At 41.5% G+C, this 282,954-nt stretch overlaps 21 protein-coding genes and 1 long non-coding RNA gene across 27 annotated transcripts; 9 read left to right on the top strand and 13 right to left on the bottom strand.

Moving 5' to 3' along the window:
• Positions 1-12,895: 12,895 nt before the first annotated feature.
• LOC119744690 (histamine H3 receptor-like) lies at positions 12,896-14,661 on the bottom strand. Its single transcript, XM_038220757.1, has one exon. The coding sequence runs from the start codon at positions 14,321-14,323 to the stop codon at positions 13,163-13,165; it is 1,161 nt and encodes a 386-aa protein (XP_038076685.1). The 5' UTR covers positions 14,324-14,661; the 3' UTR covers positions 12,896-13,162.
• A 25,841-nt stretch (positions 14,662-40,502) lies between these two features.
• On the bottom strand, positions 40,503-42,102 carry LOC119744734. The gene is made up of 2 exons (XR_005273589.1): positions 41,792-42,102; positions 40,503-41,515 (listed from the first exon to the last, which is right to left on the bottom strand). It is a non-coding gene; the product is annotated as an uncharacterized LOC119744734 (long non-coding RNA).
• A 10,820-nt stretch (positions 42,103-52,922) lies between these two features.
• On the bottom strand, positions 52,923-60,278 carry LOC119746300 (muscarinic acetylcholine receptor M3-like). Its single transcript, XM_038223165.1, has 3 exons — positions 58,583-60,278; positions 56,971-57,134; positions 52,923-53,160 (listed from the first exon to the last, which is right to left on the bottom strand). Exons 1-3 carry the CDS (start codon positions 59,643-59,645, stop codon positions 53,011-53,013), a joined length of 1,377 nt encoding a protein of 458 aa, XP_038079093.1. The 5' UTR covers positions 59,646-60,278; the 3' UTR covers positions 52,923-53,010.
• A 16,804-nt stretch (positions 60,279-77,082) lies between these two features.
• LOC119718858 (muscarinic acetylcholine receptor M2-like) lies at positions 77,083-79,469 on the bottom strand. Its single transcript, XM_038188277.1, has 2 exons — positions 78,393-79,469; positions 77,083-77,214 (listed from the first exon to the last, which is right to left on the bottom strand). The coding sequence occupies exons 1-2, from the start codon at positions 79,467-79,469 to the stop codon at positions 77,089-77,091; spliced, it is 1,203 nt and encodes a 400-aa protein (XP_038044205.1). The 3' UTR covers positions 77,083-77,088.
• Positions 79,470-82,913: 3,444 nt separating this feature from the next.
• On the bottom strand, positions 82,914-84,736 carry LOC119718857 (muscarinic acetylcholine receptor M2-like). Its single transcript, XM_038188276.1, has 2 exons — positions 83,663-84,736; positions 82,914-83,033 (listed from the first exon to the last, which is right to left on the bottom strand). Exons 1-2 carry the CDS (start codon positions 84,734-84,736, stop codon positions 82,914-82,916), a joined length of 1,194 nt encoding a protein of 397 aa, XP_038044204.1.
• A 3,818-nt stretch (positions 84,737-88,554) lies between these two features.
• Positions 88,555-90,342, bottom strand: LOC119744484 (muscarinic acetylcholine receptor M5-like). The gene is made up of 2 exons (XM_038220420.1): positions 89,131-90,342; positions 88,555-88,719 (listed from the first exon to the last, which is right to left on the bottom strand). Exons 1-2 carry the CDS (start codon positions 90,202-90,204, stop codon positions 88,603-88,605), a joined length of 1,191 nt encoding a protein of 396 aa, XP_038076348.1. The 5' UTR covers positions 90,205-90,342; the 3' UTR covers positions 88,555-88,602.
• A 5,470-nt stretch (positions 90,343-95,812) lies between these two features.
• LOC119745791 (gamma-aminobutyric acid receptor-associated protein) lies at positions 95,813-102,436 on the bottom strand. Its single transcript, XM_038222394.1, has 4 exons — positions 102,084-102,436; positions 100,907-100,985; positions 99,003-99,121; positions 95,813-97,694 (listed from the first exon to the last, which is right to left on the bottom strand). Exons 1-4 carry the CDS (start codon positions 102,177-102,179, stop codon positions 97,629-97,631), a joined length of 360 nt encoding a protein of 119 aa, XP_038078322.1. The 5' UTR covers positions 102,180-102,436; the 3' UTR covers positions 95,813-97,628.
• A 4,918-nt stretch (positions 102,437-107,354) lies between these two features.
• LOC119746359 (glycosyltransferase 8 domain-containing protein 1-like) lies at positions 107,355-117,989 on the bottom strand. Its single transcript, XM_038223254.1, has 8 exons — positions 117,828-117,989; positions 115,558-115,650; positions 113,451-113,721; positions 112,948-113,065; positions 111,534-111,722; positions 110,449-110,615; positions 109,780-109,892; positions 107,355-107,728 (listed from the first exon to the last, which is right to left on the bottom strand). The coding sequence occupies exons 1-8, from the start codon at positions 117,871-117,873 to the stop codon at positions 107,550-107,552; spliced, it is 1,176 nt and encodes a 391-aa protein (XP_038079182.1). The 5' UTR covers positions 117,874-117,989; the 3' UTR covers positions 107,355-107,549.
• Positions 117,990-118,191: 202 nt separating this feature from the next.
• Positions 118,192-131,326, top strand: LOC119745691 (26S proteasome regulatory subunit 7). Its single transcript, XM_038222229.1, has 12 exons — positions 118,192-118,368; positions 121,129-121,166; positions 121,838-121,919; positions 122,735-122,826; positions 123,914-124,053; positions 124,489-124,561; positions 125,117-125,212; positions 126,432-126,596; positions 127,445-127,532; positions 127,752-127,954; positions 129,462-129,558; positions 130,142-131,326. The coding sequence occupies exons 1-12, from the start codon at positions 118,296-118,298 to the stop codon at positions 130,297-130,299; spliced, it is 1,305 nt and encodes a 434-aa protein (XP_038078157.1). The 5' UTR covers positions 118,192-118,295; the 3' UTR covers positions 130,300-131,326.
• Positions 131,327-132,151: 825 nt separating this feature from the next.
• Positions 132,152-141,224, bottom strand: LOC119745693 (phosphonoacetaldehyde hydrolase-like). 2 transcript variants are annotated; one of them, XM_038222230.1, is made up of 6 exons: positions 141,126-141,224; positions 139,827-140,032; positions 138,768-138,924; positions 137,752-137,984; positions 133,787-133,858; positions 132,152-132,702 (listed from the first exon to the last, which is right to left on the bottom strand). In XM_038222230.1, the coding sequence occupies exons 1-6, from the start codon at positions 141,133-141,135 to the stop codon at positions 132,514-132,516; spliced, it is 867 nt and encodes a 288-aa protein (XP_038078158.1). In that variant the 5' UTR covers positions 141,136-141,224; the 3' UTR covers positions 132,152-132,513. The 2 variants fall into 2 exon arrangements, with proteins under 2 accessions (XP_038078158.1, XP_038078159.1); XM_038222231.1 differs by having other exon boundaries at positions 139,827-140,029.
• A 241-nt stretch (positions 141,225-141,465) lies between these two features.
• Positions 141,466-155,996, top strand: LOC119745901 (CCR4-NOT transcription complex subunit 2-like). Of its 2 annotated transcripts, none has more exons than XM_038222580.1 (14): positions 141,466-141,548; positions 142,352-142,401; positions 144,185-144,324; positions 145,165-145,219; positions 146,882-147,047; positions 147,634-147,813; positions 149,166-149,284; positions 149,729-149,878; positions 150,933-151,037; positions 151,828-151,944; positions 152,095-152,251; positions 153,327-153,438; positions 154,406-154,506; positions 155,346-155,996. In XM_038222580.1, the coding sequence occupies exons 2-14, from the start codon at positions 142,359-142,361 to the stop codon at positions 155,584-155,586; spliced, it is 1,686 nt and encodes a 561-aa protein (XP_038078508.1). In that variant the 5' UTR covers positions 141,466-141,548; positions 142,352-142,358; the 3' UTR covers positions 155,587-155,996. The 2 variants fall into 2 exon arrangements, with proteins under 2 accessions (XP_038078508.1, XP_038078509.1); XM_038222581.1 differs by lacking the exon at positions 141,466-141,548 and adding an exon at positions 141,698-141,716.
• A 5,478-nt stretch (positions 155,997-161,474) lies between these two features.
• LOC119745501 lies at positions 161,475-165,243 on the top strand. The gene is made up of 4 exons (XM_038221876.1): positions 161,475-162,500; positions 163,101-163,232; positions 163,360-163,456; positions 163,695-165,243. The coding sequence occupies exons 1-4, from the start codon at positions 161,492-161,494 to the stop codon at positions 164,638-164,640; spliced, it is 2,184 nt and encodes a 727-aa protein (XP_038077804.1). The 5' UTR covers positions 161,475-161,491; the 3' UTR covers positions 164,641-165,243.
• A 10-nt stretch (positions 165,244-165,253) lies between these two features.
• On the bottom strand, positions 165,254-172,924 carry LOC119745502. The gene is made up of 4 exons (XM_038221877.1): positions 171,769-172,924; positions 170,605-170,754; positions 169,399-169,492; positions 165,254-168,958 (listed from the first exon to the last, which is right to left on the bottom strand). The coding sequence occupies exons 1-4, from the start codon at positions 172,862-172,864 to the stop codon at positions 168,214-168,216; spliced, it is 2,085 nt and encodes a 694-aa protein (XP_038077805.1). The 5' UTR covers positions 172,865-172,924; the 3' UTR covers positions 165,254-168,213.
• Positions 172,925-175,913: 2,989 nt separating this feature from the next.
• On the top strand, positions 175,914-187,590 carry LOC119745333. Of its 2 annotated transcripts, none has more exons than XM_038221623.1 (11): positions 175,914-176,059; positions 177,216-177,885; positions 178,494-178,629; positions 180,335-180,530; positions 181,528-181,600; positions 182,557-182,622; positions 183,056-183,103; positions 183,324-183,487; positions 184,347-184,464; positions 185,136-185,250; positions 185,856-187,590. In XM_038221623.1, the coding sequence occupies exons 2-11, from the start codon at positions 177,244-177,246 to the stop codon at positions 185,927-185,929; spliced, it is 1,632 nt and encodes a 543-aa protein (XP_038077551.1). In that variant the 5' UTR covers positions 175,914-176,059; positions 177,216-177,243; the 3' UTR covers positions 185,930-187,590. The 2 variants fall into 2 exon arrangements, with proteins under 2 accessions (XP_038077551.1, XP_038077550.1); XM_038221622.1 differs by having other exon boundaries at positions 183,050-183,103.
• On the bottom strand, positions 186,401-191,216 carry LOC119745335 (N-alpha-acetyltransferase 38, NatC auxiliary subunit-like). The gene is made up of 3 exons (XM_038221625.1): positions 191,081-191,216; positions 189,169-189,340; positions 186,401-188,444 (listed from the first exon to the last, which is right to left on the bottom strand). Exons 1-3 carry the CDS (start codon positions 191,081-191,083, stop codon positions 188,344-188,346), a joined length of 276 nt encoding a protein of 91 aa, XP_038077553.1. The 5' UTR covers positions 191,084-191,216; the 3' UTR covers positions 186,401-188,343.
• Positions 191,217-191,474: 258 nt separating this feature from the next.
• LOC119745334 (cytochrome b5 domain-containing protein 1-like) lies at positions 191,475-197,379 on the top strand. The gene is made up of 5 exons (XM_038221624.1): positions 191,475-191,563; positions 192,384-192,546; positions 194,180-194,256; positions 194,950-195,168; positions 196,089-197,379. The coding sequence occupies exons 2-5, from the start codon at positions 192,429-192,431 to the stop codon at positions 196,317-196,319; spliced, it is 645 nt and encodes a 214-aa protein (XP_038077552.1). The 5' UTR covers positions 191,475-191,563; positions 192,384-192,428; the 3' UTR covers positions 196,320-197,379.
• A 2,153-nt stretch (positions 197,380-199,532) lies between these two features.
• Positions 199,533-211,835, bottom strand: LOC119745567 (pre-mRNA 3' end processing protein WDR33-like). Its single transcript, XM_038222016.1, has 14 exons — positions 211,667-211,835; positions 210,739-210,992; positions 209,533-209,601; positions 209,111-209,215; positions 208,463-208,558; positions 207,733-207,887; positions 207,112-207,209; positions 206,155-206,433; positions 205,623-205,701; positions 204,790-204,900; positions 204,199-204,296; positions 203,399-203,491; positions 202,308-202,541; positions 199,533-201,755 (listed from the first exon to the last, which is right to left on the bottom strand). Exons 2-14 carry the CDS (start codon positions 210,973-210,975, stop codon positions 200,098-200,100), a joined length of 3,312 nt encoding a protein of 1,103 aa, XP_038077944.1. The 5' UTR covers positions 210,976-210,992; positions 211,667-211,835; the 3' UTR covers positions 199,533-200,097.
• A 353-nt stretch (positions 211,836-212,188) lies between these two features.
• LOC119745809 (RNA polymerase II subunit A C-terminal domain phosphatase SSU72-like) lies at positions 212,189-227,253 on the top strand. Its single transcript, XM_038222422.1, has 5 exons — positions 212,189-212,459; positions 214,831-214,974; positions 224,360-224,499; positions 225,107-225,225; positions 226,063-227,253. Exons 1-5 carry the CDS (start codon positions 212,383-212,385, stop codon positions 226,162-226,164), a joined length of 582 nt encoding a protein of 193 aa, XP_038078350.1. The 5' UTR covers positions 212,189-212,382; the 3' UTR covers positions 226,165-227,253.
• A 2,051-nt stretch (positions 227,254-229,304) lies between these two features.
• LOC119744923 lies at positions 229,305-232,545 on the top strand. The gene is made up of 3 exons (XM_038221126.1): positions 229,305-229,586; positions 230,093-230,419; positions 230,711-232,545. The coding sequence occupies exons 1-3, from the start codon at positions 229,306-229,308 to the stop codon at positions 230,904-230,906; spliced, it is 804 nt and encodes a 267-aa protein (XP_038077054.1). The 5' UTR covers position 229,305; the 3' UTR covers positions 230,907-232,545.
• A 132-nt stretch (positions 232,546-232,677) lies between these two features.
• On the top strand, positions 232,678-251,911 carry LOC119744922 (synaptotagmin-6-like). 2 transcript variants are annotated; one of them, XM_038221125.1, is made up of 7 exons: positions 232,678-233,128; positions 236,730-236,892; positions 238,457-238,635; positions 245,453-245,732; positions 248,867-249,108; positions 249,739-249,838; positions 250,370-251,911. In XM_038221125.1, the coding sequence occupies exons 2-7, from the start codon at positions 236,763-236,765 to the stop codon at positions 250,780-250,782; spliced, it is 1,344 nt and encodes a 447-aa protein (XP_038077053.1). In that variant the 5' UTR covers positions 232,678-233,128; positions 236,730-236,762; the 3' UTR covers positions 250,783-251,911. The 2 variants fall into 2 exon arrangements, with proteins under 2 accessions (XP_038077053.1, XP_038077052.1); XM_038221124.1 differs by having other exon boundaries at positions 236,712-236,892.
• LOC119744924 (TLC domain-containing protein 2-like) lies at positions 241,078-244,557 on the bottom strand. The gene is made up of 4 exons (XM_038221127.1): positions 244,254-244,557; positions 243,546-243,628; positions 242,540-242,622; positions 241,078-241,493 (listed from the first exon to the last, which is right to left on the bottom strand). The coding sequence occupies exons 1-4, from the start codon at positions 244,439-244,441 to the stop codon at positions 241,107-241,109; spliced, it is 741 nt and encodes a 246-aa protein (XP_038077055.1). The 5' UTR covers positions 244,442-244,557; the 3' UTR covers positions 241,078-241,106.
• Positions 251,912-253,243: 1,332 nt separating the features above from the next.
• On the top strand, positions 253,244-282,627 carry LOC119744921. Of its 2 annotated transcripts, none has more exons than XM_038221122.1 (24): positions 253,244-253,347; positions 254,125-254,385; positions 255,189-255,311; positions 255,806-256,116; positions 256,928-257,277; positions 257,943-258,083; positions 259,459-259,574; positions 260,865-261,151; positions 261,585-261,727; positions 263,213-263,427; positions 264,112-264,193; positions 266,185-266,290; positions 267,219-267,311; positions 268,484-268,638; positions 269,379-269,411; positions 270,319-270,490; positions 271,732-271,830; positions 272,859-272,963; positions 273,741-273,830; positions 277,795-277,864; positions 278,011-278,246; positions 278,507-278,910; positions 280,236-280,375; positions 282,221-282,627. In XM_038221122.1, exons 2-24 carry the CDS (start codon positions 254,157-254,159, stop codon positions 282,382-282,384), a joined length of 3,864 nt encoding a protein of 1,287 aa, XP_038077050.1. In that variant the 5' UTR covers positions 253,244-253,347; positions 254,125-254,156; the 3' UTR covers positions 282,385-282,627. The 2 variants fall into 2 exon arrangements, with proteins under 2 accessions (XP_038077050.1, XP_038077051.1); XM_038221123.1 differs by having other exon boundaries at positions 254,122-254,385.
• Positions 282,628-282,954: the final 327 nt, after the last annotated feature.

Here is a 282,954-nt window from a genome sequence, read left to right as displayed (position 1 = left end):
CAAGTTTGAAGCAATTTCATTTTTTGGGGCCAAACTTGAAAAAAACACAAGGGGTAACTTGTGTTTTTTACTTTTTTAACGAAATTTGGCCAAAAATTGACTTTCCTCCAAACAATGCAAAAAAAATTTTCAAGGCAAGAGGAGCATCAATCAACCTTCAAACACCCAAAATTTTGAAGATTTTGGGGAAAATAATCGCTTTTTAGTGAAAAAAAATCATCGTTTTTTGACTGATTTTAGCCCCATTTTCGTGAAATGTGTTCTAGGGTCCTTGGCATCTTCCCAGCAAGTTTGAAGCAATTTGATTTTTTGGCCAACATTGAAAAATAACACAAGGGGTCAGCCTTACTTTTTTTTTTAAATTTGGCCAAAAATCCACTTTCCTCCAAACAATGCAGAATTCTTTTCAAGGCAAGAGGAGCATCAATCAACCGTCAAACACCCAATATTTTGAAAAAAAATTGGGAAAATAATCTATTTTTAAAGAATAAATTCGTCGTTTTTTGACTAATTTTACCCCGAATTTTCGTCGATATTTCATTTTGAGAAGCCCATCTGTCCAGAAATCGAATTGAAATGTGTTCTATGGTCATTAAGACATCTTAAATGTTTGAAGCAGTTTGATTTTTGTCCAAAATTGAAGAGAAAAAAAAGGGGTAAGCCTTACTTTTTTAACAAAATTTGTCCAAAAATAAACTTTCCTCAAAACAATGCAGAAATTCTTGTCATGGCAAGAGGAGCATCAATCAACCTTCAAACACCCAATATTTTGGGGAAAATCATCGATTTTTAGAGAAAAGAAATCATCATTTTTGACTGACTTTACCCCAAAGTTTCGTCGACATTTCATTTTGAGAAGCCCATCTATCCAGAAATCGAATAGAATTGTTTTAAGGTCCTTAAGACATCTTTCCAGCAAGTTTGAAGCAATTTCATTTTTTGGGGCCAAACTTGAAAAAAACACAAGGGGTAACTTGTGTTTTTTACTTTTTTAACGAAATTTGGCCAAAAATTGACTTTCCTCCAAACAATGCAAAAAAAATTTTCAAGGCAAGAGGAGCATCAATCAACCTTCAAACACCCAAAATTTTGAAGATTTTGGGGAAATTAATCGCTTTTTAGTGAAAAAAAATCATCGTTTTTTGACTGATTTTAGCCCCAATTTTCGTGAAATGTGTTCTAGGGTCCTTGGCATCTTCCCAGCAAGTTTGAAGCAATTTGATTTTTTGGCCAACATTGAAAAATAACACAAGGGGTCAGCCTTACTTTTTTTTTTAAATTTGGCCAAAAATCCACTTTCCTCCAAACAATGCAGAAATTCTTTTCAAGGCAAGAGGAGCATCAATCAACCGTCAAACACCCAATATTTTGAAAAAAAATTGGGAAAATAATCTATTTTTAAAGAATAAATTCGTCGTTTTTTGACTAATTTTACCCCGAATTTTCGTCGATATTTCATTTTGAGAAGCCCATCTGTCCAGAAATCGAATTGAAATGTGTTCTATGGTCATTAAGGCATCTTAAATGTTTGAAGCAGTTTGATTTTTGTCCAAAATTGAAGAGAAAAAAAAGGGGTAAGCCTTACTTTTTTAACAAAATTTGGCCAAAACTTGACTTTCCTCCAAACAATGCAGAAATTCTTTTCAAGGCAAGAGGAGCATCAATCAACCTTCAAACACCCAATATTTTGAAGATTTGGGGGAAAATAATCCATTTTTAGAGAACAAAATCATCGTTTTTTGACTGATTTTAGCCCAAATTTTCGTCGACACTTCATTTTGAGAAGCCCATCTGTCCAGAAATCGAATTGAAATGTGTTCTAAAGTCCTTTAGGCATCTTCCCAGCAAGTTTAAAGCAATTTGATTTTTTGGCAAAAATTTAAAATAAAACACAAGGGGTAAGGCCAAAAAAAAAAGTCTCCGGTTTCTGGTATGGAGCTTGCCCAAAAAGTGGTGTGGCGACGCGGCTTTTTTTTTTTTTTTTACCTGATTTTTTTGCCTCAAATGTTGGCTGATGACTGCAAATGGTGCCCGACTAAACTTACGGTGCAAATATATGGGAGTCCAGAGAGGCGACATAAAGCTTATTCTCGATCATAACCCCATCCAAAAACACGTTAAAATTGTGCAGCAGCAGGATTCCAGTCAAACCAGTGAGTTTGGCGATTTTGAGACATCATCTTTCATTGAAAAAAGCCTTACTTTTTTTACGAAATTTGGCCAAAAATTGACTTTCCTCCTAACAATGCAGAAATTCTTTTCAAGGCAAGAGGAGCATCAATCACCCTTCTAACACCCAATATCATAAAGATTTTGGAAAAAAATCTTCGATTTGTAGAAAAATAAATCATCATTTTTAACTGATTTTACGCCAAATTTTCGTCGACATTTCATTTTGAGAAGCCCATCTGTCCAGAAATCAATAGAATTGTGTTCTAAGGTCCTCAAGGCATCTTTCCGCAGCAAGTTTGAAGCAATTTCATTTTTTTGGCCAAAATTGAAAAAAACACAAGGGGTAAGGCCAAAAAAAAAAAAGTCTCCGGTTTCTGGTATGCGCGCGCGTCGCCGTAGCCATGCGCGTCGGCAAAATGAAAAAGTTTTTTTTTCAATACAAGATGATGTCTCAAAACCGCCAAACTCACTGGTTTGACTGGAATCCTGCTGCTGCACAATTTTAACGTGTTTTTAGATGGGGTTATGATCGAGAATAAGCTTTATGTGGCCTCTCTGGACTCCCATATATTTGCACTAAGTTTAGTCGGGCACCATTTGCAGTCATCAGCCGACATTTGAAGCCAAAAAAAAAAAAAAAAAGCCGCGTCGCAGCACCACTTTTGGGGCAAGCTCCATACCAGAAACCGGAGACTTTTTTGGGGGGCCTAACCCTTACTTTTTAACAAAATTTGTCCAAAAATACACTTTCCTCAAACAATGCAGAAATTCTTGTCAAGGCAAGAGGAGCATCACTCAACCTTCAAACACCCGATATTTTGAAGATTTTGGGAAAAATCTTCGATTTTTAGCGAAAAGAAATCATCATTTTTGACTGATTTTAGCCCAAATTTTCGTCGACATTTCTTTTTGAGAAGCCCATCTGTCAAAAAATCGAATAGAATTGTGTTCTTGGGTCCTTAAGACATCTTTCCAGAAAGTTTGAAGCAATTTCTTTTTTTTGCCAAAATTGAAAAAAAACACAAGGAGAAAGCCTTACTTTTTTAACAAAATTTGTCCAAAAATTGACTTTCCCAAACAATGCAGAAATTCTTGTCAAGGCAAGAGGAGCATCAATCAACCTTCAAACACCCAATATTTTGAAGATTTGGGGGAAAACAATCGATTTTTAGAGAATAAAATCATCATGTTTTGACTGATTGTATATTATTTTGATCATTTTTATTTTCATTTTGAGAAGCCCATCTGTCCAGAAATCGAATTGAAATGTGTTTTAGGGTCCTCAAGGCATTTTTTTCGGCAGGTTTGAAGCAATTTGATTTTTTCTCCAAAATTAAAAAAAAGGGGGAAGCTTTACTTTTTTACCAAATTTGGCCCCAAAAAATGACTTTGCTCCAAACATTTCAAAAAAAATTTAAGGGCAAAATGAGCATCAATCGACCTTCAAACACCCAATATAATGAAGATTTGAGCAAAAATCATCGATTTTTAGGGATTTTTAGACTTGACCAATCAGCGGGCGCTTTTTATGTCGGGTCTTCGGTCATTTACCTTTGTTGCGTCTAGACATTGATATTAAAAACCCCGCTAGACACGTGTCAGCAACAAAGGCTTTGGTCACGCGTTATCATGTTACGCGGCACGAACGCGCGTGCCTGTGGTTGTATCACGCATTACAAACAGTGCGTTCGATTACTTCCCCCGCGCTTACTCGTGCAAGCGCGACAGCGTTCGATTTACCTCTCACGTGGCTTCTCGCGCTTACTCAAGCCTGGCCCAAGTGACCGACTCGCCGAGCCGGTTACTTGGGTAAGTATCCCAAAAGGCCATGCAACGTCCGGCGGGCGCCTCAGGCGGTGTCCTCCACGGAGCATAGAGCTACAAACCCTGAGATGTGTAGCTCTATGCACGGAGCTACGGCTACGAATTATTGTCATGGCGTCCCCGCGTGTTTTCACTGGGCTTGGATGAGCCTTAAGACAGTTAATTGACTCGTATGCAGCCTGAAAAGAAATGTTGCAACCTGACCCCACTTCCGCAATTGTGTACAAAGTCTATGGAGAGTCAAGAAAATTGTTTCCTAACAAAATTGGAAATACTTCTCAGTCCCAGATTCATGTTTTATCATCACTGAATTACCTTTATTGAGATAATGTATGAAGAAAAAAGTAGCGTTAGGTTGCAACATTCCCCCCCCCCCGGAAAAGCAAAAAAAGGAAGAAAACAAAAAAAAAGAGAAAAAAAGAAAAGAGGCGAGAATTCGTATTGGTGTAAATTTAATGGGTGGGGGACATGTCTCTACACCCCTCTAAAACTGATAAATCGAGAACATGGTGGGAAAAAAAGGATGATTTTTTTTTTGGAAAATATGTTTTGCCCCGGCCCCCCCCCCTCTAGAAAAAATCCTGACGACGCCCATGTTTCCAGCTCTTGCACGAAACTTTATCCGAAACCGTTCGTTTATTGAGCTCCACTGCGCATGTCTGTCATTACGCGAGGAGCCAGGCGCGAGTAAGCTGAGGGAAGAAATCGAACGCACTCATCATACTGCTTTCGAACTGAACAATCAAACCATTAGTCCTGATTTGGGAAGGAGATGACTATTTGTCTCCATGCGAGAAAAAAAAGTCAAAACAGTTTGGTTGGAAAACGTGTGCGGGCAACCTCGTCCCCAGGGTGTCGAGCAGTACGCGCCCACCACTACCTGCTCTCTCACCCTGGTATTGGATCATTTGCATGAGCAAAATGTTTGCACACGTTTGCAAATGAGGAATAGTCTGGTGCCTGCCTGTGCGTTACATAAGCGTTTGCTTTTTTTTATGCAGTGTCTGAGGTAAAAACACAATCAATTCGCCGCGTCGTGAGTTACGATAACACGATTGCTCTCGAAGTTCAAATGTAATAATCTTATCCCGCCAATATACAATATCACATTTCATACTAATATGGGCAAATTAGAAAGGACAAGAGTATTTTTGAGAAGGCGTGGACATTATAATTACAATGATCGTGAAAACACGTAATGCACGTTGGAAATAACAACACCAACTACACGATATAATCCATTACTAACCAATTGCGGTATCGAATCAGGATACAGGAAGAAAGTTTCCTATTCAGGGCTTACTATTGGAAACAAGGTTGGAAATAAAGTAAGCACTGGGGACGAGGTTGCGTGTGCGGGTACGTTGACCTTGTAACATAGAGAAACAAAGGAATTTCACAGTAAAATAACTACTCAGTCTTCCTTTGCAAGATTAAGTGTTGCTTTTGTTCCATCAGGGTGACACTTATTCGGATTCTATTTTTCGAGTTATGTATTGTTTCGGTCACTTAGTTTTAAATATTTGACAGTTTCTAACGAAATTTAAATTCCAAAGTTATACATCAAGACTATTCACTGAACGGAATTTGAATTCAACATATCCTGTATTTCTTGAGTTATTGCCCGAAACCACAAGTGGTTTTTTGGTCATTAGGCACTCAATTGTTTCGGTCACATTATGTTTGTTGTTTGATGATTTCTCATGAACTTAAATTTCCGAATGTGGCACATCATGAAAAGTTACAGGACGAAATTTCAGTTTAATTCATGTTGTACTGTTTGAGTTATTGACCCAATCAGTAATTGTTCGTTGATTAAATATAGAAAAGAAGGCATCCGTGTTGACGTTTGTCAATTCTGGTGACCGCTGTAGCACAGGCGCGCCCTCTATTGAAAGAAAATTATCGCAGACCGTATACGCATGTCCCCGCCGCGCGAGAAAAAAAGTAATTAGCAAAATCAAGTGTGAGGGTAAAAAGACCTTGTAAAATTGTACAGTAAATACATTCGCCCTCTCTTGTTCGTGCACGGAGCCCACCTATCCTACCTGACTGCCTGTCATTCGTGAATAAGACTCGCCATTTATCTCAATAACTGACTGTCAATTTCACGAGTCTTGCCCATTCATTGTGTGTCATGCAGCTTCTACACCGCATGTACAATAGTCTGGTCCCTCTTGTTTCTTGTCGTTCATTTACATTGCGCTCCGGAACCGACATTTAATACTGGGTTTGCCTTTTGGGGGGGGGGGGGGTAGCCCTTTGTTAGTACGGAGTAGGCCTGTCAACATGACTACAGATAATTGCATGTATTGTTGTCCCGGAGGTAGTGAACGTCATGCTGTCTCCGTCTTATTATTAATGAGACAAACAACGTCTCCATTTGTTGCCTATCGCACGGATGTCATTATGTCATTGATGGGCAAACGAAAATATTGACAGTGGCTTCGTGACAGACATCAATGTTGACAGCAGATATACCCACTGATCTCTATGATACTGTCAGTATATAGATCAGTGGATATAAACATGGAGCTATAACGCAACCTCGCTGCAGTCTGGTACCTTGGTCAGGCCGTCCTGACATCTAGCAAAAGAATTAGGTTATCTTCGCATTTAAAAAAAAAAATTAGAACAATACACAGCAAAGTACTCGTCTGAATACACACTCAAAGACACAATGTCTAAAACAACATTAAATGTATATTCTTGGCAATAAACCTCCCGTCGTAACTTCTAAATGGGAGCCTTGAATTTATGAACTCAAATATGAAAGATTATTCATAAGTTTTAGGGGTGGGAGGAAACCCCACATACAAAAATTGTCTTAGGAAAGGCACCTGCCTATCCGTGCGGAAATCAAAAAGTTTTTTTTCTTTTTGGGGTGGTGGAGGGGGAAGGGCTAAGGGCAGTACCCTCTTCATATGGGGGAGCTATTCATACCGTACAATCATTTGGCACTATCTGTCAATAGGTGACGCTTTTTAGGGCGGCACAATAATGCCGACGTTCGCGCGAAATTCCAAAAAAAGCACACGCTTAAATGCCTCTGGTATAATAAAAGGCACGTGTGTTTACAAAAAAAAGGGGGCACTCTTTACAAAATGTTCAAGTGATAAATTCTGGTGAAAATAACGGCACTTTGTGTATGTACAAAATGGTGTTCTTCACAAAATATTGGGGGCATATACCCCCTTAACACCCCCGCTGGCTACGCCAGTGTTGCTAATTTTAGATTTGTTTAATTTTATATTAATATGTTTGTAATTATCAAATGCAAAACTATCCCGTCTGCATGACATTATAGCGCCCATTGTATATTACAAATCGTTGTCCACAAAATATCTATAGGCTGTCGTTCATGCAAGATGTTTTCAAATCTTAAATTTGAACATTGTTTGCCAAAAGTGAATCAACTTCTGGTCGAGATTATTGACTGGTATATCTCTTGCTTCCTCAGATTGGAAAATCAATCTATTTCGAAACTAGACATCGGACATCGGACAAGTTGAGCAACAATATTCTTTTGTTGAGTTGTACAAGTTTCTCAAAACAGTTGCATATACAAAAGAAAATCGGCAACTGAATATGTATGAGGTATAGTAAAACAAATATAACATGGTTTATTTCGGGTGGACAGTCGATATTAGCTCCCCTCGGTATTGGAAGTTGACAAACTAGTTCCCGAGGCGAAGGAAGTTGACAAACTAGTTCCCTCGGCTTCGCCTCGGGAACTAGTTTGTCAACTTTCAATACCTCGGGGAGCGAATATCGACTGTCCACCCTCAAACCATGTTATGTTTGTATATTATACAACACCTGAATAAAACCCCGTCATCTGATTGGTGAATTGTAAATCACGTGACATATTATTATTCGGTATAATGCACGGTGCGACCATGCGTTATACCCATGCGTTATACCGTTTTACTTTGCGCTTGTTCCATGACGCGGTATTTGCGTGCAAAATGCATGCTGGTGTGCGCGTTCAGCGTAGCGCGTATTGTTCCAAAGAGCCAGCGCTACAGCGTTGGGTTCAAACATTTTCGTGAAGGGGTAGTTCAACATCTTTAAAATCGAAATAAATTGTAGTTTATAATTTACCAATCAAATGACGAGAATTTATTCAGGTGTTGTATAAAACAAATAACGAATGTTTTACGTTCGTGCGATGGAAAGAATAATTTCATTCGGTGACAGATTGAATGTTCTATTCCACTCGGCTTCGCCTCGTGGAATAGAACATTCAATCTGTCACCTCATGAAATTATTCTTACCATCGCACTCACAAACATTCGTTATTTGTATACTATCATCCCGCGTCTTCGTACGCGCGTGTGACGCGCAAAAACCAGGGAGGTACTATCACACACCTGAGTCGCAGCAGTTAGATTTGTTCCAGTACTGTGTTATCTCTTTACCAACGACGCATTTGCTTTACGTGCGTACCGTGGACAACACCAGTGAGGATAGTTGCATGTGCCAGTCTATTACGGCGTAAATCAAAATGGCGACCGGTGGTGCTCGATTTGCAATTTTAACCGAGGAGGAAGTGGGTGAAATTTTACACAATAAAAATAAATGCAGTGTTTTGCGTGAATGTTAAAGTTATTAAATGACACAAATGTAACTTTCTATTCTGTCTGTCTCCTTAAATTAAAATAATGTTTTACTTTATCCAAATACTGCACGATCAAAAACATGGTGGAATAGACGAATAAAATACCGCAGCTGCCTGATGAATATTTTATGAGTTTTTGCGGGGAAATAGTAAAAACACCTCGGGGTCATTATTTTTCACTATTTCCCGACAAACCATGTTGTATTTGTATACTAGAAAGCACTCAGAGAGCGCATACCTCCGCCAAGGCTGAACAAGTCCCTCTATATTGCCAGTACACCCAAAGTACGTCCATAAACTTTTGAGTTATCGTGCTCACAGACAAACCAACCAACAAACAATTAAACACCCCAACAACCCCAACAAACAAACAGACAAACCCCACAAACACCCCAACAAACCCACGCCGCCAAAAACAAAACCTCTTTGGCCAGTAGTTTAAACTCGTCTAGTGCCCAGTTTCACTCTGGAATTTAGAGAATAAAATTTCCAGTTCCAAGAGCGCAAAAGATTTGTGAGTATTACCTTTTTGTGGTCCTCAAGTAAAAAAAAGTTCCATTGCAGTCATCCTCAAACTTATAATTGTAATGCATCTTGTAATTGTCGAAAAAGGAGCATGCTACCCGCTTTTGTACACAAAGTCAAGTGATGATGAACTTGAAAACTTGAGATGCGGTTTTACAATTTACAGAAGAACCGGTTTTAATGCCTCGAAAACTAGATCAATGACTCACGAGAGAGTTCTGTTCTCTATTTAACTGGGAGGGTTTAATTTTAAAATTAAAGAAAGCGTAGAATCAGTCACAAATTGCTCATGCATCACGAAGAGGCCTTATAGTTGTATAATAACGTAATATTTATTATAATTTGAAGTCTCGCCGTCTTCTGTATGAACACTGCACTTTGTGTTTCCGCCGCTAATGCTAGTTTCCACGGTGACAGAGAGAGAGCCACCTTTATTATTTAAATAAAACGAAATGCCAACAGAAGAAGGCCCCCTTTCCAATACAATTACCATTGTGCGATTCACGCTGGTAAGCGCATGGCAGTATTTCAAGTGAATGGAACTCTCTTTATAAAAAGAAAAACAAAGTAGGTGAGCATTGATTTATTTGGATGGAGGTGAAGGCACTGTTGACAGAACCGGTTTTTCTTTTGTGCGGAAGTGCGGGCTTCTCTCCACTACAAACGCTGCTGTGAATTGCAGGATGTCTTTACTCTCTTCAATAAATAGGTGACGACAACTTCGCTATAGCTTCGCTTTGAATGAATGAGTGTGAAATGCTCGTCCCCCGTTTCCGACTGAAAATAGGAACATGATATTTTCTCTATACAGCGTGGATCAAAATACACGAAACCGAGATATTATTGCTCATAGGAACAGAAGTAGAGTGCATGTGAATCAAAAGGAGATATATTCTTTAAAATGACACAATCGGCATGTCATTACATGCAGGGTTGACTGAGCAGTGACCTATTTTATGAAAGGGTCTTTTTTTAGAATTGTGCCACTTTTCAATTGTGGTTTTTGTTGTGTCAAATGTCACAGAGTGAAAGGCTATGGTTGCCAATCAAGGCAGGTGGGAAAAAAAGAGATTTCACCATGAAAGGTGGCGCAATTCTCTAAATAAACCCTTACATAAAATTTGTCACTGCTCAGTCAACCGTGAATGTAAGGACATGATCAGGGTGTCAGTTTAAAGAGGAGATTCAACCCTAACAGAAGATATCTCCCTTTGATTCACAAGTCAGGTGCCCTACTTCTGTTCAAATTAGCAATAATATCTCAGTGGTTTTTTTTTTTTTTTTTTTTGTTTCTTTGATCCACCCTGTTCAGTTACGCAGAACTCACTATCTATCTCCCGCGAATCATTATACGAAGCCTAGTATAGAAGCACACTCCACTGTCACACTTCGTGGAATACACATTGCAATACATTTTGAGTTTGAGGTTTGATGGAAACTCGAATTATGAATATCAGCTTCAGAATAGATTTTGGCATCTTGCTTGGATGGAACCCTGAGAGGTAGTATTTTTCGGTATTATATTTCGCAATAATATTCTGATATTTGGGAAAACAAATGGTTGAGGGCGTACACGGGTCTTCAAACCTAAATCAGCCTTTAAGGTTGAATACCATGAAAAAAAACTGCCATAGAACCCCAGTAATAGAAAATACCCACTTCTTGCAATCAGGACAAATACCTCTTCAAGGTGTTGAGTCACACATCAAATTATAGCTTATTTCATCATCTTTCATTTTCTGCTCATTTTTTTTTTGGGGGGGGGGGTAATTTGATGACTTTGGGGAGAAATTCCCATCCAAATATGATCACCCCTAAAAGAAGTCCTGAAGCCCATCGCCATTTTGAAAAATAGTTCCTACGCTCCATTGCAAATAGAGCAATTTTAGGGCCCAATTTCATCCATTCTTAACCTAAAAATACAAACTCACAGTCCTGTTCACGACTTCCATCCTTTTTTTAACAAACCGTTGAGCTCGTGGCCCACAACAGTGAATTTGAGGGCATTCAAATTGTGATTTGGCCAACGTGGGCAATATTGGAGACTACTTCTGGCCTGCCATCTTGAAATAACTTCTTGTCATTTGAAGACCAATTGTTTAATAGTATACAAAGTGTTGTTAATAGCGTTATTCTAAAATTGATCTTATTAAATTGTTTGTAGCAATACGCAAAAGTGTGATGTATTGTCATTCAGTCATCCACTGTTATATAACACTATTATAATGCACTTTTAGTGAAAACCTACGCGAACATAGTTACGCGACCTGTAGATTTTAATAGTTCGCCTTTCCATCTATCTATATCTATGCCCCGCTACGATCCGAAAATCATCAATTAACACAAGTAACTGAAAGGCGGGAAAGGGAACATTTCAATTTCCTGTTTCTTTTTATCCGTTTTGTTTTCTGTCTTGAAGACGGGCACTCAAAAAGCATGGACAAGTATGAAGTATCCACCTGTTGAAAATTAAGCTCAGCATATTCATGTACGAAATCCGTATGATTTAAATACATGTTTAACGCAAAGTTCCATGTTCAATGGTCATAATCATTGTACTCCAAATTAAAGAGGCCGTTTGCATTCATATTTGAGGTGTGTGCTTTTGTTCAACAGGAATACGCACGAGTAGGCCTCTTGTGCGTTCACTGTACGTTTATTGTGCGTTTATTGTGCGTTCATTGTGCGTTCATTGGACGTTCATTGTGTGTTCGTTGAGCGTTCATTCGGCGTTCATTGGGCGTTCATTAGGCGTTCATTGTGCGTTCAAAGATGGCTGCTGAATGAAGTCGATTTGGGGCTTGGTTGTTTTCTCTTTTGAAATGTCATTTGACGAACCTTTAAAAAAAAAAGACACAATAAATGCTTTCAAAAGTTGTCACTGATCTTACTGGCCTCTCAGTTGATTGTATCCGTTCATTGTTTGAGGAACGTTCAACTGAGCCTCAAGAAGACGACGTCAACAGATTGTATTCGATCCGCTGAGAAGTCACAATTCTGCACAAACTCTTCTCGTCAGTCAATCTTCAGCATTTCCCATTAGATATGAAATTGCGTTTCAACGGTTCGAATTCGCGTACGCCCCTGTCGAATCGAAACAAACTACATTATAATCTCAATTTCCCAGCTTCAAGAGAAAATCGATTCGCTCCTTTGCCGCTCGCGTTGCCTTTCATTCCTTTCGGGTTTGACGTTCGCAGTAACAGTTGAGGAAATTGTCATAATTCGTCCCCACATTCCTGTATCATATTGCATCCACGCAGTGCCATTTTCAGAGAGGGGGCGGAAAATAGTAAGAACAAAAATTAAAGGCATATGTAGGATCATGTGCGGTTGATGCATTTTGTTCGTTTCCAATTATAACACCACTCAAAAATCAAAAGGAGAATGTTAAAAACCTTGCATGATGAAGTTTCTGCTCACGGTGGATATTACACTTTTTGAGGAAACTGGGAATAACATGCATCTTCGTTTTTCTATTGATGGTTATGTATGTAACCATCGTGAGGAAATGATGACACACGACTCTTTTTTTGAAAAAGGCAGCATTCTAGGAGAAACGATTTCACAGTATGTTTGATTACTTACTTACAATCAAGTAGGATGTCTCATAATAATCATTTTGGCAGTTTCGTTTTGGACTTGTTTTTGCAAGTGATCCTGTAGACCTTTACATTTGCCAGCTTTACATACTTGGCATCCGCTAGATTCTAGCGCCCACCCCCCCCACCCCCCCCCCCCAGTAAAGTCCTAACATGTGGCGCTGCATTCATGTATTTTGTTCCAATCTGAACTTGTATTCTCCGGTTTCCACCAAGTAGTGCTTTAGACAATAACAAAAATTTGACATTAATATTAAATTCAAAACAGGGTGACTCTTACGACGGAATGTTTTCTTGTGATTTAACCTATTCCGCAAGGGACAATATTTATGTGAGCTGCACAGTAAGAGCAATGTCAATTTGTTTACTTTTGGGTGTTCCAAACCATCAGACTTAGTATCATACTCGAGGGAGTTAGTTATAACACCAGTGTTCGAGCTGGTGGGGTTTTCCGCCAGAAGCATAAAATGCTCTTGTAGCCCGCCCGGATTCTTGGGTTGGTGACGGCGTAAAGGAACGGGTTGAGAGCACTGTTGGCCCAAGTCATGTAGTCGACCATGTTCCACCAGATCCAGTCATGGTCGTTGCCACTGAATGCCAACATGCACTTGAAAACGAAGAGAGGCGTGGCGCAGAGCAGAAACATACTCACCAGGAGGGTCAAGGTGACGGCGGCCTTGTAGTGGCGCCGGTAGGAAAGCATCTTCTGCGGGGCTTTGCGGGTGCTTCCCTCGGGTAGTCGCACGCTGTTCCCCGGTGACACCGCAGCGCCACCGCCGCCGGGGTCTGAGGTGGGGTTCAGGTCTGGGAGCGGGCCGGGACCTTGCCGGGCTCTGGGGCTAGCCCACTGCTCGTCCACGGAGTTACTCGTCGACTCGGGGAGAGTCAGCGTCCGGCTGCGCACCAATCCGCGCGATCTCCGGTAGATGTTGACGAACACGGACAGGTTGAAGAACACTAAGGTCGTTACCGGGATGATGAACGTCAAGACCAAAATGGCGACGTTGTAGTCCGTCAGATAGCTGACCTCCAAGTAACAGGTGATGTGGTAGGGCTTGATGATAGGATCCTCGGTTAGGGGTTCGTAAAGCAGGACCGGCAGGCCGAAGAGAATCAGGGAAACGGTCCAGGTGGTGCTGATTAAGATCCATCCCGTCCGCTTGGTCTGGTACTTGCCGTAGGCAAGCTCCTTGGTGACGAGCAGGTAGCGATCAAAACTGATCAGCATGATGGCAAAAGCAGACTGGCAGACCGCCGAGTAGTCCAATATAACGTACATCTTGCAGACGAACTCTCCGAAGGGCCAGTTGCCGTAGTAGCGCCAGATGTTCTTGATAGTCAGAGAATTGAGACCAACCAACAGGTCGGCCACTGCTAGATTCAGGATGTAGCGATTGGCCACCTTGTTACGCAGGACGCGGTCCCGCACGAAGATGATGATAACCAAGATGTTACCCACCACGGCCAGGAACCAGAGCGTCCAGAGGGTCAGAGAGATGAAGATCTCGAAGTAAATGGGCTGAGAGAAGGCGTCCGTCAGGTCGTACAGTGACGAGACGTCGTATTGAAACGTACTCATTTTTGCGAAGTCTTTGATGATATCACAGCAGACGCTCAAACCTTATCGGGCCGTCATCGGTGTATCATTATGTCCTACTCAAGCCCCCGTGCCTTCTACTGCATCCAACCCGTCGCCTCCTGCAAAACGGGTCTTCAATCATCCACGCGGTACCGCGGTGCAATCAAACCACACGCCATGCACTGCTTAATTGTCCGAGCACGTACGCTCACTTCCTCCGCAACTGACTGTAGAGAGCAGACCACATCAACTGCTGTCTCCAACAAAACACTGACAACTTAATAGTCTACGAGGTTCATGTGGACACCGTGCTTGCCAGATCTTCAGTCCCTTGACAAAATGAGTACATCGCGCATGATACTATCTGTCAGCTATTACATCTCCTGCCATCGAAATATATACATGAAAACACCGACCGCGTGATAAAGTGACTTGCCGACGGTTCCCGCCAATGCCGTGCCCCCTCATTTTCTTCATTCTATCCTCTCTGAGGATCTCTTCTGAGCTAAGCGAGTGATTGGAAATCCACTGCCTCGTCCAATGAAATCGCGGCATCCTGCTGGGGATGCCCACTACGGCCGTAATATGATATTTGTTCCCCTGGTAACGCGAGCCAATACCGCGGCATTCGGATGCCTATCGACATTTCAATGTAAAAAAAAACACGCTCGTGCATGTTGCTTCCACTGTGACAAATTAAATTCTCCCGCTTTACTGAGAATGTCTAACTTAAGGACAACTGTACTCGTGTTGTTAAATGATGAAATCGGAAGACCAAAAATAAATTTCCTTGATTTCAAATTTAACTTTTACATCTTTTTTTCATGCTTCCTTCCACTGTGACTAATCAAATTCAATGAGAATCAAATTCAATGCTTCAATGAGAATTCCTTTCTTTGGCATATCTGCACTCACGTTGTTACATTATGAAATCGGAAGACCAAAATATTTACTTCATTAATTTCTCATTTACATCCTTTGCATGCTTGCTCCCACTGTTACTTATTGAATTTTCATGCCTCACTACAAATTCCTTAATTTACCATTACTTTACTGAGGTTGTAAAATGGCGAAATCGAAAGACCAAAACTTTATTTCTTTAATATCAATTTAAACTGTTATTTTTTTTTGCTGTAGCATGTGGTGCACCGCTATGAGTAAAATCACAAGGTACAAGACGAACATGTAAACCGGTCTGATCTAGAGAGAAATAATACTTGGTTTATTCCAATGTTTAAAATCTGTACATGTGCACTGTCGGCTTACAATGGGCGTACATCCATTGTTTCTTTGCTTTTTGGTTTAACGGGTTTCAAGGTAAAAGGCATGCTACGGTGGAAAAAGTTTATGAAATTTCAAAAATACTCTAACTATTTCTCATGAATACAGTTAAAAAAGTGAGTAGATCACAATGATGTTTATCGCGCAAAAGGGTTATTGTTTCACCCGTCCCAAAACGGTACCCTCTCTAAATTCCAAAGAGTGAGTCTGGGAACCAAACAATTTAGAGAGTGAAAACAACTCTCATTTTAGATTGAAATACTCTGAAAATAAGAATCAATTCAGTTAAAAACTCGAGTGAAAACCGAATCTACTCGATTGATTGATTTTCCTTCTAAAACGTCTGCCCCTTTTTTTTCAGTATGAGTGGATTTCGCTCGAGAAGATTGAATTTTCACTCTGAGGAATAGACCATTGCTGCCATCTTGATTTTGTTCCCATTCAAATCAACGTAACCAAAGCGAAGCTGGAAAGAAAAAATAGTCTGGTTCCTTTTTGCGCAAAAACCATTATCATTCAGTACTGTTATTGAATACAGGGAACATGACTGAAATGTTGGCAGCATGATAATATATAGGTCTTTATGAGAGTGTAGTCAACTTTGTATTAACATTCCGATGTGCTCAACTTCCAAATGTAAGAAACATTAGAACCCGAATTGACCAGATCAATATATAGACTAATTTTATAATTTTACACATATATAATATACCCCCGAGGACCGACACACAAAGGGAGAACAGCAGATCCTTTAGGTCCTCGAGAGTAGTGTCTTTTGTTGGAAACGGTCCTTTGTAATAAGTTTGCCTGCTTAGTCTATGGTAGAGTGTTATATTACAGGGACAAAGGGAAACACAAAGCATTGTCCTCGGGAGTATAGTAAAACACGACAAAACATGGGAATGGTCACAGCTTTACATGCGAAGCTTTAATAGTTCATGTCATTCAAAAGCATCCACAATACAAGTATTTCCTGCACACTACCACGTTTCCGACTTTCAACGAAGAAGAAAATTACACCCAAAATGGATTCTTTTCAACGTCATTCGTGTCTGATTGCTCATAACTTGTTGTTATTGATTGCCGTTCAATCAGGTTGCTTCCACTCCGCTTACGTCACGCAGTCTGGTTCACGGTGATAATCGCGTGATTTATGAGCGCCAACTGCGGCTGATTCGCGACGGTGCTCATCGAATAATAATAATTGGGTTTGGCAGACTCTCAAAATGAAATTAGCTCTTCACGCTACAGCATTTATTTAGTCCCGTTGCGGTTTAATATTTTTTTGTTAAAGATAGGGAATTAGTCTTGGTTGCTATGGCAGGGGAGTCTTGCCTTGAAGCAGTGTTTCGATTTGTCTTGAAAACTCAGGAATGACCGGCAATTTTAGAAAAGAGGGTGAATATGAGAAATTCTCTTAAGAGTAATTTACCGTTTATGCGTCAAGAGAAATTGGCTAAAAGGCACGCATCCTTTTAACGTGTTGATGTATCTAAGAAATTCTAGTGCGATTTTCTTTTTTCTTACTAATAACTAAAATCACAGAATCAGAAAAAGAATTAAGAAAATATGTTTCATTTTTTTTCTTTTCCAGTGCGTGCTGTTGATTATGAGGGTTAGAATCAGACCATTGGGACGCAGACCCTGGGGACATCGATTTCCAAGTCGCACACGCTTACGCTTGCTTTTATATAAATTATTGTATTAATGTAGTGGTCGGCCCTGCTGTATTAGTCAGGCCGGGGAGGGGAGATCCGTCCATCAGTTAAGGAGGATGGGAGGCTCACTGAACACCACAATGATTGGACTTGACCCTTCTCCTTGATTTGCTCTCAATTAGTTGAGGATTTATTACGGTGTCATCCAGTATGACGGGAAGATTACAATCACAAAAAAGCAAACAAAAACGAAACACCCTACAAAGAAACAGAAAAATGCTATATATGTTTAGTTCCATGCAGCGTATACATTTCAAACGTTGGAAGTCTATAACTTATAGGCCTACAGCAGCAAGCAAGACTTTCAGTGCAAATAAATAATAAACATGTGTCTTACCCTGTGGTTTTAAAGTTGCCCCAAAAATATCAGAAATGTCAGATAGTTACGTTATTCCACAAGGAGCCATCGAAGCAAACAGTCCTTGCTTCCGAGCTGCAGGAGTCAAGCGTGGGAACTGTCTCCGGCCGAAAACGTGCAAGACTTTCGCTTGCAATGTAAACATTTGTATACATTTGTATACAAATGTATACAAAGTAAGCCACTTCCGGCCGACGGGAGCTTCGTCTAGAAAACGCATTTTAATTCTGCACGTGTGGATCAAAATGCATTATGCAAAAATAGTTCAAAGATTACCTGGCTGGGAAATCCCCAGATCCCCACATTTAGACACATACAAGCGCTTGCTCTTTGTAAAAGCAGTCATAGTGACTTTATCATAGAAAAATAATAAACCAGAAATGTTTTTGTTATGTGGACAAACACATCTGTTTGGGCAGTTTGAAATGAGTCTGAGTAACATGTGAGGACGTCATCATGACGTCACTGAAAATGTACACAACTTCAGTTCGGTTCAGTTCTTTAATAAAATGTTCCACAATTAACAAAGTGGTTGCTCTTTGTAAACCTTCGGGCAATTGAGAAATTATATAATCACTTTTTCATAGAAATATGATTTGTAAGAGCAGCGCTATATCCAGACTATGCCCCAAGCAATTTGTGAGGGAGGGGGGGGGGTAAAACGTCATTATGTTGCAGTGTTTGTATCGTGTAACACGTACCCAAACACTCGACCATCACGTTTCTATTCAATCATACTCCATTTGACTTTTCAGCGTAGTATGGATTTAAAGAGGACAATTTATCAAACCACCTTTATTCTATATTATCGATGGTGTGTCTGTACTTTTGGAGTGTGGCATGGCCCTTTTATTTTAGACCACATTTGTATCTCTTTTTTAACTGATAGTTGATTGGCAAATTTGAAAAGATTTTTGAACTGCCGATTAAATGCAGGGCGGTCGCTAGAGTTGGGGAGTGTGTTGGGGAGTGACAAATTTCTGTCGGCAAATCCACAATTGTCGTCGGCAACTGTGTAAAATTGAATGCCTGTTCATATTAATTCACTGTTGTCAGCAAATTTCTTAATCTGAGGACCTTTTTTGGGGAGGCTTGTCAAATATTTCGTTGCTTGTTTGTCAGCAAATGTTACTTTTCACACCTCCCATAAATTTCTTTTGTCGGCAAATTGTAAATTTGAGGACCTCGTTTTTTGTCGCTTGTCGGATGTTTTGTACGCACATTTATCGGCAAATTTGGTTACCCCCCGGAACATGTTCTAGCGACGCCCCTGACTGAATGCCAATTTTCAAACGTATACCAAGATTTTTAACTTAACTTAACTGTAACAGCAAACGACACAGGAGAATATGGCCAACATGCAGATAAAAAGAACGTTTTTAATCAGAAGGAGCACCCCGCTATTAATTGCTCCAGTATAAAAAGACAGGGTAATAATTAATCAAATTGGAAATAGGATATAAAGGCTTCAAGGAAAAACAGTACATAGTCCTTGTCTTGTTTTTGTTTTCCAAGGGCTCGTTCAAAATTGCCAGAGGATAGATCGTCTGCATGTTCCCCTCGTTGAACAGAATCATGACAAGAATCATGTTTGTTGTCCGCTCGACGTGCACGCGTTTCCACGGAACCTCGAAAAAAACATAACCCGAAAATTCATCAAGGTAGAGTACAGCTCGTTAGGGCCCATCCGTCATTTCAGTCTCCCAAAAGACATACTTGACTAATTCTGGCCTTGGTTGACGAACGAGGCGATGAGTTGTCTAGTACTGGATATGAAGGCAGACAATATGTTGGATGATTGCTTAGAGCACAATGTGAAGACAGACAATGCCGTTTAATTAGGATCGCGCCGTGATGGCTGTTGAATTGGCAATTCCCGTTGTATTCCCGACCACTTTATTTTTTCACCCTTAACTACACACAGGACAAGTCTTTAATGGTCTTGTTCTGCAGTTCGATTATTTTTATATTGATTGGAACATTGCAAGTGCTTCCCCCTTGCAATTCCCGAGATTTAACCCAAATAAGATAGGGCTTTTTTGGTGGTATTACAATAGGTAGTCAAGTTTGAACAAGATACCGAACGAAAAATAAACCACTCACATTTAATGTTTGCAAAAGTCACTCCACAAAATTTGAATTATTTGCGGCACGATAAAAATTCAGGTGCATTTTTTTTTGTGAGTTAGAGGCAAAGCAAACAAAAACTAGAAAGCTTTCAGAGAGATTAAACCTCCGCCAATGCTAACAAAAATTCCCCGCCATATAGTCAGTGCACCCAAAAGGAACACTCGTATAAATGGTGAAAAATCCTTTGAATAGAATCCTTGGTCCAGATCCGGATCACTTCCAAAATCTAATCAATTTGTACTTGAACCAAGGACCACCCCTAAAAAAATGTCATGCAGATCCGTCCATACGTTTGTGAGCTATCATGTTAACAGACAAACCCACCAACAAACAAACCAAATCCGATGAAAACAAAACCTCCTTGGTGGAGGTAAAAAAGCATTTTAATCAAAAGGTTCAAAACGCCCAAATTAAAAAAGGGGATGGGGGTTGGGTCGTAAAAAAATTAAACATATAAGTTCAGTTTATGTTCTGTTAAGAGAAAATAAATCTAAAAACAAAATACAGTCAGCGTTTATGAAATACGTCGATGAAGGAGCAAAATCCAGTATTGAATTTACATCACCCCGACGCATATTCCATTTGTGAATAATATCAAAATTGATGAACACAGCAGAGCAATTTAAACCTGGGGTATTTTGTTTTCTTTCTTTCTTTTTTAAGTGTAAATGGTTGATGTTTCATGGCCGACTAATGAAATTGAACATACGCTCATTATTATTTGGTTCCAGGCAGAGATGTCTACACTGCAAAAACTGTAGTGTTAATCTAACATCATTCGGTATCTATATATGACACACCAGTAATATTTAACACCAGATGGTCCTATATAGATACCAATGGTGTAAATTTAACACTCCAGTTTTTGCAGTGTACATAATTGTAATGAATGTGTGGTGAGAGATCGGAAAGAATATAGAGGGGAACTTAGAGAGCTCCTAAAAAAAAGTCAGGATACAAGACGAAGATCTACATACAACATGTTTAAAAACAAATGGGCAATTGAGGTCTTCAGAGAAGATCACTTTTCAGTCAAACATTATTTTGTGGAGAGAAAGCATGTGGGGTGCAGTGTTCGACTCGTCTGCCGTAACCAACGGTTACAGTGTTCGACTCGTCTGCCGTGGTACGGTACATGCATGGGTTCGAATCCTTACCATGGGAACATGGTGCTTGTGCTCTTGAGCAAGGCACTTTACCATTATTGCTTCGTCCTCCGGATGGGACGTAAAGCCGTAGGTCCCGTGTGTTGTGTAATGCACGTTTAAGAACCCAGTAAACTTATCGCTAAGAGAAGGGGTTCACCTCGGTGTATCTGGCAGTGGCTGCAATATGCGCCGCAGCACCTTATAAACCCTTATAAGGTGGGTCTCATATTTCTCATTAGCTTTATTTACCTGTCTTTAATAATAGACATAATTTTCCAGCGCCTTGAGTACGCAATTGTTGGTAGATACGTGCGCTATATAACTTAGACTCCATTATTTTCCAGCAATCTTTTTTTTAATCAAATGCTGGAAAGGTAACATCAACACTAATGTAGGCCTAAGGAAGATACAACGTAGTTGGGAAAATGTGGCCAGCTGTCTCTCTGCATATTAGTTTTAACCTTCAATGTGTTCAATTATCCGGATACATACGGATCTCAAGGTAAACATTTATTCAGGTTGGCCTTGAGTGTAACCATATCTTCGGCAATTCAGTTCCCTGCACGGCGCCGGCACCAAGGCTCTGACAAATTGTGATCCATATCCGAAGCCAAGCAACGATTGAAAATACAGAGCTTGCGAGGCGGTTTCATTAATTCGGCCGGCTCTCAATCCGCACTACCCTAAGCCGGACAGGAATCGTCTTTCTCGCCCTTAATTTGATTTTTATTAGCACACATATACACAATTAGTTGCTGTTGTTGTTAAGCATCTGATTGTGGAATGTACATATACTTAAAATTGAAAGGAAGGTCAGAAGGATCCGACAGGCTTCTAAAGTCCAATCTTATGCGTAGATTCATAAAGGAGGTCACTAATTACATTTATATTAGCACACATATACAAAATTAGTTGTTGCTGTTGTTTCTGTACACATCTGATTGTGGCATGCACTTTTCTGCTAAATTATTGACAGGAAGTTCAGAAGGCCCCGACTTTATCAACAGGCGTCTCAAGTCCCATTTCATGCGATTTCATGACAAGGGAGGTCGCCAGACTAATTATTTGGGTTGCACTGTTCTGTGGTTTCTCTGATATAGTGAGGCTGAGAACACGATTTCGGGTGTAAAAAAAAAGTTGCAATGGACACAAATTCGTCTCAATAGATATCACACTCTTTGTGAAACAATGAAAATGCGTTTCTCTCGACGCAAAGCATGGGTTTCCGTTGATGGTTTGGTCCTAATCATGGTGATTCACTCTTGTCTGGAAAATGACTGCATACCAGGCGCAACGATTTGACAGGATGCGTAATCCTATTTACTTACAAGCAAGTAGGATATTATTGACAGTTTCTGTATTTGAATATTTGCAAATGTTGCCCATTACCTTGAATTACGTTTGTCCTGTGTGTGTTTTTTCCCCTCTTCTCGGAACAACTTGTTTGTCCAAGCCATTAAAACCACAGCAAACACGAAATCTCTGCCGAACCAATCGACCGACACCGAGCTTTGCTGAGTGGCGATTTTTACCGGGCATACCTTGCATCATGTCATCGAATGAAACGCCGTGTACTGCGCGAGCCGCCCGCGCCTGCCGTGGGGGAAAAACGCCCAGTCGACGGCTGAGGGACCGGGGTTCTATAACTGCCTTTTTATCGTCGAGCACGACCACATATGCCGCTGAGTCAACATTTAAACGGGACTGATATGCTCTCTACTCCCCTTGTGTCTATATCGGTTGAGAGTGATGGATCGGTTTCCATTCACTGAATAGGCGAAAGCTCGGTGCGTATTATACTAACTTCAATATAAAACCAACGTGAACTGACCAGTTGGTACGGTTGCTATTTGATCATTCGCATGTTCAAAAAACGTGCACAAGTCATGTATGTAAATTAAGAATAGCCTGGTGCCTGCAGCTGTGCTTTAAATTAGTGTTTGTTTTTGTATGCGGTGTCTGTGGTAAAAAATACAGGAACAATTCGTCGCGGCGTAGGATCCGAAAACACGATTTTCTTTTAAGAGTTAAAATGTTACAATCTTATCCAGCAAATGCGAAGTATCACATTACATATTACATGTATTACAAGCAAAATGGAAAATTGGACCTTTTTTGAGATGGAGTGGACGTTTAATTCACACCAACATCGTCCCCAGTGCTTACTTTATTCCCAACCTCTTTTCCAATAGTAAGCCCTTGATAGGAAACTTTCTTCCCGTATCCTGATTTGATACCGCAATTGGCTAGTAATGGATTGATATCGTGTTGTTGGTGTTGTGATTTCCAACGTGCATTACGTCATTGTAATTATAACGTTCACGCCTAGCCTTCTCAAAAATACTCATTTCCTTTCCAATTTGTTCACATTAATACAGATTGTGATCCTTCATATTGGCAGGATAGGATTGTAACTTTTTAACTTCGAAAACAATCGTGTTTTCGTAACTCACAGCCCGACGAATTGATACTGTTTTTATCCCAGACACCGCATACAAAACGAAAGCTGATGTAACGCATATGCGGGCACCAGACTATTCCTCATTCGCATACGTGTTCTTGCACATGCAAATGATCCAATACCAGGGTGAGAGAGCAGGTAGTGGTTGGCGCGTACTGCTCGACACCCTGGGGACGAGATTGAATTCACACTGAATGTTAAAAGGCGTAATACACGTTGGAAATAACAACACCAAGTACAATATATAAATCCATTACTTGCTGAATCGAATCGGATACAGGGAACAAGTTTCCCACCCAGGGGTTACTACTGAAAACGAGGTTGAAAACAAAGGAACCCCTGGGGACGAGGTTGGGCCTACACTTCCAATTCTAGCAACCTGTGTCCAAAACCTTGGCGCGTATGCGCCCCCATTTTTCGGACGCAGCTCGGCAAAAGGCATGTTGAGCTCAGAGGTAATGTGCTTAGATAAGTTACCAAACATTTGAACTCTCAATCTCCACGCAGCCGATTGCGCATCCGATCCGTGTAATTTGTTTTCTTCCACATTTAGCCCAAATTGTCTGCTATTACGCAGCGCCATGCCCCTGGATTGCAAGCTGGCATGTTTGATTTGCAGTTGAGGCGACGCGGTTGGGTGTGCAATTACAGGATGCAGTGGCTGATATTAAGTGGTAGAAGATATCACTGATTAAGGATGACTGACGAAAGGGTGATCGTTCATGTTTGTAATAACATGCACAGTACGCGGGATCATAGGGGTTTCCGAAACATCTGTGAGCTCCCCCCCCCCCCCCCCCCCCCATCAAAAAGCGGAAGTGTTGGTGATCAGTGTTGTCATTAACAAGGGCGGATCCAGAACACAATTTTTGGGGGGGCCCAAAAAAATTTTGGTCCTCCAAAAAAGTGGGTCCAAAAATTACGGCGTGGGGTTCGGGGCCCGCTTAAGGGCCCCGAAAAAATTTTGGATTCTAGATGCTCTGTGGTGCGATCTGAGGCAATTTCTGACCACTTTAACCAATGTTTTTTTGAGGAAAAGATGGTAGTGTACTCATTGCCTGCCTTTTTTGCGATGTCACATTAAAAAAAAAAAATTGGTTTCGTTTTGGGGGGGCCATGGCCCCCTTTGGCCCCCCCCCTGGATCCGCCCTTGGTCATTAAGCACTTTTTTCTCAAATTTGTATAACATTGGGCGGATATAAATTTTGCGGAAAGGACGAATGTCAGAGAAATCAAAGTGATGGAAACGAAAAGTCAATAACATTGGAAGGTTGGAATATTGTTGAAGTTCACCCAAATAGTTGGAAGTCCTTAAATAAGACTTGCAAGATTATGAGTTTATTTTGAGTTCCTCGAAGGTTAGAATTAACTGAACAATTAACAACTTGATACCATTTTCCCCTGGAGTACCTCCCGATGCAAAATTTCTTCTGCGACCAAGTTAAGTGATGTATACTTGAATTTTTAAACGTGAACCAAACGCGTGATTGAAATGATATTTCTTTATATGGTTCAGTTTTCGAGGAGGGACTGCCTTGGTACAGTGACGTTATGGATTTTTCCTGTTGTGCTTTGGCTATTATTTAAGTTACACCTTTGCTTTTCGTCCAAAAGTCAAAACAAGTCAAAACTATAAATTTCGAACGATTTTGTTCAACAAATTTACTGCGGGTTTTTCGAAACACCCCTCTAGTTATATTGGTATGTTCATAAACAACTCCTTATATGGAGATTGGCGCGCGTGTCGCGCGTATTGCGCGAAGTGGCACAGAACGCAGCTGTACCGGTGTACGTTTAGTGTGAATTTAGGACTATGGAATACTGACGCACTGGTAGTATTACGCATGCCTACGTGTGCATTGTGAACGTTCAACCAATAAAACGGTAACTAAAAGGCACCGGATTTCATATAGGAGTCAAAATTTCATGTGACACTGGAAAAGTGTTTAAGACCAGCGAGCCGGTCTTTATCACCCGTTTAAAACCGGCCATGTGACGGGCTCCCGGCCACTAGGAATGGGTAAACTGTCTTAGGTATTTATGAATGGGAAGTAAAGTACGAGAACTATTCTATTAATAACTGACGCATAACTGTCAATGACTTTACTTGATGCAAAAAGAAATACTAGCGTGTCCCCTGAAAAGGTCACTTGTTCGTGATGTTTTTGTACGAGCTGAACGAGCTGAATTTGCATAATAGAGCACAAAAGTTGAAGTGAACCCGTTTTAAATGTAATTACATAGCAGCCAAGTACATATCCACTTTCGGCAAGATATACAAACAACATTTGCAGATCAAAACAAGTTGAGGGGAATAAAACAAAAATCAGTAAAACCATGTATCTTTGCTTTGCATTCTGTTTTGTTTGTATCGTCGGAACGTCAGAGATCGAATCGGGGAATAACACTAAATTCTGGCATGCACTTTGTCCAAATTGAATTACCGACAAGGAGTTACCGAATAAAAAAATACATCTTCTCATTCTGAGGCACTCTCATGGGTTTCTGTAGTTCGTTTTTTTTTCCATAAATCGAACCCCGTAGAATTCGATTAGCTCGGGTACGGTCGGCGAGACGCGGGGAGGAGTCTAATCAAATTACTCGGATCCAAACCATCGTGGCATTAGGTGATGAGATGCCGAACAATTACACAACACTGCGACTTTCAGACTCAATTTTCGTGACAACGGAGGCAGTTAATGCTGTTTTAGGACTCGATGCTTTCTCGTTGCATTCAGCCAGATTTCAATACGGACAATCCATTATATGTCTTGGCCTTTTCATACCGGCGGTGTGCACTCTTAAAAAGTCCCGGGTCTGATTCGATCCAAATCCGGGTCGGATTTTAACAGACACTTTTCAATATGAAACTTCCATTGGCGTGGCCAGGATTCCATGGGCGTCGCCAGGATTTTTTCGGGGGGGGGGGGCAAAGCACATTATTTCCCCAAATCCCTGTACTTTCTACCAAATTGGTTACATAGGGAAAGCAAATAGGTGAATTAATTCACATAGTCAGTTCTCTTTGTGACTCCCTTCATTTGAAAACTTTATTTCCAAGTTAATTTCCCACAACCGAGGGAAACCACTAGTGCGGCAGATAGGTGATTGTATTGTGCATTTGATGATACAAACATGGAATATGCCACACAGGCAGAGTATGTCATGAGAAAGATATTTGGCTACAGGGCTACCGCAGATTTGTCCTTTGAAAAAAAATATATAGATAGAATAACAAGCAATGGCAGCCATTCTGAAAATTTTGAAATTGCTTGTTCCTGTATTTAATTCAAAGGACAAATCTGCGATGGTCCCCATGGGCGTCGCGAGGGGGGGGGGCACCCCTGGAAAAGCCAAAACAAAAACAAAACAAAACAAAAAAAGGAAGGGAAAAAAAAGAGAAAAAAGAAAAGAAAAAGAGGCGCGAAGTCATAGTGATGTAAATTTAATGGGTTTGGGGGGCAAAATGTCCCTGCCCCCTCTAAAACTGATAAATCAAGAATGTGTTGAGAAATACAGGCATTTTTTGGCAAAAAAATCCTGGCGACGCCCATGATGGTCCCATAGGCAAATATCTTTCTCATCATGACGAACTGTTACTGTGTGCCAAATGCCATGCTTGTATCATATCATGAAAGACACAATTCCCCCAAATATTTTCTCTCTCTGCCCCACTAACCAATCATTTGAGCCGTAATGTTTTGCCGGTTTAGAGCTCCAACGTTTCCCATTCCTTTCTGTGGTCTTAACTTGGCCTCGTATCTTGCTTTAAATTTACGATTTGCCATTCCGCTCACGTACTACAATGAAGGTTTATTTGTCTTAAGTTCATTAATATGCGTGCTTTAGATAGCTCTCGTTCGTTTTAGTTACTTTCACGCTTCGTGATTGCATACTAGCATGTTTGATCATGTTTGATCGTGGCTCATGGGAATGGGTGATGTGTTTAAGAGACACATCGTCCTGAAATTGCCGAAATGTTTAGGTCCTCATGTTGTTAACTTATCGTATTTCAAAGGTCTTGTTGATAGAAACTATAAACCTGATGTCTCACTTTTCCCAAGAAAAGATTGGGAAAAACGGTTGTTTACATCGGACGCGGAAGACATTTTGTAGCATACGCATACGTGTTTCCAGCCGTTATTAAGTGTCTTTCTTGGACGAGGTTCTTCTCCCAATTTTGTACCCATGGTGTCGGACGATGTCCGGTACACGTCGTGCACGTAGATGTACTACTACCAGCACCAATACATGAGCGTCGCCTGGAGTCACGACTAGCACCCTAACAGCTCGATTTTTGAGAGGCTAAATTTTGATCTCCGAAACTCGCTCACGCAAGAATAATACAAAACGAGCAATTTGTTTAAGTATGGTTGTCTGGACGTTGACAGGTTATTTCTAAACGCTCTTTCTTATTAATATCATCATAGGAATACGCGTTTTGTAGCCAATCGGGCGCCTTCCAGGACGCAGTGTCCCTTTCAAACATTTTGATTTTCAAGGCGTTATTAATCAAAAGCTGTAGAGCTTGTTTAACACTGATATAAAGAAGGTGGATTTATATTTGGCTCTTCGAACTTGAATCCCTTAAAATTGATTCCCGATTGTGTCTAGATTCTTTATGCACTCTAGGAGACCGAAAAGAGTGCGGGATAACCATTGCTAAACTGTGATTTCATTGGTCAGGAAAAACTGCTTGTCAAGTTTGTAAAATTGTCATGCCCGTGATATGCTTCATAAAGGTGCAGGGCGTTCAATTTAATCCGTTTTTGCAATTTCACAAATAATATGTTTGACAAATTGGCAGGTGTACCAACCAATTGTTGAGTGATATGATGCAAGATGTGTTTTTTGCACCCTTGACGCACAGTGACACCCTCGAAGTTCCCTCTGGTGCCATGCGTCTCTCGGGCGTAAAAACGCCATCACCCACTTCACAGCAGTCAATATCTTTTAACTATACCACATCGTAGGGTGCTTGGTCACATATTCTCCCATGAACAAATTGACGGACTCTATTTGATTGATTCGACTTGGAAAGAATCTACTGCGCGTCACCCTGCGACGACACTCGTCTGCAACTCGAGATACCATCAATCTTCCGTCCGTAATTCTATTTTTTTTTTAAATTGTCCAATCTTTGATATCGCTTATTTTCGGGAATGAAGCACCAAAGCAATTTTTTCTGACAAGCTAGAGCTACCGGCCGTTTAATATAATTTAATTTGAATCGATTTAAGCCATCAAGACTAATCAGGAACTGCATCCTTCAAGTGAAATGAAATTACAAGAAAAGGGGAAGGCCTTTTGTCGGTCCGGCGACGCTGGACTTAGCTAGCGCGAGTTTGGAAAATCACCGGCGATGTTCTGATGTCGCGGGGTTTGAGACTCTGTGACATTCGAGGACAATTGTGTCAATATGAAGGGAAAAAATTGTATCAAAAGGCAAGATTTAAACCATTCTATGAAAAATAAATAAAACGGAACTAGGTTGAGCAAGGTTGTCAGAAATCTAATTGTGATGAAGTTGCGGGAAACTTAAGACGTATGTTTTTCAGTGTTGTTGATTTTTTTCAATAAATATCTGAAACCCCGCGGGCATAAGTGGTTTTTAGCTTTGCTTAAAGGAGGCCTAATATAATTTTTCGCGCCAGAAACGAGTGGAGTGCAGTCGCTGATTGCGGTAAGAGAGATGCACATAATTCAACTAAGTGCATCCATCGACGAACCATTATTGGGCAAGCATTCTGTACGGGCGAGGCAAGAGTGTCAGTCAAAATAATGATGAGACATCATTCTAGATGCCGGTCGTTGCAGGCGAGACCTTCAAGGACTTTCCAATTAAATCTCGATATCGCGACGGCAGGAGACCTCTCGTTTTCGGATTATTTTCCTTTGCGGTCCCGTCGCTCCCCTAAAAAAATTACCTTCGCTGGACAATTGATTCAGCTTTCGAGTCCTTCAACACGGCCGCTTTTGTGCATCACAGTTCCAAGACCCCTGAAATTGGGCAACCGACACGAATTGATTCCAATTGAAGAAATAGAGCGTATACCAATATCGCGTCTTGGCGTACACTATTTACGTGAACGTTTTGTGCACCAAACACTGACTCGCAGTCTAGTTACGGACTCGTTCGATTATTTTGACCCATTTGTAGAAATCATTGATCTGAAGATCGGAGGAGCTGATAAATTTGTCCTCTTTATTTTTTGTCAAATTGTAACTCTTCAATTTAATTGTTGAAACTCTGATTATTCTTATAAATACGCCGCCAAACTGAGCCAAAAAGGGCAGAATATAACAAAGCACATTGTGGAAGAAGTGCGGGAAAATTGGCGGTGACAGTTGGGTAAATACAAATTTGTTTTCCCCAAATAATGATCACTTTCCTCAAGCTTTATGCAACAAAACTGATGCTTAACCTTCCTGATCGGATGTTCCATTTGTCGTCGTTATTTATATCAAATTGTAGCATTTCACTGTGTTTAAACTCTGATTTTTCTTTTTCATGAGGAAATAAAGAAAAAGACGCCGCGAGAAAAAAAAATAAAAATAGGCAGATTATTTCAAAGCACGTGGTGGAAAAAGTGCAAAAATGTCCGGGATAAAAGTTGAGTAGGCCCGGATTTTTTTTCCACATTTCATTTTCATCAATCGTTATTCAACAGATGCTTCAACTTCCACACGTATTTTATGCAAAGAGGTCGCAGTAAGTGAGCAAAAAGTACCCTGCCTTTTACCAAACAGAAGTCGTGTATTCTCACAAACTTTGCAGTTTTAGATCGACTTTCACATTGCATTATTCTGGATGTTTTCTCTATGCACATGTATTTGATGATAAAACAAACATCTGGCTTGAGATGAACAAAGGCTGTGTAAATTACAAATCTATACACATTTAAAAGCAAAACACGTCCAAGAAATCCTACAGAAAGGGAGTTTTGATTAAGTACAGCGCTTTGAAGAAATACATGTATATCCGTATTACCTAAAGCAATACGTCGAGTCTATTCTCCATGCATCTCGATGAATTGCATTTCATTTTGTCGTCTCCTAAACAAACAATTCAACAAGCCAATGAACAAAAGCCTTTAGAAACCCTAGAATGTATACCCAAGTAAGAGGATTAACAAAGACCGTGTAAAATACGCATTCATAAACGTGTAAAATCAAAACACAACCAAGAACTCCTACAGAAGGGGAGTTTTGATAAAAAACAGCGCTTTGAAAAAAATACATTAATCAAAATATTTCATTTCCTAAAGCAATACGTCGAGTCTATTCTCCATGTTTTCTCAAAGAAGTGCATTTCATTATTTGTCGTCTCATAAACAAACAAATCAACCAACCACTGAACAAAACCTCTAGAAACCCTAGAATTATACCCCACATGCTTACACGAAGTGCGATTTCTCCACACGGTAACCATGGAGATGAGAATCACGCGTCTACAGAATTGATGAGAGTTTGTTGACGTCTTGATGCACGCCTTTCATTCATGTACGAAGTGACAGGGCCGCCACATTTTGAAGCGCAGGAAATAATAAATTTACAGGTTTCATTATGATCTGATTGCTTCCGCCTGAAGTTTTGGTGGCAATCGAACTGTCACGTCACTGACACATACAGAGTACAGACAAGTCAACCTCGTCCCCAGTGCTTATTTTATTTCCAACCTCGTTTCCAATAGTAAGCCCTGGGTAGGAAACTTTCTTCCTGTATCCTGGATTTATATCGTGTAATTGGTGTTGTTATTTACAACGTGCATTACTTGTTTTAACTATCATTGTAATTATAATGTCTACGCCTTCTCAAAACTACTCCTTTCCTTTCCAATTTGCTCATATTAATACTAAATGTGATGCTGAATATTGTCGGGTTAAGATTGTAACATATTAACTTCGAAAACAAACATGTTTTCTTAACTCACAGCGCAAGAATTGATTTTGTTTTTACCCCAGACACCGCATTCAAACACAAACGCCAAAGTAACGCACAGGCAGTCACCAGACTATTCCTCATTTGCATTTGTGATCAAAAGTCAAGCACATGCAAATGAACCAATACCAGGATGAGAGAGTAGGTAGTGGTGGGCGCGTACTGATCGACGCTCTATAGACGAGGTTGCAGAGAAGTTTGATGATAAAAAGAAAAAGTACGCGGTAGAGCACTCTTCGTGAATAAAATCGCCCTTTACAGGTCATGACATGAATTTTACTTGGGAACACAACACATTTTGTGCAACTTTCTACTCCTCTTAAATGTATGAAAACTTGGTAAAATGGTAAAACTGATTGAAAATGGCACTTCTTTAAACATTTAATAATGTTCCGTGCTTTTCCAGACAAATGAGGGCGCTGTTGCTGTGATGTCACTTCAGGAAGACACTGTTCAGTTGAGGGGTTTTCTTTCAAATTGTAAACCAACATTTGCTCATCAAAAACTTACCGACATGTTTGGAGCTTAACCTCTTTCCCCGAGGCCCTCCCGTTCTCTTTCCATCCAGCCGGTTCGTACCAGTCTAATATATAATAACGTGTTCATAATGTGTTCAGGGAAATATCGCTCTTCCATTTAAAAAAAAGTCCTGAACGAATTATCTAATAAAGGCCTTCGTGACAAAGCAATGACTTACACAAATCGCTGCATGTGTGGCAGTCAAACATTAACAGAACGTGGTGCGGCTCTAATTACGCGTTGCCAAGACAACCGCCCGAACCTCCTAGCATCCGTCTGATGTGGATTATTGCACTATGAGTGAAATGCGACTAAGTGCATTTATTTGATAGCCGGAGCAAATACGGCACTGCGTTTGTTTATGTAATACATCAACTGGTAATATATGGCTGAGGCGGGCTGTCGCCTGGTGGGCCGGTCATGTTTTAAGGACAGAGGCGCCGACGTGGATTGCCGTCTGGAGAATCACAGTAATGCACTGAAAAATCACAGTATTCAATTAAAGGTTTATTGTCATTGCTATATAAAGTTTCACCCCGAAATGTAGATTTTGTTTCTAAATTGCTATTTTTCTAGGAATGAACGTTTTTGACTTTTGAATGAGACATCGAAGGAAAACATACACACCAGTTCAGTTGGGGAATAATTACTTTACGAGTTTCGAATTATTTACCGGCCGACAATAGTTCAGGTGTTTCTGCTTTTCTCTACTTCTACTTCTTCTTCTTCTACACGTACTTCTTCTTGGGCATTGTTGGCGCAAAAGCAACCCAAAATAAAAGCATCTTTTCAAAGAGTTGAGCATGTTCAAAATAGAAAAACGTAGTTGTTCCGTTTAAATAAAAGGTACAAATTTAAACCAAAAAAAAGGGTTGAAATGTGTTGAATGTGAATTGAACAAATTGCAGTTCAAGTTTAAGCAAGTGGAAGTTCAAGGTCAGTGATGACTTAACAGTTTTTGAAGAGAAAAGATAGACCGTTTGTATTATACCCGGGTTCTGATGCAAACACACGTTAAAAAAAGTGCCTTGGGGATCCTTTTAAAACCACCTTCAATTGTTATTTTCTTACAAACAATACCATTCAGACGGGATAAAAATCAAAAAAAATTTGGTACCAGTCCTATATATTCACTTTCAAGGATCATCTCATCCAATCGGTAGGTCCGTTATAGGGTTATTAGAGATATTTTTTCTATTAATAAATATTTGTAGTTGGTGTCTGTGAGTGAAATTTGTAGAATTGATGCGGGATGATTAGAGCCACGCAGTTCAACCGTTAGATACTTGGAATCTAACATAACCACCTCATTACACCATTGATATTTAAAAAAAAAAAAAAAATAATCTAAATAACAAATTTTGATTGAAATGTTAATACATTAAAACAATAACTGATGTTTACATAAATGGCAAGAAAACAACCCTTGACAAAATAACAATCTCATAAATATTTCGAGGTTTTGGCATAATAAAGATTGTCTTGTGAAACACGCGGACTTTTTTTGTCCAGCTTATACAATAGGCCGTCACGAATCTGAAAAAAAACCTTTCCAATGAATGGAATTGGCAATGGAATGAGGTTAATCCTACGTGCCAGGATGTGCATTTGAGTAATTTTTCGAATTCAAGGTTTCATGACCTTCTTTCTTGTGTTCCCGGCCCCTTAGGGGATACAACAACCGGAATAAGATTCCGATATTGACACACACAAAAAGCTGCGCGGCTGACCTTTCAAATGAAACTGCAACCCGAGAAAGCTATAGGCCTATCTCTAAACACGTAATAGGGCTACTATCAGAAACAAATCGAAGCAAGAAAGGAATACCAACACAAAAAATCGTCACTGGGACGTCTGACAATTCCTGTCAGATCCTCGGAATCCTTGAGGCTTCCTGTAGAGAGATTTGTCATTCAAAATCCCCGCGGAATAGACTACGAATTAATTACATCCCGAGATGCCATCTGCCGACAAATCCGAGGCTATACTGTGAGCGCTGAATGCACTCAGTGCGCTGTGCTGAGGTTCTCCCAAGACCAAGGATGATAAATCCGTAGTTGATATCTCCAACGATTACTAGTCAATCACAACGCTACTTGTTTATACTAAACCCCGAGCTCATCGAGACTGAATGTCGATGCAACAAAATAATTGCCTTCTGCAATCTCCAGACTTGTAAACAAGTGGTGGGGTTTTTTTCAGAGAGTGAAACTTAGTCTGAGTATCACCCGTTATTCACGGAGCCAAGTATCTCCTGTATAACGTCTGATATGTCAAAAGATGCAGATTTATGCGATCTCGCGCCTCAGCCAATCGGAGTAGACTTTTCTAAATCATTTCATTCCCAAATCAGGACTAAAACTGTGATTGGTCAATTCGAATGCAGTGTTTTGTAATACAACAACATCCGGGCGCTTGTTGTGTAATATAATACAGAGCACGTGACCACAGCCTTTGTTGCTGTGTCTACATGAGTTTTTTATCCATGTCTATGAGGCAACAACGGTGAATGACCGAATACCCGATATCATGAGAAAGCGCCCGCTATTGGTCAAAATCTACAGGACAAGATGCGATTTTCTTGCATAATTAATCAGCAAATCTGCACAAATGTAATAGAATATATGGCTTCGCCGTGGTCTATTACATAAACTAAGTGAAACTCGGTACCAGACTATTTTGAATGAAAACGACTCAAATTTCAGATTGAAGTATTCTATAAAAAAAAAATTACATATATCAAAAATATTTAAACAATCAATCCAGTGGAAAGTCGAGTGAAAACTCAATCTACTCACTCTAAAACGTCTGGTCCTTAGCTTCAGTCTTTTAGGGATAAGATTTCGAAATATGCTCCCACCAGAAAACAAATAATAAGCAAGGTAGAAGACTCAGGTTCACTACTGTGTCTGGTCTTGTCATACCTAGAGGTAATTCTGAGCGGTACAAGAAATCTACTATTCCACCACTGGCCAGAATTTTTCATATAATCTGTTTAATATATATCTAGACTCTGCAATCTACCTTTTTTATATTAATTTTAAATAATGGTCCAAAAACGTGAAGAGAACATTATGCTACCAGCAACTTAGTTAACAAAATATTTGGCTCGCTTCATTTCATTAAAATGACATAGTATACAAATATTGAGTGGCTCAGCGTGGAATGGGAGGAATATTATCGCAAGGTAAAATCTGGACTTTTCCATTTCACGAGGCGAAGCCGAGTGAACGGGAAAAGTCCAGATTTTACCGAGAGATAATATTCCTCCCATTTCACAATTTAAAGTCACTCAATATTTGTTTTATGTAACTGACATATAGATCCTTGTCATTTGATATATTTGAACTTTCATTTCAACACAACATTGATGGGAAATGTATTTCTCTTTTCCAAACCACCCCTTCACGAAAATGTTTGAACCCCACTCTGTAGCGCTAGCTCTTTGGAACAATACGCGCTACCATTCTACGAACCGATGAATACCAGTTAAACAATAAACATGGAAGTTTTCGCACCTCCATGAATAAACGAAAAGTTGCAAAGAAAAACAGACAAAAATCAATATATCAGAAAAAAGAGTGGACTTGTTTCTCACATTAAAAACCCAAACTTTTACAGTAAAAGTAATGTTTCTTTCTGAAGTCAAATGATTAAAATCGCATTTGTATTTGACTGCTTGCATGTCATCTGTAATTTTCACTCAGCTCAATAGCTTTGGCATTCCATGGACAGCTATAAAAAATGGGCTCTTTTGGTGAGACAGAGTGGAAAGGAAGAGCGAAAAACAGGCTTTTTAAGGCATACTTCATTGGTGTATCAAATGTTTCCGTTTTTTCAGAGAAGAAATTACTAACCCAGGCCACTTTCTTTTTGACTCACCCTGTACAGGCTTTGACATGATGCGTTTACGCCCAAAGGACTTACATTACAGACTTAGATTCTTATTTTTTTTATTTCCTAGCCAGGTATATCCAAAGTTACTTTGGTTTGCGGCAAGCGAAACAAACTGGCTTGTAAACGAGAACTTGAGAGTATCGACCGTACATCTTAAATGCATCTTTAAATATTTTATCATGTAGGCTGTAACTGATGGTGAACTGGATGCCTATCGATTTTCCTTTAGTTTAAGGACATTCGTATTTACATTAATTGCTGTTCTTTGGAACTTTTGTCGCTATGAATATATTGTTTGCCATTCCTCTATCTATTGTTCCGCTCTGTTTATTTGTCTGCTCTTGGTTACCATAACAACGTCCTTTAAAAAAAACAATGAGAAGAATAAGCATCTTTGCGACGTTATGGTTACAAACCGATCGATTCCGAGTAATTGCGTGCAAGCTTCGACAAAACGTCATCTTAATTTTTAATATCTGGGGAGAAATAAGCCCGCGTATGGCATTGTGCGTCCCTTCTGCTGGCTTTTAAGATCTTGAGATAGGCCTATCACTGACAAAGGGTGTCTAATGAATAGACTGAAGACAGAGTTTGAGATCGAAACTGACGGGCGAATAGATTCGACGCAAGATCAAATCAGTTTCTGAGGACTGCAATATAAATGAATGAAGCGCACCGCTGTTATACGCCTATTGATCCTCCGCCAGTTTTTAAGGGCATCTCTGTATTTGCGTGTATATATTATGGCTGTTCTTGCCGACGTTTGTCACTAGGTTTACAACGCGTCCCACTAAACATTGCGCATGAAGAAGTCGCTCAAAAGGTGGTCATACTAGTTAACCAAAGTTTATTAAAGCCTATGGTCATGATTATAATTGGTAAAAATATCAAGAAAATCCATTGATGCAAACCAGAGGTATCGTTGATTTTGAAAGGCTATATTATTTTCCTCCGGCACATTAGAATCCCGTAGATAAGCTTAAGGCCAATACATTTTAGCTAGGAAAGAAGATTACATGGTCATTGTTCCTTGCAATCTTTGTCAAAGACAAAACACCTGATATTGGGCATTCAAGTGTATTAAATTTGATTATATGATATTATGTACCCAAAACGTTATCTGTGAACACCCTTATCCAAATACAACATAAAGGCCATGATATATTTCAAGCACTGCGTATTAAACCTATTCCAATAACCCTATAATTGGTATATACAAGCAAATAATAGGTGTGGACATTACACTGTGCATGTCGAAAAATACATTGCCCAACCACAAAGATGTCTCAGATTTGCATCGTTGGATTTTTTTTTCACCAATTATAAACAAGGCCATTGGCTTGAAAATGCTATCAAATTTGATTAGCTAGTCTGACCAACTTTTGAGACAATCAGCAGTTTTTTTTATGCACAATGTTTATTGGGACACGCTGTAGATTCTATATAGTCCGTTCATCCATCGTTTTATTCTCTTTTGCACTTGTCTTCTGTTTGCCGTATTTACGTCCATTACAACAGGGCGATTTAAAGGGAATGTACAAAATTTGCTTTTGCTGTAATTTTCAGAAACAAATGGATTTGGAGGAATAGTACGTTAAAGCAAATTTGTTACACTGACTTGTTTCACGTTTTGGGTTCGTAGATGCTAGAAAACCAACAAAACCAATCATGTTCTTGTAGTCGTTCCCTGACCCCACTTAAGATTAAACAAAGCAATTTATAGATGGGGAATTATAAGGTCAGAGAATCAGTCTACCTGGCTTGTACCCCTTCACAGGTGTGTAATAAATTGCAAGTAAATGGGGGAATAACTAAATATGAACAATTTGCTATTGGAGCACTTTTGAAAAATGCCAGTTTTCTCCAACGATGGTCGGCCGACAAGCGTTGTAAAAATACAAGTTTTCTTGGAAATATCGGCACACCAGGAGCCACGATTTTACAGGACGATTTAGATTGTCATTCGCTTACAGTCCATTCAGATGTTTCGTTATAATTTGATTATTTCGTTTTCTGATGTTTGCAAATGTTGTATATCTTCCCTTTAAACATACAATTCTTTACCAAAGTGAAGCTTGCACACCGATCGATTCCGAGTAAACGTGTGCAGTCTTTCGACAAATTCCGGCATTAATATTTCAATTTCTCGGGACGAGTGTGCTCCTCAATGGCCTTGCGCGTCTCTTCAATGCCTTTCAAGATCTTCAAATATATTAAGACAAACGCTGCCTCGTAAATAAATCACTTTCAGTCTTTGAGAATGCTCGTCAGTGGACAATGGACGCACTATCACATCGATTTCTGATGAGTGCAATAAAAGTGGATGAGTGCAATTTAAAGTTTAAAGTCGCTTTTTTTTCCTGCGGTACAACTTCTCTCTACCGCAAAACCACTCACTTCGTTTCATGTCGCACTTACTTTAACTTCCCCGTGAGTGGGAAAGTTATTTGGCCAAATAAGGAGAGAGAAAAAGCCAGGCACATTCTCAAGTGGCGTTTAGTATCGCAGCAGATCCAGCATACGCCGTTGCGATCCGGAGGGATTAGATCCGGAGGGATTAGTTCCGGCTATTGCAGTAAGGCGCTTTACCTCAATTACTCCTCTCAAAAAGGGTACCGGCATTATTCAATGCTGGGAAATTAACAGACTCGCTGTGGAGTAAGTGTGGCGAGCCCCCCCCCCCCCTCCCCCACAGCAGCATATGAGTCTGGCCCGGCCCAATCGCTAATGAAAGAGAGATGGGCACCCCGTTCCTGTTAACACAGGTTCGTCTCTTGTTTTCTTACTTGATGATTCCTATGCTTGGTGATTGAGGAATTTCTGGTGGTAAATTGAGGCATTTCTGGTGGATAACAGATACTGCGTAGATTTGTTTGCTTTTGAGGTGATATTTTGAATATGAGTTGCCCAGCTGAGAGTGTCTTTCGATAGGACTGAAAAGCCATACATCAAGTTATTTGTCGAAAAATTAAATCAAGAAATTATGTTTACATCACCGGACGCACGACACAAGAGTATATTCTCGAGACTTTCGGGGAAAATGTCTCATGCTCAAACAAAAATCGGCCGCAGCGTAATAACATGCAGCTCCTTATTTACTCTGCGCCTGTGCAAATTCAGCATGCAGCGGCAAAAAAAACCGAGAGCCCAATCAATCTCTCCTAGTAACAAATAATATGTCAGAACGTATTTATATAGGCCTAAACGGATTATGGTAAATATTAATGTGTAAGCTTCTTTAGTCCTCACAAATACGCAATTTTTACCCAAACTAACATTGTGTCGGTATTTTTCAGGAGAACAGGAACCGCAGTTAAAGATAGCAGTGAAAATAGGGTTTTTATATTGACGCAAGTAGATATCTACATTGTATTTATCAGATTCTTGATCATGACAAAATTCTGAGCAACAAGAAAAAAATCGAAGCAGTAAATGCAGCACATGTGTCTTTTCCCCTGGCATCTATAAACGTTCTCGATGACAACAAGATGCAAGTCTACCCCACCGTGCAAAGCCTCAAATCTTATATAAGATGCAAGTCCTTCGTGTGTAATTCGAATGTCTTCGAGCAGAACGGAAATGCAATAAACCGGAAACCGAGCGTGGATCCATTCAAATGTCTTCCCGTCTCCTCATATAGCGATCTCGCCATCCTTACAGCCTTCATGCGAATTGTCTTCAGAGCAAACAGTTGGCATCTGTTGCTAGGGAGAGGAGAACACTTGAGAACACTTGTGCACCGCTGTTTGTTCCGACGCATCCGCTGCGTGAAATTCGCGGCACGTTTCTCAAGGCTGTAGATATCGGTGGTGCAGGGCAGCGGAGCCGAATCCCCATGAATTAAAAGCCTCGCGCTCGGTCATTCCTGCGTAGGCGAACAGTTAATTCTTGTACATGTTCAAAGTGGGGTCGTGACAAACTGCGGTGCGTAAAAAGCAGCGCCATCCGGCGGATCCTGTAACAAATTTTGTTTCGGGTCTGCTGGGGTGGGCGGGATGGGGGAGGGTTGCAAGTGGCTGGCCGGTCGCGTGTATTTTTTTTCTGCAGGCTATGGAAGTCATTGACCGTAATACGCGAATGAATGAATATGTCACATGATTTGAAGTAACTTCTTTTATAGTTTCTTTTCTTAGGCAGATGACGTGGCTTCACTGTGGCGCATCTATTTTTACTGCAGGCTAGTGAAGTCATTGACCGTAATACAAGATGTATAAGTATGTCGCATGATTTGAAGTATTTTTTCTAGTTTTTATAACTCGGCAGATAGCGTGGCTTCACTTGTGGGGTGCTACGCTAATAGGTGGTCCAAGTGCAGCAGGTTGCGGGTTCAAAACCCCGAAATTGTACATTTCTTTTTTTTTTCAAAAATAAAATTTTCTTTCCCAAACTGTTTTAATCAAGTCCTACTGATCGATAAAATAAATTTCACCTTTTTCTTCTCAGTCATGACTCTGGATGATTTTTAAGTCCGAGAACCATTCCGTTACCAACTGACGCATGCGCATTATTGGGTCGTGACTATTCTTGGTTGCAGGAAAAAAAATTGCTTGCCGGTCTTTATGAATGTAAAAAAAACGGGAGAAGGTCTCCTTTTCCTTTCTTTTAATTTTTAACGAAAACCTTAGAGGGTCAGGAAGGAAATGAATAAAGAGCATCGATTTAAATATCGTCTGCATGGCTCCACTTGTGATTGAATGATAATTCAAGAATACAAGAAACTTGGTGGTTTCTTTCTGTGCTTTAATGACACCTTGGAAACCAGTCCACAAGTCGTATATCTAGCCCCGTCCAGCGGTATTTCAACCGAATTCTCCACAAAAACAGACCGGTGTTGTGTGACATTTGGACTCTGTGAAATGACTCCGGGCTCATTTGGTTAATTGCGCATTCCTTAGTGGTCAGAATGACAAAAGTAACAAGTCAAGTGTAAAGCTCAAAGTCCATTATGAAGTGGAAAGGACATATTTTAAAAGAGTCCATACTTCATGTGACACCGGGACAAACAGAAAGCGTTCGTCATCAAGCCATTAACCTAAAGCTCCCTGCCTCCAGGACACGTTCGTGTTCACACTTATAGGGAATTCTCAGCAATGGCGGGAAGTCATTGCAGCCACAATTTCCGGGGATCATCAAACATCAACCAAAAACGAGCGGCACATGAAAAGTCAATTACTGCCTTTTAAAAAGGGGGTTAAAAACGGACGATTGATGTAGAATACAAAGTACGGTGAAATGGCACCAGCGAAAATAGGTCAGTCGAGGGAACTAGTACGTGTGCGTCACGCTAATGGAGTTTGGTAATGAGCGTGGTTCGGGGAACAACACGCCGAAGAAATTGAGTGAGAACAGGCGGATTGGCTAAACAAATCACCGCATCATGATATGCGCACCATGAGGAAAATGACCCATTTTTTTTTCTCGCAGAGATTGTTGTAGACTTTGCAAAACGCGTGAAATGAACGTGCTCCATGCCACTTTCTAAACATGCTTGCTATAAAATAGCTCTAATGGGACATAAAATGGGTTAACAACGACTGAAAATTACGGTTAACGTGTGCCCCTTGGTCAATTAAGTTTCATACAGGGGTGAACTACAACTTTAAGACTTTATCGGTGTACTTTCGCCAGTCAATGAAATAGTCTGGTGCCAACGCTCTCTCGTGTCTGGGCCGGGGTAGCTAGCGGAGTTCACCCAGGTAGTAACAGGTGACCGTAGGGTTAGGATTACCACTTGGCCATCTATAAGTTTTAAAGAAATAACCAAAACCTTCCAAGTATAGTTTCCTTAATTCAAAATATATGGGAAAGCAAGGTATGTCACTGAATAATATACACTCAACCACATCTTACTTTGACTTTAAGTCCTTCAAATTGAACAAGTCACACTTTGACATGCAATCTTAAAGTCGATTTCAACATACTAACAAGTACCATTTTCACAGACATGTAACGAAATACTTCACGATGTAATTCAACCAAAATGCAGTGAATTTAGATATACAAAAAACAACTTACGAGCTTCTTCTCGATAAAGCGCTTGTGTACTGGTTGAGTTCTCCTTCGCGAGCCTGTGACTTGACAACATGAAGCAAACTTCTGTTTGGGCAGTTTCTTAGTCCTGAATGACTAAGGCAGGATCTTATATATAGCTGTCAGTTTTAGACACCTGGTTTTGTGTCTAACAGTAGGCAAAATTGCCCTACGTTTGTCAATGGCCAACAAAGTTTTAGTCGGAGGAGCTCCAAAATCTTCAACCTTTTCTCAATGGTATAGCATGCGGTGTTCTATTTCAAACTAACACACGAACTCTACACATATCACTTTCACTTTCCACACTTAACTGTAAAAAGCCGATTTTAACTTTGAATAACAAGAGGTTGAGTTTTCTAGCATACATGCTATAACCTAACTAACAAAAGAAGGGACACAGACATGCACAGATTCATCGTCAATTCTGGTTTATTGTTCAGTACATCTGGGGTGACAGTTAACCAAGGGGGAGTGAGAAAAACTTTCTACCGGACTCCCAACTCTTACCTAACTCTTACCTAACTGTACAATAGCTCCCAAAACTCAAAAAAGGGACCAGACTGAGTAATTTTTTAACAAAAGACCTTACATATTACATAAGAGAAGACAGTGCAAAAGACTCATGGCCTGATCAACTATTATGTAAGGGATACAAGGTTTTACTTTGAGGGAAAGGACCACTACATTAAAATACAAGGGGTTTAAAAATAAAACAAATTGTTTTTGACAACTGAGGTAGTTACAAGGACTACAACAAGAGACTGGTTCCGTTAAGATTTCACACCACAGACTACATGTTCTACGAGGCGGGTTCCAGAGGGATTTTTTTGGTGCTACCAGAAAAAAAACTACCGCACGGCAGTGAGCTGGATACTCACCGGGATGACGTCGCCTGGGCGCGTATCATTTTTACTTCCCAGACGCGCGGTGGAATCGGCCAACGACGCGCTCCAATTTGATCATGAATATTTATGAGGTGTAGGAATAACTATTAACCTCATAAATATTCATGATCAAATTGGAGCGCGTCATTGGCCGATTCCGACGCGCGTCCGGGAAGTATAAATGATACGCGCCCAGGTGACGTCATCCCGTTGAGTTTCCAGCTCGCTGCCGTGCGGTAGTTTTTCTGGTTTCACCAAAAATTCCCTCTGGAACCCGCCTCCTAGACATGTAGTCTATGGCATGTAATCTTTACGGAACCAGTCTCTTGTTGTAATCTGGTACTACTGCAGTAAAGACACATTAAAGAGTGTTGGCACTAGGCTAGTTCATGTACTTGTAACGAAGAACTTGAATTGTGCTGAGTAAACGAAGGCCGCGTTATGGACAAGGCAGTGAGGCTACTAAAAAGACAATGAGGCTGCTAAATACTTATGAGGTGTAGTAAAATAAATACACCATGGTCTGAGTGGGGAACAAAATACCCCTTGTGAATGGTCATTCTATACAATGCGTCTGTGGAAGTTCGTTTTAAAGTCGGGTAATATTTGCCAGGCTAAATTCGGATTCGCTGTATACGTAGAGCACCCTGGGAATTTACCTGGACAAAATCGAGATCCCCCACCAGATATATCCATCCTGGATTGAGAATTAATGCCGGGTAAAATTTCGATTGATTGCACTCAGTCAATCCCTCTGGTCCATTATACATGGATTTCTGCTCGGCCTAACGACATTAGTGAAATATCGAGGATTAAAATGTGGGACTTTGCCCGGAGTTACACTCTCCTACGATTCATGGAACCGTCGTTAATGTTGCTGAAGACGTCGTCAGTCAAATTCTGACGACTTCGAGTGACATTTCCCTCTCTAAACTCGACGAGATGAAATTGAAAGCCCGTCAAGTGATTCTTTTTGTGCCCACCATAATCTTGCGTTTGCGGGTGTTGTGTGACCGTCCACGGTATAAGAAGCGCACCAGCGGCTGATATTTGATGAAATATCGGAAGTTTATCGGGCCGCAAAGGGACTGCTTTCCTGTCGCGGAAAGAAATTGGAATTGGCAAGAATGTGGGATTTTGTTTCTTTGGGGGGGGGGGGGGAGAGAGAAGCTGACTTACAATCCCTACCACTGAAACAATGCTTTCGAGTCAAGACGAAAGTTGAAAATAGAGGCCTACGCCAATCGGGTCAATCATTAAAAACATTAATTTTGAAGACAATGCTGGATCTTTCTTCAGAAAGATGCACCTGCAAGGGTCAAAACATCAGGCCCTCCAACTTCTTCATTCGTGTCATATTAGTCCTCTTGTTTGAAGAGTAACTGTTTTTTTTTTCATACGTTTTCCCGGCTATTTTAAAGCGTTTAATCATTCGAATTCACCGTTTCTAAAATTCAAATTCGTCCATCAACATCGATTTAGCGCACCTTCAAGTCAATGTCGTCAGGCCTGATCTTGATTTTGCTATAATTGGAAGCTTAAACAAATGTTCGACCAGTAAATAGACGTCCCGGTTGCGATAGCTTCCACAAACGAAGCGAGTTCGAAAATATTTGCGGAGTTCGGTAAACGCCACTTGGTAAACGCCACTTGAACGACGCCTGTAAAGTGACTGACGCACCAGGTATAACTCAATCAACAGACAAACAAACGGGGTTCCGCAATAAATGCACATTTAATCCGGGCAACCATCGCACCGTCAAACCAAACGTGCGTATTTGTATTTAATGTAGACTCTCTTGCACCAAATGGGAAATAAGGCGCGTGTCGAGACTCCCGCGTACAGCTAATTATGTTGACTTTTTCACGCTTGAACATTCAAAAGCACACATATAAAAAAAAATAAGCGGAACATGGCATGACATGAAACGAGCACGCGTCGACATCCTCTGGATTTCACCGGACACTAACCAAATTCTAAACACGGACCAAATTAAAACAATACATTATTGGCTGTCACTTGGCAGCACGAACTCTTATTACTATCGGATCATCTTTACACGTCATTAATCATGTCCCTATCAACTGCGCTATGTTCATTTGGCTATGCGAGAGGAGCGCCGATACATTTTGGTCCGCTGCGTTCCTTAATCTGTCTGAAGTTTTTTTTTGAACTGTTTGTTATTTTTATTCGATCTCGCAATTGATCAAAGGGTGCATCCACAGAAATGTAAGTGTAGCTTGGAGGCCTGAACAAAAAAACCTAGAGAGATCGACGGTAATGATGTTTAGTTTAATTTCTTCTTTCTTTCTTTTCTTTCGATGCAACAAAGTTGCTCAACACCTCAAGTAGGGTGCATAACAACTAAATCTGTTCAAGTTACAACTTCAACAGATTCAACGACTTCTTTTAGGTCTCGTAGGCTAAAAGGATCACATTTTCATGGGTGTTTTGATGCTTTTGGGGTTCTGCTGCTCGTGCGAATTTCCATATTCATGAGCAAAACTGCGATGATTCTTTGGGGAGAATCTTCCATGTTTACAGCTAGCTGCCTGCATCTAGTTCAAGTTACAACTTCAACAGATGCAACGACTTCTTTAAGGTCTCGTATGCTAAAAGGATTACATTTTTCATGGCTGTTTTGATCCTTTTTTTGGTTCTGCTGCTCATGCGAATTTCCATATTCATGAGCAAAACTGCGATGATTCTTTGGGGAGAATCTTCCATGTTTACAGTTAGCTGCCTGCATCAAAAGTCAGTGTGCTAGGGTAATGTTTTTAGCTTTGGCGATATGTTGTATCAGTACATGGAAGTAAGTCCGTGAACTAAAATGTATGCACAAAAGCTTCCCATTTACCAAATATGCGGGTTCTCGTAATAAGTTATTGTTACACGTACTTCCATTTTTTTAAATGCTCACAATTCTAGATCTCCAACTTGGGGTTTGAAATTTTAATTAAATACATCTAGTATTTCTTGAAATGTTGCCCATCAGCGAGTTTGTTCTGTATTTCAACATTGAAAATTCGTCCAGTGATTTGTTATGATGACTGTGTAACATTATGAGATTTAATTTTATGGGAACCGTCAGACAAAAAAAAAAATGTATTTTTAACGTGGACAATACACACCGAATGAAAACAAAGAAAAACGAAAGTCAACGTTCATGAAAAAATAACACACTCGTTGTTTTGGCAATACCCGAGCCCACCAGGCCCACTTTATGAATTTGTAAGTTCGACCTGTGATCGGTCTTGATGTGTTACATAAAGGAGATTCAATTTCGTGCGAAACCGTCGAACAACAACTGAAAGTGCCTTTCCTGAAAGGGCGCGCTCAATAAAACTTGTGGTCTCGCACCGAGACAAACGTGCGCACCTACTTTAAGTTTCGTTCAATAGAGGGCGCGCCACATAAATACGCATCAACACGGATGCTGCACTATAAATGAACAAAAAGAATAAGCCCGTTTTCGATCAACTACTCACGAAATACAACATGTATTTAATTGAAATTTCGTGCACTTATTTTCCACGATGTGTAACATGAGTAGATTGAATATCTAGAGAAACCGTTGAACAATAACAATAATATGATCGCAACAATGTAGTGCTTTAAACGCGAAACATCCACGTTGACTTCCATTCGGATTGTATTTGTCGCGCTTAAAACACTGCATTGTTACGGTCATAACAGCTTCATTGTTTAACAGTTTCTTATGCAATTGTATCTCGTAATGTTGAACATAATAACAAATGAGTGGACGAAGATTCAACTTAATATATCATGTATTCCTTGAGTTGTTGTCCACGAAAACAAGTTTGGTGGTGGGGATCGAGACCCCTATTTATGTGGTGCGCCCTCTATTGAAAGAAAATTAAAGAAGGCATTGGTGCAAGGCTACTAGAGCTGCAGACCAGTAAATTTGCTAAAAATGGCCTACGCGAGCCAAATCACAATTTGTGTACCTTCGAATACTTTGCTATGGGGTCTATGGGAGTCGATGTGCTGGTCTGCACCCCTTGGGTTTTAGATCTGTAAATCGACTCCCATAGACCTAAGTGATAATTACACATACTTCCAATCTGTAACCCTTTTGAAATGGTGGTCCCGCCTTCAAGGCGCGGCTGTTTGGGTTTTTATTTCTTTTTTTGGGGGGGGGGAGTTTTTTGTACACAACGGTCTTTGGATACACCTCGCACTTTCGTGTGCTTTCCTATATATGGGAGTATAGTTTTATCGTCGTGCTTGAGTGGAAACAAGCACTATTCATTTTGTGCAAAATTTCGGACCTTTCTTCCCTGAAAACTTTTCTGCTATGAAATTCGAATCCGACTTGCTTAACCACACTTGTGAATTTGTGTATTATAATGGCGGCCGGAGAGGGGAAATCTCAAGTGGACTTAAAAGCAGGCTTTATTTGAAGTCTACAAGGTAATCATTTATTGAGTTCATCGCAACTTCGAGGATTTAATATCAGCCAAACGTTTTTTGAGTTTTGCAATTCAGTTGCAAAACTTCTTTTTAAGTTTTGCAAAGAGCAGTACATCTCAAACTAAGACCTAATCCGAAACGGGCGTTTTGTCAGTGGCTACGGCCACAGCTAAGGGCGTCACGTGAGGATCGTGCACCCGCGGTTTAGCGTTCGATTAGCCCGGCTGTCGTGGCTGAATCTTCTGCCTTTACCCGTGTCGACCCGGGTGAGCTAAACGAACGCACCCTAAATACGAGGTGTCCGTACCCTGCAAATTCCCGAACTTTTATTTATGTCACTCTTTCACTGTTCCTGTCAATTTTCGAGGTTCCTGTGTCAAATTTCATGGCATAATATTAGACGTCATTTCATTTTAATGCAAAGTTGCCTTTAAAATAACATTGTTTACATCGCGAATAGACCGAAGTCGGCGGTGAGCAGTGTTTAAAATTGATGACGATGTAAAATTTACATCGTCATCAATTTTCTACATCGTATTTAATACGGAGTGTCCTTACACTGCAATTTCCTCAAATTATATTTATGTCAATCTTTCATGGTTCCTGTCAATATTTGAGATTCTTGAGTCAAATATCATGGCAAATTAGTGAACGGGATTTCAGTTTAAAGCAAAGAGTTTCTCTTGAGATTCCGTCTTTACAATAACTTTGTATACGTCGCGAATGGACAAAAGTCGGCGCGCGTTGAGTAGTGTTTATATAGCACGCCCTCTTTTGGAAGAAATTGATGACAATTACTCCTGTATTAACATTCCCATAGACAGCAGTGCTAAATGCCCTTACTTCAACTTTCTTTTAAATATACTCAGAACTCTCACAGGTATTTAAGCTGCACACAAAACTGATGATCAGCATGTCATCTTTCATTTTTTTGTTGGGCGACCATTTACTTTTCGAGAAATTCTCACCCGAAGAAGACGCCCCCTTTTTTACCCAAAGCGGAAAAGTAGCCATCTTGAAAAAACGATCCCTGCACAATGCGTCAAATAGCGCCACTTTCGAGCCCAATTGCGTTCAAAATGCTCAGAATTGGAAGCCCCAAGTCCGAGCCAGAGGTTCATTGCCATATCTCTTCAATTCCCTAATTCTATGGCTCTCAGAACTCTCTAATATATAATATTTTGAGGGTATGACTTGTATTCATGAGCTCGGCGGATGGGTTTAGACCTATTTACTGGTGTGCACTGATAAATCGAACAAAAGGAACAACATAAACCAAAGGAACAAAGTTAACCAAAGAGAAGAATAAAGGAAGACAAAATGTACTGTTTTATCATCTGACTTAGTTTTCGATTGGAACTCTGATTGGGAGACTTTTGAGATGCGTGGTGGCAGCAAACACATCAGTCCTTTTCATTATTGTTTAATGTCGTCAAAACATTGAACAGCTGAATAATCATGATCCATTGACGATGTGTGCTGCAGATAAAAAAAAAACACCGCGACCGGTGTGTCTGCTGCCACCATGCGTTTCAAAAGTTAATTATTTGACATTCCTATCACAGGGCAGGTTTCTTTTTTGTAAATCCGCAACATAGGAAATGATTCTCGTTTTCCTGTGGTATCAATATGCATTTAATATCAACGAGGTTTTGGTCTACCTTTTTAACTGCGGGTAGCAGCTCAACAAATCATCATGTCTCTCCATTAGCCTGTTCGCTAGTTAGTTAGTTAGTTAGTTAGTTATAGTTAGATCGTTAGTTAGTGACACATTTTGACATTGTCTATTGATATATACCTTGACCAATTTCAACCAAACTTTGTCAAAAGTATCAGTAGCCCAGCCCCAACATGTCACATGGCCAAACTGGGGTCAAATGTCATCATGGGGTAAAGGCAACGTCAAATTTCCAATAAAAATAACGTCAAATTTCAAATAAGCTAAAAGGACAAAAGTAGAGTCAAACATTAATAAAATGTCCATAGTGACCTATTCGTCTGACCTACAGTTATGGGGTCATAGGTCAAACTAGGTCAAATTTTAAAGAAACTCAAATGACAAAAGTAGCGAGGTCAACATGTTGGCCTTGGTCAAACTTTTAAAAATGTCTATGGTGACCTCTTCATCTGACCTACAGCTATGGGGTCAAAGGTCAAAATAAGGTGAACACGAATTCGTTGGCCCGCCAACCTCGTCCCCAGGGTGTCGAACAGTACGCGCCCATCACTACCTGCTCTCTCACCCTGGTATTGGATCATTTGCATGTGCAAGATTTTTTCACACGTATGCAAATGAGGAATAGTGTGGTGCCTTGGATATGCTTTACATTAGCGTTTGTTTTTGTATGCGGTGTCTGGGGTAAAAACAGAGTCAATTAGTCGCAGCACGAGCACGGCGTGAGTTACGAAAACACGATTTTTTTTTAAATTAAACTGTTACGATCTTATCGAGACAACATGCAGTATCACATTTCATATTTATGAACAAACTGGAAAGGAAATTAGTATTTTCGAGAAGGCGTGGACGAATGATCGCGAAATCACGTACTGCACGTTGTGAATAATAACACCAAGTACACGATAAAAATCCATTACTGGCCAATTGCGGTATCGAATCAGGATACAGGAAGAAAGTTTCCTATCCAGGGTTAACTATTGGAAACGAGGTTGGAAATAAAGTAAGCACTGGGGACGAGGTTGGTTGGCCCGCAGCTTCCGAGATCCGATCAAGCTTGTTTTGACACGGGGGTGGGGGCCTTTTGCACAAAATCGCGCTCTAGGCCAGTCATACAGAACGCAACGAACACAAAATTGGTATAATTTAAACTTTATTATTTCTCTCTGTGCAATGTTTACAATGAAAGGCATGGATAAATTTCAGTCAGGCACATTTTGACAATAACAATGAAAATTGGCCTGGGCCCCTAGTTTTGCCCGGGAAATAATATCGCGAAGGGACAGTTGTTAATCTTCCCACACGGAAAACAATGTTTTGTTATGTGCCGTAAGCTAATCTACAGACACACATGGCTAAACTACAATTTAATCAGGCGTGTAAGCCAAAATAGAATTTGTGTTATGTCAGATAAAAATTGAGGCATCGACTTATCACCGACGAGATGTGAAGAATAGGAACAGCCTTCGGAAAGACAGGGTTGATGCCTAATGCATTTTGTTTCGTGCTAGCCATACGCATGTTGGCTTATCACAACAACATGCGCCATTCCGTCCATCGATTCTCGTCGACGAATACTGATGCATGTTATCTTAATGCATGTCGGAAATAACCGACTGCGAAAACGGGAGTCCTTCAAAATAAAATGCTCGTTCAAACCTTTTCTTTCACCATCTGAATTCAACTGGCTTGGAGTGCTTTCACGTGCGCTATTAAAATCATCAAGATTTTTTATAGAGATTTTGAGTTAATAACAAACCATGATTTTTGTCTCTTTCTTATAGGCCTACTTGGCAACATGTTTCCTTTAGGGGGAATTTTGTAACACAGATATTCCGGTGTATGCTTAGCTCAGCTCAATGTAATCTTTCATGCCATTGTTATCATAGACAGAAGTAACTCAATTTTATATTTCAATTTTGGTGGCTGTTTCGATGGCAGTATTTGTGTTCATTTACCCCAAAAAATCATCCGCTCCTTTTGACAAAAACCCTTGATGTTAATAATTAAATCGTAACATAACGTAATTACGTCTAGTTTGCTTTGACAGTTCAAGTCAGAAGTTCAAATAATTCTTATCTACAAACGTCAAGCACGATGGAACAAATACAACAGAAAAATGTCGTCTCCCCTCACGCTTTTTCACACTTTAAGTTGTACCCGACGGTATCAAAGTTCATTGGTACCGGCGAGTTTGATATCAAATTATATCCATCCTCCAAAGTCAACAGAAAAACTGTATACCAGACGTCCTCATGGGGAATGTATTATTGACTTTGCCTTGCAAGCGAAGCGGCACATTGCATCATTTGCAATGCACGATGGAACATCAATGTAGGCCTGTCAGTTCTTGGATTTGTCATACTACGCCTCACCGTGTATTATTCGCCTCTCTTGACGTGTTTTAGACGCATGTCAGTTCACGGTACAACCACATGAGATTCAAGGGAATGTCGTGAGAAGTAAATGGCAGGCAACTTGTTCCAAACAGTCCCCTGACAAAGTTTAATTTCATGGCATCATATTCTGAGGAATTCCAATTAACTGTTAAAAATGTATTTCTTTTTTTTCTGCTCGGGCTTCCCTTAGCTCGTGGTGCTTTCGGCGGCTTTCCAATTAGCTGTAAAACTTGCCCTGACACCTGGTGCATGCGCCACGATTTGTTTGCATGTGCGCTTCCATACTAGACCGTGTGCCTGTGACGTCATACGGGCCACCGACGGGCAACACAAACATTACATTTTTATGTCACCAAGTTTACACCAATCATTTGTACCAAGAGATATACCACAAGCGGACTTTGGTGGTCGGCGAAGGGCGGCCGACATACCACCTTGCCCCTCTTTTCCCCCTTGCTCTAAAAAGCTCCCTCAACGGGCGCTGTTAATCATATCTGTTGGTGAAATTGTCCTGAAGGCAAAAACCTGCGTCCGATTCAGCCCCATATGCAAAGATGGTGTCTCTCATAATTAATCGCTGAATCTGCGCGCATTTCATGGACGCTTGCTCTTTCTGCTGAAGGCTATTCCCTAGACTACCTACAGCTATGCCCAATCAAGAAAACAAACATTCTTGGAGGGTGGGCAGTGATTGTTTGGTTTTGGTTTTTAGGTCAAGTTGCGCGCCCTACATTTACCGTCATAGAAGTGTCGCGCAGGTGTCGCCGACTAGCTGTCTTATTGATTTGCTCCAATTTTTGCGAAACGAACTGGCCTGATTCAATGGGCTCGTTCGACGTAAATGAAATCAACGTTTTATACTTTTCTCTGAATTCGCAAAGGGCAAAAAATGACCATTGATTCTCGCTACAGGCAAGCCAACTGCAAAGCGGCATTTCCATGATATGAATGGTATAAGAATTTATCGTTTAACTATTTAGAGAGTAGTTCGTGTTACCAATTATATACATTGGAGATGATTTGACAATTGACGTGAGGAAAAAATAAAATATAATCAAGTGTTTGTGATCATCAGAAAGAATACCGAATTGAGTGGCGAAAATATATTCATGATTGTACAGGGTCACCCAAAAAAATGCAAATCTAAAACATTTGCCATTTAAAAAAAAAGCGATGGGTGGATTTTTATGTTTTGGGTATCAGATTTAAGCTGAGAGCTTTTTCTTTCAAATACTGAAAAAAAATCATGAAAATGGCACTTTGAGTTGCTGAGAAAATGCAAATTATGTAAAAGAAGTGATTTTTTGTCCTGTACACAAATACTTCAAACAGTGAAACATTTTACTGTAAGCCCACTGTGCAATTATCCTTCACTTATGCAGTTTCTTTAATGTTTTGACATATTTATGATGCTGAAAAGGCTTAAATAGGACTAAAAGGATGAGTTACCTGTTCAGGTGGAAAATAAAATGGTATTTCCATCAAATTCATTGGTATTTTTGTCATATTTATGAGTCATATTGTTGTAAGAATTAGGACATTCACAAATAGGTACAGTGAAAATCCTTACTGTAGTAATCTTTTGTGTACAGTTTGAAAAATGACTACTTTTACATAATGGGCTTTTCTCAGCAACCCAAGTGTTATTTTCATGATATTTTCAGTAATTGAAAGAAAAAGCTCTCAGCTTTAATCCATTTTTTTTAAAGGCAACTTAATGTTTAATGGTTGCATTTTGTGGGTCACCCTGTAGTTTGCTCAGGTCGACCATTGTACTCGGGACGACAGGTTGATCTGACCGATCAATTAATCTATCTTCGGATCAGCAGGTGCCGCCGGTTTGTCCCTCTGTAGCACGCCAAGTTCAGGACATTCAGGAACGCCATCCGATACAAGGGATTGGCGGCCGCGTAGCAGAAAGGGTTGACAGCGCTGCTCGTGTGGACCAGGAACACCAGCATCTGCACAAGGAGAAAAGGGGAAAGACTGTATGAAATCAGTTTTCTAATCCAATTCAATTCATCTCAAGATTTCTTTCCGTATTGCAAAGTGTACATTCAGGTCATTATACAGAAGGCCAATTTATGAAAGATCATTTTGTTTTGATAAAATACAAGAATAATAATTAAGTAAGACACAAATGAAACATGGGTATATTCAAAAGACAACGTCTCATATGGATATGCCTTTTTTAAGACAAAAACAAAACTGGACAAACAGAACTCACAACGTATCGTACAGGATAGACAGAAAACGGAACAGGACAGATAAAACAAAACAAAGACGAACCGACGGACTGGGATGTATTGAAAACTAGAAGTTGAAAAACTTGACATCTCAGAAGAGAAAGAGGATGAACAAATAAAATGACAAAGATAAGGAACTAACTTATAGATGATTGGAGACAAGGTGGGTTTGTTTTAGAAGTTCTTAAAACAAAGCCCTGGTCCAAATTTTATGGAGCGGTAAGCAGAAAATATTCCTTAGCAAATTTATTCGCTCAGCAAACAAAATCGTCTGGGAACTAGCCCTAGGCAATGTACACTGCATGGCATATTGGCTGGTAACCTTTTTCTGTTTAAGCAAATATTGTCTGTGCTGCTTAACAGCTCCGTGAAATTGGTTTCTGTCCTCAAATTTATAAGGAAAATAAATATAAATTCAAAATTCATTTTTTTACATTGGTGTGTAAAATAATGTACATTCCTTTTTTTGTTATTCATGGCTGACAACACACACGGTCGTGTTTTACTATACCCCTGAGGACAACGCTTTATGTTTCCCTTTGTCCCTGTAATATAACACTCTCCCATAAACTAAGCACATAACCGTACGATCGAGGACCGGTTGCAACAAATTGAGGGCACACAAAAATTGAGGGCACACACGTCCAACATCATCAATGAATCGAGGACAAAATGCCGAATTGAGAACTCCTCGGTTGGAAAACGTGTAGAAAACCAATGAGAGCTGTTGCAAAAAAGTTATTAAAGTATAAAGGAAAAGGGAAGAGGAACAAAAGACTCGATTTACACCATAAACAAACGTCTACGTGTACAAACTCACATATATGTACTTATTTTTGCTGCATTGTATTTAAATAGTCTTTCTTTTTTTAAAGGGAAACTCAGTTTACCCATGAATTGTTGAAACACGGGATGAAAACATTACAGAATTATCCACGGTGTTTTTCCCCTTCGTGTACTACGACTCAAGCCTGTGGGTATTAAGCAATAGCGGTTAAATACACAAAGCGTCTTCTGTTGCTCACATGCCGTTTCAGCTGTTAAATGTGTGTATACGTTTGGTGTATCTTACCAACTGAAAGATTTGCTACGCTTGTCAGTTGTTGCTTGTATGCACCCATCAAGAAAGGCAATGTACGTGCTTGAACTTTATGTGAGGGTGGTTTTTTATATACCCTTTCAACGATGAACAATGCTGAGAGTGCACTAAACTTCTCAGGCTCAACATTTAAGAAATAATGTGCACCACTGTTTCCTGTTTTACAGCTCTTGGGAGCTAGCTATCGTCCATACACAAAATCTGGGCACGCTGGCCCCTAATGGCTTTGTTGCTTTGTGTAATAGCTTGCACAATGGTTTCTCCATTGAAGGGGGCCCCGTGAGTGTACAGCGATCACGTGCCCGGATTCGTCTGTTGTAGAGACAAACCCTACTGGGATGGCAACACCTCAGGCAAACCCAACACAATTCAGTTAAGGGGAATACACGAGAGAGTGTGGATTCGTAGTTTAAGAATTCACGAGGCGCGAAGCGCCGAGTGAATTCGTAAATTAAGAATCCACACTTGCGAGTGTATTCTTCGACTTAAACCATTGCGTCAACAGAAGTATTGGAAAGAATGTTGCAACCTGACGCCACTTTTTTTCTTTATATATCATCTCAATGAAGGTCATTCGTTGCAAAAATGATGATAAGACATGAATCTGGGACTGAGAAATGTTTCCAATTTTGTTGGGAAATACTTGAAATGACTCTCCATAGACTTTGTACACAAGCGCGGAAGTGGCGTCAGGTTGCAACATTTTTTGCCACACCCGTGTGTGTACAGGCTCCTTACGTCAAAATAGATAGTTCAGACGACGATTTCTTTCTGCCTAAAAGTAGTTTTTGCAGTGACGGCGGAGAATCTGACTATGAAGATGCATTGGTAATTTTCGAAAAGCTAATTTTCACGCAGACAGTCCTATTCATGCTCATTAGCATTATGGAGACATTGTCCGACGTTCAAAGTGTGGATTCGTTTTTCCGAATCCACACTTTACTAAAGATTCGTCGTTCCGAATCCACACTTTGTGACCAGTGTAAGAGACTCGATTTACACCATAAACAAACGTCTACGTGTACAAACTCACATATATGTACTTATTTTTGCTGCATTGTATTTAAATAGTCTTTCTTTTTTTAAAGGGAAACTCAGTTTACCCATGAATTGTTGAAACACGGGATGAAAACATTACAGAATTATCCACGGTGTTTTTCCCCTTCGTGTACTACGACTCAAGCCTGTGGGTATTAAGCAATAGCGGTTAAATACACAAAGCGTCTTCTGTTGCTCACATGCCGTTTCAGCTGTTAAATGTGTGTATACGTTTGGTGTATCTTACCAACTGAAAGATTTGCTACGCTTGTCAGTTGTTGCTTGTATGCACCCATCAAGAAAGGCAATGTACGTGCTTGAACTTTATGTGAGGGTGGTTTTTTATATACCCTTTCAACGATGAACAATGCTGAGAGTGCACTAAACTTCTCAGGCTCAACATTTAAGAAATAATGTGCACCACTGTTTCCTGTTTTACAGCTCTTGGGAGCTAGCTATCGTCCATACACAAAATCTGGGCACGCTGGCCCCTAATGGCTTTGTTGCTTTGTGTAATAGCTTGCACAATGGTTTCTCCATTGAAGGGGGCCCCGTGAGTGTACAGCGATCACGTGCCCGGATTCGTCTGTTGTAGAGACAAACCCTACTGGGATGGCAACACCTCAGGCAAACCCAACACAATTCAGTTAAGGGGAATACACGAGAGAGTGTGGATTCGTAGTTTAAGAATTCACGAGGCGCGAAGCGCCGAGTGAATTCGTAAATTAAGAATCCACACTTGCGAGTGTATTCTTCGACTTAAACCATTGCGTCAACAGAAGTATTGGAAAGAATGTTGCAACCTGACGCCACTTTTTTTCTTTATATATCATCTCAATGAAGGTCATTCGTTGCAAAAATGATGATAAGACATGAATCTGGGACTGAGAAATGTTTCCAATTTTGTTGGGAAATACTTGAAATGACTCTCCATAGACTTTGTACACAAGCGCGGAAGTGGCGTCAGGTTGCAACATTTTTTGCCACACCCGTGTGTGTACAGGCTCCTTACGTCAAAATAGATAGTTCAGACGACGATTTCTTTCTGCCTAAAAGTAGTTTTTGCAGTGACGGCGGAGAATCTGACTATGAAGATGCATTGGTAATTTTCGAAAAGCTAATTTTCACGCAGACAGTCCTATTCATGCTCATTAGCATTATGGAGACATTGTCCGACGTTCAAAGTGTGGATTCGTTTTTCCGAATCCACACTTTACTAAAGATTCGTCGTTCCGAATCCACACTTTGTGACCAGTGTAAGAGATTCGTAGATCCGAATCCACACTTTTAACAACAGTGTGACGTCATAGCAATGGTTTAAGGACTGTGAATGTTCCGCGCAGTCAGCAGAGTCCCATAATTGACTGATTTTCTCATTTCTTATTCACCTGTTGCACAAAGAGTGGTATGCAGTATCGGCAGATGACAATGACGACGGCTGTGATAGCCCAGGGCAAACCGGAGATCATCATGGATATTACAATGAGCGACAGGGTCCTGAGGGCGAGGTTGCTCTCCTCGTGTCGTGTGTATGCAGTCGACCGTCTCAAGTCTGACAAATATATCCAAACAATGTTAGCGTCTCATACCAATAACAACCGCACATTTACAAAGGCATTTCGTTTGTTAATTGGCATTTATTTGCCAACTGAGGAAACTGAAGGCATCTGTACTTGTAATAACGGTATGAGACCAAGGCCCCCAGTCGTTTGTGTGAGCAAAGTGTGAAATAAATTATATTTAAGTTAAATATTATACAAGGCCTGAATAAATTCCCGTCGTCTTATTGGTGGGTCGTCAATCACGTGTTATTGAATTATTCCTCCCAACGCACGGCGCAGCCGCACCTTAAGGTGCAGACCTTTAAATAGGCCCAGAATTGCCTACGCGGGCCAAATCACGATTTGTGTGCCCTCCATTTTTTTTTATTTATTTTTTTTTTGGCTATTAGAGCATTTTGTGAACCAAGAACTTGAAGGTTTGTGAAAAAACAAGGTGGATGGAAGCCGTGTACAGGAGTGCGAGCTCGTATTTCTGTGAAATGCGGATGAAATTGGGTCCTAAAATTGCTCTATTTGCAATGAAGCGCAGACATCATTTTTCAAAATGGCGATGGGCCACAGGATTACTTTCAGGGATGATCATCTTTGAATGGAATTTTCTCCCGAAAGTCATGGAATAACGACCCAAATATTGAGCAAAAAATGCAAGATGATGAAAAAATCTTTAATTTTATGTGTGTCTCAAACACCTTGGAGAGTTGAGTATTTTAATATTTTTGGAAGTACCACTGCACTCCTCAAAGGAGAAGAGGACTCCATTGCACGGTCTCACTCTTGGTGGCGCTTTGATGCTGTGCATTCATAGTATAGTCAGGTTACAAGTTATCAATCAGAAGACGAGGATTTATTTAGGTGTTTTACATGTAGAAAACAAATAATGAATGTTTCACACTAGTGCAATGGAAAGAATAATTTCATTCGGTTACAGATGGAATGTTCCATTCAACCCGGCTTCGTGGAATGGAACATTCCATCTGTCATCTCATGAAATTGTTCTTACCATTACATTCACAAACGTTCTTTATTTGTATACTTTTATTGAGGAAAATGCATGTTCAGGTGAAGATATTAAGCCAAGAATTTAAGTGAAATTTTTTTTAATGATTTGGTGAGTTTTTTGGCCACTCGTGATCGCATTCCCTTCAGTATTGTAGTCGAGTCCATCATAAGTCCAGACACAAATAAATCAAACGTCCAGTCACAAGAAACAGGGGATGAACGGAATGCCTTTGTAAAGAGTCATTTGATAAAGGCAAATTGGTGACTAGAATTTGGACAAGATTTAATGATTTTCAAGTTCAAATACTTGTGAAGACTTGAAGGGAATCGTAATGGATTCGCCAACAACAGTACTGGATCCGTCTTTTTGTTTTTGTAAGTATTTATTCAAGATTTGTAAAATGGGCTTTAGAATATTAAAGCATAGAGCGATACTCACTTGGGCTTAGCCAGTATCGTGGGTCACTCCGTTGTCTGCTAGATGATTGGGCAGTGCTACGAGCCATCGGGTTTGCAGAGAAGTTGTACTCACTGGTATCGGAGGTTGGTTTACGCCAAGCGTCGGGGAGACGATAGTCGGCTTCGTCGGACGAATGCGAGTCTGAGGCAATGGCGATGCCACACAGGGCTCCGCACTGCATCTGCATAAACAACCCGTGTCCCTGTTTGGTCCTGGTCGGAATAGCGTCCCGGCGTGTAGGCGGCACCATGCGGGCATTCAGGGCCGACTCGGGAGAGGTGTCTTCCCGGTCGACTTCTTGTCGACACGCCGCCTCGTGGAGGGCCCGCAGCCGCTCCCTCCGGCGGGCGATCTTCCCGCGTACGCTCCGGTATACCTTGAAGTACACCACCATCACCGCGAAGATGGGGATCCAGTTCAGGACCAGGATTGCCCCCGTGGTGTAGAACAGGTTGCTGAGGTACAGCGGGTAGCAGCGGTAGTCCAGCACGAAAAACGGCCCGTCGTAGACAAACTCCCAGTACAAGAGAAAAGGCAACCATATCGACAGAGGCACGATGTACGTCAGGGAGATAACCACCAGTGCGCAGCGTCTTGTGCGGTGCTCGATGTGGAAGATCGGGTAGGTGACGGACATGAAACGGTCGATGGCGATTGCAAGGACGGATAGGAATGTCGTGTTGAGGATAAAGTGGCTGATGACCAGATGGCACGAGCACAGGACGTGACCCAGCGGCCAGTAGCCCAGGAACCAATACAGGCCGTACATGGGCATGGTGGTCAGTCCCACGATCAGGTCAGCCACGGCCAGGCTGACAATGTAATAGTTGTTGTAGGACCGGAGTCGGCTGGAGCGAAGGAAGGCATAGATGACGGAGGTGTTGCCCAGGATGGTGACCAGCGTGAAGGCTGCGACGATCGTACCGACGATGACCTGGACCGGCGTTGGCCAGCCTTCCCCGGCGAGGCTCGGTGAGGCGGCGGTCGTATCGTTGAGATACAGTATGGCTGCATCTGACAAATTACTGAACACTGTTGACATTTTTGAAACACATTAACATCCACACTAAATCAAGCAGTCTTGACATTCAAAGAGTGAAACTAGCTACTGCTCGTAGTCTCCCCTCGTGCTCAGCACTATAACATGTGGGCACGACTTGTAAGCCATAAGCTCATGGAGTCATACACAATTTCGACGAAGCTCCGTCAGATTCGGCAATAGAAACACTTGCACATGTAAGCAGTTCACCAAAAATGATGGAAGTCAATCACGGGTAAACCTTCAGTCAGCAATAATAGGCCTATTATTGTCCGTGATAAACTCATCCGTCGTGGAACAATTCGTGACGAGTCGTCAATACTTGAAATCAATTCCGCAAACCGCACCGTCCAGGCTTCCAGCCGGAATCAAGTTCAGTTTCCTCTTGCCGTCCCGATTCCCAGTGTGTTTTAAGCCGTGGCGGGAGCCTCCGTTTCTATCTTTCAAGTGGGCGAAATTTGATACTGTCGTCAGGTGAATTCTGCCCGAGCCGGACGTGTTCTGCTTTTGCCCGGGGTCAACACTCAGCGAAATGAAACTGATATTGATCCATAATTTCAGAACTTCCTGGACTCCGTCCGAGCAGGAAAGATCGAAAAATTGCTCTCCGAGGCCCACAGCACAAACTGCCACTGATCCTTCTTCTAACGCGTAGCTTACTTTTATGCAGACGCGGCAGCTCGCAGGCACGTAAAAACGGCCGGCCAACCTGACCAATGATGACGTCGTAGATAATGCCACTTAATAACGTGCCGGCAAGAGTGAGGGGTTTGCAAAAAAATACCTTCACGACGTGTTCCCGCCCATGCATGCGCTCTACCTCAGAGTGGCGTTTTCTGTTTCCTTCCGTGGACCGTGATGGCACTGATGGAGCACCCTGTGATTTATGGATTAAAGGCAGCGCACGTTGGCCATAAAATTCTTGACGGGTCAGGTCTAGGGACTGTTAAATTTCAACGAGTGTAGGGCTACTGACGTCACCATTGCCCGCTAATTGACCGATGCCTCGTCGGTTTCATATTGGAACAGGGCTGGCTAAACTCGATCGGTGATTCATATGTGATATTTTCATCTTTATGTGCTGGAAGCTCTGCCCGAGGCTATTGCATGGCTCTATTGCATGGCTCTTTTGATGACATACCTGTAAATAACGCGTTCCGACAGTCGATTTGAAAAGAAAGTGTTCCATGAGAAATCTTACGGTTTGAAATATTGATGCTATTTAGGAAAGAATCGGCGAAACGGCTTAGCGTGGGCAGCTCTTGTGAAGCAGATCTAATAAATATGCCATGTTCAATTTCGATGCCATAATTACTGAAGTAGATGCTATATCATTGCATCCTGCTAATGCCATTTGTGCTTCTCTTTCGATGCTGTCAGGCAAATCAACTTCAACTTCCATTAGATTATGGGCCTCTCGCCTAACGCAAATAACCTCTGACTTTGCTTTAAAAAAAAGTCACAAAAGTGAGAGGTATCTCTGAAGTTTGGGTTCGGAATACGCAAAGTGATCCAAGCAGGCTTTTAGGGATGTTTCTAGCTGGGCGAAGTCACGCTTGATCAAATGGACTTGTCAGGCGATCTGCGCGGATATCGTGCCCGTGTTTGCGCTGAGGCGATTCTCTACCGTCTGCCAGCCATAATAATACAGAACTGTTTTTCCGTCGGCTATACCCTATCGGGTCTTGCAATGCACGTAGAAACCGCTGTGTATCACGCAGTCCGGGCGGGCGGGACTGCCTGATGGTAGCCTATCTCAGCCGGTCGATCAACCGATATTTACCGTCCGTGCCGACCAACTTGGCGCGGCTCACATCTCGGTCACTCGAGATGAACGACCATCATGATAAGTCTTGCGATGTTTGCACAGGGCCCGGGCGAGGCAGCGGAATAAGAAAAGTATCTGTTCACCTCGGGCGCGCTTATTTTTTTTCATTCTTTCTCCGAAATTCTGGGGTATTTTTAGACAAGCGTGACAAGGACACCTTATGATAAGATCGGACCCTCCTCTCTTCATTTGCAGAAGTTAAAAATTTACAGCCAAAATAATTAAAATCTCAACACAGGATCAATATTTGATATGAGATAAATCACTCTGCAATAATTTCACAGATTTTTGTCTACTTAGTGACCAAAATATCATCAAATAGCTCAACAAATATGCAAACGATCGAACTCCCGTGGAACGGGCAGGAAAAGAAAATGACACGGCATATGAAACTATCGATAAAATAGCTTCAGTCTTATACATCCAAATCAAAAACTACATATACCACTTGTGATTTCAGTATAAGGTCCTCCACTTGTCGCAAAATAATTAAAGACCTACTCGTTATAAAGGGCTAGTATGAACAAGGAAACCCAAATGGCACGACCAATTAATTAATGAAATTCTGCCTGTAGCACTTTCAAAGTCTAGGATATAAAAGCCCAGCCATTAATCTTTCTTATAGCACAAGAATCATTTAAATCACTTATGTATTTTTCAAGTCACGGAAGTTTGAACATAAACACCGTTTTAAAGTTCTGTCTACGGAACACAAAATCGTAAGTGTTCTTTTATCAAAACAAAAACAATTCTCATAGAGATGCGTGGGAAAGTGCACATGTAAACAAAGTGTCAACGTCATCAGTACCGAGGCTTATTGTTTTCGTTTTGCTGAAAGAACACTTGTGTACCTTTATGGTGATCCATGAACAAAACTTTGAAATGATGTTTGAGTTTAAAAATTCCGTAACTTTCAAAAAGCATAAGTGATTTGAATGCGATTCTTGTACTAAAAGAAGATTAATTAATTGGGCTTTCATATCCTAGATTTAAAAAGTGATACAGGCAAAAGTTCATTCGAAAATAGGTCCTGCCATTTGGGTTTCGGGTTTTTGTTTTTACTCTGTAGACCCAAAGTCGTTTGATCGCAACTCGAAGTTTAATTTAAGCCAAGTTATTTTTTCCACTATGATTAAGCAACGTCAGCAAAAAAATGTGCGGTTTACGGTGATAATGGTATGCATGACACGTGTATGAATCCAATCTCCTTGGAACAAAATTAGGACAACGCTTCCACGCGCACGCTATCTCCAGCGAAGCACTACATCTTTTATTCCGTTCGGGAAAGAGGCCAGCTGTTATTGTTTATTCGGAATCTCCTTGGCTGTTTTCAAAAGGGTTCAAATGGGGCTGAACGGAGCGGATATGTTTGTGACGATTGCATTTGTTTGTTTGATCTGGTCTCAAAGTTCAATCGCTTCGCATTAAAGGCAATCGCAAGCGAGAACGTATTAAATGGATCTTATCGGTCAAAACCACTTGCCTTTATTTCAACGGAATAAAAGTAAAATCTATTTTTTTTTTCTGATAAACACAAAGAGTTACTTGTTTTTACCAAAAAGATAAATTTGTTACTTTATTAAAAAATTTACTTTTGATAAAACACATCGGGAAGGTGAATCGTTGGGCCTAAAGGGACATTACGGCCTGGAATGCGTCCAATTGGGCTACAAAAGGCATTTTAAACGAAATGATTTAAAAGTAGAATATAATGTCCACGCAACCATTCTTTAAAAACTGGACATTTTGGTGTTATTCTTGCAAGAACCATGCAAGAACGAATTTCGGGGGTCCAAATTTTGTCCCTGAAAAAATCGAGCTAGATCGGTGCTAGTTGTGATCCAGCCGCACGGTTATTTTGTATTCTGCGGACGCGTAAGAAACAACATTTGTGTATTGTGTGTATTAACCACACACACAACGTACTTGCATTGATTAGACACGACTTGAGATAAGTATATGCCACAAGAATATGCCACAAAATTTCCGTCGCGTCCAATGAAAACAACCGGGGTTTTTTTTGGGGGGGGGGGTCTTTTCTCAGGAACGGTAAGACATTAGGTTTGTTTCCTTTCAACCAGACCTTTGAAATAGCAAATTAAACAATCCTAACATGAACTTTTCGGGAATATCAAGCCGCAATGGTTTCAATTTCACCAAGATTGCCTTCTTGTTTATCACTTCCTTTTGATAATATGGCCTGCGCACGTACGTGGCTTTTCCTATGCTTACTTAAAGAAAAACTAACAATAACTTGTCATCTCAAGCCGCACAACTCGACTGGTGAAGAACAAACACGTAGCAAGATCAACTAATACAGCACGGTTTACGCTCGTATTATGGTCGAGCAATATCGGGGAAGGAAGATCGGGACACTTGAGGAGCGCACCCAGGAAATATCGATCGAACTGTGTCCGATCGCAGTTAGGCTTGGGTCGTTCTTAACCATCGCCCACTCGCATCGGATCTCCCCAAACAAAAAGAAGAAAAACGATGACAAATTGCCCCGTGTAGCATCTGATTCCATACTACAGTCATGTGGGTATTTGTTCAGGTGACGCGCGCGCGTCTCCGCGTTGCTCAGAAATGGCCCTTCCTCATGCAGGAGTGTGTGCAACTTCTCGTAATTTTCTACTCCGCGTTCCAACCCGCGGTAGGTCAAACAAAAATATATACCTTTCACTTATTTTTTTTTTCTCCCTGTCGTATCAAGTTGTCTTTCCACGGTTTGCAATCTGATACGAACTTACGCCGGAGTTGTCCAAGCTCTTTACTGCCGGTTTACTCGGTATTTTGTGTGTCTGATCTTGTAATCAGATCCAATGCCTAGGGCAAGGGAGTTCTCTCCTTTGATAATGGAGGAGCCAAATTTCGCAGCGAGATATCACAGCTGATGGGAAAATTGGCACAGCGCCGTAAGCTACTCAAATTTAGAATTCGAGTTAATGAATGGATTGGTATTTATTTGTAACCCCTTGTACGGCATGAATACGATGTTTGACAACAAGGCAACTAAGTGTGAGCTTTATACCCCCAAAAAAATATTATTTGCATTATAAGATTCTAAATTCTCTAAAAATGTATTATGAGCCTTAGCGCTTACCTAAATGACGTCACGCCACTATAGGCGAACCTCTGGTGCCGGGAAATTAGGTAAAGAATCCTTTTAAACAAATATTTAAATTTCAACCAAAAAGACTTGACATTATTTACATTTAGATCAGAAGCATTGATATTTGCACAGTAATTGAATACATTTAATTACCCATTTAAGTAGACCAGGAGTTCCGAACTATTTTTATATCATGGCACCCACATCTACCTTTCCAAATTAAGTCATTCGTGAAAAATGAAAACAGAAAAAGTCAGGACTGAGAGTTGTTCAACCTGTTGACTTTAGAACTAAACATACACAAGTTCATAATTCAAAATCAAATCAAATTTATTAGTGTTCAAAGTACAACCCTTTGGCTATTTGCATTCTTGAGTTTATAATGCATTTGTAGCAACTATTACTATCAAGAGGCACAGATTGAAGATTTTTACCTTTTATCGTTGAAGTTGGAACCTGAAGCCAAAAAAAGAATGTCATTTACTACATCATTATAGATTTACGAGAAATGATAGTTCAACAAACTTTATCAGTGCATGTTTCACCTGTAGTTGTTGGTTATTACTTTCTGGAGAGAGAAAAAAAGGACATTGCCCTCAAGCAGTATCATTCTGGCAAAGGACTTAGCGATAGTGCAGTATCACCGGTATACGATGCGACCCCCAGTGATATTTTGTGCGGCCTATCAAAAGAGACCTCTGGCGTTTAAATGGGCCATATCTAATTTCACTGGCCCGTGCAACTCTCCGTTAACGAAGCGTATTGAGAAACCGGAGAGGTCTCGGAAAGATGATAAATCGCTATTGTGAAGAGAGGATTCACGACTTTTATTGGACGTTATTTTCAAATATGTACTCAAAACTACTGCGAGTGTAGTTTTATTTTATGATCATCAATCATTCATTAAATGACCGGTTGTTAGTTTTGCGTCGGGGTTTCATTTCGGGTGTATGGTTATTGAGGGGGCGTCTTAAATCACGCGGAAACCAAGTACCTCCTTTCGTCGGCCGCATCACACTCATGTAAAGGTCAATTCCAATTACAGAACACTCATAAAATAGATACCATGAAATGCTACGTAATATGTCGCATAGGTTGCTATTTGCAAATCGAGTGCAGCAACTTCCCGACGGCTGTTTTTAAAAGGTAATTGACTTGCAACACGCTGAAGTCACAAAGGGCATGCCATCTAGCGTTTTTATGCAGGAGCAAGGGCGGATCCAGGGGGGGGGGGCAAAGGGGGCCATGGCCCCCCCCCCCCCCAAAAAAAAACGAAACCATTTTGTTTTTTTTATGTGACATCGCAATAAAGGCAGGCAATGGGTACACCACCATCTTTTCCTCAAAAAAACATTGGTTCAAGTGGTCAGAAATTGCCTCAGATCGCACCACAGAGCATCTAGAATCCAAAAAAATTTCGAGGCCCTTAAGCGGGCCCCGAACCCCGCGCCGTAATTTTTTGACCCACTTTTTTGGGGGACCAAAATCTTTTTTGGCCCCCCCCAAAAAATTGTGTTCTGGATCCGCCCTTGTGCAGGAGTAGTTGGCAACTACATTACTACATCTTTAACAGGTCGGGCCGGGAAACATTATAGGACGATAGGAGCATGATATTTATAGGAGCATTATATTTCTTTCTGGTAATGAAACCAGGGATTCCTCAAAAGTGTCATATAGGCACTGTAGCTCGAAAGCCTGAAAAAAACATGTCGAGAGAGGAGACAATGAGAAGAAATTACAGTGTTAGAGGTGGGAGGAAAACTCAAAGACAATAATCCGGCGAAAATCCAAGGAATCAGGTAGGGACTGAAAACCCAATCCACATGTGGTTCGAGCAGGAATCGAACCCGGGCCATCGTTAAATTAGTACACATCTTTAAAAGGTCGAAAAATCGGAAGCTTATAAAATTCCACTAAAAATTTAAGCTGCTCTCTGTGTGCTATATTTTCGAGTCACCTCGAAAAACATATCTCTTTTAAATTGCTAGTTTTAGCAATACAAATCTCCATTAAATGTTTGAATGAGAGACATTGAACGAAAATTATCGCCCCATGTTGAGTTATTGAATATTAACTTAAAACAATTTCAAAATTATTTGCTGTTCTACAATAATATTTTTATTATTATTATTATGAAATAATAATAATAATAATATTTTTTATATTTTTTAAAAAATTTTATATTTTTTAAAAGCCGAATATGTTGAAGAACACGGATAGAGCAACGCGCTATTGCATAGACTCATGTATACATATAGAGTAGTAGATTTATTTTCGTTGCATATAAATTACAAGTACATGCATTAAAGGTTTTTGTCCAAGGGTAAAAGGCACCACTCAAAAAAAATCGTTTGTGACTACATCCCTTTCGGAAAAATTAAGCAGACTTAAGACCGAATGCAATAGGATTAGGTGTCATAACTCGTTTTAAAAGCAGCTTCGACCACGCTGTAAGCGCAATTGAGGTCACTTTTTGTTTTGGAATTGAGATGGAAAAGAACAAGAAAAACAGTCACGCACGTACAATGCACACAATGCATGACATTGCATGCATTTAGTAGGTCCACATAAAGAAATGGGTTGAATTTTTTTTTCCTGAACAACCTTTTATCCCTTCAATTCCACTTTATTCACGGAGCATGGCCGGTTTTCAAAAGAATTTTTGTCTTCTTCTTTTTAAATTATTTCTAGCCGGCTGAGAAGACAAATCTTTATAAATTTAGTCAACAAAAACAGAGACAAAATAGGTCAAAAACAGGTTTTCCTTTATAGTGCTGTTATTTATCAACCAGCGAGCGAATTGTAATTTGACAGCGATTGATGCGGCCATCGTCCATGGTTCAAGAGGAATGTTAAAGCTCGTTTTATGTTTTGTTTATTTTTGCGCGCTTGGACGGTCGGGGATTCTGATTAATACTGCCCTTTTATGTACTAGTGAGAAGCATCTTTTCATTTAGTAACTGTAGGCTCAGGATGTGTCTCCATGCTACGTAAAAAGCTGCGTTTGTGGTACAGCTATTGGGTGCAGACCTGCAAATCGACTCCCATACACTGTTAAAAATGCCCGTAAATATACAGACTCCGTTAATTGAAATATTCCGTATTTTCAGCGTAATAATACGGATCTTTCCGTAATTAATTATGCTAATTAGCGTAATGACAATCAACCACATCGGCCCAAACACCTACACATAATATAGTACATCTAAGTACATATTGATATTCCACTCACAATCGTGTACACATGTCCAAACTCGTGTTTATGTTCTGTTTATTTTACGGAATGAAAAAAAAAATTCCAGAAATTTTGCTGCCGGAAAGAAAATAGCGTTCCGTTTTCCTGCAGCAAAAATTCCGGAAATGTTTTTTTCATTCTGTAAAATAAACAGACCCTTAACATGAGTTTGGACATGTGTACACGGTTCTGGGTGAAATAACAATATGTACTTAGATGTACAATATAATGAGTAGGTGTTTGGGCCGATGTAATTGATTGTAATCACGCTAATTAGCATAACTAATATTTGCATTTACGGAAAGTCCGTATAATTACGCCGTAAATACGGAATATTTCACTTAACGGATTCCTTAAAATGACGGGCATTTTTAACAGTGTAGACCTCAGTGATAATTACGCGTACTTCCGAAAATTATTTTAAAATACTCACAACTCTCCAAGGTGTTTGAGATACCAATCACATTAAAGCTTATATCATCATCTTTCATTATTTTATCATCATTCAATTATTCGATTATTTTTGGGAGACACTTCCATCTGCAGATGATCACCCCGAAAAGTAGTCCCGTGGCCCATGCTCCATTTTGAAAAATGACGCCTGCGCTCCATTGCAAAATAGAGCAATTTTAGGGCCCAATTTCATGCGAGTTTCACAGAAATGCGAGCTCACACTCCTGTGCACGGCTTCCACCCATATTTTGTTTACAAACCTTCAAGTTCATGGCCCACAAAATGCTCTAATAGCAAAGATATTTGGGGCATATAAATTGTGATTTGGCCGGCGTAGGGAATTCTGGGCCTATTTACAGACTACACCCTTTACTGGGTGTTGTTCATGATCATGGCAGATAAGCTCTGCAATACTGCTAAGGAATCCTTCTTAGGCTAAAGAATTATCTATTTTTAGCCAGAGATCAGATGATGTCGATCTTTGCAATGATTCCCCTCTTTTCACCGTTTCCATTTTGGTATAAAGTCTGCGTCGCATATAGGGCTGCTAAACTGTCCTATGGGTTGCAACATGGATTCTTAAGACTACAAACGGCAGCTATAAAAGTTGAGTATTTGATCGTTGCTAAGTCCTCGATACATTACAGTAGATTATAAGGCCTACTGTTTACTACGAGTCAAAAAAATGGCCTTCTTTTGACCCCAAATAACTTTGTTGTTTACCTATGGAATTAAGCCAAAACTTCAGATCATGTAAACAAGGCATGGCACATTTCATGGAGCGAGTTTCATTAGGTTTGTGAAAGAGGGTGAGATATAATCGTGTGAGATTTAAAAGTGTGGAAAGTGTTAAGCCGTGTCCGCACTGGACTTTTTTTTTGGAAGGTTTTACCGAGACGATGGTAAAATGAAAAATTGTCAAATGTGACCACTGTCCGCACTTGGACTTTCGACACGGGAAATTTTACCCCGACCGCGTGGGAGAAGTAACCGAGCTGTCACAGTGTCAGTATAATGACTCACCGTACGCAGAAAACAAATTGCCGATCACATTTTCAGACACCGATACGCTCAGTAATATTACACACGCCATTTGCATGCATAACATAATCGTTTACACGATATTATTTCATCTTGACACGCTAAATCTTGACGAAAGGGCCTATAATTCTGACGCATTTGTGATGCACGTCGTCGAAGCCATGCCGCTGTACGATATTCCGTGCGGCAGCAGTGCCATCAGTATTCGTTGGTTCCCATCGCATGCTTACAGAATCGAAGCTATGATGTGGGCCAGGAACCAGTGACTACGGCCTACGTACGGTACCGGACCTTGATGTTCCGTGCATGACTACAGTAGCGTATCAGGACGAATTTGGATCGTAGAAAATAACATACATCGGTGGAGAAAGAGAATTTCCGCAAATTAATTCTCAGACTGTGTTTTCTCTTCTCTGTGTATGTATTTGTCCGTTGAAATATATATTTTAACGAGATTTTACCGCTCGGACTTGATAATACACCGCAGCGTGTTTCTACAAAATGTTCGGCCACTGCACGTGCAGGTTCGTGCGGTCTCTGTATGCATAACAGGGCGCTCGGGCCGGATGTACGCTTTCCTGAGCCGCTTTTACCGACTCGCACTGTCCGCACTGGACTAATCGTCTCGGGAAAAGCGACTCGGTCAGTTTTCCTGGGCGCGTGGGAAGTTTTCCTGGGCAGCAGTTGGCCAGTAAAAGTAACCGCTGGACTCAGGAAAAGTAACTGAGAGGAAAACGTCCTAGGCTGTCCGCACTGGACTTAAAATGGGAAAAGTACCCATAGTCTCGGTTAGTTTGACCAAAAAAAGTCCAGTGCGGACAGGGCTTTACATGTTTAAAGAAGTGCACCTTTTGATAAGATTAATCTAACAGGGCTTTCAAATTATACATTTAAAAGAAGTAGAAAGCTGCACAAGATATGCTCCTCAATAAAACTCATGTTATGACCGCTTTAATTTCAAGCAAACTAACACGCACAACCCAGCTTCACTCGAAAGCGGGGTCCATAGCTGCTCCAATTCTTCCATGTTTCAGGCACGTTTCTCATAATTGATCAGTCATTCAGATCTGACTTTGGGCTAGTCTCTGCTCCCGGTTGCCAACTCCGGATATGCACTTCTCATGTCTATGGGTAAAAAGCATCGACTGAATCCCCTATAAGCTTCTATATTTGCATCCGTTTCATCAGTCACCAAACATTCAGTACAGCTTATCACTACAATTTCCAATTACTACCCGGTTCAGTGCATCTGCCCAGGCAATATTTTGTTCAAAGTTTAATTAAACACATTATTGAACACGTTTCTTCACATGTCTGTGACGTTTGGGTACACGACGAAGACCTAATACTACCATCTTGTGTTGTAACATTAAAATAAAATGACTTATGGGGCTCAAGTTGAGAGACAGGCTAAACATTGAAATTATCTCCTTCTTTTTATCGTCATTTGTCTAAAAGAACTTCCATAATATAGACTTTTACCAGATGCCAAAAACGGACTGGCATACTATGTACAAAAATCTAAATATAACAAATTCTATACATGTAAAGAAAAAAATAATTAAGTGGATATAAAAAAGCATAAAATGTTAGGAGCACAATTTTTACAGTTTATCTTGAAACAATTATTCCAAAAAAACCTTAAAATTGAAAAAAATGTTCTTGCAATGCAATGCATACGGAATCTGATTGAGAGAAGTGGTGCGTTCCGCTTAACTCGACATGGTGTTGCCAGCGATTTCACATTGGCCATGCACAAAAAGATCCCGAAAGTTCAAACGTTGGCAACGTTTGCTTGTGTGGTTTGCGCCCCTGTTCTCTGTAGAAGTCGGAAAATATGACCGAATTTACGCCTCCATCACCCCCTCCCCTTCCTCCCATCCCCCAGCCCCCCCCCCCCTCCCCCAGCCTCCCCCCCCCCCCCTTCCTCGCTGAACTCCCTCTGAGCGCACTCGGGTAAAATTGAATGGCCGGTGGTGTTTTTCTTGTACTCAGTACACATCATGAGCCCCAATTACCTACACAAAAAAAGTATGTCCTTATTTACTGAACATTACTGTGTTTGCTGTCTTGAAATGGCCCAGTCTCTGCAGAAGTAGCGACTGTTTCCTTTTCTCCTTATTCAGCAGTCTCTCTGCAGCAATAGCCTTGATTGCTTTCTCTATCTGCCCTCGGGAATGGATAATGAAAACATCAAATCATTGTCTCCTCCCCCCCCCCCTCCCCCATTTTGCAGTACACACAGAGTCGGACTGCACCATCTTCAAATTGCTCGTTCTCTGGGGACATGACAAACAAGCCTAATGGTTCTTTTCCCTTTTTGACTGAAAACCTTTTTCAGGGCCCGACAGACCGGCTCTTTTAAATTTAAACTGCTTTTTTTTTCAGCCTCGATCCCACGGGCATTCGACTGTGCATGGCATCTCTATAGTGCCTGTTCTCTGAAACTGCGCTCTTTCAATTTTTGATATAGGTGTGCACTTTGATTGCTGGTGTCTTCCGTAGGACACCGTTTACACTGAAAAGGGCAATGTATTCCGCCGTTCATGTCATACTACGGTTGAATAAAAATAATCGATTCTATTCATTTCCCTTTTCTGAAAACCTCAAAATCGATGCTTGAATCCCTTTCGAGTTTTCTCCCTTTCTTTGTATTGTTAAGAAATCCTTTGTAAAGAAATGAATATGATTTCCGAGTCTTGTTCAATAGCTACATGTATAGTGAGATCAAAATGAGCAGCAGTGGAAAAGCTATTGTTTGCCGAAGCAAATAGGAACATGCCTGCGATAAGATAAATATCTCAGAGTCTAATGTTGAACCGCCATGAACCAAGCCGATTACTTTTTTCTGCTTCTTTTTCATCTGATTTACCCTTCTGGCTGGTGCAACCAATCTGCATTATGGAAACTTCTTAGTCTCCCTGGACATTCACCATTGATCGAGGACGACGAAAGGTAGACGTACTTCAAAGGGGTGACGTCACGAAGTGAACATCGCGAAGAGTTTGTTTTTTCTCTGAGGGGAGTACAGAACCAGCAATGCATGCCACGGAGTGATGACAATTTTGTCCGTTGCTTCGCTGGCTTCCCTTGCAAACTAATGATGAACTAATTGTTTGTTTTTTTAACGAAATTTGCAGCGTTGTTCCCTAAAGGCCTAGCAACAGTCTTGCTTTAAAGGTATATTTGTTCGACCCTTGTATCATCAAACTACCGATTGATATTTTTTCCGGACTCTTTTCATTTCGAACTACAAATAGATTTGTGTTCAAAATGCGAGCTGCCCCTTGACAGAAAGAGAAACGCGCGATGGCATGCATGCGATATCAAAAATTAACTGTGCGTCAGTTGCCTTCATAGATCTTGACAACTTCATCTTCTTGTCATGTTCCATTCTTTACAGGAATACATTTCAATCAAAGCCCGCTTTTTACCCAGAAAAAAAAAAACCTTTTGGGAACTGTCTGGTTCAGTAACATGATATACTGATTTGATCTGGGCTGCCCATGCGTTGTCACGCTCCCAACGCAACAGCCAAAGGCATGTATACATGTATGAGCAAATAAACTCACAGGTACTTAGGTATACTGTGGTCGTGTGGTGCGATAAAAAAAGGCGACGTCGATTGTTTGTGAAACATTTACTTAAATCTAATGTAATTAAATGGATGGATGTGGGGGTTAGTATTTTATAGCACATATTATTAAGCGCTTCGTTGGCGCTTTCATGTACAATACAACATTTAAAACGCGCAACAAATTCCAACATTCCGAAATTCAGTGACAACATTTAAGCATACCTACTTTGCAGTTTTTCCAAAGTGTTGAGCACCTAGCAAGCCCTTCTCTTGGAAAGTATAGTATTTCTTATTAAAAGTAACACAGTGAGGCATGTCAAGAACTATTAAACTCGGCTTTGCTTTATTCGGCATAACAACATTTCCCTGATGGATCCACAACGTAATATTTCCAAACTAATGCCAATACCGCTGAAAAACAAATGAGTGATAGTATTCCATCTTTATTGTGTTAGTGGACGACGATAGTCAATATTAAGTGTCAGATGATATTATTAAACCATAGGCCTATTCCCTGTCAAAGCGTCACCACCCTGTTTACTTAAAGATGGTAAAAAGTAAAGCGTTATAAGATTTCAGCTCAAATGTATCATGCTTCTTAATTTACTTGCTTCTTTCATAGAATAGATAGAATCGAAGTGAAAAAAAACAACAGGATTGTTTTACCACAAATAGAATTTAAAGTCGTAAAGGTACAAGCACACCTAAGAAACATGCATCACTTGGACACTTTCAGGTGCTGAATTTCAGTCACTCAATGGTCTCGTTATCAAATTACACATTACTGGGAGATATTGAGCTCGGTCGAGGGATAAGATGTCGGGCTGAGAGACGATCAATCATAATCTGCCAACCGCGTTCGCTCACAAATACTGTTCCTGCATGGTACGGTTTGTTTTAACGGATGAAAGACCTTCACTATTTCTTTGTGGTTGATACTCGTAAAATGTACGTGTTCAGCTGTCACTAGGGCTCCGTGCACTGAGTACCCCTTCAACGGCCAGAAAAGAAGAGTTGGGAGAGACGTAGACTGGTCCATCCACTACGCCACGGTATTTCGAATGATCCAAAGATATTGGGGGCGGGGATTAGTCTGGGAGACCATCGCAAGATAAATTCGAAGACGCTGTTGCTAATAACTTTGAGCTCTCAAAGTACATGAAGTTAAAAAAGCGCCCTCTTGTTGGCACATGGAGCCAATGGTGGAATTATTCACAATGACACTGTCGCAGTTAAGATTAACATTATTTAGTTTTATGCCAAAAAATTATACGCTTAACTTTGTTAACGTTATTTGAGGTGATTTTCTAATCCATAGCATTTAGTTCACTCTCAAGGCAATTGAAAAATTCAAACGTTTCCCGTCTGCTACAAACATAGAACTTACAACACAATTACGACAGATAATTGAAAAATAATGGGAAAAATTAGTTTATACATACAGATTTTGTAAACATAATTACAACAGAATGTATTTATGACTAGAGCATACCGGCAGGACTTCACGAACCCAAGACCTCGTGGCAGACCTCCAAAGAAGTGGATCTCACAAATCCGTGAGGACACCGGCCTTCCTATAGCAACAGTCGAACGCCGAGCATCTCACCGTGAGGGCATTCGTGGTTGTCTACAACAGGGGAGCGCAAGGGTCCCATGGGACTGAGCATTTAAGTCAAGTAAGTAAGTCAAGTCAAGTATTTATGCCATACATGTAATCCTACAACTCGATAAATGTCAAGCATTATTTTCTGTCTCGTCGTTCTTGTGAGCTGAATTTTGATTCACACTGCATGAATCCCGTGGGAATTTAAAAGATCCACTCCACGCTGCATTTGTTTTTCATTTTAAATAAAAATTGGGAGAGATGTTCCATTAATTGCTTTTTAATTGTTGTTTCCTGTGAAGCCCTGTTCCATTAATTGCTTTTAATTGTTGTTTCCTGTGAAGTCCTGTTCCATTAATTGCTTTTAATTGTTGTTTCCTGTGAAGCGCATTGAGACCTTGGTGTGATGCGCTATATAAAAACTGTGTTGTTGTTATTATTATTATTATTATTATTATTATGTGCATGTAAAATACGTAGAAAGAGCCGAGGAAATCTGAAGCAAGGGTTTTAACTCTTCCGAGCGAATTAATCGGTTTAGAGTTTCTAGCAATACCATTCACTTAGGGGAGCACCGCCTCTTCTCGCTTATGATCCTTCGTATACTCGTTCGATTCCTTGACATTAAATTGTTCATTTCGGAAATACATGTACAACGAGACGGGCCTATCTGAAACTATACAGCTCAATCGCATCTTTAAAGAGATTATTACGTCCCGGTGGAACTATGTCTCTGAGACACCGTCTTGAATTACGTCCCTTGAGGCAATCTAAGACCAGATCTAAACGAGAAAATTAAGCTTCATACTAATGGATTTGCAGGGATAAAGCGACAACACGAGGCGTGGTTGGACCGATCAAAAGCCCTTAACTGCTGTAGTTCGCTATGAAATATGGATAATATGTCAGCACTTTCCGAGCTGTAGACCAGTCTTCTGTGTTGTCACGTCTGTCGGATACTGACCGGCAAAAATCTTTCTCATATTTCTTCCCCCGCTTTTTGAAGTAAATTTAAATATTGTTTAGCCAGCCATGTTTAAAGGTGATTTTACATGTGAATGCAGTGCATGCCAGCTGCAAAAGAACAGTTTACCAAAACTCGGCATCACGTTATCACTACATCCAATAATCATGGAAACAAGTGTTGGTAGTTTACGTCACGGAACATTTTGTACCATTTCCGCCATTTTTTTCTCCAAATGACTTTACTTTATAGTCAACAGCTGGCGTCCTAAGTTCAAGATAACCGGGTATAAGCAAAACGGTTCACGTCAATCACATACGATGTGTATAGGGTGCGTCTATAATTATGCTCACTTTCCATTATTAAGGATGCTGCTTAATACGGATACGTCACTTCACTGTGTGCAGATTACAGCGATACCATACTTCACTCGGTTACAATACGAGAGGTTACCTAGCAGGGTAACTATCTTCCTATATCCTCTTTCGGTACTACAACCACTGATAGATCTGTGCTGCGTCATTGGTGATTTCAATTTGCAACGTGCATTACGTGATTTAAGGATGCTGCTTAATTACGGATACGTCACTTCACTGTGCAGATTTCAGCGCTACCATACGGGCCTCACTCGGTCTCAATGTAGAGGTTACCTAGCAGTGTAACTATCTCCCTATGTCCTCTTTCGGCACTGCAACCACTAATAGATTTGTACTGCGTAATTGGTGATTTCAATTTGCAACGTGCATTACGTGATTTGCATTAAAGGGTCTATGCGATGAATGTTTCTAATGACACATTTTCTACTCATTTCTACTTATCTTAAATGTAGGCATATGAAAACTATTTGGTATCCCTTTTTGGTAAATTTTAATGAAAAGTGCACTTCTTTAAACTTTTTGTAAATCCATTTTTGTTCGGACAACTGGGGGCGCTGTAGCTGTGGGGTTTTTCTGTTCAAATTGTGAACCCGAATTCCCTTATTGTAAGCATGCGAGAAAAGGTTGCTCATTGGCATTTTACTCATTTTACTGCCGTGTACTTCCACAACAACGAATCAGCAAAGAAAAGAATTGTATGACAGCAACATTTCCAAACGTCTAGCAACTTTTTGTACTGAAATAGCTGTAACATTGAGGTTTCTGTCCAGAATGACATCATAGTTTTGCTCATGAATATGGAAATTTGCATAAGCATAAAAACGAAAAAGGCACCTAAAACCCCTTCAAAATGAGACAAAATGTGCATTTTCGAGGATTTAAGAAATTAAATTGCATGAACACTTTAAGACTGTGAAAACCATGCCTTATCCGCCTCGAAGACGATTTCCTTATTTCCTTGAATTCGCTAATAACTAAAGTTTTGCGGTAGTGTACCGAGGCAGGGTTTTCTAATTTTATTTAGAAAAGAAAAACGCAAATGGAAAGCCAATTCATTGTGAATTAAATCTACAACGGAAAGTACTAACGATAACTTCACGAGTGAAATGTGTTACTCTTTACGACTGTGACTGTGCTTGGAAGGGAGGCAGGAAAGCACGCCCTCACCGCTCGGTTAAGGTACAGTGATGGTAGGCCTACTCACGGTCCGCGTGGGCATACATAGCTAATAATTCACTATGATTGGAAAAACAAAATCATCGTTGTTTCCGACGGTTCTTGGCGCCGACGATCTTGAGGAAATATTGCCGATAGAGGGGGTTGACAGCGGCGTAGCAGAACGGGTTCATGGTGCTGCTGGTACGAGCCAGAAACACTGCCGACTGGAGCAGAACAAAAACGGGAGAAGGATAAAGGGAATGTAAAACATTTGCTTTCCTGCAATTTTCAGAAATAAATGGATTTGGAGGATCAGTATGTTATAGTAAATATTGTCAAACTAATTGTTTTACGTTTTGGGCTTGTAGATGCTGGAAAAACCGAGAAAACCAATCATGTTCTTGTAGTCTGGTTTCCAGACCCCACTGAAGATGAAACGGAGCAATTTATACACCTTGGGAAATGTAAGGTCGGGGAATTAGTCTAGCAGGCTTTTACCCCTTCACAGGTGTGTAATCAATTGAGAAAAAATGCGGAATAACTAAATATGAACAATTAGTAGCAGTTTTTGAAGAAACAAAAGTTGTTTTCAACGCTGGTCGGCCAACCAGTGTTGGAAAAAAGTTTTTCTTGAAAATTTCAGCACACCAGGAGTCACTATTTCACAGGATGCTTTAAACATTCCCTAAGGAATTTCGTGATAACTTGGTCATTTTGTTCTGTTGATGTTTGCAAATGTTGTATTTTCCGTTTAGGAATCAGGGTACAACAGCATCAAAAGTTGTTCCTTTTGAAATTGGCAATTTTTCGAGAAGCTCCGGATTTGATTATTTGGTGTTAAAACCTACGGAAGACATCGGCCCTAAAACACATTAGGGCACTATTTATACCTCTATATTTTCATAAACATGTACTTATTTATGTGGTAGCGTCTCTCTGAATTTGTCGGTGTCTGAAAAGTTTCGTAATTATTGGTAAGCGCCCTCAAGAGTCGGTCTAGGTGGAAGGTTGATTCTCGGTATCGATTCGCGGACATTATGTTGATGTTTATCTCCCCCCTCCAAAAAAAAAAAAAAAACACCCGATAACAATCACAAAAGGATGTAAATCCCGGAAAGGGTATGTTCCCTCCACTTTTTAACTGGGAGAAATGTTCTATCTACATGATCGTCTGCTTCCACCATATTGTTGTATTAAAACAAAATTGTTGCGCTGGTAAAAAGGTTATTGAGAGAGGAGAATAGACCTGAGACCTAATGACGCAATAGCTTTGTTTACATATGCGCTTTCCTATGGGAGCGAAGTCGGGACGCCAGACGAAGTAGGGACCGTCTACCACATGGGAAAGCGCACATGTAACCAAAGCGTGACGTCAATAGGTCTCAGGCAAACAGCCACTTACCTCATTTACAATGGTCGGTGAACATGTTTGGCAAAAGACATAGACGATAGCAATGATGGCCCAGGGTAGACCAGACACCATGAAGGATATGAAGATGGGAGTCAGGGTACGCAGTGCCTTCTTCTCTTGATTCTTCTTCAGCTTGGAGAGTGCCTCCTTCCGAATTGGCCCGTTGTCTGCGATTCCCGATTCTGAATCGGGCATGACCGTTCGCGAGCCATGAGCGTTTGCCGATACGCGATTCTGTCCAGAACTGCTAGGGTCGCTTGCTAAATCTTTATCGTCGGGTTCAAAGGAGGGATTTACCCGAGCTGCTGTTTCGCAGATTTTTATGTCGACGCTCTCCAGACCTGCGTTACTTGACGCGGATGTCATTGCTTTGCTTTCCGATATTCGAATCGTCTTTCTGGAAATGGCACCTCGGGCTATGCGGTACACCTTCACATAGACGGTCACCATCAACAGGATCGGCAGCCATGTTTGGGTGCAAATCGCGCCTACAGTGACGTAAATGTTACTTAGGTAAAGAGGGTAGCACAGACCTTGCACTCGTCTGAAGTCCCCGTCGTAAACAAATTCCCAATAGGTAAAAAACGGGGTCCACAGAACGATCACGATGGCGACAGCTCCAGAAATAACACACAGAGCAACTTTGGTCGAGCGGTAGGTCAGATGCCTAATGGGGTAGGCCACTGAGAAATACCGGTCAAGCGAAATGACCAAAACTAACAAGTAACCCAGGTGGTAAAAGTATGTGCCTGACCAGTTGCGCGCAGTGCAACCGATGTCTCCCAGGCCGTCGGGCCAGTACCCAAGCACCCAGTTAAGGCGAAGTGGGACGGCTGAAAACTCGCCGAAAAAGTCGGTTAGGGCTAGACTGACGATGTAGATATTGGCGTAGGTGTGCAGACGACGGGTGCGGGTGAAGGCGAGAACCACGGAGGCGTTACCCAGGAGAGTAACGAGAGTCGCTCCGCTGGCTATGACACCGAAGACGATCTGTACGGGCAGGGGCCAGCCTGATCTTGCAGGAGGATCGATGGGCGGTGTTGAAGTGATGTTTGTACTTGCATCCATACCAAAGATCAACTAGGGTTCACCTTAGGCCTGACGAGTTTACCTTATGGCAGTTAGAAGACTTCTTGGCAGTTAGAAGACTTCACGGTAGTCTCTATTCGATAGCTGATCTGATACCAAAATATCAAAAAGAGCCGGAAAATGAACGATCACGACAGAAAAAAAATGAATCGAAGAAACATGTTTCTGTGTTACACCACAATAAAGAAGATGCCACACATTGCTCTGAACTTTGAGAATTTGCAAAAAAGGTTAAATATAATTTTGATGATTGTTGGTGCTGGTAGCAGAGTTGGTAGCAAGATTTCTTCAAATCATTTTACACTTTTTTTTTTACTTAACTAGTATACAGTTTGAAATGCAAAAAATCCCTACTTTGTTAGCCGTTACGATCGACTTGATCGCCGTTTTGTGATGAGTTAAATAATGAAACATTGCCAGACTTGACGCCATTTATTAAATGCAATATCAGTTCAAACGTCAACTTTGTATAAGACGAAGTCATTTCTGTTTTGATTAGAAGTGTGGCAACATCAAAGAAATGTTGGACTTACCAACTATACAGGTCTAGCAATAGCAGGAGCTACCAATGTGTCAGGTGTAACACCTTTCGCAGGATGAACTGCTGTTGTGCCAGCACTTGCTTATAAGTAGGTATCAAAATTGGTCGCTATTTAACTCCACACTTGGCCAGTGTCGTCAACAAAAGGCAAATCGGAGACACTATCGAATTTGTCCGCCAGTATATGGGTTATTTAATTCGAGATTGTATGTGGAACGCCTCTTCTTTTGTTAGATATAGTTCTTGTGTTCCACGACTCGGTTAATAAGAGCAATGGTTGAGAATTTTCCAGAAGCGAATGAAATTACTCAGAGGCTCCTATTCAACTGTGAACCATGCTTTCTCTAGTATGGCGTATTCTAAGGCCTTGTTAGGTAAATTGACACACTATTATAAAATTAGGCCCATGGGCAGAGGGCGATTTTTTCCCATGACATTCCAATCCCTAATTAGTCAATTGCATGCATCACATGCCCTTTTTAGACAACAAAGTCCAGAATAAGTAAACTTTTATGTGTCGTAAGAAAATCCTTGCACATGTAGCTTATATTCTCTTTTGTTTTCTGATTTTGTAAGGAATTATTAATGTAATAATTAAGGAGCCAGGCCTCGTACACGCTTCGGCTCTCGATTGGAATCCACCATCTGCAACCCTGTGTTTTCCTCAAAAATGAGATGTCTTTCTATTTTCATTGTGGTGCTTGGAAGTAAACAAACAAACAAACAAAGATAAATGAGAGGAAACAACAGGGTCTCACTGGGATTTGGACTGCGAAGGGGATTAAAATGCCTTTCTTTCTTTGTAATAAAGCTCGTTTTTCAAAACCTTTCTGTTTTTATTAAGGCCTGTGTAACTAAATAAAAAGGCACGAATATCTACGAATATGCATCCTCGGGAGAGGGCGCCCTCGGGATCATGCCGGAACTGTATGGAAAAATGGCGTGCAGCCACTCAGACATTACGCGTATAACGCAGTGAACCATATCCCCCCCCCAAAAAAAAAAAAAAATCAGTCTTGTATCAAAAAGAAATTCAAATATAAAAAAGAGAACTCAGTTTAAATTGATAAAAAAAAACAATTTCAGATTCAGAATTAAATTTGCGGTCGACACGACTGTCGCTCTTAAATAAAAGCAATTTAATTGGTTTTCATTTCAATATCACGTCAGTTCAAAACTGGACCAATGCACATTTTGTAATTTAATTTAGGCTTCCAATAAAGAAATTTCTTTGAAACTATATAATGGCATTTTAAAAGTTTCAAATGGTGAAAACGGCGTGGCGTGACTTTATGGTTTATTCCGCAAGCGCATTGCTGTTTATGGGTAGGAGGGAGGGGAATGATTGACCTGACATCATGACGGATATGAAACTTGGGAGTCAAGGTGCGCAGAAACTTCTCCTGGTTCTTCTTCAGCTTGGAGAGCGTGTCCTTCCGATGTGGCCCATTGCCTGCGGGTCCCGATTTGAAATCGGGCATGACCGTTCGCGAACCGCGAGCGTTTTGCAGATACGTGTTTTTGCCCTGGACAGCTAGGGATGCAACCCTGCAAATAAATTCCCATAGACACTAGTGCTAAATGCCCATACTTCAACATTCTTTTAAAAATACTCAGAACTCTCACAAGTATTCAAGCTGCACAGAAAAATGATGATCAACATGTCATCTTTCGTTTTCTTTTCATTTTTTGGTGGGTTGACCATTGACTTTTCGAGATATTCTCACCCAAAGAAGACGACCCCTATTTTCCCCAAAAAGGAAAAGTAGCCATCTTGAAAAACGATCCCTCCACAACATGGCAAAATAGCGCCACTTTCGAGCCCAATAGCATCCAAATTGCTCAGCATTGGAAGCCCCAAGTCCGGGCCAGAGGTTCATTACCATATCTCTTCAATTCCCCCATTTTACGGCGCTCAGAACTCTCTAATATAGAATATTTTGAGGGTATTTTTTATTCATGAGCTCGGCGGATGGATTTAGGCCTATTTACCGGTGTGCACCCCTAGGGTCACTTGCTGAATGCAGTACAGTTGCTTACTGGTTACAAATGAACTTTGATAAGGGCACTACTTTGTTATTCTTCATTCCTTTTTTGTGAACTGACTTATAAGTAATTGGTGGAAGTAATCACAAGGCCTTTATCAGTTCATACGCGTCTACAATTTTATTTGGATGAAATATCAATTTTGATTTTATCATTAATATTAAGAGCCAGTGTGCAAGGACAGTTACTTAACTATGGCAAGGACGGCTAATGTGTTGAGAATGAACCGAACCACTTATAGCAATTCCTAACAATAACATAACGACAGGATACAAATTTCACTCTTGGCCAGTATTTCTGTTTGTATAATTTGCCCTGTGCTACTACAGATCCCCCAAATAATGCTAGCTGTATGTATACATCGCTAACAATATGTCATTTTTTAACGAAAGAGGGCGCTGTAACGATGTAATTGTTTTGGTACAAACATGACTCAGATCCAGGGATATTGACAAACATTTTCATGTGCATTATAACTCAAACATTGAATTTTTATAATCTGTAGTTTTTAGATAAAATCAAAGTTATTTTCGCTTCGATTAGGCCTAATGTGAAATTTATTGGCACTTTTTGCCAACTACGTGTTCGCAAACTATGGAAGGCCAACTTTGCAAAAATAAAGAATGGTTATTAATGTTTCCAAACATTATCATTAGATGTTAAAAATACAAAACAACCAACCAACGCTTACACAGACAATATAAATGCCTCTTTTTTATATAATGACGGTGCTGTTAAGCATTTTGTTTGGCCAAAAAATGATTGGGTGATGGTTGACCGAAGTGTTGGTCTTGATACCTAGACTTCTGCGTGACTTGTAACGGATAAATTCAGCATTATTCCCGCCTGTTCTTGGCGCAGACGATCTTGAGGAAATACTGCCGATAGAGGGGGTTGACAGCGGCGTAGCAGAACGGGTTCATAGTGCTGCTGGTACGAGCCAGAAACACGGCCGTCTGGAGCAGAACAAAAATGGGGATAAAATTGGGTGGGATTAACAAAGGTCTGCATTGTAAATTGATTTTATTCTACCTTATTTCGAAAATCTGACATGGCGTGGGAACTGTTGCTCCGACTATTGATAGAAAATAAGATCAGGGAGACGAGATTGTCTTCAGGCCCCTCGGCCAAGCCCACCCCTGGATTTAACGGTGTTTTCCAACGTCTGTCTGACTTGGTCGGTACTCGGGATTAAAACGAAGTAAGGGCCGGCTATAGCGCCCTCAAGAGACAGTTTTGTGTGGGATGTGAGTTAGCACGTGTCGGTAAAGGGATGTAGTGATGGGTCTTTTCGCATCTGTTCTTATTTCTTTTCACCAAAAAAAAAGAAGTAAGAGCAAAAGATTCATAATCCATGTACGAATGGTCATCAATTCCTAAGGTCCTAATAGTCACCGTTTAAAGAAAATGGGAAATCATACAAAGAGAACTTTAAGGAATTACAGTCTAAGACGTCCAGAGTGAGTAACGCCTTTTAAGACGTCGGAAATCAAGACGATCAAACTTCTGCAACAGTCCGTCTTGAACAAAGCACTCCCATTTCAAACGTCAAATGAAACCGAATCTTATCTATTATACGACTTACTCTATTTATAATGCTTGGTATGCACGTGGAGCAAAAGACATAGACGATAGCGATGATGGCCCAGGGTAGACCCGACACCATGATGGATATGAAGATTGGAGTCAAGGTACGCAGTGCCTTCTTCTCTTGATTCCTCTTGACCTTTGATCCTATCTGTTTGCGACTGCGGGGCCCATTTTCTCCACTTCCAGATTCAAAGTTGGGCGGTGCCGTTCGCAAACTGGGCGTATTTAGCGATTCTTGTTTCTGCCCGAAACTGTCGAGGGCGCTTATGTCGTTTCTATCATCAAGTTCGAAGCCCGGGTTGGCCCGAGCTGCCATTTCACGGATGTGTATCTCGACGTTTTCCATGACGACGTCACGTGACGTGGATGGGACTGCCTCACTCGCCGATTCGCGAATGGTCTTTCTGGAAACGGCATTTCGGGCTATTTGGTACACCTTTAAATACACAGTTATCATGAGCAGAAGCGGCAGCCAGGTTTGTACCCAGATCACGCCCACGGTGACGTAAATGTTACTGAAATAAAGAGGGTAGCACAAGTTCGGCAGACGCTTGAAAGCCCCGTCGTAGACAAATTCCCAGTAACTGTAAAATGGAGTCCACAGGACCACCGGTACTGCACAGGTCGCGGAAATAACCGACAGAGCGACCTTGGTCGAACGGTAAGATAGATGTTTGATAGGGTAGGCGACTGAAAAGTAGCGGTCAAGTGAGATGACCAAAGTGATCAAGTAGGTGATATGGTAAGCGTATGTGCCTACCAAATTATACACAAAACAGCCGGTGTCGCCTAAGGGCCAGTAGCCCAGCGACCAATTCAACCGCAGAAGAAGAGTGGGGAACTCGCCGAGAAAGTCGGCTATGGCCAGGCTCACGATGTAGATGTTGGCGTAGGTGTGCAGACGACGGGTCCGGGCGAAGGCGAGAACCACGGAGGCGTTACCAAGCAGAGTAACGAGAGTCACGCCGGTGGCTACGACACCGAAGACGATCTGTACAGGCAGGGGCCAGCCTGGTCTTGCAGGAGGATCGATGGGCGGCGTTGAAGCGATATTGGTGGTCGCATCCATAACAAAGACGCTGACGTGTTTACCTTGGCAGTAAATCTACTCGACGCTGGGCCTTCTCTTTATTAATGACCTGATGAAAATAATAAGGGTTTTCTTTCATAATTTTGAGTAAATCCGAAAATGAAAGATCAAAGCAAATGGAATCGGTAAAGTTTCTTTTAATATCACGAAATTACAAAAGGATATTACATACCTTACTTTAAATTTGGAGAATTTGCAAAAAGATTATATGTTTACATGTCATTTAGGTGATTGTCAAAATTGATAGCAAGATTTTATCAATTTTAAGTCTTTTACAGATTTTGTTTTGTCTGAGCGTTTAAAAGTCGAAGCGCAAAAATTATCTTGTCGCAACCGTTGCTTTTTAATACCAGAATTAATGTCCAGGGGCTGGCAACTATTTATACTACTCATTGAATTTGTTTTGTATTTCTGTGAAGATAGAAAGCAAGGCAAACTCAAAAGAAATATTGGGCTTACCTGCTTTGTCTGGAAACTGCAGAAGCTACCAATGGTGTGTATGATGTAAGTCTGTCGCAAGATAACGATTTATTCGCGGCGGTGCTTGCTTATATGTAGAGAAGTATGTTGCTTAACACCACGACATGACTCAATCGTAAACAACAGTCAAATTGGAAACAAAATCGAATTTTCCGACCCGTTTATGTGGTTACTTATTTGATTGTAGAGTCCATGTGAAACATCTCTTCTTTTGTGGTAAAATAGTAATTCGGTTGAAACGAGAAATTGTTGAGAATGTACAGCACGAATATTAATTTTACTTGGAGGCCCCTCTTTTGTTAACTTGGAGGTGTTTTGTGTCGGAGCTTTCCCGCCGTTGATCTGATGTGAATAATTCAATTGTTTGTCAGTTTTTTTAGGCCATGGCGTACAAGACTATAAACTCACACTATGAACACCGACACATACATGGACAGACAATCAAACAAAGTGTTCTGCAAAAAAAAACAATCAACGAGTTCCGATCACTGGGCGGCACGAAAAAAGTCGCCCGTGTAGGGTAAATAGATTAATCCACACCCGTAACAATTTCAAACAGAACTTGGACAAAAATAAGATGATTTTTTTTGGCAGACAAAGAATTTGCGGTCGGCATGACTGCCTTTCTGTTTATTTCATTGCTTTAATTTCTCTCCGTCGAGGGTGGGCCGATGCACAATTGTAAATTAAAAGGTAAATTCCAAAGTTTCCATTAAAAACATTCTTTGGAGCTAGATTCTCATAACGGTTGAAATGGTGAACTCTTATACTGTCGATGTGACATGACTTCGGTTTCTTCCCACTCAGTTTGTCTATTGGTGTTTATTGTATACATCGTGATACAATTTGTTTACAAATTGGATGTTGGGGTCACGTGATACCAACTTTCAACAAAATGTTTACTTCTGCACTGCATGTGTATCTCTTGAATGTGATTGGTATAAAAGTGGAGACATAAAGTGTTTGATGAGGGCAACACTGGGCTCCGTGCGCCAACAAAGAGGGCGCCCTTTTACCTAGCAACGACGCCCTACGGGCGGGATATTTCGCTAGTTGACGCGCACCGTTCCTTGTGTGTGACGCACGTACACCAGGGGATTCAGTTGTACTATGTACGCGCAGTGCTAGTGGTGGCTGCGCGTCGCGGCAAAATTGCAGTCAGGCAAGATGGCGTCGGTCGGGCACCCCCCAACTTTCTTTGCCGGTGAGGGGGTACTTGTGAACGGAGCGGATTACGTGCAAAAGATGCGTAAGTGTTGGGGTTGCCTGTCGCTTGACCGTTGTTATGACGTCACAGGTAACGTGGTCTATAAAATGAACATACTTCATGTAGTACATAGTATGGCCGTTCGCATCGGTTGGTGCGCGTCACGTGAAAGGGCGCATGTAGTTTCTTTGGTTTCGTTTACTGCCAGGTGTAGTGTATTGTCATCAGCGCAGTCAACGGAGTCACTTTTGTCAATGCAAACGCTCAGAAACTGTGTGACATATGTCAGTTACTTACTTCTCGTATCAGTTCATTCATTAACACAATTAAAAAGTCCACTGAAACGGATCTCAAGTAAAACAGTAAGCAACTGTGTACGACTACTTTTAAGTCTTAGTGTTTCAACTTTCAAATCTGTGATGAACCATTATGCGGTTACATTTTTAATGTACTTATCTTTCTTACTTAATAAACAACAAAAAAAAGTGCGTGAGTTCATCCTCGTATGAAAGAACAAGGTTATAGGTTTGCCCTTTCAAGAGGGCGTTTTGATGACAAATTCCAAGTGTCCGCGGAAACGCTAATTCCATAACCGGCGCCAAGGCTAAGTAGCTTAGCTGCCCGTGGTCTCGGGCCAACTGTGAAATATTAAAGAACTCGGTGAAAGACTTGCAAGTGTAGATTGAGCGTGCACAAATCAAACGGATCTCCTTCAACTACATCTGGAAAGAAAATCTATGAATTTATGTGAGGAAATAAGATACTGCAGCAGTAAAAATCGTCACTATTACGAACACCGTTACAACAAATATTTGGCTATAACGAACATTCCATTTGACTCCGAAATTGGAAATGTGATCACATTGCACAATCTCTATATAACGAACTACCACTATGACGAATATGGATCGGTAAAAGTTGATCCATTTTGTAGCATAACTAGATTTAAACCTTTCATTAGCAACACGCATTTATTATCATGATGGCTCTTTTTGTTTAAAGATGCTTGCTATTTGGACTTTTTTGTTTGAATTAACAAAATTGCTAAAAAAAAATTAAGTAGGATGCATAACGACTAACACGTGGAGGTGTAAGCTCATGAAGTAGCCACTAATACATTTTGAGAAAATAGACAAAACATATGCACAACTTTGTTTTATCCGGTTACTGGTTAATTGCTAATACACGTAAAAACAAATGTGTACCCGGGTGCACATCTTTAAACAATTAACTTAACGATACCATTTAAGCGGAATAATTGCACAGGGTAGTTGGTACCTTTCCTATCTTTGCCTATTGCGCTATTCTAAGCCTACGTGACGCAATTAGTGCTGCACAATTCACTGTGAATTCAAAAGTTGCGCGTAGGTTACACAGCATGCGTGTTCCAACTTTACTGTGCGTCAAGTTTGCTTGAAGATAAATTCGTTATCGCGCTCGCGCTCGTGGAACACGGACAATGTAGTGCGTCTGTGTCCCACATACCACTCAGCCTTCGGCCTCGTGGTATGTGGGACACAGACGCACTACATTATTCCGTGTTCCACTCACGCTCGCAAGATAACTAATATTATATCAATATGTCCATTACTAGGTAATTACCAATGTTAACTCTTTCGCTACGGCGAGCCGCTGACAGCGGCACATACAAATTGTACAGGTCGTACGGAGAGCCGCTGGCAGCGGCTCGGTTGCGTTGCTATAAATAAACAGGGTATCCCCATGACGTGGGCCATATCTACATAATTTATATCGCATAACCTCTGACCCTAGTTTGAGCCGCTGCCAGCGGCTTTCCGTCTGGCCGGGGTGCGCTTTTGGTTATTGTGAGCAGTTTTTTTACGGAGATACATTCAAAGATGGCGGCGCCCACATCGACGCTCGGCGGAATTTTCAGCTTTTAATATACAATTCTTTTAAAACTCAAAATAATATGCAATATTTTCTTTGAGCGATCTTTCAATACGTGTAAAATCTGATTACATATACAAATTGAGTAGGTACCCTACACGACACGTACACTATCAATTATTTTAATGATACCAACGTTACAACTTCAACTGTGCATTGTAGGCCTCCGTAAAGAAATGAATCCGTACAGGTATGGTTTTTGTTCGACAGCTGCAGATCTCAAGCACAATAAGATTCGTTACTGTAACTATGGGTTTCTCTTAGCACAGACGATCTTGAGGAAAGCCCGCCGATAGAGGGGGTTGGCGATGGCGTAACAGAATGGATTTATGGCGCCGAAGGTGCGAGTCAAAAACACTGCACTCTGAAAGTCAAGAATACGAAAGGAAATGTCTTGGAAAAGGCAACAACAGCTTGAACTGTATTATGTTGTGTGGCTAGAGGACTGTTGTATGCGTGGAACCGTGGAACGAACAAAAAGCCCGGGTGATAGAGTACAAGTATAACATGGTTTGAGGGTGGATAGTCGATAAATTATGAGCTCCCCGATGCATTGGAAGTTGACAAACTAGTTCCCGTGGCAAAGCCGAAGGAACTATTTTGTTCACTCAGTAGTACACGACAGTGGCATATTAAGGTTTTGGTAAAAATTGGTAACTTTTTGCTGAATTCAGTTACAGCTTCCAAGGCTTTCTTACTTTAGTCGTGCACATTTTTCGTTAAGGACAAATCGGATTTCTTTGACATTCTGTGAAAATTTAAGTACCATACGTACCTGATTGACAATGCTGGGTAAGCATGTAGGGCAGATGACAAAGACAATGGAGATGATCGCCCAAGGTAGACCCGACAACAACATTGAGATGAAGATGGGCGTCAGGGTGCGAAGTGCCTTGTTCCCTTTCAACTTGTTCCTGGATGAAACTGTCTTGATCTCGGCCAAGGTGTCCCCGCGTCCCGACTTCGAATGGGGTATGCCCATTCGCGAACTGGCTCGTCTCTGCGGCTCATCGATCTCCTCCCCACGGTCGTCGCCTTTGTCGGTGCCGAGGTCCTCCAGCGAAAAGGCCAAGTTGGCTCTGCCCGCTGCCTTGCTGATTGCGATGCCTACGTCCAGAGTGGTCACCTCGGTCGCCTTGGACGTGCTAGCCTCAGTGGCCGATTCGCGAGCGGGCCCCGATTTTCTACTGGCGCTGGCGAATCTGGCGATGCGGTAGACCCGCCCGTACACAATGGCCGTCAGTAAAATCGGCGCCCAAGTTTGGACGCAGATGACGGCCACTGTGACGTGCGCGTTGCTGATGTACACCGGGACGCAGAAACTGGGGGCCACTACAAAGACTCCATCATAGGCGAATTCCCAGTAGAAAAAGAACGGCAGCCAAAGGCACACTGGTATAAAGAATGCCAGGAAGATCGCAGTCAGGGCAACTTTGGTTTTGCGGTAACTCAGATGCTTGATTGGGTAAGCAATGGAGATGTACCGGTCAACAGCAATGATGAGGGTGATTAGGTAACTGGTGTGAAAGGTGCTGGCGCCAACGATCAGGAACAGGTACAAGCAGAGGGTGTGACCGAAAGGCCAGTAACCCAGCGACCAGTACGCAGCGTGGAGTGGGGTGACCAGTGTGCCTACCAGGAGGTCGGCCGAGGCTTGGCCGACGACGTACAGGTTGGCATAGGTGTGCAGGCGGCGGGTCCTTGCGAAGGTGTACAACACCGTGAGGTTGCCGAGTAGGACCACAAGCAGGACGGCTCCGGCTACCACGCCGAAGACGGTTTGCACGGGGAGGGGCCAGCCAAGAATCCAAGGAGGTGCAAAAGCGACTGCCGTGGTCGTCTCCTCCATACCAATGTCCAACAGGAATCAAATGAAAAATACTTCAGCAATCTTTCTTCTGAAGAAACTTAGTTCATGCTGTTAGTTTGAGACTTTCCTTCTTCTTTTTTCGAAATGCTTTCAAAGGCACATGGATTGTCTTCCGGGCTGCAGCTGACAAAAAAAAGATGTTTGTGGAAATTAAAACTAAAGATGTGAAATCGAATCAGGCCTACTTTAACAGAAGCTCCTTTTTGACAGCAAGAGCATATCCAGGTTATTGGATAATTTTGCGTAGATATATTCCAAGAATATTTTTTTTTATTGTTTAATCGTCTTTCTTTTAAAGAAAACACCTTTAAAAATCCAGGTTTAAAATGCAACCAGCTTTAGTTCAAATGTTCTAATTAAATGGGAAATCTCAAAATTATCGTTAAATATCGAAAAGGAAAACTTACTATCTAAACGTCGACTATCTACCTCTGCTTCAGATTTGATGACACTAAGCCCAGCGAGCGTGATCGAGGTACCGTCAATAAAATGATTGAACAGCCACCGGTTTTGCGTTTTTATAACGCGGGAGTATAAGCTACTTACCGCGGGGATGAAGAAAGATTGATTTTTCGTCCTGTTTGACCTTCTCTGTGGTCAAACACTGTTGAAATTACAAAAACCAACTCGCACAATAAACACGGACGTGACTCGATATATTGCCTTGCCCTTTCTCTTTGTTTCTTGGCAAGAACGCTGTCGCAAATGGACGGGCTCACCTCGGATTCCTTGGTGATTCGGTTTTATCACATCTCAATCTTCGAGACTTAATTTCTGCCTCAGTGGGTTCGTTCAAGGTTTACTAATAAATCCCTTTCGGGCGATGTTTTGACGAGTGGACGCCTACGTGCGCTCTACATTTGTAGCGTGAACGTGACAGCTTCAAATCAAATAATATTAATTTGACTTTAAAAGTGTCGTGCAGAGTGCAGACGCAAACATCGATTTTAATGTATACAAACGAGAGGGGTGGTTTGTCAAGCTGAACCCGAAAGTTGTATACAGTCATGTACTCAGTGGCTCGGTCAGTCAGTGACCCTTCACATTCAGCAAAAAAAGCAAGCCTTCACAGTTCAAAAACAGGATAATTTGCTTTTCATGCATTTTGTTCGTTTGCAATAAAAAAAAAAACACCGCTAAAAATCCAATACAAGTATGTTCACAACCTAACCTGTTAGAAGTTTCCGCTCAGTGGATATTATACTTTATCGAGAAAACAGTGAGGACCCACGCCCAAGCAACCTTTTGCACGATTTCGTCCGTATAACTCTTTAATTCCAAAAATCAGTCACTTGACATCGTTTGAAATCACCGACATTTCTTGATATCTTCTCGGTGACAGCGAGTCAGACGGAATATTTTCACAATCGGTCTGGGTATTGACCACGTGCAGTAAAATATTCACTGATATTCAACAATGCATGAATTATCGGATACAGACCTTCCTTTGTGACTACGCGAAAACACTGCCAACACAATGTTCAGAATAGGCCTCTAATTGCTATCAAGACAATGGCAACAATGGGCCTCTTAACAATGAAGGAAATAAAAGGAACAACATAACAGGATATGAATGAGATGGAATTACATTTATTAAAATTGAATCTAAATTACAGATAAGGTTCACATTTTCACTGTCCTGCTGCTCGACCGTCCACCTGTTAATACCGATCAGTGCAATGCATGGTTGAAGCGAAGAACACGGATGGTCTGCAGAGCTGTTGCAGACAGGAGGACACGGGCACAACTACGCATTGCTCTGAATGGCAGACAGGTGGAAGGTCGAGCAGCAGGACAGTGACAATGTGAACCTTATCTGCAAGGGCGTCAATCGCATCTCAAAAGTGGGGGGGGGGGGGGACATACCTTGATCAGCACTAATGCAAGCGCGAAGCCCTAACGGCGTGGGGTCCGGGGCCCGCTTAAGGGCCCGAAAAAAATTGGATTCTAGACGCTCTGTGGTGCGATCTGAGGCAATTTCTGACTACTTAAACCAATTTTGTGAGAAAAAGATAATCTTTTAACATTATTTTCGAGTTTGGAATAAATGAATCAGCTATTCTGAGCTATAGAATCATTATGTTGGCCACGGCTACAATTTCTATTTGGAGACGAAAAAGTGGGCCCCCCCCCCCCCACCCACCCACCGTCCCACACCGATTGACGCCCATGCTTATCTGTAATTCAGTTTCAAGTTCTGTTACTCCTAGCTTTTATTTCCTCCATTGGCCATTGTTGCTATAACCCTGGTAGCGTTTCCCGTGTTTATTGGAGACAAGAAACAATCCAAAGGGACATTTGTTTTTTACTCACCCTGTATAGTGTCGAGCGGCCCTAACATTCTATGCAATACGCTCCACCTTTCAAAACTATCAACCCTCCCTCCAGGGATAATTATATCCCGGTGAAGAGTGTAGGCCAATATATAGCCCTTGAGATCGATACGCAGTATACATTACGTCTAGTACCCTGAAACCATTCAATTAAACGGATACGTAATCTCCAAATCTGATATCCCCCGCGTGGCAAAGTAGTGTGATATCGTTTAATTTAGTAGGGTTGAAACTTGGTACGTCCATCGCCTGAGTTATCGGCCAAAAATCTGTTTAGCGAATCCCCTTGCGTTTTCTAATCGTATTTTCTTGGGCCTATCTGCATTATTTTGGCAATAACGAGGAGATTTAGTACGGCTTATGATAAACATGAGTACGTATTTATTTCGCCGTCCCTTGAACAAAGCGAATCGAAACATTCTTTTTGCAGGTTTTTTTTTGGCGGGGGTGGGGGTTATATCAAAGAAGACATGCTATTCAGTACTTCAGAAAGGTATAGCGTGCTTAAAATTGACCCAATTTATAGCTAGGTGTTTCCAGAAAATTTGTGGGGAGTGTGGCCTAGTGTTATAGGGTTCGTGACTCATGATCAGAGGGTCAGGGGTTCGAATCCAGCTGCTGGTCATATATGCTGCGTCCTTGGGCAAGCCATTTCACCCCCACTTGCCTCTCTCCACCCAGGAGTACAAAATGTGTATCGGCATTAGCTGGGGAGTAACCTGCGGTGGGCTGGCATCCCATCTAGGGGGAATAGAAATATTCTCAGTGGTTTCATGCTACTGAAACCGGAGATAAACGCCGGCCTGATGGGCCACATTGGCTCGTGACAGACTTGACTTTACTACTATTACTTCCAGCAAATTTGACAGAAAGGATCCAAATTGTATTGTGTGACAAGGCTCCGCCGAGTATTCACTGATTTTAGTGGAATTGTAAACAACTATAGGATTTTCAACCAGCATGGTATATACACGTAAGGTGAATGGCCGAAGGAGTAGCCAGCAGCAGTGTTTAAGGTCACTGCTTTAGAATCCTCATCGAGTGGCCATCTTTTCATTAGGCAGATAACTGGCTTTCACAACGGGAGGCTTTTGATACGCTTGGTGGCAGCAAACACATAAGTCCTTTTCCACTTTGAACTTGCGGACGTTTTGAACATGTCGCAAATGGTTCAGAAGCGAAGTCCAGGCAAGTTTGGGGTCTGAGGGGGCACAGGAGTAGTTGTCTGAAAACTTAAAGTGGCCCGATATTTCTTTTGATCTTATTCGTTATAATGTTCAAAAAAGAGGTGGGAAAACAGGGGGCGGACCCAGGAATTTTCGCAGGGGGGAGGGGTTCATCAGCAAAAAAATCTGAAAATGTACACAGGTTTTTTTCTCCGGACACTTGGCCTCCGTAAAATCAAAAAATGTGGGGGGGGGGGGGGGGGGGCTGGTTTCGCATTATTTTTTTATGAATTTGTATGATATTTTTTTTTGACAGAGCTGGGGGGCCCACCCCAACCCCCTGATCCGCTTCTGGAAAAGCGGTTTTTAATTGTCAGTACATTATTAATCGTTCGTATTATTGTTATTATTTCGGAAATTTTTCCACTTTATCTTGCATGTCATGTAACCTGTCTAATCAAATCCGTATTCATTTTGCACAGTTTTGAATGATGACGTCATCAAACCCGACGTAACGTGTGAATAAGATGTATAATGAAATCTATCAATCCCAAAAGAATGCATTAATTTTGTACAAATTAATCAATAGTTCAAAGTTAAATTTCAGGGTTTTTGTATTTGATAAACCTTCGTACAATGAACTGGAAAATTAAATAGTTTCGCTCCCCATCCCCCTGTATTTGTCTTAAAGAGAGAAAAAACCCAAATAATATCTAGTTCATTGTACATGTAGCCGTTATCAACTTATACCACCTGTCAAAAAAGTCCTACTTTTGATTAAACACTGTCATTTACCAATAGAATTAAAAATTCATGTTAACAAGGCATGACACATTTTTGGCAGCGAGTTTCATCAGCTTTGTGCAAGAGGGTGAGATTTAAACGCCATACGAAAAAATACTCAATTTCAGAATGTCGATACAGCACTGGAGACGGTGGGGAATGCGCGTATTGCGACTGAAAACTTCCGAATGAATGGAGGATCACCCCCCTGATGTCACTGCACACCTCCTCGTTCGAGTCATTTGTAATTATTATTAAAAGTGGGTCAAAAAATACGGTGCGGGGTTCGGGGCCCGCTTAAGGGCCCCGATTTTTTTTTTTTTTTTTTTTTTATTCTAGATGCTCTGTGGTGCGGTCTGAGGCAATTTCTGACCTCTTTAACCCTAAAAGGGCCGGGCTATTTGATCATCTCTCAGCCGGTGGGGGGGGGGAATTCCGCCCCCCCCCCCCCCCCAAAAAAAGATCTCGGCCATCGAGTGACGAACAATTTTGAAACTCGGTACATGCATAGAACAACTTATCATAAACTTACACAAGAAATTTCATGACTATAGGTTTTGGAATTATGGCTAATTAATTATTCTGTGCATCAATGGTAATTCTGATCTGTGTAGACTACGTGTATGGGGAAATTCAGTTTTCATGGCGCCTAGCGCCGTAATGTTTTTGGTATCAAACAGATGCGCAAGGCTCGAGGCCAAAAAGTCAGAACAGCTGGAGTCGCGAAATAAATGTTTTTTAAGGCTATCGCGGAAAATTGAGGGGGGGGGCGGATTCCGCACCCGGCCCCTTTAGGGTTAACCAATGTTTTTTCTTGAGAAGATGGTGGTGTACTCATCGCCTGCCTTTATTGCGACGTCGCATAAAAAAAACAAATTGGGTTCGGGTGGGGTTTTTTTGGGGGGGGGGGGTATGGCCCCCTGCTCCCCCCCCCCCTCCTCCCTTGGTAGTACTAGTGTGATCGACCTCTTTTCTTTCTATCCCAACAATGCCTATTGGCGCTCGTCCATGAAAATGGGTTGATCAAATTTTCTCAGAACAAGGGAGTGGAATAGGCCGTGACATAATGACGTCAGGTTTTGTTTACTTTGCTTTCTTATGGGAGCTTGGTGGCTCTCGTCCCCATCTGGCTCCCATAGGAAAGCACACACGTCATGCAAGCACAGAGTGACATCGGAATATGCGTTAGGGGCTATTGAAGGACCCGTTCATATGTGATATTCTGTTCTACGTATAGCTTGATCAAATGACCGTTCGTGAATTCAAACCCCACGTTCAGTCAATTACAGGACAAGACATTGCAAGTATTATTGTTACTCATGCGAAATATTTATTACTACTTTACATAGGCCTATGACTTGTACGGCATTAATTGAATTCGTCGAAAAACTTCAAAATTTTAAAATCAGAAGGTAACATTTCACACCACCAAAATATATTTACTGTGCAATTCTGAATATGATACACACAAATAAAATCAACTTGAAATAAACCAAAACAACAACGGTTAACCCTGGATATATATTTTTAATAGACAAAAAAAAGGAAATTATGCTTTACAACAATATGCTTTCCTTGCTTTTAAGGTAAAGGGAGTTATCACTGTCAGCAAACTGCAATCAATATAAACACTTTTTCCAATGGACTTCAGTTTACATTGCGTGAGAAACAATTTTGAGTTAGCTTAGGACTCAGTTAATAAGTGATCAGAAATGTTATCATTGACTTGGGTTTTTTTCAGTAAGTAATCAGTTTCTGTGATAATTTTAGCAAAACGTGGGTAAACCTTATTTTGACTTGAGAATGATAAAAGCAATTCAAAATATTGTCTTTTTGCGGATAAAATTTTCAAATGCCTTTTGAATCGCACAATCTGAAAATGTATGGCTATAAATTTCAATCTGATATAATTGTTGAAGTAAATTAAAATGTTTTTAGGCCAAAGAAAGAGAACATTCACATAAATAACATTTATCAACAAATAAAATCTATTCTACTACCATTAGTTAATATTTACAAAGCGAATAATTACTTTTTTTTTTTACTTTTCCTTAATATTACGGATTACAGAATGGTAAACGTGTAAATACACATTTTTGATTACTTTCATAGTATTTTAACTACATGTAATATCGAGTGTTTTACAGGGCAATATCTTAAACATGTTGGTGTGATTCAAACTAATTTGTTTGTTTTCCTTGTTTTTGGTCAAGTGTTGATTTCTTCAGTTAAATTTTGAGTATTGTATTCTGACAAGGTTTTTGCCTTGATATAATTTCAGGATTTGTTTCATGTAAAATTATTCCAAATATAGTAATTTATTCATAAGGATTGTGACTAAATGCAAATGTGGAATTTGCTGTCAGTTTTCTCGTACTTTTGTATCTCAGCTTTTCAATTAAGTTGATTATGTAAGAATACCTCTAATCTGAAATAAAAGTAATGCCTTAAATAGAACAAAACAAATTTCAAGCCCACGCACAAACCTATCCAACTTTAATTTAATACATATCATTGACACTATAAACGAAAATCTGGATCCACAGGTTGTCAGTGCAGGGTTCAATGATGTAAATGTAGTTGATAATGCTTTGGAGAGAGATTGCCGTTAGCTTTAAAATTTTGTGTTTATGTTCCTTATGGCTACTGTGGTACTTTCAAACCTTTCAAAGTACATGTAGATCTGATCTGCATCTACCTGTGTGGCTTTTAAAACTATGCGTATTATTGAAAACATTTGACAAGCATGCCGTATTGTCGCATCCATGTATGTGCACCTGCTATTTCCAAAATGAGCTTTTGACTTCTTCAAGTCCAAGGACAATTTCACGTGTTCTTCTCACCAAACTACCCCAAATCTGCCAACCCTAATTTTGGTGAACTTTATGCAACCCTGACGCATTTACCTCTATCAAGTGTCAATGAAGTACCGTTCGGTAACTGCACAGTGTTAGCTTTTGGCAAATTTGGGACTGTTTTAGAAAAATTAGCTCAGGAGTTACATGTAGGGTTTAGTTCTGTATGTATTTCGTTTTATTCATTACTTAATTTTTTTTTTTTGCTTATGCCAGTTTTGTTTTGCTGTAGTGTTGGTTTGTACATGTATACTCCGGAGATTTACCTAGGCTCCGTACACACTCTCGTCACTGTAGGCGATGTACAGGAAGAAGTCCTCCTCATGGTGATCCTGTCAAACAAACACAAACCAACGTTACTTTTGTTTCATGGTGTATCATGCAAAGCAATATTCTTCCGAAGCAGAAACCCAAACGCATATTGTATGGGAGCCATACGCCAACGAGAGAGGGCACCCTTTTACCAAGCAACGACGTCCCATGGGCAGGACATTTAGCTGGTTGACGCGCACCGTTCCTTGTGTGTGACGCACGTACACCAGGGGATTTGTACTATGTACACGCAGTGGTACGGCCGCGCGTCGCGGCAAAATTGCAGTCAGGCAAGATGGCATCGGTCAGTCACCCACAACTGTGCTTTCTCTGCCGGTGAGGGGGTACTTGTGAACGGAGTGGATATGTTAAACTCAAGGGGTAAAATGGCACCAGTAGTCCTTCGTGAAGCAATCAGTGGAGTCTGCCAGCTGCTGAAGCATGTAAGTTTCAATGTATTAAGTTGAACAGGGACCAATGGGTGAAAGGCCCAAACAATTGACCCTAACCCACTAGTAGTTCCCCAGGACTACCCTGCTAAATCCAACAGAGTCTGACGATTACTCATATGAATTTCCTGCTCAATCCAACACAGTCTCACACAATCCAACTTGCCAAGCTGTTGGGTACCTGAACATATGAAATGACTGGCACGCTCAATCCAACAGAATCCAACCGTGCCTTAGTTATCTGTTTCCTGCTGGATCCAACAGAGTCCAACTTGGCGTTATTGACCTGTACCAAACGCAATCCGACTCTGAATGTTTTCCGTTACCTGCTGAATCCAACAGATTTTCAACAGGACTAGATACAAGGGGTTTACTGCCCAATCCAACAAGACCCAGTGGGTATGTAAAATGTTGATTGAGCACTTGAGTGCTTCATTAAGGGCACGTTTGGTCTAGTGGTAGAGCACAGGATTCATGATCGTGAGGTTGTGGGTTCAACCTCGGCGTGGCCATGCATGTTGTGCCCTTGAGTAAGACGCTTTACCTAGTTACTCCTGTCAACCCAGGTGTTAAATGGGTACCGGCATTATTCAATGCTGGGAAGGTAACAGACTCGCTGTGGAGGAGGTGTGGCGATCCCCCCACAGCAGCATATGACTCTGGTCCAATCGCTAATGAAAGAGAGATGGGCACTCCGTTCCTGCGAACACAGGTTCGTCCCCTTTACTTTCAATTTCTATGAATCTGTGTAGTCTTTAGATATGGGTTTTTCTTGTCCAAAGAATTTACCAAATGTCAATTATTAACACATTCAGGCCTTGTATTCCTCAGAGAATATGAATTAAATGAAAAGGTACACACATGTACACGTAGACATACCTGGTACAGCTGGCCCATTGTGGCACTGGTTGGGGGGATTACGTTATTTACAAAGAAGAAGAGGGCATCCTCGGGGCGAAGCTGAATCCGTTTCCGGATCAGGAAGTAGAACTGCCCAACTGAAGAAAAATTTACAATTACAAACGTTAAAAACTGTCACTTGATTAAAAGACAACTTTGCACAGAATGAATGTTTGCATAGGAAACTGAAAAAAATTAACATTACAAACGTTAAAAACTGTCACTTGATTAAAAGAAAACTTTGCACAGAATGAATGTATGCACAGGAGGGTTAAGGCCTAAGGCCAAAACAAATGAAAAATCCGGTTTCTGGTATGGAGCTTGCCCAAAAAGTGGTGCGGCGATGCAAATTTTTTTTTTACAGTTTTTTATTCAAAGTCGTCTGATGACTGCAAATGGTGTCCGACTAAACTTAGTGCAAATAGGCCACATGAAGCTTATTCTTGATCGTAACCCGATCTAAAAACATGTTAAAATTGTGCAGCAGCAGGATTCCAGTCAAACCAGTGAGTTTGGCGGATTTGAGACATCATCTTTCATCTTTCGCGCGCGCATACCAGAAACCAGAGACTTTTTTTTTGGCCTAATGTGTGTAAAGAAATTTTACTCTCAAATCAATAATGTAAATAGAGAAATTTGACGTTCAATTCACAACGTTATGCATGTACCCTTGTAACCCCATAAGAGTGTCTCAAATACAGTGGTACTTCCTCTGTATTTAGAGCCCCCCAAAAATGCACGGTAAATTTTCAGAAAAGTTGTGCTTGCTGAATTTGAAATCTAGAATGTTTTTCCGCTTGATATTCACTCTGCAAGCTACTTACCCAGTAAATAACCAGGGAAAATCAAAAGGTCAAAGGTGCATGACCCATGACCTTGAGAAATATTCTCTCCCATTGTCCACTGAAAATTACAGCGGATAAGTAGAGGTCTAGGGGTAGGCAATTCAAGTTTTCCTGGTTATTAACCAAGTAAGTAGCTTGCATACCAAATATCAAGTGGTAAAATACTGTCTAGGTTTTAAACTTCAGGAAACACAACTTTTCAGGAAAGTTAACACGTATCGATCACTGTTTGGCTCTATATGTGGAGGTATCCAGACTGGCATCTTGAGTGCTGAAAAACATGCAAAACTAAATCAGGCCAACTTTACTCACAATTTAGCCAGCAAAATGCTCCAAAATTTCACCAACCACGTTTAAAGGCTCAATTCAACTTGTAAAGGAGACTTTTCCTCAATATTTTGCACATGAGAGAGAAGGCAAGTGATTTCACAATGGGGCTATAAAGACTAGACTGGTACATGTCCAACCATGGTCCAACTATTTGAGAAGACCGACCTCTTCATTCGTTGTCATTAGTCTAGTGGCTGACTATGGAGAAATGTGTAGAAATAGAGACTAGTACCTGAAATCCTAGTTATTTCTTTTGGTACAGTTCACTGATGCAGTACTGAAGAGTTGTTGGACTGGTTCTTTCAGGTGCCAGTCTATTTTCTTGTATTGCATGTTTTCAGTTCCTTAACCCTAACAGAACTCAACCCATCAAATCCCAACGGCATGTTTTGTTGGAATCTGAAAGGATGGGTACAGTACCCCTAAACTGACAGTCTTTTACATTGGGTTGGCACGCCTCCAGAATCTAAGACAGAAATATGTGTGTACAGGTGTTGGAATTTGCCAGGATGTGTATGGTTTCTAGTAAATCATGCTAGGGAGTAAGGGTTAAGTTTTGGACCCTCAGACACGTATTGAGAGTTCCAAATTTTTGGACTAGGAGCAATCCAGTATTTAAGACATACTTCAGGGGCTGGTTCCCTCTCAGAGTAAACAGGTCCAGAGTAACACGGGAGGGTCATGATTCATGAGGTACATCAAACAAACCTGTTAAATCTGAGGGTACCAGGTATTTCTTCTTGTCAAGGTCACCGATGCGTGCTTTGGCAGCCTTCTCTACGATCACCTGAAAACACAAAATTAGTCAATACGTGTTTAATAGGCCTACCAACTCTCTGTAGACTACACAAAAAGCTAAAAATTTACTCAAAAATTAGTCTTTGTTCAAGACCTTCGCTACAGCAAAGAAATCAGGAGTGAATAGAAAACTGATAATTATTTTTTTGATATAATTGTAAAAATAATGTGGGATCCAAAGTGGACATATCTTCAGCATTAATTTAAACAGTGTTAGAGTTACTATATTAACTGAAAGCTAACTGCATCGCGCGCGCTCGGTAACGGAATCGCAATCGGGATATGGGGACCATCGAATGTACGCTGGGCATGAAGAAGAAATCGCGTCGTTCAAACATTAACACAAGTCGGAAATTTAACGTGTTCAAGATCGCGAGGGGAGCTCTCAGAATTGAACGGGAAATTTCACTTTTCTTCCGGATCGTCATGATCGTAAGTAAACTTAAGTACAACCATCTTAATCATCGATGTCTACTTGTACCTTAAGTGGCATATCTAGTAATTTGGAGGCCGTTTTGAGGGTAAAATCTGATGTTTTTTGTTGGAAAATGTTGATTTTTGGGACAGTGACAGGATGATGTTGTCCAGCTCGCACTATTAGCTTGGACCTTACTATCACCAGACCATGTCCGAATGTTAAAAAGGCGATAAGTTTGGTCCAAGTTACTCGGACTAGTGGAAGTGTGGCCTTTATTTATGGAGGTAGTCCAGTAAATTGGCCACATTTATGGGACTAACAGTTGAGATGTCATCTTAAATTTAACTGTTCAACATGTTCAAGGAAATATTCAGAACAACCATGGAAATTGGAACAACCAATTCAAAGTGCTCATATTACTAGGTTTGCAATAAAATTAAGGACCCAATAAATTTATCCTTTTAAAAATGGAGAAAATTTTACTGTCAGTTTTGCATAAACAGAAAAACCACATTCACACAAAAAACCAACACCATTTTCATCAACAACGAACGTGTACACATACATGACATACATAGGCCTAGTTCGGTATGCATTGGCATGATTGGCATTGCGTAGTTTCGCCAAATGCATGATGATGAAATGCAGTGCATTTTCAAGACAACTTACGGGCACTCTGTCCGGGTATTTTCTCCTTATTTTCTCTCCTTCTTGTCTTCTCTTTTCAAAGGGATGCTCCTCCTTATATACCCACTTCATTGTCATTGGTTTCGGTCTTTGGAAAGCACGGAAAACAGCAGAAATCTCGACGACAATTCTTCGGCCTCTCTGATCGGAAAGTACACAGTTTGCTATATGACCTAACCACTATGTTTTTATTCGGTAGGCGTACCTAAAAATAGGTCCGTTCAGTTAATAAAATAAATAAATGAAGCCTTAAAACGTGTCTATTTAGTACGATTCGATCTTCCTTATTTGTACGTTAGGTTGTATATATACAAATATGAAGGCTGCACGAAATAATTGATTTGGATGAATAAAATGGAGTATCGACACGCGAACGGATTTTATGCTGACGAGTCACAAGATGTTGCCATTGATTATGACGACATAGACTGGTACCCAATTATAACCAGCCATATCTGTACTTGGCGACTCGCAGTAGGAGCTGGATACCATTCGGCCCTTGAGGAAATTCCCTCTGAATTTCAACAGCGATAAAAATAAACATGATGTAATGTTTATAAACTAACAGTACGTCATCAACCGGGGAGGGGCTAGCGATCGAGCGCGTGAGTATTTGTTGGCAAGCCTGAATTGGAGTGATTTGTTTTTAAACAAAAGCTGAAGATTTCAGTGTTCATGGATGACTCTTGTTGTCGATTTCCTTATCGCTCAGGAAATTTCCACCTGGATTGACTTTTTTTTCCTTAAAATTCCCGGAAACTACTTCAATCTTTTTTTATCGGTCACCCCACAACATCGATTTCGCAATCATGGTGTTGGATATGCGTGCTATGGTTGCATCATTAATTGCAAGAAAGATTATTGATATTCATTCAATAAAGCCAATAAAAAAATGTGGCAGGTAAATTGTGTGGTACAGTATATCCCCAATGATACGTTTGACCGTCAAGCTGGACCAAAGGGCGAACTCAAACAATATTGAGCGCCGTTTCCCGCAAAGGCCATTTTCCACCACCAAATCTGCCGGACTGAATTCCCATCATGGCTTGTTAAATGGGCTAAATTAAAGGTCGCTCGATCTGGACTAGTGTTGCATCGGGTCTGCTGGTTTAACAAGCCCGAAACCGTTGACCAAATCCGAACCGAATTTGACTAGAATCGAAGCCGACCCGATTTGTGGCATAAATCTGTGCCGGCGAGTTGGGGTGGGGGTGGGGATGACCAAAATCCAAAAATTGCCCGGTCGTGGAAATTCGAAAAGCCGGGGGGGGGGGGACACGGGGAGGGGCTGGACACCACATTGCACTATGGGGGCGCTTTTAGATGTACATGTATATTAACTTGCGCTTATAGACTTTTTTACTTTGTTTTTCCACTTTTCAGTGCCATTAATTAAAAACCTTTTAGTGCCGGCTGTTTTCCACAAGCTTCTGCTTATTAAAACAGTCCCATGCTCTATTTGCTTCTTTTATTTTGCTGTTAATTTGATAATTACTGCTTTATGGTTTAACCATTTTCTCTATACATGTAGTTTGCATATATTTCTTTTCTTCACGAAGCATGGAAATAAAATGTGAAGTTAAATTAAAAACCAAGTATCTGATTCAGCAAAATGCAAATTAGGGTAAAGCAACAAATTTGCGATATTTCGAATTTCATCATTGGTAGAAAGAAATGTATTTTTATTTCCTAACTATTCAACATCCCAATTTTTAGTGCATGATTGAAGCAAAACCTGCTCAGGAAATATAGGTCCGAATTCTAGGATTTAAATGATGACATTCCATATAAGAAATCAAACATCACATCTAAACATGAAAAAAAAATAATATCATGTATGGCTTGAAAGTTGCATTCCGCGTGCTATTTTTCAAGTTTCATCCTGAAAAATGGATTTCCTCCTAGACGCTCCTAGTCTGCTAGCAAGGCGGAGTGTGTTTGTACCCAAAGTAACAAAAACATCAGAGGATTGCAGACGCTCCAAGAAAAATGGGGAAAAAAACTTTTTGGTTGGAATACAACATATAGGCCTACAAGTTGAAAATTTATTAAGAGAAAACAAAACTTATTTTTGAAGCAACGGCGAAAGCAACTGCAACATGAAAGGAAGGGGGGAAAAATTAAGCACAGCATGGCAAATATGTTTGACCAAAAAAAAATAACATATGGAATTAAATGCATTAGTATTGAAATTCAACAAGTAGCGAGTCATATGCTCGATTACATGCACCATGTATACAGGGCGGTGCAAAAAGATGGAAACCCACTTCCGACAGGAATTTTAATCTACCTACTTAACCTATGTGAGCTGGGTTGTTTTGTTACAATGTAGTGAAGTATAGCTCTTCAACCATACGTGGTGAAAAAAACATCTTTTAAAAGAACGCAAGAATAGTGTTATTGTGCTTATTTGAATGCAAGTCACCAAAATCACTGTTGTCCAATTGAAAGTCTACTTGTAGTGTTTTTAGTCTTCAAATCAAGCTCCGGGGCTTAGTCAAGCGGGTGGAATAACGCCGTCCGTGGGTAAACACGTTTGGCACATGAAATTTCTAAACTACTATATCTCAAGAGACAACATATGCATTTGCAATCATTTTTTCGTCACTTCTGTTTGAAGATCAATGTTTTTAATACCATTAAATTGATTTTGTGAAATATGCTCAACAAGTAGGTGAAAATTGCTGTCAAAAGTAGGTTTCCTTCTTTTAGCACCACCCTAGGTTTTCTTTTTACCTGATTACTTGGACAAAACAAATGCAAACTGATCATAATCAATTAGTAATGGTCATACGCACCTGATAATACTTATAATAACAGATAGAAAAAGTACACAATAAATGAAAATGTTTTAAATATTAACCTCAACTACCTGTTTATTTACAGAGTCAACAATATTTCTGCATTATGGCAAGAATTGCATTTGGCAATGTGTTAGTATTCAACAAAAAGTAGGCACCGTGAAAACACAAAAGTATACATTAACAAACCTAACACAACAAGTATGGCAATTTAGCACACTGTAAATCGTACAACTGGCACTGAAATGCTAGCACATTCAGTAATAATATTTCTACGATTTCTGCGAACAAAAAACCAATTCACACTTTTGTAATTTCAGTATTACAAAGTACGTTTGGTTGCACACATCGTGAATGTTTAAACAATACATTTAATTGTTTCGAGCAACATTGATGCATACACTTAAATATTACGGAATGAGGTGCTATACAAAAGGAAGTCATAAGTTATTATAGTGACATGTTTTGACACTGAAGAAAAATGTTTGGCAAATTGGATGAAACATACAATACTGTTAAGGAATAGCACAATGCTTCCACACAGAAAACACCCCTTAATTAATTAACAAGACAGTATTTGTCAATTACAATTTCTCCTTGGATTTTTTCAACAATTGTTGTTTTGTTCATTTCTTTAAAAAAAAAAATTGCTGAGGACTAGCACAATTATTTCACACAGAAAAACCCTGAACCAAAATAAAACATTATTCATCAATTACAAGTTTTCCCTTGTATTTTCCACGATTGTTCTGTAGTTCATTTCTTCAAAAACTAAATTTCCTTTAAAAAAAAAAAAATTGATACGCAGGCTGCACTCAATATCTATCACAGAAAATACAAAGTTCAAGTTTTAAAATTGGCACTGAAACTTCACAATTTTTCGAGTGCATTCAGATAAAAAAGTAAGTATTTTTTTTACAAATAAAACAAATATTAACTTTGTAATTTCAATCTTACGAAGTAGAATTGGTAGCACACATCCTGCACGATTCAACAATACATTTAATAGTTTGCAACAACATTTAATCCAAATTTAGAGAAAAGAGAAATGTTGTACTAAAAAAGGGAAATCACAAGTTATAATTGGCATACTCTGACACTGAAGAAAATTATTTGGCAAATTGGATGGAACTGTTGAACTGTTGAAGGACTAGCACAATTCTTTCACACAGAAAAAATCCCTTAGCAAAATTATTATTAGTTTATTACAATTTTCCTTTGAAAATTGTTTCAATATTTTGGTAAACATTTCTTGAAGCGAGAAATTCACTTTCATTTTTCAGAGTTGTGGGACAAAAAAGTAGTGAAAAATAGGAATTTCAAGAAAAAGCAGGAAAAGCAGGAGCAAAGTAAAAAAAAAAAATAGGAAAAAGTAGAAAAGTAGGAATACTTGAGAGCCTGGCGTTATGTAGCCTTTAGTCAAGTCCCACGTGCTTACCCGGACACGTGACGCACCCCAGATACTGACTCGTAAAAAGACTAGCACGAGTGGCGAAGCCGCGAGGGCCTTTACCATCTCGTGGAGAACGCTTATGTTTTTCTTTACATTTGTCTACCGATTTGGTAGACATGCGTAATGCATTACCCGTTGTGAACTGACCAATGAAAATGTAGAATTACTAACGTCAAACCACTGTTAGATGATTGGTTTATATTGCTTGATTTATATTACGTGAATAAATGAATAAGTGATTAGTTCCACGAGATAGTAAAGGCCCTCGGGGCTTCACCGTCTGTGCTAGTCTTTTTACGTGCCAGCATCCGGGTTGTGTTACGTGTCCGGATGGTCCGGGTATAGGCGCGTGGGACTTGACTAAAGGCTAGGCGTTATGTAGTTTACAAACTCTGTAGGTACAAATATACAAGTGCAAACATGTATGTACATGTAGGTGTCCAACACTTTCTTAAGCTGAGTTTAGTCATATTATCCCCAGAAGTGATGTGGGTGAGGATTTCTAAATTTTTCTAAACAAACAGGGGGAGGGGGGGGGAGTGATAACCCCCTTGCGTCCCATATGTTAATTACAGGTAGAGTACATCATTTGCAGCTATCCAAAAAGTGACCACAAAGATAATGTTGAAAAGCATACTAGGTTTAAAGGTAGTAATGGTACTATACTCCCTGTGAAGCTATTCTTTCTGCCATGCTCTCATGTTGAAGAAAACAATAACAGAAGGCCTTTTCCAACGATGTGTCTTAAGATGCATTTTTGGAAATTTCTATCAGTAGTTTGTTTTAATTCGGCGAAGCTGTGAATGACTGCACGCAGGCGTTGACAAAACACACACACGTGCGCGGTTGCCCTTTTACGTCAATTCAGTGCGTGACATCGCGTAGATGCAATCGCCTGAATGAGAACATGTCACGGACGCTGATTTCGGGCGCAAATCAAAACATGGCTCGGCAACTTTTGAATTGAAATTGAGATCCTAGAATATTGGTTTCTCGGAATGTACAGTATTCACTGAGCTGAAACTTCATCAGGTTAGTTGTTAAACACCCTTCTTTAGATTTGAGCACTTTTGTTGCTTCAAACGAAAAAAATGCACGAATGACAAATGATGTACTCGACCTTTAAATCATATTTGCATGAGGAATGACTTGTACCCTGTGTCTGTTTTCTTTTTTTTCTTTGTTTTATAGATTTTAATCCACCTTGTACTTTCGGACCAATCTGAACTTGCCCATGGGGTCAGGTAGGAAGTACTTCTCCCAGACCAGGGTGTGCTGGGAAGTCCGGCCCCACGGCTTGAAGTGGCCGTTCCAGTGCAGGAGCTTGGCCGATTTCACAAAGTTTTCCGAGTACCGCGTTCCGGAGGTCACACCTGTGGAAAAGGGTGATTTGGCAATGAAATAAAGGATTGTTACTTTATCCTGATAGCTAACAGTGTGATATTATTTTGGCTTGGACAGAGACCTCCCGAAATTGACAGCCGATATACAGTTGTAAAATCGCTAGAACCAAGGCAATTTGGTCCACATAAGATTGGTGGATATAGTGGTCATTTGTTATAGTGATTTTGGTCATGACTGCACGGTACAATGTAGAATATTATAAGATGGAATTTTTACGTCGGGGTGATATAAATCAAATTAGGTTTTGCCCTTCACCAACGTTTAAACACTGTATACTCAATTAACACACTGAGTATACAGTGTTTAAAACGTCCGTGAAGGGCAAAACCTAATTTGACAATGTAGAATGTTCTCATTGTTCTTTGGAGTGTTATTTATAACAGCATTTTGCTGTATTAGCTTAATTTCAGCTGAAAAAAATCCGGAATAGTTTTCGAGTTTTACAAGAAATCAAATCCTCACAAAATGATCAGGACCTAATTTCACTGCACTGCTAAGCACACAAATTTCTGCTGACACAGCCTCTGTTCATTTCACGAAGAAGTTAAGCAGTAAGCACAGCAAAAGGCACGCTCACCTCAAGCAGAAGAATTTGCTTAAATTAGTAACATAAGTATAGAAACCCCAATGTACACTTTTAGCACACCAATGCTGTGAAAAAGTGCTTAAAGAGCCATGCAATGTAATTGTTTTAATGCAATCCTTGAAAATGCACCTCTGTGTCCCCTTTTCACCTGATTTTCAATTTTCGTTTTGCCATTTTCAAGGGTGTTTTGGTGCCGTTTTTGTTTTTATGCTAATGCAAATTTCCATATTCATGAGCAAAAGTGTGATGTCATTTCAGGCAGAAACCTCAATGTTACAGCTATATCAGCACAAAAAGTTGCCAGAATTTTGGATAATTTGCTGTCATGAATTTTCTTTTCTTTGGTGATTCGTTGTTGTGTCCGTACATGGCATTAAGCCAGTGAGCAAACATTTCTCACAAATGTTGTCAATCAAATTAGGTTTTGCCCGTCACCGACGTATACTCAGTGTGTTACCTCCCGAGTGAAAGTTGGGAAAAATCACTCAAAAAAAATTCCATCTTACGAATAGTTAATGCGGTACCCGCTGCTATGTACATCAGATTCGAACCAGCCAACCGATCCCGTTAGCTCGGTGGTCGAGTGGTAAGACATCTGCACTAGAAAGCAAGAGGTCGTGGGTTCGAGTCCCACCCGAGTGATTTTTTTTCCAACTTTCACTCGGGAGGTAACACACTGAGAATAAAGTGTTTATACATCGGTGAAGGGCAAAACCTAATTTGATTTACATCACCCCAACGCAAAATTCCATCTTACGAATAGTTAATGCAGTACCCACTGCTATGTACATCAGACTCGAACCAGCCAACCGGTCCCGTTAGCTCGGTGGTCAAGTGGTAAGACATCTGCACTAGAAAGCAGGAGGTCGTGGGTTCGAGTCCCACCCAAGTGATTTTTTCCAACTTTCACTCGGGAGGTAACACACTGAGTATACAGTGTTTATACGTCGGTGAAGGGCAAAACTTAATTTGATTTACATCACCCCGACGCAAAATTCCATCTTACAAATGTTGTCAATGAGCAAATTTTCGGGTTCACAATTTGAATGGAAAACCCTTTATCTGAACAGTGTCTTCCTGAAATGACATCACAACAACAGTGCCCTCAGTTGTCCGGAAAAGCATGGAAAATTAAACATGTTAAAAGAATCGCTCTTTTCAATAAAATGAACTGAAAATGGATGCCAGAAGGAGTAGAAAGTTGCACAAAATATGTTCCTGAGAAAAATTCATTTCATGGACCTTTTAAGGTTTCACAGTTTTCTGCTACAGTTAGTACAACTTTTCCACTAAATTAAGCAGTCGCATGGCCCTGGTCCAACTTTGTTACATTATAGCTCCCCAAAGCTCCCGAAAATCTTTATACTCAACAACTACAACTCCAATCATCTTGAATTATTCCTAACCACAACCTGTTTGGTTTCTTCTACCCACCAAGATGTCTGACGTGCCACTCTGGAGGGATGTCTGTGTGCTGTTTGTAAAGAACTATCATCATGGGCGGGGCAGCGTTCCCTCCGCCCCTCTGAGTACTCCAGATATCCTCCCTGAGAGAAACAGAAAAGATACAAGCCAATTATCATTCTTAGAACTATCCTGGGCACCACCGCAGTCAGGTGGGTCGAGAGGAGGGATTGGAGTAAAGCGTCTTGCTCAAGAACACAAGGACGGGGTTCGATTGGAAGTTGTCGGCTTGATGTTTATCCCATCATGTTCAACCACTAGAGAGTTCACTGGCACATTGCTCTGGCTTCCAGTGGATTTGAAACTAGGCAAACTAGTAACAGTTGAATGCCAGGGAAATGATCACCTCATGAAACAGTCGAAGTTTCGATGACTTCCAACTCCAGAGTTCGGAAGGTTTGCACTGGCATCATGGAAAGAAATAGCTTTAGAGTGAAAAGAAACGGGATTTGAGAACCAATCTTGAGATCAACCCTTTAGTCACTGTAGCGTCCGAAACCGTTTGTTTGGAACTTTATCAAAGGCTTCTGAATTATTCTGAAGCCAGAGATGAGCCAAAGCACAAGAGACAACCGGGATTTAAAAAACTACCAGCGAATGGCAAGACAGGTAAAGTGAATGACCCTCTCCCGTACTCACTTTGCATTGATGCTGAGCCAGTAGTCCAGCCTCTCGGTAATCTTCTGCTCCTTCCACAAGGTGACGTTGGCTACAAAGACCCCAGCATTGAAGGAGCAGGCCATGGGGTTCAGGCCTAGCTTCTTGATGTTCTCGTTTAGGAAATTCAGGTAGTTGGAGTATACGTTCTGCCAACAAAACAACAACAATATGATATCAATGTTTCTGTACTATTTATTTTATCAATGGTTTCTATGATTGTCATAATTCTATGAAAATAATTACTGAAGCTCAACCCAAATCGACGATGGCTTGCCTACTTTCGAGAGGAGCTACAGGGTCAGCAAGGAGGGTCAGAAATAATTATGGGGATTTATAAGAAGCTCAGTCTACTTGCCCTGCTGGAGAAGGAGTTTAGTCATCAGGTGGGCCAAAAGTAATAATTACAGAAATCTAAGAGAAGCTCCACAGTCTGATGAAGGCTTGCCCTGCTGAAGCAGCTACAGTTATCAGACTAGTAGCCCAACCTAGCCATCAGAGAAGGCCATGAATAATTAAGGACATTGATGTAAAGCCCCACCAATGAGGATTTGCTTGCTTACCAGAGGAGCTACATGTACAGTCATCAGACGGGGTCACAAATAGTAACAGGGTTTTCTAAGAAACTCCACCCACTTGCTCTGCTGGAGGAGGAGCTTCAGTCATCAGATTGGTTAAGAGTGTTAATCACAGAAATCTATGAGAAGCTCCACCCACCTGACGAAGACGTGCCCTACTGGAGGAGGAGTTACAGCACACAAATGAGCTAAGAGTAATCAAGGTAATCTAAGAGAAGCTCCACCCACCTGACACAGACTTGCCTTGCTGGAGGAGGAGCTACAGTAACCAAATAGGCCAATAATAATACATACACTAAATGAAGTGAAGCTCCACCCACCTGACAAGGCTTGCCCTACCGGAGGAGGAGCTATAGTCATCAGACAAGACCATACATACTTGAGCCCTTCCACGTCATGAATGCCTGCTCTGCTGGAGGAGGAGCTACAGTCATGATTGATCAGGGCAACGAATAATAATTACAATAGCTGATGAGAGACTCCACCCACCTGACGAAGGCTTGCCCTGCTGGAGGAGGAGCTACAGTCATCAGATAGGGCTAGGGCCACCCCCGGCTCCATCTTCGTGTTGTTCAACTCGGCAATGTCGCCCTGTACAATTGTATCACTGTCAATGAAGATCACGCGGCCTGTCAAAGCCGGAAACGTTTTGGTGAAGTAAAAGCGTGCAAATGTCATCTGCAAAAAATAAACAAAGCAAAATGTGAAATCAAGAGGACCTGTTGTTTATCTTTTAACCAAACTGGCGAGAAATTAAATGTGCGTGATATACTTCTTTTCATGTGGGTGAAATAAAAAATTATAATAATTTCCCATCTTATCTTCGTCATGGTTAATTAACTCTTTCAGTATGTATGAGGTATATTTGTTAGTCCGAAATTGCCAACCTCGTACATGTACGAGGTAATGTTCGTACTTAAAATCGCCAAACCTCGTACATGTACGAGGTAGAGTAAGCATGTTATCACAAGGGGGGCGCTCTCGCTCTTTTTAATATCATTTTCATTCAGGTAAGACCTGTATTTATTTGTTTCATTCGAGTTCTTGCGAAAGGGCGCAGCACTGACACTCGTATTTTCTGCAAAAAGTGCCGAATTCCCCTGTGTGCAGGACAGTGTTTCAGGGTGTAGCACTATGTACATGACTACTATTGACTTTCCAATGTACCAAGGATATACCAGAGAGCAACAACAACAAATTTAGTGAGTAAAACTTATTTACTTTTTTTTTTACAGAATTTTGAACAATTACAAAAAACGCTCAAAGTTGGGCACTTTAGGGTTAAACTTTTCAAATTTCGCGGGAACTGAAAGAGTTAAAAGATAAATTGAAAGGGAAACATGCTTGTAACAACGTAATATTTCTTTTCAACTTGTATGGAAATAATTACATCGTAAGGAAACACTGTTACAGTGGTATTTCGCATTTATTTACAAATGTGAGGCGTTCTGGCAAAATCAGACAGAACTGGACAGAGGTCAAAATGAGGGTTTGTTGGTATTAGTAAAGAGAGTAAAGTTCTCCTTACAATACTGTTTGTTGCACTTCAATCAGACATTCCGTTGACAAGTCATCGCTGTTTAAAGCTTGTATTTATCGACATAACAAACAAGTAAAATACTGAGAAAAGGGCCTTTAAAGTTTCGACTTTTGCATTTGTGAAAATGAAAGATGCCAATTGTGTTTTTCTTTAAAAAAAAACTCTTTATTCCACAATTTTTATATTATTTCCTTAAAATGTGAATAGTAAATATATCAAAGATTACAAATATCAATAAATCAGGGGAAAAATACCCCCATTTGCTTTTTTACATTTTTCTCCACTACGGCCTGAGCCCATTCCGTCTCATTTTGCCAGAATGCCTAACAAATGATACTGCGATTTGAATTAACATAGACTCACCGGCGAAACGGATTCTCTTCTCACATCTTTGGCTTGCGTTCTTCCCTTTACCCACGACTCGTTGAATGCCACCATAGTGTAGTCAATATCCCGTAGGGCAGGTATGGCCAGCCATGACCTACAAAAATGGACACAATTAATGTAACCGAACGAATCAAATCTATTTACCATGCAAGAGTTTTTGATGGATTTCTCATGGTTTAAGAACAACCATAAATGGGAATAAACCTCTTATTTACTTTCTTCAAATCTTATACATGTATATGTGCATCCATTATCTAGTAATGGTCAAGGAGATAACGGAGCGGGGTTTGAACCTGCGACCTCCAGATTACCGTACCAGTGCTCTACCAACTAACCTAGCCAGCCCAATGTTGGCGTATTCCCGGTTTGTCAATGTCGCTGTCTCAAAGGGCGCTGCTCAAAAGCAATAAACCTTGTCAGTTACCCTACCTTTGTGGTTTATTTGAAAACAAATAAGCAGCAAAAATGCACATGGTTACCTGAGATGCAGCAAGGATTCCTTGTCCACCATGATGTAGAATTTGACGTGGGACTTGGTATTCAGCCAAATACTGTTCACCGTGGCGATCAGGCCGCCCAGCGTCTTCTCGTCCGAGCACACCACCACGTTGACCACATCCTTGCCTTTGTGAGACAGTTTGTGCAGCTGGGGGGCTTTTCTGAGGCCCGACTTGGACCCTTTGCTGGTATTCCTCTTGGGATGGGCTGGGGCGAGGAGGAGGGGTCCGTCCGGCTTGGCTGCTAAAACATCTGTTTTTCAGGAAGACAAAGACTTCAATATCTGCCCAATTCCAAATGTACTTCAACTGGCTGCTAAAAAAAAAATGGGAAACGCTGTGAAACCCTTCAGGAAGTTTGGGAAAGCTATTTCCTAAAATCTCAGAAATCTTCAACTGAATGGCCTTTTTGAGTCCAGATTTCAGCAGGCAAAACTGCCCTGTGTAGAGTAACAATGGCCAGGCTCTACCTTCCGCAAATCCTTAAAAAAAAATTGTCTGAACCATCCAGAGGATTTTGAAGAGTTAAAGTTGTCTTCTCTATTGGATTTGTAACATTTATTTTTGGAGACAATTAACAAAATGTGGATTGTAGGGTTAGACTGTTACAGCTGGGTTCATACTTCAGTTTTTATAAGATAAGTTTCATACAGTACAAGCCCTTACTCTTTCCATGTTTACTTCTAGCAATTGCAGCTTAAGTGCTCTGTCACTTTTCAATGTTTTCTGAAACTAAATCACACTGCAGCAACCACCATCACCTGTACAGGGTGTTTCATAAAAAAGGAAACCCAACTTCAAAGAATGAGTATTGACAGACGATATGTTTACTGGCTATAAAACTGGTATCATCTGAAAGCGTCATCTCTATGCTTTTAATGATAACGTGTTTAGGTTTTCTGAGTCATGCATCACTGAGCATCATTGTCTTGAAAACTGGATGCAAAAATGCAGTTGGTTCACTTTCATAAAAAAAAAACACTGGACATGGTGTGCCTATTGTTACGGAAATGTCTGTGAAATAGCTTGAATGTCAATCCTCGGGAAAATGGCACATTGTTTTGAACGTGGCTTGGTCAAAACGAGAATTTGTGACAAACAATAAAATCCAGTTTTGAAACCAACCCGACTTGTTTTCTTGGTTTCTTATTATGCACTACTGTCTTCTTCTTGAATACTTATTCTCATGCACACCATGCCTATTGTGTTTGACATGAAAGTGAACCAACTGCAATTTTGCATCCAGTTTTCAAGACAATGATGCTCAGTGATGCATGACCCTGGAAATGTAAACAAGGTATCATTGAAAAGCATAGAGATTACGCTTTCAGATAATACCAGTTTTATAGCCAGTAAACATTTAGTCTGTCCATACTGGTTCTTCAAAGTTGGGTTTCCTTTTTATTGAAACACCCTGTACTGTTAATTTTGTACACTAAAGATATTAATTCATACATGATCTAGAAGCAAATTGGCACAGGTCAAGTAGTTGCTTTCCATGTGATTGGTAGTGGTATGTGGAATGGACTCCGTGTCCAAACAACAGAGGGCGCTTTTTTTAAACTACTTTCTAAGAACCCACTGGATGGGACACACCACAAACGCGTACTAATCTGTGCCTGTACAGCACCAAGCATGCCTCACTTATTTTACTCTGAATGTGCAAAAGTCCATAGCATCCTCGTGTAAGCATCAGGCGTCATCGGCAATGCGTTCAATTGTCTCTCCCAGTGGTCTCCTCCAACTCTCCCTTTCTTACCGTTGAGGGGGTACTTGTGCACGGAGCTCAAACACGGAACACGTACACACACTATACTCTCAAGGACAATGCTTTGTGTTTCCCCTTGTCCCTGTAATATAACACTCTCCCATAGAATAAGCACACAAACTACAGAGGACCGTTTCAACAAAAGACCCAACTCCCGAGGACTGAAAGGATCTGTTGTTCTCCCTTTCTGTGTCGGTCCTCGGGGGGTATGTAGGACACGTACATGTACACACAGTAGCGAGTATGACAAGGCAGAACCATGTGTGGTGTTACGTGGTGTCTACTGTAAAATAAAAAAATGAAGCTGCAACTCAGGCATACCTTTTGGTTTTCTGTCGTCTCCCTGGTTGGATGGCAAGGGTAAATAGAACACCAGCATGTAGACGACTACAGCGATGATCATCAAAGCCACAACTGTATCAAAACAAATAGTTTTACCATTCAAGTTTGACAATGACACGTACGTGTGGAACCGTCCAGACAAGCACTTGTCACGTTAAAATTCTAAATAAAAAAATAAAACACTAACAGCGCATGTTCAGCATGTTCTGTGCCAGTCAAATTTGCAGTGCCGAAATTGGAAAGATTCCCATATCTGGCCATCACTACTTTTTCCTTTCAGTGACCTAATCAGCCATCAGAAAGTGATATTTTCTAAAAAGTCGAATTTAGCAGGGAAAATATTGAAGCTTTTACTGAGAAAACACTTGGATATTTTCAGACCAGTTTCGTACTGGGTTTGTGCACAGGATGACAAGTGATGGCCAGATATGGGAATCTTTCCCTAATATCATATAAAGGAAGTTTCAAGGTCAATTTTTTCCGATCCCCTGGACTCTGAAGAATCTGGCTGGTGTCTTTTGGTGAAGTGAATTAATACTGCCACCCAAAAAAAAACATCTCTAATGCCCCACCCAATTCCTAGTCTATGTAATAGACCATGGTGAATCTATTACGCGTGAACAGATTTGCTGATTAATAAGGCAAGACCCTGCCTCTTGACCTCCTAGATTTTGACCAATCAGCCGGCGCTTTCTATATTGGGTTGTCAGTCATTCACCCGTTGCATGTCATAGACAATGGATAAAAAAGGTGCCACGCGCTCTGTATGTATTACAAATGTACTGCATTCGAATTGACCAATTGACACTCCACTCCAGTGGAGTGTCATGGCCTAGCAGTTAACAGCATCAGACTCATGCTCTGGTCAGAGGCAACAGTGGCAAGGGTTCACTAAGAAGAGAAGGGGTTCGCCCCGGTGTTCCTGGCAAGTACGTTTATCCTCATACGTATGAGGCTGCACTTTCAAGGGAGAAGGGGAGGAAGGAAGGAATCTAACCATTTAGTCCTGATTTAGGAATGAATAGCCCCATAAATGTGGCCAATTTACTGGACTACCTCCGTAAATAAAGGCCACACTCACTGTACTTGGACAATGTAGGCCTACCCAAACATGTACAACTTTGTCAAGTTTTTATTTTCACATTTAGACTTTATTTGCAGTTTATTTACGCTTTAGAAGCACACTCACCATGCTCACCCTCTTTAAAGCGATAGAAAATTAGTCCCCCCGTCATTTGCCTGTTTTTCAGACGTCTATATTTCGTGTAATTTCCAGGTTCATTTGCACACATAAGCGTATCTAAATTCCACCATAAAATTAACCGAAAAACAGATGTCTAAAAAAGGGGGGGGGGACTAATTTTCTTTCGCTTTTTTAAGTTTAAAGAGGGTAAGTGTGCGGTAGAGCATAAATAAACTACAATTAAGTCTAAATGTGAAAATGAAAACTTGACAAGCTCTACATGTTCGGGTACAAAATGTGGCCTTTATTTATGGAGATAGTCCAGTAAATTGGCCACATTTGGGCTAGGAATGAAATGAGTCATTTCATGACGTCACGATTTATTAAAGTCGACTCCGATTGGCAGGCGCGCGGCTTGCGTATGTACATGTCTAGACATATCAGACGTTATACATGAGAGGTAATCCTTACTTTTAGGACACCTCTGTTTTGTACGAGTTCTGTTCAAAACTGACTTTTGCAGATGACTGTCCAGTACCAAAGTGACTTTTGCAAGCTAGAGCAGTCTTTTTACTTCAGATAAACTCATGTTAGTTGTAATTTTGAAAGCACTTTCAAAGAAAATGTGACTTTCCTACCTTTTTTTGCAGTTCGCCATCTTGCATTTTTAATATATTTTCTGTTTGTCATCGTCGTCTTTAACCCCTCATAAATCAAAGCCCAGCCCTCTTTCTACAAAATTAAACCTGCCGATATTAAAGAGGTGTCATTGCCAAATGTTCAAATGTGCCAAGAAATATCAGAATGTCACTTTTGAGGGTCATTTAGTCAGCTGTTTGGTGAGTCTTTTAACCTTATATAGGAAAGGGGTCCTAAAGGTAAGGATTACCACATGAGACTTGCTCCGTGGATAACGGGTGATACTCGGACTACCTAATTCCTTGGTAAAAAAAAAAACCGACTGCCCACACCGAACTGATAACCCCGCCCCTTTCTTTATAGTAACTAACTTAACTAGAAATTTAGATAGTGACTTCATCAACCTCAATTTTAAGAACCAACGTACCCGTCGTCGGGTAAATTCTAGCCATGACGGAATTGAATCTTCTCATCGGTGGATGAATGGAATTCGCGTGATTTTTATGCCGTCCTTCTGAGCAGAAAAGAAGTTTTAAAAAAATTGCCTCGTCAACAATTTAAAGTCAACCTGGGCGCAGCCATGTTTTTTCATCACTTAGCCTCGAGCAATAATTCTTACCCGAGGTGCCGGTGCAAAGTTTAAGATAAACAAGATTTTTTTTGTTATAAAAATATATATACGACAAAATTACTTCATGAAAAATTAATGGAAATATTTAAAAGAAAAAAAAAAGTTTAAATAAAACAAATCTTTTTACACATAAGCTGCCCTGAAGAGGGCGCTGGTGCCTTTCAGTTTGTAAACTGTTGAGGGCGCTACATAGTTTCGTCTGCCATTCATTACAACAAAAACTTTTGTGATTTTGTAGGTTTAAAAAGTCACAAAAAAGACATCATGCCGGACCATTTAGGGGGTGATATGCGGAAAGTAAAGAAAGAAGAGGAGAAAGAAGACAAACCAATACAAGGTATTTTTATTGGTTCATGAAATCAGAGATTATTGACGCCGATCTGTCTGCATATTTTTGCTGAGTAATGACGGAACGTCTTCAGCATGTTCGGTCTCATGTGCAATGCTGTTGTGCGCTTTCTTGAAAATCACGCAATCTTAAGAATGAGCGCGCATTCTTAACAATGAGCGCGCATTCTTAACAATGAGCACGCAATCTGAAAAATGAGCGCTCATTCTTAAGAATGCGTGGGAATATCACGTGCGCAATTTATGAATTTTACGTAGCTGGAGTTACCCAGCCCTGAGTTTTATCATTGGGTTGTCATCTGGGCTGGAGCGAGTTTTTCTCGTAACTTGTAGTATAGGCAAAAATTTTTGGAAAATGTTCAATTTTGTCCCCGTTACACACTAATTGCAACTGCAACTCACCCCAAACATGCCAAACTTGCCTGGAATAACCATTACACAGGTCCTTGAAGTAAAATACGATCCACGATGAAGATTCAGCCTACAATTGCAGTGAAAACAGGAGGAATAACCGCTAACTTGCTGGCATGGCCAGGACCGCAATTGGTTTGTGCACAAAAAAAAATTGTGTACAATGAATGGCGGTCGATTATCAGGCACAGAGCGCTGTCAACTACGGAACCGTCAACTACTCGTTTTTGCTGGCTGCGCTGGCTGTTGGCGCCTGACGTCACGCGGAAGCGTAACACCCAATGACTGTTTCATGCACAATCGGTTGCGGTTCCAGTACCAAAGCTGTGATGCGAGTGGTAAACCTCATATTAGTGCATGAAACAGTTATCGGGTGTTACGCTTCCGCGTGACGTCAGGCGCCAACAGCCAGCGCAGCCGGCAAAAACGAGTAGTTGACAGCGCTCTGTGCCTGATAATCAACCGCCATTCATTGTACACAATTTTTTTTTGTGCACAAACCAATTGCGGTCCTGGCCATGCCAGCAAGTTAGCGGTTATTCCTCCTGTTTTCACTGCAATTGTAGGCTGAATCTTCATCGTGGATCGTTTTTTACTTCAAGGACCTGTGTAATGGTTATTCCAGGCAAGTTTGGAGTGAGTTGCAGTTGCAATTAGTGTGTAACGGGGACAAAATTGAACATTTTCCAAAATTTTTTGCCTATACTACAAGTTACGAGAAAAACTCGCTCCAGCCCTAGATGACAACCCAATGATAAAACTCAGGGCTGGGTAACTCCAGCTAAATTTTACGCAATCTTAACAAACATTGAACGACATAATTATGTTAAATGAAATGTATAGTATAGAGGTTAAAAGGGAAATAAATCATAATTATTAAGAGGAAAGAAAATGTTCTATGCTTCTGTACTCGTACATGTCGTATAACTACGATAATTTGAACCAAATTAAACCTGTGGGTGCCTGTTATTATTGCTTTTTTCTGCCCACTTATATTATGGGAAGTTTTGTAATATTTAACGGGAGGACTGGGAACTAGTCTGGAAAGTGCTTTGTTTAGGCTAGACAAGTACCAGTCCCTGTAGGCCTATGTATCAAATGCATGCTGAGAACGCATGAGGAATACGTTATACGTCCAGCATGTCCAGTAAGCAATGTTTTATAATATGACTCTGACAAGGAGAATGGGAACATATCATTGTAGTGGGACGTTCAACTTCAAGTGGTTTTGTAAGTTAATAGGTATATGTAGTACGAATTAAAAATATTATTCGGTTTGTAAAAACGCCATACACGCGCGCGCACCACCATGCGCCCATTGGATGACGCAAACACTCAAGTTGCATTAACTTACGGTTCCAATGGCGCGCGTTTATACTTAATGGGCAGTGGGCGTGCCCATCTTAGTGAATTTTAACATGTCACTGCCTGTTGAAGCCCTCCACCGGTGCGTGACATGTACAAATTCACTAAGTTGGCCACACATTCGCCTACAAATCTCTCTTAAAGACTTTATCAACATATTCCTTACAATTCTCACATGAAAGTATACTCTCTGTCTCTGACATGTCTGAGGTACAAGATAAGCAAAAAAAATCTTCTTTTTTTTTCTGTTTCGAAAGTAGCGTCAGGTTGCAACATTTTTTCCGAAAATGCGATTTAGCTGCTCACGTTTGTTATTAATCATGGTAGGGTTGGTGCTATGCGAATCAGTGGCAATGCGGATTTGTGCATTCACGGTGTGTCACGGTGATCACCATCTTTGTTTGCATCGTCCTTTTAACCCCACCATTTCCCTCAAAAAATTCAAATTCAAAGTCTTGCCCTCAGGCTCAGTCTTTCCGCAACAGTTTTTTTTTTTTTAAACATCACTAACTAGCTGGTTGAGTCAAATGACTGAATAAGGCCAAGTAAAAAAATAAAGACTATATTTGGTTTGATGGGTGAAAACTACTCCTGAAAGCCCGCAAAAGTCCTCCATTTATCCTGATTTTGTCCTCCAAAGTTGTTCTTTTGGCCTGGGGTTTTTGGGGGTTTTGTTTTGGTGTTGATCCTACTGTTCTATTTTTTTCACCTGGGTCTGCTTGAAAGCCTGCTATAATCGAGAAGTGAAGTGAAATTACATTTTAGTCTCAACTGTTTACAGGAGCGTCCCAACTGTTGTTGGGAAGATGCTGTTGTTCGGGCCTAAGAATAATTGTGTTTATGTGAAGAGACTACAGCTACTGAACCTGAGTGCAAATCGATGTGAAGTTCATTACAAATAATGCAAGGACATTTTTTTGCCTGTTTGTGCATTACCGATTACAATCAAGCTCCTTTTGTTTTTCCTCATTAGCACTCGATGAAGGAGATATCGCACTTCTTAAGACATATGTGAGTATTTAATTGGGTAATATTTTTTGTACAACCTGGTGAACCCTAGCACACAAATATCAAGGGGTTTTTTTTGGGGGGGGGGGAGGGGGGTCTCATGGAATTTGTGTGCAACAGTCCAATGTGCATTTCGTCATTGAATGTACATTACGTGTGTACAAGAATTCAATGTACATTTAGTCATTGAGTATATGTGCAATCATCGATCATCAACGTCCTGTTCACTGCACTTTGTTGAGCCTAGAACCCATTGTGTCTCTTTTGCTGATAGATCATTTTCTGTATACGGCCCCAGAATCTGGAACAAACTTCCAGAATACATTAGAGATACCACCTCACTGCATACATTCAAGACACTCCTGAAAGCTCACCTGTTTCAGGAGGTGTACCATCAATAATTTGTCTTCTTTTTGGTGCCCCCTCAGCGCCTTAGAGCAAACTGTTTGATTTTGGCGCTTTATAAATTTCTTTTGATTGATTGATTGATTGATTGATTGATTGCAACAATCCTGTACATTTAGTCATTGAGTTTATGTGCAATAATCCAACACATACATTTATGATTTAGACATGTCAGGCTGGGTAGGAAAGATTGCACAGTGTTACGTCTATGGTACTCCTATGCTTTACTTTATCAGTAATCACAATTTGTCCTATTATTTTGTAATCAGGGCTCAGGACCCTACACGTCAGTCATCAAAACAGTGGAGGATGACATCCAGAGTGCCATGAAGAAGGTCAATGAACTTTCAGGTATGGTGCCTATAAAATGCTCTTAAAGTAAATACCAAAAGAATATTGAAATTTGACATCAGAATGTCCAGATTAATCCTGTCCAGACAAAATCTTCCTTTATGGAATTTGTCAACTTGTTCATATCTGATATTTGGATAATTCATCTAGCACTAGCACCAATGCCATTAACCCTAAACCCCTAGGCCCTTTTGGCTAGGAACCATCCTCAATCCTGCGAAAGTCTCCAATTGCCACCATATAAAAATGGGATTCATCCTCAATCTTCCAAAATCATCCGCCCCTTCTTGAATTTGTTTAGTGGAGGGGTGACCACTGCCTCAATCCTTCAAAATCCTCTTATAATCAGTATATATTGAGGCAGTGCTAATGATATCCAGGGGCAGTGCCGACAATATCAAGTTTAATGTGGGCCTCAGCTATGCATGACTGAACATAAACAATGCTGGGGACAGCCTACGAACTCGACACAATGCATCCTCCAAAATCAACCAACACTTTTTTGCCATTCAGCCCCAATCCTCCAAAATCCTCCAAAACCACCTGGAAGATTTTGAGGGTTAGGGCTAATATATCAGAAAAGGGGTCTAAAGGGGTTGGAATAAATATCTTTGTGTACAGGCATGCAACTTTTCCTCGGATGAGCTGATTTCCTCACTTTTTTTACTTCCTATGTGTGCCATTAAAAATAGAAAAACACTGTACAAAGTCTTGGAAAGATCTGAATCGCCTCTTTTTTTGTGTGACTTTTTAGTTGCATGCCTGTGTGTAGTGAAGCTGTTTTTGACCCATGATTTACTTTCCCAATCATCCAGGCATCAAAGAATCCGACACAGGTCTGGCCAATCCAGCACTGTGGGATCTTCAGGCTGACAAGCAGACACTACAGAGTGAACAGCCGCTACAGGTAAGGCTATTTGGTGGCACGGGTGGCTTGTGCGTAAAGCGCTCGCCTCTCACCAAGGTGACCACGGTTCGAATCCTGGCCGCGGATCGCATGTGAGTAGAGTTGTGCGTTGGTTCTCTCCTGTGCCACGAGGGTTTTTCTCCGGGCCCTCCGGTTTTCCTCCCTCCGGAAAAATCAAACACTTTCGATCTCAGGCTGTGCTCCGTAGTCTTATATGGGTCGATGTGGCCGGCAGCCAGAGGCGCCTTTACGTGCCAGCGGCCCGACCACGTTGTAGCCGCATCCTTCGCAATTCAGCATCCCAGCTGCGAGTAAGGATGATTAGCCTCCCAAATTATTATTATTATTATTTATAGCATCGTCGTGTCAGTGCAACAAGGTCGTATCTCCTAAAATGGCATGAACGCAAAATGCGAGTTTTAGAATGACAAAAGGTTGTATCTCGCTACCCAGATGTACACGCAAAGTCAATGGACGTCGAGATACGGCCTTGTTGCACGGGGCGTATTCCCGCAAGATACGACTTTGTTGTAGAATCGAGTTACGACCTTGTTGCACTGACAGTATATGGTCCAGAAGACTGCGTACTCTGTGCATAAATAATAAAGGGTAGTCTGTAAACCTAAAAATGAGTCAGTTCCCAGACCTAAAGACTCTGACTATTTTTAAAGTATCTATAGAGGGCTCTCACTGACCCACGTGACCTGGCCTACATCCAGGTACCGGAAAGTATGTGTTCCATTATAATAAGTGTTGTGTGCAGTAAGTAGTAGGCAAACCTTCATAGCTATGACAGATGGCAAAAACTGTGAGAAAAATGTGGTGCCAACGACCACTGCGAGACAATTTAGACAACCGATCACGACACCGTTCACGGCGTCATACGATCGGATCGTACAGTCAGGTAGCTTCCAATATAACAATATTATTGTGACCAAAATTCGGAAGGATTCCTCTCTTTTTCAGAAATGTCCAAAGTGTGTACTTTTGTTACTGGACCAGTTGGAAGTGTTTGTTCATAAACCAAGTGGACAATTGCTTCAAAACCAATTTTACCAGTTATTCCTAAAATTGTCGCGCTCCACAGGTTGCAAGATGCACCAAAATCATCAACGCAGACAGCGACGATGCCAAGTACATCATCAACGTCAAACAGTTTGCCAAGTTTGTGGTAGATCTCCATGACAACGTGGCACCCACAGACATCGAGGAGGGCATGAGAGTAGGGTAGGTTCCCGATTTTTTTATTTATTTTTATTTATTAAAATAAATGTACAATTACAAAAATCTTTTGTTTGTCCAAAAATCAGTCCACTCATATCCAAACTTTGTTGTCTTTATATCCCATTGGCTTTAGCACTTAAAGTACAATTGTTAAACCCGATGGCAAGGAAAGAACCACTGCGCCGACCTGACTTACTTTTAAATGGACTTGTGATGGACTGCTGTACGGCCAGGCTACTGTCACGTAGGCCTTGATACTATAATTATACAAAGAATGCGCCACTGCAGTCTGTACAAAGAATGGTCTATAGCAATGTGTGTGGATAGGATTCAAAACACGTAGGAAGGTTTATTGCATAAAGTGCTGTAGTTATATGGCATTCTTTGAATAAAGAAGATACTAACTTTTTAAAATATCTTTTTTCTTTGATTCACCAGGGTTGACAGAAACAAATACCAGATTCACATTCCTCTGCCTCCGAAGATTGACCCTACTGTCACAATGATGCAGGTATAGTAATCAAGACTATGTTCGAAGAAGAAGAAGCAAAGTAACGAAAAAAATTACATCTCCTGATGCAGAGTTCCATTACACCAAATACCAATTGAACCAACCAGCCAACACCATTAAGGTTGATGGTCGATTTGTTGAGATAAATGTATCTGCTGTACTGGTAAACAGGGGTCGTGGGTTCGAATCCCTCCCAAACAGCTTTTGAATTGTTTTAGGCGAAGGGAAAATCCACATGGTGAAAATAAAAGAATGTGATTGTAAGTATCATGAAAACATGATTTCTGTCCTCAAATGCCATCTGCTTGGGCCATATCTCATAGTATAACAATAGCCATAAGCTAATTGACAATGTGTTGGGATTTTTGTAAAAGTTTTCAATAGTTTGAAGGAATAAAAAAATGATGAGTTATGAGCTTTCGTAGCTTAGGGTTACAAACTGCAAACCACACTACAACATTCTTATTCATACAAACTATATATTTTTCTGTAATATCTCATGCTTGATAATGTATGTATTTTGGTATTTATTAATTATTTTTTTGTGCTACTTAGGTTGAGGAAAAGCCAGACGTGACGTATTCTGACGTCGGAGGCTGCAAGGAGCAAATTGAGAAACTCAGGGAAGTCGTAGAGACACCTCTCCTTCACGTAAGATCTCACCCGTCTATCGAATACAAATATTTGCTGGTACAATTCCAAAGTATTTGTTAGAGCATGTTAACATTGTACACCCGTTTACACTAGCGTTTCACACTCACACCAAGCCAATAAATTTGAATACATGAGCCATCAGAGTATCGACTGTCAGCGTACTTACAATGATCCAGAGTTTTTTGCTACCAAAAAAGAAAAACAATAGAAGCAAAAGCACATTCACGTTAACCCATCTACCCCCCCCCCCCCCTCCCCGTTTTAGCCAAACCTCGATCCGTCCCTAAATCAATATCTATTTTAGTTTGGCTGAGTTTCTCCTGATAGTATTTGGTTCAGCGTAACTTTAGAATGATTGACTTGTAGTGACTTGTGATGAATTGTGTTTGACTTGCGATTGACTTGCAATGACATGTGTTTGACTTTTGATTGACTTGTGATAACTTGAAGTGACTTGTGATTGACTTGTGATTGACTTGTGATGACTTGTGATTGACTTGTGATTGACTTGTGATTGACTTGTGATTGACTTGCGATGGACTTGCGATTGATTTGTGATTGACTTGTGATTGACTTGTGATTGACTTGTGATTGACTTGTGATTGACTTGTGATTGACTTGTGATTGACCTGTAATTGACTTGTAATTGACTTGTGATTGACTTGTGATTGACTTGTGATTGACTTGTGATTGACTTGTGACTGACTTGTGACTGACTTTAGATGACTTGTGACTGACTTGATTTCAATGTCAAATGAACCTATTTCAAAGAGGTGGGTAATCATAATATTGAACTCTCCTGTAGTTTGACCATTCAAAACACCTCAAAATCTGGGTGCTGGCAAATTGGAGGGGAAAAAATGCTGGACCTTTTAAAATCCTGCAGAATTTATTGTTACTGCACTACCACACCTTTCAATTCCTTTCGTAAGGCATTGAAATGCAACTTACTGAATTTGCCCACAGAGTTGCTTCACCTTCCGAAACCTTTCGAAAAGTTTCAAAGTTCAAGCACTATTTCACCTTTCAAAACCCTTTTAGTCAGGCAAATTTAAAATGTTTTGAAAGGTCTGATAATTCTCTTTGCCAACTGCACTGGGCATAGCAGGGTTAAACAATGTTAGTGATTGCGACAAGTCTTTGTAGAATGGCCAATTGCACCTATGTCAAGTTTGCAGCCATTGATATTTCATTTTCTCTCCTTTCTTTCAAACAGCCAGAGAAATTTGTGAATCTGGGCATCGAGCCCCCCAAGGGCGTGCTGCTGTACGGCCCGCCGGGTACCGGCAAGACCCTATGTGCTCGGGCCGTGGCTAATAGGACGGACGCCTGCTTCATCAGGGTCATCGGATCAGAGCTGGTCCAGAAATACGTCGGGGAGGTGAGCAACGAATGCTTGGCTCTAAAAATTAAACAATAAACAGCTCACTATTTTAATAACAGAACTCCAAAGGTATTTTCGCAAGAACCTTCTTGTTGGATTTTTGAACGATCTCGGAGGGTTACACAATAGAAGAAATCTTTACAAAAAAAAAATTTCAAGTGATGTTATGGCATAGCTTTATGAATCAATCAACTTTTTTTCACAAACTTATGCAACCAATTTTAAACCGAACCCAAGTTTTTCATGAAAAAAATTAAATGGTTGAGACGAAAATAGTAATGCCAGTTGATGGTATTTCAGTATTTCATTGTTTGTGGATTGTGTAAGTACCAGAATTTTTGAATGATGCAGTTTTTTTTTAGTGTGACTCCTGGTTGGCGTGCACCATTAACCCTTACCCTACTAGACCCTCCAACGCATGCCAATATGTGCCTCAAGAAAATCTCCTATGTTTTTTGCACGGCCCTCCAATATCTGCCATGTCATTTCAAGGGTAACTGGACAGGCACTCCAATACATGCCACAGAGAACAATGAGAGTCCTCTGATAACAAAGTGAGTGCCCCCAGCTGGTCAGTATCAGGCACCCTCCAGGGCCTCCAACTCCTGCCAATTGGAGCCTTCACTGTTAAGACAAACTATCTGCCAATAAACTGCAGCTGGAGGGCATTGGCATAACCAACTGACATGCAGTAAACTACACTCAGAGAGTAAGGGTTAAATGTGCCGTCACCTTGAACATGTCAGTAGGCAGCATAGCGCCCTCAGGGGTGGGCGCACGAACCCAATAGCACGAATGATCAATGTTTCAACATTTTGAGTTGTTGACATTATTGCTCATTGCAGGGAGCTAGAATGGTGCGCGAGCTCTTTGAGATGGCCCGAACCAAGAAAGCCTGCCTCATCTTCTTTGACGAGATTGACGCCATTGGAGGTAAGATATTTAACCCTAACCACCCCAACTTCATCAAAATCAACCCCCCCCCCCTTCATTTTGTTAGATTTTTGGGGACTAGGTCCAGGAGGCCTGGCGTGACTAGATTTTCAGTTTTCTAGTGCAGCTGGATTGCAGGTGTAGTGTTTTTTGTTTTTGTTTTTTTAAAACAAGGGTTGAGATTATTATTTTATTTTTGGACAATTTCTCTCTCCCCAGGTGCTCGGTTTGACGACGGCGCCGGTGGCGACAACGAGGTCCAGCGTACCATGCTGGAGCTCATCAACCAATTGGACGGCTTCGATCCCCGCGGCAACATCAAGGTCCTCATGGCAACCAACCGGCCCGATACGCTGGACCCCGCTCTCGTCCGACCGGGCCGGCTGGACAGGAAGGTGGAGTTTGGACTGCCGGATCTAGAGGTAAATTAGTGTTGTCATGGAAATTGTGTATTAAAGGGAATGTACATCATTGGCTTTTGCTGTAATTTTCAGCAATGAATTATTTGAGGGGTTAGTATAATAGATCAAATATTGTTACACTGACATGTTTGAAGTTTTGTGTTCAAAAATGCTGGAAAAACCAAGAAAAACAAAAATATTCAAGTAGTCTGGTTCCCTGACTTATAGATGCAAGAAAATTGTAAGGTAAGGGAACCAGTCTAGCTGGCCTGCACCCGTTCATAAACATGTAACCAATAGCAAACAAAATTTGAACTGAAAAAAAATGAAAAATAGTTGAAAAATAGTTGAAAAATAGTTGAAAAATAGTTAGGTTTTTCCAACGGTGGTCGGCCGACCACCGTTGGAAATGTATACAAAAATACCATTTTCTTGAAAATGGCTTCACACCAGGTGCCATAATTTTACAGGATGCTTTAGACTGTCATTTACCAACATCCTAGTAAGATATTTCGTAAAAACTCGGTAGTTATATTTTTCGATGTTTGCAAATGTTGTTATTTCCCTTTAAACTGGGGATTCTCAGACCTAAAAATGCCAGTAGATCTCCCTGCACTGAAGACTTGTGTTTTGTTATTTTATTATGAAGTAGCAATGAAAGGACTAAGGGTACGTTTGTTTCTGTACAGATCCCAGTCCAGATCCTTGAACTACTACCGTGCATACAACAAATATAAGAGTGCCTGATCCGGATCTTCAGTCACATGACTGGCCAAACTTAAACATGGAGACGGTTTATGTACATTGTTTCATTATTTGTCGTTTTGAATCTCGCACTGATCCATTGAGAGAAGGATCCCTGAGACCCCTGATCTAATAGCAAAATTCCAACTAATCATCAGCCTTTTAGTGCGTGCGTGGCTACTACCCGGACGCTTCGACGCGCCCGGATGCTTGCACAAAATTTAAAAACAAAAAATGCGAGTCTAGGTTTCTACGAGATCGTGGCGTGTAATTGTTCTTACATTATCTTGTTTTAATTTTACTTATGAAAGTATTTCAAGAAATTATTTGAGTGTATGAACTTATTTTTCATCTGAACTTACAGTTATTTGCTCTTACGTTTTCCTTACTCACCCTTCTTTCACAAATGGAAGCGACTAGGCAAAATCCGCGTTGTGATTGGTTAGCCTTTCAGCGCTCTTCTTATTGCATAAAAACTATGAATAATTCAACAAAATCAAGTTCGAAGAGGCCTCGTGGCTTCGTCACTCGTGCGTGCTGACATAATCTTTGCTCCAGTCGCTTCGGGCTTTCGCAGCTCCGCTTCCATAAGCCACGATGGCCTTGGCGAAAGGCTATTATAACACAGGCCCAAGTTATCTATCAGAAAGAGGAGAAGTGATAAAATATATGGAATACTCTGAAGTTATGTTTGTAAACCTCCATGAGAAAGGTTTCCATATCAAAAGCATGTTTGCGAGAACTACTTTATAGAATCCTTAACATGCTGTGGTCTTGTTTTCAGGGCCGGACACACATTTTCAAGATCCATGCTCGCTCCATGAGTGTGGAGAGAGACATCCGATATGAGCTGCTAGCGAGACTCTGCCCCAACTGCACAGGTACAAGCAAAAGTTTTTTGATATTCATCCACTACTATCGGCCCTCCATTTGACGTATAAAGAAGTCAGTCCATAGTGTAAAGCAGGAAACAGAATAATGTGAAGAAATCATCTTGTCATCAAGCGTTTCCTATTTAGACCAGTCTGAAATAAGCTGTTCCAGTTTATAAGCAGTATTTTTTCACAACCAAACAACTTGAAATGGGTTAACCATGAACTGACACACAGCGCAACTCTTAAACCTTTAACATGACAAAAATAATTCACCGAGGTTTTTGTTCAGTTTTAAAGCTGAGACATGACTCTTCTTATAATGGTTCCAATTACTTTCTTACGAATTTTACATCAAATTTTAACTCAAGATCGGATGTTGTTGATAAGCAGGTACAAGGAAAATTGGGTTTAAAGGTGATTGTGTCAGGAAAAAAATCAATAATCAAATTTTGTTTTAGGCCCTCATTTTTGTGAAGCTAAAAATTTGTTTGGGAAAAGGCACGTGTTGAAGAGCACAGGTAGAGCAGCTTTAATGGAGCAAGATGTATTAAGATTTTCAGTAATTGTTATCAACCATATTTTATTACAGGCGCTGAAATCCGTAGTGTGTGCACCGAGGCCGGCATGTTTGCGATCCGCGCAAGGAGAAAGGTGGCCTCCGAAAAAGACTTCCGCGAAGCTATCAACAAAGTCATCAAGGCCTACGCCAAGTTCAGCTCCACTCCACGCTACATGACGTACAATTAGGTTCATCTAATTATTCTAAAACTATTCCTGTCAAAAAAAATTGTAAGGTCTGTTCCAGGCAAATGAGGAGTTCTTTTTTTTGTATTTCAGTTTTCTGAGGATTTGTCTGATAATATGGGTATTTATAAAGCGCACGTATCCACCAGTATTGCTGCTCAAGGCACTACATCATTATTACCCTGCTCATTGGGCCAATGAAACATTCCAAAGACAATCTCAGCTCCCTGGGGAGTATACAGCTCCATGCTGCCCTTTCGGCGCAAAGCTGCTTAAATCAACCACAATAACCACCTCTGCCCTGACAGGTACCCATTTACTCCTGGGTGGAGAGAAGCAATGAGTGACAAAGTGCCTTGCCCAAGGGCACACGCACCATAGCCGCTGGCTGGACTCGAACCCACAACCTGCAGAATTACCCGCAGACCACAAATTCATTGCTCCAGACCACGAGGCCACGGGGCTCCACATAATGAGACTTTCCAGTACACCACATTCGCAGTTCACTGGTCTTAGTGTATTTTCTGTTAATGCAACAAATCAAAAAACTGATTTGCTCAAAATGGAGAATGTTCACTCAATACCATATTTATATTAGGGGCCACTTTTTCATGGGCTTCTGAATCAAAAGTTGGCTAAGCTTAAAAAAAAAAAGGCCGAAACCAAAAAACTGCTTTGCAGAAATCAGTTTCCAACCAAACTGATGTTTATTGGTTGTGACTGTTTCAGTTAATTTCTGCTGAACAAGTGAACTTTCAATTCCTGTTCAGATTTCAGTTTTCAGTTGTTGAAATGGATCTTGCACTTTCAAAGAAAGTAAATACATTTTCATAAAGTTTCTTTTAGTTATAATTTTATAGCAATTTCTCCCCAGCAGTGTAAACCTTCATGGATTTCCTTGTTAACTCAACTAGGATAAGCATATCACAAAGACGCACTCAAAAAGTACACTTGTAACTTGTAACTTTAATAACTTAAAATGTACACGTGTTCATTGTCGCTAATAAACTGGAGACAATATATGTTTGAATCTTCACTGTCTGTTTTACTCGAGTCAAAAGAAGTATTTCTTTGGGGAATTATTTTCTTACAAATAATCAGAGGTCTCAAACTTATCTGATGGAGAGCGCGGTTTTCATTGTCATTTTGACAGTATTTACCCTAACCACCACCAAAACCCTTCAAAATCCAACTGCATGTTTTGTTGGAATCTGTTGGAGTGAGCACTGCAGTTGTAAACTGATTATGATTTTCATGGGGTCAGGCATATCACCATAATCAGAGTCCAACAGTTTGGGTGTAGAGTTTACCATATGGTGTTGGGTTTTGCAAGAGTGAGGAAGGTTCCTAGTAAATCACTGAAGGGGTAAGGGTTAATCAGTGCCATTTTTGCCATGTAAGGACATTGGTGCTCGACTATGGATGTTTCATCGGATATCTTCAGGTGCCTAGATTTTCAGAGTAAAATTCATTCAGTTATTCACAAACGGGAATCTGAACAAAACAAATTTTCTTGATAAATGTGGTCATTTATTTGTATTCTTAAAGTTTTCAATAAATTACATCCCCAAGTAATAATAAAAAATAGATAAGCCTCACAGAGGCAACATTTCCATTGAGATACACATTGGCAATCATTATAATATATGTTTCAGCAGTTACAAGCCTCAACTCTTTTTTTGTTGTACAATACAAATATCAAATGGCAACATGAATTATCTGGAAAGGTACAAAAAATTAAACAGTTTTGTTTTCTTAATTTGCATTACTTTTAATACTGACTTTCCGTTGCATAATTTCAAGAAAATGAAACAACCATTAGTACTTTACTCATAACAGTCAACACTCTGACTATAAAAAAATCATTCCAGTTTTGATTTCAGGCTTGGGAACAAAAAAATTAAAGGAATTCTGATTTTAAATCAACCGAAGTTTCCAAGGAGGCGACAAGACAATATTGGAGGGACTCCAATTATAAGACTATTTGGGAGAACCAAATTTCAGAAAAAAAATTGAAAAGGTTCAGAATATTTTGAAACGAATTAGATATTTACGAAAACAGGCTTTATTAAGGAAATAAATTAGGAAACCTGTGTTTCATTACTGGAATTTCAGGCAATGTGCACAATCAAAATTCTTCAAAATCTTGCGAGGTAGACAAAGACTGTCTACAGACTCACAGTCGATATAGAACCGTGTCCAGTCTGAATAGGTCAACTAAGGTCTGTCACCCGACGCCATCCTGCGGTTTATATCGTCGATGACCGGCGGCAGGTCCTTGACGCTGTCGATGACGTAATGCGAGCCGCACTCGGCGAGAACGTCGTAGGCGTGCTGCAGGCGACGATCGTACTCGGCCCGGTCCATCTCGGCCATTTGCTTCTCACTGGCTGCCATGTAGTTGCCCTTAAATAGTGGGGAGAAAATGTGAATTAAGACTTAATTGCCTTTTGGCCTGACTAATTGAGGGCGCTCTTCATGAATCACAGACACTGCTGAATTTCAGTTACTCGTCACACACGCACACAATCTGGGAACGTGATCGCTGAGCACTCATGGACGCATTCATTTTGGCCGCAGCAATTTTCAACCCATACCTGTATTGTTGATGTACCCTAACGTGGCGCGGCCCCCAACGTGGCGCACTTTGATTTTTCCCCTGTAGCCCGTACCTAGAGCAAAAGTTTTAACTGAAATTTCACAGAAAGTGACATTTCACCAAGTTCTTAACACTCCTGTTCATAAATCGCGAGTTTATTTACCCGTAACAAAGTTAGAAGAAAAAGTTATTTTGGCGTGATTTTCCGATTTTATTTTCAAGTGCAAAGTGAACCCTTTGAAAATGCCCCGAAAAATAAGAAAGTAATTTTCTGACAAACATCTGGCTGGGTATGTAAGTAGAGATAACAATTATTTATCAGAATTTATCAAGTTTACAGAAATTCTTAAATGTTAATTTGGAATTTTCCGAGATTTGTTCATGTGCGCCATGTTTGGGAACACTCCGCCAATTTGTGCCCAATTTCCGGATGCCGCTGTTTTTGAATTTCGAATTTAATTTTATGAAACCGAAATTTTTCACAGAGGTTAAATAGCAAGCATTAATAAGGTAAAAGTACTAGTATTTTACTGCATGAATTTGAGGTTTGTCAACAAAGAGGTTTGGCAACACTACACGAGGAAATTTGGGTAAGCTTCGAAGTGCGCCACGTTAGGGAACACGACTATACTACATTATATTATATTGTGTTTATTCACTGAAGAATCAATAATGCCACAGAGTGCTTGGCGGTTTCGGGCGCTACAGTGAGTAACAGGCAGGGAGATTTCGGGCGCTAAGAGTGATTTAAGATATGCCCTCCAGCGTTAACAGCAACAACATATTGCATGCAAGTGTGTCCTGTTGTATACTATTGTTATGCATTCTACAAATACACAAGCAACTACATAACGGTTGTGACCACATTTTAGACATATTTTCCAGACTTACCGTTTTAGCCACACCTACTGTCCAGCAGCCTGCAGCCAGCCCTTCCCGTATCCCATCAACTGTGTCATCCACCTGTGTGAAAGTTTATAAGGGACCCATTAAAATTTGATAATATGTGCTTTACTCGATATTTTAAGAGCACAAGTGAAACATTGCCTCTTTTGGGAGTGGATTCATGGGGCAGAAGCATATTACTGCTTTTTAATCTGTTTTGCTGTCCCTTCATGCCCTCACAGTTGTCCTTCGACTGGAAAGTTCCAAAAGTGTAGCATAGTTGAAACAAAAAAAAAATCTCCATCAAGAGCTCTAGTCAAGCCAATCACAAGTCCGATCCCAAGCCAATCACAAGTCCAATCGAAAGCCAATCACAAGTCCAAAAACAAGCCAATCACAAGTCCAATCACAAGCCAATCACAAGTCCAATCCCAAGCCAATCACAAGTCGAATCCAAAGCCAATCACAAGTCCAATCCAAAGCCAATCACAAGTCCAATCACAAGCCAATCCCAAGCCAATCACAAGTCCAATCCAAAGCCAATCACAAGTCCAATCACAAGCCAATCACAAGTCCAATCACAAGCCAATCCCAAGCCAATCACAAGTCCAATCCCAAGCCAATCACAAGTCGAATCCAAAGCCAATCACAAGTCCAATCCAAAGCCAATCACAAGTCCAATCACAAGCCAATCCCAAGCCAATCACAAGTCCAATCCAAAGCCAATCACAAGTCCAATCACAAGCCAATCACAAGCCAATCACAAGTCCAATCCAAAGCCAATCACAAGTCCAATCACAAGCCAATCACAAGTCCAATCACAAGCCAATCACAAGTCCAATCCAAAGCCAATCACAAGTCCAATCACACGCCAATCACAAGTCCAATCCAAAGCCAATCACAAGTCCAATCCAAAGCCAATCACAAGTCCAATCCCAAGTCCAATCCCAAGCCAATCACAAGTCGAATCCAAAGCCAATCACAAGTCCAATCCCAAGCCAATCACAAGTCGAATCCAAAGCCAATCACAAGTCCAATCCAAAGCCAATCACAAGTCCAATCACAAGCCAATCACAAGTCCAATCACAAGTCCAATCCCAAGCCAATCACAAGTCCAATCACACGCCAATCACAAGTCCAATCCAAAGCCAATCACAAGTCCAATCCCAAGCCAATCACAAGTCCAATCCAAAGCCAATCACAAGTCCAATCCCAAGTCCAATCCAAAGCCAATCACAAGTCAAATCCAAAGCCAATCCCAAGTCCAATCACAAGTCCAATCCCAAGCCAATCACAAGTCCAATCCCAAGTCCAATCCAAAGCCAATCACAAGTCCAATCCAAAGCCAATCACAAGTCCAATCACAAGTCCAATCCCAAGCCAATCACAAGTCCAATCCAAAGCCAATCACAAGTCCAATCCAAAGCCAATCACAAGTCCAATCCCAAGCCAATCACAAGTCCAATCCCAAGCCAATCACAAGTCCAATCCAAAGCCAATCACAAGTCCAATCCAAAGCCAATCACAAGTCCAATCACAAGTCCAATCCCAAGCCAATCACAAGCCAATCACAAGTCCAATCACAAGTCCAATCCAAAGCCAATCACAAGTCCAATCACACGCCAATCACAAGTCCAATCCAAAGCCAATCACAAGCCAATCACACGTCCAATCACAAGTCCAATCACAAGCCAATCACAAGTCCAATCACACGCCAATCACAAGTCCAATCCAAAGCCAATCACAAGCCCAATCCCAAGCCAATCACAAGTCCAATCCAAAGCCAATCACAAGTCCAATCACAAGTCCAATCCCAAGCCAATCACAAGTCCAATCCAAAGCCAATCACAAGTCCAATCCAAAGCCAATCACAAGTCCAATCCAAAGCCAATCACAAGTCCAATCCAAAGCCAATCACAAGTCCAATCCCAAGCCAATCACAAGTCCAATCACAAGTCCAATCCCAAGCCAATCACAAGTCCAATCCAAAGCCAATCACAAGTCCAATCCAAAGCCAATCACAAGTCCAATCACAAGTCCAATCCCAAGCCAATCACAAGTCCAATCCCAAGCCAATCACAAGTCCAATCCAAAGCCAATCACAAGTCCAATCCCAAGCCAATCACAAGTCCAATCCAAAGCCAATCACAAGTCCAATCACAAGTCCAATCCCAAGCCAATCACAAGTCCAATCCAAAGCCAATCACAAGTCCAATCCAAAGCCAATCACAAGTCCAATCCAAAGCCAATCACAAGTCCAATCACAAGTCCAATCCCAAGCCAATCACAAGTCCAATCCAAAGCCAATCACAAGTCCAATCCAAAGCCAATCACAAGTCCAATCACAAGTCCAATCCCAAGCCAATCACAAGTCCAATCCAAAGCCAATCACAAGTCCAATCCCAAGCCAATCACAAGTCCAATCCCAAGCCAATCACAAGTCCAATCCAAAGCCAATCACAAGTCCAATCCAAAGCCAATCACAAGTCCAATCACAAGTCCAATCCCAAGCCAATCACAAGTCCAATCCAAAGCCAATCACAAGTCCAATCCCAAGCCAATCACAAGTCCAATCCAAAGCCAATCACAAGTCCAATCACAAGTCCAATCACAAGTCCAATCCCAAGCCAATCACAAGTCCAATCCAAAGCCAATCACAAGTCCAATCCCAAGCCAATCACAAGTCCAATCCCAAGCCAATCACAAGTCCAATCCAAAGCCAATCACAAGTCCAATCCCAAGCCAATCACAAGTCCAATCACAAGTCCAATCCCAAGCCAATCACAAGTCCAATCCAAAGCCAATCACAAGTCCAATCCCAAGCCAATCACAAGTCCAATCCCAAGCCAATCACAAGTCCAATCCAAAGCCAATCACAAGTCCAATCCCAAGCCAATCACAAGTCCAATCCCAAGCCAATCACAAGTCCAATCCAAAGCCAATCACAAGTCCAATCCAAAGCCAATCACAAGTCCAATCACAAGTCCAATCCCAAGCCAATCACAAGTCCAATCCAAAGCCAATCACAAGTCCAATCCCAAGCCAATCACAAGTCCAATCCAAAGCCAATCACAAGTCCAATCACAAGTCCAATCCCAAGCCAATCACAAGTCCAATCACAAGCCAATCACAAGTCCAATCACAAGCCAATCACAAGTCCAATCCAAAGCCAATCACAAGTCCAATCCCAAGCCAATCACAAGTCCAATCCAAAGCCAATCACAAGTCCAATCACAAGTCCAATCCCAAGCCAATCACAAGTCCAATCACAAGCCAATCACAAGTCCAATTACAAGCCAATCACAAGTCCAATCCAAAGCCAATCACAAGTCCAATCCAAAGCCAATCACAAGTCCAATCACAAGTCCAATCCCAAGCCAATCACAAGTCCAATCCAAAGCCAATCACAAGTCCAATCCAAAGCCAATCACAAGTCCAATCACAAGCCAATCCCAAGCCAATCACAAGTCCAATCCAAAGCCAATCACAAGCCAATCACAAGTCAAATCACAAGTGGAATCTCAAGTCAGGTCAGATGTAGCAGGGGGCAATGACAAAAAGATGCCTTTGTCTTGGTTTCTTTGAACAGCTTGTGACTGACTTGCGACTTAATTGCTTGCGACTGACTTGGGATTGACTTGTGGTTCGCTTGTGATTGGCTTGTGATCGACTCATGATTTATTCAAGATTGGCTTGTGGTTAACTTGTGATTAACTTGAGGTTAACTTGTGATTGAGTTGAGATGAATTTGTAACTGGCTTGTGACTGACTTCTAATTACCCTGTAACTGCATGGCTTGTGGTCGACTAAAAAATTGATTTAGGATTGACTTATGACTGACTTGTGATTAACTTGTGACTGATTTATGATTGAATTTAAATTGATCTGTGATTGACTTGTGATTGACATGAAATTGACTTGTGATTGACTTATAACTGAATTGTGATTAACTAGTTGAAAGTTCTGCATACCTTGATAATCGCCTCAATAGGGTGCACGTCTATCTTGATAGCATTCAGCCACACCATGTGGGGGCAGGGCCGGGCCTGTGGCACAAGGTCAGCCGTCGCGATGAAGTCCGGCACGAAACCGTTACTCGCTGCGATGACCTTGAGGTCAGCCATGATGGGTGAAGTGAAACCTGTGCAGGAGCCGATCTTCAGGGCGCGGTCTGTTCGCAAATGGTTCACTGTCTCCACAACTCCTAAAAATTAGAAGTTAATGAACTTTTATTTTGGTTACTTGCCCGATCATTTCACAAGTATAAGCTAGTTGCTACCAATATTAGACCTTTCAAAAAATTAGACCCTTAATAATGCATCATGCTCCATGTACAATTCAGCCACTTGCAATGAGATACTATCCGTTTGTTAAGTGGCAGCCATCTTAAATCATGCGTTATGCCAATGCTGTGCCAATGTCCCCAATTTATAGTGACGGTGTCGATGGCAAATACACACATACTACTGCCATGGTCCAATGGTTACAATGTCCAACTGATGTGCGACTGTATGTGAGTTTAATTAAACCCTGATGGGGACTGTGTTCTTGGGCAAGACACTTTACTACAATTGGCTCTCTCCACCCAGGAGAAAAAAAGGGTACATGACGGGATACAGAGCAGATTGAACTGATCCTGAAACTTACAATAATAAATTGATCTCACCCTGATTTTTTTTTAAATTCAGCAAACTTTGAAGAAGACGCAGAATTGAAAACGTGCAATGGTGCATTAGTTAATGATAGTGCACAGAAACCGTAGTGCATATGAGAGCCAGCAAACATGCCTTTCCCATGAGAGCCAGGTGGGACATGTAAACAAAGCGTGACTTCTTTATGTCTTAGGTCCATTGTGAAGCATATGCACGACAGTTTCTGTGCGCTATCATTAACTGATGCACCGTTGCACGTCTTCAAATCTATGTCTTCTTCAAAGCTTGTTGAATTAAAGAAAAAAATTCAAAGAATCCCAGTTTCAGGTGTGCACCTTCTATCATCTGGGAGTGGTTCTTGAGGACCTCACACTGCAGTGGGACAAAGTTCTGGTACATCCTCTCGACGTCATCATCGGTGGGCGGTTTGCCGTGTGACTCCGCCCACCGACTGCGCACCGAAGACAACTCCAGTACCTTCTGAATGTGGACCTGCAGAAGAAAAAAAACAATTGGAAAATTTAACACAACAAATATGGGCCTATGAAATACTTACACAAAATACATTCATGACTAAAAATCTGAATCTGAAAGCTAAAATCGCCGCACATACCTGTTCCGTGCATACCTGGTTTTTAAGCTAATGCGAATGCCATGAGGCATGTCTGAGGTATGCCTGGTATTTATCATTGGGTCCCAGTGCCAAAGTTTCCCAAGACTTTATTTGACTAGCACCCCTTGAACAAAGATATTGACAAAATGGGGAACCGCCAGCATAGGGCTGGAGAGCTCAGTTGGTAGAGCACCGGAACGGCAATCTGGAGGTTGCAGGTTCAAACCTAGTCCGAGTATCACCCGTTGCATGCAAGGAAATTTGTGACGTCATTTCACTTCAAAATCTGGACTAAGATTTTGATTGGTCAAAACCGATGCCACGTTTTTGTAATACAACAAAATGCTGCTCATCGTGGGCGTGATGTTTAAATGCGCGTGAGGAGTTCGCATTACACGCGTATAGAAGGCACCCACTGAATGGTCAATTTCTTGATGTCATACGCAGTCTAGTTGCATAATATAACAGAATAGTTCAAACCCTGCTCCAGTCCAGCGCCCTCTATCTACCATCACCAGCTTAATGACAACGCTTGTCAGGGACTGGCAGCATGATTGCGGGAACAAAAATTCAAATCCAGTATTGAACTAGTCCGAGTAACTTGGACCCTACTTATCGCCTTTTTTTAACATTTGGATGTGGTCTGGTGATAGTAGGGCTACTGTCGCCAGAACATGTCCGAATGTTAAAAAAGGCGCAAAGTAGGGTCCAAGTTACTCAGACTAGTACTGAACCAAGGGCAAGGCTACTGGGGAGGGGGGATCTTAGTCGACCGACCCACCCGTTTGTGGGTACCCATAGGTCCTCGGGCCTCCTCGTCCGTAATCGTCACCCCTTCCCTCTTGAAGATCTCAACAAACGTCAAGGCAGGAGCGAAGACCCCACAATCCAGGACAGTGCCGGCCCAGTCAAAGATGACGGCCTTGATCTTGCCCGCGTAGCGTCGGGTGTGGTGGTAAGGCATTCGGGCATTGCTCCAAGGAACTGCTGCGTAAATTGAAAAATATGCATCTGTTAATTGATCAATATGAACAAATTAAAAACACAGTAACTTTTGCAGCTGATGTATTATCTTGAAGAAATGCTTTGATTTTAGGGTAATATATGCATTTTCTTACTTTTACTACTTTAAACCAAATATCTGAAAGATTTCCATATACGAAGTTCACTCAACACCCTGTGTACAAACCCTATGAGAGTGGACTGAAAAATTGTAAGTGTTTTCTAAGAAAATGCTTGTATTTTCTCACTGCTCAAATTGACTTTGATGACATGAAATTGCTATCTAGGGGCTTGTTAGTCAATACAGAGGAAAATTAGTGAACTTCGCATATGGTAATCTTGCCCAAATATCATTACTAATTTTTATTGAAGTAGAACAATTTTTTTTTTCTTGTGGCTCCAAAGGATTTTTTTGTATTTTTTAAATTTATTTTGATTTTTTTTTAATTCCTTAGATTTCTTTAATTTTAATGTTTGGCAATTTTACGACAGCAGTAACACAATTTTCAGACACTATATCATGACGGCATGCATTGTAAAAATGCAATGCAAACGTACTGAGTAACAGATTTACAACTGCCCATTTCAACCAGAACGCTTCGGTAGCTCGGTGGGGCTACTCAATTTTTTGTTTTTTTTAATAGATTTCTTAACTTTTATGTTTTTAATCAAATTGTTGTTTTTAACATGTTTAAGTAGATTTCATTTTCTTGTTTTCCATCTGGGGTTTTGGAGAATGGTTTTAATTAAAAGGGAAATAAAGTCCGAGATAAAAGACCGAGAACCATTTGTTTGATACAAATATCTGGTTCCAACAGCCAAAGATCCATAGTAGTTGAAAGTAGTGTTAATCGGTTATTCATGTACAGCTGCCGTAATACCGCATAATTTCAAAAGTTATAATTGTGACTGATTATTCCGCCCCCTTTTCATGTGTTTGCAAAAATGATCACAAATTCACATAAATCACATCAGGGAACGTCAATGCATATTTAAAATATTACTTTAATTGATTTTTCTTCAAGTTCAAGCCTCAAAAGTATTAATTAATTAACTTCAAAGATCTCTTGGCAACTACCTGAAGCCATTTAGAAAACCGTTCTGAGACTTAGTGAGAGAGTGACTGAAAACAACACCGCCCCCTTTACAGCCGGCCGCACAAAAGAAGTGCACCTGTCCGGGCCGATTGCACTGTCGGTTCCTTTGATCTTTCCTCGCCGCATAAACCACACATGTTCATAATCATTTAAATCTTTGTAAGTTTTTTTCTAATTATTATGTTAAAAAATTGTTAAATATAACACGCGATTAAATATTTTACCAATACAAAATTGATTTGAACCGTGAAAGTGACGTTAGACCTAGTTTTTAAAATTCAAAATATTTCCTTCACAGAGAAATCTATTTTAAAACTTTGAGCGAGCCCCTTTGAGGTCAGATGAGGTCAATCTTGCGACGGCCATTTTGATTTCAATTTGTTTTTGTGCAAGAGCAAAAAGGGGTAAGTACCTTGTCAAGAACGATTCGAGTGCACGTAACTCTTTTGAAAGACAGGGTTAAGCACCCAAATTTCTCAGATGAAATGCTTGTTGTGTTTTCTTTCTGAGGGAAGACCGTGGTTGATGTTTACGAATCGTGAGTGAAGAGTCACGCTGTTTTTCTGCAGCGAGTGAGTTACGGTCGCATTCAAATCCGACTCGACATGCTCAAATCGGTCATTTACCAAGTCGCCCCACGTATGCTTTGGCGTAATTTGCCTTGAAAAAGTCGCCCCAGCCAAAGTTGCTCGCTGTCAAACTCGAACTCAAAGTTGTATACATGTCATTTGGCGATGGCTACAGTTTATAATCAACAATTTTTATGGTGTGTTGTAAATAAGTGTACTTTTCATACGAAATGTTTTTAATTTTTTGACAATTCTTTAATTTTTATTTATTTAGGCCTAGGCCCTATATTTTATAAAATATATTATTTTGTGTGCCCATTCTTCGTTTGTTCTTTATTTGGAAAGAATTCCATATACGCCACTAGTTTTTCCCTGCAATGACTTACAGCCATCATAAAGCGGTAACATGTCCTAAAAAGTGAAAATTAGCAGGGAAAATATTGAAGCATTTATTGAGAAAACACTTCGAATTTTCCAGACCAGTCTCATAGTTCATAAGATTTATACACAGGGTGTCAAGACAAGTGATCACCTGATTATAAGATTTACAATTTCACTGCACCAAAAGTAGACCTAGCCTTCAAATTTGTTTCGACCCGTCATTCAAAAGCTGCCTCAAAACTTTTGGTTTTTCCTAGGTCTGGAATGTCGCAAGAATCCAAAAACCCACCAGATTTGTCCCTTGGCGGTAAGTAATGGTTACCCGCGAAGGGGGTTTTGTTTGGAGTGTACAGGTTCATGAATAGAATCGTTCTGCTGTGGGATTTAGCTCTGAAAGCAAACCCTTCAATTTCACTTTCTGTTTTGAATATTTCCTTTTCTGTTTGAACTCTGACCCTTCTGGGTACTTGGCTAGAAAGTAGAAACCCTGCTGAACGCAGCAACATGAAACACTTGTCAAAATGGCAAGCCTGCTGAGTGTAGCAAGATCCATCTGGTCAAAAATCCCAAGGCCAAACTGCCACAGAGTCCATGGTCGCCAACTGTAGCAGGATACAACTGTGGCATTGTTCAATAGGACTAGCTCTCATTGTTTCAAAATTGGCCATTTATGCACTGGTGTTGATGGCTCAATCCTCCAAAATCTTCTTTGCAAAACGGAGGATTTTGCAGGATTGAGGCTATATGGAAAAAAAATGTGTGACAGATTACGGAACATGCACTATATTGGCCGGACCTTGTGTTGTCTATGCTCAGCTGTGCATAAATTTGGGCCTACAATGTAGATGGAATACTTGAAATCCTCCGTACTTCTCCAGAATGTCACTGGCTCTGCCTCAATCTACATGTATTGACAGTGATTGTTGGAGGATTTTGCATGATTGAGGCAGTGGTCACCCCTCCAAAGACCACATTCAAGAAATAACAGAGCATTTTGCAGGATTGAGGCTGTGTGCAACTTTTACATGGAGACGGTTGGAGGATTTCGCAGGATTGCAGTTGCATCCTAGCAAAAATGCCTAGGGAGTTACGGCTAAAAGGGCTGTAGACTGGTTGTTTCATGTGCCAGTCCAATTTCTTGTGTTGCATGTTTTTACTATCGTAACTAGTTTTGTGACCCTCATACACAGGATTGTGAGTCCAAAATTTTCAGACTAATTGAGCTGTACCTAGTGTCCCGTTGTGTTTACAATCATTTAAATCATGTCTTAACCCTAACCGCCCTGAATCCTCCAAAATCCTTTTTGCAAATTGAAGGAATTTGCAGAATTGAGGTTACATGGCAAAAGTGGGTTGCTGATTTCGGAGTACGCACTGTGTCAAGGTCTTGGGCCGGACCTTGTGTTGTTTATGCTCAGCCGTGCATAAATTTAGTCCTTGATTATACTTGACATCCTCCGCACTGCTCCAGGATGTCACTGCCTCTGCCTCAGCCTATTGACAGTCATAGCCAGAGGATTTTGCAGGATTCAGGCAGTGGTCACCCCTCCATGGACCATATTCAAGAAACAACGGAGGAATTTGCAGGATTGAGGCTATATGCTATTTTTCCATGAGGCCAATTGGAGGATTTTGCAGGATTGAGGCTACATCCTAGCAAAAAGGCCTAGGGAGTTGGGGTTAAAACAAATTTGCTCACCCCTCACTTGTCAGTTTGATTTATTTATGTTCTGTAGATTTTACAGTAATCGTTTGTTTATCGATGTAGAATGCACCATGAGCATCTTACTTGGCAAAGACCGGTGTCATATGAAAATCTGACTCCTATGAAAATCAGACTCCTTTTTCCTATTAACAGTTAATCCCTCGCACGTGACAGGTCACTCTCCTATATATGATCCTTAAAAAATAGCATGTTATCGTACTTACGCATGCGCAATACTACCAATGAGTCCATATTTCATGGAGTCGGATATTCACGCTACACCGGCGCTGTAAAAGTTTTATCAAAATATTTTTGTATTATTAATTTTATTTGAAGTAGAGAGTTTTCACTGGTTTATTTGCACTTTGCTTTTTCTCCCCTCCAGAATTTGGTCTGTTAGGTGGGAACTTCAAGATCAGAAGCAAGATGAACTTTTACAAGGATGGAACGGAAAACGACTTGGGGGACAAGTCGGCCTACTTCCCACAGTCCACCATGTTTCCCACGCACAGATCAGAGAATGATGTAAGCAAGCATAATAACCCAATTCCCTGGGCACTTTTTGTATTTTTTTGCGAGAAAGCTTCTCAAATCTGCCAAAATCAAACAGTGCATAATAAATTAAAAGGCCCATGCGATCTATTTTTTTAAATGCAGTCCTTAAAAATGCATCTTTGTTTAAGCTTGTTTTCAATTATTGTTTTGCCATTTTCAAGGGTATTTTGGTGCCTTTTTGGTTGGCTAATGGCAGGTTCCATATTGACAAGCTCTATCGATCACTTAAAAATCTGAATTGGACCTTTTGACCCATTTTTCGCACTACGACGTTCCACGCACCCAACGTATTTGACTCGTATAAAAACAGTGATTTTGATTTGCAGTCAAGTCAAGGTAGAGGACTTCCCAATTTTAAATTTCAAATATTTTATTAACCCTAACCCTTGGGTATTTTGACTAGAAAGTATCCTGAATCCGCCAAAATCCATCAATTCTGCCATGCAATAAAATCTTGTTGGTAGTGAGTCCATCAGAATCCACCAGTTAGCCGGAAGTAAATCTGTTGAGATCCTGAATCCTTCAAAGTCCCCCAACTGCTCAATATGGAGGTATCCTGAATCCATCAAAATCCTGCAGTACCGCTAGGCTTACTGTCCTGAATCCATCGAAATCTCCCAACTTTTTCAATATGGAGGCATCTTGATTCCGCGGAAATCCCCCAAAACAGGGGTGTGGATTTTGATGGATTCAGGTACGTTAGGGTTACTACAAAGACCAGCAGCATAGATTTTTTGTGCCATTTGGAATTATTATGTTGCAGTTGAGTGAAGAATGTTCTGTATATTTTGTGTCATTTTTTTTTCAAAGCTTTTGACGTCGCAGTCCCAGTCGCTGTCACAGTATGGCATTTATGGAAACCAAGGTAAGCCATTTCTTCTGTGCAGTTGCCCTCATCACAAAAACCAAAGGTCGATAAGCCATTTGTGAGTGACCTATACCCTTTAAGATTTTAAGTTGGAAAACATCTGGTACACTGACTTCAGGGTTTGACTTTAGCGGTAGCCCGCTAGCCAAATGCTAGTCAAAACTGCGGTGGACTAGTCAAACTGTTCCTTAAGTAGTCCGACTGGCGTGTCAAAAATTATTGCACTACGGCAAAGATGATCTATATGAAAGGGCAGGAAGAAATAAATCATTAAATATCAGAAAGCAAACCTGTATCAATTTGTGGCTAAAATGTTTAGCACCAATACGTTGTTCACAATGGTCGAGAATGGGGCAAAGACACTCGTGCGGAGACGCTATGACTTCGTGCACATTCTGAACCTGTGATCTGATACACCGTGCCCTCTGGAGACGTGCGTACAATAGGGAACAAAAGATTGTATACATCTCCACAGAGCAGTTTCTATAGATGAATACGTCTCCACAAGGTTTTCAGGAAATAGATACATGGATTTTACTCAAAAACTAGGAATTTCCAAGGTGGGTTGATCTGTCGCAAATGGAAGAGTTTTAGAGAACGGATATTAAGTCCAAATTTCAGCCAAGGAAATTAATTCTGGTTAAAATAAGGGCATTTTGAAACTTCATTTTCAAACTCGAAAACTTTAGTACACGAGAACAAAGAAATGTCTTCACAAGGATACAAATTTCAGTATTGCTGTGTGCACGCTGTGTCCGACTACTGGGCTCTCAAAAGTGGTAAAAAAGCATCCTAGTCTTCGTGAAAGGAGCCCGTAGATGTCATTCATATTAGAATGGATGCAGTGTTCCAAAGCTGAGAATGTCCTGAAGCCGAGCTGAGACGAGGCCACTGTTTCAAAAACCTCCACATTATTCTTGTGGGATCCTAGATTGACCTCAAGTGTTAATCCGGCGAACAAACTTAGAAGCCATTTTTGAGGTGGTGCCAAACACAGCACGCGTTTTTAAAAACGAAGGGTGCTTGCATTTTGGTAACACCATCGGTCGAAGGAGCCCGGAGTGCGTGTGTACTACCTGAGCGCGACTTGCGCAAGCCTGGTGCCACCGCGGTACCACCTCAGAAAATGGCTGTCACCGAATTAGTCTACAATTTGCTGTTAATGCCAGCAGGGCTAAGTCATGTCCAAATCAGCTCTAAAGGCTACGGCTGTTTTGTAATGGCTATTTCTGACATTAACTCTAACTCCCTAGCGTCTTTTACTAGGAACTGGACCAAGTCCATCAAAATCCATCAATCACTGTGCTTCCAATACAAAACTGTACATGACATAATGGAATCCACCACTGACGCACTGGTTGACATTCATGGACTTGCTACACATGGCTTTTATCACAATAGCAGTACAGGAAGCTAGGCAAATTCAATCGGATACCCCTAGCAATGCTTCAGGCCATTAGCCCCAAGTCCATCATACTCCATCAATATTTAGTCACGCCAGGTCTTCTGGACCAAGTCCCCCAATACCCACCGAAATGGGGGGATGGATTTTGATGGAGTTGGGGTGGTTAGGGTTAATGTTGCTGCAGTAATTATCCCTAGCCATGAACAGAAACAGCCCAATTGTCATTGAGCAATTTTTGTTGGAACCACCCTCAGGTTACGGTCTGCAGCAGCAGCAGCAGCCTTCGGGCCCTCCGCGGGGGATGCCCAACCCCCAGCAACAACCCCAGCAGCAGCAGTTGCCGTTCCCAAGTCGCAGCATGTCAGGCCACCACGGCAGCATAGGGGGCCAGATCACGCCGACGCCTCCCTCACCCAGCAGGTACTGATGAGAAGAAAAATTTTGTGTTTGTTAGTAACAGGATCCTAAGAAACGACCTAGGTATTAACCCTAACCCCTAGACCCTTTTTGCTAGAAACCATCCTCAATCCTCCAAAATCCTCCAAAGTTTTGTGCTTATGTTCAAATGAAGGATACCCATTGCCTTAATCCTTCAAAATCCTCCAACAGCCTTGCCTCTCAAAATGCATGAAGCCTCAATCCTCCAAAATCCTCCAAAATTGTAAATTCCGTTCATCCTCGATCCTCCAAAATCCTTCAAAACCGCAAGGAGGATTTTGAAGGATTGAGGATGGTTAGGGTTTAGGGCATTTTTTTACTACTTCATTTTTTAGACATGTTAAAATACAGTAGAAAGAGCATGAATGGGTCATTCTATATATTAAGGTCCAAAATGTGACATTCCTGTCGCTGTTGCCTTGGTATTTTGTAATTAACAATTCAAATATCAAGTGTCAATCCAAAATCTGAAATCTCAATGTGTGCATACATGTATGCAGTTGAAATGCCAAACTTGTCTTGGTCTCATTTTTAATGTCCCTGACTGTTTGATTCCCCCACCCCCCAGGGGCATGCTTCCCGTGGGTCCGCGGGTCAGCCAGGTCCAGACCAGTACCAACCAGCCGTCCATGAGTGCCCAGAGCAGGGTGGGGACGTTAGGCTCAGGTATGCCCAGCCCAAACAGCAGGACATCGCCCAGTCTACTGGCCATGCAGCAGAAACAACAACAGCAGAGGATGCTGGGAGGGTCAGTATTAAGATTCTCAAATACTCTTTAACCTATTAGCACCTGTACTACATTGTGTTACATTGTATTACACTGTATTTATTCTCTGGTGAATCAATAAAACCATAGAGTGCTTGGGGCTGTTTGGGCGCTACAGGGAGTAACAGACATAGCGGTTTTGATGTTACAGGGACTTATTCAATTCAATTTAATTCAATTCAATTCTTTATTATCCATTTTAAGATAAAATGGACAATTTGCATGTCTGTTGTAAAAGCACATTAACCCCAACTCCCTACTGAGTTTGACTAAAAACAGTACCAAGTCTGCCAAAATCCATCACTGACTATGCTTCACAAAATGATTCCTCTTGACCAAATCCGCCAAAATCCACCACTAAGACCACCACTGCGACCACCACTGCTATAGGGGGATTTTGAAGGACTTGGTACACATGGCTTGCCTACCAAAATCCCACCAAAGGGATTTTGAGGGAGTTACGGTTAAAAAGGAAATTGTACTATAAAAATGAGTTAAACATAACATCAATGGGTTAAATACGTAATGGGTTAAAATACAACTTTTCTAAACATCTCCCAACATTTTCCGCACTGAATCCTTCTCACATCCTACATCTCTAGAGTTTTGACGTTCTCCCAACGAGTTGGAACGTACAGACTGTAATGTTGAATATACGACTCTTGTTCTGCTGAAAACCATTTTCTTTAAGACATACTTACTGTACATTACCAAGAGGATTGTTCAACATTTTTTTTTGAGAAATATTGTTAATTTGCTAAATATGATGTTGTAGACCTTATTCAAGAGAAAGCCATGTTTGATTGTGTTCCCTGAATCTATTTTATAAATTGTAAAGTGTTAAATGGGATGGTGCCCGACTATTTTTTCATTGGATTGCGTTCAAAGCATCTCTTTCAATTTTTTTTTAACGTGGCTTAAAACTTTGGGGTATGTTAAATTTTTAATTATGTATTAGAGCAGACTGGCATTAATTTGTAATGAACTTATATTTTCACTGCTTTCATTTCTAGCTGCAAGTTCTATTAATGAAGAGTTTGCCTCACTTTTAATTAAATATGGCCGATTTGTGAATAAAGTCTATTGTTGTGGTGCCTTTACAGATGAAATTCTGGGAAAATACCAAAATTTGCCCACCAATTTTAAAACTGCATTTGATTTTTGAAAAAGTTCATTTTTGGGAGGAAATGTTGGGAAGTGGTGACAAAATTTTGGTGGTTTTAGCCCTCACTTTTAGTAGTAGACTCAACTTGTAAACTGCTCCTTGAATAAACTAAAAACAAAGCAGTTTACACATTTTATTTTTTTATTTTGGTTTGGATTGATGTCATTAGGTCAACGCAAAGTGCAATTGGAGCGTTCGGCATGACAAGACAACAGAGTTACGGTGGACCCCAAAACACGTTACTCGGAAACTTCACGCCCCAGTCACTTGCCGCATCTTTCAATTCAGGTAGCTGTGTTGCTCTGTTGACAGACAGTAAGATTAACTTTAGAAATATGTGAACTTTGGTCGGCTGACCATCATTTGAAATTGATACAAAATTTTTCTCAAAAATGATAGCACAGCAGGTGCCATGATTTCACAGGATACTTGAGATTATTGTTCACTTACAGTCAAGTAAGGTATTTCATAATAATTTGGTAGTCTTGTTTTTAGATGTTTGCAAATGTTGTATATTACCTTTAAATCTTAAAATGCAGTGTGTGCAGTTGGAATATTGAACGGGTGTCTTTGCCCATGCGCTCTGCAGAGACACAATTGGGTACAGGGTTTATTGAGGTTGACCTTTCTTCATGCGATCTTATACACTCAGTTGCATATAACGTGGACCCACTAGGCAGCAAACCAAGCAACCAATGTATTACTCCACTGTCGTTCTCTTTGTCTTTTCAGTTAACGAGAGCTCACCATCATTGGACATGTCTGACTTTCCTGTCTTGGCCAACAGAGGGCGGCAACAGCCTCCCCCGCAGCAGCAGCAGCACGACAACAACAGCTTGAGTCTGTTCCCGCCAAACCCCATGGCAGGCAGGCCAGCGTATGGTAAGCCACAAATAACTTGCACTTTCATATCAATATTATTCCTTCTTATGGAAATTCGCATTGGCATAAAAAACAAAAAAGGCACCAAAATTCCCCAAAAAATGGCAAAACAAAAATTGAAAATCATGTTAAATGGGGACCAAAGATGCAGTTTCAAGGATTGCATAAAAAAAAAAATTTACATTACACGGGCATGCAACTTTTCCTCGGATCAGCTAATTTCCTCTTTTTTTACTTCTCATGTGTGCCATTGAAAATAGAAAAACACTGTACAAAGTCTTGGAAAGATTTGAATTTCCTCTTTTTTGTGTCTTCCCAGTTGCATGCCTGATTACATGGTCCCTTTTACCCTTTCCTTACCATGGGCGACTTTTGCCAACAAGAAGTACCCCCCTGCTGATTCCCATGGGCGACTTTAGTCGACCAGGAAACCACATACAGAACACCCGCAACACAGATATATTTACTACTTTTCAGAAAGGCATCATGTTGATATTTTTGGCCGCCCATACATCAACCATAAGTATACCAGCTGAAAGAGTGTTTTCGAATCGTTCTAATGGTGTAGTTTATTCATAGTGTTACCATTACAAAAAAAATTGAGAAAAGTGCTTCAGAAGTATCCACGCACAACTTGAGGTATGGAGTGCCATTTGGTCATGTGGCGAAATGGTTTGCAGTTTGGTAAATAGAACCACATGAACAAAAAGGCATAACTTTCTTATTTGCACATATGGACTTCATTTTTACATCAAATAAAAGAGTAAGGTTAATTTCAAGGAACAAACGTTACACACAACACCCATGAGTTTAATCACTCCTTGGCAGTGAAATCTGGGTTGAAAAAAAGTTTTCACATTCTAATGATTTCCGCATGACTGAGCTAACAATTTGGTCCTGGGGAGAGCCAAGTCCATAAACAAAATCGTAATGAAGGGGTTAAGGGGTGCTTTAAGACGAATACAAACATATATCACAGACCCTACTTTAGCATCCCCGAAACCCCTTACCGATAATTTTCTGTGGATCTTTCATTTCTTACCCCTTGTTGCAGTGGGCATGGTCAACAAACAGGCGGATCCGGTGCCGGAGTTCACGATGCAGAGCGAAGACTTCCCAGCACTCCCAGGCACAAACATCATCAGCAAAAACTCATCAGGTATGCCAATGTACTGATTGAACAGTGCACAGGCCCACTGCTGTGCACAAAGCTGTGAAGCCGGCCAGAGTCACTATTTGGCCCCTCCTAATATGGCTGCTGCACACAGTCACTGATCTCTGGATTGATAAGTCCATACGTACAGTATATAGTGTAGAGATTTGTGTAGATGGAATTTTCATATTATTGGTTGATGTACGTCTTGGCTGTCCCGCTCCACCATGGGCCTTATTCACGAATTGGCCATTTTTGTCAAGTTTCCTGAATATATTTCATTAATTGTTAACTGTTGATTGGTATGGCGCCAGACTATTTATGCAGGCACAATGCAACTTTAGTTTACTGTCATTTTTTTTATTTAAATATGGCTTTAAACTTAGGGAATGTTTCTTTACAAATTTTAAATTATTTATTGAAGCAAACTGGAATTTATTATACATTAACTTGCTGTCAATTCGCAAGTTCCAAAAAGTAAGATTTGACCTAACATTCAATTTAATATGGCACACTCGTGAATAAGGCCCATAATTTGATTGGCCTACTCCTACTACTAACGCATCACTCTTTTGGTACACATGTAGATATTTAATTTAGGTTGACCCCTACTTCATAGTTCATTCTGACAATCCATGCGTTGGCCGGAATCAGACTTTGAATGGCCCGCCATGGCTGACCATTTTGAGTCTGCGTTCAGACTAGGTGATTCCCAGCAAATGTGTTTTCTCCGTTTTTTTGTTCAAGCTCTTTCCCCTCCACCTCTCTGACCACTCATTTTTGTTTTGTTTCTCAGAACAAAACAGTACCGGTGTGATTAAGGAGAGCCCGAGGTACCCTGGGGACAAGGTGGCCAACAACAACAGCAACAACGACAATCAGCAGAAGCGCGGCATCCAGATCCATCCGGATGGTAAGTCAATAAGAGAGCAGGGAGGGAACCAGTCTAAAAGGGTTGCAGAAAAGTTACGGCTGCGTCCGAAGCGGACTTCCAGAGCTACGGCTACGTCTATGAATCCCATCCTAAACGTAATTCCGACATGATTGTTTTTGTTTTTTTCAGGTAAGATCACGCATATCCCACCGGGTATCGTGACGGATCCCTTCGGCATTGTGGGATTGTTGACATTCATCCGGACGGCCGAGACGGACCCGAACTTAGTCCAGCTGGCGCTAGGCAGCGACCTGACTACCCTGGGGCTCAATCTCAACTCGCCAGAGTAAGTCAGTCGTAAAACCCTCCCTCTCTGGCGGGCCAATTCAACAAAGCCAGCCCAGCAGTCAAAATCCTTCAAGTGACTGTTTTGAACAGATAGTACTCCATTCCTACTTAAAGATATAGTCCATCATTTGTAATTTGTGCATTTTGTTCGTTTGAAGCAACAAAAGTGTTCAAAATCTAATGAAGGATACTGAACAAGTAACCTGATGAAGTTTCAGCTCAGCTTCAGCTGTATATTACGAGCAAAACAGCATTGTAGGATCTCAATTTCAAATCAAAAGTTGCTGAATCATGTTTTGAATTGTTTTGAATTGCAGCTATACGCGATGTCGCGCACTGATCCGACGAATTATAGCAACCGCGCGCTAATGCTAATGCTTGCGCGCGCTGCGCCGAATAACAAAAACGAACTACTAATTTAAATTTTCCTACGGTGCGTCTTAAGACGCACCGTTGGAAAGGCCTTCTTTCGTTGATTACTTCAAGATGATAGCTTGCCAGAAAGATTAATTTCAGAGGGAGTTTAGTCCACTTACTATCTTTCAACCAAGTATGTTTTTCAACAATAATTACGCCAGTTACTTTTTCGGATGGCTGCAAATGATGGACTATAGCTTTAAAGCAGGATTGACTGGCTGTGACTGTTTATATACAAGCTTGATACAAGCTTTGCTTTGACTGTAGGAGATTGATAAGCCAGCTGTATACAGTTACTAGTTTGTGTCTGTTGATGGAATTTGACTAGTCACACTGCTTATTAGAAATGTGATCTGACTGTTAGTGACTAGCCTGTGTATAAAGGCATGGCAGGGGAAGAGGATGATTTTTTTTACTGTCTGTGACTGTCCGACAGCAGGAGGGGTTGTCCCATAATTTTTCTTCAGATTGCCATGTGACATGTTTATTTTTGCAGTTTGTAGCAGGATGACATCATCAGTAAAAAGAATTAATCTTAAGGCTGTGCACATAAAGTTAACCTGGAGGAATAGTGGTGAAAATATAATTGAAAACAATAATGATAAGACAAACAGAACGTACAGATAATGTGATTCATCTTTTTCCCTTCTGATCAGGAATTTGTACGGTACGTTCCAGTCACCGTGGGCGGAGTCCCCCAGCAGGCCCCAAGACATTGACTTCCATGTTCCCCAAGAGTACATCACCAACATGCACATCAGAGACAAGGTACAGAAATCTCTCTGCTTTCTTAAAGGGAAGATACAACATTTGCAAACATCAAAAAACGAAAAGATCCAACTATCGCAAAATACCTTACTGGATCGTTAGGGAGTGACAGTCTAAAGCATGCTGTAAAATTGTGGCTCCTGGTGTGCTGACATTTTCAAGAAAAATTGTATTTTTCCAACGCTGGTCAGCTGACCAGCGTTGGAGAAAACTGCCTATTTTCAAAAACTACTACATATTTCTTATATTTAGTTATTCCACATTTTCTTTGCTATTGATTACACACCTGTGAACGGGTACAAACCAGCTAAATTGATATTCTGCCCGTGCAATTCCTCAAAGTCTATAAATTGCCCCAATTCATCTTAAGTGAGGTCAGGGAACCAGACTACAAGAACATAATTTGTTTCCTTGGTTTTTCCAGCATCTACAAGCCCAAAACGTGAAACAAGTCAGTTTAACAATATTTGCTACAACATACTAATCCCCCAAATCCATTTATTTCTGAAAATTACAGCTAAAGCCAATATTTTACATTCCCTTTAAGCCTTGAACCTTTGCTTCATGAGTGGATTTTTTTTAGTCAACTCAGATTTGCCAATACTTTCTAGACAGAATACATTGAAGGATGGAAACCTGAGTCAACAAAGACTACAACATTTTAAGTGATTTGGAGGGTGCATGCCTTTGAGTATAGACGAATCCAGGCATGTGCGCACTCGCGATGGCCCCCTTCAATGGAGAAACCATTGTGCAAGCTATTGTACAAAGCAACTGCCCCGTGACAATAGCTAGCACAACACTTTCGCAATTGAAGCTTGCGTGGATTGGTCTGTATCTGAGAGCCGACAAAACGATGGATGCCTTTCTGTTGTTGATTTCACACTTTTATTTTCGTTGTACTGAGATTCTTCTGTCTTTCTTTTTTGGTACCTAAATTTGGAACTGTTTGGTTTGCTATCTACAGTTGGCTCCCATCAAGTTGAGTAGATACGGTGAGGATCTCTTGTTCTATCTCTACTACACTCACGGTGGGGATGTGTTACAACTGGCAGCAGCTGCAGAATTGTGAGTTGACTGATCAATCCAAGCAAAATGTTCGCCCAAAATTTTGATTAAACGCAGCCAAACCCAGCCTAACCCAACCAAGCCCAACCCCACCAAACCTAGACTAACCCATCCCAACCCAACCCAACCCAACCCAACCCAACCCAACGCAACCCAGATCAAACCAACCCAACCAAACCGATCCCAACCCAACCAACCCAACGCGACTCAACCCATATCAAACCAACCCCACCCACCCGAGCCCAACCCAACCCAACCTATCCAGACCCAACCCAATGCATTGTAGCCCAACATGACAGAGTGTAACCTACCAACCCCAACCCAGCCAACCCAACCCAACCCAACCCAACCCAACCCAGCCCAACCCAACCCAACCCACCCAACCCACCCCAACCCAACCAAACCCAACCCAACCCAACCCAACCCACCCAACCCACCCCAACCCAACCAAACCCAACCCAACCCAACCCACCCAACCCAACTCAGCCCAGCCCAACCCAACCCACCCAACCCAACCCAACCCAACCCAACCCTGCTCCACCCATGCAAGTGTATATTAACCTTCAATCGTGGACCCCTATTGTCCCTCTTTTGTTTGTACTCTTACTTTTTAGGAAGACCTCCCATATGTTTTGTACACAATCTTCAATTGTGGACCTTCGGGAATTGTGGACCCTATTGTCCTCTATTGTTCAACATCCCCTATTGAATGCAGAAACAAACTCAACCCAACCCAACTCAGCCCAACACAGTGCATCTCATACACTGGAGCTCTAGTGCGTGTTAGCAAAACCCATATTGTGAATCACTCATATTACCTCGCGATTATTTCTTGGTAGGTACAACCGAGACTGGCGGTACCACAAGGAAGAGAGGGTCTGGATCACGCGAGGTCCCATGATGGAGCCCCAGGTCAAGACCAGCCTGTACGAGCGAGGCCTGTACTACTACTTCGACCACCAGCGCTGGTGCAAAGTGGCCAAGGAGTTCCACCTGGATTACGACAAGCTTGAAGAGCGCCCTCACCTGCCAGCCTCCTTCCACCACAACGTGTCCACCAATCCCGTCATGGCGCACTGATGCGTCGGCGGCAACTGTGGGCCGGAGAACTTTTTACGGCAGCTACTGAAGCGCGTGTTTAAGGGACTTCTTTTGTTTTATATGGAGACTCTCGATAAATACAAAGAAACAGAGAATTTTCTGGAAGTTCATACCTCAACCAATATATAATCGTTTTGTCTGGATGCCATTTCTGAGGGTAACCAGATGGTGGACTAGCATCATTCCATTTTTCATGGACAGCTCAAGCCCAAGAGCACCAAGATCTTAGAGCAAGTTCAAGCGCCAGCTATGGTTAACCTTAGTTTGACCTACCGTGCTTAAAGGTAGACTATATCATTTGCAACTATCTAAAAAGTAACTGACGAAATTATCGTTGAAAAGCATACTTGGTTTAAAGATGGTAATGGCACTAAACTCCCTTTGAAATTATTCTTTCAAGCATGCTGCCATAGTGTCATTTTGAAGAAAACAATAAAAGAAGGTCGTTTCCAAAGATGCGTCTAAAGATGCATTTTGGGAAATCTCTGTTTATTCATTTTTAATTCGGCGAAGCTGTGAATGGGTGCACGTAAGCGTTGACACGACGCACAGGTGCACTCGGCTGCTGTGATTCGTCGGTTCAGTGCGTGACATCGCGTAGCTGCAATCGGCTGAATGAGAACATGTCCTGGGCGCTGATTTCAGGCACAATTCAAAACATGACTCGGCAACTTTTCAATTGAAATCGAAATCCTAGAATATTGTTTTCTCGGAATATTTACCAAGCTAAAACTTCACCAGGTTAGTTGTTAAGCACCCTTCTTAAGATTTTGAGCACTCATGTTGCTTCAAACGAAAAAAATGCACAATGACAAATGATATACTCTACCTTTAAAGGGAAAATACAACATTTGCAAACATCAAAAAATAAAACTACCAAATCATTTTGAAATACCTTGCTGGACTGTTAGTGAATGACAGTGTAAAGCATCCTGTAAAATCATGACACCTGGTATACTGTCATTTTCAAGAAAAGTGCTATTTTTGTACCAATTTCCAACGCCGATCGGCCGATCAGCGTTGGAAAAAACTGGCTTTTTTTTTCAAATACTGGCCCCAATTGACCATCGCACTTGTTTGCAATCGATTACACACACTATGAACGGGTACAAGCCAGCTAGACTGGTTCCCTGACCTTACAATTCCCCAATGTATGTAAACTGCTGTTTCTTCTTCAATGGAGTCAGGGAACCAGACTACAGGAAAATGATTGTTTTTCTTGGTTGTTATAGCATTTTCGAACCCAAAACCTCAAAAAAGTCAGTGTAACTAAATTTGCTTTATATTTCCAACCCCCCAATTCCATCCATTTGTGAAAATTACAGCAAAAGCAAATGATGTACATTCCCTTTAAATCCTCGCTTGTCGACTGTGGACTCCGTTCATGGACAGTAGAGGGCGCTTTGCAACCACTTTCCAGAGACCCAATGTGAGGGACACACCGCGTGCGCGTACTGGTTCACACACAGTGTGTGATACGTTCTTGCAAAATGAGAGAGAACTGGGTACAGGCCGTAGTGGAGAAAAATGCAAAAAACTGAATGGGGGGTGATTTTTATTGCGATTTTCAGATTCATTCATATTTGTAAACTTTGATATGTGTCCACTACACATATGTTAAAGATATGGTATAAAATATGTGGAATAAAAGTGTTTTTAAGGGAAAAAAACAATTGGCATCTTTCATTATCACGAATACAAAACTCAAAAATTGAATGACCTTTTTTTTTCTCAGCATTTTTCCTTTTTGACATGTCGATAAATGCAAACTTTAAACAGCCATAACTTGTCAACAGAATGTCCGATTGAAGTGCAACAAACATTATTCGCTCTTTTTACGCTTCCGCCATAGGCATGCAGAGCCTCGATCTGGCAACTTTACACAATAGATAAAGCTGGTTCAGTGATTCCCGTGTCGGGGTTCAGATCACTAAGCCGGCTATTTGTATTGTGTAAATTTGCGAGATAGAGGCTCTGCATGCCTATGGCGAAGCGTGAAAAGAGTGAATTGTTTTAAAGAGGTTGTGGAATGCTCGAAGACATTTCCGTCATTTTTTGGGTATATGTAGCCTAAGGTGTGATGAAATAAAAACGACTATTGTTTCTGTCATGAAATGAGTACAAAGGGTACTTTTGAGAGCTGTTTTTCAGGTCCTGTTTCGACCTGAACGTGCAATTTGTGTAGAAGTCGTCATTGCGGGCAGCAAACAAACACAGTAAATCGTGACATAATACACAGGACTCGTTTATGCTACTCTGCATCAGGAGTCCTGTTTATTACGTCACGATTTACTGTGTTTTGTTTGCTGCCCGCAACGACGACTTTTACACAAATTGCACATTCGGGTCGAAACAGGCATGACGGGACTTGAAAAACAGCTCTCGAAAGTAGCTTTTGTACTCATTTTATGACAGACACAATAGTCGTTTTTATTTCATCACACCTTAGGCTACATATACCCGAAAAATGACGGAAATGTCTTCGAGCATTCCACAACCTCTTTAAAGGAAGATTTGATTCTCTATTTCCTAATACCGGCAAACCCTTATTTCAAGCTCTGCCCAGTTCTGTCTCATTTTGCCAGAACCCCTCAGATATTGCGAAAAGCACACACGACTTACGTTGTCCTGAACGATGCGTTGAAAATGTTATTCCCAGTGGTCTCCCCCAACTCTCTCGTTGATACCGTTGAGGGGGTACTTGTGCACGGAGTTGGACTAGTCCGGTTGACCAATCGGGGACCAGCCTTCCAATTCATCACTGGTTACCAATAACCATGCGCATTATTATGTACAGCAGGGAGCCAGGGGTTCAAGAAGTTTCTTACTACTATTTGAACATCGCTCGACTAGAAACGTCCGCTCTTTGATATAACAGTACAGGTACAAGTTGCGTTGCAAAATAACCGCTAGTAAACTAAGGCCAAAAAAAAAAAGTTTCTGGTATGCGCGCGCGTCGCCGTAGCCATGCGTGTCGGCAAAATGAAAAAGTTTTTTTTTCAATGAAAGATGATGTCTCAAAACCGCCAAACTCACTGGTTTGACTGGAATCCTGCTGCTGCACAACTTTAATGTGTTTTTAGATTGGATTATGGTCGAGAATAAGCTTTATGTGGCCTCTCTGGACTCCCATATATTTGCACTAAGTTTAGTCGGGCACCATTTGCAGTCATCAGCCGACATTTGAAGCCAAAAAATCAGGTAAAAAAAAAAAAAAAGCCGCGTCGCCGCACCACTTTTTCGGCAAGCTCCATACCAGAAACCGGAGACTTTTTTTTTTTTTTGGCCTAATGATCGTTGATCGAACTCGCTTTTACTGTCATACCTTCTCTCTATTGTTTTTTTTTGGTAACTTTCTATAGACCTTGGGATATTATATTTGTATAACAAGAGACCACCTACGTGAATCAGTTTCTATGCCAAATATTTTGGCACTTTATTTTCAGTCACGTTGTGCTGCTGTAGAAAGATGTACAAATAAAGTCAAACATACAGTAAAACTAAATGACTGACTGCAGAGACTTTGTATTTTGTGTTTGTATTTTGCGATCCTTGGTATTTGCAAAAGTATGGAGAAGTCTTCTTTTTGTATATCAATGTTCCACATTTTGAAGACAAGTCTTGAACTCGAGAAGAAAGGTGGGGGGGGGCTACGCCTCTCGGTATATATAGGCTGGCCCTCTCTGAGACAAGCAAAAAAAATATTGATTTAATTTTTAACATACAGTTGATGCACTGATTGTCTTGAAGATGAAACTTATGAGCTTCAGGAATAGATAATTACCAGGGCAGATCACAGTTTTGTACAGGAGATAGGGGGAACTGTTTTTGAGTTGGCACCCCGACAAAAATTGCTAGCAACCTAGCAATGAAAAAGTTATTAAATTCGAAGAAGACATCCGAAAAAAATTATCTGCCCACGTTTTGCTGTGGAATATATAATTACCCGGCTGGGTAATATAAGGCGCCTCCTGTACGGGGGGGGGGGGGGGGGGGGGGGGGGGGGGTGGGGGGGGGGGGGTGAATGGGCGCAAAAGCACACCCACACACACACCCCCACCCCTCACCAAAAATAAAACATTTTCAGGATATTAAAAACATCCAGAATAGAAAACAAAAGGAGTTTTTTTTTCAGCTTAAAAAAAAAGCTTAAAATATGTGAAACTTTCTAACTGAACATTCGTGATTTGGGGGAAAAAATGAATTTGTTGAGGAATATCGCAGACAAAAGTTTCAACTTTTTGTAGGGATGTTGTGCCCATACTTGAAAATCACGCATTCTCAAGAATGTGCATGCACATTCTTAAGAATGTGCAACTGGATCCTTGCACAATCTTAGCAAAAACTAACTCTTCCAGATTGAGCGCACATTCTTAAGAATGCGCGACAAGATAACGGTCTTGTCGATGCCGAGCACCGGCTGCGCTATGCAAGTCTAGCTGCATCCTCGTTCACTGATTCTCAATAATTATAGGCAGTGTATATTTTGCCGGAGACGGCAAACCTTCAGTAAACGTTAGTTTGCCGGATATGCACTGAACATGCGCAGTTACTGTTTTTTGGTACTTAAAAAACATTTTCCGGTGACAAGTTTTAGTCTGGCTCCATGCCAAAATTATCGTTGTTACCTCGTATTCACAAGATAGATGGGATTCAGACCATTTTATAATTTCGGACTTTATTTCCCTTTAAAAAAAAATCCTCCAGAGCCACTACTCTGCAAAAAATGTTTGAGACATGTTAAAATATTAAAGGTAGAATATTCTTATTTATTTGGGGATGAGAAAAAAAAACTTAAAAATGTGGTGCGGTCGGATTCGAACGCGAGTCATCCCGCTTACTAGAGCCTTTGCTTAACCACTACACCAAACGTACTACACAACTTTTAGTGGGAATTTAATACATCTTATAATTCAGCCCTATTTTAAAAAAATACAGCGCCCTCTGTTGATATGGATTGCCGCCGGCAAACCTTTAGTAATCGTTAGTTTGCCGTCATTACCTCCGGCAAAATATCCACTATCATAATTATACTGTTGCAACGCAAGGCGCTGAAAAGTAGAGTGGATATGATAAGTATAGGCGTATTGATATGGGGGGGGGGACCGGGAAAAAATAAGAGACATAATAATACTAGTGGAAAGAATTAAATTCTGATTTTTGGGATAATAAAAGCGGGGGGGGGGGACGTAAGAATGAAGAATGTGAAGAATGAGAATGAATACTGTGACATCCCATAGTGCTAATGCTATTTCCCATTTAAATTGCCACCAATTTATTGTTCACACCCCACCAATACGTCGCAGAGCTGGATGCTATCTAGTCAAAAGAGTAATTTTGGCAGCTTCTGGACATCATTTTTTTTCGTGGCATGCATGATACATACAGGGACTTGTAACTTGTCTAGCCTAAACAAAGCACTTCCCAGACTAGTTCCCAGTCCTCCGTTATTACAAAACTTCCCATAGTGGGCAGAAAAAAGCAATAATAACAGGTTTAATTTGATTCAAATTATCGTAGTTATACGAGTACAGAAGCATAGAACATTTTCTTTCCTCTTTATATAAATTGTTTCCCTTTTAACTGCAATACATTTCATTTAACATAATTATGTCGTGCAATGTTTGTTAAGATTGGGCAAAATTCATAAATTGTGCACGTGATATTCCCACCCAATCTTAAGAATGAGCGCTCATTCTTAAGAACGCGTGCTCGTTCTTAAGAATGGGCGCTCATTCTTAAGAATGCGTGCACATTCTTAAGATTGCGTGATTTTCAAGAATGGGCACAACAGGGACAGTGAAACTAGAAGAGCGCCACCACTTGACGGAAATTGTATGTAAAAGCACTAGTAGAGAGGGGTATTAAAAAATATTCGTAAATCATGGCGGTCCAAAATGATAAGGACGCCGGTCTCAAATTGCCAGGTTTTGTAGAACTCCCCATCGACCTAGACGACCATTTCATCGGCTCCAGAGACTCGAAGCATACCAGACAAGTGGTTGCGACGTCTGTGAATGTTCTGTCAGATTACTGCAACAAGTCCTCGGGAACGACGTTGGCGGACGTCGAGCAGATGACACCTGGGGAATTGTGCCAATTCCTCCGGTCGTTCTACAGCACCGTCCGCCAAAAGGACGGGTCGTTTTACGCCCGAAGCTCGATGATGACATTGCGGTACGGACTGCAGAGACACTTTCAAAAGCTTCTCCACTTGGATATTGCCAATGATGCCATTTTCAAGCCCGCCAATACTGTTTTCAACACCATTCTTACCAATCTGAAATCTTCGGTAAAAATTAGCCTAGTCCAAAGAAAAAACATGGCAAAGATTCGGTCTTCGCCTGCTACAGATTGCTCAACTCCCAGAGGCCTGCAAAACACCGTGTTCCTGGACATGATGCTCCACCTGTGTAGCTCGTCCTACGGTCGCAGCAACCTCCGAGGAATGAAGAAATCCCATTTTGTGATTCTGAGCGATCCGCTCGGCCGACGATTTGTGTGCTTTGCAGTTAAACAAACAACAGGCCGCCGTGCTGAGCATGAGATTGAGTCGGATGAAAGCGACGATGACCTGACCGCTACTTATTCCGCCAACATCAGTCGGATGTACGAAACACCGGAGAAACCGGAGAGTTGTCCTGTGCGCTGCTTTGAGAAGTACATGTCCAGGCTGAATCCTGCCTGCACGGCTTTCTGGCAGAGGCCCAAACTGCCCAACAAAATCTTCTATTCTCCGTATGCTGAGTGCTGGTACGATGGCGTGCCGCTAGGGAAGAATGCGCTCGGCAATAAAATGCGAGAAATCTCAGCAGAAGCGGGTTGCTCAATCATGTACACCAACCAGTGCTTGAAAGCCACTGGCAAACTAATGAATCACATTGGGCATGCAGGTGATTACTAAAGGGGAATACGACTGAAGTCAAAATTAGAAGAAAAAAAAGAGTTCTAACTTCTAGCACCTCAGTTACTCACTGAGTCTAGCATGTAAAGTGACTCAACCAAAATGTCACGTTTGACAAACAAATAAAGCCATGCAACTTATAAGATTAACATGTCAACACGGATGTTTTACCTCATCTGTGAGACCCAGACTGGGACCTATTAAAGGCTGGAGTGCAGGAAAACATGCAAAACAATATCGGGCCAAATTTACTCGCCCTTTAGCTGACAAAATTCTCCAAAATTTCCAAGAGGCAAAGAGAAGGTCCTCGGCATTTCACCAGCCTAGTTGGAGGTTTAAACTCAATTTTAAAAGGCGACTTTTCTTTAACATTTTGAACCTGAGAGTGATGCAAATTTATTTCGATTTGAAGCCTAAGACTAGACTGGTACATGTCCAACTGTTTGAAAAGATGGACTATTCCATAGTCTTGTGGTATGACCATGATGACTATGGAGAAAATGTGTAGAAATAGAGACTTTTTTGACAAGCAAAAAAAACATTAATAGCCAAACGTATGTACATGTATGACTTATTGCTTCATTTTCAGGATGCAGGGCAAGGTGTGGCGACTACTGCTACAGTGAGGCGATGACATCAGACAATGACAGCTCAGCAAGTGAGAATGACGGACAGATGGACGACGGCAGCAGCCCTCAACAGAACGCCCACCAAGAAAATGGTAATTGGATGAAGCCTGCTGTGTGTGTGTGACCAGAGCAAAACCTAATTTGATTTATATCACTTTGATGCCCAAAAAAAAATTAAATCTTGTAATACCCTTTAACATAATCATATTTCTTTTACAGATGGCCACATCATTGCTGTTGAAAATGGGGCAACAGGTCAAGACCAGAGTGGCTTTCACATTAAATTGGAAGACAGCGAGATGTTGGCAGGAAATCAGTAAGTAAATAAACGGTCCATGGGAAAAAATGGACAAGGGAAAACATGCTTTGTTTCCCCCAACAAAGCATGCTGAAGAAGGTGGTTTTGGTCAAACTTAGTTTGTGAGGTTTCAGCATGTATTTTAGAATTTCAAAAATTATATTATTATTTTTATGTGAAGATCTTGAGACATAATAATGTGTCTGAATGCTTTATGGCTTCAAATGTCTAACTTTATATTTGTCATGTTCGGCAGGCTGGTAACCAACCCATGTGTTGGTACTGCCCAGGCTGGAATGCAACATGTCGTGAATGCACCTCCCATCACCTCAAGCGCAGGCTACCCGATTGAGAATCCGAGCCACCTGTACCCAGTTAACGTCAACAACGTCAGTTCGAACCATAATAATAGTAGTACACATCAGGGTCCTGCTGCTTCACAACAAAGTCCGCAGATTCCAAACGGAATTGACCTCGATGCTTGGGCCGTCGAGATATCCTGGGTGGACGAGAGGAATCAGAGAAAGTGGCTCCTCACTAAGAAGACGACCACGAGCTCGGCAGTAGAGGATGCGTGGAGACGAAGCGTCGAACTGCAGACGCAGAGGAATGCCATGTTGACCGACCATAGTCACCAGGATCTCACTCAACAGGATTGCTCTGCAAACTTGCCAAAACAAGATCTGCAGACTCAGAGGAATGCCATGTTGACTGACCATAGTCACCAGGATCACACTCAACAGGGTTCCTTTGCGAACTTGCCAAATCATGATCTGCAGACTCAGAGGAATGCCTTGTTGACCGACCATAGTTACCAAGATCACACTCAACTGGGCGCCTCTGCAAACTTGCCAAGTAAAGATTTGGGCAATCCCTTTCCATGTTTGTCTAGATCTGCGTCTGAAATGCCTCCTCATCCTCGTCTACCAAGCAATGGACCGTCATCATCAGGTGCTGGTGCAGCACAGAGTGTGGGATCGGTAACTGGTGGCAGCAGTGGGATCGCAACGAAGAGCACAGTGGATGACCAGCTGATTCAACTGCAGAAGAACGTCTTGATGATGCAGCAGGAGAATCTAGCCCTGGAGCGACAGAAGATCAGACTGGAGATGGCCAAGCTGGAGGCAGAGAAACTGAAACTGGATGCGGAAAGGAGGAAGTTGACCATGGAGGGAGATAAACTACAGCGGGAGTTGCTGTAGATTGTCAAGACAAGTGTTTCCAAATCAAGCTGTGGCTTCAGCTCTGCCTCCGGAATCTGTTCGAACCCTTTCAAGTCAGAGTGGAATGAGCAAAACTCTGGACTTTAGGATATGATTCTTGATTCTTAAACTTGGACTTGGACCACAACTCAAGGGCATAAATATCCTCTGCAGTCAAAGCCAGAGAAGAACCCGAGTTTAAAAATTCTTAGAAGCCGCTCTGAAATCTGTATGACATGGGCATTAGCAGTATTACCTCCCGTTTGACAGCTTTTATATTGGACTTTTTTACTTTTGTTTGGCGGAATTTAAAGAGAAACAATTATTTATTTACCATGGGCCAAAAATGGTATGAGATGGAGTTTTACATAGGACACCAAAGAATATATAGTTTGTTATTGTATTGCTGTTGTGCGTTTTAATGTTGTTGAATACATTTTAAAACATTCCATCCAGTTTTGACAGTTTTATTCAATTTTATCTTTAAGAGGAGACATACTTGCCTATCTTCCCAAAAAATATATTTGTGATCAATTCATTTCAAAGTAAGTTATGTGCTGCTTGAATGCCAAATATATTAATTCTGAACAAAAGTCAAGTTGACAAATTAATTTCATACAATATAAAGTTGTTTTATTTCTGATGTTCTTAATGCATAAAAAATACACATTATTAAGCAATTCGTTTTTGCACTCGAACTTCAAAGTGCAAAGTTAGAACTTTGTGCTAATGCAAAATGAATACACACTTATTTACAGCACAATTTCAAAATGTGAAGTTGACCAACGAATTGACAAATTAAGAACCAAACAAAGGGAAGGTTAAAGGCTTTGACATTCTAAAACTTGTTCTGACAATACATGTTATCCTGAACAAATCTTTTCCAGATAAATATCTGAAATAAACACATCTGTTCACTGTTCTTAAGTAAAAAAAAAAATTTAAATGTATAAATTTCAAATAGATTTTTTCAATTTTAGACGTTGTGCACTAGGTGCATTGGTTAATGTAACCATCATTACAGTTCATGTTAATTTCAGTTGTGGAAAAGAGATTGTGAAGACAGTTTCAAAATGTTAAAAATTTGGTGCATGTAAGTAAGTTACATTTTTACCGTTAAGCTGAACAAAATTCAAATGACAATTACATTGTAAGCTATTATATTTTGACAAGCTCTCATGATACTCTACAATGGTGATCAAAAAGACATGGTCTGGACTTGGACCTTGACATCATCAATTATCAGCCACACACTTTTGCCATATAGCCTCAATCCTGCAAAATCCTCCATTTTGCAAAGAGGACTTTGAAGGATTTGGGACGGTTAGGGTTAAAGACTAACAGCAATCAACTTGGTATCGAACACATGTGCAACTACAAGTCAACTCTCGTTAATACAAACACTGTTAATACAAATTCTGGTTATAGCAAACATCAAGCCTTGGTCCCGACTGTGCTTTATGTGCACAAATAATTGGACCGGCAGTACCAGCACTCCACTTAATACAAAATTCTGATATAACAAACGTTTTGGCTCGGTCCGGCCGAGTTTGTATTAAAGTAAGTGGACTGTAGTTTCATTTTGAGTCCCTTGATTTGGCTGAATGCTGTCTAACATAATGCATCCTAAAATGCACTTCGTGCAGACGGTTTTTGGCACAACTAGTTGACCGGCAAGAAAATGCACTTAAAAAGAGCACACAACGTATTCATTTATTTATAATTTATTTATTTTTTATATATTAAAATTTAGTGCAAAAATAATGTGCACAAATTCAGGTTGCAACTTTGGCTTTGGAAGTCATACAAGTTGGTTATTGTTAACTGTTATTTGGTGTTAAAACAAAAAAATAAAGAAGTGTTTTACCAGTACGCCACTTTCCTGGAGTTACCCTTTTTCTCGTTTGACTTTCTTATCTACAGGGCGAGTCAAAAAGAAAGTGACTTAATCAGAAAACTTATTTTAAACAATATGTGGCTCATTACATTTCACACACAAAAAAATAGGGATAAAGTACAAATGTACATGTATGTAATTGACTTGGTATTTGTACAATCGGGCATGCAATTTTTCCTTGGATCCGCCGATTTCTGGGTTATTTTTACTTCTCATGAATGCCATTACAAAGTGAAAAACACTTAGTCTTTGTGCGTTTTGGAATTTCCTCGTTTTTGGGTTTGTTTTTTTTAATTCCCAGTTCTATGTCTGTACACTGTAGTTACTGAAAATTACACGTAATTTGCGTAATGAGTGGAAGAACATGCTCGTTTAAGACATACTTCATTGGTTTATCAAATTTGATTGCTTATTAAGAAAAAAAATCATAAACCCAGGTCACTTTCTTTTTGACTCGCCCTGAATATGCTCCGACACCACACTTCATACATGTCTGGGACGTAAATATTTCTTTGTTAAGTACAATCTTTCAACTGAACCCTGGCAAGCCACATTACAATATTAACTGGAGTGTCACTCATTTTAATAAACAGTGATGTTCGTCTCTCTTTGGTTCACACGTTTTACATTTTAAAAATGTACAGAAAATTCCCCAACTGTAACATGAAATGAGGTAAATCGCAGCAAACAGCGCCCTCATGTGCCAAGAATTATAGCAAAGTACAGTAGTACACACGCAATTAATACTGGGAAAATAAGTAAAATAATACCCATCAGGGCATGAATGTTTGCACATAGAAAGATTTTAGACTGACATTCAGTCCAAGGTGCATGTATCTCGTCAGGTCGGTTAAATAAGTCTGTAGATTCAGGAATACGGCGTTTTGAAGATATATTAATAGACAGGGAAAAAAATTGATGGTAGAAAACATCGGACAAAGGTTATGTCTGTTTACTTTGTTTCTTCAATGTTGCACTACAAACGAGAAATACTGAATGTCTTATGTGTAAAAAGTGGTTTTTCTTCATCAGAACTGTTTTTTCCAGATACTTTGTAAATTCCAAAGTTTTCGTCAATGGGATGTCGGGGATTCTTTTGGACCCTATTCTGAATGTTACAAAATATTTTCATCAATTTTTACAAACATGTTTAATATTGTTTATCAATTTACGGTAAGATTGGACACTCAAATTATTAGTAACTACAAAAAAAAAATCAATCTTGTCTGTATGTAAATATTTGGGAATACTTGATGTTGAAAAGCAAGATAGTTGGCGATAAAGAAATGGGCAAGTTCAGGGGCTAAGAACTAAGTAGCACATGTTTAACCTCAATGGAAAGACTTCGATTAGAAATCATATACCCCATGTAAACTAGTATACATGTAAGCCTTTCTGAAAAGTAGACTTCAAGTCCTCTGAAGTCTGAAATTAAGTCAATTAAGCCACAAGCTACTCCAATTAAAACTTTAAAAACTTTAGGCATTTCTATATTATTGTTTTGGTCCTCTGTTACCTCTGAATTTGCTTGGGATTTGACATGAGATACATGTAGACTTGATTACAACTCTGCCTAAAGTACCTGACCCTTGCACTTGAAGACTTGTATGGAGGCAATGCGAGAACCAGTAGATTAGGTTGTTTAAGAGTTGTTGGGGCCTGGCCTACTTCTCGGGCTAACTTCCTCCCCTCATTCTGAGAGTCTCCGCCTCCAATTTGGAAATCTGCAGTTCCATCTTCCTTCTCTCTAGGGCCAGATTGGCCCGCTGCATCCTGAGCACTTCCTTTTGCAGTTCCAGGACCTCGCTGTCTGCTGTCATCATTGTTGTTATCCCACTTCTGCCACCGCTCGCAGCTGGTGCATCCTGAGGAGCCTGTGTCGCTGATTTGCCTCCTTCTCTTGAATCGGGCCTGTCCACGTTTTGTCCAGACCGGGTTTCAGTTGTGGGCCTTGGCATAGCATGGTTTGACCTCTGAACTTGATCCGCCAAGTTTTGTCGGGTGTTCTGGCTCGTTTGACAGAACGGCGGCAGGTTCCTTGGAAGATGCTCATCAGCGCTGCCTCTTGATGTGCCTTGTTCCACGGGGCTTCCGCTGTTTTGACTCAACAGCCACTTCCTCTGCTTGTTCTCGGTGTTCTGGGTCAACAGCCACCTCCTTTCATTGTTGTCGTCCAGCCAGCTTCTCTCCACCCTCCAGGCATCTCGGAAGTCAGGGCTGTCTTGGCTCTTTCTAAACTGCTCCTCGATCAGATGTGCCTGGGGGTTGTCGTTTGTGTGCACACTGATGATACAGTCCGGCAGCGCTTGGTCCTGATACTGAATTGGGTAGGCATTACTAGTAGCTGGCGGTGAAGGAAGCACAGCTGATTTGTATATGATGCCAGATTGGGAAGTGTGCCCGCTGTGACTAGGTAATGACCTATCAACGCAAACAAGAGAATTGTCCTTTGTTTATATATGGCTCCTAACAAAACAATTTTCAAGTCTACTAGTCTAGTCTCTTGCTTAAAAGTTAACATCACTTGATTAATAAAACTTGCCGAATGAAAAAAAAATTAAAGGAAACAATGCAAAATTTGACTTCAGACCTCAAAACGTCAATGGCTGGAAAGCGTGAAACACTCAGTACCTCGTCATAACCTTATTGACATTTTGAAAATGACTTTGTTTTCACAGTTTGTTTGGTCAGACTCATTTATGTCCTCAAACACATGAAAAATGCTTCATTGCTCAGCACAAAGAAAACTTAATAAAAAATTACTTGTGACTTTTGATTCTCAGCTGATTTTTGGCTCAAGTATAGGCCTATTTGTCTCCTTAACAGCTCTGCAGTTAAGGTCTTTGTCAAGCTTTACTCACACGTAAGTAACTGGGCTAGTGTCTGACCTAGCAGAGACATCATTATGCATCTCATGGCTCCCGTCATTCTCATCATCAAGGACGATTACATCGTCTGTTCGTACATACATGTATGGAGAGAACAAAGGAACTTTACTTGTATATAATCATGTACACATAGTATTAAGTTGGGAAGGATTATGCGAGCTGGTGTAGACATATTATTCTCTCACCCTGGTATTGGATCATTTGCATGTGCCAGATTTTTGAACACGTATGCAAATGAGGAATAGTCTGGTGCCTGCATGTGCGTTACATTAGCGTTTGTTTTTGTATGCGGTGTCTGGGGTAAAAACAGAGTCAACTCGTCGCAGTGCGAGCATGGCGTGAGTTACAAAAACACAATTTTTTAAAATTAAACTGTTACGATCTTATCGAGACAACATGCAGCATCACTTTTCATATTAATATGAACAAATTGGAAAGAAAATGAGTATTTTCGAGAAGGCGTGGATGAATGATCACGAAAACACGTACTGCACGTTGTGAATAACAACACCAAGTACACGATAAAAATCCATTACTAGCCAATTGCGATATCCAATCAGGATACAGGAAGAAAGTTTCCTATCCAGGGCTTACTATTGGAAACAAGGTTGGAAATAAAGTAAAACCAGGTCCACTTCCCCTCCTCCAACTTACACAGGCTTCCCCGACTCGATTGATTTTGACTGCTGAGATGGCTTTGTGAAATTTGCCAGGCAGAGAGGGAGGGTTCAAATCCTCAATTATAGAAATACTTGTGCAGATGTTCCACGGGATCACTATGGTAATGAATTTGATCATTAAGTAGGAGAGTTTGATCATTATTATTATTATTATTAATCGTTTGTGGTAATGAAACCAAGGATTCCTCAAAAGCGCCCACGGCACTGTAGCTCGCAAGCCTGAAGAAACCTGTAGAGAGAAGACAATGAGAAGAAATTACAGTTTTAGAGGTGGGAGGAAAAGCCCAGAAGAATATTCTGGGGAAAACCCACGGAATCAGGCAGGGACTGAAAACCCAATCCACATATTGGCCCAGGCGGGATTCGAACCCGGGTCACAGCGGTGGAAGGCGAGCAAAGTACCGCTACGCCAACCTGACTCCCCGATCATAAGTAGGAGAGTTTGTATCAAATGAATTTGGAACACCGGGAATAAGTAATGGCATTCTGCACTATATACCTGGTTCATCTTTGACAAAACTCAGGAAGCTATTTTCCTCCTCACTCGATCCTGTGCAAAAAGATGCCCTGTTGCCATGGAAACCAGAGTCAGAGTTCTCACTGGTGTCTGGAGGAAGGAGGTGCTGCGCTGAGCAGGTACAGGGAGAACCTAAAATGACAACAAAAATGGCACATGATATTTCTCAAATCTTGAACTCTTGAAATGTTCACATTCATGCGTTTACTGCCTTACTGCTCAAGGGGGGGGGGGCGATAAGAAAGTGTACGTATTGCTCGGTGAATGAAGTCCACTGAATGAAGTGAACTCAAAAATTGTCTTGTCTCCTGAGCAAAAGAAAATGTGTTTAAGTGTTGTTTTCCAAAGCCAAATGAACATGTATTCAAATGAAGAGTGATTTTTCTCCTGTTTCTTTTGACTGGACTTGCCCACTCCCCACGTCCACACACACGTTTACATAACTAACCTAGTGTGGACATTCATTTGTTTCTAAGATTCCCTTGAGTGTTTCTCTTTATTTTGCGACGGATAAATTAACCTAACCCAAAATTGTTTCTAAACCTGTTTTCCTAGAGAGGGGGAAACCTTGTGTGGACATGGGCAAGTCCACACAACGTCGCTGCTATACCTGGTTTATGTGGACATCTTTTGTTCAGGAGGTCCACACATAAATGCTTGTACAAGGTTCCCCCCCCCCCCCTGGAAAACAGGTTAAGAGGCATTTTGCGTTAGGCTTCTGCAGTCGCAAAATGAAGAGAAACCAACAAGGAAATCAAGATAAACAATTTGAGTTGAAAGAGTGTTCACAGTGGGAGTAAAATGACTTTTGTTCTCCGATTTTTCTTAACTACACGAATGCAAAGGAATGTCCACAGTCCATGTAGATGGATAGGTGGGTTTGTTTATAGTGTACATCAAGGAACTACAAGTTATTGTGTGAAACATCCTTTAACTGAGGACAAGAGTCAAATCCAGGAAGTCCTAGGTTAGAGCAAGTGGCAAAACCAATGGGAGCTGAACAAAAGATTGATGATGAGGAACAGTAGAAAATCCACGATTTGCACCATAAACAAATGTTCAGGTGTTTTAGTTTTCAATGTAGTAGTTTGTAATGAGGGCATGACGTCATGAATGAATTATCTGTCTGCTCCCGAAATCATGTACCTGTCTCAGTCATTCTCAATCGACAGGCTCTACTCGTAACTTTCAAACACTGGTTGGAGTAAACCATGGAGCATCCAGCTAGGGTGGAGATGTCTCTCATTTTGTAGCCCAGGCAATTAACGCCAACGGCAACCCCGTCGTACCAGTAATTGTCATGTCTTTTGTATTTGTGAGGCCTCTGCCAGAAAACATCGCACTTGGGGTCCAGCTTTGCGAGGTACTTTTCAAAAAGCGCTACAGGGCAGCGTTTTGGGTCCTCGAGCGCCTCGTACATGCGAACTTTGTCCATGCTGAAATCATCATCGCTTTCGTCTCCTCCGTTTTCGGTGTCTCTGTTACCAAGGTGGGCCTCGGCGAGGTTGCCCGTTTTGTCCTTGTTGACGAAACAGATAAATCTTCGGTTCAAGGCCCCGTCCGTCATGACAGCAAAATTGGATTTCTTCATGTCGCGGAGGTTCCAGCGGCCGTAGGTGGTGCAACAGAAGTGAAGCATGACATTGAGGAACACGGTGTTCTGAAGACCTTTGGGACTGGTACAGTCTGTTAGGTAGGAGGAACGAATCTTGTCCATGTCCTCCTTGGAGATGATGTGAACATTCCTCTCTTTTTTCTTCCTCTCCCATGCATTCCACGGCGCCTGCTGGGCATGCTGAGAGACAGAAATGTCCATGACTTCGCAGTCAATGGCGTCAAATACGTCGTTTGCTGGCCCGAAGGTTGGATCGTTTAAGATGTCCGCTTGGAGGACATTCTGGAAGTGATTTTGTAGGACGTGCCTCATTGCGAACATCGAGTGCCTTGTGTACCGACGCCCGTCGGGCTGCCGCACGTCAGCGTAAAACTCTTGGAGGAACTGGCACAGCTCGCCCGGCGACATCCGCTCGACGTCCGCCACCGCAGCGCCCTTGGAGTTGGTGCAGTAGTCCGCTAAAACACCCATGAAGGCTTCCCTCATGGCCCTGAAAACCTTCTCGTCTGTACTGCCCATGAAACTCTCAAATACTTCTGGGTCAGACCACAGCTCGGCGAAGTCGAACATACTGCCGTTATTAGCAGACGAACCGTCATCTTCGTTATTCTCCCAACTTGCCGCCATGTTTACAAAATGTACTTTAAAATAATGTGCGTGCAATTTTAAGATGACCGTTTTGGACGAATTTCGGCTAAATTTGACAGAATTGTTCGAACAAAAAACGAGTCTGACAGAAAATTTAGCAAAATGAATTTTCAGCAGATTTCTAGCAGAATGCTGTAAAATTGTTGATTTGACAGGAAAATACGACAGATTTTAAAATATTAGGTGATTTAGCAGATTTTTGTTAAATCTAGCAGATTTTGAAGCGCATAGAACAGAATTTTGCGGTCACCCTGCACAAAATTTAATGTGCATGTCGAGCGCAAAGTGAGTCCCCCGCGCAAGTTTAAACCTGCGCGCACGCAAGTTTAAACTTGCGCACTGCATAGATTTTCCCGGCCACGCATACAGAGCCGCTAAACTATTTTTTCCCCCGGGTATACTCAATAGTCATGCAGATATGTAACATTATTTTTAAAGCAGATTTTTTTCTCCGATTTAATAGCATCACTGAGCTTCGGGAGACAATGCCTTAATGCCTTTTTTTGAACATTTTATTAAATTCATTAATTAAATCATTTGCAAATTTAGTTTACTTTTTAAAATAATTACCATTTTATATGCATAGCGTTTTTAAGTTGTAAACATTTTTAATATGAATGATTGAGCCTGCAATAAAAAAAAAATATTTGTTAAAGTAATAAATTTAATTAATTGATTAAATTAGTAATGCATTCATTAATTTTTTTTTTCCAATTATGCATTTTTGAAGTGTACAAAGCGCTCCGGCGAAATGTTATGCAAGTATTTCTAAAAACAATATGTATTATTGTACCGTCCAATTTATTAATTGTTAAATTAATTAGTACTTTTTAAGAATATCAGTACTGTTTTAATTGTAGAATACCAAAGCATTTTCAAAAATAATGTAAATGATTACTATCATGGGCGTCGCAAGAAATTTTTCCAGAGGAGGGCAAAACAAATTTTCCCCACAAAATCTCTATGTTTTCCGGGATTTTCCTGAATTATCATTTTATCAATGGTGTTTTTTGGGCAGGGACATTTGCACCCCCCCCCCATTAAATTAAAAACAATATGATTTTGCGGCTCTTTTTCTTCCTTTTTTTTCCTCTTTATTTTCAAACAGTAATTTGGGGCAACTGGCATCGGCTGGTCTCGCACTTTAATATTCTTTCAGCAGAGGGCGCGCCACATAAATAGTGGTCTCGATAATTATCCACCACCAAACTCGTTTGGGGGCAACAACTGCAGAAATACAAGATGTATTAAATTGAATTTTCGAGTAGTGATTTTCCACAATGTGCGTCAGAGGTGTATTGAATATCATGAGAACCAGTGCAACAACCAAAATAATATGATCGTAACAATGTAATGTTTTACACGCGAAAAATCCACATTGACTTTCATTCGGATTGCACTGGTCGCGCCTAAAACACTGTATTGTTACGGTCAATATAGCTTCATTGTTTGACGGTTTCTTCAGAAATTAAATCTCCTAATGTTAAACATAATGACAAATCACTACTCAAAAATTCAATTTAATACGTCTTGTATTTCTGGAGTTGTTGCCCCCCAAACGAGTTTGGTGGTAGATAGTTATCGAGACCACTATTTATGCGGTGCGCCCTCTACTGAAAGAATATGCGAGACCAGCCGATGCTGCACTATTGAACAAAATGAACGACTCGTTTTCCGATGAATAACTCAAGAAATACAAGATGTATTAAACTGAAATTTCGTGCACTGATTTTCCACAATGTGCGTCAGAGGTGTATTGAATATCATGAGAACCAGTGCAACAACAAAAATAATAGGATCGTAATAATGTGATGTTTTACACGGGGGGCAAAAAATCCACATTGACTTTCATTCGGATTGCATTTGTCGCGCTTAAAACTTTGTATTGTTACGGTCAATATAGCTTCATTGTTTGACGGTTTCTTTTGAAATTAAGTCTCCTAATGACAAATCACTACTCAAAAATTCAATTTAATACGTCTTGTATTTCTGCAGTTGTTGCCTCCCAAACGAGTTTGGTGGTAGATAGTTATCGAGACCACTATTTATGTGGCGCGCCCTCTACTGAAAGAATATTAAAGCGCGAGACCAGCTGATGCTGCACTATTGAACAAAATGAACGACTCGTTTTCCGATGAATAACTCAAGAAATACAAGATGTATTAAACTGAAATTTCGTGCACTGATTTTCCACAATGTGCGTCAGAGGTGTATTGAATATCATGAGAACCAGTGCAACAACAAAAATAATATGATCGTAACAATGTAATGTTTTATACGCGAAAAATCCACTTTGACTTTCATTCGGATTGCATTGGTCGCAACACTGTATTGTTACGGTCAATATAGCTTCATTGTTTGACGGTTTCTTCAGAAATAAAATCTCCTAATGTTAAACATAATGACAAATCGCTACTCAAAAATTCAATTTAATACATCTGGTATTTCTGGAGTTGTTGCCCCCAAACGAGTTTGGTGATAGATAATTATCGAGACCACTATTTATGTGGCGCGCCCTCTACTGAAAGAATATTAAAGTGCGAGACCAGCCGATGCTGCACTATTGAACAAAATGAACGACTCGTTTTCCGATGAATAACTCAAGAAATACAAGATGTATGAAACTGAAACTTCGTGCACTGATTTTCCACAATGTGCGTCAGAGTTGTATTGAATATCATGAGACCCAGTGCAACAACAAAAATAATATGATCGTAACAATGTAATGTTTTACACGCAAAAAATCCACATTGACTTTCATTCGGATTGCATAGACGCTAATTGAATTCCCCTTTTTATTTATTTATTTATTCATTCATATATTCCATAATTTCTCCATGTACTCGTGTTTTGATTTTTTTTTTCTTCATCAATGAAAATCCCGCCCGCAAAAGAAGGTTGCGATCGCCTTTGCGCAAGTTTAAACTTGCGCGCGCAAATTCAAATGGAGCGGTGTAATTTGCGTGCTTCAGGAGTCCCTCGCACAAGTCCCTTGCGCGCGCAAGTTTAAACTTGCGTGGGGGACTCTAATTGCGCTCGACTTGCACAAAAAAATCGCTTGTGCATGGATCGCAGTGCAATGGGTGCACGAAAAGAACGGCAAATTTCACTTTCCAACCGAATCGTAAATTGACATTAGTACCATCACCCTGAATTCTAATCTGTTCTAGATCCGTAAGTGGCGCATTTGGTAGTTTGGGTATGTTTTGGGGGCAAATTTTATCGGAAATCCGCCAGGTGAAATTCTGAAATGACAGACAGGTTTTTTTCTCTGGACACTTGGCATGCTTGGTTGGTTCCTCCATGGTTGGTTGGTTGGGGGGGGGGGGGGGGGGGAGGGGGCTGGGGCTCGTACTGGGGCTCGTACCATACTTTCAATGGGGGCGTGGGGGGGGGGGGGCTGAGGGCTCGTACCATACTTTCAAGGCAGTGTATATTTTGCGGGAGACGCCAAACCTTTAGTAAACGTTAGTTTGCCGGATATGCACTGAACATGCGCAGTTACTGTTTTTTGTACAGCGCCCTCTGTTGATATGGATTGCCGCCAACAAACCTTTAGTAATCGTTAGTTTGCCGTCATTACCTCCGGCAAAATATCCACTATCTACTTTGCATGGGAGCGCTGTTCAAATCAGACGATTTTTATTACGCTACATTAACAGAATAGTGTAAAAATACCCCCTAACCATGGACCCCTAACCATGGTGGCTCTGTCCGTATTTTGTGCACAGTACTAATAGCCTAGGCCTACATTATTTCCAGTATCGTCAGACCCCCTAACATGCCTAGAGCTACTCAGTCCTTTTTCTACGTACTCACGTTCAATTTGTGTGTGACATAACGCGCGCATATGCAAGCGTTACCTGTGCAGATAATGAAGGGTCCAGGATATATTTTTGGGGTCGGAGCAGGGGCCGGGGGGACGGATCCGCGCCTGCTACAGAAAGAAAAGGTATTCGACATGATCGACTGATCGCGCTCATCGACCGATCGCGCCCAAGACATTTTTTTACCATAGAGCAAGGAACAGGCTAGGGGGGGGGGGGTAAATTAGTCTGAGTATAAACTAGGAGTAGGATTCAACGAATCGCTTTTTTTAACATTTGGACATGGTCGCCCGACCATGTCCAAATGTTAAAAAAGGTGATTCGTAGAGTCCTTATTCGGACTAGGGGTATAAGCATGTAAAGTAGGCTACTTTTTTCTTGTAGAAAGTGGTCCCACTTCCAGCTCTAAATAAATGGAGAATTTCCCATGTCATGAGCCTAAGAACTGGGTTTGAGGAAAGCAGGGGAACATGTTGTTTCTTTTTTTTTTTTTCTTTTAACAGATTTGTGAAACTCGATTTGAAAATCAACATGGCAAAACCAACACGGTTGCTTTGCAGAAAAACTGTTGCATCAGTCATCAACATTCTTGCCCTTGTCTCAACCGTGGAGTCATTAAACTCTTTACGGGGTGACGGGCAACAACTGGGCAAACACCGCGACCCAATCGGCCACATCGAAGTCCTAGAAACACTGCCCCCGCCCAGGGAATTCTGGGATCTTTATGCCAGTCAACGCCGTCCGGTCCTGTTCAGAGGTGCGGCCCGGCAGTCTCCAGGTATGCACCTCTGGTCGGACGACTATCTCTTAAAAAATTACGGCGACCTGAAAGTGAAGATTGAGTCGAAAGCTGAGAAGGATGACTCCCCGACAGGAGTCAAGGGACTCGGACAGGACACCATCGAAAATTTCCTGGCGAGTTACATAAAGAGAAATTCTTACATCGTCTCGCAGTTGCCGGATGCGATGTCGAGGGAGGTGTCCGTTCTGCCATTTCTGACATGCGGGACGTTCCGGGACAGGATCTTAGAAGCCAATCTGTGGATGAGCAGTGGTGGCACCAAGAGCTTACTCCACCGCGATGCAGACAATGCCATCAATTGTCTCTACGCTGGACGGAAGGACTGGATCTTCATCCATCCATCGTTTGAAGATCGCATCCCTATCGCCAAGGTAACGGTCAAATGCTGAAAAGGGAGAAAGGATGACCACCACATTTTCTCAGACCACTACCAAGGATGTCTTATGTTATGCCACAAACGCTAGGCTTTCAGGCTCAGATTTTCAGATGGAGAAATAGAGTATTAAATTTTACATCGCCTGGCAGAAAAGTTCTTCAAAAAATTATTCTTTTTTTTTTTGAAGTTCAAGTCCTCTGGGGGAGTGTGTGGCCAAGTGGTTAGGGTTTGTGACTCATGATCAGAGGGTCCGGGGTTCGAATCCAGCTGCTGGTCATATATTGTGTCCTTGGGCAAGCCACTTCACCCCCACTTGCCCCTCTCCACCCAGGAGTATAAATGGGTACCGGCATTAGCTGGGGAGTAACCTGCGATGGACTAGCATCCCATCCAGGGGGAGTAGAAATATTCTCAGTCATTTCATGCTACTGAAACCGGAGATAAACGCCGGCCTGATGAGCCACATTGGCTTGCGACAGGCTTTACTTTTACTTTAAGTTCTTTGGTGTGTTCCACTCTCAAATTTTTGGCAAAGTTTGCATCTTTCGCATTTAAGAGGAACATGCTCCTGGTAAGTTATATTGTTCAATTTCCACCTCGCAGGAAGACGTAGAAGCTTATGGCGGCTTCGCCCTCCTGGATCCAGACAACGTTGATCTGGAGAGATACCCAGCGTTTGCCGATGTCGACTGGTCCTATGCCAACATCATGGCTGGAGATTGTCTCTTCTTGCCCTATGGTGAGTGCAGGTGCAGTGATGAAGTCGGGTCCGTAATTCAAGTCACAGGGATTTTTTGCAATAAACTTAATTCCACGCAAATCCCAAACCTTGAGCACTAGGCTGAAAGGACAGGGCTTGGATCGAGCACCAAATGGAGTTGTCAAACTTTTATTTTTCAATACCTGACCAGTTTTTCACATCCCACTATCGAATATAACTCTAGTTCAAATATTGACAAGCTCATTTAAAGGGAATATACATCATTTGCTTTTGCTGTAATTTTCAGAAATGGATGGAATTGGAGGGTTGGAAATATATAGCAAATATAGTTACACTGACTTTTTTGAGGTTTTGGGTTCGAAAATGCTATAAAAACCAAGAAAAACAATCATTTTCCTGTAGTCTGGTTCCCTGACTCCATATAAGAAGAAACAGAGCAGTTTATATACATTGGGGAATTGTAAGGTCAGGGAACCAGTCTAGCTGGCTTGTACCCGTTCATAGGTGTGTAATCGATTGCAAACAAGTGCGATGGTCAATTGGGGCCAGTATTTGAAAAAAAGGCAATTTTTTCCAACGCTGATCGGCCGATCAGCGTTGGAAATTGATACAAAAATAACACTTTTCTTGAAAATGACAGTATACCAGGTGCCATGATTTTACAGGATGCTTTACACTGTCATTCACTAACAGTCCAGCAAGGTATTTCAAAATGATTTGGTAGTTTTATTTTTTGATGTTTGCAAATTTTGTTTTTTCCCTTTAAGGTGAATAAAAAGAAAATTAAGAACTAATTGTGTGCAATAAATTTATGAATGAAAAGCTGATGTAAAATATTTCACAATGGGAATTGCTTGCAGATCAAGTCATGATACTGAAAGATTCAATTAAAGAGGCATATATATCCCCGATCATTTTATGCCATGGATTGTTTGCTCATCCCATTTCAAAGGTCTTGTTGAAAGGAAACTAACCTTATGTCTTACCGTTCCTGAGAAAAGACGAACAAACCTGGGGCCAATTTCACGGCGCTGCTAAGCACAAAAATTTGCTTAGCACAAAAAAAGTCTGGTTTATGAAAGCAGGTTACCAGCCAAAACTCCATGTGATTTTCATGCTAAGCAAACAACAGCTGAATACTGATCACGAGCAATATACATCACATGGAGTTTTGGCTGGTTACCTGCTTTTATAAGCCAGACTATTTTTGTACTAAGCAAATTTTTGTGCTAAGCAGCGCCGTGAAATTGGGCCTTGGTTGTGTACATTGGACATGGCGGACATTTTGTGGCATACGCATACATATTCCAGCTGTGTCCATTCAGTGTATGGTACACGCGTGTCACATAATGCACACAGCACCAACAAAGGAATGTTGTTTCTCGCACGTCTGCAGAATGCGATGCACTCCGCAGCAGGATTCACAACTAGCACTCAACAGCTTGATTTTTGGGAGTCATTTAAATTTTTGACCCCCAAAATTTTTTCTCGCATGGTTCTTGCAAGAATAACACCAAAACGCCCAGTTTGTAAAGGGTGGTTGTGTGGACCTTAATACCCTACTATAAAATGCTCTTTCCAATCAACATCATTTCATTTAAAACGCGTTGTGTAGCTCAATTTGGGTGCATTGCAGGACGTAATGTCTCGTTAAGCATGGGAACCTGTATGATTTTCCATTTTGTTTTACATTTTCAAAATCTCTTGTCAATTTGTTGTCAAGGTTACTGGCACCAAGTGCGCTCCTACGACAGAAACCAAGCGGTCTCCGTCCTGTTCTCCCGCCTGACTGAGGTCGACTTGAGTGGTTGCCATGACGATGACCTGCACTATACCCCCCTGAGTGAGGTCAACATGGTGTACACCTACGATGGATATGGTGATCAGACAATGGGAGATACTGATCCATTTGAACTCAAGTGAGTGATAGGCCTATCCACCAAAAAGTAAAAAAACCGACATGTCAAGCTGATTCATAAGATGGAATTTGCATCGGGGTGATGTAAATCAATGTTAGGTTTTGCCCTTCACCGACGTATAAACACTGTATACTCAGTGTGTTACCTCCTGAGTGAAAGTCGGACAAAAATCACTCGGGTGGGACTCAAACCCAAGACCTGCTTTCTAGTGCAGACGTCTATTACCACTCGACCACCAAGCTTGCGTGTCTGGCTGGTTGTTGGCTGGCTCAAATCTGATGTGGAATTTGCATCGGGATGATGTAAATCAATATTAGATTTTGCCCTTCACCGATGTATTTAACACTGTATATACCTCCCGAGTGAAAGTTGAAAAAAAAAATCACTCAGGTGGACTCGAACCCACAACCTCCTGCTTTCTAGTGCAGACATCAAGCTTTATCTTCAAGTAAACTTGAATCCTCGATCCTGATTGGTCGATCCATGGCAACAAGCCGTGCTACATATAACCATATAGCACGGTCTCGATCCATACCGCACTCCGCATCCTGCATATGGACACAAATTTCATCAACTTAACTTGTCCTGCTTGAAGTAATATAGTGTTCAATTATGTTGTAGTACCACTAATAATAATGTCATGCTTAAATAAAGGGACACTGATTTCTTGGCGTACATGTACATGTAGCTATGAGATCCAGTCAAATCGAGTATAACAATGGACAGCTTCTTGATGCACAGGCCTACTACCGTCCAATGCGGTACCCAGTCAGGCCCAGTAAAACAGCTGTGTGTTTGAGTGGTTAAGATGTCTGCACTATTAAGGAGGAGGTCTTTGGTTCACATCCCTTCCAAACAAGCCTTTGAGTTTTGGGGGTTTTTTTGCAAGTTTTTGGATGTTACTAAAGCATACAGTGCATACTAAATTGCTACATCAGTGATTTATGTATCATAAAGTAAGTATCTTTTATCTTTTATATTCTCAATTTTTGAATAGTGACACTTTGAAGGAGTGGTGTAGTTCCCTGGGAGTGTTAAACCAGCCGTTAATGCTGACGGGACTTTTGGAGGTATGTTAGAACTGTAAAATTAAAGTTCCCACGTTTTAGCAAACATTGGTAAACTTGTACCATTTCACCCAATCTTCCAGCTGTTCACATCCGTATACATGTACAATCGCTGTACCCAAAGCAAATTTTAGGAAACATCCACCCAGTTTCTTCCCAAGCACTGCCCCATTCTGGACCTCCTTTACCTGTAGTCCTGTTTTTGCGAAATCGTGGTGCGAAATCTTGCCGTGGCATCACAAATTCGCGTTCGCATTCGCATTCGCTTTTTTAAGAGAATCGATTTGTGAATACTTTTGTGTGTTACCATTCGAAAGCGTATTGCCTGCTCTGTTTATTTATAGCAGTGTCATTAGTCTGTAGTATATAGCCTAACCACTCATGATCAGCTGTGGAAAATGGTGCACAAAATGCAATGTTGCATTGCCAAAGACAATGTCTAGTTCACGGGGCTTCACTACGTAATGGAAATAACACCATCTGATTGGACCACATTGTATGAATAGGCAATAGAGCATGCGCTGTAAGTGTTGTTCCTTACATACGTGATGTATATTGCAGCACCGGTCCAATCTGTGAGCGCGTGCCTACACAGTGTGCACTCAGAAACTGTTTACAATGTAACAATATTGTTTCACATGCATATGTACAAACACATTGCACATAAAGCTTGCAATGCAACAACGCGCAACACACAACTTTTTTTGAAGCTGTTTTTCTCGAAATGAGTTCGCAGAAGTTCGGCAACGCACTACTAGTACTGACTTTCCCGCGGCATATCTTTGAAAGTAAATGAGTTACAGAAATAAATTTGGTATCATTACAAAGCTAAAGAGTTCTTCTTTTACATGGTATAAAACTCAAAGAGTCAAGGATGGGGGTTATTCCTCATTATGCCATAGCAGGTCACATTTATCAAAATGTAACATGCATTTCCTTATTGTCACATTATCTTGCAGGAGTATGGTTTAGATGAACCAGATGATGAATCTCCCAACCACATCTTGAACAGCAATCATGGACAGGTAAATGTAATGCAGCCACTTCCTATCCGCTCCGTTCACAGGAAGGAAGTACAGTTGGGGGTGACCGACCGACGCCATCTTGCCTGACTGCAATTCATTTGCCGCGAAGTGCGGCCACTGCCTGTACATAGTACAAATCCCCTGGTGTATGTGCGTCACACACAAGGAACGGTGCGTGTCAACCAGCGAAATGTCCCGCCCATGGGACGTCGTTGCTAGGTAAAACGGCGCCCTCTTTGTCGGCGCACGGAGCCCATAGACCCATATGTTATTTCCAGCCGTCGCTAAGTAACTTGGACCCGACCTTAGTCAAATGTTAGCCATCCTTTTTCAGCTTTTCTCTTTCAGTCAACCAGCCCAACTTTTTTTGATAATTATTTGCCCCACTGATTGTTCTTTTTTTCCGTGTTGATTTCATTCTTGTTAGTTTCAAGAAGACAAAGAGGACATTAAACAAATGCTTATGGAAGCTACAGAGAAGGTGAGTGCACGTAAAGCTATGTTCGCACTGGAATAATTCTTTGTGAGATTTGACCAGAAAATTACAATGATAAAACCATACTAGTGTCGGCACTCGGACTTATGACGTGGAAAAATGTGACTGCTGTGGAACTGAGCTGTGCAATAATACACTCGAAAATCCTATACTCTCCTTTATTGTAATGCTAAACTAAATTTTTGTCCTTTTTTTTTATCTGCAGATGATGAGAATTTTGGACACCAACGGTGATGGTAAGGTATCCTGCGCTGGAGAGCTGAGCGGTCTATCCTTGGGCACCCTGAAAACGTTGGCCAACATCCTAGATGGCGACAGCGCCAACACAGAGGACTATGAGTATGCAAGCTTCTCCCCTCAAGCTATTAGGTAAATAGTGTCACAAGCCAATATAAAGGTTATTAAAGTTTTGCTAAACCCATACGGCAACATATACTGGAAGCCTCGCGTTCCCGTGTGTGTACATGGAAAAGAACTTGATAAGTAAACAATTCGTGGAATCCGTGTACGCAGCCTTTTTTAAAAACGTTAAAAAATACTTCTGTTTAATCTCCTCAAACCTACTGATTATAGTTTATTTAACCTGCCCTAAATCTTCATTATCAGTCTTTAACATTTTACATGCGTAAGAAGTGAAGATGTTTTTCCTCCATTTTTGTCACGTCACGGGAAATGCCAAAATCACTCATTCGATATTGCTTTAACCGTATAGATACAAGTTAGTTTTTCCAAGTTCTTTTGTTTTGCTTGCGTTGTCTCTCTCGAGATCCTGATATATTTTTGTCACTCACAGTTCCCTTGGGGTGCATAGACATTCACTAGTGACCTCTTTGCCAGTCAATATGTTCACAATAACCCTCTCCCTGACATTCACTAGTGACCTCTTTGCCAGTCAATATGTTCACAATAACCCTCTCCCTGACATTCACTAGTGACCTCTTTGCCAGTCAATATGTTCACAATAACCCTCTTCCTGACATTCACTATTGACCTCTTTGCCAGTCAATATGTTCACAATAACCCTCTTCGTGACCTCTTTGCCAGTCAATATGTTCATAATAACCCGTTCCCTGAAAACTGCTTCAAAGTGATGGACACAAGTTAACATTTCAAGTTCTTATATGCTGGTTTGTCTTTACGTTGTGGGATCTGAAGATTTCTTTCTATGAGTTATTCAAAAACGAAATTCCCAGTGATCATTTTAAGATTTTGTTCCTCGTCTCCTTAGGGATTTCCTGATGCAGTGCATGGAAAGGGCCGACACCAACTCTAATGGGGAGTTGCGCAGGGAAGATTTCTTGGAGTTCTACCAAGCGTTTGGCGGCTCACTCAAAGGAGGGAAAGAGGTAGGATTGCATGCAGAAAAAAAAATAAAAAATATTTTTTGAGGTCGCAGGTTATAAACCCTCTCCATTCAATTTCTTCATTCAACTTTAAAACAATTAAATGTGGTTTATTTAGAAATTCACTTATCACATTATCAGCAAACCTGTGCAAATTCAAATGCTAAAAGTTGATTGGTCAATGGTATACAAATATTGAGTGGCTCAGAGTGGAATGGGAGGAATATCACAAGGTAAAATCTGGACTTTCCGAGTGAAATGGAGAAGTCAAGATTTTACCGAGCAATAATTTTCCTCCCATTTCACAATTAAAGCCACTCGATATTTTGTTTATGTAATTGAGGAATAGATCCTTGTCATTTGATTTACAGTTAAAATAAACTTCTATTTCAATACAAAATTGGTGGGAAACTTATTTCTCTCTTCCAAACCACCCCTTCACGAAATGTTTGAACTTGTCTGTAGCTACTGGCTCTTGGGAACAATATGCGCAACGCTCAACGCGCACACCAGCACACAATACCGCACCATGAAACAAGGATGATCCTAACTGTTGAATAGTAAATCCCATTTGCCCCGGCGTGAATGGGAGCAATAATGAATGTTATCTGTATGTCAGTTTATAGTAACAGCTATTTTGATAGTAAAATTGGAAATTGTTTGCATCTCGCCAGCTGCTTTCTATCTTGGACAAGGAGGACAATGGTTTCATCTCCAGATCAGAGCTACACAACAACATGGAGAGAGTACTAGTGATGTACAATAAGAAAGCCAAGCCTGACTCATCAAGTAAGAATCAATTAAAACAAAAAAAGCTTTTGACATTAGCATACAATTCTGAAACTTTTTATTTTTTTCCTTAATAGTTGAGAGATCACCTTGTGGAGTGCTGTGGCCTCGTGGTTAAGGGCATTGGAATCATGGTCTGCCGGTAAAGCTGCGGGTTGTGGGTTCTAGTCCAGCCTGGGGTCATGGTGCGTGTGCCCTTGGGAAAGGCACTTTGTCACTCATTGCTTCTCTCCACCCAGGAGTAAATGGGTACCTGTGAGGGCAGAGATGGTTATTGTGATTGAATTAGCTTCATTGCGCCTAACAGGCTGCATCGAGCTGTATACTCCCCAGGGAGCTGAGATGGTATTTGGAATGTTTAATTTGCCCAATGATCAGGGGAAATAATAATGTAAAGGGCTCTGATCTTTGTTAAAAAGCGCTATATAAGAATCCTTAATTATTGTTACTATTATTTTTTTGCATAAAATAAAATTGATCTTTATTAGCCAATCAGAATCAGCGTCACAAAATGCTACAACCAATCACATTATACTGTTTCTGCGTGTTCTTAAAATACTGGCAACTCAACGTGCCTGATCACATTTTTGTTTTTGCATGCACAGATTTGTTATGGGAGACAGAAAGGAAAAGATTACACAGTGAGAGAAGGAAGACTCACGTCCACGATGACCTGTAGTTTGAACTCCGAGCGTTTGCCGTGAATGTTATAATGCGACACAAAATTTGCTTGAAGTTCGCATTAGCTTGAAGTATATGAGCCTTTATATCTTGGTTCTTGGCAGGTTCTTCTCCTAAATAGTCTGCGTGGGAGTTTTAACGGGAGACCAGAAACACCGGGGCAAACCCCTTCTCTTAGCGATAAGTGTTACTTGGTTACTTCTCCTAATTACTCCGCGTGGGAGTTTTAACGGGAGGCCAGAAACACCAGGGCAAACCCCTTCTCTTAGTGATAAGTGTTACTGGGTTACTTCTCCTAATTACTCCGTGTGGGAGTTTTAACGGGAGGCCAGAGAACACTGGGGCAAACCCTTTCTCTTAGGGATAAGTGTTAATGGGTTCTTTTACGTGCATTGCATTACACAACGCACTGGACCTATGGCTTTACGTCCCATCCGAAGGTCAGGGATAGTTGGGGGGGGGGGGTATGCAGCCAGTGCCTTGCAACCCAAAGAGTAGATTTTCAATGAAATGAAAATGTTTATCCTGAGATGATCTCTGAATTATGTCGCAACAGGGCCTCTTCTCAGGGTAACCTATGAGAAACGAATAACATGCCCTAATTAAGGAAAGTTGCAGAGATTTTCCATTTTAACTGAAACGACATTCATTAGCTTCAACTCTGTGTTATAGGAAAGTACATGTAGTGTGTGAAAAAAAAAACTTTTTTATTGTACCTTACAACACACAATAGCGTTCATCTATTTTCATGCCTATTTTCATGCCAATTTTAAGGTTTAAAAAAGTAAAAATAAAAGTACATTTAGTCTCAATGCACTTATTGCTTCAATTCACGTAAATGTTAAGAAAAAAGCTTGTATTCTTTTTTTTTTATAATCTTTTTTATAACCTTTTGTATAGAGTTTGTTAAGAATACCAAGTTTATCACATGTATACCAATGAAATATATCAAAGAAATGAGATGATTTTTGTACTATTTTGTGACTGGAGTTTATTTTTTATACTTTTGATACTGTGTAAAGAAAAGGTAATAAATGACACCTTTTTCGAAAAAAAAAAGGTTTCGAATGTGCTTTTCACATTATGGTTCTGTCAATCCTTTTCAACCACTTGACAACAGGATTATTTCGGCCAGAAAATAAAATTTTTGAGACGACAAAATGTATCGGCCAAATTTTAAAACTAAGACTTAGTCAAATACTGACTCTTGAGAGTCATTAGTACAATATTTGTAAAATACTTCTCATCATAGCTTCAGATTTTGCAACACTCCAAGGTCTTGCCACAGAGCGATATTTGCTATGACAGACTGTTTACAGTGGCTAAGTTTAACACATGGTTTGTACAGAAACAATGGGAACAGCTGATGTGTTTACATGTCCACTGCAAGAATATTCAAAAATGCAATTTTTAAAACGGCAAATCTATCGAACACTATTGGATCTTGCCCAATTGTCACCAGTGGTGAAAGTCAATCCACCTGCGAAGTACACATGTACTGCAAAATTTCAAACTTTTCTTTAAATTGTATTCTTATTTTTCTGGCATATTTCCTACAAATGTGAAGTGTTCTTGCAAAATGAGACAGAACTTGGCAGAGGTCGAAATGAGGGTCTGCAGGCATTAGGAAAGAGACAAAAAATTTCTTATGACACCATCCGCTCTGTTCACAAGTACAATGTACCCCCTCACCGGCAAAGAAAGTTCAGTTGGGGGTGACCGACTGACGCCATCTTGCCTGACTGCAATTTTGCCGCGACGCACAGCCGTACCACCACTGCGTGTACAAAGTACAAATCCCCTGGTGTATGTGCATTACACACAAGGAACAGTGCATTACACACTAAATGTCCCGCCCATGGGACGTCGTTGCTAGGTAAAAGGGCACCCTCTTTCGTTGGCGCACGGAGCCCATTTATTGCACTTCCATCGGACATTCCATTGACAAGTTATGGGTGTTTTAAGTTTGCATTTAACGACAAGCTGTAGTCAAACTGGCCAAAGTCCTGCAACCAATGCTCTTGGTTCAACCCTAGCAGTATGCTGGTTCTGCAGAGGACTACAGTAGTCCAACCATCAAAGACCACTGTGAACTAGAGGAAAGAGTTAAACCTGACCGAAAGTTAGCACTGCCCCTGCATGTAGTAGTAGGCACTGACATCATCAGATCCAATTGTCTTGAGGGATGTATGTATAACCACACCTGCCAACATCCCACGGCAGCCAAAGTTGTTCGCTGAACTTTACTGACCAACAGGCTGGAGAGAGTCGGACCTAATCTGACACTAGAAGGTGCCATTCAAAGTGAAAGTGGTCAGAATGAAATACCATCAGACATCGGGCAGTATCGTTTATGGTAGCCTCATAACTGCTTGCAGGGATGGCCAGGCCAATACTTAAATTTCCACTGGGTCACTGTTTGTGGTCCATCTTGTCGATTTCAATGGAGACAATGTGCTGGCCGGGCACCATCGCGAGACCGAGCACTCTCGGTTCTTCCTTCTGTCCAGCGTCTGGATGGAAAGAAAAAGGAGATAAAATTGACTTCAGATAATTGACTTGGTGCTTCATTATCAAGGGAAAAGGGTAATGTGGGCCTTTTCGTGGCCAGGGAATTGCCTGGCCAATTTGCCTGGCGGAGGGGACAAAATACCGCCAGACCACCTGTGCTGGGGGGGGGGGGCAGGGGGGGGGGCGGTAGGTTGGCGTAGCGGTACTTTCCTCGCCTTCCACCGCTGTGACCCGGGTTCGAATCCCACCTGGGCCAATATGTGGATTGGGTTTTCAGTCCCTGCCTGATTCCGTGGGTTTTCCCCAGAATATTCTTCTGGGCTTTTCCTCCAACCTCTAAAACTGTAACTTCTTCTCATTGTCTTCTCTTCACAGGTTTCTTCAGGCTTGCGAGCTACAGTGCCTAGGGCGCTTTTGAGGAATCCTTGCTTTCACTACCAGAAATGATTAATAATAATAATACTAAATAATAAGACACCATTTTACCATTGGCGACGCTATTCAAAGCGGACAATCCTGGACTCTATTGGACAATAGGTGGCACAATTATTTTGCGCTTAAGTACTTTGCCAACATTCATACGATTTTCGAGGCATGGTTCCATCACTGGTTACCAAAAAGCCACGCCCATCTTAATGCACAGCAGGGGGCCAGGATCAAGGAGTTTTGTCATGATGTTTGACCATCGCTTAAACTCAAGAGGCGTTCAAATGTGTGATCTTTTACCCGTTGCGGTGAGGTATTCCTCACATGAACCGAGGATCACATTCTGGTCTTTGTCGGTGCACAGGAACAGACCAATCAGGGTGCGACCATCAGTCATCCTGACACGCAGCGATTGGTTGAGCCATCCTCGTAATCTCTCACGGCCATCTGGGGACTTCTCTGGGGCCATAGTCTGTCACAGAGAGTTGAGTAAAGAAATAAATACAAAAACAATTAAAAGCAGAGAGAAATTATGAACCCCTCTCCCCAAAATAAAAATGTGTGTATTCCAGTTACGCAGGGTAACATTTTAGGCCCTGTTAATGTCATCAAACTTTTGTTGGAAAGAATTCCTTATGGCCATCACTAATATTTCCCTGCAATGATATATCAGCCATCAGAGAGCGATAACGTCCTAAAAGTAAAAAGTCAAATTTAGTAGGGAAAATGTTGAAGCATTTAGAACTTACTTGGAAAACAAGTGATGTCTAGATATGGAATTCTTTCCATTTTGTTATATTCATCTGATAATTGTAAATCATGTGGAAAAAAAAGGTTGCAACCTGACGCCACTTCCCCGATTATTGTGTAGGCCTACAAAGTCTATCATCCAGAAACTTTTTTAAGTATTTCCTAACAAATTTGGAAACGTTTCTCAGTCCCAGATTTCATGTCTTATCATTTTTTGCAAATTTTATGAATGACCTTCAATTCAATGAATTGAAGGTCATTCATAAAATTTGCAAAAATGAATTAGGCCTAGGCCTAGGCCCTATTCACTGATTGAGATGATCGATAGGCCTGTTGTGCGCTTTCTTGAAAATCACCCATTCTTAAGAATGCGCATGCACATTCTTATGATTGTGCAACTGGATCCTTGCACAATCTTCGCAAAAAATAACTCTTCCAGATTGAGCGCACATTCTTAAGAATGCGCGACAAGATAACGGTCTTGTCGATGCCGAGCACCGGCTGCGCTTGGCAAGTCTAGCTGCATCCTCGTTCACTGATTCTTAATAATTATACTGTTGCAACGCAAGGCGCTGAAAAGTAGAGTGGATATGACAAGTATACGCGTATTGATATTGGGGGGGGGGGGGACCAGGAAAAAAATAAGAGACATAATAATAGTGGAAAGAATTCTGATTTTTGGGATAATAAAAGCGGGGGGGGGGGGGGGAAGTAAGAATGAAGAATGTGAAGAATGAGAATGAATACTGCGACATCCCATAGTGCTAATGCTATTTCCCATTTAAATTGCCACCAATTTATTGTTCACACCCCACCATTACGTCGCAGAGCTGGATTCTATCTAGTCAAAAGAGCAATTTTGGCAGCCTCTGGACATCGTTTTTTTTTCGTGGCATGCATATGATACATACAGGGACTCGTAACTTATCTAGCCTAAACAAAGCACTTCCCAGACTAGTTCCCAGTCCTCCGTTATTACAAAACTTCCCATAGTGGGCAGAAAAAAGCAATAATAACAGGTTTAATTTGATTCAAATTATCGTAGTTATACGAGTACAGATCGAAGCATAGAACATTTTCTTTCCTCTTTATATAACTTGTTTCCCTTTTTAACCGCTATATATTTCATTTAACATAATTATGTCGTGCAATGTTTGTTAAGATTGCGCAAAATTCATAAATTGTGCACGTGATATTCCCACACAATCTTAAGAATGAGCGCTCATTCTTAAGAACGCGTGCTCATTCTTAAGAATGCGCGCTCATTCTTAAGAATGCGCGCGCATTCTTAAGATTGCGTGATTTTCAAGAATGGGCACAACAGGCCTAGGGCGCCTATGAAGAAAAAGCGGTGTTCCTGTCAGGTTGCAAGTAGCACATTTTCATTAATTTACGCAGTGCCGGTGATCGCATGAGCGAAAACACAAACCGCAATAATACTGAATATCATCTCTAACTGTACCATTCAACCTCTGTCGCTATGGTTTCCCTCGATAGTCAAGGGCAACAGTTTCAAACTTTCATCAATGTTGGAGAAATCGGCAGAGAGCAGATTTTTATGGCCAATGCAAAACAATGTACACCGATTGCATGTGCAAAATGATGGCAAGCCAGATATACAAACTTATTTCTCAACAATAAATTTTGTTCAGAAAACAATTTCGATTTTTTTTACGCACAAAAAAAGGAAAATAATGCATAACAATATTTCAGTTTGGGGTAAATGTACGGAAAAATCTAATATGACCAAAATGTGATAGTTTTGTTGGAATATGTTGATAAATTCCAAAAATAAGTACATGTTACATTAGGCTTTTCATAATAGTCGGCACCCCGGACCTCGAGAAAGTTGCGATATATTGCGTTTGATTGCACACAGGAAGGAGAGTATACGCCTAGGTTTCATACAGACCTACACTCGTAGCAACTTGCTTGGCAACAGAAGGAAACAGGTCAACTCGTACGCGAACCAACTCGTACGCGAGTCAACTCGTACGCGGATTGGTCAACTCGTACGCGAGACAACTCGTACGCGAACCAACTCGTACGCGTGCCAACTCGTACGCGAGCCAACTCGTACGCGAGCCAACTCGTACGCGAACCAACTCGTACGCGAACCAACTCGTACGGGGGCCGTTTTAGGAGTGGTTTCGAGGATTGGGTTGGCATGGTTGGGAAGAATTTGGGAATAGTGTGATGGGTAGTCCGTAGTTCAATTTGTGACCGTTGTGTGTGACTGGGAGTGAACCCGTAAATGATGATAATAAAGTAAATGATTTTTGTAGTTAGACGAGTGTTGTATCGTTTTGTGCATACCTGTAGCCTTGTCACGTCATTCTTTATACAATGCGCGGTGCGGCGGGAACCAATCATACTGGTTATCGCGAAGACAACTTCCCAATCAATCAAGCGAACTTGTAAAAAAAAAAAACAAACGCAGAATTCTTCTCTAAAAAATCGCGAATGTAAGTAGCACTGGCGGATTCAAAATCAACTACACTTAATTTGAAAATCTCAACCTTTCAGAAAAGGTAAAGTTATGCCGACCTACCGTACCGAACCTAATTTCATCTGTCCATGTGAGCTAAACCAATCGTCTAAACTCACGCGTACGAGTTGGTCCGCGTACGAGTTGGTCCGCGTACGAGTCGGTCCGCGTACGAGTCGGTCCGCGTACGAGTCGGTTCGCGTACGAATTGACCCGCGTACGAGTTGGTCGCGTACGAGTTGGTTCGCGTACGAGTTGACCTGTATTCCAACAGAAGCGGTGTGCTGAAAAATTATCAAAATCGTCTTTAAAACCGTCCAAAATGCGCCCCAAATATTACACACCTAACGAAGTTTCGGTGCATAATACACTGAAAGACCTTTGGGTGTCATTTTTAGGAAAAGTCTATGATTTGACACCACTTTGTGACGATTATACAGGTGAGTGAAAAAAAAAAAAACGAATGAAAATTTGGGTGCAATTGTAGCCTATAGGGTAATGTGAAAATTACTGAAATAAACAATTTTAACCCATATTTGTCCAGACATAGGCCTATATCGTATTTTAAGTGTGTCCTAAGTTCTTAGCGTATGCGACAGCACAAAACTGATTAAGCCGAATAAAAAAAAACATGTTTCTCGTCCGGGTTTTTGAAAAAAGGAGGAAGAGGGGCTTTTTAATTTTTTTTTATAAGATGGTCGCCATTTAAAAATTTCCTGCAACCCTTAGGCTTAGTCCTAGTCGAAGTTAGAGGCTTAGTGTTTTCACTGTTCAAAGACACTTTTAAAATGAAAGACAAGTTGGACAAGAAAACTAAACATATTTAGGCCTACAGTAGAGTTGTATTGTTCACATATTTCGCAAGTATTTATTTTCCTTTGAATTTGTGGACTTTTTCTGTGTTTTTTTTTTACTGCATTTTGCAAAAATATAAAATAATATAAAAATCCAGGCGGCCTCCAAAAAGGAAGCGGGCGGGGACGAGAAAGGTTTTTTTTTTACTTCCCCTTATGTTATGATTTGATTCTGATTTTGTTATGGTACTAGGCCTAGCCGTAATGCGATGTTCAATTGCTATCGTAACGGAACCGTCTGGTTCCCGGATTTCTAGCCCAGGTTGGACGACGTCTTCATTGCATTATGATCGACTGAGGCACAACTATAGAATACAGGGCCACTCAACTCTATATCCGCGCCTCTGTATGGGTGCGTGGAGCCGCAGTCGACCTACCTCCGAGAATTGCGCCCTCTACCGGCCCGCGACTCCAAGGCTCCACGGCTCAGTAACCCATCACAAGCGCGCCCTCCCGTCCTTTGAGAAGACCCGTTACAAGCGCGCCCTCACGTCCTTTGCGAGGAAATTCTCAACAAAAATGTAGTCCTATAGAATACAGGGCCACTCCACTCTATATCCGTGCCTCCGTATGGCTGCGTGGAGCCACAGTCGACCTACCTCGGAGAATTGCGCCCTCTACCGGCCCGCGACTCCAAGGCTCTAAGGTTCCGCGCCTCCACGGCTCAAGTGACCCGTCACAAGCGCGCCCTCCCGTCCTTTGCGAGGAAATTCTCAACAAAAATGTAGTCCTATAGAATACAGGGCCACTCCACCGAGAATTGCGGTAGATCTAATAGCGTTAGATAGATTTCCCTTTTAAAGAAAATCCTCCAAAGCCACAGATTACGAAGAAGAAAATGAAATCTACTTAGAACGATTTGATTAAAAACATGAAAGTAAAGAAAACTAGAAAAAAAAAGAAAAAGAAAAAAACAATTGAGCGACACGGCAGCGATTTCGAACCCACATCCCCGGCACAGTAGTCCAACACGTAACCACTCAAGCTACCAAAGCGTTCTGGTTGGACGTGATGTAAGCCCTATAGTAGATTTCCAATGGTGATTTTGCAGTACTGTAACGATAGAATTCGAAAATCTCGTTATGGCTGCCATAACAATAGCCACTCCGTTTTTGTTAAACACAAGCCTAAAAGAAATACAGTTAAGCCAGTTCTGATTAGCCTCATCCCTAATGTCACCACTCAACATTTTGTCAATATTTCTCGTTTTCTATTGCAGGTGATGTACTTCTGAAGCCAGTCATAGCCTCTGCCGGCAAAGATATTTCGCATTGGTTTGATAAGAAAACCAAAGAGGTAAAACCATGAAGAAAAAAAGTGACATTATTTTTTAGATAAAACAAGTTTTAAATTACAATTTTGGGTAAATGCTTGAAATATTGTCATGAAGTAAGGTGCATTATACTTGCTTTGTAGCAATTGACCTATCGCCGTTTGCGAGTTAGCCACGCCCCTAAGACAACCCTGTGCAGTTTTTGTACACTAAGTTTTGTTTGTCTCAGATGTTGGGCGTTCCGCGTCCGTTTGTATATCATGTAATTGGACATTATTTCACAAGTTGCGTTGACGCGATTCTACCGCGATAGGTCAATTGTGGGAAAGATTTCCATATAAGAAGTTCACTAATTTTCCTCGGTATTGACTAACAAGCCCCCATATAGCAATTTCATGTCCTCAAAGTCAATTTGAGCAGTGAGAAAATACAAGCATTTTCTTAGAAAACACTTACAATTTTTCAGTCCAATCTCATAGGGTTTGTACACAGGGTGTTGAGTGAACTTCTTATATGTAAATCTTTCCCAATTGTGTTTTTGAATACCAAATATTTTACATATTTGAGAACCTTTGTCTACATCAAAAAGAAAAATAGTCCTAAAACTTCCTAGTTATAAATCAAATTGGAAATCCAGTATTATAAATGAAGAAAGTGATTCATAAGTGATAAATCCCCTTCTTTTTCCAATTTTTCTTTTCTTGTGACCAACCCAGATTCGAACCCACGTTGACCCGACCACTGGTTGTGAGTTCCCGTACACTCCACACGGGCGGTTCGTGCACATCCCCCCGCCCTGCCCCCGCACGGACTGGGCCAACGACTTTGGCCGGCCGTGGTGGAAGAACGACACTTTCTGCATCGGGATCCTGTCCGCCAAGACGCGCTACATCAAGATCATCAACACGCTGACGTCACAAGAACACATCATCGAAGTGAGTTCCAAACTCGGGGAAAGTTTCAGGCCCTAAATATTAAACTATGGGATAATTTCACTCAAATTGTTCTTTTTTTGGGGGGGGGGTGTTTGGATGAGAATACATCTCACTAGTCCAAAGTAATTTATGCAGCAAATCAGTCGAGGGTTCTGTTACAAAGTGCTAATCAATGTTTTGACATTTCACTGCTAAAGTCATAAGTTAAACATGATGGAGTCCATTCATTACGTTCTTTCTTTGTAATTATTCGGCAATTGGCCGGGTAGCCCACGAAAGTCTCACAACGTATTTCCAGTGGGATCCCTTGGTAGAAGATGTGGAAGGAAATTACACTTTTTAATGACGAGAGATGACCCCAGAATGATATTCTAGGGGAACCCATGGAATCAGGTAGGGACTGGAAACTCCAATCCACATATTGGCCCAGGCGGGATTCGAACCCCGGTCACAGTGGTGGAAGGCGAGGAAAGAACCGCTATGCCAACCTGATCCCCCACTTGATTGCCTGAAGTAGCTTGTGGGATTTAGTTTAAGCAGTTACCACTTGTAGTTCAATGTATTACATCATTTACTCCCTGAAGAATCGATAAATTGAACATAAGTTCAAACTCATTTTAAATGATACTTGCGCGGCAAATTAAAACAGTTCAGAGGTAACAGGAATAGGGAAAATGTCACACTTTGGACTCGAAATTAGAAAATGACTGAATATTGAGTCAGAGAAGGGAGAGCGTGTAAGTGTCCTAATGACCTCTTACATGGGGTCAGCTGAATTTAAATATAAACGTGCGCACACAGGAGCTGCATTCTGCGTGTACATGTACATGTACTTGAAAACCTGGCCAAATTGAGTACAGGGAAATAGAGTACAGGTCTCCAGTCAACATGCCCTATTAAACGGTTATTTCCCCCCTCAGGTTTGCTCGGAGGAGATCATGTCGGAGATCTTGGACCGCTACCTGAAGTGGAACCAGCACGCGGCCAGCTACACCTGGAAGTACAACGGCGTCAACCTGGACATGGCCAAGACGCTGGAGCAGAACCAGGTCATGGACGAGGACCAGGAGTTCTACAAGCTCAGCATGAACGATGACGAGTTCCTGCCGGCCATCCACCTGTACTTCGACGACGACCTCACTGAGGCTTGAGTGGTGTTGCTTGTGGTGGGGTGGAGGGGGGGGGGGGGTTGAGAGGCAAGGAAGGGGAGGGTACCAGAAAATGTCCAACAATGCATGGATGAACCTATTAGCATCCGCACTACACTGTATACAGTTGACACTCCGCAATACAAACTCTGCCGGACAAAGCCAAAATGTTTGTTCTATTCGAATTTTGTATTAAGAAGAGTGCCGGTCCTATTCGTTGTTCACATAAATTCACGGCCAGAACTGAGGCTTTATGTTCACTATACCCAGGAGGTGGTTGTAACAGAGTTTGTATTGAAGAGATTCGGCTGCGCATCATATTTATTCCTGAAATGAATCTATGAACCATACAGTGCTGGGACGGAACAGGGAGTAATAGGTAGGGATGCTTGGGTGGTACACGGACTAACGGGTTAAGAAATTCCTCTTGAAAATTCATGTGTAATACCATGACGCTCATTGAGGATGTAAGTGGTTACCTGGGGGTGCGGCAGACCATTGCAGTGGGGGGGGGGGCACAAAGTAACAAGCATGTATGACGATGAATTCTTGCGATCCATTTCAATCTCGGTGACAGCAATACATGTGCTGCTGAAATTTCATTGCGCTTCAAGCAGGTCAAAGCACTGGAGCATCAAAGGGGCCGGGCCTTGGGCCACAGTAGGGGGAAACAAGATCAAACAGCATGAAAGTTCGGTAACATCCTTTCGGTCCGAAAATACGAATACATGTATCAGCAAATGGACCTGAATCATTGTGACTTCACGCTTTGCTTACATATGCGCTTTCATATGGGATCTCTCGTCCCAACCTGGCTCCCATAAGAAAGCACGCATGTATAACAAAGCGTAACGTAATGATGCATGGCTTTTGGGCATGGTTCTTAAACATTGATACCTTTATTTCTTGCATAACTACTTCAATGTCATTATATTGTAGAAAAGCTGTTTTTAACAGATGATGTTTATAAAAAAATTCCCCACTGATTATTATTAGTGTCACAGCTTTGTAAATATTAAAATGTTGTAAATACAGTTGCTGTATTAAACTTCTTTCAAAATGATTTCGAGTTCAAAATAATTTTGCTTTTATTGTCGAGTCGTTCAGTTTTGACTAAGTTCTCGTCATAATGGAGTACATGTATTCAATGTGCAGAGAATTCCCCCCCCCCCCCCGCTTTATTTTAGACCATTCCATTAAACCCTGCCCACTGTGAACAGGACCAACGTAACATGCACCTTACCAATGCTACACTGCATGTGCTAGCTGCGCACATCATACGCAAATGCACGCATTTTGTCACTGTTGTGCAGACGTGTCGGAAATTAATCGTGGCAATGATTGGTCAACGTGTCATGGATCGTTTGTTACGTAAATTACAATACATGAGCGCACCGTTCGTGGGCAGTTCATCACCCACGAACGGCGCGCTACTGAGTGTATTAACCTACTTAACCTCCTCCAAGAATTCTTCTTTATTGCTCGAATGAAGGCCTTTGTACATCATTGTTGACCTCGTTAATGGAGGAAGTTATGTTTATTCAGGAGAAAAGAACAATGACATCACATCATTGTTATTATTAAGGCAATTACATGTAGTTGCAATTCAAGAATTTAAAAGAACGGCAGTCAATTTTTTTGCTCCAACTTCATCGATAATTTTTACTGAAGGGGAAAAAGAAGAAAAAATACAGTACCCAGATGTCTTGCTGTAATTCTATGAAATAACGGCATTATTCATAAGTGGCTTCATACATCTACGGGAAAAACAACGAAAGTGCAACACGCCATGAATAAGATGCCAGTTGGCGCACCATGCTCCATTCATGCAAAATAATGCCGAGAAAAAAAAAACTTTCATTTTCAAAAAGCATTCGAGATATTCTTTGCGAGGCCATGAAATATGAATGATGTTTGAATGAATGGAACACCCTCACACAAAACAACAAAAAGCAACGGCAGATTGAAGTAACAATGATTACTTTCGCCTTTTTTAATGTTCGTACATATCCACAAAGTGAAGGTTAATAATACAATACACGTGACATGTACATCTACTCGAAAAAAAATAACCGTTATTAGAAAGTCGTACACTGTACAAATCAATGAATAGTGTTTTTTTTTGTACAATTTGTATTTTTTTCCCAATTACTATTAAACTTTACATACAAGGAACTCTGGAGGATTGGAAATCCAATCCACAATTCCTTTCAGATAGCACTTCAAATACTAATTTTGAACAGAAAAAGAAATAACCCCCAAAAAGTCACACAAATATTAAAACAAGTAGACCATCGAGGTAACTGATAACTACCTTCACAGACTTTGGAATGAACTTTGGGGGAGTCAGGTTGGCAAAGCAGTACTTTCCTGGCCTTCCACCGTTGTGACCCCGGTTCGAATCCCGCCTGGGCAAATAAGTGGATTGGGTTTTCAGTCCTACCTGATTCTGTGGGTTTTCCCCAAGAATATTCTTCTGGGCTTTTCCTCCCATCTCTAAAACTATAATTTCTTCTCACTGTCTTCTCTCTACAGGTTTCTTCAGGCTTGCGAGCTGCAGTGCCTAGGGCACTTTTGAGGAATCCTTGGTTTCAGTACCAGAAACTAATAATAAAAATAAGAATAACAATAACTTCCAAAGCATTCTTTTATGACCCACCGTGACAGGGTAATCCCCAAAAATAATGCGGCCCTCCTTCACATACTTGGCCGCAAAAAGGCCATCGGATCTCATTTTTGCAAGATTGACCTCCGTGTTCAACTCTTTTAAAGGTAGAGTAGATCATTTGTCATTTGTTTATGTTTTTCGTTGGAAGCAACAAAAGTGCTCAAAGTCTAAAGACGGGTGCTCAACAACTAACCTGATGCACTTTTAGCTCAGTGAATGCCATATATTTCAAGAAAATATTCTAGGATCTAAATTTCGATTCAAAGTTGCAGAGTCACGTTTTTTAATTGCGCCCGAAATCAGCATCCGGGACACGTTCTCATTTAGCCAATTTGCACAGAACTGACCAATAATAGCAAATGCGTGTGCATCATGTCAATGCTTGTTTTGTGAGCACCCATTCACGGATTCGCCGAATTACAAACCAAGTACTACCAGAAATTTCCAAATTTGGAAAATTGGCATTCTTTTATTGTTTTCTTCAAAATGACGGCATGCCAGAAAGAATAACTTCACAGGGAGTTCATTGCCATTACTATCTTTAAAACAACTTATGCTTTTCAACAATAATTTTGTCAGTTACCTTTTGCATAGCTGCAAATGATCTACTCTACCTTTTAAGAATACACACTACCACTGCATCAACAGTGTCAAATTGCGCAAACCTCAATGTTTGCCGTTGCCCCATATATAAAAGTTTTGGTACCCCACTGTACTTTTTAATGCTCTCCCAAATATCGAGCCTGAGGAGTCTAGAAGATTGGTTCATTGTTTCATGAACTCAACATCCGCTCTGAAAATAATCCTAGTCCACAAAAAAATGATGTTTGAATGGAACATGAATTACACATTAAAATTCTCGCCCAAAAGAGGTAGAAGTATGTACCAGATTTAGTTGTGAACATGTTGCGGCCGGAACAGTTCAGAAGGAAGAGTTCTGGCCTTTGGAAAGTCAAACAAGAGTACCTACATGAAGGGTCTTCATATCCTTTTTATAAGACTTGATTTTGAGACCTCCCTAGTGTGCGAGGGTAAATTGGCAATGAACTCTATGAGCTCTAGTTGGGGTCTTGAACCCTGAAGAAAGACCCTTAATTGACTTGTGACCTTTCCCTACCAGCCTGGGCCCCCTCTACCCATACCACCTCTTCCCATACCTCCCCGTCCCATTCCACCACGAAACGCCCCCCTGAATCCAGTAGGGCTGCCCCTCATCCCCGGATCCCCTCTGCCCCTCATGCCAGGTCCCCCGCCTCTCATGTCCCCCCGCCCTCCCCTCCACATGTTGCCCTGTCCGCGGCCTGGGCCGGCAGGCCCACCGAAATTTCCAAACTGTTCACGTTCTTCCATGTCTCGGCCATCTCCAGGCCCCTCGTTCCAAGTTCTTTTCATATCGTTGCCATCGGGGAAGTTTCCCCGCTCATCGTGATCACCGAGCAGGGGTCTTGTGCGGGGAATCGGCGGTCCGTCGTCGCCCGGGTGCGGTAGTAATCCTTTGGGGTGGAAGTCTGGGTCAAATGGCTCATCCCGGCCAAACCGACCCCTCGTCCCACCCCTCATATCTTCATCGTGTAATCCGAACCCGCCCCTTTCTTGGAAGCCACCCCTCGATTGTCCCGGTTCCCGGCCGGGGTCAAATCCTCCGAAGGGATCTTCCTCGGATGAATCCTCTCGTCTCCATGGCCTGCCTCCGGGAGGACCTCCAGGAGGACCCCCACGAGGGAACCTCCCTGGAGGCTGTCGTAAGTCTTCATCCATGAAATCATCTCGTCTCATGCCTGGTGACTCCTCTCGTCTTCGAGGATCGCCCAGATCTTGTCTGTCCACTGATCTGGACCTCCTGGTGTCCTCAAAGGGCAAATCCCTTGTGTCGTCCCCCCTAGGTCCGATTCTGGCATCCATGTGCCTCATGTCGAGGTCCTGATGCGGTCCGTCCCTCGGTGCCATTCTACTGCCCCATCCCTCCGGGGGGCTTTCTCCACGGTCGAATCTCCCCTCAAATCTTTTGGGCGGGGGCGGGTCATGAAACTGCTGCCTCATATCCACGTCGGTAAAGCCCTGGCGGAGGTCAACATCCCCGCGAAGATCCTCGTCTCTTGGTTCGCGGAAATCCCGTCGGTCTCTGTCCTGGCCTGAGGAACCTGGAAAGTCTGCGTTGTCCCCCGGGAGTGGCAGGGGTAGGGCATGAGACGAGAAATCCAGGCCAGGAGCTCCATCTTCCTGCACGTCCATCATTTCCTGGGAACGGTTGGGGTGTGGCACACCAATCTCCGGCGGCTGACCTTCCGGGCCGGGCGGTTTAGCACTGGGGCCATTCAGGCGTATCCCCATGAGGGAGGGGATACCTGGTTTACTCTTGGCTCCTCCCTCTTCATTTGGTATCATTTCCTGAGGTCCGCCCATCCCGGGAGGTCCGCTCATCCCGGGAGGTCCTCCCATCCCGGGAGGTCCGCCCATCCCGGGGGGCCCGCCCATCCCGGGGGGCCCGTCTCTCCCTGGTGGCCCGCCCATCATCCCGGGGGGCCCGCCCATCATCCCCGGGGGTCCGCCTCCCCCAGGGGGTCTGCCTCGACCTGCAGGCCCAGGGGATCCATCCATCATCATGCCAGGTACTGGACCCATGGAGGGAGCTCCTGGCGGGCCCATCATCATTCCCGGGAGGGGACGCTGTCCGCCGTTCTCCTTGGCATTCTTCATGGCATTCAGGACAGCTTGATGAGCCTGAGCGATGGCCACGCCCGAGTTCTTCACAATCATTTCCATCTTCTTGGCTGCAGAAGGGAAAAAAGCAAAAGAAATATGTTTGGTGAGCAGCAGCCATGCGTAGGACTTACGCAACAAATTGCGCAGCTGCGCAATCAACTTACGATCGATTACACGAAACTTGACGTAGCTGCCCAACGTTTTAAATAAACTAAACATCTTGGACGAGGTTAATAACAGCATTTAAGATGGCTGTTCGTGATTTGAAGACAAGGGTCATATATTTGACAACAAGGGTAATATATTTGATGACAGCGGTCATATATTTGATGGCAAGGTTGAAATATTCGATGACAAGGGTGATATGTTTGACGACAAGGGGGGATATATTTGATAACAAGGGGTGATATATTTCATGATGAGGGTGATATATTTCATGATGAGGGTGATACATTTCATGACAAGGGTGATATATTTCATGACAAGGGTGATATATTTCATGACAAGGGTGATATATTTCATGACAAGGGTGATATATATTTCATGACAAGGGTGATATAATTCACGACCAGGATGATATATTTCATGGCAAGGGCGATATATTTGATGAAAACCCCTACTTTCATCTCCGGTCCCTTTAGCCTCTTCGTTCCCAGATTTATCGTCCTCGGATGACTCGGTCTGCTGCGGAGCTATACCGGGCGCCTTGGTCTTGTCCCACTGGCGCTGGAAGTCGGCCGGGATGGGCTTGGCGTAGGGCACTTTGCGCTGGGGCTGGGGCTTGAGTTTGGCCAGCTCCTCCACCGAGGATTCCAGGCCGGGGATGGAGGTATCCAACGCCAGTTCTTCCTCCTCTGCAGAGAAGGAGAAAAAAACAACAAAAACAAACATTTAATAACTCTAGCTTCCTGGCCAGTTTTGCATCTGTCTCTCATGATTACCTCTCCAGAGATGAAAATGGACTAAGGGAAAAAAATCGAAAAAAAAAGAAAAATCTGAGTCCGAAATCTGGGCTGCGTCGCAGTTACACATAACAATACGGGCATGTATGTACAATAATCTTTGTGCCCAATTTCCGGACATCGCCTCCTGTTTTTATGTTAAATCCAAACAAAATTGACCGTGTGAAAAATATTCAGTGTTTCCATAAAATTGAAAAGCCTAAATTAAGGTCACTGACTTGTCATCAAAGAAGTTCACTTCTTACTTGAGAACATGGAGAAAGTCGAGGAAAAAGTCCAAGACAACATCTCCACTAAGATAGGTGGGAAACAATTCGGCATTATCATCTTCTTCCAAACACCGCAAATGAAATTTATCTTTTGTGCTCTCCTTGCCATCCAGAATTTTGGAATTTTTTTTGAAAAAGTCGGATTTCCGATTAATATCGGAAAAGTGTCATCTCTGCCTCTCAAATACGCCACTGTGGAGAAACCCAAGTTAAAGTCAAAGTCACATGAATGCAACGTGCAATTTGTGACACGGAATGTCTTAATACTCCCTTTCTCAAGTCCTTGTCACTTCTTGTTTTCTGTTTGGGTTGCCTGTCGCTTGTCCGTTGGTATGACGTCCCAGTCTATACTGAAAATGCTTTTTCTGAGATTCAAAAAGGTCTGATTTCAGACCAAAGTCTGAAGGATCTCAAGCCTGTTTGTGCTGTCTTTTGAGTTCAAGAATGTTCACATTTATTTGTTTCCGTGAAATGACTCACCGATGACCCCTTCCTCTGGCTTCTTAAGGTGATCTGGCAGACCGTGCTCCAGTCCCATGCCCGGGATGGCAGGCAAAGCGGAGGTATCGTCGTCTGTCGAGGGAAAAGAAATCTCAATAATTCAATCCCACCTTATGCCTAGTTTGATTCGGTGCCCGCTGCCATTTCAGATTCAAACCAGCCAAGCTCGGTGGTTGAGTGGTAAAGACACCTGCATAGGAAGTTGGAGGGCGTGGGTTGAAGTCCCACCCTGGTGGTTTGTGATTTTTCTTTTCACAGATGCATGGAACAACATTGAGTATGCACTGTTTATAAAATACGTTGACGAAGGGCAAAACCCTATATTGAATTCAACTACGAATCTAGGCAGATTCGAGAGGTCTTTTTTTTTTTTAGCCTATGCTGGTTCTGTTTGAATGTAATTTGACATCAACTTTTGTGGGTAAGAAAGTAAAACTAACCGGAACTTTAGTGTGGGAATGTAGCCTGTAAATTTGAAGTATTGGTCCAGTATGTAGTAGAGTCTATCACAAGTCCCTGCATATCCTCATGAGTTTATCACAAGACGTCCAGTCCCAAATCATGTCATAAGCTATTCAAATGACCATTGACAAAGGCATTCCTTTGTTATTGTTCATCCAATGTTACTTGTGACTGGACTTGTGAGTGGACTTTTGAGTTTACTTGTGACTAGACTTGCGATGGACTCGACTTCATAAATGTATTGGTCATGATCCTTATTTTTTCCAATTTGGCAACTACACATACAGAAAATAGGGAGAACAAAAATGTCATCATACCAAATTCCAACATTTCTTCGGACGTTCCGATGGGTAACATGTTCAAGTTGTAGCGATCCCTCATTCGGTCGCCAGGTCTATTCCTGGTCCAAAATTTCCTGGAGAACAAAATACCACAATTATAACAATGAAACCACGCGGTCTGTGGGTCATACATCGAGAATACATGCAGCCATCATCCATGCACTATGTGCTAAAATACAATTACAAGAAAATGCAATGGGCGTAGGCCCCTTATTTCATATTTAAGTGAAGATATTTTGTTAAAACGCACTACAGAATCAAAGATCCCCCTAATAACCATTGCTCATCAGGGCCCAATTTCACGGCACTGCTAAGCATAAAAATTTGCTTAGCACAAAAAAAGTCTGGCTTATAAAAGCAGGTTATCCGCCACAACTCCATGTGATTTTCATGCTAAGCAAACAACAGCTGAATACTTATCACGAGCAATATACATCACGTGGAGTTTTGGCTGGTAACCTGAAGCCAGACTTTTTTTGTGCCAAGCAAATTTTTGTGCTTAGCAGCGACTTGAAATTGGTCTCAGGTGGGTGGTTCCCCACAACTACGGAGAATGTGTGTACTCACGTTGTGTGATCGTTGGACGCTGAGGCTAGGATGTGACCGAGCGGATGCCAGGCTAGACTCCAGACGATGCTGTCGTGCGCCGTCTCAACGCTTGCGACCTCCTTCGAATTCCTGGACACAAAGTTGAAGGAGAATTAAACACTGAATGTATTTATCCCTTGTCACTTTATACTGACTGGAATGGGCTGAAGTCACTAGGACGCCATCTTAGGAGGCTAAAACCTTTACACACCTGCGCTTCAATCTTTGATCCTTCCCTTCTGTTATCTCAGTAATGTGTAGCAGGGGCGGCCATATTGGGGGGTCTAAAAAAGTGATTCATGGCGGCTTCACTGTTTTTGTGCAGGGCAGTTGGTGCTATGCTGTCAGTATTATAGTGATCAGTGGTGTTGGATTACCGCATGGAACTGTTAAGCAAGACAGCGTTTTCAAAAAGTCTCTTGCAGGTTGCTTAACAGTATGTAAGGCCAAAAAAACCCAATAAATCGGTCTCTGGTCAGCGCGCGCGTCGATTTTGCCTCTATTGCCGCACCTCCTCAATTTTTTTTTAACAAAGAGCACCAAGGAATGGGAAATTGCACCACGTCAAATGATTGAGAGCACCAAAGCAAATTATGAAGGACACCAATGTACATGAGGACACCAAAAAAGCAAAATAGTACCCCACCTTGTCTGTACAATCCAAGCTTGAAGAAAAAAAAAAAAAAAGCAGCGTCGCCGCGCCAATTCCGGAACTTTGGTCTGACCAGAGACCAAATATTTTTTGGGGGGGCCTAACAGCGTATTTAATCAGACAGGTACCATGTGGCAGCCCATATGGGCAAAGAACTTACCCTACTTCCCAGAAGAGGAGGGATCCATCAGAACCGCCGCTGGCAAACATAGTCTCGTGAATCGGATGCCAGGATATGGCTATAAGGGACACAACAAAATGGCATGTTATGTAATGTGACGACTGTTTTAATCAATAATGTGCATGAGTCTCCCCATAGACATTAACTAGAAGTTTCAAGGCAGACTGCAGAACAAGTAGTTGAGGTCACATGCTAATTATTCCCATACATACAAACATCCTAATTTTGACTACTCACAACATCTAAATTTGTATTGTAGGAAGTTTGACCTCATTATTATCTGCCTCTGTGGCCCCTGAACATGTATGAACTAAGAATACCGTTGTAGCATTGAAAACAGCAACTGTGTATACAACCACTTCTTTCTGAGGCCCTGAAACATGAATTTTCATCAGTACATTTATGATGTTCCTTTGACCTACCCGTGGCCTCCTCCTTGTGGCCCCGGAATGTGTATTTTTTTTTATGAGGCCACTTGTATCGTGATACAACAGTGTAACCTTTGACCTACCCGTGGCCTCCTTCTTGTGGCCCCGGAACGTGTACATCTCCTTCATGGTCCGGATGTCAAAGAGCTTGCAGACGTGGTCCCGGGAGGCGGTCAGGAGCCAGTTGCCATTCTGGTTGAACTTGACGGCCATGACGGTGCTCTTGTGGGCGTGGAGGGTGGCCAGGGGGTTGTTGGCGCGGGGGTCCCACAGCTTGATGGGCTGCTGGCTGTCCTTGCTGCCTGAGACCACCAGGCCCTTCTGGGGGTGCCAGTCAACGCACTTGACCTCTGCACCGTGACCTGTTGAAGACATCAAAGAGTTTTGGACTATTTTGTAACGAAAGACTGCCTATTACTGATTAGCCTGCCTGAGATATGACAGGCACAATAGTATGGTGCTGTTAAGAATGAGTAAATTTGGGTCTTTCCAAAGACTTTACCCCCTTACTGTTGTGTCCATCGTAACTCACTAAAAAGTCCAATGAAATAACAGTGGTGATGGGCAAAACTTAATATCAAATTTACATCTCCCCGACACAAACAATTTGAAATATTAACTGATTGTGGCAGCCCCTTCAACATGAGATCTGAACTGGCCAGCCAACCTCAGCAAGCTCAGTGGTCGAGTGGTGAGTCGTCTGCACTAGTAAACCGGAGGTAATGGGTTCGATTCCCAGCCAAGCAAGCTAGTGAACCGACTCTTGCAAGCCTGCGGAAGGCACCAAGTATACAATGCCTACAAGGTGATGCTGGTCAAATGCAAAACCTAAATTAAAGTGTTTTTTAATCTGGAATTCAAGACAAAACTAACATCACACACACCTTAAAACACGAAACTCAAGCATTACATAAAAAAACAGAGCACGACATTCCTGGTTCAATACAGACCGTGCAAAATGGTTAAATCTTTCACTGTTCATGCTGTGTATTGGAATCAGCACTTAGGATTCAAGTCTGCTAACCAAGAACAATACTTACCTCTAAGCACACGTTCTTCATGGCATCGGACAAAATCAAAGATCCGAACCGTCCCGTCATCTGCACATGTTGTGACCTTGGTGTCGGTCGGCGAAAAGCTGTGGCACGGATAAGACATGTAAAGTAACATTAACGACACTTTCTACAACTGATTTCCAAATCCTTCGTTTCAAGGATTTTTCCAACTATCATTTTCTCCTTTTTGACCGAAATGATGAGTAAGTACCGCTATCTTTGTTTTTTTGTTTTCAAAGCGAGTTTTTACTTCTTTCCTTATCAGTTTAATTATATTAGTTTATTGTTAAACCCCAAAGAACACGAAAAATATCAATGACTTTTGGTTAATAAGTATAGTAGTACTCCCCATTTGTGTACTCAAATTTCGAGACCAGCCTGTCTCTCTTGCATTTCCAAATGGATATCCTAAACTACCAGTGACATTTGGACTCCTATGAAATCTGATCTTTTACCTTATATGGACTCTAACCTTCACACATTTGCTAACACCGTCCTAATTATCTTCACTGCTACATACACAAGACCAATGAGTCCGTTTTTCATTTTTTCATTAGAGTCCGAATTTCACCCTACAACCGCCTTACTATGTTGACAACGGCCTACCTAGCACCACGGATGGGCTGGTCCTTGTGTGCCTGGTACATCTTGACGTTGTTCATGTTGGACTGCCAGTACTTGATGTAGCCCAGATGGTCACCCGTCAGCAGCCAGAGGTCGTTGTGACTCCAGGTCATGGCCCGGACCGGGTAATCATGGGCCTGTGTGGGGGGCAATGCATATTCATGAGATCATTTATGTAAAGTAGAACTTGTGTTCACGATCACAATGGTTTACAACACAGTACATGCAGCATGATTGATAAATTCCATCGTGTTTATCCATGCTTTCGTTTTGGGTATAGATGCACATCGTGGGTAGCTGTAGTCCAATGGTTGTGGTGTTCGACCCGTGTGCCGTGGTACATGGGTTTGAATCCTGACCGTTGGTGCATGGTGATTGTGCTCTTGAGCAAGGCACTTTACCATTATTGCTTTGTCCTTCGGATGGGATGTAAAGCCATAGGTCCCGTGTGTAAGTGCTACATGATGGGTCTCATATTTCACATAAACTTCATTCACCTCTCTTTAAAAATAGACATAAAAAACAGCATTTTTAAACCAGTTATTCAGACGCAGCCTTACACAAGGTAAATAGTCTGACATCTTGACTGGTTCCAGCACCCTCTTTTCGGAAGTCTATACCATGGTAGAGATACCGGAAACCAGACTCTAATTGCAGCGACATATCGCCCCCTATTGTTCACGCATGAACCCCAATGCGATTTTTTCCTTACCTGGAGGATGGTCTCAAAGTTGAAGGTGAGGCCATTCCAGAGGGTGAACTCGCCGCTCGATGCCCCCGTCACGAGCCTACGTCCCTCTGGCGTCCACTGGAGTATTCAGAACACAGATACACAGGCTTTGAGTTTTATTTGAAAAGTCGCTTGCGAAGTTCGTGGTGGCAAAATTTTAGCTCTTGGTCAATGAACATGACAAGGTGGAGGGTTATTCTGCATCAGAACGTTTACTTTGAAACCACATAATGTGTTCAGCAGGTAAATGTTGTCATCATCTGCAGGTCAAGTAAGCCAAGGGTTCCTCAGGACTACCCTGCTAAATCCAACAGAGTCCAACGGTTACTTCCTGCTCAACAGGAACGCACCGCACGTATGGCGCAAAGTAGGGTCGACTCATTTTATTCATCATGTGCGCAAACGCACAGCATCTTCGCATAAACATTCAATTGGCCTCCCCAAACTCTCTGTTTTTAAACGTTGAGGGGGGTACTTGTGCGCAGACTAAATAAATGACAAAATCTGCTAGCATCCACAAGTGACTCCTAACCATTGAGTTCTATGTAGAACTGCTTAATCAGCGGCGGCATGATTAGCACATTGTCATTTTTATCACTGCTGCCTACATTTTTTTTGAAGAATACTTACAGCACAACAGAAGATAGGACAACGGATCTTGTTGGTGGACGTCCGGACGAACCGCGTGGTGACGGCGTTGATCGGGTTATTCAAGTAAGTCTCCGGCAACGAGAGCTGAGAAAAGAGTAAGTATTATTTTTAAAAAAGCAGGGTGGCAAACTATGTACAAGTGATATAACTGTGATTTTCATTGATGTAATCTTTCCAATAAAGCTCGTGCTATGGGTGAATCATGTAACAATCGGCGAAGACACTTCTGCGCCAAGTGGGCGAAGCGAAGCCTCGTAAACATCAAAATTGCATGTTAAAAGTGTTATATCTAAAATGTCACTAAATACACGAGTACATGTATCTAACATTATACAGTTATATTCCGATTATTGAACGAACATAGAAGTAAAATGGAGCACTGGTTTTGATAAACTACATACCTCATGTGAGTATGTCGGGTCAGGCTGTATCCAACGCACATCCCTTGAATCTCTTTGCCAGATACGAGACTAGACGACAAAAAAATACGTGACAAAAACATGCTTGAGGGTTCAATCCACAAAACTGGTTCAAACTTCCAAATCAGTCTTTTTTTGCGGTGAACCTAAATTGAAAAACAAATGTTAATGTCTTCGGAGATCGACAGAGGACTGTTAGTGCATCAGAACGTTTACTTTGAAAACCACACAGAAATTCGGTGGACAAATTTTTCATCATTTGCACTTCTGAGCAAGATATGAGAACCAATGTTTTTGACATACCCAGCACACATGCACTATAGTCAATGAAAAACAGAATGAGCTTACTGTAGAAAAACTTAGAGTACAGAATTCTGATATTTTAAAAATAATTTGAACCAAAGCATGTCAACTCTCGGTGCTAGTCCAAAACTTTGGGGTTGTCATATCTAGTGAGTCCCAAAACATACAAACAATGTGAGAAAGACTAGCAAATAAAACAAGCAGTCCAAACTTCATCAGTACTTGATGATGGACATGTATGTTTACATTACTTTTCGAAAATATACATCGGAAAATGTATTTTAAAAGGTAATTTTTGGGTAAAATTTGCCAGTCAAAAAATCTTAAGGGCCCCCCCCCCCCCAAAGTAGTTCTGCCTCCGATTACATGGCATTTGAAAAAAGGGCAGGTAGGTAGGGAAAATTTGGGGGGGGGGCATTTTTTTGTATACAATCCTAATGAGGCATCTGCGTGTAGTCAAGGGTAAAAGGTAGTAATTGATAGTTTTGGGTGTTTTTTCCCCTCATTTTTTCCATACAAAAATTAGGGTAGGGGCTGTCAGAATAGGGTAGGTAGGGAAACCGGAAGCAGAATTTTAATTTTTTTTGGCCTAAAACCTAAGGCATGATGATCGAGTCCAAGCACAAGTCTTTTGCTGATTGGACTCAAATCGAGTCCAAGTCACTGGAATTGCAACTCGCATTTTTGCGCCATGAGCGTCATTTATGGCGGATAATGGCGCGGTATAAATTTCCGTTATTATTATTATTATTATTATTCAAGTTGGAAATGCACTCAAGTCCGAGTGATGGACTTCAGTCCCACGACACTGCTTTTTTTTTTTGCACTAAATGTCTAAAATCAAGCAAGAACTCAGCTCAGCATTTCTAGACAGTCTACCCATACCTCCAACAACTTGATGACGGATGAGTTATAGTCCACGGTTTTCCGCGTGATGCTCTTCCGCATGCGCTTCCCGTCAAAGTTGGTGGCGTTGTTGGGGCCCTGCTCCCCCAGCATGCGGTTGTAGTAGTGGTGGTGCTTGTAGAACTGGTTCTTCTCCCTGTACGGCAGCCTGGGACGATGGAAAAAGCCCTGGTTGGACTGTGGCGCTGCCACGGCGGTGCCCCCACCGCCATCCATTGTGCTGGATCGGTGATCTGCAAAATTGTTGTGTAAAAGAAAGCTATTTCTACTTAGCGAAATGAGATTCCACTTTACTTCAAAATTTCCCGCTGTACACTTTTTCAAGCCATTTCATGAATACCGCCATCTTTATGATCATATCTCAGGAGCATTTCAATAGATTAGAAATACGTCCTATCATGCCGTTGTATCCTAAGCATGATCAATGATGGGACACATTTCTGGTGAAACGCCCGAGATTACCATGTCCATGCGATCAAAAAGATGGCAGTATCCGTAAAACGGCTTATGTAGGCTATTTTTTTTTTTTTAAAGCGGGAGCTCATGCAATCTAAAAGTGAAACCATGGAAAAAAGTTCAAACAAAACAAAACATCAACAACTTGACCATGATGACCAAAATCCATCCATGATCACCACCTGATCACGGACCATGAAAATTGTATTTTATTTTAAACCTAGTTAATTGAATAAGTAAAAATAAATTAACAAAATATACCCAAAATCCCCAAAAATGCAATTTTGTAAATTGAAGTCATGAATCTTTGCAAATAAGCATTTAAATAGCGCCCTCTATGTTCCAGTTGAACAGCCTCATTTTTCCACATCAATCATCATGTGTGTATGGACGAAGTCGTACCTTTAATTTCTTCACAGTAACCAATGCTTAACACTATTTGAATACTTACAAAAAGTCTAACCAATAAGACGCCTTTCTAGAGCTGATATATGTATATTTGTTTCTTTACATGAATAAACAAAACAAATACGATTGGTCTCTCAATCTTGCGCGTTTTAGAAATTCGCGTTGTCGGCCATGATTATAGTCTGGTTCCTACACTTGCAAAATGCATTATTTTTGTATGTATATCGGATGCGAAGACATCCAACGCGGAGGTTAGGCTTTACATACACTAGACGGCATGATTACCATTTTAGACTGGTTCCATCATCAACTATACGTAAATAGATGGTAGGGTACCATTCTGTGATTTTCAGTGGCATATTCCATTTTTATGAAGGGGAAACAGAATAAAACATTGCCGTAAAGATGCTAAACGAATTTTCTCTTTAAAATATCAAGCATCATTCGTTATATAATTAAATTCATAGGTTTTTTTTATTGAATTTAGTCTCATTTTGCAGAGTTTAGAAAAATTGCTGCTTACTTTAATTCTTGCAATGACACTTGGAAACCCTATTGGATTATGCTGTAACCCATGCAATTACAAATGGCTGCGGAGACTTAGGACGACGAAAACAATTTACCAGTTTTTTCATCCACTTTTATCACATTCATCTCGACCAATATCTTAATTTTGTTACTAAAATCTAAAAGGATCATATATTGTCCACTCATTTAGCGTGTCATTTATACTAACCGAATCACTCAAACGGAGGGAAAATGTCGGGAAAGCTGAAGGTTGCTGTTGTTTGTTCGAGTAATCAAAACAGAAGTATGGAGGCGCACGCAGTACTAAGGTATCACTATCAAAATCACTTTCTGCACTGACAGTCGCAGTAGATTTTTCACAATGGTTTTAGTTATCAAATACTCAGTGCTTTCCATTTAATTGGATGATTTCCTTTTTTAGGAAGAATGTGCTATCCTGACTCCACTTCTTTGCAATGGTGTAGAAGTAGAAGGGGGATGGGAAGGGGCCCAACCCAAGGGCCCTGTGGATGTTAGGGGGGGGGGGTACGTGCCCCCCCCCCAAGAAAAATATGTGTCTTCCCCCCCCCCCCCCCCCTCAGAAATCAAAAATGTGTAGCTTTCCAATGAAATGTCTTTTTAATGTTTTTTTTTTTGTCAAGATTATTTTTGACTTCCTGCAAAGACCTACTCACCTAAATGACCTAGACCTAGGCCTACGACTTCAAAAAATGTTGATAATCAAAAAGGGCACCCTCTGGCTTTTCAAATGTCATGAATGTGTATGTAGCATGTGTGGTGACCAGTGGCCTGGAAATTTGGGTGAAATGTTGAATCCCCCCCCCCCCCCCCCCCCCCCCCCCCCCCCCCCCGGCTAAGTCACTGCTTATTTGCTTTTGTACAAAGTCTATGGTTGCATGCATTTTGGGAGTAATTGCAGAATACCCCGCCACACGGAAATTACCCCATTAAAATAAATGGCTACGCAGTCGGAAAATGTTGCAGAAATGTCCAAAGTAGGCTTACATGTAGATGTCGGGAATTGATACGTGAATACAATATTGAATGGGGAGCAGGGGTTAAATAAATCTAAGTCCAAAGTAGGTTCCAGGAAGCGGATATGGGGTGGACTTTATTTTTAGCGGAAGAAAATATTTTTGAGAACGAGGCATCCATATTTGGAAAATAACGAAGGCAGAGACAACGTGAGTTGAATGGGGATCAAGGGAAAAATGTGTAAGTCCAAAGTAGGTGCCGGGAAGTGGATACGCGGATACGGGGATACGGGGTGGACTTTAGCGGACGTGCACGCGTGTGGTTTTGGTTGAGCATCCAAGCGTGACTCCGTATCCGCGTATCCGGATACGAGGTGGGATAGGTGAGTGGCTGGGTATTCTGCAATTGTGCCACATTTTGTAAGCATTTTCTAACGACATTGGAAATGTTTTCAGTCCCGGATTCATATCTTTCCACACTTTAAGTTAAAAAGTGGCGTCAGGATGTATAACATCCTTTCCACTTTTTTTAACCTATGATTTATTTCATAATTTTTCAATAGCAGAACATGTCTTTTTTTCACGCATGTTATGTCACAGTGTCCGTACAGTGCCCTGCTTTGTTTGATTTAGTTTCATTTGGTTTAACATGGAGGAAGTAAAAGACTCCTCCACGGGTTCACTCACGTCACTTGCTCGCGCTGTGACATGGGCAATGCTTGGAAAGGCATATAAAATTGTAAGAGTAAATGCCTTCATTTTGAAGAAACTGTTCAGTTGAACTGGACAGCAGTCACAAATGTGTGTAGAAGCATTAACCCTACCTCCCTAGGGTGATTTACTTGGAACATTCCTCACCCTTGCAAATCCCAACACCGTATGGTAAACTGTGCACATAAACAGTTGGACTCTGTTTATTTATGGTATGCCTAATCCCACGTAAAGCACAGTCAGTTTACTAGTGCAGTACTCATCTAACAGATTCCAACAACTCCTGGTGTTGGAGTTTGGCTGGTTGGGGCTCGTTAGGGTTAAGGAATTAATAAATGAAAGAACACAAAACTGTTGAACTCAACATTTACAAAAATAATCCCAAATTTAAACTGGCTCCATAGGAAAGTGCACATGTAAACAAAGTGTGACATCATCAGTACAGAGGCTTATTAATAAGTTTTCTTTTAGTACAAGAATCATTCAAATCACCCATGTACTTTTCAAGTTACGGAATTTTGAACTCAAACACTGTTTTAAAGTTCTGTCCACGGATCACAAAAAAGTAAGGGTTCTTTCAGCCAAACGAAAACAATTCTCCCCAGGAAGGATGCATGTGAATTTTTTTAATTTTGCTGAAAGAACAAGTGTTTGTGTTCAAAATGCCGTAACTTAAAAATCACAAGAGCGATTTGAATGATTTTTGTTCTAAAAGAAAGCTCATTCATTGGGCTTTCTTATCCTAGATTTTGAAATTGCTACAGGCAAAATTTCATTCAAAATTGGTCCTGCCATTTGGAATGCCTGTTTTTTTTTACTCACCCTGTACATGTACCAGTACTTACTTACATAGTACTTTTTGATATATTTTGACTTGTAGCATTTATGCCAGTGCTAAAAAATTTTGTTTCTTATTTGTCGCTGAGTTTAATTTAAGCAATCTTAAAATAGGGAATCTCATTCTTCCTTTTTTTCTTTTTCTTTTTTCCTCCAGCAAAAAGGGCTACAACGTCAAATCATTCGGAACTGGTGCAAACTGTAAACTTCCCGGCTCCGCTCCAGACAAACCAAACATCTACGACTTTCGGACGACCTACGAGGAGATGTACAGGGACCTGGAAAGCAAAGACAAACAACTGTATCCGCGGCCACCCACGATTTACAGCCTTGCGGCTGTGTACCTTTTTAACAATATTTGTGTTTGTGTGTGAAATGATGATGTGATAACTAACAGACTGACACACAAAGTGAGTGCGAGAAGAAAGAGAGATTGTACGTTTTGTTGAGCTGCAGCTTGAAAAATGTAAATATCATGTCGAATTATGCTAGGACGTGCATATGAGATGCGGATTTTGTCTTGTTTGTAAAATGGAAACTACAAATAGTTCAGCATTTTACCTTTTTGCATCACCCTTCTTTCAATGTTTCCTTTTGCATCACCCTTCTTTCAATGTTTCCATGATGAGCAAAGCAATTTTTTCACAACTACTTGTGATGAGAGCCCAACAAAATATTGGAAAGTTTCAAGGAGCACAAAGGCAAATTATTTACCAGCGGCAGTGAGACAATAAACTTCATAAAATATGGGTTTGACGGAGTTTTAGTAGTTAGTCAAAGCTTTATGGTAAGTATGCGGTCTCAGAAAACAACTGTAACTGAAACGCAAACAGTTTTTCTGTTAACGATATGGATACGATCAATGTGTAATGAATAACGGTTTATAGGCAGGTGAGTATGGCCTTTAACCCTAACCCCCTTATAATCTTACTGTGTTTTAAAAAAGTCTTCATTCTTTCCTAAAAGGCCTACTGTTCCTTGGACGCCATCAGTTCTCGTGCTAAATACAAGGGTGGTCTAGAATGGATATGCAATTTATCTGGAAATAAATTTTGATGAATTCAAGGGGACAAAGCTAGTTATGGTCGAGTGATGAAAAAAACTTGTATCGAAACTAGTAAGCTTGCCATTAAGATGGCATTGATATCACTCTCACATCGAAATATCTGCTTACAATTTACCGCCTGATTTAGCACACTATCTTTTCACCGACATACACTGTATTTTGATACCCAGCTGAAATCTACACACTTCATCAAAATGGTAAATGTGAACGTGACAGAAAAGCAGTCTGTTCTCTCCATTATCTGTTTTGCAAAGCTACATTATCTCACTATTAACAATGACACTGACAGGGTCTTTCACGGCAGTTGAAACATGTAAACTTATATGGTTATGAGGATACCCGTTTTCTGCAAATGTGGGAATGGGAGGGGCATGGGCATAGCGAGAGGGGGGTAACTTGTGCCCCCCCCCCCCCCCCCCCCCCCGGAAAAGCAACCAAAACGACAGAAACAAGAAAAGGAAAAAAAGAGGACAAGGGGCCGGGGCGAATCATTTTACCGTGAATGTAATGCATATTTAACAAGGGCGTCGATTTTTCCACGGCCACTGAGTGCTTTGCCCCCCTCTAGAAAAAAATCCTGGCAACGCCCATGGGGAGGGGTCAGCACCTTCAGCTCGTGCTGGCTTTTTGAGCGGAGATGAAATCCGTGCATCATGGTGAGCCCCAATCAGTTTGGAATTGATGCTTTTCTGTGCAGCGCGAATGTTTCAGCTACCGTGAAATGACCATCTACCGCCGTTGTACCTTACTAGTAGTCCTCGGTACGTGTTTGTGGAACAGACGAGAGGACCTAGTACAGGACATCTGGCTTAGGCTATTATGTTAACTATATTTCTACCGGATTGTGATTTTGAATTGAAGGACTTCAAAGTGATTTGAAGAAATAAAAAGACATGAAAGATATGTTATATGGACCGAACGAGTCTTAATTATTTGGTTTGAAAAGCCTGGTTTCCCCTGCGCTGATACTTCATGGGGAATAGACCTTTTGCGTTGCGGGTATCTCAGAGGGCGCTCTTTCTTATTTTAATCGAGTAACAATGAATGCACTCAAGGTTTGATTGTGCCTATCCACGCAGATACGAAACAGCTGCCCTCTAACTCCGCGCGGTGACGCATAACGTCAATTACAGTTAAGAATGACGTCCTACAATATACAATTTCGGAGAACTTTTTGTGTGTGTTTAATCAAGGAATGAAGAGTGCTCACTGGTGATTGTCGTACAATCGTGCTCGTTAATATGATGCCTGAAAACTCGGCGAAAATGCTTTTGAATGGAGCTAGGAAGCCAGCTTTTCGATGCGTGGCCCGTTTTTCAACGAACCCCCACTTTTCTTGGTTTCCCATCTTTCGTTGTGCACCCCATCACAGCTCAGATATTGGTCTTGACCTAACTTGACTTGTCAGATAACACTCGACGCATAGCCTGTAACTGTACATGAACATTCAAAAAGTATGACACAAGTTCCTGAAGTTGACGTTAAATGGCTTCTTTTTGGCCTTCAAACAGTCTTTTGCGTACACTCATTAAACAAAGAAACGCCCTGAATAATACCACAAATTGACGTCACGCTTTGTTTACCTGTGGACGAGGGTACATCTTCCCTCACCCGGCCGGCTGCCATGAGAAATCACAAAGTAAAAAGTTACCGAAAGCGTTTCGAGACTGAAACTGTTCGCTGCCCGATACTTTGGTTAGAATTCACAGAAAAAATATCAGTAATGACAACGAATCTGCAAAAATTTGATATGCAAATGTAAAAGCTAGATGTTAACCGGTGATAAATAATTGGTGAAACGATGTTCCATCCAGTCTATTACGTTTGAAGGAATTCGCGCAATTATGTTGAGTGCTTATTTTTTTGTTTTACTTTATTGTGACGTTCTGTAGTCTTTCTCATTTTCTGCACCGGAGGTATACGCTCTCTGTTGGTCAGTGATGCCCTGACGCCAACACCAGCGAAGTAGAAGTTAGTGAACGACACTTGTGAACGATAATGTGCCCGGTGGAAAATTTCCGAGGGTCGGATCCGGAGCGCTATTTAATGTTGTTAATGCCTTCGGTTCTCTTCTCGTTTCTCAAATGAAAACAAAAATAATGGATAGAATGGTCTGACATTATCAACATTAACATCGAACGTGATCTTCCCCTCGAGACCGCGGTCCCGACATTTTTGATACCAATTTTCATAAAGGAAGCACAGGCGAAGACTCCCTTTGCACCTTCGCCAATGCAGTTGGTCTAGGCGTGAAAGTGGGACAGATGTGACGCGGCGAGCGTGACAAGTGGTACACGCACGACTGTGATGGTCCAACACGGCAAGAAGACATCAGCAACCTCTCTACACATCACAGATGCGTGGTCCCAGATGTTCCTTTGAATAGCTGCATGACTCGAGTAAGGTGAGTTTTGTCATCTTTTAGTAAGGGATTTAAGCCCAATTTCCCGTGTTTTTATTTCCTGATTATTCAGCAGAGAATCTGTCAGATCTTGAGAGATAAAGCAGTTTGTTAATACATGTACAGGTAGTTCATTGATTTGAAATCGGTACTTGATTAATCTTGTTTCCTGAAACGTATGTTAAATTTGTTAATGTTGGTTATTGGAGATACAGGCCTGGTAAACCACTTTTGTATCCCTTAAAATCAGGCATGCAACTTTTCCTCAGATCAGCTGATTTCCTCTTTTTTCACTCCCAATGTGTGCCATTGAAAATAAAAAATCACTGTACAAAGTCTTGGAAAGATTTGAATTTCCTCTTTTTTTGTGACTTCCCAGTTGCATGCCTGTAAAATAATTTTTGGGGAAACGAGTCTTAACTCCTGTATGACCGTGTCCCCGTATTCATGTTGAAGTTTTTATACTCTTGCTCGCATTTCCCTAATTCTCGTCTGAATTCCATAAGACCTGGACAAAAGGGGCATTGCGTCGCAAATATTGTACGATAAAATTCATGTCAAAGGTCATAAGTCAAAGGGCAACTGATTATATCCACAGAGGTTTAGCGTTGATAGATTTCGATGAAACTTTGCTGGAAAGAAATCTTACGAATATTGAGCTCAAAGGTCATGTAGAGGTCAAGGGTCATGTAGAGGTCATTGTTCAAATATGATTAATTAGGATTTGATGTAAATAGAGAGTTTTACTTGATTGGGGGTTATGGCGCCTCTTCAGAAATCGGGGGTCAAAGGTCATCTAGGGGTCATTTTAGGTGCTTAAAAAGCAAAAACATTGTTTAGGTGTGCTGATGTGAACGTTGTATTGAGGATGTAGTGTCAAAGGTCATCCAGGGGTCACTTGATGTCATAATAGGAACAAAATTGTGAAAATAATATCTATGGGTCACCAGAGGTCATTGTTTAAACCTGCCTCGGATGTTTCTTCGTATTGATGAATTTTGATGTAGGCCTAACTTGGATTCGGAAAGAGGCGACACGTGATCCGCGGATCGCTTTGCTTGGTGGATGAACTCCCATTGAGTAAATGCATGCACTCTGCTGATAGACTTTGGCTTAGCTAAAACTAAAAGCAAGTTGTTTTGGTTAGGGTTAGGAGGTTGACGATCCTTTCTATTCCCAAACTTCAAAGTTAAAATCTCCCCGTAATTTTTTTTGTTCGAGTTTCACCCCGAAAAAAAGTGTGTTGTACTTTTTCTATAATACAGATGTATTCACTTTTGAATGAGAAATCAAACAAAATCCATCCACGTTTAGTTATGGAATATTTACTTGGTTACAAGCGTGTCTTTTGGGGTCGATCCGGGGAGCACCGCAATCCAAAATTATACTATATATTCAGAGGGTTGAAAACGTCCAAACTAAAAAAAAGAGGGTTTTCCGTTGAAAGAGAAAATCCAACATGCTGAGGCGTACGGGTAAAGCAGCGTTACAGCTAAAGCATATGCTACTTTTTTTCAGCGTCTCTCTGCACCACACCCCCTTACATGCATGTACACGTACTTTGAACTATGCATGAGCAAATTCCAACCTTACGCGTACGAAGTATAATACGAAAACAAAAATACAAGGCCTATTATTTCAGATAATGCCACAGGGTCACTGGGATAACTAAACGAAAAATAAAATCCACTCCCCGTATTCCCCACCCACACACCCACCTGCCCTGGCCCTCCACACCAAACACAAAAACAAAATTGAACACAATGGTCCGTTGCTTGATAAAAAAAAAAATCCCCCCTCCAAATATAAAAAAACTACCAAACAAGAACACACACCCCCCCCCCCCCAAAAAAATTATATATATATTCTGTTCTTGTGTATGAATGTTTAAAAGGGGCTAATATCTGTTTGTCGACGCCCTGCCTGCCCCCCCCCCCCAGCCCTCCCGTTTAGTCTGTGAGCCCCGCTCCCTTTTTTCTCTCTCACCTTTTACTCCCAGTCGTTCAGCAATAGAAGAAACATTTCGTATTTAGAACTATTACCAAATCCTGGTAATGTCATAACTAAGCGCGTCGGGGCGTCAAGTGAAGGCACAATTAAACCATTGAGAGCGCCCCCCCCCCCGCCCCCTTCAAAAATTGACTCCAAGTGCCGCCCAGAGATTCGTCGTAACTGCTCAAAGGATAGCATGAGCAAATGTGATTGGCGCAAAATACAGGGAAAAACATAAACGATCGTGTTTTATGTATTCATTTTTTTTTTTGCATGGCACTCACAATGGTTAGCTTTGGTTTGAAATGGCTCCCTGTTTCCTGGGGTTTTTTTATTAAAGCTCGCGAATTTCTCCTAAAATTTCAAACTGGTTCTTCCCACCAAGAACCAGTTTCGCGTGCATATCATCAGGACTCGGCTTCTTGGGGGCGTCGTGTGCACTATAACAGGCAAAATGGAACGCGCAACCCCCAAAACGTTGTAGACATGAAAAACTGAAATGATGTATATTTTTTTTTGTCAGTGGATTGAATTTGCAAGCTTCAAACCCGCCAAATAACTTGACTATACTTGCGCATATACCCCGAATTCGATCGAATAGTCGTGTAGAAGTAATTACCTCCTTTTTGCACTTTCGATGCCTCCACATGATTTTCTAACAAATTGTGTTATGTGTGATTTTGACTTGTACTTGTGTGAAGAATGTCGTGACTTAGGGGGTGGGACACTCCCCCCTCCCCTTAGAGGCCAATGACCCCCTCCCCCCCCCCCCCCCCCCCGCGTGCCCCACCCCTTGCTCAGAAATTTTGTTAATGAATAATGAGATGTTTCAATGTTAATAACCCATTGAGTGTCCCCTCCAGTAATTTAGGACCTTATCGATTGAACCCAAGTTACGCCACCGCGTAAAACATAAACGCTGCACCCAGCCCAGGTTGGACGACGTCTTCATTGCATTACAACGCGGAGTCCAACCTGGGCTACGTTGTACCTAAAGGATAGGCCCTAGCCGTTTATGGCGCATCATGTACAATGCATGCAAGAGTATTTCCTTCGGCCAACGGGAGAGCAAGTGCATGTCATAACTGATTGGCTCGAATACCAATGCTTCTTACTTTTGTACTTCTTACCCGATAATTAGCCCTTAAGCGTGGGCACGCGTGGTCTGGTGGAAAAGCATAGGATTCATGATCGTGAGGTTGTGGGTTCGAGCACCGCCGTGACCATGCGTGTTGTGCCCTTGAGTAAGGCGCTTGACCTCAATTACTCCTCTCAACCCAGGTGTTAAATGGGTATATATACAAGCATTATCCAATGCTGGGAATTAATTGAAGGTAACAGACTCTCTGTGGAGGAGGTGTGGCAACACCCCCCCCCCCACCACCACAGCAGCATTTGACTCTGGCCCAATCGCTAATGGAAGAGAGTTGGGCACTCCGTTCCTGTGAACACAGGTTCGTCCCCTTTACCTTTTTTAGCCCTATTAACCACCCACCAGTGTTGGAGCAAAGGCTTTGACCCTAAAGGCCAAGGCCAAGGCTTCGACCCTCAAGGCCAAGGCCAAGGCCAAGGCTTTGACCATCAAGCCTCGAGGCCAAGGCCAAGGCTTAACCCTCAAGGCCAAGGCCCTGTTTTATGAAATGACCACTGATATAGAACTAATTATAGTCACATGAGTGACACGTCATCACGCAAGGGCGGATCCAGAACACAATTTGGGGGGGGGGCAAAGAAATGTTGGTCCCCCCCAAAAAAAAAAGTGGGTGAAAAAATTACAGCTTGGGCTTTGAAATAATGATTTACTTCTATATTGACACACAATTCTCCCAAGTGTATCAAAAGGGGGATCCAAAAATCTGATTTGGGAAATTTTGTATTTGCTGGCCCAACATGGTCAGAAATATCGGCATTATCTAAAACAGATACATGCAAATCTTTAGCACTTATCAGGGAGACATATACAACCAATCAGATCTACTCCATAGTTATATGCGACTTGAGCGTCTTTTTTAGACGGATTTTGGCGCTGTATAAATATTCTCTATTATTATTATTTGCAATTAAAGTGATCATCTCATTAGCCCCACAAGTGTACGGAATATTTTTGCAGCAAATCTACTACAATGGTAACAAAATGTGATGCTACAAAAGTGGAAGTGTGCCCAACACACAAATCTATAGGGTGCTTCCCTCCTCCATGGTAATGCGATTGAAATGGTAAAAGCAAAATTTCGAACAGATTTATCTGGAAATGCAAAAATCTATGGGCCTTGAAGAGCCTTGACTCAAAATTGCAAGGCCCTGAACCCTCAAGGCCAAGGCCAAGGCCAAGGCTTTTGCCCTCAAGCCTCGAGGCCAAGGCCAAGGCCCTAAAATCCAGCCTTAAGGCAGCCTTAAGGCCAAGGCCCAGCATCAAGGCACTACATCACTGCCACCCACCCTCGATCAGTAAGAAGAATATGGCCCAGTGTTTGACTCATGTACGATGGTGTGTGGCCGGCTTCGAACCCTGCCAGGTGTTTGTGCCCTTCGGCAAGACACTTAACTACAATTGCCTCTCTTTACCCTAAGCATAGACCATTATCATGTTGCAACCATTTGATTTTCCCCATTCAAATCAATGTAACCAAAGCGAGGCTGGAAGGTCAACTAGTCTGGTTCCTTTTCGCACAAAACCATTATCATTTAGTACTGTTATTGGATACAGGGAACATGACTGAAATGGTGGCAGCATGATAAATGTCAATTAAGGTGAGAGAGGAGGCCGACCGCATGTGCGCTGATATCGGCTGCTGCGTGGTCTCGTGGCCTGATGAACGGGGGGGGGGGGATTATTGTAAAGCGCTTTGATATACATGTATTGTTGATGCCCTGGTAAACGATACATAAACATTACCGATATTGTTATATTATTAGGCTATTATTAGCCTATAAGGCAGTTGGATAGTTGGTTGGTTTTGTGTGCCAAGGCGGTCGCTTGAATAGTCTTTGAAAATAGTGTGACGTCACTGTTTCTGTATTCGAACCCTGTTTTATAACAAGGAAAAATATTAGGTCCTAAGTCTTTGTTTTCCTTGATTTCCATTATTGATAACTTTAAGGTACAACAATGTAAGTTGTCAAGTCCCGCCAAGGACCTTGTCATAAAGGTTTTCCCACTGTCTACGGACCAGTGCTCTTGAACAAAGTCAAGGGCGGATCCAGGGGGCCAACGGGGGCCATTGCACGCCCCCCCCCCCCCCCCCCCCAAAAAAAGCTTTTTTTTTGTTCTTTAAGTGACGTCGCAATTAAGGCAGGCACTGCGTACACCATCGTCTTTTCCTAAACAAAATTGGTTAAAGTTATCAGAAATTGCCTCGGATTGTACCACAGAGCATCTGAAATCCTTAAGCGGACCCCGAACCCCACGCCGTAATTTTTTGGACCCACTTTTTTTGGGGAACCAAAATTGTGTTGGCCCCCTAAAAAATTGTGTTTTGGATCCGCCCTTGAAGAAAGGTGTAGGCCTACACACCCGTACCCATGACACCTTAGTTTTGACCGCAGCACTGTTGAAGCTATCGACAAAAACAATAATGTTAAGTTTCATGTGAATGTTGATTTATTTTTTACTACTGACTGACTGACTGACCGACCACCGACCAACTGACTGAATGTCAGTCACTTGTTGGTCGGGCAGTGCTATTGTATAGGATTACCCTGTAACACCATCCGATGGGCTAAATCTGGCTGATTGTGTAGATAGACCAGAGGCATGAAGCGACTTCCAGTGAATAGTCATTCTGAATTAATTGAATAGAATTTATTCTGCTTTTGCTCGTAAAATGTTCTGACTGGACTCTTCTTTGAGCATAAAGCCAGGCATGTGCCCGGAGGTAGGGGTGAACAGTTACATGTAGATGAGTTCCGTACAGTTTGATATAAAGTTGTCAATATTTGGTGATTTGACAACAGAGTATGGTAGAGTATTCCACTCCTTAATGGCACCAGGAAGATATGAGCACTTGTATTTGAGACGGCCGAATGGAATGTGGTACGTGTAGTTGGTGCTGTTTGAGTGACGCAGACGGGTCACTTGGGTCAATAGTGTGTGTTCTGGGGCAAGCTTTATGCTAGGCTTGCCTCGTGTTGATTTGTGTGAGATTGCATTTACTGTATACACGTGAATATTCCTATGTACCCATTTTTGCCAAATGTTTCCTTAACCCAAATTTACCCAAAAATCAGCTACACACGAAACGGCATCTTGTCCATGCTGGACCGAAACAGACGCATCAAGCAGCGGCCGGAGAGATTCCAGAACAGCAAGGAGAAGTTTGACATTGTGGTAACGGCTGAGGAGAGAGTCTACGACCAAGTTATAGAAGGTCGGAGCAAAATGGCGACCTGTGACGTTTTTGTCATTTTTTTTTCTTTTTCACAATCAAGTGTCCCAAATTTTAAGTGAGAAAAATTCCAAAATAAAATTATGAGACTGATACATGAACTGAAGAAAACAACTTTGTAATCATGATGATACAAATTTCTTGATGTCAGGTTGTTCAAAGTCTCGTCAGCTTGTGATGGTTGCAGAAACTTTTCTGAATCAACAAAGTTTTTTTGATACTCAAAACATTTACCCTCATTTTAATGCGAGAGGATCACTTTTTCACACCATCGTTTCAAAAAAGGTTTCAGATTACTAAATCCTGCACCAGGATACCACACAAAAAAACAGGCTTTAATTTTTTTTTTTTAATAAAATTTTTAAAAAAATAATTCATTTCTGTTGTCAAACCAGTGGCAGCTGAACAATTACCTCATTGATCTATGTTGTGTTGTTCATTTTTCTCCATTGTTTGCACTGCACGTTAAAAGTAACCATACAGAAGTGAAACTCGTTTTGTTGGGGAAAATTAGTCCCCTCAAAATTCGAACCCGTGATTCAAGCGAATTCAATTTTATTTTGGTACGATTCGTTAATATTTCTTGCAGATTTCAATACAAGGGAAGAAGACTCGGGCGAACCTGTGCACGTGATCAACATCGAGATCATGGACAACCACGAAGAGGCCACGCTAGGGGCGTTCACCATCTTGAAATTGTGCCAACTTGTAAGTAACACACCCCCATCCGCCCATCCCCTCCGCCCCCCCCCCCCCCTCCCCAGGAACCCAAATCTAGATGTTGGGGTGTTTTAATAATGGTATTGGACGTCACACTGACCAGCCGGATTTTAAAATGGGATTCCCACAGAAATCAGTCTCGTTTTCATTAAATGGTGTGTAGGGGGGTTCTCAAAACCTAAGTCGGCCGAGTATCATCCGTTGTCCAACGCAGCCGGCCCTCCGTTTCCAAAGTCTGATTCAGTGTGCAATGCAAATTTAACGCGACCCCGCGCGCCAGCCAATCGGAGTCGGCTTTAGAAATTGTGACACCATTTCGATCATCAGCAATGTTGACTGAACTGTTGATTGGTCAATTTGGATGCCATGTGTTGGTAATACATGTACAACAACAGGTTATTTGAAGACCCGATAGAAGGCGCCCGCTGAGTGCTCAGAATCTCGAGGTCGAGACGCAGTCTTGTTTTGCATAAGCTAGTAATCGCCGAATCTGCTCGCAATTCACAGACTCTTGCTGTGCAAGAGGATATTCCATAGACCACCAAAAGGTTTTGCCTTCAATGTCCACTGTAGATTTGCTCTTAAAATTAGCCTCGTTGTTTCTGGACCTTTCTTTGGCAGTAGTTCCCCATTTCAAGGGCCTAGATATCTTCAGAAGCCGCCGCTTGAGTTGAGGCTGAATTTGGGGTTGAAAAACAAAAACACCCATCAGCTTCTGTGTACTCTGAAATGCGCAATACGGGAATGAGACCTGACTGAGTAATTCTCCACAATATCTGATATCCATTCATTTAATTAATTTTTCCTTCTGTCACTGTTTTGCAGCTTGAAGGGTGCACGGACTTGGAGAGAGACATTGATGAAAAAATACTGAAGTTTGAGCGAGAAAGCAACAGGGATATCCTACACACTATTTGCTTCTACTGACGGGACAAAAATTGAATGAACACTGTACATGTAGGCCTACCTCGATAGTGTGTCAGCATCATCTCCAGGGACCTCAAACCAGAACTCTTTATGTTGATGATGATGTCATTAAACCAAGCACTGCTAGTGTGTGGAGCCTATATATAGGAATGCTGAGTTTAACCCGTGCTGAGTTTGAACTGTGTGAGAAATGCGCGTGCGTGGACATGAGTAGTTAATAGCAAGACTGGCGCCATGCAGGGCCGGGTCCGAATTACTTGACTACGGCTGGAAATAGCACACGGGTCCATGAGAAGTGGCTGTAGCCACTTCCATTGAAGCGTGTAGCCACTTACATAGGCGCGTGTGTAATTTTTCAGCCATAGCCAAGAAATTCGGACACGGCTCATGTTTATGTTCTATATAGGTGGAGGGGGCACCAGACCGAGGTCAGTTCTCAAACTTCGGTTCTATCACCAGCTTAGGCTCCAGGTTTCAACTCCCATTTAGAAATCGGGCTTGATTGTGTCTATTTTTTGCAACTGTAACATCCAATCTAAACAGTTCTGAGTCTGAATTTCGAAGTTTTGTCAGTTTTGTTTCAACAATGAATGCATTGCATTTAACGATTTAGGTTCAAGCTTTAAACGGTCCCAGGCCAAAGATGAAGTTGAAGCCAGAGACGTCCAAGTGCGCCCTCTGTTGTTATACGTAAGGGGAGGTCTGCATCCGCAACGCGCACCGCAGAGGTTCATTATTTTGTTCACATAATAATATTCCCACCATAATTTATTTTCCTATAACTATTGTACTTGTCTTATTTTAAATTGCTGAAAGTTATTTTTCTTTAGTGGGCAGTTTTGCGGTATTTTGTTTGATATTGCACAAGTTAATTACAGCTTCCATTATAAATATGCTTCGTTTAGATAAATTTAATGATGTAGATATGTATTATCAAGTTTACTAACATTTTGGTATGAAAAAAAATCAGGCATTTTAAACCGTACCTATACGACTTTGAAAGTTGCACTGTGACACAAATCAATTCTGGATTACATAGAAAAATTAAATTGATCAGAAAATTAAAATTGTCTTACAAAGCCAATTGTAGCTGCTTCCGTTTTATTTGATTATTTTATGAAAATGACTAATGACACTGGAAGAAATGACTTGCAAACTCAATCGGGTATCTGCGGATGTAGTAAAAAGGAAAATTTCAGCACCGACTGGATCATCGTTCATTTTGTGTGTCGGCCATTCTTGAAAACAACGAACGACTCAGAAAAAAAAACGTTTGCCTGTGTTGTTAACGTTCGCCAACGTTGGTGGCAAATACATGCACACTGTAGTCGGTGGATCCCACCACTGATCTCTATATAAAGACTGGATAGCGGATATGCATACAACATTCACACAGAAGACTTTGCATATTGACCAATTCGCCCCCGGTCTCACGAAGATGGCCGCGTATCATACGAACGTTCTACGCGTAAATACGCGCGCGTTGTATCAACAGTTTACGCGCATTTTGGTCACGTACACATATTATGATGTTCTAAAAGGGACACATTTCCGTAGTGATTATTATTTCAAAAACGCCGAAAAAGTGATTTGCGACATTTTAAAAAGTAACCATGATGTTAGAAAAATTGTAGTAAACCTTGGTCAGTGGGGGTGGTCAAAATATATGTCAAGTGAACCTTGACGTTACAAAAGAAATCATGCTGTCTATAAAGACGGCAACTTGTCCTTTGTAGATTCGCGCAACGGAAGTCAGTGGAACGCACCCCAGAAAGTTTCGATTGTCCTTGACGTGTTGGGTGCGCGCGTATAAGAAATGACGCATTGCGCGCGCGTGCTGGAACACACAAAAAAACTGATCAAAAACATGGCGGTCATCAAAGCAACACTGAGCCTGAATGCATTAAAAGATGTAAACCTTTCGGACGTCTTTTTGATGATGAACAGATAAACACAGGTAAGTTCACACCAAGACTTAAAGTCCTGTAAACACACCGCAAATGCATGTCGTTTGATGTTTCTAAATACATTTTGATCAGATTAGATCACATGATTGAAAATGTTTTTCAATGCATGCAGTCTGTCATTCTGGTCAATGAAGCCATTCCAACTTCGATTTATCCTATGCCGTCAAGCTTTTCAATCTTTTCATTCTGTTTCAACTACATGTATATTCGTCATTATTTAGTTTCAATTCAGTTCCTTTTTACACGTTTTGTAATAAGAATAGTGGCAGGTGTTTCAAGCGAAATTTAATTTCTGGTCCACGGTGTGTTGCTTTCGATGAGACAATGCAAACAGCTGGAAACTGATTCGTCCAAATTGGACAATTTATCGTATTAACGTTGCAGCACTTAATGGAGAGAAATCGTACTAATTGTCAGCATGTACAATGTATTGATAAAAGGCCGTTCTCCTGACTGCTAGCGGGCACAGAATGAGAAAGAATGGGGAAATACTTACCCAACCCAGGCAGTGTCACCAGTCGAGGATTGCTCTATTGATAACAACTCGTAGTCTCTCCCTCTCATACGATTATAGCGGGTTGATTAAGGAGATTATTCTTCGCATGGATGTCCTCGTCGAGTTTTCAATAAGTGATTAGACGGAATACCGTTTTTTGAAAACCTGGATTTTTGATTTAAAAAGATATCGCCAATGCAACATCAATATCCACTCGACGTAAAAAGGGATGCAAGTTGAAGAAAGACAACATCTGGCATGCTGAAATTGTATTGTTGAGGGTACTCTTGATGGTCGACCGTTTTTGAAAACCTGCATTTGAAAAAAAACCTGATAATCGCCAATACAACACCAAAATCCACGTGGAAAGGCATGCAAATAAATAAGATGCTGAAAACGATGGTACTCTTGAAAGTCAACATGGGAAGCATGCAAAATGAAGAGAAGCATGAAGCATAAACCAGGCATCGCTGTTTTCCTCTTGAACTCAAGCTACATGAGGAATTGAAATCTTGAGACCGATTTTGCCTCATGACAGGGGGCCTAGACCTTTCTTTCGAATTTCGGGAGACTGAGCCCATAACCTTGAGTCTCAACATGTGGCAACTTGTAAACACCAAGGTAGATAAATCGCCATCTCAATCACCTTACATTCTCCCCCGTATCATCGGCAGACAGATGCCGATTTCGAGCTCCACGAATCGCCTGACCCAGGCAGCGGCACACTCGGTGGCGGACGAGGACCACCACACGGGGCCCCAGCGGTCCGGAGCCAAGAGCGTGCCGGTCTGCATCGTCGAGAACCAGGGCACGGGCAAGCAGGCCAGGCGCGCCAGCGTCACGCCGTCTCCCGCGGTCGCTGGGCACGGCGGCGCGGTCAAGACGGAGACAGGCCATGGGAAGCCGCAAGATAAAGTGAAACTGCCGCTGATCACACGGATTCAGAACAGCCTGTTTGGGTAGGACAGTCACCTTTTATTCATTTCTTCCGCAAGGTACATTTTAATGGATCGCAGGTCATCACAACATCATCACAAAGCCGTCACAAGACATCTCAAATAATCTGTGACAAAGGTATTCTGAATGGACTGGTCAATTGACTTGTGAGTACTTGCAACATGTTTTGTGATGTACTTGTGATCTGGTACATGTACCTCGACAACAAAACAATTCTGCTTGTGTGTGTTATTTTATTATCTTTTTTAAACATAGGCCCCCTACATCAAGGTTTATTAAATCGTCCAACATGGCCTAATGAAGCGATAATATAGTCATTTGCTCACTTTTACAGCTTCCTTAAGTTTTAATGCCTCAAAAGAATAACTAAGTCTTGTTAAATTCGCAACGTCAGGCCGCATCGATCTTTTAGATTTTTTTAATAAAGCAGTTGGAATAAATCTACATGCAAATAAAGTGAACGATGTAAAAAAAACTTAAGTTTAAATTGAACTTGAAACTTTTGCAGCCGTTCGCGCTCCCACGACAGCGCCGTAGACAAAACCAAAGACGCCCAGCCTCCATCTCCGAGAACCCCGCACAGGCGCCGATTCCGCCACCACAAGCACCACAAGCCGGCCTCGCCCGAGTTCGCGCTGCGGAAAATCCGCTTCTTCGCCGCCCCTCCGGAGCCGGCGCCCCTCACGCTCTGCTTCACCTACCCGGGAGTGGAGCTGACCCACCGTGACGTCATCCAGGGCATCCAATCAATGCACGCCGTCGATGTGGACGACATCGAGAGCATCCAGTTCGTCGACATGAATGTGATTCTGGGAACTGCTGGTGTCAGTAACAGGCAAGTAGAAAAACTCAAAAAAGCAGTCAAGTTTGACTGACAGTTAGAAATCCCTTACATTTGATTTTTCTAAAGATCAGCAAGCCAGACGGAATAATTTTACAGGGTGTTTAGTATAGGCCTATACCAGTATGATTTTTAATCCAAGTGAGCCTTTTGACAATAATTCGGTACGTTACTTTTGGGATAAATGCAAATGATCCTATTGTTTATGCATCATATCATTTACGTGTATCGAGGAAAGTTCTCTAAATTGTATTATTTTTTTGCGAAATTTTCATCTTTTTTTAGATGGTTGATAAAAGTGAAAGATTACGACACCAGGTACCTGTTGCTATGCGACGGCTTCAAGATCCATGGTGAATACGTCATCCTGAGGAAATACGACGACGTAAACATGGAGGACTACAGGGAATATATGCGGCGGAAGGATACGTTGGCGAGTGACGAGCACCGTGATGCAGTGCAGAGGCTTTTGGCCGTGTAGCCCTACGCCGCGAGGAAAACCGAGTTCGCAGTGCAAAGGAACTTTTGTTGCATAAAGCTGTATGGTTATTTCAGAGCGGATATAACTGCTTCACGATTTTTCGGTATCAAAAAAGTGGGGGAAAATTTGTTAGCCATAGTTGGTCTTGTCTCTCATCCTGTGTCGCATTTTCTACCAAATTATTTCTTACACGAAATTAACACGACTATTTTTCAGTTCAATTGTGATCATATTTGAAGCTGAAACTGATTCCCCTCCCCAAGAATATTTTTTTTTTATTATAAATTATAAAATACCTGCTCTGATATTTGGTGGACTACGATTATCGAATCAATCATGGACTGTATATATTTCATATGCAAGCATTTAATTTTAGTATCAATAAAACCGGCAAGGTCAATATCGTGTACATAATTACGTTTGCCTTGAGCGCCTGCACTGTGACGACCCTAGATGAATCAATTAAGGTGTATGCGCAGTATAGTTTGTGATGCTGTATTAACACTGCTACTGTTTGCATGCGGACGATTGTGATTGGAAAGCTGTCCAAGAGGCAAGTTCTGTAAAGGCAAAAAAAAGAGGAAAAAAACAAGTACGACAATGGTGTGATTGATGAACTATTTTCAGGATTTGGATAAGAAAAGCTTGTTGTTCCCCACGAAATCTCTTCATACTAATTCGGCAGTCTTCTTTTAATCCGCTGGCATCCGTGAAGATGGTGAACAGAGATTATTTGTGTTGGTCGTGAATTGAAATAATTTCAACCTTTTATCCCTAATACAGTCAGGGTTTGAACTCAAGGTATAATCTGGGCCTGCCTCAACCACGCGTGACAATATTGGTGAAACGGAATAATAATGCTTGTGTTATGCACTGTTAATACGAAAATTGCTGTGTGAACCGCATCATGCACCAAGAACGACACGGTGTATCTGGTTCGAAGTTGGGAAAAGTGACGTCACATTATTCAAACTGGAGTGTCGATTTGAATTGTTTCTTTTTATAAATGCAATTTTGTGTGACATTTGTGTCAATGGGGGTGTTGGTGGTGATGGTGATGGTGACGGTGATAACGCTGATTGTGCTGGTGATGCGGGGATTGAGGTGACTATTATGGTGATTTGTGGTAATGATTGTGTTGGTGATGCATGATCGCGGTGATGATGAGGATAACAATGATGCAAGTGATAGTAATGATAATGGTGGGGATGTTGGGAATGACGAAGGCGGTGGTGGTGATGATGGTGATTTATGGTAATGATGGTTGTGGTGATACATGATCGCGGTGATGATGAGGATAATAATGATGCAAGTGATGGTGGTGATAATTATGACGAAGGTGGTGGTGATGATGAAGGGGATTTAGTGATGATGGTGATAATGCTAAGGATGTTGCTGCTTCGGCTGGCACTGTTAATGGTGTTTACGGTATTTACTTCCGTTTTTGAAAGCATGATTTTCTGCTATGTTGCTCCAAAATGCGGTTGCAGCTGCTGTAGAATGCTTATACATCAATCATTCTGTCAATACTGGAAAAGCCAACACATCATAATAATCAAACACCGTACAACAATACCTTGTTTGTTTTAACCCCACCAGCGCTTAATAAATTGCTTTCGAAACCTTATTTGCATCAAAACGTACCGGTGTCACTGAATAATTAAATAGTACGCATACCCCTTCGTGACAGGCCCTACCATCAAAATGCAGCAAAACTCCACCCCCCCCCCTCCTCCCCGTTATCTGCGCGCGCAAACTCTTTGCAAATTTGTATTAAGCATCCACATTTCAGTACCATATGTTCATCTTTCTCCAGGGTTTTGACATTCACAACCGAGGTTGCGACAACCAGTATCGGCCATTATATTTGACAGTCTGCACGAACAGTGTACTCATTGTTATTGCCATTCCATACCGTTGCACTATGGCTGCTGCATAAAACTGTGAATTCTATCGCACTGCACGCAGCGCACAACAGAAAAAAACACAAGCAGTTTAGTGTCTTATGCGTGCGGCGTATAATTTATAGGTCTGCTCCACTGAATGTGACAGGAGTTACTGTTGTGTTATTTTTCTGTGTTCGGGGGACTCTAAAAAATAGTATGCCATTTCTCCACCATGGATGTCGGTTCTATATGTTCTAGCGGTTTCCTGTCGGCTGCAGACGACGAATCACCATGTGTCGAGCGGTGATATTCTTCCAAGGAAAACAGCTTTAAAAGGTAGGAGACTTTTTTGTAATTAGCGGTCGAAGTGAGCTCTCCCGGATATATTTTGTTCAATTTCATTCTGTAATTTGTACTGGGATACTTGGGAAGTTTACGTAAAGCATATGCTACACGCAAAGAGAAATTTTAAGTGAGCATCAGCGACGCATCCCCACACACAAAAACTACAAAATTCAACTCGGCCTTGTTAATTAGCCTTTAATTCAGCATTTTGTTAATTTGGTCGAGTTTCTGTAATTTCCATGCTCAATATATGGCATATTTCATTAGTGTCAGTGCCCAATGCATGTACACGGCGCTATGAAATGAAGTAGAAACCCACACCACCTGTTGGTTGTCGGGGCCCCGTCATGCGTGGAACGAAAAGTCGAAATGAAAATGACAACCTTTTTGGCTATAATTACAACAGACTATTATTATTTTGCCAGACACAATTACCGTACGCTTGTGCTTGTTATATATTTGTCTCCTGAAATTTCCAGTCAATGGTGGTTTTATATTACAGCATGGTAAGTATTAGTATACAATGTGAAAACGAATTGCCTAATAATGTAGAATTTCTTCAATTATTCGCAGTTAACACTCTAGAGAAAGTCAGTTACAACGAAGGACGGTAACAGATATGTATAAAAGCGATTCATTGAATAAAATGAAAATCTCAAAATTTGCAGTTATATCTGAAAATGCTATAGCTGCACACTGACAGAAAGTGTCAATTAAAACGCTGTAGCTTTATCACAATATAGGTCTGTTACTCAAGTACACGTGGTCACTCTTCTAGACGAAAAATAAATCTCTCAAAGAGTCAGTTTTCGAAATGTTCTCAACCGAATGATCATCAGCACCCAGAGTTGTACGACTCGTGACTCGGACTCAGACTCGAGTCCGACGCGAGTCCCATTTTTTTACTCGGACTCGGAGTCCGAGTCCGAGTCACGATGACAAATACCTCGGACTACGACTGGGGCTCAAGCCCACGGACTCGGACTTGGACTTGGACTTGGACTCGACCCGCGTGATTCGGGACTCGACCAAAATTATCACCGATCACTTATTTTTTTTCAACAATTTATAATTGTAAATTGTTTTGAAGACAATCTTTTCCTGAGCAAGCGATACAGCCAGTGCGTCGCAGAAGAAACGCATCAAAATTGATTTCCAATAGCTATGACTCGGACTCGGACTCGACCTGCATGACTCGGGACTCGGACTCGACTCGGGAGAGGTCACAAGTCTGTAAGCATCTCCCTTACGTGGCAAATGTAAATAAACAATATTTTTTCAAACCGTGGTTTCGTCTCAGATTCGGTGTTCCCTCTACCCCCACACCTGTTTGTTTGAACAAAACGGAAAGACTCCGATCTTGAACTCCATATAGTATGGATCCAAGACCTGCAGAAACAAAAAATGAACCCATAAGTTTCAGACCTGAAATCAGGATGTCAGATCCCGAACTGGAAAACGGTGGCTAATTCAATCGAGATCTAGTTAAGAAATTGCCAAAACAAATTTGCGTGAAATTCAAACTCAACACTGATGCTGTTTCTTCCGGTTCTGTAATTGGGGACCGAAAACCAATATTACCGTTCAAGGAAAAGAAAATATACCTTAGTCAACTATTACCTAGCTGTCTATTCCTGTATACCCGGCCTACAGAAGCTATTTCATAATATCCCGAAAGTGATAATTATTCTGAATGAGATTAATCATTCGGGATACGGGCATAGAATTTTGCACTCTGTGGATTAAGTGCCGACACACGGAAATTTCATTAAACTCATCCCTGTCGATGACGTAATCGTCTGATTAAAGATTTTATTGTCTTTCCTCTTCAACAATTGGATTTTTGTTTTAAAAAAAATGAATATATAGATGTTTTTATTTTGACAAGTTTTTCTTCTTCATTTTTTTTTGGCATTCTGCAACCCTCCAAAAACGCTTTTTTTCTGGGTTGCTTTCGTGTTTCTAACGCAAAAAGCAAATTATTTGAAATGTATGAAGTAATTATTTCAAAAATGAATAACATTCGTATTGCTAGTAAAAAATAATAAAATATCAAGTTAAAAAAACAAAATGTTTTCGCGTTCAAACTCAAAAATAGCACGGCATGTCATTTAACAATCGCCATTTTATATTTGCACAGATCGAGGTCCGTCATTTTGCTGTCATCGACCATAAAATTTGATAACACTGTCAGAGCTGATAAATAATCCATTAGCGGCGCCTCCCTGTCTCATCAGTTAATATATTCACACCTTTTGCCAGGGAAAACAACACGAAGGCCAAAATATGAACATATGCCGCATAGATATTGAGCCATGTTTCGAAATTGGATGCTGTAATAGAGAGTAACTTTTGTTCCTTTCAACCCGAGACCTTTGAAATAGGATAAGTAAACAATTGAAAACACACAATTTGCGGGCATTTCAGGCCGTAATGTCCCTTTAAGACGAATTGCCTTTGATACTCATATTCAACTATAATAGTCGGTGGAATCTAAGGTCAAAGTCGAACTTCGCCTCTTGCAAAAACTTTTGGACAAAACTGGAATCAACCCTTTTTTTTTCAAGAGAACGGGAGATTAAAATGAACGGTACTAAAGAGAAGGACCCCTTCCCCAAAAAGAAAAATAACACGCATTGTAAGCAAGTACCCAACCTTAATAGATTTTACATACGAATGTTTCAAATATATAATTTTTTTTGTAGAATAGCAAAATAATATGCCCCCGGATACTCATACTACAATTACATTTTATGAAAAACTGAACACCGTGACTTGTTAACGTTTATTCAAGCGTGACTAAATAACCCGTATTCTTTCGCGTCATAATTATTATTATTTCGACAGGACAAACGATAATTTTATGCCATATGCATTATGCGGGTTCGGGACATCCACACCAGACATCTGTTCTTTGGTTTTTTACACTATGCAAGAATTAATGCATATGTGGAAAAGACAAGACGAGGTTAATAAAGCTGGTCAGTCCGTCGGTCAGTCGGGGAGTCAGTCAGTCGGTCGGTCGGTCGGTCGGTCGGTCGGTCGGTCGGTCGGTCAATCAAAAAGACAATAGGCTACTTCAAACTTTAGGGGGGGAATCAGGTTGGCGTAGCGGCACTTTCCTCACCTTCCGACCCTGTGACCCGGGTTCGATTCCTGCCTGGGCCAATATGCGGATTGGGTTTTCAGTCCCAACTTGATTCCGTGGGTTTTCCTCAGAATATTCTTCATGGGGTTTTCCTACCGCACTGTAAAAAATAATGGGTAAAACACTGTTGGGCAATACAATTTTACCCAAAATTGGTTTGAAATTGCTCACTTTGGGTAAAAAAAATTTCCAGCAATTGGGAAAAAATTGCCCAAGAGTTTAACCTGTTGATATGTTGACCAACGTTGGTCTACATCAACCCATTTTGCCCAACATTTTGTTTACAGTGCGTCTAAAACTGTCATTGCTTCACATTGTCTTCCCTTTACTAGGCCCCATGGGAGATTCCACTGAATGGGCTACCGAATTAAAACATGAATTTATTAAAAATCGATTTCCTCCAAACACCCTTTTTTTGTGTTATAGGCTGTTTTGCCATCGAAGGTCTGCAGTGACGAGAGGTAATCCATAGCCGCCATGTCCTGGGAGGACCTTCCGGAGTGGGCCAAGCTACTCATCTGCGCCTTGGTCGGAGCAGCACTGATGATCCTGATCCTCGTCGTGATGTGCCAGTGCCTCTGGTTCTGGAAGAAAGTGAAAAAGAAAGGTACATTATGAAAATGAGGTTCTATTGTACTGCTAACAAAATGCTGTGAAGGACCTATGGTGACCGTGACACTACATGTCATGATGTCTTGTTGTTAGTTATGTGTGGGTTATAGAACCAGTCACATTGTTCGTCATTGGGTTTGGCGTCCAAACATAATATGGACGAACTTGAACTGTTATACATGTGTTAAAGTAGCAGGGCACTAAATACAGTCGACTCTTGTTAGTACAAACTCTGTCAATACATAATTCTGGTTATTACAAATATAAAGCCTTGGTCCCGACTGTGCATTAATGTGCACAATGAATGGGACTGATGTTCCTCTTAATTAATACAAAATTCTGATATAACAAACAATTTGGCTAGGTCCGAACGAGTTTGTTATAACGAGACTCAACTGTATATCTCATTTATTTTTCTCATGAACATTTAATCTTGATAACTGTGCTTAAGTTAATGTAACTGTATCACTAAATAAACGTCATAATTCAAACCCAAACCAGCACTTACCAGCAGTCTGGGTTGCTCCGCTGCAGGAGGGTTTTGCCTCCTCTGGATGTAACCCCCATTTGTACTATTTAATTTTATTGGTTTATATTTTTAAGTTCTTGTAAGTTCTCATTGTATTTTTGTTGTACAAATGGAAATAAACAAGCAAATAAACAAACAAGACTAGTCAAATCCCAAATTTCACAAAAGATTTTTGTGTCACACAGTGTCACCATTATTATGTTAAGTTAAATCCCACGAACACGAAGGAAACATGGATTTGCTTAATATGAAGAAAAGGGGAGATAAAAAGGGGGAAGAGCGTCCCTTGCGTCAAACAAGGTCCACAAACCTCGAAACATTTGCCAATGTTTCCAGGTCAAAATGACACTTTTGCCAAAGTTCCAGGGTCAAAATGACACTTTTGCCAAGCCTTCTACGTCAAAATGGCACATTTGCCAAGAATTTCCAGGTCCGCCAAATGATACATTTACCAAGGTTTTCAAGTCAAAATGACACTTTGGCCTAGGTTTCGAGGTCAAAATGACCCAGAAAATGAGTAAGAAAAGTGCCATTTTGTGACCAGGGACGTCTTATTTTGCTCTGGTAGGAGCTTCTACATGTCATTTGGTGGTCGGTCGCTCTGTTCACGGAAAATTGACCAAAATAAGGCCCCATAGGTTTCTCACAAAATATAACTGCCAAATTTGAATTTTCAAAAAAAAAGCAAACAAATAAAATTAAGTATTAACCATTTCTTTTGTAATAATTGGGAAAGATGTGTATGAAACGTTTGTAAATGGAGGCAAAATATGTGCAGTAATGTTATAGTCATGTGGTATTTATCACAAATCGCTATATAGGTGTACGTCTAAAGTATGTGTTCCATAATGTGGCATCGGCGTCGCACTTTTGGGCGTCACCTTTATTCAGCTCTGGCAGGGATCATTTTGATAGATTTCATGCAAGACTTTCATGCCAGACGTGATGTAGAACCAATCATTAAGCAATGTTACTGGCTTCCTTGATCCTCGTCATCAAGAAATTATTTTCCCCTGATTTTCTGTGCCAGAATTTCGGCGGGCCGAATCTCCAGACGCCAGCGACAAAGAGCTGACGGACATTGCTCCCCATCGCCATCTGCCGAAGAAGAAACCCCCGTCGGCGGAGACGAAGAAATGGGAGACGCAGAGCATGAGGAGCCGCACGTCACTGTCTTCCAGCGCATCCGAGGGATACGGCAGTATGAAGGTTGGTCAAGTCTAAGAAGTCCTTGATTAGATTAAACCGGATCCTTTTCCCGAGTCCAACATGTCACTTTTCCGGGTCCAACATGTCACTTTTCCGGATCCAAAATGTCAACTTTCCGGGTAAAAAAAATTTGATTTTCAGCGTCAAAAGGACACTTTTGCCAAGATGCCAGATGCGCTGCTCATGATACAAAATGTATCTGTTCTGTTTGTTTTGGGGTTTTTTACAGACCTATTTAATACATTTTGGACTTTTTGAAAGTTAAAAGATGGCCTGAAAATTGGCATTTTTTTATATTTTTTTTTTTTTTTGGTTTCTCGCCACAAAAATCTTGGGAATGATTAATGGCCCATCCCCTCTGGTAAAACAGTAGGCTGTAGCTTCTCCCATCCCGGATTTACGCCCATGATAGTTAGTTACGGTTTACTGTTCGGTATTCCGAGGAATTATTTACAGTTTTTGTAATCAGATAAATCGGGAACTCTTCAGAAAAGATGGTTGAGGTGTTACGAAACAAAGTTTGCCACTTCTAGTTGAGTGGTTAAACTAAAATTCTTTGATGAATGGACCGATCCGGTAAGCTCCGCCCACTGCGCACGTGGGCACTTAACACGTGCTCCTTTCCAATGCCATTATGTGCATTTTCTAGCCGCGCGCATCATACGTGCGCGTGCACGCATGTCAGACGTTTTGTGCACGCATGTCGAACATAAATCACGGCTGTGATTGGTCGGAACACCATGGGGCGGGGCTTGTATTGGATCAGTCCACTATGGGTCACCTCGAGAGGGTAATTTTTCTCTCCCGACCGCTAGCGCCGAGTATCAGAAAATGTTCTACTTCTAACACAATGACGATTTCAGCGGAAACAAATGGTAGAAATAATATTCTTTATTAATGAGTTCTTTTAACAGGATGCAGATTTTTTTTTAATTATTCGTCCCTTGTTTAATTCCTCCATTTTTTTTAAATATCTGCCAATGAAAAATATTTCGTCAAGAATTAATATTAACGAAGTGGGAACTTCCCTCAAAAGATGTTTAAGATAACAAAACGCCATAAAAAAGGTGCATATGAAAAGGTAATCCACAAATTATGGGTTAGTATGTGAAAACTACTGTACGTATTTGAACATGCTCGAGTGTTACATATTATCTTAATTAAAGGTAGTTTTAGCATGTTTCCATGGATACCACACTTGCACCCATGCAGTCAAGGATGACGACTAAATATACCATTAATTTCAAAATACATGTAGAAGCAATGAAAACACTTTTGCTAAGTTAGTCTTGTTTAGCAGTTACACGCAGAGCTATCCAAACAACGCGCATGTATTAGTGGTCCCTGTTGGCCTCCCCTTTTAACACGTTCCCCCCGAAAATCAGTAGACCTAGTCATAATGACGTCACACTGTGTTTACATGTACGCTTTCCTATGGGAGCCAGGTGGGGGCGAGAGCCAACAGTGCATAACATAAGAAAGCACACATGTAAACAATAGGCCCTATAATTATACGTCATGTCATTGTGATACAGGTTCTCAGACTTTATGCGTAAAGCCCGCCCGGTTCATACTCGGCACGAAAGCGAAAGCGAACGCGAATTTGTGACGTCATGGCAAGCATTCGCGCTGCGAATTCGTAAAAGTTGAACATATTTCAACTCGGGCGAATTTCGCAGCGAATGTTTCATGACGTCAAATTCGCTTCGCATTCGCATGAAGTATGAACCGGGCTAAGCCCGGTTCATACTCGGCACGAAAGCGAAAGCGAACGCGAATTTGTGACGTCATGGCAAGTATTCGCGCTGCGAATTCGTAAAAGTTGAACATACTTCAACTCGGGCGAATTTCGCAGCGAATGTTTCGCATGAAGTATGAACCGGGCTTTAGTGTAGCCTTTCAAGTACATCAGTGGATGTTCTTTGTCAGTGAATGGAGTAACAATGAATGCACAAATGGTTTACTCGGGCCTATAACCTACATCATTGCCCTCGGACCCCGCCTTAAGGTTGCAGACCAGTAAATCGGTCCGAAATTGCCTACGCCGGCCAAACCACGATTTGCATGCCCTCAAAATCTTCAGTATTTGAGCATACTGTGGGCCATGAACTTGAGGGTTTGTAAAAAATATGGGTGGAAGCCGTGCACAGGACTGTGAGCTTGTAGTTCCGTTCAATTTGGATGAAATTGGGGCCCTTAAAGCGCTCTATTTTGCAATGGAGTGTAGGCATTGTTTTTCAACATGGTGATGGGCTTCAGGACTATTTTCAGGGGTGATCATCTTCGGATGGAAATTTCTCCTAAAAGTCATCAGTTAACCCCCCTGAAAAGAAAATGAAAGATGGTGAAATAAGCTTTAATTTGATGTGTGTCTCGAACACCTTGGAGAGTTGTGAATATTTTTCCCAAATTTCTGAAGTGTGAGCATTTACCATTGGGGTCTATGGAAGTTTATTGCGGACGCCTTACGTCTAGTTTTCCATAATGAAGTCAACTTTGTTGGTTCTGGTGCTCAGAAAATCGCTGCGGATCAATCGCGTAATCATCGTGCAGTTGATGACCAGAACCGCCAGGGTCAGCAGTGGAAGGGCCACAGCCAGCATGACCGGCATCTCCGGCTGCATCCGGAAAAACGATAGGTAGCAGACGTAGGCGACGGGGACCAGACGACACGAGACGCCGGTCACGATGGTGAAGAGTTTGTGCACGCGGTAGACTGGGGAGCTTTTGGAGAATCCATGGATCAGCAGGAGCTGACGAGAGTGGAGAAAGATGGCGCTGACTTCGGTTAACAGTGAGATGATGCAGGAGCCGATTTCCAGGCGTTCCCTACACAGCATGTAGAACAAAAAAGCGACCTGGAAAGCACACGGGAAAGATTTAGACACTGACAGAATGCACCATGAGGCAGCACAGAGGTCTGGCCCATGCAGCAAAGTCGCAAGAAAGACTGTTTCACCAGATGTATTGGCCTTGAAAACAAGAAATACCTACAGTATAATAAGAAATATTAACACGAACAATATTGTTAAATGTTTTGGCTGGTGCCCATTTATGTCGACTTCCTTGACTCGGAATAAAAATAGCCTCCCATGATGATCAATGGATCGATCTTTTTTTCACGGCTTCGCCTCGAGAAAACTCAATGGATCATCTCGGGATCAACTCGAAGCAATGTTTGTAATTTAGTAAGAACACAATATATTGGTAAGAAAACAAACTTGTAAAGGACACAATCGTTTGGTAAGAACACAATATTTTGGTAAAAAGAACATCATTTGGTACTTTTGGTACTATACGCAATCGTTTGTTAAAAACAATCTTTTGGTAAGAACTCAATCTTTTGGTAAGAACACAATCTTTGGTAAAAACACAATCTTTTGGTAAGAACACAATCTTTTGGTAAGAACACAATCGTTTGGTATTCTACACAGTCGTTGTTAAAAACACAATCTTTTTGTTGTAAAAACAGAATCCTTTGGTAAAAACAGTATCACTTAATTGATAAGAACACAAATCTTTCGGAAAGAACACAATCATTTGTTAAAAACAAATCTTTTGGTAAGAACGCAAATCTTTTGATAAGTACACAAATCTTATGGGAAGAACTCATCTTTTGGTAAGAACACAAATTGTTTGGTAGGAACACAAATCTTTTGGTAAGAACACAAATCTTTTGGTAAGAACACAAATCTTTCAGTAAGAACACAATCATTTGGTAAGTAGACAAATCTGTTGGTAAAAACACAAATATTTTGGTAAGTACGCGAATCTTTTGGTGAGAACACACCTTTTTATAGAACACAATCGTTTATACTCTCTTAATTTTCTTACCAAAAGAGTTAAGCCGTACGTACTTTTTTCTATTCACTTGACTAACCTTCGCGCCTTACAGTATACTTACAATAATATGATGAAGGAGAACAGTCCACTTCTTGACCAAACCCGTATGGATCACTATGTCCCATGTGTCGTAGACTAGATACCCTGATATCAACGAGAGAAAATACAAGAATGGGAGACTTCTGAGGCGCTTAATGGCAGCAAACACGCCGATCCTTTTCAGTAGTTTGCGTCATATTTAAAGGTATAGTCCATCATTTGTAATTTGTGCATTTTGTTCGCTTGAAGCAACAAAAGTGCTCAAAATCTAAAGAAGGGTACTGAACAACTAACCGGAAGTTTCAGCTCAGCTTCAGCTGTATATTCGGAGAAAGACAGCATTCTAGGATCTCAATTTCAAATCAAAAGTTGCTGAATCATGTTTCGAATTCTATCCTGCCACCTTTGTTTCGCTCGTACCCCCCGCCCTGCAAACAGGACGCTGGGATACTCTGAAGAATTCACGCTCTGATTGGTTGGATTCTGCGTGACCAGTGACCTGCGCGTCATCAAGGTCATGACTCTGCAAGGTTTGAAACGGCCTGATTCATTACTCTCTTATTCCAGTTTAGAGATGTTTTTTTCTCGTTGAAAAGTGTAATAATGTAGGAAATTCTGTAAAACTTATCTGTGTTCAGTGTGTTGTAAATTTACAATTCCCGTCACTTGCTAAAGCTCCGTTTCGAATCACGAATGGTCGGATTGCATTATGCGACGCTCAACATTTTGTCCACATGGTCCGCAATGAAACAGAAATCACATCCGGTATGGAACGTGTGCATTTCTACGGGAGTTTTTGGATAGCATTTACGCACATTGTTGAACTGCGGTTTTGAACAGCTGCAGCCAGATGCTTTATACATAGGTCATAGGCCACTTCCTTCACAAAATTCTGTGAAGCTCATCAGAGTATCCCAGCGTCCTGTTTGCAGGGCGGTGGGTACGAGCGAACCACCTTTGTTCGGTCAGCGCGACGATGTCACGTCACGCATGGGTTAGTGGGGTCATCCACAGGTCGTCCAACTTACCGGAGATAATTGACAGGCATGCCTCCGCCAGCACACTGTAGTACGTTTGAGGCTCATGCCACGACTCCGGATGAACAAACAAACTGAAAAGAAACCAACCCAATACAGTTAACCTCTATACCATATTGCTTGTATTAGGCTGACATATTCAGAGTCCAGTTTGTACGTACGTATACGTGTAGGCACTTACAATGTGGTTTGTAAATTGTACATGTACAATGTAAATAGGCAGACAGATATACCTAATGAATGTATAATGAAAAAGCTAAAAAAAAATTACGGTCCTTGAAATAACTAAATGATAATGACTACCTAGCACCTATCTCGTTTCAAACCACCTTAAATTATATAATTACACCATATAATGGGTTAAATTACCTTCTCCCATTAAAAAAAACGTCAGTCATTCCAACATCTTCTTCGCCAGTGTGCTGGGTCTCGTGAACATGTCCAGGAAAGATTCCCATATCTGGCCATCAATTATTGTCACCCTGTGCACAAACCCATATTATCACTTTCTGATGGCTGATATAGGTCACTATAGGGAAAAGTTAGTGATGGCCAGATATGGGAATCTTTCCCATGTCCAATCTTCAGTTTTGAAACCATGAGGGTTAGTATGTTAACTTTGACAGCACTGAACCTTTCACAAGTTCTTTCTTCACCGATGCTCCATTGAGAAAAAACTCCAACAAGTTTGGTCCATACCAGTACACTACGAGGGCAGACACGACAACACCATTGAAGCATGAGGTAGCGGCGTTCCTCCATCTATGCCGGTCGGTGCTGGCATATTTCCCGGGCGGTAGCGGCACGTAGCCAAGATCCAGGGCCGAGTTGAAACACTGGAACCCGGCGGAGGAGACTACAGCCAAGGGGATGAAGAAACTGGACATGACTGGAACTTACGAATCACGGAATTTGTGCCAAAAGTAGAGGCTTAGAGTCTATGTGTAACTGACTCGCGCCACCGTGGGATCCGGAATACGTAAGGTTCAAGGTGACCGTAAGGTTATGCCCAAATTCCGCTAAATACACTTCAAAAATCTGTCAGATTTATCAAAAATCTGCCAAATTCCCCACAATCACTCGAAATACACTATAAACACTAAAAATCACATGCAGATGTTGTAGCATTGCCTTAATTAAGGTTCAAATTACATAAATAAACAATCTATAGTCACATAATGATGTCATGAAATTGCGTAGATGTCAGGCAAAATGCGGTTGCTTCACGACGAAGATCCGGTTCCGAGTGAATCTCAGCAACTTAGACCGGGCAACCTGTCCCATTATGCAAGGGTTTGCTTGAAAAGATTGAAGCTTTTTTAAACAAATGTACCTTTTTTTCAAATCTGCTATGTTTTATCTGTCAAATAACCATTTTTGCAGAATTCTGCCAGAAATCTGTCAAAAAAATCCATTCTGTCAAATTTTCTGTCAAACTCGTTTTTAACGAAAAAGTCTGTCAAATTTAGCCGAAATTCGGCTAAAACGGTCACCCTGGTTAGGTTTATTGGCCCCTGTGGGTGCGTTCGATTAGCTTCCCCGTGTATACACGGGGTTTACACTCGAAACCACGAAATGAGGTAAATCGAACGCTGTGGTGTATTCGCGTGGCATTCTGGGGAAATTAAGGTAGCTAATCGAACGTGGTATAGCTAATCGAACGCTCTCGTGTAAGTTTTACTTACATCATCACGTAAGGGCAGCGGAACCGGTGGGGGTGGGGGTAGGGCGAGGTGGGGGATGATCCCTCCTCCTCCCCTCCCCTCCCCCCCCCCCCCCCCCCCCCCCACACACACACCCACCCACGAACCAATAGTTAAACATCTTCCACTTGACTCTGATTGACGTCATGTTGAACAAGAATGATTAATTTAGGTTTCTGCCCCTTTTCTCTTCAGGGATTCCGGCATCAGCCATCACGGAAGCGGGAATCGAAGCGCTCCGCCTCTCAATCGTCCGCCGACCTGCCACCGTTGGACGAAATCCAGTTCCTGCAGGTGCACGAGATCATCCCGGAACCCGGAACCCTCGGCGCCGTCACGTTCTCGTTGTCCCACGAGAAAGAGGGAGAAAAGCTGAGAATCGGCGTGATTTCAGCCCGCGACTTGAAAGCGAGGCCTTTTGTTGGCGGGGCGCCGAACCCGTACGTCAACATCAGCCTGTTCAAAAGTGGCTCAGGTATTGCGGAAGCTTTAATTTTTGTCGATCTGCTTCTTTTGTTTCAGGGTCATGCTCTTATAAAAAGCCCATGCAATGTATTTTGTAATGCAATCCTGAAAATGCACCTTCATGTCCCATTTTTGTTTTACCGTTTTCAAGGGTATTTTGGTGCCTTGTTTCCTTTTATGCTAATGCAAATGTACATATTCATGAGCAAAACTGTGAAGTTATTCAGGACAGAAACCTCAATGTAACAGCTATTTCAGCACAAAAAGTTGCTAGAGTTTTGAATATTTTGCTGCATTGTTGGAGGTCTCGAGGCCGGCCTCGGCCTCGAGGCCGATTTTCATGGCCTCGGCCTCGGCCTTGGCCTCGGAGGTGCAAGGCCTCGGCCTTGGCCTCGGCCTCGGAGCCTTCCGGCCTCGGCGAATCGGTCGAGGCCGGCTCGAGGCCGCCCATTTTGATGTGTTTTCTATTTTAATTAATTATATTTTTTTACCGTTTCAAACTCTCGAGATTCTGCCACAGTGGGTTCCGTGAAACGAACGCATAAACAATGTACGCCCGAAATGAACTGGAAATGGTTGCATTGAACGTACTCACGTACGTAGCATCTTCGCCTAATCTGCGTTTCAGCTTTCCACGTGCGTGCAAGCGTTATAACTGTTACCGCGTGCCAGACTACATAAGTCTGGCACCAATCCCATTTGCGTACAATAACATGTGGTAGCAGACTAGTCTGGTTGCAGTGTTGTACAAAATTTTCTCGTTTCGCCTCTGTACCCCGACCTTTAAAAATGATTTGCGGCAAGGTGCGGCAAGCTTAATCATTTCTTTTTATAGGCCACTGTTTCAGTAAAAGTCTGAACTTTCTGGGTACGATCGAGTGTACTAGTCCGTACCGGGTTTTTTTTCATAAAGATATGATAAAAACAGTTACGATTTATCAAGTAGATTTTATTTTTACACCGTGATTTAAAGGGAATATACATCATTTGCTTTTGCTGTAATTTTCAGAAATGGATGGAATTGGGGGGTTGGAAATATATAGCAAATATAGTTACACTGACTTTTTTGAGGTTTTGGGTTCGAAAATGCTATAAAAACCAAGAAAAACAATCATTTTCCTGTAGTCTGGTTCCCTGACTCCATTTAAGAAGAAACAGAGCAGTTTACATATATTGGAGAATTGTAAGGTCAGGGAATCAGTCTAGCTGGCTTGTACCCGTTCATAGGTGTGTAATCGATTGCAAACAAGTGCGATGGTCAACTGGGGCCAGTATTTGAAACAAAGCCAGTTTTTTCCAACGCTGATCGGCCGATCAGCGTTGGAAATTGATACAAAAATACCACTTTTCTTGAAAATGACAGTATACTAGGTGCCATGATTTTACAGGATGCTTTACACTGTCATTCACTAACAGTCCAGCAAGGTATTTCAAAATGATTTGGTAGTTTTAGTTTTTGATGTTTGCAAATGTTGTATTTTCCCTTTAAATGAAAGTTCCGTCTCACACGGTAATGTTTGGCGCAAATGGTCGATTTGGAAAGCGTGATTTTAGAATTCGTTTTTCCATCCAAATGAATGCAAAGTTCTGAATGAATGTTTTAATAATAGGAGTCAGTATTCCTCGTGGTACCAGGATACTTTTTTTGTATTTTTAGAGCCACGTTGATACTTATTACATGTATAAGCACGGTTTGAAATTGACTAATTTTGCGTGGTTACAGATATACGGCCAAAACCTCTGGACTCCCTAGGCTCTTGCCATGATCTTAAAATTCTTCGAAGCCATTGGATTCAAATCGGATGATCCGAGAATTCGTGGTCATTTTGATGAACTGAGTGATATCATGCACGCATGTTCCGTGCTGCCGTGTTGTTTGGAGCGGGATTAGCCATTGCCAGACTTTGTCTGGCACCGCGGTATTAACAGTGATAATGCGTGGACACTAATTATCCCGTTGTGTGGACCGGGATTGGAACTATGCTTTGCCCGTGCGTAACGGCGGGCCGTCTGGCACTGTCTGGTTGCATCGCGGTGTTTGCTCGGCGCGCGTCTGGACAGGGCGAGGGTCGGGGGGGGGTCGTAACTTTTTGGTTATGAGTGGTAAAAACCTGAATCAAAAATCAAGTTGTTGTTTATTTAATGGGGATTCCTATGATATTAAGCATTTTGATAGGTTTGAAAATAAGATTTATAAAACATGCTAAAAGTAAATGATGTAAATCTTACAGAATAGAAACTCAAAATTTGGCCATTTAAATTGTTGTATCTCCAAAGGGCAAACACCTATGAGCCTGATTCAAACGCCATTGATCTTGTTGTGTAATTTGCTTTCAGTGATACAAAACTTGAGATTTCTTTCTTTAAAAGATAAAATTCGCCGGACTCCCTACAAGAGGAAACCCATTGCAAGCTGTAAATTTGTAAGCCAGGCACTCCAAAACTCAGTGAATTCAGCTAAAAAGATGTTAAAACTCCAACAAAATCTTAGCCTTGTTTTAGTGTTTTATATTTTATTGCGTGTTTTCATAGCTGGCCTCGGCCTCGGCCTTGGCCTCGGAAGTGGTGGCCTCGGCCTTGGCATTGGCCTCGCGGTTGTGGCCTCGGCCTCGGCCTTGGCCTCGGAGGTTGTGGCCTCGGCCTTGGCCTCGGCCTCGGAGGTTGTGGCCTCGACTACAACACTGTTTTGCTGTCACCCGAACAAGATCACCTCTAAAAGTAGTCCTGAAGTTCATCGCCATTTTGAAAAATGATGCCTGCGCTCCATTGCAAATAAGAGCAATTTTAGGGCCCAATTTCACCCGAATTTCACAGAAATACGAGCTCGCAGTCCTGTTCACGGCTTCCACCTTCCTTTTTTCATGGCCCACAAAATGCAAAAAAAAATAATTGAGGACATGCAAATCGTGATTTGGCTGGCGTAGGCAATTTCAGACCTATTTACTGTCCTACAAACTACCAAGTGCGGCTGACACGCACTGTTTATAGTCTCTTTTCAATCGTCAAAAGTTAAGGTGAACATTGTAATATGTAAAGAGGCATATATCCTACAAATCTGCAAACGCATCCACCTCTAGCTACAACGATAAATTAAAAAATATATAATACATGTAGTTGAAAATAATTTCTCCATTACCCATGCAGAGAAACCGGAGTTCAAATCCAAGACCAAAATTCATTCGAAGACCAACAGTCCGCAGTTTGACCAGGCGTTTGAGACAGCAGTAAAAACTTCAAGTTTGTCGAGACACACATTACGACTCGTCGTCTGCGATCATCACAGACTCGGGCAGAGTGAAATCTTGGGGGAGGCGGAGTTTAGATTGAAGGGAGTGGACTGGAGTACGGGAATTGAGGAGGAATTGTCACTGGAACCGAGCACGCAGGTTATTTTCTAGCTGTAAAAATAAGTTTGAAATCGTTCACATTATTTTTTTTCTTTTAAATCGAAAGAAACGACAAAATAATGGGAAAAACTTACCGTGATATGTATTTTAAGCATCAGTGTATAAAAACTGGATTAAACAAGAGATGACGCTCCCCCTCTCACAACAAAAGTTTTCTGATGAGACAGGCATTTTGGAACTTTGGGCAAATTTCAAAATTAAAAGTGGAATAGGCCTATGTTGACGAGGTTTTCGACAAATTCTATATTAATGTTTACCCTGACGTATATTCAACTTGTCATAGTGTTCTTTTTTACTACATAAAACTGCGCATTGCCTCATTAAAAATTATCGTCGTATATTTTTAGAACTTGCAATTGTGATAAATTCTGGAATTTGATGGGTTTTTTTCAGTTGGTTGGCTTATACCATATAGCAACACAGAACCACGCAAAACGCAGTGGCTCGATGAACTCTCGTACGAACACGCAAAATCCTGAGGACTCGAACGAGATTTTTTTTTTTTTTATTTCATGAAGACAGTCCAACTGTTTGCAAAGTCTGCATCATTGGACAACGCCATGTTTTTTAACAAGCTACCGAAGCACACTATTTCGTTATTTTTGATAGATTCCGTACGGTGAGCTACTAGTGTCTCTGAGTTACCTACCGACATCTGAAAGGTTGTACATCACTGTGCTACGAGCAACCGGTTTCAGCAACGTACACGGTATGTCAAGTCCAAAGCATTTTGTTCATAGTCAACAAGGCACAAGATATCTTCATATCACAATGTTGATATGAAGATGGTGGGCCTGGAGAAATACTCACTCAAGTTAGTGATGTCATCGGCAACTCGAGCCGCATAACGTCCTGCTTCATCCCGTACCAACTTAATGGTCCCTAATGGTGTGGCCCTCAGATAGGCCATAATTTGTTCGGCGCGATACGGGTTCCGGTCCCTGCATTATTATTATTCGAACTGCACATGTTTGTGAACCAGTCTACCTTTTGCCGCCTTCTTGCCTCTTGTTCGCTGGTGTGCAATGTACAGCTACACATCTCTCTTTAATAATTAAACATATATGCCTACATAGCTCAGGATAAACATGCACGCGAGAACCAGTTAAGTGTTTTCCACATGCCTTCGTTGTTTTCTTCGCAAAAAAAAAATATTAATTCGGCGGACAGTTGTACTTTAACCCTCAAAATTACGATTTGACAAAGTGTGTTTTATGTTTGTGTCTGTTTTTCCTACAAGAACCTTCCACCAAGGTGTCTCTTATCCTATCAGGCAAGAGCGCCCTCAGACGTCGAGTCTCCTCCAGTCAGCAGCGCACGGGTCTAGTCTTCCACGAGGCGCTCTTCTTTGAGACTCCCCGTGACAAACTGGAGCGGATCAGAATCCTCATAGTCGTCACGGCGGCTGCGGAGGAGGAGAAGGAGACTACGGAATCCGTCCAATCCCGTTCGCATGCCCCGCCGCCTGTTGTGGACGAACCCGACATTGATGGCGCCCTAGAACCACCTGCGCAAGCGCGGCGGGAAATCGGCCAGATTATCCTGGGGAAGAACTGTGCTCACAACGCGCATGCGCACTGGGAAGAGATGACCCTGATGCCGAGGGTACCAATCGCTCAGTGGTATCCGATATTCCAGGATATCATTGAGTGATGTGAACGAGAACTATACGGAACAATTACCCGTGTATAAAATTATATAAAGAAGAATTTATAAATTATATAAAATTGAGCTTCCAGACACTTTTCCTGTTTCTATTCTGGTGTTATTATTAACTATGCACAATCGAGTAAAACATATTTTCTTGCAAATTATCTTTATCGTTACTGTTATATTATGGTGCTAAGATGGTGTCGGATTGACCTACCTCAATCCTCTCAATATGTATTTATTTTTCAATTAGGCCTTCCTTTGGCGGAGCCAAGAGGAAAATAAAGGGCTCAACATTAACAGTGAAGCCCTAGGCTAGCTTCCTTTATTTTAGTTGGATGATCCCACCTTTTGTTTCTGTTATAATTGTGGTTGAAGGGTAGTAACCGACAGATAAGAATCATTGAGCATTTGGCGCCATCTTGGACTGATTAGGCCTGCCATTTAATTAGGCATATGAGGACAGAGATGAGGATGGCGAGCTGCGAGATGGCTGTGTAAGACCCTCCTGCGTGAGAAAAAGAGGAGTAAAGACCTGCAGTCTGTGGGTTTGATGAAGATAACAGATGAGATAAGGCAAGGCAGACTGACATGGTATGGACATGTAGCAAGAATGGAGGAAAGCCATTGGCTGAAGAAAGCATGGAACTTTGACATAGTCGGTCTGAGACCATGAGGCAGGCTACGGAAGACCTGGGATGAGACCCCGGCAGAAGACCTCAGACTGTCCGAACCTCGCCAATGTGGATGTCAGAAATCGGTGGAACGGGACCATTAAGGAAAGACAACGTCTCATCCCACAGCGTTGGAAAAGTGGACGTTGAATGATTGTCTTAATTTTGTTGAAAAACATCAAGCACGCAAATTTAGATCTGGATCTGCCCTGATCAAAAAGTATGGAAGGATTATGAAACGACATATATAGGGGGTGGATGGCCTCCGTAGGCCCCTCCCCTTGGTCCGGTTTAAGGCCTAAATAATTTAAGGCGTGCCTGTTATGGATTTTTTCGTGATTTATTTTGTTGTTTTGATTAAATCTGAGTCTAAAAGATATTTTCATATAAAAGAAATTTGTAGAGTGCAAGACAATGTTTTGCCGAAATAAAAGCTACTTGACTTATTTTACGATTAATTGCATAAATGTAACGTGTGCCCTGAAAAATAACAGGGCTGTTATTATTATTATTAGGGCCAAAAAAGTCTCCAGTTTCTGGTATGGAGCTTGCCCAAAAAGTGGTGCGGCGACGCAGCTTTTTTTTTTCTTCAAATGTCGGCTGAAGACTGCAAATTGTACCCGACTAAACTTAGTGCAAATATGGGAGTCCAAAGAGGCCGCATAAAGCTTATTCTCTATCGCAACCCCATCTAAAAACAAAATTGTGCAGCAGCAGGGTTCCAACTGAGTTTGCGGTTCAAGTTGAGACATCATTTTTCATTGGAAAAAAACTTTATCATATTGCCGACGCGCATGCATGCTACGGCGACGCGCGCGCCATATACCAGAAACCGGAGACTTTTTTTGGCCTGTATTAAAAAATTAGTATTTATTTTACATTCGATTTTATTTCTTTCTGATAATGAAACCAAGGATTCTTCAAAAGTGCCCTAGGCACTGTAGCTCACAAGCCTGAAGAAACCTGTAGAGAGGGGATCATAGTGAGCAGAAATTACGGTTTTGGAGGTGGGAGGAAACCCCAAACGAATATTCTGGGGTAATCCACGGAATCAGGAAGGGACTGAAAACCCAATCCACATGTGGTCCGGACATGAATCGAACCTCGGCCATCGCTATGTAGGCGAGGAAATTAACCACTGCTATGCGCCAACCTGATGTTTTGCATTTTCAATGCATATTATGCTTTAATTTCGGAGTCCACTTATCATCTGATATGTATGATTTTATGATTCTGATGCGCTCCTGATCCTAAATGCAGTCATCCTCCAACAGTGATCATAGCAAATTATACCTGCCCGACCATTAAAAACCATCGTTTGATGTCATAATGACAAATTACAAAGTACCAAGGTAACAGGGCCGGGACAGGAAAAATGTCACAGTTTGGACCCAAAATTTACAGAATGATCCATATCCATTGGTTCTCCTCCCGGTGCACCGAGAAGCTGATACACTTTACTGTCAATATTATTTTGCAACTAAGCGCATTATCAGGAGCGCATCCATGTTTTGTATCTCTGGGGACACTGCAGGTCTAAATGTGCAATTAATTCTTTCTGTAAAAAAAAATAGTAGCCTCAATTGTTTCGTTCCGTAAACGAGATTGATTAATAGCGTAAGAGGATATAGCCACCAGTAACGATTGAGAGGTGCATTAAGTGATTTCATTAAAAAAAAAAATCCCCCAAAAACACACAAATGAGAAAATGTCCCCCCCCCCCCCTCGATCGGATACGCCATACAGGTGTGCAAACTGTAGATTAATGAAACTGTTATGAACGACAGAGGGCGCTGTATTAAAAGCTTGTTGTTTTGTGGGCAGCGCTGACACTGTGCGAGAGATGTTGTTGACAAAATGAACTTCATTTGTGGCTAGAAAAAATAAATTTGAGGTGAGTGTTCGTCAATCATATTTTGGAAGTTGTTAAATAATAGAGGTGTTATTTGCGCTGCTGTTTTGGAGTTATCACTCGCATGCAACAGTCTCCTGAATAGTGATTGTGTAGCCTATGTGTTTCAGTGTTAGACTCGCCCGCCTCCTGGAGTTGGGGGAGGGGAGGGGGGGGGGGTGAGTGAGTGTAGAATACTCGGATAGCTGAATACGTACTTTTTTTCGATAATTTAATAGCATTTGAAATGTGTCTCGTAGTCTGTGGATGTCATGAAGCTTAACAAATATTTTGTAAATAAATTTACGCACTGATCACTGTTCATCATGGAAATTGGAATATTTTTGGTTAATTTGGGTTCAAGACTTTGACTAAAGACATCAACACATCGAGACTTCTCACATGTTGAAATGTTACTCCCTTTTGTATTTTTGTATTTGACTAGTCACCATATTTAATCTTTCCATGATTTGGACTAGGTTTAATTTTCACAGAAAATTTGGGAAGAATTCCATACGTGGACATCACTAATTTTTCCCTGCAGTGACGTATTACTAAAAACATCAGCCATCTCAAAGCGATATTATGTCCTAAAAAAGTCAAAAATACCAGGAAAAACATTGAAGCATTTACTGAGAAAACACTTGGAATTTTTCAGACCAGTCTCGTAGGGTTTGTGCACAGAGTGTCAAGTGATGTCCAGGTATGGAACTCTTTTTAAATTTACAAGTATGGAACTCTTTTAAAATATTGAATTTTTTTAATTGATTCTTTCAGCAGCAGTGCACATAACTCCCATTCCGTCCCTCACGATGGTTCACGTTCTACCCTGCCACCAATTTGCCGGTGACCCCAAGACCTTAGCCTTGTCTCAAGACCCACTGACGATCTTTGCCTCGCGGAGTCAGCTGTTTGTGGCCACTTTGCAGCACAGCGTCAACGTGTACGGGCTCGGAGACGGCTCGTCTGGAGACCATGGGTCACTGCAGCATAGCTTCACCACGGCCGGGCTGGTCAAACAGGGAGCATACAGCACCACAGGTTTGTCCATAGATCTTAGTGTAACCTACCGCCCTGAATCCTTCAAAATCTACTTTTGCCAAAGTGGAGGAATTTGGAGGATTGAGGTAACATGGCAAAAGTGCGTTACTGATTTCGTAGATGCACTTTGTCAAGGTCTTGGGCCGGACCTTGTGTTGTTTTTGCTCGGCCATGCGTAGATATAGGCCTGGATTATGCTTGAAATCCTCCGTACTGCTCCAGGATGTCACTGGCCAAGCTTCGACATATTGACAGTCACTGCCGCATGATTTTGCAGGATTCAGGCAGTGGTCGCCCGTCCACGGATCATATTCAAGAAATAATGGAGGAATTTGCAGGATTGAGGCTATATGCTATTTTTCCATGAGGCCAATTGGAGGATTTTGCAGAATTGAGGCTACATCCTAGCAAAAAGGCCTAGGAGTTAGGGTTAAGGGACTAAACAGGACAAACAGTGTAGCTCAAAGGCCTTTTCACACTAAACAAATCTTGGGGTTGATGCGGGGTTGACGCAGGGTTCAAATCAATAGTACCGGTCACTGAGCAAAATCAGCTTGGTTTGCAAGAAACAAGTGTGAAACGATGCAGGGTTGAAAAATCAAAAACTCAACTAGGGGTGGCGCTGGGTTCGCCAAATAAACTTGTACCCAAAATAAATTGGAGGGAACACGAGAATGATTTCCTTAAACAAAAAAGAAACGTAAAATCAGGCTGGGACTGGAACCAGCTGTCGCGATTGAATCAAACCCAAGTCACAGAGGGAAAAGTACCCTGACTCCCCTTTGTTTTGCTTGTTTTCACAGGTAACTACATTGCAACCCTGGAGGTGCAAGGCAGCCCCCAGCACCAGACCACGTCCATCCGGGTGTACTTCAACTGGGAGATGAGCGGGCCGCACTTGGCCGTCCGCGCTCGAGTTGCCGGAGGTAAGAGACATTGTATACACTTCTCCCTCTTCATATAAAACAGGAGGTTCGCTTGTCAGGTTTTAGCTTTTCTGAACCCTGAAAACAGCCTGGGAACACCAGGTTTTTCGTGATGGGAAGAGTTGCCCAATCCAGCTAGGAATCTGCTTTGAATTCCTAGTTTTTCAAAGCACTGGTGCTCAAGGCGATACATCATTATTACCCTGCTCATTGGTTCGTTGAAACATTCCAAAGACAATTTCAGTTCTCTGGGGAGAGTAAAGCTCAGTTTTGCCATTTATGGCGCAAGCCAGCTAAAATCAACCGCGACAGCTATCTCTTGCCCTCACATGTACCCAATTTACTCCTTGGTGGGGAGAAGCAATGAGTGACAAAGTGCCTTGCCCAAGGGCACATGCACCATAACCCCAGGCTGGACTGCAGAATTACCTGCAGACCACGATTTCAATGCTCAGTGGAGTCAAATTTTCCTGTCTTCTTCTTGCGATCTGCAGGTGATATCCGCGAACGAGGTGCCACTGTCTCGACCTACAATCTAGACCGGCGCTCCGGCACCCAGTTTGAATTGGTGGAGGTGCAGACCCCTGCCCCGGCCCAGTGCATCAGCTGCTGCCCGGCCACCGGTAACCTGGCCGCCGGCATCGACAACACGGTCTCCGTCTACCGCTTTGTGGTCCAGAACCCCGGCACGCCGACGGAGTGCGGGGACTTTGATTGGCTGATCCAGCTGCGGATGGGCCTGATGGTTCGAGAGGTGCGGATGTGCGAGGGGACCATCGCCTGCATGGGCACCCAGGAACTACAGGTGAGCACATTTCGGCTGGGAACCTGCCTGAATCTTATCAAATCCTACCGCGTGAAACAATCAATGGGATCTTCCGTGGGGTTAGGGCTCGTCTCAATTCATATCCGAGTCGAGTTCCAGACAAGTTGCAGACATTGTATCTGGTATAAGTTGCAGGATTCTGAACAACCTCCCCGCAATCTTTCCCGCATCGAATTTATCAGTATTTATGAGTCAAGTAGTTGCCACTTAGAGCTTCTTCTGGACAAAGTGAATGATTCTACCCACATCTTGTCTGGAACTCGTTCTGGATGTGAATTGAGAGAGGTCCTTTAACTTTCCAGGGGCTGCATCAGTGGCCCGGCTCTACCTTCTTCAATGCTTGGAAATCCTCCCCAAACCCCTTTGATGATTTTGAAGGGTCCAGGGTCCGATTTCACGAAACACTATTGAAGACACTATAAACTTGTCTTAAATGCTCGCGACTCATCCTAGGATTGATTTCACCAAACTTAAAACGCGTTCAACACGTCCTAACTTCCCAAGCAAAAGAACTGAACTTGTCTTATCTTAAGATTGGTCTGAGGGTAATTTATCTCATTAATGCCTGCATAATTTGTATATCGCCTGGAAACCATTGCCATTAAAGACGAGTGTCGTCCTAGAGTTATAGTTTCGACGAAGAAACCACTGTGGAAACAGATTTTGTCGGGACCCTCTCTAATCATGCATGAAAAGGAAAATTGGTTAATCCCACTTGTCACCAGCAATAAAGTAGTGTTGTACCTATCTTCAAGAAAGTTGTGATTCTGGCTTGTTGTACATGACCTAGGTGGTAAAAGTCCGTCTGTGGGACACGGCCAGTCGTGAACCCCTCCGCGGCCGGTCGGTCACCGACACGGAGATCATCAAGACCCAGCGGGGCAAGCGACGGGTGCCGCTGCTCATCAAGCCGGCCCCGTCCCCGGAACACTCCGGCTCCGATGAGGACAGTGAGGCCCCGGCCTCGTCCTGGAAGTCCCCCGCCGATCTGAAGAAGGGCAAATCGCGGGAGTTTTGCCAGGCTCAGCCGTATTTCGTCATCGCCGAGGGAGCAGCCTTGGACTGGGATTTTGGCATCGAGGCTACCTCGGGAGTAGGTGCCGACAAATCATCGTCGACCCAGCAAACCACTCCAGGAAAGTAAGTTGGTTTGTCTTGACACTACGACCATGCTATACAGTATTCCTTTACAGTACCGATGGTTCCAGTGTTGAATAGTCTCCCAGATGCTACTGTGGGTCAGCCCATGGCTTGGGGAGTCAAGTTTACGTAGTGGTACTTTCAGTCAGGTTGGCTTAGCGGTACTTTCCTTGCCTTCCAACGCTGTGACCCGGGTTCGAGTCCCGCCTGGGCCAATATGTGGATTGGGTTTTCAGTCCCTGCCTGATTCCATGGGTTTTTCCTCAGAACAATCTTCTGAGGTTTTCCTCCCGTCTCTAAAACTGTAATTTCTTCTCATTGTCTCCTCTCTTCAGGTTTCTTCAGCTTTGCGAGCTACGATGCCTAGGGCGCTTTTGAGGAATCCTTTGGTTTCATTACAAGAAATAAATAAATAATAATAATAATAACTTCCCAAATAAGGTGCCTTCTCATTTATCTGCGGACCTTATTGATGCAGAATTGCATTGTTTTATCTTATCATCCAATCAAAAGAGTCCGTACAAAAATGTTTCTGAAAAAGTTCTTTCTGTCTTTGTTCTTAATGTTTTGTGCCGTTATTACTCCAGTTTTATAATTGTTTTCATCCCTATCTCCACACTTAGAAGTTCTTAAAGTTTCTATATCTTTAATTGTTATTGGTGCAGTGCTACGGTGTACCTACCAAGCATCCAATCGGAGGAGCCGTACTATGAAAGCTCAGAGGTGAACTGCGAGATGATTGGCCCGGTCAGCAGATTTGAGGGGCATCCGACTCACATACTGCTTCCTAAGAGACGTACTCGCAAGTAGGCCAAAACGTCTGCTTTGCTTTTCAAATAACTAAAATTCAGATACTTGAAATTTTTTCCTGAGAACCGTTTTTTTATCCCACTAAACTAAGGTTTATTGTAAGCCCAAATTGTGCACCTCTTGTGAAAAGATGAAACATGATTTAACAGTCTTGAGTTAGCAAAAATTTGTTGAACCAAATTTGAACTTGCCCTTTTTGGCAGAAATTCGTTTTCTAAGTAAAGCGGTGCACCTGTGCCCAACTCAGAATTTCAGTATTCCTAATTTTTTTTTTCCTTTTCATGGTTTGGCAATTTCACCACGTTCATGTTCTTTTGAGTTGAATGATACGCAGCAAAACAAACTAAATCATCACGTCAATTCATAACTTCTAAATTTTGCATTGAAAAGCTTCAAATGAATAAATAGAATAAATACTAAGTTGGAAAATTCAGGAGGAAAAATCACAACTACTTTACCCCAAACATAGAATCCTTTCTTTTGATATGATTTAGTAAAGTGCGTATTTTCAGTTTGGGGCCATACAGGATTAGAGGGAATGTACAACATTTGCTTTTGCTGCAATTTTCAGAAATAAATGGATTTGGAGGATTTGTATGTTATAGCAAATATTGTTAAAATGACTTGTTTCACGTTTTGGGCTTGTAGATGTTGGAAAACCCAAGAAAACCAATCATGTTCTTGTAGTCTGGTTCCCCGACTCCACTTAAGATGAAACGGAGCAATTTATAGACTTTTGGGAATTGTAAGTTCAGAGAATTAGTCTAGCAGGCGTGTACCACATCTGTGCAATCAATTGCAAAGAAAACAATGAATAACTAATTATGAAAAATTAGAAGCAGGTTTTGAAAAAAGCCAGTTTTTGTCCAACGCTGGTCGGCCGATCAGCGTTGGAAAAATACTATTTTTCTTGAGAATGATAGCACACCAGGAGCCACGATTTTACAGGATGCTTTAGACTGTCATTCCCTAACAATCCAGTAAGGTATTTCATGATAATTTGATCATTTCGTTTTGTGATGTTTGCAAATGTTATATCTTCCCTTTAATCCTAACCCCAAGGGAATTTTGGCTAGAACCCTCGCTAAATGCAGCAACATGTCGCCCTTGCCAAAATGACAAGCCTGCCCAGTGTTTAGATTCATCAGGTCAAAAATCTCAAGGCCAAACTGCCTCAGAGTCTGTGGTCACCGAATCCAGCAGGATACAACTGTGGCATTGTTCAATGGGACAAGCTCTCATTGTTTCAAGAATTGGCTGTTTGTGCACTGGTGTTGATGGCTCAATGCAACAAGGTCCCACAGACTTTTACACCTGATAATTTTTGTTTTTCCGTGTCATGTTTGTTTAATTTTGTGTATTTTTTTTCAGGTTGAGGACATCACTGACGCAGCTTCTATATCGCCGCTTCATCATGTCGAATATTAACGAGGGGGATAACGATAACGGCCTACACTCACTACAGTTCCTTCCTACGTATGCCACAGGTAAAATCCTGATCAACCTTTTTGCCAGGAGCTTTTCTAAATCCTCTTAGAGGGAGTGTCGCATCGTCTTTAGGCTTTGTGACTTGCGATTAGAGGTCAGGGGTTCGAGTCCTGCTGCTGGCCATATGTTGTGTCCGTGGGCAAGCGACTTTACCCTAACATGCCTCCCTCTACCCAGGAGAGCAAGCAGAGGGGGAGTGTGGCCTAGTGGTTATGGTTTGTGATGTATAAGCAGAGGTTTAGGGGTTCAAATGCTGCTGCTGGCCATATGGTGTGTCCTTGGGCAAGCCACTTTACCCTAACAGGCCTCCTTCTTCCCAGGAGAGCAAGCAGGGGGAGTTTGGCATAGTGGTTAGGGTTTAGGACTCATGATCAGAGGGTCAGGGCTTCGAATCTTGTTGCTGGCCATACGGCGTGTCCTTGGGCAAGCCACTTTATCCTCACGTGCCTCATTCTATCCAGGAGAGCAAGCGGGGGAGTTTGGCCTAGTGGTTACGATTTGCGATACATAGTCAGAAGGTCAGGGGTTCATATCCTGCTGCTGGCCGTACGGCGTGTCCTTGGGCAAGCCACTTTATCTTCACTTTGCCTCATTCTATTCAGGAGAACAGGCAGGGGGAGGTTGGCCTAGAGGTTACGGTTTGCGATAAATAGTCAGAGGGTCAGGTGTTCATATCCTGCTGCTGGCCATACGGCGTGTCCTTGGGCAAGCCACTTTATCCTCACTTTGCCTCATTCTATTCAGGAGAACAGGCAGGTGGAGGTTGGCCTAGTGGTTACGGTTTGTGATACATAGTCAGAGGGTCAGGGGTTCATATCCTGCTGCTGGCCATACGATGTGTCCTTGGGCAAGCCACTTTATCCTCACTTTGCCTCATTCTATTCAGTAGAACAGGCAGGGGGAGGTTGGCCTAGTGGTTACGGTTTGTGATACATAGTCAGAGGGTCAGGGGTTCGAATCCTGACCATATTTTGTCTCTTTGGGCACTTCCTAATGTTGCTAACCAAGCTAGGCAGTTTCACTTTGTGGAGTACGTGAAGTTCTAGTTTTCTTGATTTAAGGTAGTGATTGCAGTACCCACTGCTATATCAGATACCAACTGGCCATCCGACCTCGGAAACTCGATGGTCGATTGGATAAAGCTGGAGGCCATGAATTTAGGCTTCGTCTGAATAAGCTTGTGATTTTATTTCTTGAAAGCTGTCAGTCGGCAACTTACTGTACAGTGCCTATGAGATTATAGTGAAGGGCGAAAAATCCAATATTATAAACATTTTCTTTGATGCTAGCTTCCCACGGCAAGACGGAGCCCAGTAACGATCTCTTGGAGAGCAGCAACGCCCAGAACCTGGCCGGACTCTGCTGCTTCTTCAGCACCTCCCGAGGGGGCTACCTGTACGAGATGCAGCCCCGGCCCCGCCTACTGACGGAGTACACCTACAAGGCCGACGCCCTCCAGGTTGAGGCTGGGCGGAGCCTGCTGTACGCGTTGACTCAGAACGGGCTGGAGACGTTCACGCTGCGCACGGCGGCCGCCGCGCTGCCCAACATGGAGGCCGTGGATAACATTGCCAATGTGAGACATTTGTTCAGCGACTTTACAATTTCAGTTTTTATATTACCAACAGCTTTATGAGTCCCTGCTCAGATCAAGGATGTAGTCAGGTCTATCACAAGTCCTTCACAAGTCCAGTCGCAAGTTAATCACAAGTCCAGTTACAAGTTAATCACAAGTCCAGTTACAAGTTAATCACAAGTCCAGTTACAAATCGCAGTGGATAAACAATGACAAAGGAAAGCCTTGGTCAAAGCTCGTTTGAATAGCTTGTGAGTTGAATTGGGACTGGAGGACTTGCAGGGACTTCTGATGGACTCGACTTCATCCCTTGCTCAGATTTTAAACCTGGAATGTAACCCATACCCTAGAGTATTCTTTAAGTAAATTTTGGTATAAATTGTCTTGGATTTGACAACTATTTTTACAATTTTCAGAGCTTTGTCTTTTGCAGACCTGTCCCCCAGCAACGTTGGACATCAGCCTAGTCGGTCTGGAGCCATACCTTGGTCTCACTCAGCTCACAGTCAGTCAGAAACACGTCATGCTTCTATCTAAGACCAAAGAATCCTCCAGCCAAGCCATACTCACCAGAGGGTAACGTACATTTTTGTTTTGGGTTGCTTCGCCTCAAAGATTCTTGAAATTCTTGTGTCCTGTCGTTTTGTCTCTCCGTCTCTCTGGTCTGTATTTTCTGGGAGTCTGGATTGGTCTGGGGCCAATTTCTTGGAGCTGCTTAAGCACAAAATTTACTTAAGCACAAAAACGTCTTGCTTAATAAAATCAGGTTACCGGCCAAAACTCCATGCAATTGTTATGCTAAGTAAACAATAGCTAAATACCAGTCACAAGCAATGTACATCACATGGAGTTTTGGCCGGTAACCTAATTTTACTAAGCAATGTTTTTTCGTGCTTAGGCAAATTTTCTGCTTAAGCAGCTCTATGAAATTGGGCCCAGCTGGGTCTCCTCGAGTGTTGAGTTTTAGCCTTCGTTTTTATTGTATACTTAATTGTGGAATTGTATTTCAAGCCTCTTTTTTTTCTTTTTTCTTTTTTTTTTTTTAAATTTGATTTTTACTGTTTTGGACATTTACCTGGATCTCATGAAATTGACCTGTCATTTTTCAATGTATTTTTTATGGTATTTTTTTAATGATGGCCCATCGAATATCATCCCTGAGGTGACATTGCTACCATCAATAAATATAGTCATTAATATAGATTTGCCTGAATTATTGTCGGAACCCAGATAATTTGAAATTTGTAAAAATAAAATTTCATAACTAAACGTGCGTCTGTTTGGTTTTTGTTCGATATCTCATTCACAACAAGTAAGTAAACTTTTGTACTGCTAGAAAAAAAAAAAACTACCGTAGGGAAAACATCTTTAAGTTTAATACTCTTTGCTCTTCAAAAAGTGGATTTCTTTCTTCTCCTAGCAAATTTTCAATTTGTATGTTTTCTTTTGACTTAAAATAAACTACATTATTCTGATTTGTGGCGTCTACAACCCACTGGAAAAAACCTGTAAGGACCGACGTATTTTTTGGCAGCCAATAATTTAAATTTTGTGAAGAACTAATTCTATAACTGAAACTCAGTGGATTTTTTTTTAGTTCGATGTCCATTCGAAAGTGAATAACTGTTATATTGCCAGGAAAATAATTTATTACAAAACAAAAATCTTTTTTCGTTTTTTTTTTTTTTTTGAGGTGGAGCTCAAAAGTTGGGGGAAAAAAGTATCTTTATTCCATCATAATAAGCCAGTTCGGTGTCTCGATGAAGTATTCCAGGTCAAAGGTCATTCAGGATAAAATCGCTGACTTGACGTTACGCAGTGTTACGTGAACGCCAATTCTGCTCGTAATTAGCATACGAGCATTGTGCGCCCGCCTCCCAGCACGTTCAGTTTCCTTCGGTGGGCTTCCGACTTTGATTATCCCGAAAAACCCGTTGAAATACCGAGCTGGCTTATTAGCCCTTCAGAAGGTGAACACTCGCATGAATATCAAACTGACAATGAACATTTTCATATCAAGTTATCTATTAACATTGGATTGAAATTTGATTGGGTCACCAGTGAAATGAGCGCCAGTATATCCAGCAAGGCTAGCACAGTCTACATCCTGGAGCAAGCCTGCCTCTCGACTATCTACAAGTCGCTGGTGGAGCTCGGGGAGCGATATCGGCACACCAGCCCAGGGGGTTACCTACAGAGCCTACTGGAGGGTCACCTGCTGCTGAGGATGGCCAAGATGAACCGCCAACAAGAGAACGCCCAGGCAGGGCTAGAAGGTGGGGTCAGAAAAATGCTCAGAGCCGGCAGATTTGTTTTGAGACTTGATTTGGATTTTTAGTCACCTATTCTCCCTTTTATTCTTCTTGTCTCTGACAAGTGCGGTAGTGCCACCGGGGCAGGAGGTTGCTATCAACAAGATGTTTCAAATCCAGTCCGGGGAATTGTGGCAGCGCTACCCATTAAGTTCCGAGCATACCTCATGTGCTTGCATTAGCTTGCGTACAGTTGTGGGGAGGTATGCTTGGCACTTCCTGGGTAGCGGCGCCGAAGTTCTCCAGTCTTGATTTGATTCATCTTGTTGACGGGAATCTCTACTGCCACTGCTGCTCTTCCACGCTGTATTAGGCGAACAAAATTCGAAAGCCATTTTTAGATCAAGACTAGAGATTTGCCGAATCGTGTATGGATTCATCTTTGGCTACTTACTACTGTGGTCTGTTTCCATGCGGACCAGTAAAACTCACTGAAAAGTCTGGCGAAATCTTTTGTCACAAGGTGATCAGCCATTGTTGTCTAGTGCCCAGAAGTCTAAACCATGTGAAAGGCATTGTCTGCAATTGATGCTCTGGTCACCAGCCTGTACTTTGCAGTTACTCTCACATTAATTTTATGTCACGGCAGAAAAATGGCCTTTATCTTTGCATAACACTTCAAATATGATTTTCTGTCGGTTTTCTCAGATTTTCCCAGTTCTAAATCGCCAGACGAACTTCAATCTCTCTACCTGCAATCCTGTCTGCAGTTAGCCCTCCACTACTGCAGGTATTAGTCAACTTTGTCAGTTGATTTTCAAATCTCATAAACTCTAATCACCTAGCCAAGGATAATTCTTGAAACATTTTTAGATTCCTCCAAACTCCGCCATCAAGTCCCTGAAGCGGCAGAGCTCTATCCTGCAAAGACCTCAAAACCTCTTGGTGAATATTAAAGAATCAGTCTCCAAAGGCCAAACGTCGTCTCTGTAGGGGTGTGCCTTTACGGGAACTGGGTACCCGAATGAAAAAACATGGGTACCCGCATACCTGTTTAAGGTTTAGTCCATCATTTGCAATTTGTGCATTTTGTTCGTTTGAAGCAACAAAAGTACTCAAAATTTAAAGAAGGGTGCTAAACAACTGACCTGATGAAGTTTCAGCTCAGCTTCAGCTGTATATTTCGAGAAAAACAGCATTCTAGGATCTCAATTTCAAATCAAAAGCTGCTGAATCATGTTTTGAATCAGGCCTGAATTCAGCATCCGAGACACGTTCTCACTGAGCCGATTGCAGCTACGCGATGTCGCGCACTGATCCAACAAATTATAGCAACCATGCGTGCATGTGCGTAGTGTCAACGCTTGCGCACGCTTCGCCGAACAAAGTAACGAACTACTAACAGAAATTTCCAACGTTGCTTCTTTAAAGACGCACCATTGGAAAGGCCTTCTTTTGTTGATTTCTTCAAAATGACAGCTTGCCAGAAAGAATGATTTCATAGGGAGTTTAGTCCCCTTACTATCTTTCAAGCAAGTATGTTTTTCATCAATAATTACGCCAGTTACTTTTTGGATAGCTGCAAATGATGGACTCTGGCTTTAAAGACTCCCAACACCAAAATTTTAAATCTTGGAAGTTGCAGTTCAGCTTGTTTATAAAGGTCCGCACAATAATACTACCACATGCGTCGATCCAGCAAGATATACGAGTGTGCACGGTGTAAAACTGGAACTTTCGCGAGCGTCACAAACATGTTTTGTTTCTTGCATGTAGCCTGGTTTTCATTTTTAAAATCCTCCACAAATGACATTCAAAAGCTTTCTATTTCATTGTCTGAGAAGTTTCTTAAGTAATTTGTAAAAGTTGGTTACGAGTAGCCGATCCCATAATCTGGAACCGGTTCCTGACATTAACGGTCGGGTACTCAGGTACCCGGTTCCAACGCCCAGCCCTACATCTTTGTGACGTCACAAAGATGACCTTACACAAAGGACAGCATCCCGCATGGAATAAAGTTGTTATACTGACCCTTTTCCTTTTCAAATACATCTTTCAGAGGAGAGACAACTGATTGGCATTTGACCGATGCACAGCCCTACACCTTTGTGACATCACAAATTTGTAATACAGTTGTAATACAATTGTTACAGTTGTAATACAGTTGTAGTACAGTTGTAGTACAGTTGTAGTACAATTGTAGTACAGTTGTAATAGAGTTGTAATACAGTTGTAATACAGTTGTAATACAATTGTAGTACAGTTGTAATACAGTTGTAATACAGTTGTAACACTGACTCTTTTCTTTTTTTAATGCATCTTTCAGAGGAGAGACAACTGATTGGCATTTGACCAATGCACAGTCCTACACCTTTGTGACATCACAAATTTGTAATACAGTTGTAATACAGTTGTAATACAATTGTAGTACAGTTGTAATACAGTTGTAACACTGACTCTTTTCTTTTTCAAATACATCTTTCAGAGGAGAGACAACTGATTGGCATTTGACCAATGCACAGTCCTACACCTTTGTGACATCACAAAGTTGTAATACAGTTGTAGTACAATTGTAGTACAGTTGTAATACAGCTGTAATACAGTTGTAACACTGACTCTTCTCTTTTTTTAATGCATCTTTCAGAGGAGAGACAACTGATTGGCATTTGACCGATGCACAGCCCTACACCTTTGTGACATCACAAATTTGTAATACAGTTGTAATACAGTTGTAATACAGTTGTAACATTGACTCTTTTCTTTTTTTAATGCATCTTTCAGAGGAGAGACATCTGATTGGCATTTGACCCTGCCCTACTTCAACATGTCCGAACTTCCCCTGCAGAAGATCATCCAGCTCTGCCCAAAGCCATACACGGCATTCGAGGTGGGTAACAAGAATTACGATTAACTCATGCATATTCATGAACCAGTGCGCTAGTTTTTAGTGTTCCATATTCAGGCGTATTTCAAATAACTGATGAACCCAGCCTTGTAAAATGCTTCCAAATTTAATGACAGATTTCCTTTTATTATTTTGAAGCACGTTATATTTTTTTTTGGGGGGGGGAGAGAATTTGATATGAAAAGAACTATCTAGAAATGCTGTTGTGATTTAACCCATGGACCACACCGCAGGGTGATGCACATCCTAGACTGTCATGTTTTTCCACTTGTACTGCGCCAAAACATCCCTAAATCCCCACCCCCCTAACAAATTCCCTCACACCTAGCTGTGACCCAGCACCAACCCTACCTATTACCCCACCTCACCCTTATTACTTACCCTTCATACTCTTTTTGTTCAGGATGAGGAGATCGTATCTGGAGCCGGTTCAGGAATGATTCATTACTTGGACTGGGCCCAGAGATCCCCCTCCCCAACCCCACCCTCACCAAATTCCCTCACACCTAGCTATGACCCTACACCAACCCTACCTATTGACCCACCTCACCCTTATTACTTACCCTACGTACTCTCTTTTTGTTCGGAATGATTCATTACTTGTACTGGGCCCAACTCCCCCCCCCCCCCTCGACAAATTCCCTCACACCTAGCTGCTACCCTACACCGACCCTACCTATTACCCCACCTCACCCTTATTACTTACCCAACGTACTCTCTTTTTGTTCAGGATGAGGAGATCGTATCTGGAGCCGGTTCAAGAATGATTCATTACTTGGACTGGGCCCAACTCCCCCCCCCCCCCCACCCTCACCAAATTCCCTCACACCTAGCTGTGACCCAGCACCAACCCTACCTATTACCCCACCTCACCCTTATTACTTACCCAACGTACTCTCTTTTTGTTCAGGATGAGGAGATCGTGTCTGGAGCAGGTTCCGGAATGATCCATTATTTGGACTGGGCACTTTTTGATGAGAACAGCACTGTAGAAGTAGATCAGGTAAATAAACGCTCACCAGTGGCTCAAATGGAGTCAGAATAACAGGTGGAACTAGCAGGTGGAATCCATCAAACCCTAACAGAACTCAACCCATCAAACCCCAACGGTATGTTTTGTTGGAATCTGTCAGGATGGGGTACAGTACCCCTAAACTGACAGTGTTTTAGTACATTGGGTTGGCACACCTCCAGAATCACAGTCAGAAATTGTTTGTGCAGTTTCCCATATGGTGTTGAAATTTGCCAGAATGGGTATGGTTCAATCAAGCTAGGGAGTCAGGCTTAATAACACTAAAAAAATAGCTGATTATTGCCTTTCCCAGTTTTTGAGTGGGGGCACAAGGGGGTACAGCCTGCGCCCCTATGTCCCCTTAGGTACCCCACCTGAAGGGACATTCAAAGTTGTGAATTTCTTTTGGAAATTGGAAGAAAACAAAATCAAATTTCTTTCAGAAATCTTTGTGTTATACGTTTCTGTTGTCTTTTGTTATTACTGAGCTTTCTATTTTATTTGTCTGTAATGTCATTTTTTGTCCATGTGTTTTAAGTACACGCATATAATATTTGTTGTTTAATATTTGCTGTGATTTGTTTTGCGTTTATTCGAAATCAAGTTCAACAAAGAAATGAAATTGAACAAAATCTGCAATTACGACCTCTGTATTTTCATTGATTTCAATTTGTACATATTCATTTATTACAAAAATTTCCTGAAAAAAACGTGTAAGAATTACATAAATTCTTAATCACATGTGGAGTGCCGTGGCCTAGTGGTCTGGAGCATTGAATTTGTGGTCTGCGGGTAAGTCTGCAGGTTGTGGGTTCGAGTCCAGCCTGGGGTCATGGTGCGTGTGCCCTTGGGCAAGGCACATTGTCACTCATTGCTTCTCTCCACCCAGGAGTGAATGGGTACCAGTGAGGGCAGAGTTGGTTACTTTGAGAGGTTGATTACGGCCAAGAGCACCAAAATGGCTGCCTACCGGCCGTGTATGCTCCCCAGGGAGTTGAGAAGGTTTCAGGAGTGTTTGCCTGTTGAAACAGCTAAAATAATAATTGTAAAGTGCTTTGATACCACGTTGCGGCGTAAAAGCGCTTTGTAAATGCCTGCTATTATTATTATTATTAATCTAAACTAACATCTTTTCACCTGTCATTTCTGGGTTTTTTTTTAAGGAAACGGCAGACAGCATCTTGAAGTATTTCGTCTCCCTGGCTCCCCAGCATTGCAGCAAGGTGGTGCTGTTCTCCAAGATCTCTAGCCTTGTCAGCCCCGACAATGCCCTGACCATCCTAACCAAAGTCAAAGATACACACCAACCTGGACAACAGTAAGTGTGGGATTCCTTCTCTCTGCTGGTCCAACAGGGCTAGCGTAATGTCTCGTTTAACTGACTCGACTAACAGATGGACTGACTGACCGACTGATTCACCGACTGACAGTCTCTTGTGACCTAGACCAGCTAGATGTAAACTGGTGAATAGAGCTGGGCATTGCTCTCGAGAAGAGAAGACAGTGAGAAGAAATTACAGTTTCAGAAGTGGGAGGAAAAGCCCAGAAGAATTTCTGGGGAAAATCCATGGAATCAGGTAGGGACGCGGACTGAAAACCCAATCTACATATTAGCCCAGGAGGGATTCGAACCCGGGTCACAGCGGTGGAAAGCAAGGAAAGTACCGCTACGCCAACCTGACTCCCCAAATGTGGAATTGTGCCCTTGGGTTTTGCCCTTTACCGAGGTATTTGTATAAAGACGGTATACTCAGTATTGTAGGGTTTGGGAGAAAAATTTTAAAAGCTTACTTGGATGAAACTCAAACCAACGACCTCCTGCTTTCAAAATTCCATCTGATAACCAGTTTGGATTTTAAGCAGGAGTTCGTGGAAGCTATTACATTGCACCATGCACAGTGCTCACACTGAGCTCAAATTTAAAAAAATGACATTTTTTAACAAAGAACAATACAGTTCATCTGAAGATTTTTTTATTTGCAAACTTGAGATGCTTCATCTCCGATGGTATTAGTTTGTATCGCTTCTTCTCTGATTTTCTTTCCAATTTCGTTCCAGCGTGAACTTTGCCGGAATTCCAGGGAGATATGCGTGAGTATTCCTGAATGGAGAAGAAACCTAAATTGGCACCAAATTGATTGAGTATTGAAAAAAGGAACATTACTTAAGAGCAAATCAAGATTTCTACAGACAGTTTCAGGTGCTACAGTGAGTAACTAAAGGGAATGTACATCATTGGCTTTTGCTGTAATTTTCAGAAATGAACTATTTGAGGGGTTAGTATAATAGATCAAATATTGTTACACTGACATGTTTGAAGTTTTTTGTTCGAAAATGCTGGAAAAACCAAGAAAAACAAAAATGTTCAAGTAGTAAGGTTCCTTGACTCCACTAAAGATAAAATGTATCAATTTATAGATGCCGGAAAATTGTAAGGTAAAGGAACCAGTCTAGCTGGCCTGCACCTGTTCATGAACATGTAACCAATAGCAAACAAAATTTGGACTGAAAACAAGTGTTAAGTTGGAGCAGTAGTTGAAAAATAGTTAGGTTTTTCCAACAGTGGTTGGCCGCCCACCGTTGGAAATGTATACAAAAATACCATTTTCTTGAAATTGACTTCATACCAGGTGCCATAATTTTACAGGATGCTTTAGACTGTCATTTACCAACATCCTAGTAAGGTATTTCGTAAAAACTTGGTAGTTTTATTTGTCGATGTTTGCAAATGATGTATATTCCCTTTAAGAGCAAATCAAGATTTCTACAGACAGTTTCAGGAGCTACAGTGAGTAATAGGGTCAGTGGTATATGCAGGATTTTGCTGGCAGACAAGCCCACAATCTAGGAGATGCCAAGTATACAAACCTTTGTAATTCTTTTGAGGGGGGGTGGTATGACACCATCCTCCCCCCCCCCACCCAAATATGCTGCCTTTAGGCCAGGGTTAGGGTATTTGCCTCAAAAGAGCTTGAAGAACCCCTTTATTTCTTTGTAGTTGGGGCAATCTGGATCGTTTAGCCCTGTCTGAGGTGTACCTACGCCTGGGTGACTTGGAGCAAGCAGCGACCACTCTGTGCACCCTATCCACAGAAGAGATCACCCAGCTATGCACCCAGCACTCCTCCCTGCTGCTACAAGGGGACGACCAGTTCTCACACTTGGCCCAGGTACGGTCACCAGGGGTATCGTTGGACTACTTTGCATAAACTAGTATCATGTTGCAGCTGTCTTTTGATTTTTTTTTCCCCCATTCAAATCAATGTAACCAAAGTGAGGCTGGAAGGAAAAATAGTCTGGTTTCTTTTTGCATAAAAAAAACATTATCACTCAGTACTGTTATTGGATGCAGGGAACATGACTGAAATGGTGGCAGCAGGATAATGGTGTATGGACTCGGTGCACAAGTGCCCCCTCAAAGGTTACGAAGGGAGACTTTGGGGAGACTATTTGGAGGGAGTCCGGCCTAGTGGTTAGGGTTTGTGACTAAGAGGGTCAGGGATTCAAATCCAGCTGCCTGTCATATGTTTATGTCCTTGGGCAAGCCACTTCACCTCCACTTACCTCTCTCCACCCAGGAGTATAAATGGGTACTGGCATTAGCTGGGGAGTAAACTTGCATAGACTAGCATCCCATCCAGGGGAAATGGAAATTTTCTCAGTTGTTTTATGCCAAGGAAACCAGAGTAAACATTAGCCTGATTGGGCCATATTGGCTCGAGACAGACTATTTTTTTAAAACTTTTACTGGGAGAGACATTCGAGTGCATTGCCGATTGTTTCTGGTGCTCATGCGAAGACCAGTTCTCACACTTGGCTTGGGTATGGTCACCAGGGGTCACTAGTGGACTGGTTTCTATTGGGACGGGGGTACAACACAGGGATGTAGCCCAGTCCATCACAAGTCCATCACAAGTCCAGTCACAAGTAAATCATGAGTCCAGTCACAAGTCCAGTCACAAGAAACAGTAGATGAACAATAACAAAGGAATGCCTTTGTCAAAGCTCATTTGAATTACTTGTGAGTTGAATTGGGACTGGAGGACTTGTGTAGAACGCCATGGTCCAGTGGTTTAGTGTTTGACTCAGGAACATGGTGTTTGTGCCCTTAACTACAATTGCCTCTCTCCACCCAGGAGTATAAATGGGTACCTGTGAGGGTCGAGGACCGATTGAGCGCTGATATCGGCTGCGGCGTGGCCCCATGGCCTAATGAACGGGGTAATAATTGTAAAGCGCTTTGAGATCGTTGATACGATGGAAAGCGCTATATAAACACAATTATTATTTATTCATTATTTTGTGATGGACTTGTGATGGACTTGTGATAAACTCGACTACAGACTTGAGGTTGCCAGAAATAAATGAAATAAATCAACATGCTTTTTTTACCCCCCCCCCCCCCCCCAAGTTGATACGCCAACAGGAGCCAGAAAGTCTCCTCTCTGCTTTGGTTCAACTCATTGATGAGAATACTGTCGCACTGCACACGTGCATCAAACTACTCAGGGTGAGTATTGCCTTCACATCGTCACCGTTTTGATGAAGTGACGCATCCGTCCAAAACCGAGATTTTCTGAAATCTGAGATTTTTTGGATATTCTAGCATTTTATGATGTCCTCTACATAATTACCAAATTTCAACATTCCATCGTTTGTTAATTATGCTAATTGCGTTAATTACGCTAATTGCATAAAGTGTTGAAAGTGCTTCACACAAAGTTTTTCGTTTTGACGAAGTGACGCATCTCTATGTGTCACTTAGTCTCATTGAATTTACACGTGTGCTATATTTAGAAATATGAAGCCTCCACAATTTGCATTTTGACGAAGTGACGCATCTGCGTTCTAAAATGTATACATTTTAAATACGCGCACGCGCTGTGTACAAACATATGCCTCAGTTTGTTAAGAAGTAGATTTTCCGTTTTGACGAAGTGACGGATATCTTCAGTAATTAATATCTTCTAATTAAACATGATTTTATGAACAGAGAGAAGTGTTTTTGGCTATTTAACTCCTGGACTATTTTCTAAGTTATATATTTTTCAATTCTGGGGGAGAAATGTACACAAAAATGCCAATTGAAAAATCCACCAATTTTCATCTATGTGCACAAATGTGTCTCTTCGTCAAAACGGTGACGACATGAGCCCATTAACAACTGTACTACATTGTATAACATTGTGTTTATTCACAGATAAATAACCATAAAACAGTGCTCGGACGGTTTTGTGGTACACCAAAAGGAGTTCTGGAGATCATCAGGGGTGTGAAATCTCAGCTTTAAAGCTGATTTCAGCTTTTTTTTGTTTTGGATTTCAGCTTTTTTCCTCTCACTTGGCTGTATACAAAAGTATAGGAGATTTCCAAAGTTCAGGTTTTTCACACCTTTTTCAGCTGTTTTCAGCTAATTTTTATCATTGGTCACTCACACCTCACGGGGACAAATTCTGGAAATTAGCGATTTCCTCCAGATTTTGGAGAAAAAAACTCAGTTGTTTTAAAAATGCATCCTTTCAAATTTGTTTTTGAAAGGATGAGAATGAATCGCTGACTTCGCTGGCCAACAGTCACCTCAAACGTTTCCTGGAGGAAGTGGTGTCCAGCAACCATCGTCACGGGGTGCTTCCCGGTGCTGCAGTGAGTATCAACGTACCAGGGGTGTTGTTAAGAACATTCCGTCTGTCGCAATATGAAAGGACAGGGCCCATTTTCATGGCTCTGCTTGGCGTTAGCGAAAGACCTCTTATTGTAGCCAAAAAGTCTGAGCTTACGGATTTTACGGGGTAACAAGGAATTTTGTCCAGAACTGTACTAAAGCATTACAAGAGTTAAAGGGCCACTGGGTCCTGGAACAGCCCAATTGGGCTACAAAATGCGCTTTGAACGAGATGATGTTAATCGGAAATAACATTTAAAAGTAGGATATAAACATCCACACAGGTGTCCTTTCAAAACTGGGCGTTTTTGTGTTATTCCTGTATTATGCGTGCGAGAACGAATATCAGGGTCCACTTTTGCGACCCCATAAATTCGAGCTGTTTGGATGCTAGTTGTGATTTCATTCATAAAGAATTTGCCTTTTGCGGACGTTGAAGAAACCACTTTTTTTGCGTTGGTGATTGGTCACCGTGTGCTGTTCCTGAGACACACAACGTGTATATCGTACACTGAGAATGACACGAAAAACATATTCGTACTCCGTCGTGTCCGATGTAAACAAGCAGGTTTTTTTTCGTCTTTTCTCGGGAACGGTAAGACATTAGGTTGGTTTCCTTTCAACCAGCTCTTTGAAATAGGATAAGTAAACAATCCAAAACATAAAATTTGGGGGATTTCAGGACCTAGTGCCCCTTTAAGAGGATGAATATACTTTCTATTAATCTGAGAATAAATCTGATTTGTGAATGATGACAGGAATTACTGTTGGAGATATACTTTGAGAGGTTGAAGAAAGGTATGTCTAAGGGTGCCCCCCTCCGCCAGTCGTCAAGACACACCCACATTGTGAGTATCGATCTCTGTCCGTGTCATTTGACCTGTCCATTAAGCCCTGCCCCATGGTGATTGGACCAAAATTACCATACCTCATACATATTCATGATCGAGAGTCAAATTCCTTGACCTGTCCATTAAGCCCTGCCCCATGGTGATTTGACCAAAATTGCTATATCTCATACATATTCATGATCGAGAGTCAAATTCCTTGACCTGTCCATTAAGCCCTGCCCCATGGATGATTGGACCACAATTACCATACCTCATACATATTCATGATCGAGAGTCAAATTCCTTGACCTGTCCATTAAGCCCTGCCCCATGGATGATTGGACCACAATTACCATACCTCATACATATTCATGATCGAGAGTCAAATTCCTTGACCTGTCCATTAAGCCCAGTGTTGGAGGTCTCGAGGCCGGCCTCGGCCTCGAGGCCGGCCTCGAGGCCGATTTTCATGGCCTCGGCCTCGGCCTTGGCCTCGGAGGTGCAATGCCTCGGCCTTGGCCTCGGCCTCTGAGCCTTCTGGCCTCGGCGAATCGGTCGAGGCCGGCTCGAGGCCGCCTATTTTGATGTGTTTTCTATTCTAATTAATTTTATTTGTTTACCGTATCAAACCCTCCAGATTCTGCCGCAGTGGGTTCCGTGAAACGAACGCATACAATGTATACGCACGAATGAACTGGAAATAGTTGCATTATACGTACTCACGTACGTAGCATCTTCGCCTAGCCTGCGCTTCGGCTTTCCAAGTGCGTGCAAGCATTATAACTGTTACCGCGTGCCAGACTACATAAGTCTGGCACCATTCCCATTTGCGTACAATAACATGTGGTAGTAGACTAGTCTGGTCGCAGTGTTGTACAAAATTTTCTCGTTTCGCCTCTGTACCCCGACCTTTAAAAATAATTTGCGGCAAGGTGCGGCAAGCTTAATCATTTCTTTTCATAGGCCACTGTTTCAGTAAAAGTCTGAACTTTGTGGGTACGATCGTGTGTAGAAGTCCGTACCATTTTCCCCCCATAAAGATATGATAAAAACAATTACGATTTATCAAGTAGATTTTATTTTTACTCGGCAATTTCAATGAAAGTTCCGGCTCACACGGTAATGTTTGGTGCAAATGGTCAATATGGAAAGCGCGATTTCAGAATTCGTTTTTCCATCCAAATGAATGCAAAGTTCTGAATGAATGTTTTAATAATAAAGGTCAGTATTCCTCGTGCTACCAGGATACTTTTTTTGTATTTTTAGAGCCATGTTGGTACTTATTACATGTATAAGCACGGTTTGAAATTGACTAATTTTTGCGTGGTTACAGATATACGGCTAAAACCTCTGGAATCCCTACCTCTTGCCATGATCTTAAAATTCTTCGAAGCCATTGGATTCAAATCGGATGATCCGAGAATTCATGGTCATTTTGATGAACTGAGTGAGTGATATCATGCACCCATGTTCCGTGTTACTTGGAGCGGGATTGGCCATTGCCAGACTTTGTCTGGTACCGCGGTATTATAACGGTGATAATGCGTGGACACTTATCCCGTTGTACGAGCGGGATTGGAACTATGCTTTGCCCGTGCGTAACGGCGGGCCGTCTGGCATTGTCTGGTCGCATCGCGGTGTTTGCTCGGGCGCGCGCCTGGACAGTGCGAAAGTCGGGGGGGGGGGGGTCGTAACTTTTTGGTTATGAGTGGTAAAAACCTGACTCAAAAATCAAGTTGTTGTTTATTTAATGGGGATTCCTATGATATTAAGCATTTTGAAATGATATTTATAAGACATGCTAAAAGTAAACGATGTAAATCTTACAGAATAGAAACTCAAAAGTTGGCCATTTAAATTGTTGTATCTCCAAAGGGCAAACACCTATGAGACTGATGCAAACGCCATTGATTTGTAATGTAATTTGCTTTCAGTGATACCAAACTTGAGATTTCTTTCTTTAAAAAATTAAACTTCCTACAAGAGGAAACCCATTGCAAGCTGTAAATTTTTTAAGCCAGGCACTCCAAAACTCAGTGAATTCAACTGAAAGGATGTTAAAACTCCAACATAATCTTAGCCTTGTTTTAGTGATTTATATTTTATTACGTGTTTTGATAGCTGGCCTCGGCCTCGGCCTTGGCCTCGGAGGTGGTGGCCTCGGCCTTGGCCTTGGCCTCGTGGTTGTGGCCTCGGCCTCGGCCTTGGCCTCGGAGGTTGTGGCCTCGGCCTTGGCCTCGGCCTCGGAGGTTGTGGCCTCGACTACAACACTGATTAAGCCCTGCCCCATGGTGATTGGACCAAAATTACCATACCTCATACATATTCATGATCGATGGTCAAATTCCTTGACCTGTCCATTAAGCCCTGCCCCATGGTGATTTGACCAAAATTACCATACCTCATACATATTCATGATCGAGAGTCAAATTCTCACTGGTCTGTTCATCATCACGTGCCAGATGCTATTTTTGCTGTTTACCAAGCGTGCGCGAGTATTCATGCACAGGGTAAATACGCATGCATAGTAGACTGTGGCATGGGTTACCCGCGCGACAGTCTACTACGCGTGCTCTTTACGAAGCAATCGTGGAACCATCGCACGGATGTAGTACGCACGCGCGAACATCGCCGGAGCTACACCTGAAAAGATGGCGGCACGTAAATGTTATTAGCATTTTCCCGAGCTTAATGATGTCGAACTGGAGAATTATGTGGACAATAAAGACGCCTCCTCTACTAAAAAGTAGTCCACAATGCGATTTAAACTCTTATGAGTTACTGTATTACAAAAGTACTTGACTGTTCTGAGGTTCAGAAATGTCCTTCCGGTGAGTTGGACGAGCTTCGCTTTGGGAACTAAAAGCGACGTCACGTTTTACAGCGTGTCTGTATATGCATTCTGGGCACACAGATTCCTTGATTTAACTGGAACTTGAGCCTCTTCATGTAAGGCGACAGCAAATCTGCAGAGACTTTGCCACAAAAGCATGTACATCTCCGCAGTTCTCTGAGTGGTTCCGTCCCTCTGAGTACAAGCCAATGACCCTCAGAACCCAAACTAAATTCAAATCATATAGGTGCAGCACCAACAGATTTAGGACTAGCCCCCTGCCTTACATGACTGAGATGTTGAACAAGAAATAGTGCAATTACTCCACCATCGTCAGTGGTTAATCATTTGTCTGTTGTACTGTATTTTTAGATAACTAATTATTATTTATATCAGGCTTCCGGCGGTGAAAATAAATCAGCATATTGTATGCTTTCATAAAAAGTTGACTGAATCCGGGCATTTTTGCAGGTTCCCGCTTGATCAAGAGCATAGAAAGTCACAGTTGTCAACCACTCAACAGAGCGTAGCGCGCGCGCGTACCGTCGAACACGGAACACGCCGCGCGCATGCAGCGCGCAGAAGGCCAGGTATACGCGTACTGCTGTTAACAATTACAGTGGCAGCTTCAAAACATTTGATGTGAACGAAAAAGATGTAATGAAGACAGTGTCTTGAATTGTGCTTCTTGTGGATCAAGTCAGCCTGATATAAATAATAATAATAATATTGGATGGCTTGTTTTCAGTGGATACAAGAATATATTGCACTCGCTATGACAATATTGCACTTGCTTCGACTCGTGCAATATTGTCATAGCTCGTGCAATATATTCTTGTATCCACCTCAAAGCCATCCAATATTATATAAATATTTTATCTCCAATTTAAAAACTCTTATTATCCAATGTAAATGTAATTTCCAGGTTTTGGGGTTTTTTTTTTATAAATTTTTGTTTTAGCTGTCTTTTTATTGTACACTGTAAATGTCATGTAATTCAGCATTTTGCTGCAATATGATTTTTATGAAATAAACCAATGAACCAACTACACTTCCTATAGGGGAGCGAATATGGACCATCAACCCGAAATATACCATGTTTAATATATTTGTTGACTAACTCCCCTTGCCCATTTGTTTTCTCCCCAGTTCTTTGGACTTGGCGGGGGATGTTTCCACAAGACGCCTGAGTGGATGGACTATCTACCGCCTTTCCAAGGTATTGAGCAGTCTCTTCTTGACGATCGTATTTCTGAGATCTTCCCTGTTTCAATTGTTCCTTGCTAGTTTTGGTGTCACCTCTGTCTACAATAGCAGAGTAGTGTTTGCATGTGATGGTTGTTTTTATTATTTTTTTTCTTGCAGGACCAGAGTCGCTGACGTTCAAATGCCTGCAGGCCGTGAGTCCCAGCAACCCACGGCCCGCCAGGGGTTTCATGGGCCGCCTGCAGACCCCGATCCTGGGCAAGTTTGGAGGGGGTCAAAGGCCGAACGCGCCGGGCCAATCACAGCAGGGCAGGCCAGCAGGGGCTGATGGGAAGGGGGAGGAGGAGATCGTGTGTCCGTGCTGCTGCTGTAACGACGACTTGCTCAATATTCAGGTGAGGGACCAGAAATCCATCGAACTCAATCAAATGATTGATATCACTGATCGATAATGATAAACTGATTATTTTCAAAGGGAATCTTGGCTAGGTTCATTTTTCAGTTGAACAGGGAAATTTAGCGAAGTGAGATTTGAACCTATAACCCGCAGGCACACTGTTGATAAATATGAACCTACTACTTTCTGTCTTTTAAATTTATTGATAACCCCCCCCCCCCCAAATATTCCATTGAATCTTTATGTCTTTTCTGTCAGAGCCTCATCACCTCCCCCTGTGCTAGTCCTGCGCTGGCCAGCCGGGTCATGGGACTGATCAAAGCGGCTGCAGTGACCACACCCTCTACAACCACGCCCACTCATGCCACACCCGCTCCAGCCATGCCCACCCCAGGCGCATTCTCCCCAGCCATGCCCACCTCAGCCGCGCCCACCCCAGCCGCGCCCACCCAAGCCACGCCCACCGATGCCAAACCCATCACACCTGCCACTCCCACTAGTGCCACGCCCACCACCCTTACTTTCAGCCAGTCCCTGCAGTCGCTGGACACCGTCTGCCGGTCAGTGCTGGACCCCCAGGCTATCCTGCAGCTACTGATCAAAGAACATCCAGGGATCGTCCTCGATTACGCCCAGGACACATTCGGCAAAGACACCCAAAAGTGAGTCCTAAAAACATTTAAAGGGAAAATACAACATTTGCAAACATCAAAAAATAAAACTACCAAATCATTTTGAAATACCTTGCTGGACTGTTAGTGAATGACAGTGTAAAGCATCCTGTAAAATCATGGCACCTGGTATACTGTCATTTTCAAGAAAAGTAGTATTTTTGTATCAATTTCCAACGCTGATCGGCCCGCGATTTGGCTTTTTTTCAAATACTGGCCCCAATTGACCATCGCACTTGTTTGCAATCGATTACACACCTATGAACGGGTACAAGTCAGCTAGACTGGTTCCCTGACCTTACAATTCCCCAATGTATGTAAACTGCTCTGTTTCTTCTTAAATGGAGTCAGGGAACCAGACTACAAAAAAATGATTGTTTTTCTTGGGTTTTATAGCATTTTCGAACCCAAAACCTCAAAAAAAGTCAGTGTAACTATATTTGCTATATATTTCCAACCCCCCAATTCCATCCATTTCTGAAAATTACAGCAAAAGCAAATGATGTATATTCCCTTTAATTCATAGATACCTAAGACAGTTTACCCATTCCTATTGGTCGAGAGCCCGTCACATGGCCTGTCTTGAACGGATGATAAAGACATGGCTAGCTGGTCTTAAACACTTTACCAGTGTCACATGAAATTTGGACTCCTATGAAATCCAGTACCATGCCTTTTACCTTTGTATTGGTTGAACGTTAACAATCCTCACGCAGGCATGCGCAATGGTACCATTGAGTCAGTATTTCATAGTCCTAAATTCGCCACAGCTGTATCTGCAGAGATACAGCTGGAGTTTATAAGGCCAAAAAAAAAGTCTCCAGTTTCTGATATGCGCGCGCGTCGCCGTAGCCATGCGCGTCGGCAAAATGAAAAAGTTTTTTTTTTTTCAATAAAAAAGATGATGTCTCAAAACCGCCAAACTCACTGGTTTGACTGGAATCCTGCTGCTGCACAATTTTAACGTGTTTTTAGATGGGGTTATGATCGAGAATAAGCTTTATGTGGCCTCTCTGGACTCCCATATATTTGCACTAAGTTTAGTCAGGCACCATTTGCAGTCATCAGCCGACATTTGAAGGCGTCGCCACACCACTTTTTGGGCAAGCTCCATACCAGAAACCGAAGACTTTTTTTTTTGGCCTAACCTCTCAAGCACACATTATATTCCCTTAGTAACTTTCATTGTATTACATTGTGTTTATTCACACTAATGAATCCTTAACACCATTGAGTGAACATTTTACATTTCACCATCTGAAATGATTTTATTTTGTTTAAATTTTTTGATTTTTTTTTTTTTTTTTTTTTTTAAGATGGAAGGAGTTGCTGAAGATGCTATTGGATCGAGGAGCAGAGATGAGTCTTGCGCCTGAGGTGGGAGGAGACAGGGGCAGAGACGGAGGAGGAGAGGCGTCATCCAGCAACCAGGCCGACTATCTGCAGATTTTGACAGGTAGGGCCCAACGAGGCAGGTCAAGGGAGTGTCTGATAACCTTGTGGAACAAGGCCCATTTCCGGCATTGCAATTTGCATGCACACAGAATTGGAGCACACCTAAGAATCTGGAGGACCGCCCGATAGTCCGAAGGTTCGAAAGTCCTAATGTTTGATAGTCCGAATGCACACAATTCCCATAAGAGGGGGTTCGTTAGTCCAAAAATGAAATAAGGGTCATTAATTTAAACATTTAAAGCAATAATCCAAAGGTTCTTTAGTCCAAAGGTTCATTAGTCCGAAGGTTTGGTAGTCCGAACTTAGAATAAGGTTAATTAGTCTGAATGTTCAATAGTCTGAAACGAAAATAAGGTTCACTAGTCCGAAGGTTCATTATTTCAAATTGAAAATAAGGTGCGATAGTCCGAATCGGCAATAAGGTCCGATAGTTCGAATCGGCATTTAGGTCCGATAGTCCGAATCGACAATTATAGTCCTAATGTTAATTCGGACTATCGAACCTTATTGTCCATTCAGACTATCAAACCATATCGTCAATTCGAACTATCGGACCTTATTGTCTATCCGGACTATCGAGCCCTATCGTCTATTCGTACTATCAGACCTTCGGACTAATAACCTTCTTATGTTTTCGGACAAATGGACCCTTCGGACTATCGAACCTTCAGACTATTGAACCATCGGATTATTGAAACTTCGGACAAATGAACCTTCGGACTAATGACCCTTTGGACTAAAGAACCTTTGGACTAGCGGGTCATGAGCAGCATGGCCACTCCTATGGATGTTTCCCAAGATCTTGGGAATTCGGCCCAGGCCTTGGGAAAGCTTCGCCAAATCTATGGCTAATTAATCAGAGGTTTGGGGTAACACCATCTGAATAATACCTCTAAGTGAGTTGTGTGGTTCTGAGAAGAACCAGTTGGTTTAACTCAACGTTTCAAACAGTGTGCTCTGTTTGTCATCAGGACGAACAGAGCACACTATTTAAAATGTCTTATGTAAAGCTATGGCCAACAAGCATTTCATGTTAGTCACACAAGGTGTGAAGGCCACATAGGATCGTGTACAATTACTCAAAAAAGTGCCTACTAATTTAACGACAGAAAAAAATTGCTCGAAGTGAAGGTAGTACCGGTACCAAATACCCTGTGAAATTATTCTGCCTGAAATGGTTTCTTTTCAAAGTTCAAAGTCATTTGCACACACTTTTTTTGTACGTAAGCAAAGGAATCTAGTGACAAGACCCAAAAACTTGTGCGTGTGTTTTCTCTGTTTTCTCAAAGTAGCCACTGATCTGATACGTCAACAGCTTCCTTTTCACACTAGAGCTTCTCAACCCGGGTTGAACTCAACCCTGGGTGAAGCCAGTTTCGCCCTGAGTTGAGTTTTTGATTTTTCAACCCAGCGTTCAACCCCGCATCGTTTCACACTTGTTTCATGCAAATCAAGCTTATCGTGCTCAGTTACTACTGTTTCGAACCCTGGCAAGAATTTCAACCTGGGCTGAAAATCTCAACCCTGTTCTGGAGCAGGGTTGAGTTCAACCCGGGGCGAACTCAATCTCGGGGTTGACGCAGGGTTGACGCAGGGTTGAAAAATCAAAAACTCAACCCAGGGCGACACTGGCTTCACCCAGGGTTGAGTTCAACCCGGGTTGAGAGGCTCTAGTGTGAAAATGATGCATGTTTTCAACCCTGTGTCAACCCTGAGATTCATCTAGTGTGAAAAGGGAGTTAGTTCTTATGTACCCTGCTTGAAATTTGAGTAACTTTGTTGCTTTAAATGTAAGAATCCCACAATAACCCTTAACAATGTCTTCTATGGATTTGTTCTCCTCCAGGAGTCCTGGGTCACGTCAGTAACCTCCTGGCTCCTGAGGAGCTTCTCCGGTGTCTGCCAAGCGAGGGCTCACTCTCCTTCTTCCTGCCTTACCTCCGGCAGAGTTGCTGCCAGCAGAACGCGCAGGTGCTGCACCAACGACTGATCAAGATGCTCGCTACTTAAACTCTGGGAGTGAGGAATCCATGCTGTATTAAGACGGAATCGAAACCGAACGCTATGGCAGTTGAAATTGTGAGCTGTTGCCAGAAAAGAAGATTTAAGTCAGACTTTTTAAAGGCAGAGTGGACCATTAGCAGCTATCCAAAAAGTAACTGGCCAAAGTTATTGTTAAAAAGATTACTTTGTCAACGATATAAATGAGCCGGAGGCGAGGGTAATTATCAGCACCCAGACTCTAAGTGGTCTTAAACAGAGTGATAAATACCGACGGAGCACATATTTATTCCCATTCATAAATACCTTTTCGGTAAGAAAAAATCATATAATTCGTTCAAAACATCCCGATTTTGTTCAACAAATTCACTTTATGCTTTTTGAAACATCCCTCTTGCAAAATAATGGAGTGTTCAGCTGGCGAGTAAGATGTAAACAACCCTTTTATGGAGATTGACGCGCGCGTATCATGTTCTGCGCGATGTCGCGCAGAACGCACCTGGCGCGTTGCGTTTTGAATTTAGAACTATAAAATTCTGACTCCCTGGTAGTGTTGCGCATGCCTACGTGAGGATTGTG

Source organism: Patiria miniata, unplaced genomic scaffold, assembly GCF_015706575.1.
Source record: "Patiria miniata isolate m_02_andy unplaced genomic scaffold, ASM1570657v1 HiC_scaffold_7, whole genome shotgun sequence".
Taxonomy (NCBI): domain Eukaryota; kingdom Metazoa; phylum Echinodermata; class Asteroidea; order Valvatida; family Asterinidae; genus Patiria; species Patiria miniata.
The sequence above is the reverse complement of the archived record's forward strand: the minus strand, read 5'-3'. Positions and strand labels throughout refer to the sequence as shown.

Bases quoted from the DNA above. Each gene is read 5' to 3' on its own strand.
- LOC119744690 (XM_038220757.1), bottom strand. From the start codon at position 14,323: ATGAGTACGTTTCAATACGACGTCTCGTCACTGTACGACCTGACGGAC.
- LOC119746300 (XM_038223165.1), bottom strand. From the start codon at position 59,645: ATGTCAACAGTGTTCAGTAATTTGTCAGATGCAGCCATACTGTATCTC. The intron at 57,135-58,582 runs GTGAGTATCGCT...TATATTTGTCAG, and splicing joins ACGATACTGGCTAAGCCCAA to ACTTGAGACGGTCGACTGCA. The intron at 53,161-56,970 runs GTGAATAAGAAA...CTCCTTGTGCAG, and splicing joins TACCACTCTTTGTGCAACAG to ATGCTGGTGTTCCTGGTCCA.
- LOC119718858 (XM_038188277.1), bottom strand. From the start codon at position 79,469: ATGGATGCAAGTACAAACATCACTTCAACACCGCCCATCGATCCTCCT. The intron at 77,215-78,392 runs GTAAGTGGCTGT...GTTCTGCTCCAG, and splicing joins CACCGACCATTGTAAATGAG to TCGGCAGTGTTTCTGGCTCG.
- LOC119718857 (XM_038188276.1), bottom strand. From the start codon at position 84,736: ATGGATGCGACCACCAATATCGCTTCAACGCCGCCCATCGATCCTCCT. The intron at 83,034-83,662 runs GTAAGTCGTATA...GTTCTGCTCCAG, and splicing joins TACCAAGCATTATAAATAGA to ACGGCCGTGTTTCTGGCTCG.
- LOC119744484 (XM_038220420.1), bottom strand. From the start codon at position 90,204: ATGGAGGAGACGACCACGGCAGTCGCTTTTGCACCTCCTTGGATTCTT. The intron at 88,720-89,130 runs GTACGTATGGTA...CTTGACTTTCAG, and splicing joins TACCCAGCATTGTCAATCAG to AGTGCAGTGTTTTTGACTCG.
- LOC119745791 (XM_038222394.1), bottom strand. From the start codon at position 102,179: ATGACAATGAAGTGGGTATATAAGGAGGAGCATCCCTTTGAAAAGAGA. The intron at 99,122-100,906 runs GTTTGTTTGATG...ATTTTTCTTCAG, and splicing joins GGTACCCTCAGATTTAACAG to TTGGGCAGTTCTACTTCCTG. The intron at 97,695-99,002 runs GTATGTCTACGT...TTTGTTTGACAG, and splicing joins CAATGGGCCAGCTGTACCAG to GATCACCATGAGGAGGACTT.
- LOC119746359 (XM_038223254.1), bottom strand. From the start codon at position 117,873: ATGAGAAGATTCAATTCCGTCATGGCTAGAATTTACCCGACGACGG. The intron at 110,616-111,533 runs GTGGGTGGAGTC...TTTTGTTGGCAG, and splicing joins GCAGGGCAAGCCTTCGTCAG to AACGTATACTCCAACTACCT. The intron at 107,729-109,779 runs GTGGGTAGAAGA...CCTTTTCCACAG, and splicing joins GTGGCACGTCAGACATCTTG to GTGTGACCTCCGGAACGCGG.
- LOC119745691 (XM_038222229.1), top strand. From the start codon at position 118,296: ATGCCGGACCATTTAGGGGGTGATATGCGGAAAGTAAAGAAAGAAGAG. The intron at 124,054-124,488 runs GTAGGTTCCCGA...TTGATTCACCAG, and splicing joins GAGGAGGGCATGAGAGTAGG to GGTTGACAGAAACAAATACC. The intron at 127,533-127,751 runs GTAAGATATTTA...CTCTCTCCCCAG, and splicing joins CGAGATTGACGCCATTGGAG to GTGCTCGGTTTGACGACGGC.
- LOC119745693 (XM_038222230.1), bottom strand. The intron at 138,925-139,826 runs GTGGGTCGGTCG...TTTCTTCTGCAG, and splicing joins CTATGGGTACCCACAAACGG to GTCCACATTCAGAAGGTACT. The intron at 137,985-138,767 runs GTGCACACCTGA...TCTAATTTTTAG, and splicing joins CCACTCCCAGATGATAGAAG to GAGTTGTGGAGACAGTGAAC.
- LOC119745901 (XM_038222580.1), top strand. From the start codon at position 142,359: ATGTCGCAAGAATCCAAAAACCCACCAGATTTGTCCCTTGGCG. The intron at 147,814-149,165 runs GTCAGTATTAAG...TGATGTCATTAG, and splicing joins CAGCAGAGGATGCTGGGAGG to GTCAACGCAAAGTGCAATTG. The intron at 149,879-150,932 runs GTAAGCCACAAA...CCCTTGTTGCAG, and splicing joins GGCAGGCAGGCCAGCGTATG to TGGGCATGGTCAACAAACAG.
- LOC119745501 (XM_038221876.1), top strand. From the start codon at position 161,492: ATGGCGGTCCAAAATGATAAGGACGCCGGTCTCAAATTGCCAGGTTTT. The intron at 163,233-163,359 runs GTAATTGGATGA...TTTCTTTTACAG, and splicing joins GAACGCCCACCAAGAAAATG to ATGGCCACATCATTGCTGTT. The intron at 163,457-163,694 runs GTAAGTAAATAA...CATGTTCGGCAG, and splicing joins GAGATGTTGGCAGGAAATCA to GCTGGTAACCAACCCATGTG.
- LOC119745502 (XM_038221877.1), bottom strand. From the start codon at position 172,864: ATGGCGGCAAGTTGGGAGAATAACGAAGATGACGGTTCGTCTGCTAAT. The intron at 169,493-170,604 runs GTATATAGTGCA...ATGTACGAACAG, and splicing joins TTTTGTCAAAGATGAACCAG to ACGATGTAATCGTCCTTGAT. The intron at 168,959-169,398 runs GTGAGTAAAGCT...TTGCGTTGATAG, and splicing joins ACTAGCCCAGTTACTTACGT to GTCATTACCTAGTCACAGCG.
- LOC119745333 (XM_038221622.1), top strand. From the start codon at position 177,244: ATGGCAAAACCAACACGGTTGCTTTGCAGAAAAACTGTTGCATCAGTC. The intron at 178,630-180,334 runs GTGAGTGCAGGT...TTTGTTGTCAAG, and splicing joins TTGTCTCTTCTTGCCCTATG to GTTACTGGCACCAAGTGCGC. The intron at 185,251-185,855 runs GTAAGAATCAAT...TTGCATGCACAG, and splicing joins AGCCAAGCCTGACTCATCAA to ATTTGTTATGGGAGACAGAA.
- LOC119745335 (XM_038221625.1), bottom strand. The intron at 188,445-189,168 runs GTAAAAGATCAC...CTTTCCATCCAG, and splicing joins GGAATACCTCACCGCAACGG to ACGCTGGACAGAAGGAAGAA.
- LOC119745334 (XM_038221624.1), top strand. From the start codon at position 192,429: ATGCGCCCCAAATATTACACACCTAACGAAGTTTCGGTGCATAATACA. The intron at 192,547-194,179 runs GTGAGTGAAAAA...TTTCTATTGCAG, and splicing joins ACTTTGTGACGATTATACAG to GTGATGTACTTCTGAAGCCA. The intron at 194,257-194,949 runs GTAAAACCATGA...TGACCAACCCAG, and splicing joins TTGATAAGAAAACCAAAGAG to ATTCGAACCCACGTTGACCC.
- LOC119745567 (XM_038222016.1), bottom strand. From the start codon at position 210,975: ATGGATGGCGGTGGGGGCACCGCCGTGGCAGCGCCACAGTCCAACCAG. The intron at 209,216-209,532 runs GTATGTAGTTTA...CTCTTTTCTCAG, and splicing joins ACCCGACATACTCACATGAG to CTCTCGTTGCCGGAGACTTA. The intron at 208,559-209,110 runs GTAAGTATTCTT...TGAATACTCCAG, and splicing joins GTCCTATCTTCTGTTGTGCT to TGGACGCCAGAGGGACGTAG.
- LOC119745809 (XM_038222422.1), top strand. From the start codon at position 212,383: ATGTCGGGAAAGCTGAAGGTTGCTGTTGTTTGTTCGAGTAATCAAAAC. The intron at 212,460-214,830 runs GTATCACTATCA...TTTTTCCTCCAG, and splicing joins GAGGCGCACGCAGTACTAAG to CAAAAAGGGCTACAACGTCA. The intron at 224,500-225,106 runs GTCGGAGCAAAA...TATTTCTTGCAG, and splicing joins CTACGACCAAGTTATAGAAG to ATTTCAATACAAGGGAAGAA.
- LOC119744923 (XM_038221126.1), top strand. From the start codon at position 229,306: ATGCCGATTTCGAGCTCCACGAATCGCCTGACCCAGGCAGCGGCACAC. The intron at 229,587-230,092 runs GTAGGACAGTCA...AAACTTTTGCAG, and splicing joins ATTCAGAACAGCCTGTTTGG to CCGTTCGCGCTCCCACGACA. The intron at 230,420-230,710 runs GCAAGTAGAAAA...ATCTTTTTTTAG, and splicing joins ACTGCTGGTGTCAGTAACAG to ATGGTTGATAAAAGTGAAAG.
- LOC119744922 (XM_038221125.1), top strand. From the start codon at position 236,763: ATGTCCTGGGAGGACCTTCCGGAGTGGGCCAAGCTACTCATCTGCGCC. The intron at 238,636-245,452 runs GTTGGTCAAGTC...TTTTCTCTTCAG, and splicing joins AGGGATACGGCAGTATGAAG to GGATTCCGGCATCAGCCATC. The intron at 245,733-248,866 runs GTATTGCGGAAG...TTACCCATGCAG, and splicing joins CCTGTTCAAAAGTGGCTCAG to AGAAACCGGAGTTCAAATCC.
- LOC119744924 (XM_038221127.1), bottom strand. From the start codon at position 244,441: ATGTCCAGTTTCTTCATCCCCTTGGCTGTAGTCTCCTCCGCCGGGTTC. The intron at 242,623-243,545 runs GTAAGTTGGACG...CGTTGATATCAG, and splicing joins ATGCCTGTCAATTATCTCCG to GGTATCTAGTCTACGACACA. The intron at 241,494-242,539 runs GTAAGTATACTG...TGTGCTTTCCAG, and splicing joins TTCTCCTTCATCATATTATT to GTCGCTTTTTTGTTCTACAT.
- LOC119744921 (XM_038221122.1), top strand. From the start codon at position 254,157: ATGGTTCACGTTCTACCCTGCCACCAATTTGCCGGTGACCCCAAGACC. The intron at 261,728-263,212 runs GTAACGTACATT...TTGGGTCACCAG, and splicing joins CAAGCCATACTCACCAGAGG to TGAAATGAGCGCCAGTATAT. The intron at 278,247-278,506 runs GTGAGGGACCAG...CTTTTCTGTCAG, and splicing joins ACGACTTGCTCAATATTCAG to AGCCTCATCACCTCCCCCTG.